The 264348-nt window shown below is 40.0% G+C and overlaps 2 protein-coding genes and 4 pseudogenes across 9 annotated transcripts; 1 reads left to right on the top strand and 5 right to left on the bottom strand.

Moving 5' to 3' along the window:
* Positions 1-22151: 22151 nt before the first annotated feature.
* Positions 22152-23046, bottom strand: LOC102912822 (protein disulfide-isomerase TMX3 pseudogene; annotated as a pseudogene).
* A 4315-nt stretch (positions 23047-27361) lies between these two features.
* On the top strand, positions 27362-213011 carry LOC102913133 (cation channel sperm-associated auxiliary subunit beta-like). Of its 8 annotated transcripts, none has more exons than XM_076551270.1 (28): positions 27397-27562; positions 32518-32596; positions 42096-42228; positions 42526-42611; positions 49488-49628; positions 56709-56769; positions 67585-67680; positions 82874-83023; positions 95962-96057; positions 96185-96303; positions 97195-97227; positions 113735-113801; positions 114189-114235; positions 114844-114993; positions 116321-116479; positions 119345-119489; positions 143563-143705; positions 145410-145564; positions 153701-153894; positions 170947-171282; positions 179055-179194; positions 180598-180795; positions 182055-182165; positions 185285-185395; positions 208728-208863; positions 211588-211688; positions 212258-212332; positions 212619-213011. In XM_076551270.1, the coding sequence occupies exons 4-28, from the start codon at positions 42600-42602 to the stop codon at positions 212802-212804; spliced, it is 3162 nt and encodes a 1053-aa protein (XP_076407385.1). In that variant the 5' UTR covers positions 27397-27562; positions 32518-32596; positions 42096-42228; positions 42526-42599; the 3' UTR covers positions 212805-213011. The 8 variants fall into 8 exon arrangements, with proteins under 8 accessions (XP_076407384.1, XP_076407387.1, XP_076407388.1 ...); XM_076551274.1 differs by having other exon boundaries at positions 42526-42627; XM_076551271.1 differs by having other exon boundaries at positions 42096-42252.
* Positions 51993-56300, bottom strand: LOC121822526 (chromosome-associated kinesin KIF4A-like; annotated as a pseudogene).
* On the bottom strand, positions 172998-173715 carry LOC102908388 (14-3-3 protein theta pseudogene; annotated as a pseudogene).
* A 17128-nt stretch (positions 213012-230139) lies between the features above and the next one.
* LOC102913452 (protein disulfide-isomerase TMX3 pseudogene) lies at positions 230140-230923 on the bottom strand (annotated as a pseudogene).
* A 25353-nt stretch (positions 230924-256276) lies between these two features.
* LOC102908705 (chromosome-associated kinesin KIF4A-like) lies at positions 256277-260539 on the bottom strand. Its single transcript, XM_006991797.4, has one exon. The coding sequence runs from the start codon at positions 260465-260467 to the stop codon at positions 256781-256783; it is 3687 nt and encodes a 1228-aa protein (XP_006991859.1). The 5' UTR covers positions 260468-260539; the 3' UTR covers positions 256277-256780.
* Between the last annotated feature and the right edge of the window lie 3809 nt (positions 260540-264348).

The following is a 264348-nucleotide window of genomic DNA, read 5'->3' as shown; positions in this document are numbered from 1 at the left end:
TACTCAAAGAATATAGTGGTTGAGCCGGGTGTTGGTTTCAAACATGCAGCATACAGAACTCCAAAGGATATGCTTCTGTGTGCTTCTGGTGAACTTGTCCACCAGAAATCCAGAAAGTGATGGCTACACCCAGGTATCAGGCCTGGCACACATGGCAGAGGTTTGTGAGGGAGGACAGTGCTATGGGTTCATTTGGGCATGGAGGAGGAACAGGGTGAACTACTCAGAAATGGCCAGCCCCTCAGGAACTGTAGAGTTTAAGTTCTGGAGCATTCCCTTGTTTTATAATCACTCACTAAGCAAAATAAGATTACCATGAATGAGAAGAGGTCTCAGAGCCCCAAGAGTCATGGGCACTTAGTAGGAAGAAAAGCTTAAGGAGTCTTGGGGCTGGAGTGATGGCTCAGTGCCTTAGAGCACTTGTTGCTCTTGCGGAGGGTGTGGGTTGAATTTCAGCACCCGTGTGGTAGCTCACAATCATCTGGTTCTTCTCTGTTCTAAGCATACATAACTGCTTGCCTCAGCTATGTTTTCTCATCACTGTGACCGGATACCTGACATAAAGAAACTTCCTGGGGCTCACAGCTCCCTAGAGTAGTCGAGCATGTTAGGGAAAACATGGTAGTGAAATGAGCTCCTCTCCATGTTGGCTGGAGAATAAAGCAGCTGCTCCTATCAACAGATGTGTAACAGAAAGTTAACCACAAGTGTGGTCTATCTATAACCTGATACTGTGTCCACCATCTGTGCCCTGTGTCCAAACATTTCCTCTGCTCCCAAAACAATGCCAGCAGCTGCAGCCCAGGTTATCAACTAGAGGCCTGTGAGTGACCTTCAAAACACAATCCAAATCATCACTAAGTAACTGAATAGCCCCATTTGGTCTGAACTATGCTGTGTTCTTTATCACTTTTGCTAACATGCTCATTTGCATTAGAGAATCACGTAGAACCATCCTGCTACTGGATACATACCATGTTTTGAGATCTTCCCAGAATCCTTCATAGTAAGTTTATTTAATTTTTCCTTACCTGTATGGTGACATAACACCTGGAATCCCAGCACGCAAGAGGCTAAAGCAGGAAGATTTGGTAACAGCCTAGAGTATACAATAAGCCCCTGTCGTAAAACAAACAAAAAAAAGAAAAAAAGAAAAAAGAAAACAGTTTTGTTGTTATTTTTTAAACTTTTCCCTGACCTCGTTTTTTCTTATCTCATTTTATATATTCTGGTACCTGTCATTGAACACTCTCAGAATCCAATGCCATCACTATTTTCCTCTCTTGCCAGTACATGCTGACACAGTTTTTGTAATCAGGTATTTGTCAGAGAATTTATATTGTGGTGGTTTGAAAGAAAATGGCCTCCAAAAGGAGTGGCACTATTAGGAGGTGTGGCTATATTGGAGTAGGTGTGGCCTTGTTGGAGGAAATGTGTCACTGTGGAGGCAGGCTTTGAGCGTTCATATATGCTCAAGCCATGCCCAGTGAGATAGAATACTTCCTGATGCCTACAAGAGTGGGACACTTAGCTACTTCTCCACCGTATCTGCCAGAATGCCACCATGTCTCAGCATGATGATAATGGACTGAACCTCTGAACTATAAGTGAGCTACCCTAATTAAATGTTCCCTTTATAGTTGCTGTGGTCATGATATCTCTTCACAGCAATAGGAACCCAAACTAAGGGAAAAGTTGGTAGCAGGGACTGGAGTATTTCTAGAATAGGCCTAACTATAGTTTTGTGTGGAGGAATTTGGACTTTGGTACTTTGAGTTAGGAAAGCAGTGGAATGCTTTAAGCACTGCTTAATAGGCCATATTAGTAGGAGCTTGGAGGAGAGTGATGCTAAGAATTATTTGAGCTGTTGGGAGCTCACCCAAGTGGTTTCAAAGGGGAAGAATTTTAGTATGTTGCCTACAGATTGTTCTGGTGATATTTTGGTGAAGAGTTTGGCTACTTTTGCCCTTGTTCGAAAAGGAAAAGTCTGCCTGAGACTAAAGTGAAAACTTTTGGATTAATTCCGTTGGCAGAAGAAATCTCAAAACAGCCTAGTATAGACTCTGTCATGTGATCATTAATGTTAATTCTGATGAGGATTTATAATGAAAAAGATCAAGCTGAGCAAATGAAAATACAAAATGTATAGATTGAGAAAAGGGGCATCAAGAAGTGGAATAAAGCTAAATCCTGTGTTCAAGGAGATAAACAGATTAAGAAATGGAATAATGGGAGTGGTAACCTCAGAGCAAGATCCTACCCAGCTAAGTTTCCAACTTGTGGAAAGAAATTTAAAAAGCTTAGAGCCAGGTGTGGTGTTGCACACCTTTGATCTCATCACTGGGAAGACTGAGGCTGGGAGATCTCTTGAGTTTGAGACGAGCCTGATCTACAGAGCAAGTTCAAAGACAGCCAAGCTTAGGCAGTAAGGGTAAAAATCAAAAATAGAAATCTGGTGAGCTATAATTGAAAGAGGGGGTCATCTTCCAGCCCCAGCAAGCAGCAGAACTTGACAGCTATGGCCACATGGTTCTGGCTTTAGAGGTAAGGAAAGAAGAAACTGGTTATAGAATTTGCCTCTGCAGCCGAGAAAAGCTGCTGAGGTTTGGCATGTATCAGGAGTGTCCCTGAATTGAGGCCTAGACAGGCCATTTTGTGAAGCTGAGAAGTTGAAGCCTGGATTACCTTGGAGACCCCAAGATGTTAGAGATGGCAGAGTTGTGGGATACCTGCCAAGAAAAGCTGCTAACAGGGATTGGAACCAGCCCCCCAAAAAGAAGTGTGCTGCAGTCAAGTGTTTTGACATCAGACATGGAAATGCAGTTTGCAGGTACCCAGCTGGTTTTTAGCCTTTCTTTGGTCAAGCATTTCCTCACTATGCTCCCTTCCCTATTTTTTGGAATGGTAATGTATATCCTGTGCTATTATATGTTGGAAGTATGAGGTCTGCTTTTTTATTTTGATTTTAGAGGGGGATTACAGTTAGGTTGCCATGAGTCTCAGAAGAGACTTTGGACTTTAAAACAAGTATGAGACTGTTACTGATGACTATGGGGACTTTTGAAGCTAAACTGAATGCATATTTGCACTAGGGTATGGCTACAAGGCTTGGGGTCCAGGGAGTAGATTGTGGTGGTTTGAAAAAAAATGGCCAAAGGGAGTGATACTGTTAGGAGGTGTGGCTTTGTTGGAGAGTGAGTGTGACCTTGCTGGAGGAAATGTGTCACGGTGGAGGCAGGCTTTGAGGGTTCATATATGCTCAAGCCATGCCCAGTTAGACAGAACACTTCTTGTTGCCTGCAAGATGTAGAACTCTCAGCTACTTCTCCACAGACTGTCTGCCTACATGCCACCATCCAATCATGCTCCAATCACGATGACAGTGGACTGAACCTCTGAATTGTAAGCAAGCCACCCCAATTAAATGTTTCCTTTATAAGAGTTGTTGTGGTCATGATGTCTCTTCACAGCAATAGAAACCTTAACTAAGACATATACCTAGCATATTTTTTAAGGATTCTCAAATATCAATAAGAAACTAAAAAATCTTGTTTTTAAAAGGACAATTATTTGAACATATACTTCAGCAGAAAAATAAAAACATGAGTCTATAGTGTGGATCCTGAATTCCACTGTTCCCCAAAAACCTATTTGTTAAAAGTTGATAATGTTGTTGGGAACTAAATAAAAAAAAAAACCTTTGAATGCTGGGTGTGGTGGGATGCCTTTAATCCCAGTACTCAGAAGGCAAAGACAGGTGGACTTCTATGAGTTCTGGGCAAGCCTGGGCTACACAGTGAGATCCCATATCAAAAAAAGAAAATAAAATAAAAGGAGAAGGAGGAGGAGGAAGAAGAGGAGGAGGAAGTAGTTTGAGGGATGGTGCCTAGCAGGATGTTCTTAGGTCTTGGAGCATATGCCCTTAAAATGGGAGTTTTGAAGCTGGAAACATGGCTCAGTGGTTAAAAGCACTTGTTGCTTATTCACAGGACCTTGGTTCCATTGCCTGCACCCACATAGTGGCTCACAACTGTCCAGTTCCAAGTTGTTTGATGACATCTTTTGATCTCCATGGGCACCAGGCCTGCAAATGATGCAAATACATACATGCATGCAAAACACTCATACAATTAAATTTTAAAAATAAGAAATTATTTTGGAATATTGGTCCTTTCTTCACTTTACCTGGACATAGAGTAAATGGGTGGCTCCATCACATACTCCTCCCTACCATTGCCATCCATCACCTCTACTACCAGAGATCTAAAAGCAATGGTTCTGCCAAGTCATGGGATGAAGCTGCTAAAACACTGACCCAAAATAAACATTTTCTCTTTTCAAAATAATTATCTCAGATATTTTGTTACAGTGATTAAAAAGTAACACAACATGGCAAATAATGACATGAAAAGCAAACTATAGACAACAAATCAGGGCACAGAAGGATGGCTCAATGGGAAAAAGTTCCTGCCACCAATCCGGATGACCGGATCTCTGGGCCTCACATGGTGGAGGGGGTGAACTGACGCCTGCAAGTTGTCCACTGACTTCCACATGAGTGCAGTAGCACATAGAGTCCATACACAATAAAAAAATAAATGTAATAAGTTGTAGAAATCTTCCCCTAGATCTTTTTGTAAGCCCTATTTAAGCTTTAACAACAAAATTGAGCCAGTGTGATAATGCATGCCCAGGCGATGTTGAGGTCAGAGATCATCATGAGTTCAAAGCCATCTTGGGGTACATAGTAAATTCTAGGTCAGACTTTGTTTCAACAAAATTTGACAGGCATTTTTCACTTTTGAAAATAAATATGATTCCAAATACTAAATAAAACACAGCAATACAACATATGAATCTAGTAGTGCATGCTAGAATTCAAAGATAATTAAATTCCAGAAACTTAACACATATTACATTACAAACCAGATATATTAAAAGGGATCATTAGAGAGTTGGAGATATAGCTCAGCAGTCAATTCTTCTTGCTGCTCTTGCAGAAGACCCGAGTTTGGTTCTTTGCACCTACACTTAAGAAGTTTGAATGTATTTGGTCCCTATAAGCTCATAGGGAGTGGCACTATTAGGAGATGTGGCCTTGTTAAGGAAGTGTGGTCTTGTTGGAGGAGGCTGGATGACACACACCTTTTAATCCAGACCTTGAGGCTGGAGGACACACCTTTAATCTGGGCCACACTTTCTGTTGGGATTGTATCACTATGGGGGCAGGCTTTGAGGTTTCATATACTCAGGATAGCACACAGTGTGTCGACTTCCTATTGCCTCTGAGTCAAGATGGAGGACTCTCAGCTCCAGCACCATGTCTGCCTCCATGCTGCTATTCTCCCCTTCATGATCATAATGGACTGAGCTTCTGAAACTATAAACGAGCCACCCTCAATTAAATGTTTCCTTTATAAGACTTGCCATGATCATGATGTCTCTTCAGAGCAATAAAATCCTAAGACAAAGTACCTGGTGAAATCTGGCAGCTCTGTTTTTAAAAAATATGCACATTTTCCCTGAGCACACTGTCAAACACATTTAATCCTAGCACTCAGGAGGCAAAGAAATTTAGACTTAATTTCTCAGCTTCATGGAATGGCCTCTTAGAGCCTCCTAGTAGGGAAACTATCTAGTATTGACTATACACACACACACACATACACACACACACTTTTTTTAATTTTTAAAAATGTGTCATTATCATGTATCTTAATCCTGTTCATTCCCTTTCCCTTCTCATCTGCCCACAACCCCCACACTCCACTCAAATAAAACAAAATTAAAGAGAAAAAGGGAAGAAAATAAAATAAAATAAAATAAAATGAGAAAAATACAAGAAGGGAAGAAATTAAAAATCTCATCATGGGAAGCTGCAGTGGGACCCAACAATTCACACCAAATACCCGTTTGCCCATACATCTCTGCTTGCGAGTATTCATTGCAAAGAGTCATTAGTCTGGGTCGAGGCTCCTGGTATCCACTACAGGTTTAATGCTGAGCCCCAACTAGGACTCTTCCTGGACATCCTGCTGCTGCCCTATGTTGTGGAAATCCTGCAGCTTTGGGTCTGTGGGTCAGATTCCTTCCCATGCTCCAATAGATCATAGATGGAGTGAATGTTGGGGCAGGCCAAATCACAATCCTGGGTCTGGGCCTGAGAAGCTCTATGGTTGGTCCACCAAATAGGAAATGGGGACAATTCTCCCATGCTCACATCTTCAGGGCTAGCTTACTCACATCTTCACCAATAGAATTGGCTCTATTGTGCTGCCCTGGTGAGGTACAGGGCCTGCTCTCCCAAGGGTTGGACCTGGTGGAGGTTAGGGACAGCTCTCCCACTCTTATGACCACAGGGCAGCTCTCCTACCTACTCCAGTTTTTGGTGGGGTTGGGGCAGCTCTCCCCAGCCCATGCCACTATGTGGCAGATAAGGGTTGGGGCTAGATCTACCATGCTCACATTCTCAGGGTTGGCTCACCTGTGCTCTCATCAACAAGGTCATCTGCTGCGTTGCCCAGATAAGGTACATGGATGGCTTTCCTGTTTCTGTGTGTTGCTGATAGTCAAGGGATCAGCTCCATCACCATCTCAGCCCACTCCCTCCCTCTCTTGTATCTTCAGATATGAACCATATTCTCTCCTTTCTTTCCTTCTCCCTCTTCCTCTCTCCCTCCTCCTCCTCATTCCCTCCCCGTCCCTCTCCCCTCACTCTCTGTCTCCTCTGCCCATAAGACACCATACCTACTACAGCTCTGTTCACTCTGATAGTGTCCATCTGGCTGGGTGGGCTCATATTTTCTCTTTGGAGTCCAGAGTATGCAGCCCCAGGCCTGCGTGTAGGTCTCCCTGCTTCATTCAGGTTGCCATGACACTGGGCTGGGTCATGCTTCCTCATCATGAGATTATATGGCACCAGGTAGGCTCCTGGTTGGTATGTTTAGCTGCACTCTGTCCACCCTGGCAACATGGCGAGGGGTGGGCACTTGGCTGTAGTTCCACTGTGGGCCAAGGTTAGAATACCCTGCCCCTGCTTAGCTGCATTGTGTCCATCACTCATTCAGGCCCAGGTTGGGCAGGCACACACATTTTTTTTTAATGAAAATCTAAAAGAACAACCTATAAGTGGGGGCAAAAGTACAAATGGCCAATTAATACATGAAAATATTCAACAACCTTAGTTATCAGGAAATTAACTGCAAGCCAAAACTATATTGGAATTCCATCTCACCTCAGTTGGAATAGCTATCATCAAGAATAAGAATGCTGACAAGGATGGGATTGGGGAGAGAACTTTATTGCATTGCTGAAATGAATAAAAGCTAGAGAGTCTGTGACTAATCTCAATGGTATAGTTTTGCTTTTTTTTTTGCCTCATCTAAAAAAGCATTTCTCAAGAGATTTTCACCTTTTACTGGTTTTATACTTTCAGATGATACATTTAAGTATTTAATCACCTTGTGTTGATGTCATATAGAACGATATGAGGACCACCTTTTCTTCTTCTGTGTGTGTGTGGGGGGGTCTAGTTTTCTCTGCACTGTTTATAGAATAGAGGGACATTACTCCTTTGTGGATTCTTGGCACCTTTGTCAAAAACACATCTCATTGAAAGAATTTATTTCTAGGATCCCTGCCTTCTTTCATTAGGAAGTGTGTCTGTACACCAGCATCCCCTGTTTTCATTAGTATAGCCTCCAGTTTTGCCCTTTGTGTTCAAGATTGCTTTAGCCATTTGAAATGGTTTCTATTTCTGTCAACAGGGAGTTCCCTAATGTTTTAGAAACCTCAACACAGCTTACGCTGGGATTTGTAGTTTCAACACAGAAAAGAGTTTCAGGCCTAGCCAGCATGATGAAGTGGAGATAAAGATTTATATTAAAGATATTAAGAAAAATGTCACTCAAGATGACACCAAAGAGCATGGATATGGACTTCTCTAAGGGAGAGTCATGAAAGTAAGACATCCTAGTATGGACATTGTAGAAGTAACCATCTTATTAAATAAGAAACACAGAGCCAATGCAGAGATGAAAGCCCAAGAGTTCAGAGCTAAGAGCCTTACCCTTCACTGCTGCAGCTATCCTCTTCAGCCAAGAGACGTACTTCCTGTGTTTTTGTCTTTATATAGACTTTCTGTTCTGCCTTCTCATTGGTTGTAAACCCAACCACATGACCACCTCGTCACTGCCTGTCTATACAGACCTCCAGGTCTTTTATGGTTGGTATTGAGATTAAAGGTGTGTGTCTCCATGCTGGCTGTATCCTTGAACACACAGAGATCTGCCAGCTCTGCCTCCCAAGTGCTGGAATTAAAGACATGCACCACCACCGCCCAGCTTCTGCTATAGCTTGCTATTAGCTCTGACCCCCAGGCAACTTTATTTATTAACATACAAATAAAATCACATTTCAGTACAAATAAAATATCACCATAGGACATGGTTTCCTCAAGGGAAAGTATGACATATCCAAGTTTAGGTGTGGGCTCCTTAGCATCACCCAAATGAACCATTTTGGTGGCTTTTGGGTTTTAGCTCAAAAGATTGCTAAGGAATCTTTTTTTCTTTCTCTCTTTTAATAAGTAAAAACATAAGATAGATATATAGGTACCTTGGACAGATTTATAATCGGATAAGGTAAAAGCAGAAGTCACAAGGAGTTTTATACATGTTCTTTCCCTACTAATGGGGTTTCTGGTACAATTCCTGGAAAAATTCAGGTTTACAGATAGGGAGGGAGAAAGGCCTTAAACAGTTGTTTATTGTGTCAAAATCCATGCTTCTTTGTTGGTGGAAGGCTTCAACTAGATGTCTTGATGAAGGACTCCTCTCCCTTCTACTATCCCCAAGATTTTTCCTGTTTTTCCATATTATATCATTGGCATACAAAGTTTTAAGGTTTTTTTCTTTTTCTTTTTTTTACTGTTTATTATTATTAAGAAATTTTCTATTCATTTTACATACCAACCACAGATTCCCCTGTCCTCCCTCCTCCTGACCCCCAAGCCTTCCCTCCCAACTCATACCCCATTCCTACTTCCTCCAAGGCAAGGTCTCCAAGGGGGAGTAAGCAGAGCCTGCTACATTCAGTTGAGGCAGGTCCAATCTCCTCTTCCCTGCACCAAGGCTTCGCAAATTGTTTCACCATAGGCACTATGCTCCAAAAAGTGGGCTCATGCACTAGGGACCAGTTCCGTTCCCACTCTCTGGGGGCCCCCTATACAGTTTAAGCTAAACAACTGTCTCGCCCATCCAGAGGGCCTAGTCCAGTACCATGGGGGCCCCTCAGTACATGCATTTCCACTAGTACATGGGGTCCACAGTACATGCATTTCCACTAGTTTGGCTTGTTGTCTCAGTACTTTTTCCCATCCTGGTCTCGATGTCCCTTGCTCATAGAATCCCTCTTCTCTCTCATTGATTGGACTCCTGGAGCTCGGCCTGACACCTAGCCACGGATCTCTGCATCTGCTTCCATCAGTCACTGGATGAGTCTATGATGGCCCTTAGGGTATTCAGCCATCTGATCACTAGAGCAGGCCAGTTCAGGCACCCTCTTGACTATTGCTAGTAGTCTATGGTAGGGTCATCTTTAGGGATTCCTGGGAACCTCTCTAGCACTCTGTTTCTCCCTATTCCCATGATGTCTTCATTTATCATGGCATCTCTTTCCTTGCTCTCCCACTCTGTCCCTGCTCCAGCTTGAACCTCCTGTTCTCTTATGTTCTCATCCCCCATCCTTTGCTCTCCATTACCCCCCACTCGCAGTTTGCTCATGTAGATCTCATCTATTTTTCCTTCGTTGGGCAATCTATGTGTCCTTCCTAGGGGGTTCTCTTTACTAGCTAGCGTCCCTGGAGCTGTGGGTTGCAGTCTGGTTATTCTTTGCTTTACATATAGTATCCATTTGATTGAGTACATACCATGTTTGTCTTTTTGAGTCTGGGTTACCTCACTCAGAATGATATTTTCTAGTTCCATCCATTTGCCTGCAAATCTCATGATGTCATTGTTTTTCTCTGCTGAGTACTACTCCAATGTACATATGTACCACATTTTCTTTATCCATTCTTCAGTTGAGGGGCATCTAGGTTGTTTCCAGGTTCTGGCTATTACGAATAATGCTATGAACATAGGTAAGCAGGTGTCCCTGAGAAAATTATCATTGGGAATTTTATTTGGATTGTATCTGTTTCATGAGTTTTCCTGGACAGATGTAGAGTTGGTACTAGAGTCTTACCCTCAGTTAACTTTAACTCCCTATGTATACCCTAGTCCTTCCAAGGCCATTTACAGCTGGGAGGCAAGAGGAATAGGCTGAGAAAACTAGTGCTGAGTTCAGTGAGAGATCCTGCTTGGAAGGAAAGGTATAGAGTGGTGGAAGAGGAGAATGCATGCACACAAATGTGCCCATCCACTCATAAATAAATACCTATTATGGAATCAATCAGGCACACCTTCGAGAGTGCCTATGATGGCTCTTCCAGGGAGCATTAACAGAAAAAAGGAAACCCTGTGGTGTTACCAAACCATGGGTTAGAGTCCCAGACTGAGTAAAAGGCAGGGGAGGGGCAGCTGAGCATTGCATTCCCTTTTCTCTGCTTTGTAGCTGGAATCATGTCTGGTACTCTAAACCTGGTCCAAATCCTGAGGATAAAGAGGACAGTGGGGTCTAGCAGGGAAACTCCTAATGTTGTGTTGCTAAATGATTATGATATGCTTCTCAGATAACCTTCTGAAGGTTTGTTTATGGCGATAGCTTCATAGATTAGTGCTGCAGTCACATTCAGTCAAAGAAAACTTTTTTTTACAGGGGGCCTTGGTAACTGAAGAGACTCACAATTGATTAAAACGATAAGAATAAGTGACTAATGAATGCTCAGCCATAAATGAAGCCAGTACAAACGTCTTTGAGGTTCATGCAACATCATAAAGAGGGGGCAGAATTTAAAAACTACAGGAGTTGGGGAAGGGTTATAGAATGTGATCTTTCAGGGATGACAAAACCACTGTACTTGAACTCATAACAGCTTTGGTTACAAGACCTGCAAAAAATTGGTTCCATAAAGACCCTGTCATGGAGGGGGAGGGTACCATAGAGCTTGTAGACAGACAGTATAATGCTTTCTGGGGAAGAAAGAGAAATTTTCTTCAGTAGTGTGTGGTGTTGACACTGTTAAAGTGCCTATACTCTAACCCTTCACCTATGTTCCTATAAGCAATCCCAATGAAAGTCAGTGAAACACACATAGATCAAAGTAGAAGGGAGACTAGTTACATCATGACCTGTCACTAGGTGCCTTTGCACTGTCATGTGCACCCTTTAAAAGGGCCTGCCAGAGTCACAGCACCAATGTAATAGTTTAGTGGTGGGAGGCGACCTTGGCAGGTTGGAGCCAAGAGGTATCACAAAGTCACACCATGCAACAGAGTTCACTTGGGAGCTTTATTGGGGGAAGATGCAAAAGCAACCTGTTGCTGGAGAGCTTTTCTCCATGTCCAATCAAGCCTCTGAGCTAGAGCAGAAGGAAAGAGAGAGGGAGGCAAGAAGGGCTTGCCTTTTATAATGGGATATAGTGCACGCACATAGGGAGAGTGCTCTACTCAGTGGCTGCAGTAGCTACAGTGTCACATCTTGGCTGCTGCTGATAACATGTCCTGCTAGGTCCCTGAGAGCAGGCCAGTGTAAATGCCTGAATGCTAACAGATCGATTGTTCTTGTGATATTTTGGTGAAGAAAGTGGCTGTCTTTTACCCTTGTCCAAAGAGTCTAGCTGAGGCTAAAGTGAAGAGATTTGGATTAATTCCATTGTCAGAGGAAATCTCAAAACAGCCTAGCATAGGCTCTGTTGTGTTTTAGTGGTAACTCTAATGAAGATTTATAATAAAGAGGAGCAAGCTGAGCAGGGTAAATTATGAAATGTAAAAGCTAAGGAGAAAAGGAGTATCAAGAAGTGGAATGGAGCTAAGTCCTGTGTTCAAGGACATAAACGGATTAAGAAATGGAATAAAGGGAGTGGTGACCTCAGGGCAAGATCCCACCCAGCTTAATTCCAACTTGTGAAGAGGAACTAAAAAAAAATTAGAGTGTGGTGTGGTGGTGCATGCTTTTAATCCCAGTACTCTAGAGACAGAGGCAAGCAGATCTCCAAGTTGGAGGCCAGCCTGGTCTACAGATCGAGTTCCAGGACAGCCAAGCTTAGGCAGTAAAAGAAACCATTGAAAGCTGGTGAAGATGTAATTGAACAAGTGGACCATATTCCAGCCCCAGTAAGCAGCAGAACTTGGTAGCATTGGCCACGTGGTTCTTGAGTTAAGGATAGAAGAAGAGGTCAATAGAATTTGCCTCCGTGTCTAAGAAAAGCTGTAACCAGAAGCTTTTCTGTGTCCTGCCCAGACCCTGTAGCACCTTATAAAAGAATCATTCAGAGGCTTAATATTAATTATAAACTATTTTGTATGTGGCTCAGGCTTATTGTTAGCTAGCTATTACATCTTAAATTAACCCATTTTTATTAATCTATGTATCGCCATGTGTCTTGTGATTTTATCTGTGTTCTAATTTATCTTGCTCACCTGGCAGATTGTAGCATCTCTCTGCAATTAAAAATCCCAAAGACAATAATATATAGTATCCAGACTCTCTCTGTATTTTCCATCTTTATATGACTTATTTTATTTCATTTTACATACCAACCACTATTCCCCCTCACTCCCTTTCTCCCATTACCCACCACCACCTCCCGCCATTACACACTCCATTTACTCCTCATGGGGTAAGGCCTCCCTTGGGTAGTCAATACCAGCTGGCATACCAAGTTGACAGGACTAAGCCCCTCACCCCTGCATCAACTGAGTAAGACATCTGATCATAAGGAATGGGCTCTAAACTTTCAGTTGGTGTACCCAAGATATGTCCTAGTCCCATTTCCAGGAGCCCCACAAACAGATCAAGCCACACAACTGTCACTCACATTCAGAGGGCGGAGTTCAGTTCCATGCAGGCTCCCCAGCTGTCAGTCCAGAGTCCATGAGCTTTCACTAGCTCCAGTCAACTATCTCTGTGGTTTTTCCCATCATGATCTTGACCCCCTTTGCTCATATGGTCCATGCTCTCTCTCTCTTCAACTGAACTCCAGGAGCACAGCCAAGTTCTTGGCTGAAGGTCTCTGCATCTTCTTCCATCAGTCACTGGATGTAGGTTCTATGATGATGACTAGGGTAGTCACCAATCTGAGTGCTTTATTCCTTTTTCAAGGATTTCACTATTACTTTAAAATTATAAATCTCTTTTTTATGACTATATCTTCTCTTTTCTCTCTCAAGACTAGGCATATTTTAAACAGACTGTGACCCATTTAGAGGATTTTTTTCCTTCTGTTTTATTGTGTATCTGCAATCCTTTTCTGACTACTGTTTTAAACTGCTAAGTGCTCGGCCTTCCAATATAGCAGAGGTACATTTACCACCAGCTCTGGGAGCCATGCTCACCACCCCAATTCTAGAAATCAATATTAAGTAGCATGTAGCTGTGTTCTTTTTCTTTTTGTCATTTTTATATATCTTACTTTTTTATTTAAAAAAATTTTATTCATTTTACATACCAACCCTAGATCTATTTTTTGTCCCTCGTCCTGCTCCCTCCTCTGGCCACCTCCCCTGACCCAAACCCCATACATCTTCTTTACTCAACAAAACCTGTTATGTTCAGTTGAGGCAGGACCACTCCTCTCATCCCTGCATCAAGGTTGAGCAAGGCACCCGTCCGTAGATAATGGGCTGCAGAAAAGCAGCACATGGGCCAGGGATAGATCCTGATCCCACTGCCAGGGGCCCCTCAGACAGACAAAACTACACAACTGTCTCCCTCATGCAGAGGTCCTAGACCAGTCCCATACAGGTTCCATAGCTGTTGGTCTAAAGTTCATGAGTTCCTATGAGCTTGGTCCAGCTCTCTCTGTAGATTTCCTCATCAGGATCTTGACTCTGCCCCCACCTTGCTCATATAATCCCTCTTCACTCTCTTTGCCTGGACTCCTGGAGCTTGGCCTGGTGTTTGGCTTTGGATCTCTGCATCTGCTTCTATCAGTTACTGGATGAAGGCTCTGTTATGACAGGGTATTCACCAATCTGATTACCAGGGTAGGTCAGTTCAGGCAGCCTCTCTATTGCTAGTATTCTAATCTGGGGTCATTCTTGTGGATTCCTGGGAATTTACCTAGCACCAGGTTTCTCCCTTACCCCATAATGTTTCCCTCTATCAAGATATCTCTTTCATTGCTCTCCCACTCCATCCCTCCTCCAGCTCGACCATCACATTGCCTCATGCTCTCATGCCTCATCCCCTCTCCTCCATTCCCCCCTCCCCATCCCCAGTTTACTCATAGAGATCTCATCTGTTTCCTCTTTCCAAGGTGATCCATACATCCCTCTTAGGGTCCTCCTTGTTTCCTAGCTTCTCTGGAGCTGTGGGTTGTAGTCTGGTTATTCTTTGCTTTACATCTATATCTGCTTAAGAGTGAGTACATTGGCCGGGCGTTGGTGGCGCACGCCTTTAATCCCAGCACTCGGGAGGCAGAGGCAGGCGGATCTCTGTGAGTTCGAGGCCAGCCTGGGCTACCAAGTGAGCTCCAGGAAAGGCACAAAGCTACACAGAGAAACCCTGTCTCAAAAAAAAAAAAAAAAAAAAAAAAGAGTGAGTACATACCATGTTTGTCTTTCTGAGTCTGGGTTACCTCACTCAGGATATTTTCTAGTTCCATCCATTTGCCTGCAAATTTCATGATGCCATTGTTTTTCACAGCTGAGTAATATTCCTTTGTATTTATATACCACATTTTCTTTATCCATTCTTTGGTTGAGGAGCTCTATGTTACTTTCAGGTTCTGGCTATTACAAATAATGCTGCTATGAATGTAATTGTGCAAGTCTCTTTGTTGTATGATTGATCATCCCTTGGGTATATGCCCAAGAGTGGTATCATTGGATCTTCAGGTAGCTTGATTTTCGATTTTCTGAGAAGTCACTATACTGATTTCCGAAGTGGCTGTACAAGTTTGCACTCCCACCAACAGTGGAAGAGCTTGCTCCACATCCTCTCCAACATAATTTGTCTGCAGTGTTTTTTTATCTTAGCCATTCTGACAGGTGTAAGATGGTATCTCAGGGTCATTTTGATTTGAATTTCCCTGATGACTAATGATGTTGAGCAATTCCTTAAATGTCTTTTGGCCATTTGAGATTCTTCTGTTGAGTCTTCTCTGTTTTGAATTTATACACCATTTTTAAGTGGATTGTTTGGTATTTTGATGTCTAATTTCTTGAGTTCTTAATATATTTTGGAGATGAGCCCTCTGTCAGGTGTAGGGTTGGTGAAGATCTTTTCCCATTTTATAGGCTGCCAATTGGTCTTATTGACAGTGTCCTTTGCCTTACAAAACTTTTCAGTTTCAGTAGGTCTCATTTATTAATCATCTATCTCAGTGTCTGTGCTACTGCTGTTATATTTAGGAAGTGGTTTTCTGTGTCGATACATTCTAGGCTAGTTCCTAATTTCTCCTCTGTCAGGTTCTATATAGTTGGGTTTATGTTGAGGTCTTTAATCCACTTGGACTTGAGTTTTGTTCATGGCAACAGATATGGATCTATTTGGATCTATGTTGACATCCAGTTATGCCAGCACCATTTATTAAAGATGCTTCCTTTTTTCCATTGTATAGTTTTGGCTTCTTTGTCAAAATTCAGGTGTTCATAGGTGTATGGATTAATGTCAGGGTCTTCAATTTGATTCCATTGGTCCAGATGTTAGTTTTTAAGCCAATACCAAGCTGTTTTTATTACTATAACTCTATAGTAGAGCTTGAAGTCAGGGATGATGATGGCTCAAGAAGATGCTTTCTTCTAAAAGATTGTTTTAACTATAGTAGGGTTTTTTTGTTTGTTTTTCCATATGAAGTTGAGTATTGTTCTTTTGAAGTCCATGAGGAATTCTGTTGGGATTTTGATGGGATTGCATTGAATCTGTCGATTGTCTTTGATAAGATTGCCATTTTTATTATGTTGGTTCTACCCATCCATAAGCATGGGAGATCTTTCCAGTTTCTGATATCTTCTTCAGTTTTTTTCTTCAAGGACTTAAAGTTCTTGTCATACAGGTCTTTCACTTGCTTGGTTAGAGTGACCCCAAGGTATTTTATATTTTTTTGTGGCTTCTGTAAAGGATGATGTTTCTCTGATTTATTTCTTGGCCCATTTTTCATTTGTATATAGGAGGGCTACTGATTTTTTTTTTAGTTAATCTTATATGCTGCCATATTACTGAAGTTGTTTATCAGTTGTATGAGTTTCCTGGTAGAATTTTTAAGGTCATTTATGTAGACTATCATGTCATCTGCAAATAGTGAAAATTTTACTTCTTCCTTTCCAATTTGTATCCCCTTGATCTCCTTTTGTTGTCTTATTTCTCTAGCTAGAGCTTCGAGTGCTATTTAATAATAGATATGGGGAGAGTAGACAGCCTTGTCTTGTTCCTAGTTTTAGTGGAAGCACTTTGAAGGGATGTTGGATTTTTGTCAATGGCTTTTTCAACACCTAATGAGAAGATCATGTGGTTTTGTCTTTCAATTTGTTTATATGGTGTAATACATTGACAGATTTTCACATGTTGAACCATCTATGCATCTCTAGAATGAAGCCTACTTGATTATGTGGATGATTTTTTGATGTGTTCTTTGATACAGTTTGCCAGTATTTTACTGAGTTTTTTTTGTTGTTGTTGTTGTTGTTGTTTTTTGCATCAATGTTCATGAGGGTTTTTGTTCTGTAATTCTTTTGTTGTTGTTGTTGTTGCATCTTTGTGTGGTTTGGGTATCAGGATAACTGTAGCCTTATAGACAGAGTTAGAAAATGTTCCTTCTGTTTCTATTGTGTGGACCCATTTGAAGAATTTTGATATTAGCTCTTCTTTTAAGTTCTGGTAGAATTCTGCACTGAAACCATCTGGTCCTGGGCTTTTTGTTGTTGTTGTTGTTGTTGTTGTTGTTGTTGTTGGGAGACTTTTAATGAATGCTTCTATTTCCATAGGGGTTATAGGTCTATTTAAATTCTTTATCTGGTCTTGATTTAATTTGGGTATGTGGTACCTATTCAGAAAATTGTCCATTTCTTTTAGATTTTTCCAATCTTGTGGAGTATGACCTGATGATTCTCTGGATTTCCTCATTGTCTGTTGTTATGTCTCCCTTTTCATTTTTGATTATGTTAATTTGGATATTCTCTCTCTGCCTTTTGGTTAGTTTGGATAAGAGTTTGACTATTTTGTTGATTTTCTCAAAGACCCAACTCTTTGTTTCATTAATTTTTTGTACCATCCTTTTGTTTCTATTTTATTGATTTGTTTATCAATTTGTTTATTTCCTGGCGTCTACTCCTCCTAGGTGAGTTTGCTTCTTTTTGTTCTATAGCTTTCAGGTATACTGTTAAGCCACTAGTTTCAATTTCTCCAAATTCTTTATGTAAGATTTAGAGCTATGACTTTTCCTCTTAGTACTGCTTTCATAGTGTCCCATAAGTTTGGGTATGTTGTACATTCACTTTCATTGAATTCTAGGAAGCCTTTACTTTGTTATTTCTTCCTGACCCAGTGGTGATTCAGTTGAACATTATTTGGTTTCCATAAGGTTGTAAGAATTCTGTAATTTTTGTTGTTGTCGAAATCTAACTTTAAGCCATGATGGTCCGATAGAATACAGGAGGTTATTCCATTTTTTTTTTTTTTTGTATCTTATGAGATTTGCTTTGTGACTGAGTATGTAGACAATTTTAGAGAAGGTTCTGTGGACTGTATATTTGTTTGTGTTTGGGTGGAATGTCTTGTAGATGTCTATTATGCCCATTCGAGTCATAACAACTGTTAGTTACCTTATTTCTCTGTTAAGTTCCTGTCTGGCAGACCTGTCCATTTGTGAGAGTGGGGTGCTGACATCTCTCACTGTTAGTGTGTGGGATTTAAGCTCTAGTAATGTTTCTTTTACATATGTGGGTACCCTTGTATTTGGGGCATAAATGTTCAGACTTCATCTTGATGGATTTCTCCTGTGATGTATATATAATGTCCTTTTTGATCTCTTTTGATTAATTTTAGTTTGATGTCTATTTTGTTAGATATTAGGATAGCTACACCAGCTTGCTTCTCAAGTCCATTTGACTGAAAAGTCTTTTCCCAACTCTTTACTCTGAGGTAATATCTATCTTTGAAGTTGAGGTGTTTTTCTTATACGCAGCAGAAGGATGGATCCTGTTTTTTTATCCATTGTGTTATCCTGTGTCTTTTTATTGGTGAATTGAGTCCATTGATATTAAGGGATATTAATGACCACTGATTTTTCATCCGTGCTATTTTTTGGTGATAGTGTGTGTGTTTCCCTTCTTTGGGATTTGTTGGTGTGGTATTACTATTGGCTGTGTTTTTGTGGGTGCATCTACTTTCCTTAGGTTGGATTTTTCCTTCTAGTACTTTCTTTAGGGCTGGATTTGTGGATAGGTATTGTTTAAATCTGGTTTTGTTGTGGAATATCTTGTTTACTACATCTATGGTGATTGAGAGTTTTGCTGGGTATAATAGTCTGGGCTGGCTTCTGTGGTCTCTTAGTGTCTGCAGAATGTCTGTCCAAGACCTTCTGGCTTTCAGAGTTTCCATTGAGAAGTTATGTATTATTTTGATTGGTCTGCTTTATATGTTACTTGTCCTTTTTCTTTGCAGCTCTTAATGTTCTTTCTTTATTCTGTATGTCTAGTGGTTTAATTATTATGTGGTGAGGAGACTTTGGGGGATTCCAGTCTATTTGGTGTTCTATAAGCTTCTTGTATCTTCATAGGCTTGAGAAAGTTTTCTTCTATGATTTTGTTGAATATATTTCTGTGCCTTTGAGCTGGTATTCTTCTTTTATCCCTGTTATTCTTAGGTTTGGTCTTTTCATGGTGTTCCAAGTTTCCTGAACATGTTGTCTTATGACTTTATTGGCTTTAATGTTTTCTTTGACTGATTAATCTATTTCCTCTATCATATTTTCAGTGCCAGCAATTCTCTCTTCTATCTCTTGCATTCTGTTGATTATGCTTAGATCTGTAGTTCCTGTTCATTTACTCAGATTTTCCATTTCCAGCATTCCCTTCAGTTTGTGTCTTCTTTACTGTCTCTATTTCAATTTTCAAGTCTTGAACTGTTTCCTTCACCTGTTTGATTGCTTTTTCTTGGTTTTCTTGACTTTCTTTAGGGGGTTTCTTGATTTCTTCCAATTTTTTGTTTGTCTTTTCCTTAATTTCTTTAAAGGAATTTTTCATTTCCTCTTTAAGGCCTCTATCATCTTCATAGAGTCATTTTAAGGAAATTTCTTCTATGTTGGCATGTTTAGGTCTTGCTGTGATACAACCGCTAGTTTCTGGTGGTGCCATTTTGCTTGCTCTTTATGTTTTTAAACATTGTCTTGCACTGGCATCTACCCATCTCTTCCCCCCAACCAGTGCAAATGGTGTCTGTGTCTCAGGAAGCTGCTCTTGGTCCAATTGGCACTGGGTGTGTTTGTGTCTCAGGGACCTGCTGGAGTCTCGGGGAGATGAGTGGGTTTGGGGGACAGAGTGGGACTTGTAGATTGCAGGGTCCAATGGGGGATGGTGGTAGGAAGGCCTGCCCACAGGAGTCTTGCCTGCTGGCCTACAACTGGGGCTACAATTGTAGTGGGGTATGGAGACATGGGTTGTGCCCCTGGGCCTAAGGCATAGAGGCTGAGGTGATCACCTAGAACAGTGACTCACCTCTTGGTCCAATTGGAGCTGGCGGAGTCTGTGTCTCAAGGAGCAGCTGTGGTCTTGGGGGATCGGTGAGTTTAGGAAACAGAGTGGGGCTTGTAAATGAAGACAGGGTCTGATGGGGGGTGATGGTGGTCAGGCCTGCCTGCAGGAATCTTGCCTGCTGCCTGCAACTGTAGCTGTATTCTTAAGCCTGCAGCTATGCTCTTATGCCCACAGCAGTGGCAGCAGCAGTGGCTGGGAGAAGCCTCTCTCTACCATATAGCCTGTGGGAAAGACTGCAGATGCCTGCCATGCTGGTCGTCCCATGACAGCTGTTGGGAGACACTTGTCTACACTGCTACTGGCATGAGACTGTGAGGCTAGAACGCCCTGTGTGGCTCTGTTTCTGTGTGTTCAGAATCTTTTTAAAGCCTTTTCAGGTCTATGTGAATCAATGCCTGACAGTGGGTGCCAGATGCAACCAGAAGCCTTATTATGTCCTGCATGGCCTTGAAGCAGCTTATAAAAGAAAACTGCTGAGGCCAGGCATATGATACAGGTGTCCCTGAATAAAGGACTAGAGAGGTCACTGCATAAAGCTATGAAGTTGGAGCCTGAATTGCCTTGGAGACCCCAAGATGTTAGAAATGCCAGAGCCATTGGATACCTGCTGAAGAAAGCTGCTAACAGGGAGTGGAACCAGCCCAAGAGAAAGAAGTGCATTGCAGTTAACAAAGATGAAAGGAGTTGGAGATCTGAAGAGCATTTTGGCATCAGACATGGAGACACAAAGTTTGGAGTTTGCCCAGCTAGTTTTCAGTCTTGCTTTGGTCCAGTATTTCCTCACTGACCTATGTTTTGGAACTGTCATGTAGATCCTGTGCCATTATATATTGGAAGTATGTGATCTAGTTTTTCATTTTGATTTTACAGGGGGATTACAGTTAAGAGATTACCATCAGTCTGAGAAGAGACTTTGGACTTTAAAACAAGCATGAGACTGTTACAGATGACTATGGGGACTTTCAAAGTTGGACTGAATGCATTTTTGAATTATGATAGGTCTACAAGCCTTTTGGAACCAGGGAGTAGATTGTGGTGGTTTAAGAGAAAATGGCCCCCAAAGAGAGTGGCACTATTAGGAGGTATGGTTTTGTTGGGGTAGGTGTGGCCTTATTGGAGGAAATGTGTCACTGTGGAGGCAGACCTTGAGGTCTCATATATGCTTGAGCCATGCTCAACAAGACAGTCTATTCCTTGTTGCCTGCATATCCGCATGTACAGCTCCTTCTCCAGCAGCATGTCTGCCTGCATGCCACCATGCTCCTCACTGTGATGATAATGGACTAAACCTCTGAAACTGTAAGCTACCACCTCAATTAAATATTTCCTTTATAAGAGTTGCCATGGTCATGGTGTCTTTTCACAGCAATAGAAACACTAACTAATATAACATCTATATACCCACACATTTATAAATATATATATATATATATATATATATATATATATATATATATCCCTTTTTATTCATGGAAATTTTAGAAGTAATGTCAATATTTAAAATAAAAGTGAAGTGCAACAAAATACTAGGCTGTTTTGGCTAAGGCAGTGGACTAAAGGGACCTCTCCTTCCTGCAGTACTGAACGATCTGACGGCTGAGTGCTACAAAGACACGAGCTAAAGCTGCCACTCCTTGTATATCCTAGTCATTTTACAAAGATCAGTCACAGGACTATTCCCTCATTTTGTGGGTCCATATGCCAATATTATAACAATAAAACTAAGTATAAAGTTAAAAATTAACCACTCTCCTTTTAAAACAACTAGTAAGATAAGCACTACATGCTATTAAAAAAATCACACCATTTTTAACCTCAAGATCTTAAATTTGACTCGTGGGAAAAGTTACTGGATTCGTTTTTTCAAGTGCCTAAATTTTAAAGACTTGATTTTTTATATAAATTTTATCTCAAATATAGGAGAATTGATATTGTGGGTGTAAATACTATTCTATAAATCACACTTCTATATTATTATTATTATCATTACTATTATTTTCTTTTATGAGACAGGGTCTCTATATATAGCCTTGCCTGTCCTGGAAGTAACTTTGTAGACCAGTCTGGCCTTGAGCTCTTCTGTAAATAGTTCATGACTAAATGTTTAAATTCAATAAATAGACTCTAATAATTTGAAATCCTATCAATATTTCATGTCTGTAAAGACTCAATCTTGCTTCTCATCTAATATATCCTTGGACTCTGCAATAGAGGTCCTCCACTGCGTGACTGTTTTATTTTCCCTCTTCCATGTGTTCCTAGCTTTTCACTAAGCCTTTAGACAGATACTTCACATCACTCTCCTATCAGCCTTCCCCCTGTATTTGCTGTATACATTCCCTAGCACATGATGCTGATGACACCCAGTGGCAAGCAAAAGAGAACGCAGCCCATAAATGGACAACTCTTGAATACAGATGCAATTGAAGATTTGGCAACACATACTATTGTTTTCAATCTCTGCAAAATGCTATCCCTTCCTTGGACTGGTGCTGTAACTGTCCAAAATGCTCTTAATGAACTGGACCCTGTCACTGACTTCCTTACCATGCCTATGTCGCAAAAAGTATTGTTGGTTTGAAGTGTTCAGTACAACTGCAGTTGGGATTGTCTTGTCATTTCACCCTAGAGCAAGGTGATATTTAGTCATTTCCACCCATATAACCAAACTAAAAACCTCTATGGAAGTGTTCTCTGTTATCTCTAACATCTTCCTGAATAACTGAATTTAGTATGGTATATAAAAATATATTGATATTTTTCTTATCAATTACTACAATGACCATATGCTTTCCCAAGTCTCCAAGATCATACAGGAGGAAGCCATCCATAGTTAGGTAGTTCTAGAATCAAGTAAAATCCCCGCTGATAGATGGGGTCCATCTTCATACTCATTGTATACAGGGTAAAAAATCACAGCAGCCATCTATTTCAGTGCCACAAACTCGGGAACTTCTGAGACAGAAATATGCAAACACAATTAACTCCCAAACAACATCTATGTATTTCTCTTTCAAACGTGATTCTCCCACCAATATACACCAAAAACATATGATGTGTCTTTGACACAAGGACAAACATTTGCTGATGTGGAAGTGACTGAATCAGTATCCCACTCTGTGAGCAAACTCAATAATATATCATCTTTACTCCATGGTCCTTTGTAATTTTATATCAAGTCTCGATTTAATAGCTTATTGTTGGATAACTCCAAAATCCAAACTCTGAAACAATGTATCAACAAGCTGCATGCCATCTTTCCAATTTTCTTTAAATGATTTATGTAGAACTGTACTGGCTGGTTTTGTAAGGCATTTTCCCAAGTAGTGATCAATGGGGGAGGGCCCAACCCATGGTGGGTGGGGTCATATCTGGACTGATGGTCCTGAGTCCTCTAAGAAGGTGGGCTAAGCAAGCCAAGGAAAGCAAATATCTGAGAATCTCTTCTCCTTCAAGAGCAGCTAACTTTTCTTTATAATGATGCCTTCTTAAACTTCACAAATATTTTCAAGGCTGAATGTTCAACTCTTCTATGTTTCAGCTTTGCTTAGACTATCCCCTCTTAGGCAGAAATCTACTTGAGGAAATGCTGTGAGTCTCATCACTGTGGGACTCCAGCTGCCTTGGTAGCATGCTGTCCTTAGCTAAGGACATTGTTTTGTGTGGACAATGGAGCTGGTACTTCAGTTTTAGATGTAAGCTTTTGTGTAAGTTGAACATGTTAGTAATTTTTGTCTCTTGGTTGTTACAGATTATTTTATTGTCTTTATGGCTTTTTTTAGAATATATGAAGAAATTCCATTATAGGTAGCTACCATTTGTCTCCTAAGGAGTTTTATATGTTTATTAAAATTTTTATTTTAAAGCCAAGTGTTGGTGGCACATGCCTTTAATGCCAGCACTCAGGAGCCAGAGGCAGTTGGAGCTCTGTGAGTTCAAAGCCAGCGTGGTCTAATGAGTGAGTTCTAGGACAGCCAAAGCTACATAGAGAAACTCTGTTGAAAAAAAATATTAAGAGAATGTATGTCTCTGTGTGACTATATGCATTTGTGAGTATGGATGACAGCATAGTCCAGAAGAGGGCATCAATCCCCTAGAGCTAGAGTTACGGATAATGTTGAGCAGTCTGAGGTGGGTCCTGGGAACCAGACTTAGGTCTTTTAGAAAGGAAACAAGCATTCTGAACCACTGAACCATTTGTCCTTGCCTTGTGTGTTTATTAAAGAAAAAACAATGGCCTAGCTGAACTAGATTCCATAAAACATTGGAATCCCAAATTAAGATTTCCTCAGTAACCCCATGCTGGCCGAGTGTGTGTGTGTGTGTGTGTGTGTGTGTGTGTGTGTGTGTGTGTGTGTGTGTGTGTGTTACAAAGCTCTGGAGCAAAGGAGGACTTTGCCTCATGGGAAGAGATAGACTTATCACAATTTTAAAAACTTATCCAGTTAAATTAATATATGCACACTTTCTGGCATTTGTTTCATCAAGTGTTTGGGATTCTGACAGTGGTGCAGGAAAAACAGACATTAGGAGTCTTCCACCCTGAAGTTAGACTAAGTTGTAAATAATACATTTTCCTTTACTAACCTTTGTTTCCTAATTTCTTTTGAACTACAAGGAAATTAAGGTGGTAGACTTATGGACCTATAACCAAAATTATGGCTACCACCTACTGAAGGAAAGGAACGAAGTATTTCTTTTGTCTTTCCTTAAGCACAGTACCTCTGGGTGACCAAATTCATAGTGCATGAAGCAAATTTTATCTCCATAGAAATAGTTGTACTCAGAGGTCAAGCATGGTAGCACATTCCTGTAATCCCAGCACACAAGAGGCTGACACAGGACGATAGCATGGCATGTTTGAGGTCAGCTAAGACTGTAGGAAAATCCCGAGTGTGTGTGTGTGTGTGTGTGTGTGTGTGAGAGAGAGAGAGAGAGAGAGAGAGAGAGAGAGAGAGAGAGAGAGAGATTAAGAAAGAGAGAGCAGTGAAAAGATATTATAAAATATCACTGTCCTATAACCACTGATGAGTTCAATCCATCTAGCCAATAAGTAACTGCTACAGAATGAAACAGAAAAGCTTCTTGACATCATATGCTTACTAATAGAGTCATCCCACACTCAGGAAGGAAGGAAGGAAGGAAGAAGGGAGGTAAGGGGGGAAAGAGAGAAGGAAGAAATTGTGTTGGTTTCTCTATAGATTATATGTCTTAATACTTGAGTCCCCAGTTGGTGGAACTGTTTGGGAAGTATTTGGAGGTGTGGTCATGTTGGAGGAGGTGTGTCACTGGGTTTGGGCTTTGAGGTTTCAAAAGCCCATACAATTCCCAATTATCTCTCTCTGTCTAGTACTTGTGGATAAGATGTAAGCCCTAATTTATTGCTCAACACTATGCCTGCCTGCTTGTTGCCACACTTCCTGCCATGATGGTCATGGATCATGAGTCTCAAATTAAATGCTTTCTTTTATAAGTTGCCTTGGTCATGGTATCTTATCACAGCAATAAAAAAGTAATAAGAAAACCATCAACCTTCTAAATCTCCAACAATTTACTGAATAAATATGATAGCCTTATGGTATAAAAATATGTTGTTATTATAAAATCATCTGCATCAAAACTGTACAATCATCAAAATCTAGACTATGAAAACAGAGATAATTGCTTCTTCAACTAGTCAGGTACAAGGGAAAATCGAGACAATGATTGGAGGGAGGAAAATGATCTGCTTACAGATTTAAATTCTTGAAAAGTACAGACACATGACACCTTTCAGTGTCACACTCAATAATGGGCGGTATGGATGACAGTGTTCTATAACACTATAATGGGACTGAAAGATTCTTGTAGGCTACTTATATTATAGTTGATTTAATATTATAACACCATATATTATCAATGTTGGTGATGATGATGGTGTAGCCAAACCCTCCATGCTATCAGTCATGTAGTACAGCACCTACACTTATGGATAGAATGTAATACTTAATGGTGACAATAGGTGATTACATGACTGGTTTGTGTATTTACTATATTATAACTGTTTATTATTCTATTAGTGTGTACTCCTACTTAGCAATGAAAGTTATTTGTGTAATAGTAGGCTGCAATATGCTCACAGAAGTCTAATTCAGCTTGTGCTTACACTGTATCTTGATTACATCAGGAGGCCACACTTAAGATTGTCTTCTACAATGTAAGTTTGTGTAAGTTCTCTATGTTATTTGCTCAAGGATGAAGTCACCTAAGGACACATTTCTAGGATGCACCACTACCATGAAGTGATACATGATTATAACTACACATCAACCAGGAGCAAAGTATAGATTTTATTAGATCTTGATTCCTACAACCACTGAGGAAACATAAGCAGTCACTGAGTAGATGTACAGGGATCATTATTATCTGTAGGCATGAAATGATATAATTTTGTTTCATTGTTAGAAAAAGACATCTCCACTTAGCATCGAACAATGGGAGGGGGGCTGTTGGGAAATAGTTCATTCAATAGAGTGCTTGTCAGAAAAGCACAAGACCCTGAGTTCTAGTCTCCAGGACCATTATAAAATGTCACTGGGAAGGCAGCAACAGGCAGATAGATCCTATTGGCCACTCAGTCTAGTTAATCTGTGAGCTCCAGGGTTCAGTGAGAGCCCCTACCTGGAAAAAATATTTACCATCTTTTATTGCAAGAAACAACCTACAACAAAAAGGAGTCTCCAGTGTCTGGGAAAGGAGTTATTACTACTAAATAATAATACTTTATTGTGTACTAATAATATTAATAATACTTTGTTGTGTTCTGCACTTTCTTTCAGATAGAGGACTAACTTCTTTCACTGAAGGTCACCAGAGAAGAAGAAAAGAATATTTCTTACACAGGCTTTCCCTAGAATACATTAAACTGTGACCAGTTTACTTCTGTGATAGGTATACAAAACTGAGGCCATGTGAAGCCTCTTTTGAAAAACAGCATGGATATAAAATGGAATTAACTAGCATCATTACAACATTACTTGCTAGCTTTACATTCATTTGTGACTATTTGGTACTGGGGAAGTCGTTCAGATTGATTCTGGCAACCTGAGTCTGACACCCAACAAAGAGCATCCACACAGCAGTGAATATGGGAGAAAATTAGCAAATTCTATGCACACACAGCTCTTTGTAACCTTTGCACCCTGTGAGTTTACTTGTTTATCTTGCAGTAAGATCAGTTTTCAGTCATACCTTTTAAGTCCTATTTATTTTTCAAGACTAGTGTGAAGCTTTTTATGACAGGTTGCCTTGAGTGTCAATGTACAGAGACAGGATGACATTTTGACTGTTATGTTTTCACTTATGTACTCAAATAAGCATCTGAACACTATAAAATGGATATTATATTAAAGATGATAGGTTTGGAAAACTACTACTTCTCAGATTTTCAAAGAAAATATGCTGTACTCTTGATGGAGGCAGTTAGTTGGAAATTCCAACTGCCTATCCTTTAGATTTTTCTTAGCAGGCTTCTGTACTTAGTAGCAGCTGATTGGCTGTTACCAAAGTTAAGTGGACTGTTAAGGGAGTCAACTGTAAAAATCAGCTAAGACAGTCAACTGTGAAAACTCAGCTCTTGATAGTTGGATCTTTAATCTATACAGAAGAAACAAGGCTAAAATGTAAACAATAAAACAAAAGACAACAAGGGAGACATACAATTAAAGGTAAATATAGTAATGAATACTAAAATAAGCTTCCTGCAATAATATTAATTGATGTAATCACTTTTCTGTGACAGTCAAATAGCTACAAATGAGACAAATGGGGAGAAGATAGGCTTGTTCTTTAGTTGAATTCACAATGTTTGTTGTCACAGAAGAGAAACACCTCAAACACACTGTCCCAGACAGTTGTGTAAATTCAGTTCTTGATACTGTCTCTGCAGTCTACAGTGTAGACTCTACACAGAAGAAACAGGAGTAAAATATAAAAAGGAAAGGCAACCGGGGAGGAATTAGAGATAATTATAATAATGAATATTAAAATAAGCTCCCTGCTATAATCTTAATTTAGTGTAATCACTTTTCTATGACAATGGAAGAGTTACAGATGAACTGGGTGGGGAGAAGGTAGGATCCATCTTTGATACAATTTGCAGTGTTTGGTGCCAGAGAAGAGGGAAATTCCAAATGTCTGGTTTGTCATAGACAGGTATGTAAAGCCCATAATAATTAAAGGTATGGGTAACTAGAGTCCTAACTGTTGTCAGTTTAACTGTTAATGAAAAAAAAAGTAAAAGACATGCCATTTACTGTTCTGTAGATTCCAAATTTGACTCTGATAAGATGAGACATCTGAATTTAATAAGTTTATTAAGTTGAAATTATGTAACTGAAGAAAGATGTTGTAGAGGTAATAAAATACTTCACTGTAAAGAAGCTGTCAGATATAAGCACAGACAGTGTAGAATAACTGTGATATTACTCTGAATTAATATTAATAGTAATACTCAGTATTACTATTAATACTGAAAAGTATGAACTTAGAGACACAACTAACTGAAAAAAATTTCAATTGTTCAAGATTCACTCAAGCTAAAAATCTCTCTAGATACGAGGTGCCAGTTGAAAAAGGGGAATATCAACTTAGGAAAAATTGTTATATTGAAGGAAAAATGAGATAAAAATATGTGTCACCAGTTTAATAACAGGTGAAATATAATTATTCCTGATACACTTGAATTTTGTTGTTTTGTGGTATCTTCATGTGTTGAATGAATCTGTTGAGTCCAAAGATCAAGTTTCTAAGCTAATCTGTCACTAGGTAGTAATGATCTTGAAACATGCTTTTATTAGTTACTTTTTTATTGCTGTGATAAAATGCTATTGCCAAAGCAACTTACAGAAGAAAGAGTGTATTTGGGCTTCTAGTTCCAGAGGATTAGACACTATGATGGCAGAGCGAGAGTATAGGGCAAGAGCAAGAAGCTGGGGGCTCACATCTTGACCTGCAAGCATAAAAGAGAAAGATTGAACTCTCAAAGCCTGACTTGAGTGACATACTTCCTCCAACATAAACCTCTTAAACAGTGCCATCAATTGAGGACTAAGTGTTCAAATTTCTGAGACTATAAGGGGCAAATCATTCAAACCACCATGGACCCTAAAGTGTATTCTGTCACTAAACTAAAAGAGTGAGTAAATAAGGTTGAATCCTGAAAAAAGGGGGTATGCAGTTAGTAACAGAATCATAGGGAACCTGAGACCACTTCTGCTGTGTCCCTCTTGAATTAACTCTCTCAAACCTGTTTCCTCCCTGAGTGTTTAAAATCTTTCACATTAAGTTCTTCGTTTTTTGGTCAAAGATAAACCATACCCTAATTCTATCAAATTAAAATAACAGGGACTGGAGAGATGGCTCAGTGGTTAAGAGCACTGACTGCTATTCCAGAGGACCCTGGTTCAGTTCCCAGCTTTCACATGGTGGTTCACAGCTGTCTGTGACTCCAGTTCCAGGGGAGCCAACACCAACCACAAAACACCAATGCACTTAAAAAAATAAAAAATTTCAAAAAAAAATAAAATAAAGCCACAATTTTATGCCTACTTAATAAAAAGAATTAGAGAAATATTGGGGATAACAATAATATAGGTCAACCAAACTGGAGAGTTAGAGTACAATGCATTTCTATTAAACTAATGAGCTTATGGATTCTAATGGTGTTATATCATTTAATTTGAATGTTTAGGTAAGTAATACAAGATTTTGATAAGAGCATTGTTTTCTAAATTAAACAATGATCATATCTCAACTTAACACTCAAATTATTCTTATAAAAAACATAACTGAGCAATCACCATGCTGGTATACTTTATCATACTAGTTATTTCCTCTTCCCTGTGACAACTTGTTTCTTAAGGTGACTGAAAACATGGAATATTTTTAAATAAAAAAATGTTTTCATACAAAATATTATGATCACAGTTTCCCCTCCCCCACATCTCCTCCTTAATCTGTCTCATCTCTCTACCCAACTCCATGCCTTTTTTAGCCTCTCTCCCTTTAAAAATCAGACAAGTAAATGAAAGAGAAAAAACACAAGAAATACACATACACAGATACACAAAACCATAAAACCCCAAAATTGGAAACCATAATATATAAGCCAAAGACCAGTAGGACCAAAAAAATGCCTAAACAAAGCAATATGAGACCAAAAGTCCACAAAAATGCCATTGAGTTTGTTTTGTTTTGTGTTGGCCATCTACTACTAAGCATGGGACCTACCCTTAAGTTTAGTTAATATACCCAGTGAGACTCCATTGAAGGAAACTAATTTTTCCTATGCAACCTGATGTCAATGGGTGATAGCTTTTTGGTTAGGGATGGGAGCCCATGTCCACTCCCCTCCTTCATACTGTGATCCTATCTGGCTTAAACCTGTCCAGGTCCTGGGCATGCTGCCATAATTTCTGTGAGTTCATATCCTGTGGATCTGTTCTGTTGTGTCTGGAAGACACTGCTTGGAGTGATCCATCTGCTCTAGCTCTTAAAATCTTCCCACCTCCTCATGTGCAGAGCTCCTTGAGCCCTAAGGGGAGTGTTTTGATGAAGATATCCCATTTAGGACTGAATATTCCAAAATCTCTCACTCTCAGTGCATTGTCTAATTGTGGGTCTCAGTGTTAGTTCCCATCTATTACAAGAGGAAATTTCTCTGATGATGACTGAGTGAAGCACTGATCTATGGCTATATCAGAATGTTGATAGGAGTCACGTTATTGCTATGTTCCTTTAGAAGAACAATATTATTTGGTTTTATGGTAGGTCTATGACCTATCCAGTCTCAGGCTCTTGGCAAGCTGAGCAATGTTAGGGTTCCATCTCGTGGAGCAGGCAGATCACCTTTGTAGATCACAGAGTTTGTAGCTGGGTTCATGATTACCTTTCTCTACTGGTAACTTGATAAGTACCTTTCAGTTCCATGAACTCTAGAGAGTAGGGGGTGAAGTCTCTAGTTAGAAATCAGTTCAACATCTCTGTATTCACTGAGATATGTAAGTGTTGTCTTCAACAATAGGGCCTTGCCATTAGTTTGGGGAGAACAAAAAATACATGAATTTCTCAATTTTTCCAAGGTTGTTGTGATGGTGCATGCCTTTGATCCTGGCACTAGGACGCAGAGGCAGGTGGATTTCTGTGGGTTGAAGAACAGACTGGTATCCATAGTGACTTGCAGGCCAGCACAGTGAGACTCTTTCTCTAAAAATAACCAAATAAAGAAAAAAATAGACCTTCCTGAAAATATAAAAATGGTAAATTCAAAATCCAATGGATATTTGAACATTCTGCCAATAAATATTCCTAAATAAGCAAAGCAAATTTTGAGGGAGAGAACATACTAATTAGTTGAAATATTATCAAGAGCCCTCCAGAGTCTGAGATTTCAGTCTACTTGAAGTTGTCAAGTCAGGCTTATACCTATTTTCTTGGGTCCTGCCAATAGACATGAGATTGCTAGGTTAGAGACAAAAGGCATCATTGCTCCCAGAGAGAAGTAGACAGAGTATCAGCGTGAAGCTCTTTCTAATTCCTTCACTCCCAAAGTCCAACAGCATTTCCTAGGGTTCCATAACAAAGTAGCATACACTGGGTAGATTAAAGAACAGAATGTTTTTTCATATTCTGGAGGTCAGAAGCCTGAGGACAAAGTGTTACCATGTTGATTCCTGCTGAGGTCCCTGAGAGACTCTCCCATGAGTTTATAAATGATTGTCTTGTCCCTGTCTTTGCTTTATCTTCTCTTTGTGTAACTCAGTGCCCAAGTTTACTCAGCTTTTAAGGATACTAGACGTTTTCAGTTAGAGTATTTTTCAACGACCTCATTCTCTAAATGGGATCTCATTCTAGGGGTTAGGACTTCAATATGTAAGTTTTGTTATAAATGACTCAGTCTATAACATATACTTAGACAAGCCATGAGATGCATCACAGAGGAAGAACACTGACATTAGGAGAGTCACCATGGAAACTGGTCTGCTGTTGTAACTTCCTCACATCTTTTGGCTGCAAACATAACCCTGAGAAAAGTCCTGGATCAAGAGCACCAGAGACTTGCATTCTTACTATACTCAGCAAGAACATACAAGGAAGCTTGGGATCATGTAGACTGCCTCTAAATCTAGGTATTCAAAATATTGTCAAAAGAGTTAAAGAAAAAAAGATTGTCAGTTTTATCATCCTTAGAGCTTTTACTGATCTAAGCAGGTTCTTGATCTTATAATTAATCTAATATCATGAATATCACTTCTCCCACTGTTACCTATATTGAAGAAAATCCCAAGCCCCAACCTCTCTGTCTCTCAGGAAGACCATATTTTACATATTTTAAATACACAGTAGGAGATAAACTAGAATGTTTTCATGTTGTGTGTGTATTTCAGGGATTTGTCGGTTGGCCAATTGTTAATTAGGTGCTGGGTATTAAACCCAGGGCTGTGTGCTTGCTAGGCAAGCACTCTACCTCCCTCTTTATCATCTGCTTTTGTCCCACGGTAAAAAATATTATTAACTTGAAGGGGTGTTTTCTTTACCTTTGTGTATTTGTTTTTATGTCTAAAAATGCAAAATAATATTTTCAGAGTAACTGAATAGAAATAACTTATATTTATTCCAACAGATGGAATCACCGCTTATACATGCTATGATTTTACTTTTGAATGTGTTTGAATTTTCATCAGGAATTGTATATAATAAATGTAAGTATCAGACTGTCTCCTTTGCAGGAGTTTTATTCATAATACATGCTATGATTTTACTTTTGAATGTGTTTGAATTTTCATCAGGAATTGTATATAATAAATGTAAGTATCAGACTGTCTCCTTTGCAGGAGTTTTATTCATAACCTTTCCTCATTTACAGTTCAAATATTGTTCATTTAATATTTTTTTCTTGACAGTATTTTCCCATTGTTTTCATGTATTACTTATTTACTCTGGCCTGGGTGTCTACCAATGTCATTGTGAACCCATTTTTACCAAGTTGTGTATGCAAACTTTTTTTTTCTTTTTTTTTTTTTTTTGAGACAGGGTTTCTCTGTGTAGCTTTGCGCCTTTCCTGGAACTCACTCTGTAGCTCAGGCTGGCCTCGAACTCACAGAGATCTGTCTGCCTCTGCCTCCCAAGTACTGGGATTAAGGCGTGTGCCACCATCGCCCGGCTTGCAAACTTTTTTTAATAACACATTGTCACTTCCAAGTCATAGAATGTTCACCATTAACAGCAGATTAATCATGGCAAATATTTTATTATTTGGACAGATATAAAATTTTTCCTTGATGTATGAATTCTCAGCCTATCAAAGTAAAAGGAAATTTTCCTGAAAAAAATATGTGGATAGAATTAGTTCACAAAACTTTAAGAACAGAAAAGTTTTGTTAAGGAAAAAATCTACTTCCACTGTGTACACATTTTTTGAGATCTTTCTGCATCCTAGAATGCATGCTAGAATACAGTGGTGTTTGATAAATGGATAGATAGAGGAATTCAGACTTTCTATTCACAAATGTGTTGCAGAATTTGATGAGATATGAATTGTCCCAGTTTTTAGTTCCAAACATTGTAGTAGGGGATTTCTGACATATCTGTGGATATAAGCCAACATTGGAGAGTCATAGAAGGAGAGGTGTCAGAGAAAAGAGTGATTGTATCTGGCTGTGGAAAAGCAGGTTGTTAAGGCCAGCTTTATATAAAAGCAAACAGTCTGTCTAGGTCTTTAAAGTGGGTAAAATTTGCATATACACATATGAGAAACAGTATGTTTCAAAAGCAGTATCAGGACACATGATAAACAGTAGTTTGGAGGTAGTAAATTGCAGAATATGTGAGGGAAGCAGTGCATAGTTCAATCTGATGTGAAAGAAGGGATACAGTCAAACTATTCTGAAAGACTGGGAGCTGGTGCATTTCATAGAGGGGCTTGCACATGAGGCAAAGAAATACTGATTTCAAACTATAATCATCGGGAGGCTGTTTACACTGATGCTTACATAGACAAATGTAATAATAATACTGAAAAATTATGTTGTACAAACAATATGCAGTATAAAATAAACTTATTCTTAGTTCTTACATAAATCTAATTAAAATTTAAAGTCAATAAAGCACCATACAGGATCCATATACCTTGTTATTTCCCATCTTTACGTGGCTTTTTCTTATATATTATTATATTCTCTTTTTTTATTTATTTTATTTTATTTTATTTTACAATACCATTCAGTTCTACATATTAGCCACAGGTTCCCTTATTCTCCCCCCTCCCACCCCCTCCCCTTACCCCCAGTCTACCCCCAATTCCCACCTCCTCCAGGGCAAATCCTCCCCCAGGACTGAGATCAACCTGGTAGACTCAGTCCAGGCAGTTCCAGTCCCTTCCTCCCCGATTGAGCCAAGTGTCCCTGCATAAGCTCCAGGTTTCAAACAGCCAGCTCATGCAATGAGCACAGGACTTGGTCCCACTGCCTAGTTGCCTCCCAAACTGATCAAGCCAATCAACTGTCTCACCTATTCAGAGGGCCTGATCCAGCTGGGGCCCCTCAGCCTTTGGTTCATAGTTCAGGCCAAACAACTGTCACACCTATTCAGAGGGCCTGATCTAGCTGGGGGCCCCTCAGCCTTTGGTTCATAGTTCATGTGTTTCCATTCATTTGGCTACTTTTTTCAATAATTGAGTAAAACCGAAATTTATTATAAGCCACAGTTGTCCTAGGGACCTCCATGCTATATATATAGCCTTCATGGTTCTATGGGTTGTGGTCTGATTGTTCTTTATTTTATATCTAGAATCCACTTGTGAGTGAGTACATACCATGGCTGTTTTTCTGGGTTTGGGTTACCTCACTCAGGATGGTTTTTTCTAGTTCCATCCATTTGCCTGCAAATTTCATGCTTTCGTTGTTTTTCTCTGCTGAGTAGTACTCCATTGTGTATATGTACCACATTTTTTCCATCCATTCTTCCGTTGATGGGCATCTAGGTTGTTTCCAGGTTCTGGCTATTACAAATAGTGCTGCTATGAACAAAGCTGAGCATGAGAGTAGGATGGCTGGGTCTTGAGGTAGTTCGATTCCTAATTTTCTGAGAAACCGCCATACTGATTTCCACAGTGGTTGTACAAGTTTACATTCCCACCAACAGTGGAGGAGTTCCCTTTGCTCCACATCCTCTCCAACATTGGATGTCATTGGTGTTTTTGATCGTAGCCATTCTGACAGGTGTAAGGTGGTGTCTCAGAGTCGTTTTGATTTGCATTTCCCTGATGATTAAGGATGTTGAGCATTTCTTTAAATGTCTTTCAGCCATTTGTAGTTCTTGTTTTGTGAATTCTCTGTTTAGCTCTTTAGCCCATTTTTTAATTGGACTGTTCAGTATTTTGATGTCTAGTTTCTTGAGTTCTTTATATACTGTGGAGATCAATCCTCTGTCAGATGTGGGGTTGGTGAAGATCTTTTCCCATTTTGTTGGTAGTCTTTTGGTCTTATTGACTGTGTCTTTTGCCCTGCAAAAGCTTCTCAGTTTCAAGAGGTCCCATTTATTAATTGTTGTGCTCAGGGTCTGTGCTGTTGGTGTTTTATTTAGGAAATGGTCTCCGGTGCCAATGCGTTCAAGAGTGCTTCCTACTTTCTTTTCTTTTAAGTTTAGTGAAAGTGGATTTATGTTCAGGTCTTTGATCCACTTGGACTTGAGTTTTGTGCATGGTGACAGACATGGATCTATTTGTAATCTTTTACATATTGACATCCAGTTATGCCAGCACCATTTGTTGAAGATACTTTCTTTTTTCCATTGTATAGTTTTGGCTCCTTTGTCAAAAACCAGGTGTTCATATGTGCATGGATTAATGTCAGGGTCTTCAATTCGATTCCATTGGTCCATATGGTACTGTTTTTATACCGGTACCAAGCTGTTTTTATTACTATAGCTCTATAGTAGAGTTTGAGGTCAGGGATGGTGATGCCTCCAAAGATTGCTTTATCATATAGGATTCTTTTAGCTATCCTTGGTCTTTTGTTTTTCCATATGGAGTTGAGTATTTTTCTTTCCAAGTCTGTGAAGAATTGTGTTGGGATTTTGATGGGGATTGCATTGAATCTGTAGATTGCTTTTGGTAAGATTGCCATTTTTACTATGTTAATCCTACCTATCCATGAGCATGGGAGATCCTCCCATTTTCTGATATCTTCTTCAATTTCTTTCTTTAGATATTTAAAGTTCTTATCAAACAGGTCCTTCACTTGTTTAGTTAGTGTTATCCCAAGGTATTTTATATTATTTGTGGCTATTGTACAGCGTGATGTTTCTCTGACTTCTTTCTCAGCGCTTTTATCATTTGTGTATAGGAGGGCTACTGATTTTTTTGAATTGATCTTGTATCCTGCCACTTTACTGAAGGAGTTTATCAGCTGTAGGTGTTCCCTGGTAGTTTTTGGGGTCATTTATGTATACTATCATATCATCTGCAAATAGTGAAAGTTTGACTTCTTCCTTTCCAATTTGTATCCCTTTGATCTCCTTTTGTTGTCTTATTGCTCTAGCTAGAACTTCTAGTACTATATTGAATAAATATGGGAAGAGTGGACAGCCTTGTCTTGTTCCTGAATTTAGTGGTATTGCTTTGAGTTTCTCTCCATTTAATTTGATGTTTGCTGTCGGCTTGCTATGAATTGCTTTTATTATATTTAGAAATGTTCCTTGTATTCCTGATCTTTCTAAGACATTTATCATGAAGGGGTGTTGGATTTTGTCAAAGGCTTTTTCAGCATCTAATGAGATGATCATGTGGTTTTTTTCTTTCAGTTTGTTTATATGGTGTATTACATTGACTGATTTTCGTATGTTGAACCATCCTTGCATCCCTGGGATGAATCCTACTTGGTCGTGATGGATGATTGTTTTGATGTATTCTTGGATTCGGTTTGCCAATATTTTGTTGAGTATTTTTGCATCAATGTTCATGAGGGAGATTGGTCTGTAGTTCTATTTCTTTGTTGCATCTTTGTGTGGTTTGGGTATCAGGGTAATTGTAGCCTCATAAAAAGAGTTTGGTAGTGTTCCTTCTGTTTCTATTGTGTGGAACACTTTGAAGAGGATTGGTATTAGTTCTTCTTTGAAAGTCTGGTAGAATTCTGCACTGAAACCATCTGGTCCAGGGCTTTTTTTGGTTGGGAGACTTTTGATGACTGTTTCTATTTCTTTAGGGGTTATTGGTCTGTTTAAATGGTTTATCTGGTCTTGATTTGATTTTGGTATGTGGTATTTATCCAGAAAATTGTCCATTTCTTCCTGGTTTTCCATTTTTGTGGAGTACAGGTTTTTGAAGTATGATATGATGATTCTCTAGATTTCCTTGTTATCTGTTGTTATGTCTCCCTTTTCATTTCTGATTTTGTGAATTTGGGTGCTCTCTCTTTGCCTTTTGGTTAATTTGGCTAGGGGTTTGTCTATCTTGTTGATTTTTTCAAAGAACCAACTCTTTGTTTCATTGATTTTTTGTATTGTTCTCTTCTTTTCTATTTTGTTGATTTCAGCCCTCAATTTGATTATTTCTTGGCGTCTATTTCTCCTGGATGAGTTTGTTTCTTTTTGTTCTAGAGATTTCAGTTATGCTGTTAATTCATTGGTATGGGATTGCTCCATCTTCTTTATGTGTGCATTTAGAGCTATGAATTTTCCTCTTAGCACTGCTTTCATAGTGTCCCATAAGTGTGGGTATGTTGTACTTTCATTTTCATTGAGTTCTAGGAAATCTTTAATTTCTGTCTTTATTTCTTCCTTGACCCATTGATGTTTCAGGTGGGCATTATTCAGTTTCCATGAGTTTGTGGGTTTTCTATAATTTTTGCTGTTGTTGAGATCTAACTTTAAGGCATGGTGATCTGATAAGATACAGGAGGTTATTCCAATTTTTTTGTATCTGTTGAGATTTGTTTTGTGGCCAAGCATGTGGTCAATTTTTGAGAAGGTTCCATGGGGTGCTGAGAAGAAGGTATATTCTTTTGTGTTAGGATGGAATGTTCTGTAGATATCTATTAGGTCCATTTGAGTCATAACATCTGTTAGGTCCTTTATTTCTTTGTTAAGTTTCAGTCTGGTAGATCTGTCTTTTGGTGAGAGTGGTGTGTTAAAATCTCCCACTATTAATGTGTGGGGTTTGATGTGCGTTTTAAACTTTAGTAGTGTTTCTTTTATGAATGTGGGTGCTTTTGTATTTGGAGCATAAATGTTTAGAATCGAGAATTCATCTTGGTGGATTTTTCCTGTGATAAATATGTAGTGGCCATCCTGATCTCTTTTGATTGATTTTAGTTTGAAGTCTATTTTATTAGATATTAGGATAGCTACACCAGCTTGTTTCTTAGGTCCATTTGCTTGGAAAGTCTTTTCCCAGCCCTTTACTCGGAGGTAGTGTCTGTCTTTGAAGTTAAGGTGTGTTTCTTGTATGCAGCAGATGGAAGGGTCCTGTTTTCTTATCCATTCTGTTAGCCAGTGTCTTTTTATAGGTGAGTTGAGACCATTGATATTGATGGATATTAATGACCAGTGATTGTTAATTCCTGTTATTTTTTGTGGTTGTGTTGTGTTGTCCTTCTGTGGTGTATGTTGGTGTGGGATTATCTATTGCTTGATTTTTCATGGATGTGTTTAGCTTCTTTGGGTTGGATTTTCCCTTCTAGTGCTTTCTGTAGGGCTGGGTTTGTGGACAGGTATTGATTAAATCTGGTTTTATCCTGGAATATTTTGTTTACTCCGCCTATGGTGATTGAGAGTTTTGCTGGGTATAATAGTCTGGGTTGGCATCTGTGGTCTCTTAGTGTCTGCATGAGATTTGTCCATGATCTTCTAGCTTTCATAGTCTCTATTGAGTAGTCTGGTGTTATTCTGATGGGTTTGCCTTTATATGTTACTTGGTCTTTTTCCTTTGTGGCTCTTAATATTTTTTCTTTGTTCTGTGTGTTTAATGTTTTGATTATTATGTGGCGAGGGGACTTTTTTTTTGGATCCAGCCTATTTGGTGTTCTGTAAGCTTCTTGTATCTTCATAGGTATTTCTTTCTTTAGGTTAGGAAAGTTTTCTTCTATGATTTTGTTGAATATATTCTCTGTGCCTTTGAGTTGGTATTCTTCTCCTTCTTCTATCCCTATTATTCTTAGGTTTGGTCTTTTCATGGTGTCCCAAATTTCCTGGACGTTTTGTGTTACAACTTTTTTGTCTTTAGTGTTTTCTTTGACTGACGAATCTATTTTATCTATTGTGTCTTCAGTGTCAGAGATTCTCTGTTCCATCTCTTGCATTCGGTTGGTTATGCTTGTTTCTGTAGTTCCTGTTCGTTTAGTCAGGATTTCTATTTCCAGCATTCCCTCAGCATGTGTTTTCTTTATTGTCTCAAGTTCATTTTTTAGATCTTGGAATGTTTCTTTCATCTGTTTAATTGCATTTTCTTGGCTTTCTTTGATTTCTTCCCATTTTTTTGTTCATTTTTTTCTTCCATTTCTTTAAGGGAGTTTTTTATTTCCTCTTTAATGGAGTTTTTCATTTCCTCTTTAAGGGAAGTTTTTATTTCCTCTTTGAGGGAATGTTTTATTTCTTCTTTAAGGGCCTCTAACATCTTCTTAAAGTCATTTTTAGGTTTGATTTCTTCTGTTTCATCTGTCTTGGTATGTTCAGGTCTTGCAGGTGTAGAATCACTACATTCTGATGTTGCCATATAGGTCTTTATGTTGTTGCCTGTATTTTTGCACTGGCATCTACTCATCTCTTCTTCTGTGCGGTTCAGGTTGTGTCTGTGTCTGAGAGTGCCTCTCTTGTTCTAATTTTTAGTCTTGTTTAGAAGGAGTTCTTGGTTAAATGGTGCTATTGGGCTATTTCTTCAGGGGTAGCTGATCTCAGTCAGTGAAGTATATACTTATGATTCTGGTGATCTGGTTTGGTGGCTGGGCAGCACCTTCTTCTGTGTTCCCAGGTCACGTTTTGTTCATTCGTCAACTCCTCAGCTGATCTTGTTTCTTCAGACTTCAAACTGTAGGCATCTGAATCCTCTCCCAGATGGGTTTCAGCTGAGCAGGGTAGTCTCACCAACACCTCCAAGTTGTTGGGTTTCGCAGGATCAGCAGCTGGGCCCTGGGTTGTCCTCAGACGGAGTGTTCAGATTTGTTCTGGTTCTGTCCCATGGAGATAGCTTCTTCCCCGGGTGTTGGGGTTAGAGGCGTCCCTGTTCCAAGCTGTGTCTGCTTGTCTCTGTCGCCGGGCCTGTATGTCCCTGTCAGCTGTCACCGGGTCTGTCTGACTCTGCGGGCTGCCACTGGGCCTGTATGTCTCTGCCAGCTGCCGCCACGGGCCTACCTACCTCTGCTTGTCACTGCTGTCGGGCCTGTCTACCTCTGCAGGCCACCACCGAGCCTGTATGTCTCTGCCAGCTGCCGCCGGGCCTGTATGTCCCTGTCGGCCACCGCCGCCGGGCCTGTCTACCCCTGCGGGCCGCTGCCACAGGCCTACCTGCGTCTGCTTGTCTCTGCCGCTGGGCCTGTCTACCTCTGTGGGCCGCTCCTGGGCCTGTATGTCTCTGCCGGCTGTCACCAGGCCTCTATATTCTCTTTTTAAAGACTTTATTATTTTAAACTGTTTTTTCTACAACTGTCTATACCCATTTTCATTTCTCTCTTCAGCATCTAAGCACATTTTTAATCATATCATACCTTTTTAGGGATTTTCTGTGTCTGTACCTGGCTTTACTAAGCATCTGCAGTGTTCTCTGATCACATGAGATGAATCTTAAATAGCTATGTCGGCCATTTGGCATGGCTCACCTTAGTGTATGGTGCTGGTGCATGGCACTGGAGGCCAACTCCAGCCTGCAGGCAGTCTCTGTACACTGAGCCTATCCAAGAGACCTTGGTCACCAGGATGCCCTGCCAAGAAGGTACATTTGACTCAAAGTATTGGGGACTTCTTTGTTTTTTGTTTTTTGATTTTTGTTTTGGGTTTTTTTTTTTTTTTTTGCTTTCTTTTGCTTTTGTTTTTTGTTGTTTTAGCTTTCTCAGGCCTTATATGGATATACTTGGTCAGATTTTGGACATCATATGTAGACAGATTTTTCACAAAAAATAACACAAGACTTACTATTGATTATGAAAGCTTACCCTTAGCTTAGATTTGTTCCTAACTAGTTTTTATAACTTACATTAAGCCATATCTTTTAATCTACATTCTTTTACATGACTTGGTTACCTTTACTCTGTACTGCCCATCCGGCTTCATCTCATCTGACTGGAGACTCTACCTTTCTTCTTCCCAGAGCTCTCTGTCCAGAAGTCCCTGCTATACCTGCTGCCTAGCTCTTAGCCATTTAGCTTTTTATGAAGCCAATCACTGTGACACATCTTCATACAGTGTAAAGGAATATTACATAACAAGGCTCCTAAAATCATTCTTTCTCACAATGCCATGTTTTGTCCTGTCAGACTAATGAACCCTGTTCTTTTGCTAAGTAGGAGTCCAAGCCTGTGTTTCAAACTATAGGGTTACATGTTACATTTTCCACTGTACCCATTACAACCTCTTTTCTCCAAGATAAGATGAAGGGATCCTCCTTCCAACCTCTTCCTGCCAGTGGCTCTCTATGAGAGAAAAAAAACTCCATCTCTAGCCTGGTGTGATGGTGTAAATCTGCAACTCCAGCACTCAGTAGGTGAAGATAGGAAGATGGCACTTATTTTGAGTACATCCTGGGCAACATAGCAAGTTCAAGACAATCCAGGACAAAATTATGAAATCCTGTCTCAAAAGCACCAAAACTTTCTCTGCTCCAGTTTTTAATCATCTTATGCTTATAACAAGAGTGAGGAACTCTGAGAGTTTGGTAAAGTCCATAGTTTTTGTCACCTTCTGCACACTTGACATCATGGTCTAGCATACCCTGCACTATATTTTAATGCTTTAGCCAACCCCTCCTTTTATGACTCCTAATAGCATATCTTTAAGAAGAAAAAAATGTGCACAGTTTGGGTATTCTCTAAATACAGTGAGTTCAAAATTACAATTCTGTTCTGTAGAGGATGGGAAGGTAATTTAGACAGAATCTCATGTAGCCTAGGATGGCTTCTGACTGTTGACCCTCCTGCCTCTGTTTCTTGAGTCCTAGAATTGCATATGTGCAACTCCACACCCAGCTTTAAATTTATAATTCTTTTCTTTTTCAAGACAGGGATTTTCTGTGTAGCCTTGCCTATCCTGGAACTCACTTTGTAGACCAGGCTGGCCTCAAACTCATAATGACTCACGTGCTTCTGCTTCTTAAGTGCTTGGATTAAAGGCACACACCACCACTGCCCAGGTTATAATTCTTATTCTTTAACAGGTGACTTATTACCCAGCATTATTGGCACACACCTTTAACCCAAGGGAAGGGAAGGGACAGGAAGAGAAAGGGATGGGAAGGGAAGGGAAAGGGAAGGGAAGGGGAGGGGAGGAGAAGGGAGGGGAAGGGAGAGAAGAGAAAGGAAAGAGAAATGAAGGGAAAGGGAAGGGAAAGGGAAGGAGGGGAAGAAGAAACTGTGTTTTATCAGTTTGAAAAATATGGTACTTTTCATGTAAGTCCTTCTATTTTGACCTGTTTGTTGTTGTTGTTCAGGTGAGAAGAAGAACCACTTTGTTTGTTCCAGTGAAGAGGTCCCCACAGACAATCAAATCAAGTTGTTTCTGTCCATGGACAGTTTGGTAAAGTCCACTAACTGTATGTATTATAGCCCTTTGGGCCCTTTTACGGCCTGATACAAATGCAATGGCACTATAGTCTCTCAAGTGCTTTCTACTGTCCAGACAGGAAGGTGAAATTCTATGGAATTGTGTCTGTAGCTGGATAGGGAAGTATATTTCATTTAGCCATTGAGCATCCTGGGTAGCCATGCTCTGTGAGTGTTGTTAATAAATGATGCCTACCTCCCTTTTCTAGACCAGCTGCAACCATCTTCAACTGATATGAAACCAATTAGTTCTTTTGAAGTTTGACAGAAGTAGCATGTCAGAGAAACATACCTCACATGACCTTAAGAAATTGTTCTTGTATAACAAGGACCATGTTGTGGTTGTCATTTTGTGTAAGCAATAGTATGGCCTTTCCATTCAAGAGATGGGGCATTTTTAAGCAATCAAACAACATAAAATAAAACAGAATATTAAAATAGTCATGGGCTATGGCCATGTGTAATGGCTCAGTGAGAGAGTGCTTACCTACTGTGCTCAAAGCCTTGAGTTCAACACACACACACACACACACACACACACACACTTGAAAATCCATGTAGCAATTGCTAACAAAACAGATGTTAATAAAAAAAAAAGCCACAGATTATCTAAAAATCAATGACAAATACAATTGAATAACTTTCCAGGAAGACACATAATTTATCCCTAAGTCTCCTTTAACTTTGTCCCTAATTCTATTCGATATACAAACTATATACTTAATTTAGGTTTGAAGTAACAGCACATGAGAATCCTGTGCCCTTTTTGTTTGTGATTTTGTACTATAGGAAAGGAAAGGTAGACTTACAAAGCTAGGACCAGATTGCTTAACACTTTGGTTTTAGTTTTTTATTTAAAAAATCATTTGTAGAATTATTTATTTTATTTTATTTGTATAGAAGCTTTGCCTGCATCTCCTCATGTGTACTACATAGGTGCACATATATACATGCATGCCTGATCCAGAAGAGTTCATTGAATCTGTTGGAGTTACAGAGTTGTCAGCCACAATGTGGGTTCTAGGTCCTGTGGAAGAGCAACAAGGCTCTTAACCACTGAGCCATCTCTAGTTTCCATTTTTAGTTTTACAATTAGTATTCGAGCCCATTTTTACATAGTTATAGTGAAGTACATGTCACCTTGGCATTGTTTTAAATCATTACTTAAATCTTTAAAGTGTGTGTATAATCAAAGTGCTCTGTGTTCATTATGAAACTTAATTTCATGCATGCCTTTTCTGAGGGAAATCTTTTCCTCTGATGACTCTATTAAAAATAGGACTTTTCCAGACCAGATCAGTAAGATATCTAATAAGTAAAGGCAGTTGCCACCAAGCCTGATGTCCTGGGTTTGATTAATAGATCCCACATGGTAGACAGAACTGACGGCCACAAATTGTCCTCTGACCTCCACATGCATGCTGTGGCAGAGGTGCTCATACATGCATACGTACGTACACACACACACACACACACACACACACACACACACACACACACACATACACACACGTAATTAAAATTTTAAATCAGATGTACTTCCCCAACACCTGTGTTCCCACTCCCCCTTCACTGTTTTATTCTATGATTGATGCTGTATGTATTCTCTTGGTCTGTCTTTCCCTTTGTCTATCTATAACTTCCCCCACTACTCCATCTAACCAGTTTGTCTGCCTGACAACCCCCACTAGACTGTAAGTCCTTGAGTGGCAGGGATTATGTCAGTTTATTCTCCTCCGTATCCCTAACACCTTCTACTCTGCCCAACATATGGTAGATATTTTTAATGTTGTTGTCAAGGCCTCCCCCTTTATTTTCATTATTTAGGCAGGACAGGGTCTTCCACTTAGCTCAGAAAATCCTGGAATTGGGTATTCTTCTACCTCGGTCTTCTGAGTAGTAGAATTATAGGTGTACCTCTGAGCCATTTCCCCATTTCTAAAGGAGAGAACTTAAAATTTAGGAAGGTTCCAAAGTATTCTTTTCAATTAAGATTCACTTATTTCATTTTCTCTGCATGCATGTTTTCACTGCATGTATGTATGTGTATCATGTACATGCCTGGTGCTTAGAGAGGTCAGAAGAGGGTTTTGGTTCCCATTACTGTATTGGCAAACTGTTGTGGACTTCCATGTGTGTGCTGTGAACGGAACCCAAATTTTCTGCATGAGGAGCAAGTGCTTCTAACTGCCACACCATCTTGCCAATCCCAGATAAAGTATTCTCAATTAGTAGAAGAGACAAGAGATAAATCTCAGTGTCTGCCTTAGGTTTTCAGTAAAATTCAGCATTCATGATGTGACATTGCCACATTCCTTTTTAAAATTTTTTATTAATGCATTTTTTATTTATTCTTTGGGAATTTCACATCATGCACCCCAAATCCACTTATTTGTCAGTTCCTCGGTATTAACTAAAAAAGAAACAATAAGATAAAAATAGTAAATAAAGCCGGGCATGGTGGCGCACGCCTTTAATCCCAGCACTCGGGAGGCAGAGGCAGGCGGATCTCTGTGAGTTCGAGGCCAGCCTGGGCTACCAAGTGAGCTCCAGGAAAAGCGCAAAGCTACACAGAGAAACCCTGTCTCGAAAAAACCAAAAAAAAAATAGTAAATAAATAAAATAAAAATATAAAAATAAAATAAAAATGGAAATAAGAATATTTTTGGTTTTTCGAGACAGGGTTTCTCTGTGTAGCTTTGCGCCTTTCCTTGGTCTCGCTCTGTGGAGCAGGCTGGCCTCAAACTCACAAAGATCCACCTGCCTCTGCCTCCCAAGTGCTGGGATTAAAGGCATATGCCACCACCACCCGCCTTTTTTTTTTTTTTTTTTTTTTTTTTGGTTTTTCAAGACAGGGTTTCTCTGTGTAGTTTTGCACCTTTCCTGGAACTCACTTGGTAGTTCAGGCTGGCCTCGAACTCACAGATCTGCCTGACTCTGCCTCCCGAGTGCTGGGATTAAAGACATGTGCCACCACTGCCCAAGGAATATTAATTTTAAAAAGAACAAAAGCAAACAAACTCCACTTCATTCCTCCATCTTTCCCACCTCTCCATCAACTCTTCATTTGTCTTGGTGGTCTTGGTACCTGCCCTTTTATCCAAAGAGCTTTACTTGCAAATGTTAATTGTGTAATGTGTTGTTGGTCAGGTTCAAGGCCTCTGGCTTCTGATACTCCATCAACACTGGACTCTCACTGAAACTCCTCTCAGATATCCTGCAATTATGATTCCATAGGACTAGTCCATTCCCGTGCTCCAGGGGGATTATACATGGGGTAGATGTTGGAGAGTGTCCACTCAAAGCCATGGATGTGTGTCTGGGTGGTAGTTGGGTTATTCTGGCTAGGCTGCTGGAACCACCCTCTGCAGCTTAGGAGTAGAGCTAGCTCTCCTACACCTGAGGTGAGGGCTGGGAGCAACTTTCCCAAGTGTGTGTGTGTCAGGGGAATTGGGGAGCAGGCTTTCCTATTAGGGGTGGGGCCAGCTTTCCACCGCCAAGGTAATAAGGTCCCTTATCCCAGGCCTGGTGAGGGGTGGGGTTAGCTCAGCATGGGTCCTTGTACTTCAACACAGGTTTCAACACATGGTTCTTATAAGTAAATTTGTTGTAACTCTGTGGGTTTGGTCAAAATGTGAGTTTTGCAACTCTGAGGAAAGGTGTCCTGACTACCTGAGAGTCTGGCAACACCTTGAGCTGCTTAGGACACTTCTTGTGGCTGGAGCTATAAGGAGGCAGCCCAACCCTGGAGGTTGAGGTATCCTGGACACCTCTGCTCTGGAGGTGTCCTGGACACATGGAGCTGCTTAGGACAGCTCTTATGGCTGGAGCTACAAAGAAGCAGCCCAACCTAGGAAGGGAAATTTTCTCACTGCTCGAGAGAGTCACACCTGGAACTGCTTCAGCAGGGATGGATATCCTGACTGTTTGGGAAAGTCAGTCCTGGAGCTGCCAGGATCTATACAGGGAAGGGTATCCTGACTGTTTGGGAGTCAGGCTATACCTAATGTGATGGGGGATTGTCTCCCCCGCAGGATATAGCAATCCTGCTTCTCTCATGGAAAGCCACTACAGCTGAGTTTTGCTCAGCCCCCACCTAAGGGGGCTTCCTAGCAGAGCTCTGCTTCTCCCACCTAAGAAATTGCAAAAATGTAGCAATCTCCTCCAGCTCCAGAGAAAAGTGTTACTTTTTCAGCTCTCTCTTACTCTGTCCACTGAGGGACATCTCAACAAGGATTTTCTGTTCAGCTCCCTTTTGCTCAGTCCACTATGGGACATCTCAGCAAGGTTCTTCTCTATGCCAGTGACTGAACACTCTTTTGAGAAAGAGATTTATTTGGGAAAGAGGAGTCCAGGAGAGTAGCTGCCTCTACCAGGGTGGAGAGAACAGCTCACAACTGACCAGGCAGGGCAGTTTATATAGGATGTCTTGAAGGTGGAGTCACCAGTGATTGGTTAGTTTTTTACAGCCCAGGGATTGGCCAGTTTTATGGCCTAGGGACAGAGATGGCCCTGATTCCAGGGCCAAACTATGTTTCTTTCACTGGCCTTTCTTGGCTTTTTGACACTACCTCTAAGGCCAGGGCACATTTCTTTCACTGACTCTGATTCTAGGGGCCAAGATTGTTTACATGGTACTAGTTTCAAAGTCAGGGCATGTTTCCTTGATTCATTTCTCTGGCTCAGGTCCCCAAACCAGGCTATGTTTCTTTCCCCAGTCCTGGGCCCCAGGGTCAGGATTCTACTGTCTTGCTCTGTGATTTGTTGGTTTCACAAGTCCCTTAGCCAGGAGCAGATATGGCTCTGATTTGAGCCAAACTGTTTCTTTTACTGGCCTTGTCTGGGCAGTCTTTCCCTAGTTCTGAGCTCTAGGGTCAGAGTGGGTTTCTTTTGCCAGCCTTTTCCCTATACTTCTCATGGACCCCTGTGGTAACACAAGCAAGAGAGATCAACACAGACCCCAGCTGCATGAGAACCATGGACCTAGATATGCCATCAACCCTTGCTTAGGCCTGGATGTTACCATGGCCCTGGGTAGCAGTGCAGGCCTCTCACATTGACTTGGTCCCAGACTCCACCATGGCCCCATGTGTCACCTCAGACCACAGGCAGTGGCATAGCCTTCAGTGACCTCAACACGGACCCCAGCTGCTGTAGGATTACAGACCCAGACATGGCCCCTCCCATATCTTGGGCCCATACATCAACACAGTCCCCAGTGGCAGCAAAGGCCAGCCTAATCTGTATTGCCCTGGTGGCAGCATGACCCACAGGCACCCACATAGCCTCAGGTGTTGGCCCAGACCCCAGGCATCTGTACTGCCTTTGGTGGTAACCAGAGCCATGAACATTAATGCAGACCGTGGCTGCAATAGAGCCATGGGCCCAGACATGGCCCCCAGCAGCAGCTCAGGCCCAAATGACAACATGGCCACTGGTGGCAGCACAGGCCACTCATGTCCAGATGGCCTCAGCAGCAACACAGCCCTTGAACCCCAACATGGCCATAGGTGGCAGCCCAGAAGCTGGGCATCCTTGTGGCCTTTGGTGACAATGTGGGTCATGGACATCAACACAGATCCCAGGTGCAGTAGGACCACAGACCTAGATATGGTCCTAGACAGAAACTCAGGCCTGGATGCCATCATAGCCCCAGGTGGCTTCACAGGCCACTCAGATCTGCATCAATCTGGTGGCAAGGTGGCCCTCAGATAAAAAAAAATGGCCCCAGGTGGGGGCCCAGACCCTGGCATCCATATGACCTTCAAAGGTAACAGGTGCCTTGGATATTAACACAGACCTTTGCTGTGGTGGGTCTATAGACTCCAAAATGGCCATCACCTGCATCCATGGCTCCAGATGGCAGCCCAAGCCATGCAGATTGGGATGGCTTCTGCTATGGCATGGCCCTCAGACACCAATATGGCCATATGTGGTGGTGTCCCAGACCTTGGGCATCCTCAAGGCCTTTGGTAGTAACAGGAGTTATGGATATCAACATAAACTGGCTGCTGCAGGGCCATGAACCTGGACATAGCCTTTGGCAGCAGTCCAGGACCCAACACTACCATGGCCCCTGGTGACAAGCAGGACTCCTACAGTATCCTGTTTCTCATCGCCTTCACCTCTTCACATCCGTGTCTCTCCAACAGACAGGAACCATTCAGCCTCTCTCTCTCCCCCATATTCCACCATGTGTTTGCTCACCATAATTGTGCTCAACTGCCTGGCACAGTAAGGCACTGTGTGAGCCTGTAGTTATCTCTCCCTGCCTAGGGCAAATCACCTTAGGCAGGTGTGTGTGTGTGTGTGTGTGTGTGTGTGTGTGTGTGTGTGTGTGTGTGTGTGTGTGTTCATCACTGCCCACTCGGTCCTAATGGCACCTCTCAGGCCTGTAGTTTCTTCTCCCTGCCCAGGGCAAACAGCCCCGAGAAGGCACGTGTATGTCCATCTCTGCCTGCTCTCCAAGTCCCTTTTAAAACTGGGAAGTGGACAATAAATTTAAATCCTTTTCAATTTAGTCACAAAACAATACTTTTAATGAAATCATATTTTCTACATGTGAGTCTAGTTGGTTTTCATTTTATGGTTATGAAAAATATAAACTTACCATTTTTATGACTAAAACACTCTCATAAGGATGAATTGAAAAACCTTAGGACACTAGATAGGTTACTGAGTTCCAAGGACATGCTTATAAAAATAGGTTTTCCTCACTGGAGATGGTAATTATTAAAGATAGAAATCTTTTATCAGCAATTATTTTTCACAAACATATTCTCACTAATAATGTAATATGCTTCTCTATATCAATGTCTCATTACTTGTTGTATTTCTTTCTTCCCTAAAGAAAATCTACTGTCTCTTCCAAAGTGAAAGTGAAGATACTTCAAGGGCTCTTTTGAGTGTATTTACATCAGGAGGCCTTGCTCCCAAATTGATAATCTCTAACAGTACATACCATGAAGACTTCCACTTTAACTTGTCTCTGGTAATTATGCTTTATTTTATACTATGTTATGTTAATGAGAAGAAGCATAGTCTCACTTATTGGATATCTTTTTACAAGTTGGAAATTAAGTAATGTTGTATCTCTACAGATGTTTTAAATCCAATAATACATGTTATGGAATATTCACTTACACTATGTGAAGATGTCATGTGACTGGTTTAATAAAAAGCTAAATGGCTGTGGCTTGGCAGGATTTGGGGGCAGAGATAATGCTGGGAAGAGAAGGGTAGAGTTGCAAGGAGATGTCAGGGATGCAGAGCAAGCAGCATGGGCTTTACAAAGTAAAGGTAACCAAACTACATAAAAGAACGTAGACTAAAAGATATGGGTTAATTTAAATTACAAAAACTAGTTAGAAACAAGCCTAAGCTATCAGCTAAGCTAGCTTCATAATTAATATGAAGTATCTATAGTTTTGGGAACTGGCAGGCAGGATAGAAAAATCTGCCTACAAATACAGTATAAGTTGTTAATTAAGAAGTTATATATTTTCCAAGCACTTAGAACACATTAAAAAGGAAAATGATGATGGTGGTGGTGATGGTGATGATGATAATGGCACATGCCTATAATTCCAGCATTTGGTAGGTAGAGACATGAGGATTGCTGTAAGTTCAAGGCCATCCTGGAATACAGAGAAAAATCCTTTCTCTCCACCCCCTTTAAAAAAATAAATCATTTAGAAGAAATGCATTTGAAGTAATTAATACTTCTGTTGCTCCTGAAGATCTGACATCATTTCTGCTAGCTTCAATTTCTTCCAGCATTTTCAGTGGGAGTCAAATGGCAGTGAACTACCATCTATATGTACCTTAATACCAGGTCCCGGGCTCGTTGCATGAGTTAGCTGTTTGAAACCTGGGACTTATGCAGGGACGCTTGGCTCAATCTGGGAGGAGGGGACTGGACCTGCCTGGACTGGGTCTATCAGGTTGATCCCAGTCCTCAGGGGAGACCTTGATCTGGAGGAGGTGGGAATGGGGGGTGGGCTGGGGGAAAGGGGAGGGGGGCAGGAAGCGAGAGAAAAAGGAAATTTGTGGCTGTTATGTAGAACTGAATAGTATTGTAAAATAAAATAATAGAAAAAATTGTGCCTTAATTTTAAACCAATTTATCAAGATAAATTCACATACCATTCAACTCACCCACTGAAAGTCTATATATAGTTCATTGGTTTTTAGTATATTCAGAGTTGTACAGGCTCACTAGTATATAATTCCAGAACATTTCATCATCTTGAAAGACAACATGAAGTCATTAACTGTCACTCCTCATACTTCTTCCAATTATCAGCCCTATGCAACCACTATTCTGCTTATGTTCTCTCTCCCTCTCCATGGATTTTCTAATTCTTCATAGCCTATATGAATAAAATACAATACCTAGAATTGGTAGCCACCTACTTCAGTTTTCATAGTGTGCTCAAGTTCCATATACAGCATGGGAAATGTCAATGCTTTGTTCTTTCTATGGGTAACTAATTCTCTACTGTAGACGTAGCACATTTTGTTTATCCTTCAGAAGGTGAATATTGTACTACTTTCTATCTATTGTTCTTATACCTGCTGCTGCTGTGTATATGGTTCTTTTTGTGGAAATAGGTTTTCATTTATTTGGGATACATATCCAGAAATGGAATTGTTGGGTTTTATGGTGAGGAACTGCTGTTTTCCAAGGTAGCAGTAGTACTCTTTTCTTTTCCTACCCCTGACTACTTGGTCACCTATGGTTACTATAATCTCCAAGAATATATAAAATGCTACCTCATCATGGTTTTGATTTGCATGTCTTTAATGCTGTCTATCACTTCTTGGGCTTATTGGTCACTTGAAGATCTTCTTAGGGGAAATGGTTATTCCAATTCCTTGCCCACTGTTAATGGAGTTTCTGTTTACATTGATAAATTATCACAGTTACTTATATATTCCAGGTACAGCTCACTTATAAGATAGGTGATTTGCAAATATTTTCTTCTACTCTAAAAGTTAAAAGTTTTTTCACTTGTGCATTTTGTGTCATGTGTAGAAAAACCATTTTCTGATCCAAGATCTTACAGGTTTATCCCTATCTTTGTTCCAGGATTCTATAGCTTTTGCTTTTTGCACATTGAAAATTTTGTCATCCATTTTTGTATATTACAATACATAAGACTCATTTTTGGAATAGCTACGGTTGATATATTTAACATTGAAAAGTGAAAACAATTTGTGGGTCCTGTTAAAATATTTAAATTACAGACACAGTCAGGACAGGAATGATCTCAGCCCAATTCCTGAGGTGGGGTGGAAGGACTTGAACCCAGCCTCCATCTGGAACAGGCTTCTCCTTCAAGCTGAGACAGTCTCAATAGAGGACATCAGCCCCATCTATGTGAGCAGACAACATTGAGAAGCTGCTATTGCTGGCCAGAGCTCATTTCTTCTTCTTTCCTGTGGCCTTATTTTCTTGGGATTCTGTTGCTCTGGGTTTTATGTCTGGGAGATCTGAAGAAACACCAAGAGCAGCCTTCCTTAACAGAACCTGATCCATATCGCTTATCTCTTTTAGGATCTTGGTATCAGGAGCGGCACAGACAGGGTTGAAGAAGCTCGGTCCTGGGGTCACCTCTTTAGGATCCTCCAGTTTGAAGGAGCTTTCAGAATCCTGGATCCAATCAATAGTGCCCAAGCTATCTTGTTCTTGCTGGCGGTTCTGGCACTTGGTGGGGTCAAATCCACAAGCCACACTGCAGTCCAAGCCTTGTTTCCTGCACCCATAGTGTTTGTTACTGCACCATCCTCTGTAGGAACACTCTGGGATGGTCTTTCTGGACACCTTAGCCTGTTTCCTTGGTTTCTATGCTTCATCATTGGCCTCACCATCTTCAGACTCATTTACAGAATGTTCTGAAAGATATGTTAGATACTCAGTGTCTATGCTCTGTTCCAGGACCTTGTCTCCAACACGGGATGGTTTGGGTGGAGGTGGAATGTAGTCAAAGGAAGAATCTGAAGATTGAAGGCCATCCTTGGGAAGATGGAATTTCTGGCCTTTGGCACCTTGAAGGAGAATCAGTTTCTGTCTGATGGCTTCATTCTCTTGGAGAAGCTGCTGCTTTTTTTTCCCACACACTTCTTGCATTTTCCTAAACTGTTCCTCCTGACTCTGCAGTGTCTTCAGCAGCTGCTGCTCCTTTCCACTGATCGACACCTCCAGCTGCTTCTCTACTCTTTGGCTTTGCTGCAGCTGACTGAGAAGATAGAGCACCTTCTCTTGGTACATTTACCCTACCTTGAACAACTCAGCTTTCCATTCTGTCTCTACTACAACAACATGCCTCTGCTCCTTATGCATTTTAGGATAGCCAGCCTGGCTCTGTTTCAGGTTGCTTTCAAGCTTGATGACCCATAGTTTAGAGGAGACCAGCTCTCCAACCAAATATTTTAGAGCACATTTGGCTTCCAGAATAGTAGCGATATTCTCCCAGTGTCTTTTTGACCTGTCTTCACTTTCTGCATCCAGGAGCTTTTGCTGTAGATCACCAATCTGAGCACTTCTGAGTTCCATTTCAGACTCTAGGCTTTTAATCTGCTTTGTCATAGAATCCTCTGGCTCTGAAGCAGGACCACATACTTCATCACTAGTGAATATGCTCCTCTGGAGCTTAGGGGGTGGGTTCTCCCCAGGTTCCTTGTTTTCTTTAAGTTGACCCACATCTAGCGCTAGGATCTTTCGCTCTTCAAGAAGGTCATTCAGATGGTGTTTGACTTCCTCAGTACTGACCATAACTTCAATTTCATTTCTAAGCCAGTTCTTCACTCGTGCTCTGTGCCTTCTGTTCCACGGCTCTGGGTTTCTTTCCGTTTATCTGCGGCTTCCCGTTGCTTTTGAAGGGCATCCTTGAGGCGCTTGTTGGCAGTTGCTGCCTCTTCAGTTTTCCGCCTGAGCACACTGGACTGTTTCTGGAAGTCTCTTTCAAGTCTGAGCAGCTCATATTGCCTTTTATGGTCTTGTTCTTTTAACTGGATTACTTCTTTGTCCTTTTGTTTCTTCCACTGTCTAGACTTCTCAGCATCTTCCTTCATCTGACGCATTAACTGTGCTCACTGAGTTTTCATCATCTGTATCTCCAGAGTCAGTTTGGAGACAGTCTTCTCAGTGGACTCTTTCAGAAGCTTACTTAGACTGTTCATTTAGTTTCTTCTTCAAATCAGCTATTTGAGCCTCCAGCTCTTGTAGACATTTGCAGTAGTATTCACTCAACTTGGCCTGGTTGACATCCTTCTTGGCTGTCTGAAGTTCCAGAAACAATTGTTCCTTTTCCTTCTGTAGACTGCTGACTTCTGATCTAGATTATAATGTTAACCTCATACTAGCACTGAGTGAGCTGTTGTTGGCCACCACTGAAAGTTATCTTCCTAGCTAGGGCCTCTTTCAGTGCAAGAGCTATATTCAACCCAGTGAGTTCCTTAGACATCTGAACTTGATACAGAGTATGCTGTGCGGTGAACGCATCTGAAGACCTACTAGTCTCTGGACTGATGACAACTTGACCATCTAGTTCCATTGCCGATTCTGTGGCTGCAGCTAGAAAAGCAATAGTTTCATCTGGTAGAAAAATAATAACTTGTTGCAGACTGCGAATTAGCTCTGCACTTTCTATTAATTCCTGGTCTTCCAAAGTTTCCATTAGCTTTTGAAGATCCAGTTTACAGGCTACATGATGCCTGAGCTCTTGTAGCTTGGTGTTAATTTTCTCATTTGCTTGTTCTGTGGCAATGATCCTTTCCAACATCTGCACTCTCTGACCAGCTGTCTCGCTCAGAACATGACTTAAATTTTCATTCTCTTCTACCAGGAACTGATTCTTTTGCATCAGAGATTGAAGAGTCTCTTTTGATTCTATGTTTATAGATCCAGGAAGGCTACTTCCACGGGACTGGAGCAGCAAGACTTGTACCTGTTGAACCTTATACTTCAGATGATTAAGTTCAGCATATTTCTTTCACTGGCTGTGATTCTAGGGACAAAATGTGTTTCTATGGTACTGGTTTTGGAATTAAGGCATGCTCCTTTGAATATGGGTTCAGGGATAAAGTGTTTTTTCACTGGCTCGGGTCTCAGATCCAGGGTGTGTTTCTTTCACTGGTTCTGGGCTCCAGGGTGAAAGTGGGTTTCTTTAGCTGGCACTTTTTCCCTACAATCCGTTACCTGTTAGCCAAACTGAGTCAACTGACTCTATATTTGCCCCCATAATATCAGTGTTTGAGTCCTGGAAAAGTCCCACAAAAGACCACCATCCACATATGCAATCAACAAGACCATTTATTTTCTAGTATCCTGGGGCCGTCCATCCTACTCAAAGGCAAAATGGCAATGACCCCAAGAGAAGCTCCCAGGCTTCTTTTAAGCACAACCAAGGGGAGTTCCTAGGGAAGTTAGGTCATCTCATATATGATTGGCTTAAGCAAGTGGCAATCATATAGTATGTTCTAATGGGCTAGAGCTAGTCACAGACTGGCTAAGGCTATAGCTTTTCCTTTTGGGGGCAAGCCTGGATGAGTCCCAGGCTTTGTCCTTATTTTGTTATTACCTTGAGCTATTGACTGCAGAGACTGGCTTGCCTAGTATGTGTTGACTGTTGGGGCTGGCTCAGGCCTGGTATGTACTATCTCCCTCATCCCTGCTGTCAGAGGTGTTGAAGATTGATTGTTCTTTGCTCATGGCTCTTGCTCAGAAACTGTCTCCTCGGTTCCAAGAAGCAGGAACTGAGACCTAGTTCTTAATTGAGTTATTAGGGCAGGCTTTCATGATATCTGGCTGGCCCTCTCAATCAGTTACATTTGCCTTTTTTCCCCTATTGTCATTGTTTTGGTTGAAAACTGGACATGGTAGGCAGAATGTGGCAACTCTGGATTCTGGTTCATTCTTCTAAGAAATGCAATTTTTACTGTTAGTCTAAAAAGCAGGTGATTTCCTTGGCAAAAAAAGAAAAAAACTACAAACTGTCTTACCTGTAGTTCTGATGGTTAATATCCTGCTATTTTTTTTCTTCTACTGCTTTTTGTTAGGTTCCATGAGAAATCTCACAAAAGGCCACCACTCACATATGCAATCAACAAGAGCATTTATTAAAATTACCAACATGTTGGGGACTGACCATCTGACAAAGTAGCAATTGGTGACACCAAGAGAAGCTTATCAGCTCCTTTTAAGCAGGGCTAGGGGAATTCCTGGGAGGAGAGATTAGTCTAGGGGATGATTGGTAGAGAAAAGATTAGTCTGGGGGCTGATTGGTGGGTGGCTCTAGTGGTTAGGGACTTTCCAGCAACAGAGTAAGGAGAGCCATCTTTAGCTAGCAGATGGCTGTGGGGTGCCTGTTGATTGGTTGCCCCTGAGTTGTGGTCTTCCTGAGAACTGCTTGTTCAAGTTCAGTAAACCGAAACTAAAGCCTGGTCCCTGACAGGGCTGTTAGAAACCTGTCATGGCTCTGGTCTGGCTTCCCAATCCTCCTACTTTTCTTTTTAAAGCTCTTCTGGGAATGTTTTCTACACTGGTGTAGCAGGAGGATTTAGACGTGTTTTTGATGTGAATCTTAAAGCTCCCCATTCTTAATGCTCTCCTGTTCCTGGCATTTCCATCATAAATTTCCAAATGTTTTGCAAGCCCCATGCCTTTACTCTGTAATGATTCAGCATTGTACTTCCTAGGCTGTTCTAACATGTGGATAGATAGATAGATAGATAGATAGATAGATAGATAGATAGATAGATAGATAGATCTTACTAGCATTGCCAACAATATGCTATTACAAGCAATGCAATGTGTGTATTTGTGTGTGTGTGTGTGTGTGTGTGTGTGTGTGTGTGTGTGATTTCACTCATATGTGAGTGTAACATGGGGAAAATTCCTAAGAGTGAAATTTGATATTGAAAACCCTTTATCTATAAGTGGACATATGTATATACATTTGAATATTTTTGACTAATTTTATTTTTAAATTACTGGGCAGGACATGTCAAAATACGTGTTGTTAGTAATGTTGTAAAATAATGTATGCTGATTTCTTCTTTCTTCAAGTTCAACAATCGGGCTCTCTGGTTCATTGATATTCCTAGAGAAAGCATCACAGTAAACACAGGTAAGAGGGATCTGAAGTAATTCTTGTACTCATGGGTCTGTATTGCCACATTTAGCAAATAAAAGCATTGACTTCATGTAATAAATTATGCCTTATCTCATGCGTTGTTGACAGACATTTCCTGGGGAGATGCAACACACATGTCTACTGTCTACTCACCCCAGAAAGGGAGCCAGCAGCAGACCAAAGTAACTATTGCAACAGTGTCCATTTTGGGGAACCACTGAGTTTTTTCAGGGGTTTCCTAAGCATGTTGTGAGGGGTTCCTCATCAGGAATAGGGATAACACAAGTGTGGCTGCATCACCAGAAAGCTCACCCTAACTTGGGTTGTGACTCCCCAAACCTGCAGCCCTGTAGCTTTCTACAAGCTTGCTGTAGCTCCACAGTCGGACACCTCTCTTTCCTGGGATGTCTAGTCCGTCTCTACCCTCTGCAGCTGTTACTCCCCCTTACATAGTGGGGGGAGGCACGAAGAATCTTCCACAGTGCTGTTCTGGATTTGCACCCTTTGGTTTACCTACTGAAACTAGTGAGCCAAGGCTTGCCCCCTTGAGGAAATGTTTTGATTTGGAGAGAACATTATAATTTGGAGGAATGTTCCATACGGCATCATATAAATGCCTCATATAGTTGTGTGGGACATACTAGTAATTATTTGTGGTTTATCTAAAATTCAAATTTAACTGAGCATTTTCTCTGGCAGTCTTACAAGTTGACTGGGCTAACATGTTTGTATTATATAGCAGTATGTATTTTTATACCATTCCTTATTTAAAACAAACCCATTTTCTAGAAGTTGGAAATTGTAATACTGGAGAAATTGGGCCTTGATATATTTTATTGAAGTGGAATTAATCTGAAAATGTTACAGGATGTAATATGTGATGTATTATTTTGTTATGGAATCTACTCATAAGTGGTGTGTGGAAGTATAACATCACATACTGCTGTAAATAACCAGAGGGAGAAGAGGAGGAATATCAAATTCCAGGAGTTGGGAATATTGAGCTAGTGGACCAAATTAATACCTTTTCAGTCATGGGATATATTCCCATATTTGAAAAATGGTGGAACTCTAATGATATGTGCAAAATAAATACTGAATTAATTTTGCCTAGAGAAAATGAAAATATTTATTTTTTATTTTATTTTTTATTTCAACATCTCCCTGCCTCAGCCATCATAATTGGCTATAGCCATTCATCTAGGGATGGAACATAATTCTCCCTTCAAAAGTTGTCATGTGGACTGGTGCTGTTATTTATTATTCAGATTTGTTTTGGCAACCATATATTTTTGATTTCATGAGTGCATCTTTCCTGTCATATAGAAAACACAATCTTGCAAGTAACATTCTGGTCCTCACTAGCTCTCACAATCTTTCCACCACCACACCAGTGGTTCCACAATGTTCTCTGAGCCTTAGGTGTAGGGGTTGTGTTATACATGTAGCTGGGCACTCTATGTGCAGCCAGAAGTTTTCCTGTGTCCTGCAGCCACTTGGTTCCAAATAAACACACAGAGGCTTATATTAATTACAGACTGTTTGGTCTATGGCTCAGGCTTATAGCTATCTAGCTCTTTCATCTTATATTTACCCAATTCTATTAATCTGGGTATTGCCACGTGTCTTGTGACTTTACCAGTGTTCCATTTCATCTTGTTCCCCTGGCAGCACTCAGTGTCTCTCTGATTCCACCTTTCTTTTCCCTGTATCTCACTTGGATTTCCCACCTGGCTATATTCTGTGTTGCCATAGGCCAAAACAGCTTCTTTATTAACCAATAGTAACAACACATATTCACAGTGTACAGAAAGTCCATTCCACAGGACCCCATGGTCTGTTGTTTTCTACATTTTGACCAATTATGAATTTCTCTAATAGTCTTTGATGCAAAAAGAAGCATCTTTGATAAGAGGCAAGAGCTACATGTATCTCTGGCTATAAGGAAAAGGATTAAGGCAGTTAGAAGTCAGGCATGGTGGCACACACCTTTAATCTCAGCACTAAGGAGGCATGGGCAGGCAGATCTCTATGAATTTGAGGCCAGTCTAGTCTACAAAAAGAGTTCCAGGAAAGCCAGAGCGGTTACACAGAGAAATCTGTCTCAAAAGAATGAGGAAGAGAAGAAGGAGGAGGAAGAGGAAGAGAAGAAGAGGAAGAGGAGGAGGAGGAAGAAGAAGAGGAGGAGGAAGAGAGAAGGAGGAGGAGGAGAAGGAAGAAGAAGAAGAAGAAGAGGAAGAAGAAGAAGAAGAAGAAGAAGAAGAAGAAGAAGAAGAAGAAGAAAGAGGAAGAAGAAGAAGAAAGAGGAGGAAGAAGAAGAAGAAGAAGAAGAAGAAGAAGAAGAAGAAGAAAGAGGAAGAAGAAGAAGAAGAAGAAGAAGAAGAAGAAGAAGAAGAAGAAGAAGAAGAAGAAAGAGGAAGAAGGAGGAGGAGGAGGAGGAGGAGGAGGAGGAGGAAGAAGAAGAAGAAGAAGAAGAAGAAGAAGAAGAAGAAGAAGAAGAAGAAGAAGAAGAAGAAGAAGAAAGAAAGAAAGAAGAAGAGGAAGAAAAGAATACATTTAGAGATTACAGTTATTTGGAAAAATAGTAGTAATAGATCCTCCTCTAGATTCCATGGCTTCATCAGCCACAGGTAGTTAGCTAAGTGCACAATACCCAGCATTATTTCCCTACTACTGTGTGAGCTTTTTTTTTTAGCTACTACCAAGATATAAGTGCCACTCTGGCACCTCTAGGGATAGCTTGCTGTGCTGGTCATTGTTGTGATTTACAGGCATCACAACTTGGTAGGAATACAGATTGCATTTCTCTCTTGGCAGTTTGCATAACTCCTTCCATTACTATGATGGGTAGTCCTCAGGGAGAAACCTTTGGATCAGATCCAGTTTTATTCCTTCAAGTTGTTTTGGAATATTTGTACACTGTGTGAAGATATATTGCTGTGATTGATTTAATGAAGTGTTGAATGGCCAATAACTGGGCAGGAGGTATAGGTGGTATTTCTGGGGAGAGAATGGAAGAGGAGGAGGAATCTAGGGTCAGGAGAAGCCAAGATACACAGATGGAAATAGGAGGTACAGATGGAAGAAAGATAATGCCATGTGATAGAACATAAATTAATATAAATGGGTTAATTTAAGTTATAAGAGCTAGTTAAGAACAAGCCTACTAGGCCAAGCTTTCATAATTAATACGAAATCTCTATGACATTATTTTGGAGCTGGCTGGTGGGACAGAGAAATCTTGTTACATATGACACCTAACGTAGGGTTTGAATATCCAAATATAGAGCCTGAAAAAGCTAAGAAAAGTTCTGGACAAGGAGCCAGATGTGGATTCCTAGTCCTGCAGTCTCTCAGGTGGGCCAGTACTCAGCAGCATACAGAGATTCCTGTCTGCTGCCTGAAGCCTGGAGCTAGCTGCCATCCCCATGCACCAGTGCCATGTGCTAAGCTGAGTCACTCAGCAGCTGACAGCAGTTTAAGATCTGTCTCATGTGGTCGGATTAAGATGCAGGCACTTAGTAAAGCCAGGTCCAGACACAGCAAACCTCTAAAAAGGGAAACTGTGTTTAAAAACGTGCTTAGATACTGAAGAAAGAAAAGAAAATGAGTATAAACAATCATAGAAAAAATGGTTTAAAAATAATAACATAAAATTTTTAAAGAAAGAGTAAAGTAATATAAAAATAAGCCACATAAAGATGGGAAATACAGAGCATCTGGATCCTGCATGGTATTTTGTTGACTTTGAATTTTTTGAATGTTGATGAGCAAATAACAGCTGCTGAGAGACATTGGATTATGGAAAGGACTGCTGGATTAAACCAGCCTATATACTTTAGAAATGTTTTGGGTTCAGGATGGAAGTCAAGAAATATATTGTGTTAGGGAAGAGATTATGCCTTTGTTTCCTGGATGAGATATGATAAATCATGTTTGCTACAGAGTCATCATGACTTATTAATTACATGCCATTCTTTTATATGGCATGGATAGAGATTTATATTACAGTTTGGTTATAGGGTACAAACAAACTTATAAAGTTAACAAATTCTTTTTACCCGCTCAAACATAAAACAAAAAATCATCTTTAGATGACTTGTGCACACTGTACATTTCATACTTGTGCTTATACAGATATATGTCCTTTAAATATTTGTGTGTTGCTGGGTGGTTGTAGCACATGCCTTTATTCAAAGTACTTAAGGGAGACAGAGGCAGGTGGATCTCTGAGTTCAAGGCCAACCTCATCTATAAAATGAGTTCTAGGACAGCCAGAACTGTTACACAGGAAACCCTGTCTTGAAAAAAAAAAGAAAGAAAAAATGAAAAAAAAGTTTGTATGTTTTCAGGAAAAAAAGGACTTTACACCAAAAAAAGCAAGTAGCCCAGATGATCCAGCCTCTCAGAATGCCTCAGTTGCAGTTTTCTCAAAATTCTGCATCCAGAACAACTTCAAAGCTGTTAGCCAAGATGGTCCAGCCTCACAGAGTATTCCAGCCAAGAGTTCAGATCACCTCTACACTTTCCCATCAAACAGAGCCTAAGCGAACAAACAAACAAAAATATTACAGCTAGTTTTCCCAGGACTTGACCATTATCTCCATTTTCTCAGAGTCCTCTAAAAAAACTATCATCCTCAGGTAGCAGGAAGTAATTTTAAGAATACAATGCCCACATACCAAAGAGGAGGGGTGGGTGGATTTTGGTCATTTTGTGGTTTAGAGATGTTTTTTATTGTTTAGGGAGACTGGTTAAAAGTTGTTAGTGGTCATGGTCAGGAAAAGAAGCTGAACAAAGTAAATTAGATTCAGAGATCTAGTTCTGAAAAGAAAACGAGGTGATAGAGAAATTATAGATAAAAGAGTAAGGGTGGACTATTGAATCTAGTTTCAAACTGAAAAAAAAAACTACTAGTCTCAAATATTTTAGATTGTATGGACTTTTGTGTATAGATACAAACTTAAGGTTATTTTTGTCAGAACATACTCTACATATGTTTCTACTCTTATTTAAGATATTTTTGTATATAGATAAAAATTTAGTTATTTTTATTATAAATGTGTGTTTCCACTTTTGCTTAAGGTATTATACCTATGCCGCTCATTTAACAATGTAATGTAAATTTCTAGTCCCTGAAAGTTATTATTATAAACTATTAGGGTAATTAAAAACCCATTTTAGTAGTTAGTAATCTATAATAGTAAAACCTGTAATCATGTTAGGTATGTTTTCAAGGTCTAACAGAGTTATATTTTAAATAGATATATGGTCTTCAAATACTTCAATGACTTACAGAATATGGCATTTAAAATGCTTTAAGAACAATAGGCTTTTCATGACAGTGAGATACATCTGCTCCTCAAAGCACCAATCTATTTCAAAACATGATGATGGGAATCAAAGAACCTCTATATGGAGTTTAGTTTTATTGTGGCAGAGTTATCCACTGGGCAAGAAACTGCCTTAGCCTTGACTGCTGACAGTATGCTGTCCAAATTGGACAAGCAGGACACAAAAGAAGGCTACTACTGAACTTTGTGAAGACAAGATAGGATAATCCTTCAAAAATTTCCTGCTTCACAAAAAAAAAAGTCTGTCAGATATTCTAAGCCTATATGCAAAAGATGGATGTCCCAACATTGCAGAAAAACCGTGGGTAACTGTCCAGGCAGCCAGCTGTTTCTGTCATTTCTATAGGTTTGAAAGTTGCTTGCTCTGTACTTCGTATTTACTCAGGTAATGTATCTCTCTGGGGTCTTTGATGGGGTTGAACACTATATAGTTATAGTTATTTTTTTTAACAAATTCAGAAAAGAAACTCTAAGAAGAAGTATAAAATATATAAGGTTGAGAGGCATAAAAGATTGAATTGTTTATCTAAAAATGTTTTGGGGGTCTAAAAACATAGTTTTAGGATGGTAATACAAGTTTTGATAGAAAATGGTTTAGGTATAAAACTTTAAATTCATCAAGATAGAATAGATAAAAGTACTTTCTCCAAAGTTGCCAAATATAAGTGGAATGGGCATTATGAATGTAATTCTTACCTGATAATTACTCTTATTTTATATAGTATTACTATGGTAGCATTAAAACCTTTCCTTTTTAGAAGGGGGAAATATTGTTGGATATTTATACACTGTGTGAAGATATATTGTTGTGATTGGTTTAACAAAGGGCTGAAAGACCAATAGCTAGGCAGGAGGTATAGGTGAGATTTCTGGGGAGAGAAAGAAAGAGGAAGAGGAAAGGGACAGGAGAAGCTAGGAGACAGAGAGAGGAAATAGATGGTGCAAGATAGGAGAGAGGTAATGCCATGTGATAAAACATAGATTAAGTTATAAGAGCTAGTTAGGAAAAAGCCTAAGTGATAGGCTGAGTTTTCATAATTAATAATAAGTCTCCATGTCGTTATTTGGGAGCTGGCTGGTTACACAAGTCCCATAACTAAATGTGTGGTATCTTCAGAATCAGGGACTTACCATCAGATTCTGAGAGACAACCAAAGGCAACTGTAATAGCCTATATTGTTTTGGGAGTTGCTTGGTCTCCCTAGACCAACAAAACCTCAAGAGGAAGTTTCTCATGCCTGGTTCTGAAGTTTTTATTAGTCTGTGGCTTATGTGGGAAGCATTAGCACCCCATGTAGAATAACTTCACTTATCCTATGTGTATGTGCATGTTGTATACACATACACTTCCATATATTGCATGTAATTCAGGCAAATGTAAAATAATATGATTCCGTATGTCTTTTATAATCCTTGGTATTATACTTCCTTCTTCCTTCTTCCTCAGTATTGCCCTCACTCTGAACTCTGCAGTAAGGCACCCTCTCATTTTTTCCATTTTAAATATATTTCATTTACTTATTTGCTTATATTTTTTAGGGACATGGTCTCCCTATGTAGCCCTGGCTGGCCTGGAATTTACAAAGACCTGCCTTCGTCTGCCTTCCAAGGGCACATACCACACCCAGCTAAGAATTTTTAATTTGTAGAAACCAATAACAAAAATGCAGCCACGTTACACAAAGGAAATACAAATAAGAAATAGAAAGCAATTGGGAACCCAGGAAATACTGTCACCATGCCTTGCTTAACTTTTTACATTTTCTAGAATCTATTTTCTTTCTCTGAAAACTGGCTATCTAAAGCTAACTTAGTAGTTTTGAATCTTTATATATTTTTCCTAGAGGTCAGCCTAATTCCAGATTCCCAGGAGACTATCATCACTTTGCTCATTGTTGGTCCAAAATTTACTTAGGTGCCAATAAAATATGCAGCCAAATGAACATGGGGAGGGTGGAATAGGACTTGTGCAGACCTAGCTCTCTAACTATGGGGTAATAGTGTGCCCTACTAAATGATGAGGGGTGAGGATAGGGTAGAAGTGACAGATAAGGAAAGGTCAGCACTAAAGACAGAAGCTGTAGCTGTGAGAGATGACATGGACTATATCACTATCTTTATCCTTTATTCATCTACTAAAAATTGACTCTACAGTAAATGCTTTCCTCACATGAGCAGTTCTCAGAAGACATATAAATGGCCAGCTAGTATATAAAACATTACTAATATCCATGGAAATGTGATTCAAAACCATGACACAATATCATTTTATGAATAATAGAATGTCCATAACCAAAAAGACAAAAGGTAATAAGTGTTGGTAAGGATGTTGGGAACTAGTAACCCTTTAACACTGTTATAGGCATGTAAATTAATGTAGCCATCAGGGAAAACAGTGTGGATACTTCTCAAAATATTAAAAATAATCCAGCAATCCTACACTGGGTATGTAGCCAAAAGCAGTGAGATCAATGTGTCAAGGTTGATATCAAAGATGCCTGTCTGCTCATGCTTTCCTCACAGGCATGAGGAGCTGAGGTCAGATCCCTAGGAGCCATGTAAAGCTTGACTTTGTAGTGTGCACCTGTATTCCAATGTTCCTATGGAGAGATGACAGTAGAAACAAGAGAATCACCAGAGACTTCTTTGCCCTACAAAATATCAAAAAAGATAACATGCTTCAAACAAGGTGAAAGTCACAGAATGATACCCAAGGTTGTCCTCATATAGCCATACTGCTTGGAACCTATATGTCTGAACTAATGGACTTTTCTTTAAATTTTTTGTGGTTTATTTATTTTTTTTTTTTTTACTAAAAGCTCATCTTAAAATTTACTCTTTAAAGCCGGGCGGTGGTGGCGCACGCCTTTAATCCCAGCACTCGGGAGGCAGAGGCAGGTGGATCTTTGTGAGTTCGAGGCCAGCCTGGGCTACCAAGTGAGTTCCAGGAAAGGCGCAAAGCTACACAGAGAAACCCTGTCTCAAAAAACCAAAAAAAAAAAAAAAAAAAAAAAAAAAAAAAAAAAAAAAAAAAAATTTACTCTTTAAATTGTACCTTCATTAGTGTAAAGTGAAATATTATTACTATAGACACAATTTTGACAATGAGTCCTTCTATTGTGTATCCATAGCTTAGGCCAATCTGATGGGAGTAAGATGAAATCTGGAAGTAGATTTTATTTGCATTCCCCTGATATCTACATACTTTGAACATTTTAAAGTATTTCTCAGCTATTTCTGTTTCATCTTTTGAGAACTCAGTTTTTCAATTGTTTTTATAGACCATTTATACTTAACATTATTGTTTATTTGATTCTATTGAAATCTACCACCTTGCAAATGGAACAAAGTTTTACTCACTTGACAGTTACCTTCAGATTTACTATTTCTATTTTTCTGTCTTCATTTTATGTTAATTTATTTTGTGATTCCATTTTACCTCTACTATTGGGACATTATGTCTTCATTTTTTCCATGATTTACATGTATTTTACTACCATCTACTCTTATACCATATATTTCAGGGATTTTATCCTTAGTGAAATATTAGTTCTTCATATTTTATTTTATTTTGAAACTGGGTCTAACTATGTAGCTCAGATTGACCTGGAATTTGGCTTCAAAGACACAGAGATCTTCCTGCCTCTGCATCAAGAGTACTGGGATTAAAGGCATGTGCCAAACACACCTGGCAGTATTTTATTTTTAAAACAGCCTTACTGGACAATTGTGCAATTATCTTTCAGTTCAATTTTAGATCATTTCATCACCAAGGGCAGAAACTCTATGGCCATCTGTAGTCATCACCAAGTCTTCTCTCCTCATGACCTATCATCTCTCCCAAGGATATCTAACCCCAACAATATCTCATTTATTTCTGTCTCTGTTTATCTTCATATTCTGGCCCTTTCCATCCTCCCATCTATAATATAATAGTATAATTATGTGCCCATGACAACCTCCTATCTCTTCCTAGCACCTAACCACCCAAGACTCTGGGAACCACCATTCAGTTCTGCTCTATAAAAGCAACTTCTTTACATTCTACATATACATGAGTATGCATGGGTTATTTCACCTATTATAATGTTCTCTAGATTCATCCATATTATCTCAAATAATAAGATTTCATAGTATTCATATGAGTGTGGGTATACTACATTTTTGGTATTCATGCCAATGAAAATGGACATTTTGGGTGACTGTTCTGATTATGGTGAACAGTACTACAAAAAAAAGATGGCAGCAGACAGGCATCTTTGATATCAACCTTGACACATTGATCTCACTGCTTTTGGCTACATACCCAGTGTAGGATTGCTGGATTATTTTTAATATTTTGAGAAGTATCCACACTGTTTTCCCTGATGGCTACATTAATTTACATGCCTATAACAGTGTTAAAGGGTTACTAGTTCCCAACATCCTTACCAACACTTATTAACTTTTGTCTTTTTGGTTATGGACATTCTATTATTCATAAAATGATATTGTGTCATGGTTTTGAATCACATTTCCATGGATATTAGTAATGTTTTATATACCAGCTGGTCATTTACATGTCTTCTGAGAACAGCCCATCTTAAAATCTATTTGCTTTCTTGTTATTGAACTATCATTGAAACTCTGGGATAAATCCAATGGTGAATGATCATTTTACTGTGCTAGTGACTTATGTTTTCTAGTATTTTTAAAGATTTATTTATTCTTATTTTATGTGAGTGTTTTGTCTACACATATGCATGTGAACCATGTGGGTATAGAGCTCACATAGGCCTTCATAGAATGTTTGAAACCCTGGAAATGGAGTTTCAGGTGGCTGTGGTGGCCCTGTGGTTGCTGCCAACTGAACCTGAATCCTCTAGAAGAGCAGCAAGTGCTTTTAACCACTGAGCAATCTCTTCAGCTCCTGGTATTTTTTTGAGGACATGTTACCTTAAGGTTCATCAGGAATGTTGACTTGTTGTTTTCTCTTTATGGTCTGCCCTTATCTGATTTCTTATCAGGGTGATACTGACCTTGTACAAAGTGTCTAGAATTAATTCTTCTGCTTCATTTATGGGCACTAATTTGATAAGAAATGATGTTAATCCTTCCTTACACATTTAGCCAAATTCAATATTGCCACCCTCAGGTCCTGTACTTTACTTTGACAGGTACTTTAAGATAATATTATACTATTTCACAAAAAGGATATGATTTTTTTTCTCACTGTAGCTCTTGGAGAGAAATTAAGATCTAAATTTATTAGCACTAAAATATATTGCTGTGGTAGTAAAAATCATTTCATGATTTTTTCCATATTTCATCAGAAAATAAGTTTCAGAAAAACATGCAAAATGTGACACATAGAAGTAGTGAAAATGACTGTAAAAGGAAAAGCTATTGTTGTTGGTAGTGTTCACACTCTTCCATTTCCATGACATGTAAAAAATTGTTTATCTCTTGTTTTTAGACATTGCAGCTGTAGAAGAATGGAGAATAAAGGTCACAATGCATAAAGGATTAAACATTTATGATACTGAAGGGACCCTACTGGATCTTGTCCGAGGTAAATATCAGCACATAAAGCAGAATGGAATTCACATACTGTTTGGACAAACTTTGATGACTACCACACAGCACCAAATCCTAGAGGGCCACAACCACAGTCTGATGGCACAAACAAGGAATACACACACACACACACACACACACACACACACACACACACACACACACACACACACACACGGCAGTATGCAGAAATGAGATTGGTCTGTTTGAGGAGCTGAGAGGACCCCTTCTTGCTGAAGCACAGAAAATGATGGCGTGGTTGGTATCCCCTGAGCTTGGAAAGGCTGGCAGGGATTGTGGGAAAAGTGGGGGCTTTTTACTAGCTATAACAAAAAGGCATCAACTGAGTACATTGAGTAGGAAGGTGATACATTCTGGCTTAAGCTTTGGAAAAGGTTCCAGGGTTGGGGGCTTGTCAGCCAGAGACCTGCTCTTGGGGAAGGATGGCAGGAATGGAATAAAGGCCATGGCTAGCAGCTGTTGTATCACCACACCCAAGAGCTGCCTGTAAGCCTCAGGCTGTGGTGCATGCAGTGCAGAAAGTGAGCAGTAGCAGCCCAAAGAAAACACTTTGTAAGTAGAGCAGATGGGATTCCTGATAGCCAGGGGTGAGGGAAGTGGGGCATCAAGGATGAACCCTCTGCTTCTTCTGGAGCAATCAAGTAGAGCATCATCAGTTCCTGGAAGTTAGAGATAGGAGGGGCAACACAAGGAGGTGGGAGTCAAGGAGAAAGGTGAGGGTGTGGTTCTAAGTCTTTATTCACTATGAACCTCACAAGAGATGTAGAATATAAACAGCTAAGAACTGATTATTAAGTGTCTCTGTTGTTAGAAGTTCTTTGACCGTTTTTTAAATCACACAATAGTATTCTTTCAAGTTGACCTGGACCACTTTTGTACTTTTCTGTTACTTTGGTCTCTGATTTTCCAACACAGAAAAAACGTTTTTCGTTTGAAATTTTTAAATAAAAAAGGGTTTGTTGTTGTTGTTGTTGTTTTTGTTTGTTTGTATTTTTTCAATGTTCCTTTTCCCCAGGAGAAAAGAGAATTCCTGTTTTTATATATGGAAATTTGACTTTAGCTTCAAGTAATTTCATATCGATGTAGGTATTGTAAGTTTTAAAATTGTAGCACTTGTCTGATTAAGTCTTCCAAATTGGATCACTGCCTACTCCAGCCTGATAAATAAGAGTTCCAGTTATGCTCAGGGCTACACTGAAATCCTGAGGAGAACCCCACCCATTCTTGCATTTCAAGGAATGCTTCTCAGAGAGGGAAGAACAGATATGGAGAAAAGTGGGAAACTTCTGAGTTAGAGCTTGGCAAAAGCAAAAGCAGGGGAATTAAAAAAACAAACAAACAAACAAACAAAAAACTTGATTTTCCATAGGAAGGTGATATGCAGTGTTTGATAGGATGAAGATGTCTCACATTGGATTTTGTTGTTGTTGTTGTTATTCTGTTAGTCTATTCCCTAGAGACTTTGGTCTCTGTTCACTGATGAAAATGCCTCTTTTCTCTGCATATACTCTGGGTTTATTCTTTTTATTTACCTACTGTTGTTTTGATGGGATTGCAAAAGGAGCAAAAGGAAATGTATGCTTTTGAAACAGATCCCTCAATTATAAATATCCCTGTTCTGTGTTCCTGCTCTTGTAATGCTAAGCACAGACCATGTGACCATGTATTTTCCATGTATGGCTAAATTAATAATTTTCATCCTAAGTGTTCTTCAGCTGTATGACCTTTCTCCAAAGTATTATCAAGGAAATTTCATTCTTCCTCCTTTGCATAATAAAAACTGACCCATTTTTAACTGATCAAGTCTGAGATCATATTATACCAATGTATAAAGTTTATATGCTTATAGGTGTTTTGCCAGTACATATGTCTGTGCATCAGCTGTGTGCTTGGTGCCCTGGGATGCCAGAAGAGAGTACTGAATCTGCTGGAACTGGAGCTTCAGACAATATTGAGCTGCTCTGTGGGGAACCAAACCTAGGTCCCCTCAAAGAGCAGCCAGTGTTCTTAACCAGTGATCTATCTCTCCAGCCTCTACTATATCCCCTACCTGCTTTGGACAACCAAATATTTCCTTGTCTATGTAATTCTAAATGGTCTTATTAAACACAGAGCCAAATAAGAGTTAAAAGCCCAGAGATTGAGCAGTAGCCAAGAGCTAAGACCACCTTTATCTTACCACTTGCTGCAGTCCTTTCTCTGAGAAAGAGAGAGACCTTCTTCCTGTGTCCTGTCTTTTTATTGCCTTTCTGTTCTGCCTTCTCTTGGCTGTAAACAGAAACACGTGGCTTCCTCCTCACTGTACGTTATACAGAACTCCAGGTCTCTATGGTTGGTACTGAGATTAAAGGCATGTGTCACCATGCTGGCTGTGTCCTTGAACACACAGAGATTCTGCCTGCCATGTGATCTGAGTAAGGGTGTATGCTACCACTACCAGACTTCTGCTTAATGGCTTGCTCTTAGCTCTGATCCCCAGGCAACTTTATTAACATACAAATAAAATCAATTTCAGCACAAATAAAATATCACCATATTTCCCCTTCTATTCTAATAAAAAGAAAAAAAGGGAAAAAATTTATAACTAATAAAAGAAAAACTATATACAATAAGTACAATAACTATATACAATATATACAAGCAACAAATACCTAAACAATGTCTAGTCCATTTGCATTTGACAAATTCAGAGAAAATATTCCATTATCTATCCTATTTTGGAAAGTCCAAAATGTACCTGATTCACTTTCTATCCTAACTTATATTACTAACAGAACTATCTTATAATGTCTTTCAAATTTATACACTTACACCTCTTTAGAGAGTTTCTTTTCTGAAACTCTTAACAAGGAAAACTATAACTATCTAATCTTTAACTATAACTATAACTAATCTTCAACTATAACTATAAATATCTAATCTTCAACTCCCTCGGAGACCTAAGAAGGGAATAATACTACCTAAAAAAATTAAAAACAGGCATGCAAGCGGCCTCCAAAAACATTGTGAGTTGAGAGAAACAGCCAGCTGCCTGGTCGTGACCTGAGGTTTCTCTGCAGCGTTGGGGCATCATCTTTAGCCTATAGGCTTAGCATATCTGACAGACTCATTTGTGAAGTAGAATGTACCCAAGTCCAACAGTTCGACCTCACATTTGGTGAGAGTAGTCCACATACCAGAAACACCTGAATTCCACTAGTGTCCTATCATGATTCAGGATTTTAAATTCTGGAAATTGTTGATGTTTTTTAATTCAGCTGTCCATTGTTCTTGGCATGTGTGTGTGGCTTCATCTCGGCATCCCATCCTTCTCCACATCCCTCTATTAAATGTCAGTCTACCATTGAGAGGTTAGACTCTGTCAGCTTAGTTACTCTTTCAAGAATAACTGTTTCAGCTGCTGTTGCACTGCACATCAGAAGCCACTGGTCCACTGCCAGTTCAGCTGCCTTCAATGAAAGGGACACTGTACCTTTTCCGGATTGTAAAGGCTACTTGAGGGATGGTGCCATATTGTCCTGGCCTCCGAAGATGGCTTTTGTTAAAGCCACAACCACATTTGTCTTGGCAAGAATAGGTAGTCCTTTGATTCATTTCCTGTCTGTCCATTTTGCCCTGTTTGTCAGCAGTCAATTCAAGGATACTTTGTTGTCCAGTGACTAACTTTTGCCACAATGAAAGTTAACTCCATATGCAATTTCTTCAATGCCCATATTTCCTCTGAAGTAGATTGGTACTGCCAGGAGCTGACATGTCTCATAGTCAAAAAAATTTCTAAGTTATTAAAACATTTTAAATGCCATATTCTATAGATCTCTGAAGGGTTTGAAGATGACCTGTCTATTTAAATATATCTGCTCAATCTTGAAAACATACCTACTATGACTACAAGTTTGACTGTAACGTCTTACTGCTAAATTTTATTGCATTATATCCTCATAGTTGGTAATAATAACATTCAAGGATCAGCCAATTGCATTACATTGTTAGATTAGATTAGAAATATACATATAGCATTTTTCAAACAATATCAATCTCAATATATATAATTTATATACAGTATACAAAAGTCCAATCCAAGGTAAAGTATTTAAAACTGGTAATTATCTTTTAAAAGTAGATTCAATAATCTACCTTTTAATCTATATTGTATCTATATCTTCTCTTTATTTTTCTGAGTAGATTCAATAATCTACCCTCTATTCTATCATTTCTATATATCTTTTTTTAAAAAACAAGAACCTTAAATCTAATCTCCTTTGCTTAGCCCTTTTCCTAACCCTTAACAACAACTTGTAGACAACCCTCCTAAACAATGAAAATTATCCCAGACCCCAAACCCATTAAAAGACCAAAAACCACCAGCTGCACACCACCTCTTTGGAAATGTGGGCATCATATTCTTAAAATTGCTTCCTGCTGGATATGGGTGAAAGTATCTTTATTCTGAAAAGAAAAATTTTGGGTTAATTTCAAATTCTAGGAAAGGTAGCTATATCTTTTGTTGTCCAGTCTGTGCATAATGCCAAATTTCAGGGCTTATCTCAAGTCCTTATTCAAGTAGTCTGTGAAACTGGATCATCTCAGCTAGCCCTCTCAAAATTGCTCTGAGCAGTTTGTAGTCCAAAGCTGATCTGTAGATAATGTTTGTCAGCTTAGTGGTATTATTATGATCCACGTGGAATTGTTGTTGTGGGGCCCCATCTTCTTCCTGGAGACTTCAAATCTGATGTTAGGCCTGGCCATGGTTTCCTGCAGAAAAGTGATAAAGACTTGAAAACAAAGACATATATAGGCAGCTAATTGCAGACTTTTTTCTAGAATTAGATAGTACTCGGTATGACCATTAATATCTTAACAAAGTTTAATATATATATATATTAATCTTGTAAATTTTGATATAAAATTCATATTTTAAGAAAAGTTTAAAGAATCAGAATAGAATCAAAGAATTGAGATTAGTAGTAATAGAATACTCCCTTAAATTTATATTTGTTTATTTGTTTGTTTTTGCCTGTCCCATATCAGAAGATGGCTCTTTCTTCTGGCATGATACAGGGAGTTTGCATTTTCCTGTTAACAACATGCTTGGGTTTAAAGAAGGAGAGAGCCATTCTCCAACTCCAAAGCCAGCTTTAATTTTTAATTGAACTGGGACTACAGGAAGACAAATAGTGTTCAATGTCTTTAGAGAAGTGTGGAAACAAACATTTAGGAAGAGTTATGAAATTTTATAGATGATATATCAATAGGCCTTTTACTCTTTTTCTTGAGACTTTTTTTAGATTATTTGTCCTTTTTCTTCTGTTGTCTCATTTGTCCAGTGTTCTTCAGATTCCTTAGCCTTCATTTTCCTAAAAGACAAAAACAAAAGCCTTTCCCCAAGACTAGCTTCGTGGAGGTTCCCTTTTGGCAAGTTATATCTGATTAAATGAAAAGGTATGTGTTATGGTATGGTATAAGTTAGTTTCAATTGGATGGTCATGCTGGTTCATGAACTATCACCTCTTCTAATTAAGAGGGCTCTCTTGTTCAAATCAAACCTTTATCAATTTTGATGGTATCCACAGCTTATCTTCTCCTGTAGAAACAAAAGCAAAACCTCATCCCCAACTTAACACATATCCTGGTTTCCATTCTGAGGTCAGCACATCCTTAAAGTATATAGGCTGATTAAATTCTGTAGTTTTTTCCTACTATCCAATGTCTCTCTGCAGCTGTTGTTCCTTTCTCATTAGCATCGAGAAAATTCAAAGTTAATAGAGTATTATGTAGTCTATTTCTGGGGGGTTTGGAACCCCTTTCTGTTTATTTAGCATATCCTTTAGAGTTCTGTTTGATCTATCTATAACTGCTTGGCCTGTAGGATTATGTGGTATACCTGTAATATGCTTTATATTTTAATAAGCAAAAACCTGTTTCATTTTAACAGAGACATATGCTGGAGCATTGTCAGTTTTAATTTGTGCAGGTATACCCATGATGGCCATAACTTCTAGGAAATGAGTGATTATAGAATCAGCTTTTTCAGAACTCAAAGCAGTAGCCCATTGAAATCCTGAATAAGTATCAATGGTATAGTGTAAATATTTCAATTTTCCAAATTCTGCAAAGTAAAACACACCCATCTGCCAGATTTCATTCCTCTGAGTACCCTTTGGGTTACATCCTGCTGGTAATGGAGTCTGATTATAAAAAGTACAAGTAGGGCATTTCCTTACAATTTCCTTGGCTTGTTGCCAGGTTATGGAAAATTCCTTTTTTAAGCCTTTACCATTGACATAAAGTTTCTTATGGAATTCTGAGGCCTCCAGAACATTTCCTATCAATAATTTATCAATCTCATCATTACCTTGCTAGAGGGCCTGGCAGACTGTATGGGATCAGATGTGAGTTATATATAAAGGATAACTCCTAGTCCTGATTATATCTTGTAACTGAATAAATAGTGAAGTTAATTCTGACTCATCAGGGATAAATTCTGCAGCCTCTATTCATAATACCACTCTTTCATCATACTGAGAGTCAGTAACTATGTTGAGAGGTTCTGAAAAATCCATTAATACCAACAGAATAGCATACAATTCCAATTTTTGAACTGAATTATAAGGACTTTGAACCACTTTACTTAAATTTTCTGATTTGTAACCTGCCTTTCCTTTTTTGTTTGCATCTGCATAAAATGTATGGACTCCAGATATGGGTGTTTCCCCTACAATTCATGGCAAAATCCAATCAGCTCTCTTTATAAGATCAATTCTATCACTTTTTGGTATTTGCTGTTAATCTCTCCCAAAAAATTACTGCAAGGTCTTTGCCAAGGATCACTTACTGCCCATAATTTTTCAATGTCCTCCTTAGTTAAAGGTATGACAATTTCTGCTGGGTCTATTCCTGCTAATTGATGAAGTCTCAATTTTCCTTTCCAAATCAAGTCAGAGTTTTTTTTCACATGAGTTTTTAATTTTTTATTTGGTTTATTTGGAAAAAAATATCCATTCAAATATAATATGTTCTGCATTAAAATTCCTGTAGGAGACTGCCTAGAGCATAAAATAACCAAAGTGTAATCCAGCTGTGGATCAATATAGTCCACGTGCCCTTCATGTACTTTCTTTTCTACCAAGGCCAATTCTTTCTCAGTTTCAGGTGATAATTCCCTTGGACTATTTAAGTCCTTGTCACCTTATAAGGTTTTGAACAAATTATTCAGCTCATCCTTTTTTACCCCAACAATAGTTCATAGATGATAAATGTCTCCAAATTATCTTTGAAAGTCATTAAGGGTCCGTAATCAGGTCTTAAGGAAGACTAAGTCCCAATTTTCTGAGAAACCACCATAATGATTTCCAGAGTGGCTGTACAAGTTTGCATTCCCACCAACAGTGGAGGAGTGTTCCCCTTGCTCTACATCCTCTCCAACAAAAGCTGTTTTCAGTTTTTTTTCTTAGCCATTCTGACAGGTATAAGATGGTATCTCAAAGTTGTTTTGATTTACATTTCCCTGGTGACTAAGGATTTTGAGCAATTCCTTAAATGCCTTTCAGCTGTTTGAGATTCTTCTGTTGAGAATTCTCTGTTAAGCTCTCTAGCCCATTTTTTAATTGGATTGTTCAGTATTTTGATGTCTAGCTTTTTAAGTTCTTTATATATTTTGGAGATCAGCCCTCTGTCAGATGTGGCGTTGGTGAAGATCTTTTCCCATTCTGTAGGCTGTCATTTGGTCTTATTGACCATGTCCTTTGTTCTACAAAACCTTCTCAGTTTCAGGAGGTCCCATTTATTAATTGTCACTCTCAGTGTCTGTGCTACTGGTGTTATATTTAGGAAGTGGTCTCCTGTACCAATTCATTCCAGACTACTTCCTACTTTCTCTTCTATCAAGTTCAGTGTAACTGGATTTATGTTGAGGTCTTTGATCCACTTGGACTTGAGTTTTGTGCATGGTAACAGATATGGATCTATTTGTAATCTTCTGCATGTTGACATCCAGTTATGCCAGCACCATTTGTTGAAGATGCTTTCTTTTTTCCCATGGTACAGTTTTGGCTTCTTTGTCGAAGATCATATGTTCATAGGTGTGGATTAATGTAAGGGTCAGTTGTACCACTCTTGGGCATATACCCAAGGAATGCTCTATCTTACCACAAGAACACATGCTCAACTATGTTCATATCAGCATTATTCATAATAGCAAGAACCTGGAAATAAGCTAGATGCCCCTCAACTGAAGAATGAATAAAGAAAATATGGCACATATACACAATGGAGCACTATTCAGCAGTAAAAAAAAAAACAATCTCATGAAATTTGAAGGCAAATGGATGGAACTAGAAAATATCATCTTGAGTGAGGTAACCCAGATTCAGAAGGACAAACATAGTATGTACTCACTCATAAGTGGATAGTAAATTTGATGGCCAGACTGCAACCCACAACTCCAGAGAGGCTAGCTAAAAGGGAAAGACCCTAGGAGGGACACATGGATGACCCTGTGAAGGAGAAGTGGATGAGATCTACATGAGTGGACTGGGTGTGAGGGGGTGGCAAAGGGTGAGGAGTAGGGGATGAGAACATAGGGAAATGGGAGGGTCAAGCTGGAACAGGGACAGAGTGGGAGGGCAGAGAGGAAGATACCATGATAGATGAGGACATCATGGGAATAGGAAGAGGCAGGGTGCTGGGGAGGTTCTCAGGAATCCACAAGGTTGACCCCACCTTGGTCTGCTAGCAGTGGTCCAGAGGGTGCCTGGACCCATCTACTCTGGTGACCAGCCTAGCAAATAACCTAGCTATCATCATAGACACCTTTGTCCAGTGACTGATGGAGGCAGATACAGAGATCCATGGCCAGGCACCAGGCTGAGCTCCAGGAATCCAATTGATGAGAGAGAGGAGAGATACTGCAGGCAAGGGACGTTGTGATCATGATGGGAGGACATGCAGAGATGACTGGCCACAATAGTGGAAGCCCATGAACTGTGGACTGGTGGCTGTGGAGCACCCATGGGACTGGACTAGGCCCTCTGGATATAGAATATGGTTGTTTGGCTCAAACTGTTTAAGGGGTCACCCAGGCAGGGGGATTGGGATCTGTCTCTGGTCTATGGGCAGGCTTCTGGAATCTGGTGCCTGTGGTGTGACACCTTGCACAGCCTTGGTAAAGTTGGAAGGGGCTTGGACCTACCTAGGCTCAGTGTGCTGGACTCTGCTGACTCCCTATGGGGGACCTCGATTTGGGGGATGTGGGAATGTATGGTGGCTTGGGAAAGAGAGTTTGGGGTGGGAGGAGGGAAGATGGGGATCTGTGGATAGTATGTGGAATGTGTAGAAAATTTCTTAATAAAGAAAAATGGGAAAAAAGGAGTCCATAATTGATCTCTCCTAATTTGCAACTTTTGGGATTTAATTTTTTGTAGACCTATTTTATATTCTAAATAATTATTAGAATCCCCTCTTTGTATCTTTTCAGGAGCAAAATTTTCTTTAGTTCTTCAAACATTCTAAAGTATCTGCATTCGAGTCAGCTAGTAAAATATAATCCATATAATGATAAATTTTGAATTTAGGAAAGTTTTTACATATCACTTCCAATGGCTGTTGTACAAAATATTGGCACAGGGTTGGGCTATTCAACATTCCCTGTGGTAGGACCCTCCATTGATATCTCTTAATCAGCTGAGAATTATTATAAGTAAGCACTGTGAAGGCAAATCTTTCTCTGTCTTTTTCTTGTAAGGGTATTGAAAAGAAACAGTCTTTTAAATCAATAACTATAAGAGGTCATCCTATAGGTAACAGAGTAGGCAAAGGAATTCTAGATTGTAGAGAGCCCATTAGCTGAATTACTTTGTTAATTGCTCTAAGGTCTGTTACCATTCTCCATTTACCAGATTTCTTTTTAATAACAAATACAGGAGAATTCCAAGGTGTAGCTGGAGTTTTCTCTCTGGGTACCGCCAAGCCCTGGCAGTCCCTTAGCCCACTTATAAAATAAACATACAGATGCTTATATTATTTAAACTGCTTGGCCATTAGCTCAGGCCTATCATTGTCTAGCTCTTACTCTTATATTTAGCCCATTTCTATTCATCTATACTTTGCCACGTGGCTCGTGGCTTATTGGTACCTTACATCTTCCTTGTCCTGGAGACGACTCCAGCAGTCTCCCCCTCTGCCTTCCTGTTCTCTCAAGTCTCCTCTCTGTTAGTCCCACCTATACTTCCTGTCTGGCTACTGGCCAATCAGTGTTTATTTATACAGAGCGATATCCACAGCACTTCCCCTTTTCTTCTTTTTCAAAAAGGAAGGTTTTAACTTTAACATAGTAAAATTACATATAACAAAACAATTATCAAGCAAGAATTACAGTTACGATATTAAAGAAGATACCCTATCTATCTTATATTTGTGAATTTAAGGTTTTATATCTAACTTATCTTTTATCATAACTAAGGAAAATTATAACTATCTAGCTTCAACTACATCAAAGACCTCAGAAGGATATAATATTTACCTGAGAAACGGGAAAAGGATACAAGCAACTTTCAGGAGTCTTGCAGGGTAGACAGAGACAGCTGACAGCCTGGACAGTCACCTAATGTTCCTTTGTAAAGTTGGGGCATTTGTCTTCAGCCCACAGGGCTAGAGTCTCTCAGTCATTTTTATCAGTGTCCTATAGAGGGTCTGGCAGTTTTCTCTGCAAAGCAGGAACCTGAAGGACCATTTTGTCAAGCAAAGTTCAGTGGTCATCTTTCTATGGGTCCTGTATGTCCAGTTGATCAAGCAGTCCAGGCAAGAACAGTTTCTTGCCCAAATTGCTATTTTTGCCAAGGTGAAGATAAACTCCATATGGAGTGTCTTCAATGCCCATCCTCCTCTCTAAAGTAAATTGGTGCTGCCAGGAGCAGACATGTCTCACTGTCCAGAAAGTCTACATTTTTTAAAATATTTTAAATGCCATATTCTGTAGGTCTTTGAAATATTTGAAGATTACTTATCTATCTGAAATATATCTATGTATACCTAGAAGTCTTAACTAACCTGGCTATAAGTATGATTATCATAAATGACTAATTATTAATCTATTTAATTATCCATTCTAATCTAAATGAGTTACATAAACATAATACTTCAAATGAAAATAGAAATATATATACAGTATAACAAAATTAAGTTTAAACTTGTATCAATAAACTAAAATCTATACCCCGCAAAAGACTGCTGGCAATGGTCGAGAGACAGCAGGAACTGACCTACTCTGGTGATGGGATGGCCAGACACCCTGATAGTTGTGCCATAAACCCCATCCAAGGACTGAGGAATCTGGATGCAGACATCCACGGGCCCCTGGTGGAGCACTGGGAGTCTAATTAGTGAGAAAGAAGAGGGTTTATATGAGCGAGAATTGTTGAAGCCAAGGTTGAATAAAGCACAGGGACAAATAACCAAATGAATGGAAGCACAGGATCTATGAACCAAAGGCTGAGGGGCCCCCAACTGGATCAGGCCCCCTGAATGGGTGAGACAGTCATTTGGCTTAATCTGTTTGGGAGGCAGCTGTGCGTTGGTGCCGGGTCCTGGGCTCGTTGCATGAGTTGGCTGTTTGAATCCTGGGACTTATGCAGGGACACTTGGCTCGGTCTGGGAGGGAGGAATGGACCTGCCTGGACTGAGTCTACCAGGTCGATCCCAGTCCTCGGGGGAGACCTTGATCTGGAGGAGGTGGGAGTGGGGGTGAGCTGGGGGGAGGGGGAGGAGGGCGAGAAGGGGAGAACAGGGGAATCTGTGGCTATTAGGTTGAACTGAATGGTGTTGTAAAATAAAAAATATATATATTTTAAACATAAACTAAAATCTATATCAAATGTAAAACATTTTAAACAAGTTGTTCTTTAATAGTAGGTTCATTAATCTACCTTATTATCCTATCATATCTATATCCTATATATCTATATCATATCCCCTTTTCTTCTTTAGAAAGAGATTGCATTTATAATCAACCTGTTTTAAATAAAAATATTGGTTTTCCTCTGTCTCACACCAGAGGGCTCTTCTGATATGGGACAAAAGAATCTTTTAACCTTTTATTTTAGGAATATATTTGGGTTTAGAGAAGGAATGAGCCAATTCCATCTCCAAAGCCAGCATGGTATATTTGGGAATTTGGGGATAGCTTCTCTTACTACTTCCTGCTGGAGGGGGGCGCTGTATCTTAGGGGACACAAAGAAAATTTTAGGATTATGGAGTAGTCTGTGATCCTCTGAGCCAGTTGCCTTGAAATTGTTCTGGATGTTGGATCATCTGGGCCATGGTGTCATCAAAGACCTTTCATGCGGTCTTGGCTGGTCAAACCTGATGTATCTTAATCTGGAACAAATTCATAACCTCTGTCTTTCTGTGGATACAAAAGCAAAGCCTCCTTTCCAAAGCAACATATCCTTATATCCAAATTTTGAAGTCAAAGTACCTTTAAAGTATACATTTTGGCATAACTCAACAGCTTTTACAATCAAATGTTTTTCTTCAGTTACAAATACCAAAGACAACATAATACAGATTCTCTGTGTGATAGCCATCTTTATGTGGCTTATTACCTTTACTGTTTCTTTAAAGACTTTATTTTTAAAAACTATATTTTTATATAACTGTATATATTCCTTTTTCTCTCTCTTTCAAGCCTACATACATTTTTACATACATTGTAAACTATTCCATCTGAATCAGTCTTACTGTGAACCTATTGCTTTATACTGCTGGCTCCACCCACTTCAGCTTCCCAACATGGCTGTGGTATGTTTTCCGCCAGCTCTGGGAGTCATCAACTCTCAGAAATAGTGGGAATATGCTTCTATCGAAGCAGTGTGTAGCCCAGAAACCTCTTTTTCTTTTGTACTAGCAAAAGCTAAATTCACCACGCAGCTTAATGTGCCACTTGCAGAGGCCTCATTCCCACATACTGCAGCCAGGAACCCACCATAGTAGATAGTAGCTCAAACACACAAGCTGCCACTAACTTGAAAGAGACAACTAGAAACTGTTTTTTAGCTCTGTTTTACAATCTTTTTACTCAGGTTTTAGGAGGAAACTCTTGCCAACACGTTGGGCACCATCTGTAGCTGGAGTTTTCTCTCCGGGTCCCGCCAAGCCCTGGCAGTCCCTTAGCCCACTTATAAAATAAACATACAGATGCTTATATTATTTAAACTGCTTGGCCATTAGCTCAGGTCTATCATTGTCTAGCTCTTACTCTTATATTTAGCCCATTTCTATTCATCTATACTTTGCCACGTGGCTCGTGGCTTATTGGTACCTTACATCTTCCTTGTCCTGGAGACGACTCCAGCAGTCTCCCCCTCTGCCTTCCTGTTCCCTCAATTCTCCTTTCTGTTAGTCCCGCCTATACTTCCTGTCTGGCTACTGGCCAATCAGTGTTTATTTATGTAGAGCGATATCCACAGCACCAAGGGCTGGTTGATTCTTCAATATGCTGAGCATTTAACTGCTCTTCTACCAGCTCTTCTAAAGCCTAGAGTTTCTCTGTTGTTAAAGGCCATTGCTAAACCCATACAGGCTTGTCTGTTAACCATTTTAAAGGTAGAGCTATTGGTGTCTTTGGAAGACCATCAGTTGTTGTGCTCTGTTCTTGTACAATCTGAATGGCTGGTGACCACTCATTAGAATAATACCTTCTAATATTTCTCTCAGAAATATGTGTTAATTTATGGTTTGTTTCTGAGGTTGGAGGCATGTTAATCTGAGTATTCCATTGTTGTAACAGGTCTCAACCCCACAAGTTCATAGCTATGTTGGCAACATATGGTTTTAATTTTCCTCTCTATCCTTCTGAACCTATACATTCGAGCTATCTTGCACTCTGTTTCACTTGAGATAATGTTCCAATTCCTAACAGCTGAACGTTTACCTCTTGAAGAGGCCAAGTTGGATGACACAATTCTGGTGCAATTATGGTCACATCAGCACCTGTGTCTACCAGACCAGACAACAAAACATCATTTATTCCTATTGTTAATTTTGGTATTTGTTTATTTATAGAAGTTTGGGGAAAAATTGTGTTTATTGTTTCTCCTAAATTTTCTGTTCTCCCTGTCTCAGCTGTTCCATCACCCCCAGCAGCCTAGTTTATTCCAATAGGCATTTAGTTATTTAATTGCTCTGAGTAGGGGTTTCTTCTACGACTGCAGGAAAGGTCTGAACTGGATTTATTGTGGGGGGCTGAGGCCTGCCTGAGGCCCCTCTGCAAGTTTCCTGACTGATGCAAAACAGCTACCTAGGAAAGAAGGAAGGAAGGAAGGAAGGAAGGAAGGAAGGAAGGAAGGAAGGAAGGAACATAGCCACGCGTTCTGGCTTGAGCCAATTTGGGCCTGAGCTGGCTTCCTTAAGCTCCAACCATATGAGTTGGTGATTCAGCTGCAGCTACATTCGAGTGCAGCTCCGACCATGAACAGCCAGACCAGTAGCTCTGACAAGGCCTAGGGCCTGTAAACTCTGACCAAGTTGGGGCCGAGCAGGGCCGAACCGGACCAAGCCGGGCCCGTAACCACCAATGGTTTTTAATTAATTCTTGCCACATTGGGCACCAAATGTAGATGTAATTCTAAACGGTCTCATTAAATAAGAAACACCAAGCCAAATAAGAGTTAAAAGCCCAGAGATTGAGCAGTAGTTAAGAGCTAAGACCACCTTATCTTACCATTTGCTGCTGTCCTTGCCCTGAGAGAGAGACCTTCTTCCTGTGTCCTGTCTTTTTATTCCTTTCTGTTCTCCCTTCTCATTGGCTGTAAACCCAACCACATGACTTCCTCATCACTGCCTGTTAGACAGAACTTCAGGTCTCTATGGTTGGTACTGAGAATAAAGGCGTGTGTCACCATGATGGCTATGTCCTTGAACACACAGAGATTCTGCCTGCCACATAATCAGATTAAGGGCATGTGCTACCACTACCAGATTCCTGCTTAATGGCTTACTCTTAGCTCTGATCCCCAGGCAACTTTATTAACATACATTAAAATCACATTTTAGAACAAATAAAATATCACCATATTTCCTTTAACTAGTTATTCCAAAACCTTTAAAGAAAAATACTGAAGTTCCAGTTTCAAGAGTACTGCCATGTTTAAATGCCTAAATTTGTCTTCCACAGAGCCTATTCTGCAGTGGACTCTTGGATCTGAAATAAGTAACTCACAGGTCAAAAAATTGTATCCACATGTGATAGACATCAAAGTGGCAAAGTGCCCCTGTGCCAATGATGTGGCATTATTTGGCTTTATTTTGAACTCGACATATAATGGTAAGTTTACAGTCAGATTGGACGTTAGAAATAACCAGTTGTTTTATATTTGTTAAGTTGGTTTTAAGTGGAAATACACACTAAATGCATACAGAAAGTAAAATTTTTTTGTCACTCCACCTCTTCCACTTGCCAGTGTGATATGCTAGGAGAGACACTCCTTTGTTGTGGCCTTTTGTGATTTGAATGGTGACTTCAAATTGGGCATGATGGTGTATGCCTATAATCCCAGATATTTGGCAATTTAAGGCAGAGCAGTTGAGTTGAGTTTAAGGTTAAACTGAGCCACTTATTAGAGCTTGTTTCAAAACCAATTAACCAAATCAATCAACCAGTCAGTAGCTACCTTGATTCACCTGTCCTCTGTTCTTTGTAAGTTTGTTGCATCTTCCCAGAGCTTCTTTATTGCTTCTAGTCTGTCTCCTTATTTCTTCTATGCATAAATCAATATATATACTATCTTATTGTATTTATACACATGTATTTTTCAATTATTGTTAAATATCTAATGGCATATGAAGGAAAAATAGCTATTTTTCTCTAGATGCTTGTTTATCACACTTGTGGCATCAAATATATGGATTTCTCACACTGAGCAATTTTTCTGTTTACTGAAGATACCAAGTGGGTATCCTGTGATTCACTTCAACTCTGGCAATAGGTTGAGTCAGCATCAACTCTCACAAGTTACAAAGACTCTACCTCCTATTTCAGATTCTAGTCACAAGTGCCAGGTTGTAACCTGTGCTTCTAACCTGGCTGTTATAAATTGAAGAATCCCATAAGTCCCTTCTTAAATTCAAGATTTTGTTAGACTGTTCAAAAAACCTAGGGTAACTCTCATGCACATTTACCAGGGTATTGTCAAGGATGTTACAAAGAATGCAGGTGAAGAGCCAAGCAAAGTGGTACCAAGAGTAAAACTAGACAGGTTCCAATCACAGGCGTTCACTTCCATGGCATTGCATTACACCATCTTTCAGGACATGGATATGTATGTCAACTTAGAAGCTCCAACCTGTAATTTACAGAATTTCATGAAGGCTTCACTTCATAGGAATGGTCAGTCATTGACTCAACTCTAACTCTCTGCCCTTCCTCAGTCAGAATAAGTGTGAAGCCACAAGTTTCAACTCAAGGTATGGCTTATTCTTGGTTGTGTCAAAATGAAGATGAATATATCCTTTCTAGTTATCAGTTTTTAGAAACTCATCAAAGTAGACAGTGAATGCAAACTTCATACTTCTTATGAGAAGTACATAATCATATAAGTAGCTGCTGGTGCTCTGAGTGACGAATGAAAGGATTATATTATCAGAATGACAAAGTTTTCACAATAAAACTTTGCAAGGTGTCTGGAGCCATTGCAGAGTGTGCCTGCTGTTGAGTAATGGGCATTCATGTTATAGGCCAAGAATGGAGGAGAGAATGTGCAAAAATCTGTTCAGGGATGCATTATGGATGCCCATCTGAGTCTTATCAATTTGAAGAGAGAGAGAGAAGACAGAGAAAGAGAGACAGAGAGAGAGTTGGTCTGATAGACACAATTCTACTTATCCAGTTGAGGCCATAAAGAGGTAGCAGAATATGTACACTTTTCAATCTCTCTAAAGAAGAAAGTTTTCCTCAGTGTTGTGTCAAACAGCCTTTAAATAAAGAAGGTAAGAAGCCTAGATTGAAAACTCTCAACATTCATTTCTTTTACTCATGTGCCCTGCAACAAAAACTCTATGAAATTGCTATAAAGAACCAACACACCAAGAAAAGTGAGGCAGAGGCTGTAGAACAAATAAAGCGTTGGTATAAAAGAATGAAGAAAGTCAAAGAAAACTACAACAGATTTTCCGGAAACATAGATAGTCCTCAATGAAAGCTTTTGCTTCATTTGTTGTTGTTTTGAGACAGGATCTTAGTAGACAGCCTTGCCCGGCCTGGAGCTCACTCTGCAGTCCAGGCTGGCTTTAAACTCAGAGATCCACCTGCCTCTGCACTCAAGTCATAGGATTAAAGACACATTCCACCAATCTAAGGAATAGTTTCTCCTTCTAAATCTGAATGCAGTCAAAATTAAGCATCTTTAACAGTAACAAATAAATGATCAAACCTTGAAAAAAATTGAGAACAAAACATAAAAACTTTCCTTAGTGTACCTTGCAATATAGTAATAGATTCAATGTATTTAGCATAGTAATAGAAAAAGAGTCTTCTTCCAAATTAGTATGATTTCCTAATGTCTTAGAGTCTGTTACATACCTCTAGGTCTAAATGTTTTCTGCTTCTGAATCAGTTTAGTCATAAATCATGTTGTCTTACTTACCTCTGCTGTCCCTATATTAGACACTATGTCAACACAGATGGAAACTCAGCCCACTTCCTCCTTTGTTCCATGGATACCTCTTTCTCTTTATCTAGCCACAGATACTAGCTGTCCATGTACCAAAGTAGAGCAGCCATGCTCATCTCCTCATGTTCTATCAGACTGTCCATGTGGTAGTGAGAGGAGGCAAGGACTAGTCTTGACATCCTGAGTCCAACTCACCTTTTAAGAACATAATCAGCTTCTGTAATCTATTTGTTAGATAAATCTTCTGCCCCTGCCCAGATACCCACCACTGTTCTGAAGCCAAGTCAAGTTGCCACAGCCTACCCAACAGTTCCTTGATGAGGCCCTGGTTAATCCTCCTGACCTTTATACCACTTGGAGTCAGTGGTGAAAATAGTAAATTCTTACCAGCATTCCCTCTACAACACTCTTAAAATATCACTTTGAGTCCCCCAGCAGTCACCACCAGAAATCTCAGCCTCTCAGATCACTTGCTATATCCCATTGCACACGGGGCATTCTTTAATCTGATTCACATTACCTAACTCGTTATTCAAATTCTTTCACTAGAAATTGTATTCTGGGAATGGAGCCAGGCTTATCATATATAATGTGATACACGACAGTTTCCAATGCCACTATGAGTAATGAGTATTTTCAGGAGAGTTGGGAAGATAGAGGAATGGAGTGGTGATTAAGTGGTGAAGAAAAGTGGAACTAGAGACTCAACAGTGGTGGTAATTGTGATAGGAGGCTGCAGAGGATGGGGAACATATCTGAATAGGGCCAGCAGGATGGTATACAGCAGTCTGGAGCTTACATTCTCATTCAGCCCCTCAAGAGCTTCCCAGCCACATGATCATCCTGGTTCTGAGAAATGACAGGATTTCCAAGATGAAGAATGGTTCATTTCCATTTTTGAACCTCCTCTAATGACCTCTATGGTCCATGATGGCCCTGGAGGCCACTTTAGTACCTGTGATCCACTGCCGCAGGCCCTGCTGATGCTGGAGGTCCATGTGGGTGCCCATGGTCTTACAGAGGCTGGGAGCCATGTTGATATCCCTGGCCAGAGATACCACTCAAGACCAGAAAGATGTCCTTGGTCTGCTAAGCTGTCTAAGGCCATTCTGAAGCCCATGATCCGTGTTTCCACCAGGGGCCATGTTGATGTGGGTAGTCTGTGCTGCCTATTGAAATCATGGTAATGTTCAGGTCTGAGCTGCCTCAGAGGGCCATGTCTGGGACTGTGGTCCTATCGCAGGCTGAGTCTGTGTTGATTTCTGTGACCATGTTGCCACCAAAGGCCATGTCTGTGGTCTGTGCTGCAGTTTGAAGTGATGTTGACATCTACTGGAGATGTTACCGCTGGGGGCCATATTGATGTGGGTGGTCTGCACTGCCACCTAAGGCCATGGAGATGTTTGGGTCTGGGCTGCTGCCAAGGGCCATGTCTGAGTCTATGGTCCTACTGGAGCCAACATCTGTATTGATGTCCATGGCGTGTGGTACCATTGAAGGTTATGCAGATATCCATGGTCTGTGCTGCTGCTAAGGGCTATGATGGGGTCCATGGCCCATGCAATGTCAGAGGTCTGTACTGCCTAGAGACCATACTGAGGTCTGTGTCATGTGCTGACATTAGAGACCAAGGGAAAGAACTGTGTTTCCATTAAAAAGCTGAAAAGAGTTAGAGATGTGAAGAGCTCTTTGACATCAGATATGGAGTTGCAGAGTTTGGAGTTTGCGCAGCTGGTTTCTGTTCTTGCTTTTGGTCCAAAATCCTCACTGTGCTCCCTTCCCTACATTTTGAAATGGTAATATATATCATGTGCCATTATATGTTGGAAATATGTAATCTGTTTTTTCTATTTTGATTTTATAGTAAATTACAGTTAAGAGATTACATGAATCTCAGAAGAGATTTTGAACTTGGAACTTTTAAACATTATTGAGACTGTTATAGACTATGGGGACTTTTGTAGTTTGACTAAATGCATTTTTCATTATGATATTGTTACAGGCTTATGGGGGGTGGGGAGTGTAATGTGGTAATTTGAATATAATTGGCCCCTTTAAGTTCATAGGGAATGGCACTATTAGGAAGTATGGCCTTGTTAGAGGAAGTATGTCACTTTGGGGGCAGGCTTTGAGGTCTCATATATGCTCAAGATACCACCCAGTGAGACACACCACTTCCGGTTGCCTGTAAGATGTAGGACTCTCAGCTACTTCTCCAGCACCATGTCTTCCAGCATGCTGCCATGTCGCACCATGATGATAATGGACTGAACCTCTAAACTGTAAGAAAGCCACCCCAATTAAATATTTTCCTTTAAAGGAGTTGCCATGGCCATGGTTTCTCTTCACAGCAATAGAAACCCTCACTAAGACAATTCTGTTACATGAGGATGGTGTCCATCACTCAGAGCCTGCAGCAGGAGTATTGTTGCAGTCAGCTTATCTGACTTAGTGAATTCTAGGCTATCCTGAGCCACAATACCTCAACAGTAAGAGGAGAAGAGCAAGCAAGTGAATGAGAGAGAGAGAGAGAGAGAGAGAGAGAGAGAGAGAGAGAGAGAGAGAGAGAGAGAGAAAGGAACAAATAGTATGAGAAGACAGGAGTGAAGAGGAAAGGATTTAGCAAATTTCTTTCTTTCTTTTTGGAGTGTGTGTGTGTGTGTGTGTGTGTGTGTGTGTGTGTGTGTACATATTCCACTATGTGCAGGTATATATAGAGAGGCCAGAGATTGACCATAAGAAGTACACTTACTCAGTTGCTCTTCAGGTTCTTTTTGCGACATGGTCTCTCACTGAACCTAGATCTGACCAATTTGGCTGAACTGATGATCCTCTCTGTGCCTCCCTAGTCTGAGATTATAGGTATGCCACTATACCTGGTTATTTTTTATGTGGGCACAAGGAATAGAACTCAAATTATCAACCATGCGTGGAAAGTACCCTACTGATTGAGCTCTCGCCACAACTCTTTTTAATGTTTTTAATCAAAAATATTAAAATCCCTCTTTGTTTCTCTTATTCAGTTTTTTCCCTTGAATTCTTGAACTGCTGACTAAATTGAATTCTTAAACTAGGAGTATCTTTATGTTTACAGGGAGAAAGGATTGTCTTTGTACCCATATGTGCACTAGCTGGGGTCTGCATATTATTATAACAAGATAGACTAACAGGTCAAAGGGCACAATTTTTATGGATACTTACATAAAGAAGAATTCACAGAAAATAAAAATTAAGTGATTAAATTTGAGTTTATGCATCACTTAAACAAAGGAAATGTATCTCTCTTGAAGGGACAGTATTTTGTTAATAAAAGTAACTTGTCCATATGTGAGAAAACTAGTGGAAAATACAGACATATGTAACCACACCACTTGACAGGTTATAATGGTAAGATCAGGAGTTCAAGGTTATCTCTGCATATCAAGTTTAAAGTCAACTGGAGCTACATAAGACCCTTCCCCTACCTCCCATGCTGACTGATTTCATTTTAACATAACACACCAAAGTTCATTTGAGAAGAAGGACTCTCAATTGAGAAAATGCTTTTAAAGGACTGGCCTATAGGTAACTCTGTTGGGCATTTTCTTAATAAATGGTTGATGTTTGAATACTCAATCCACTGTGAGAAGTGCAAACCCTGGGAAGATGGCCTTGAGTCATATAAAAAAACAGGATGAACAAGCCATGAGGAGCAAGCTGGTAAGAAGCACTTTTTCATGGCTTCTGCTTCAGTTTCTGCTTTCAAGTTCCTGCTTGAGTTCCTACCCTTATTACCTCTCAGTAATGGACTGTTACCTGGAAATGTAAGACTAAATAAACTCTTTGCTTTCAAACTTGCTTCTGGCCAGTGTTTATCACAGCAAAAGAAACAGTAATTGAGATGCACACCATCCAAAAGATACTGATTTTTCTTCAAGAGGAAGGAATGTAGGAAGGAAAAATATAAATGAATGGATGAGTGAGTAGGATTATTTTAGTAAAATCTGTTTATGCCAACTTGTCTTTGTGTCTGTGATAGTTGAAATTGATTGATTGTTTAAAGTGAAGACATGACTACTCCAAAGTATAGTTGAAGAGAAGGTTTTTATTGTAGATATGAAGGAGAGTATAGCCAGAAGCATCTGCAGGAATAAAGAGCAGGAAGAGAAAGTAGTAGATTGAACATTGTCAGAAGAATGGAGCAGGCCATTTGAGGGGTTAGGAGAGAGCAAGAGAGGAATACCAAGAGATGGGGGTAAGAGAGGACCAAGAGGAAACATGGCCAAAATGTCAGATTTATGGAGGAAAGAGAAGCTGGGAGAAGGGAAGCCTGTGAGCTGGAGAAATGTAGGGTAGAGGGTGTGGAAAGAAGAGTTGAGAGCTGGAGGAGTCAGCATGCTCTTTGGTATATTGATAGGCACCACAGTTAGCCATTTGTTCCCAGTTTTGGGGGTTTTTGTTTTTTGGTTTTTTGGTTTTTGGTTTTTGTTTTTGTTTTTGTTTTTTTGTTTTGTTTTGTTTTGTTTTGTTTTGTTTTGTTTTTGTTTTTGTTGGTGGTTTGTTTTTTTGTTGTTGTTGTTGTTGTTGTTTTACCAGACAATGATCTTGATAAGATTTGGAATCACAGGAAGGAAGAACCTCTGGGCATGCCTTTAAGGGATTATTACTTAGATTAGGTTAACTGATGTGGAAAGATCCACCTGAGCTGTGGGTGGTACCATTCCACAGGTTGGGGTCCTATACGGAATTTAAAAAAGGAAGTAAGTTGAGCACAGGCGTTATATAGCTCTGCTTCATGACCATCTGCCTCTTCAAGTTTACTTTTCTACCATCAAATAAACCAATCTGGCCAAATAAACCCTTTCTCCCTTAATCACAGCAACAGGGAAAGTAAGTGCTCCACTGCCTATCCTCTGTGTCCAGGAATGAAAGTCCTCTTTATTTCCCACAAGAGGTAATTTATGCCATATTTTTAGGAGGTCAGAGCCTTCATCTCTTGATTCTGTTGCTTTTACCTCAAAATAATCATTAAGCCAGAGTAGCATAGTCTATAGTGGCACATTGTGGTCTTCTCCAACATAAACAAATACTTACTAAAATATAGCTGAAATGATATTTTTAGAATAAACCAATACATTAAGAGGATTTATCCTAAGAAAGTAGTACTCACAGAGATAACTATTCTAGGAATCAATGAGGTGATTCATAAAATCCTATGGTGTACCCTGCAACTACTTCATCCTCTCAATACCTTGGGAAGTGAAAGTGAGATTTAAAGACAAGAGATGAGTTGTTGTGATGGTTATTCTTGGTTGTCAACTTAAATGCATATGTAATTAACTAAAACCCAATAGATGGGTACTTCTGTGAAAGAGTTTTCTTAAATAAATAATTGGAAATAACTAGACCCACCTGTAATCCAGATTATGTGAGGAGGGAAGATCCACCTTTAATCTGGGCCATACCTCCTGATGGCAGCCTTTGTAAAGGACACAAAAGAAGGAATTTTTCCTTCTTCCCTGCTTGCCCTTGCTGTCACTGTCAAGTCCATTCCTTCACTGACAATAGACCCCACTTCTTTAGGATTCTGGTATACACTGAAAACCAGCTGAGACATCCAGATTCATGGAGTGAACAACTACTGAATTCTTAGACTTTCTGTTGCTAGATCACCATTGTTAGACTAACTACACCACAGCCTGCATGATTAGATAGATAGATAGATAGATAGATAGATAGATAGATAGATAGATGATAGATAGGTAGGTAAATAGATAGATAGATAGATAGATAGATAGATAGATAGATAGATAGATATAAAATATCTATATAAAAAGTTTGGCTCCTCTAGAGAACCCTGACCAATACAGATTTTTGTAACAGAAATAGTTCTAGAGCAACTGAAATGATGAATTCTTTAAATATCTGCAACAGGCTTTCCAATTTACTGACACCTACAGTTCCTGAAGGCTCCCCTAGAAGGTCAGAGAATACTGAAAGCCCTGGTGTGAATTATTTTACAGACTTATTGAGATTAATGCATTTGATTATACTGCTTTGCTGATTTAACGAAGCAAGGAATTTAGTGACTGTATATAAAACTTCTGACAATTTTTGAAAAAAGAAAAAGAAAATAAGGATGCTGATTGGTTGATTCAAGATCTCTGGATAAATTGACAATGGAAAAGAATGAGCTCCATGATAAGATCAACCAACTTGGAGCATCTAGGAATGTGTTGAAAGACAGCAATGAACTAAATGTAAAATTGACTAACTTCAGATGTGCATAAACAGTTTAAAGATTTCTAAGTTTGCCCTAGAAGAGAATCTTTTCTCCAGCAGTCACAGAGCTCAAGTTACAGAAAATCAAAATGAAGCCTCATCATAAGGTTGACAGGATTACAACAAAAATTCATGTCGAGCTGCAGGGGGAGGGGGATTGGTGATTAAAATGGGGGCATCAATTGGTAAAGAATGGGATTCTGTATCTTAGGATTGAGAAACATGGGAGGACCCTACTGAGGCTGGAAACTTTGAAGCCTCAGATTCTCAAGGTTTTATCTTACCCAAGGAAATAGTCTCTCCATCCTCAGCAGAATATATATGCCCACCCTAACCCCTCAAAAATTGCCTTATCCTCCTTTGAGTAAGGACATTATTCCTTAATAGTCTGCTAAATCAGCAGTGACTTTCCCTGAAGGAGATGCCAGCTAAAACATCAGGGTCCAAGAGTCGCCTCTAGACCTATAGCCAGATTTAAGGCCAAGCAGGCTTCTAGAGGGGAGGCAGAAAGTGTAGTCCATGAGAGTGTGTTCTACACCACTAAAGAGCTTAATGAGTTTGCTAATTCATTCAATCAGAAGTCTAGGGAATATGTGTGGGAGTAGATTTTAAGGGTATAGAATAATGGTGGAAGGAACATAAAACTAGATCAGGTTGAGGTTATCAATATGAGCCCATTGGGTGGAGATTCTAGATTTAATATGGAAGCTCACACAGTTCAAAAAAAGGGGTCAAATGTATGTTTGAATGGTAGGCTGAGGCATTTGTCAAAGGATGGCCTACCTGAAAGGGGTTGGGGATGCCTGATACTGCTTGGCTTAGAATTGATAAAGGGATTTAAGGCTCAGGGAAATTGCAATGTTAGAGTGGGTATGCTGTATAAAACCTAATCCTTCAAAAGGAAAACCCAGAATGCCCACCAGTGATCTTTTAAGATGTAAAATGGGGAGGGGGCACCAGCACATTTGAAGAGCTTTGTTGACACCCTTTTTCTTGTGCCAGGTCTTTGGGTTAGAAACATTGCCTACTCAATTGGATGAATTAAATGCAGTGTGTTTAGCTGGGACTTGAGTACCAGGGGGACTGGTAGTAGCAATGAATTGCCAAAGACAAGGTGATCGTAGTTATCATAATGAACAGCATAGACAAAGCAATATCCATAATAACCTGACCCATAATGGGCAGTACAGGCAGAATGATTTTTATGATGGTATGACTGGTATGGACCTTTAATACTGGTTAATCAATCGTGATATTTCCAGGTATGAAATAGATAAGATGCCTACTGCAGTTTTGTTTCATCTATGTAAGTGGAAACATTCTCAAATGAAAGAAAGGCTACATTCTTTCTGGATTGTGGCAAAAAGAAATCTCAAGCTGGTAACCAAGTTCCAGAGTTGAGCCAGTTTACAGACCCAGAAGCCCTTGAATGAAGGGAAGGCCAAGTCCTCCTTAGGAAGGACTTTGCTAAAATACCTAGGAGTTTTTACTATTAGCCTTTCTTCAGTCTTTCCCAAAGCAACATATGGCCTTTTTCAAGGACAACTGTACACTAGGGAAAAGAGAAAATATCAGACTTTTCAGGGTCTATTGTATACTGGTTCAGAATTGACATTGATTCCCAGTGAGCCCATGAGGCATTGTGTCACTCCAGTTAAAGAAGGGGTTTAGGAATGTCAGGTGATAAATGGAGTTTTGACTGAAGACAGGAATACAGTAGGTTCCTAAATCATTCTGTTGTTTTTCTCCACTTCAGAATGTATAATTGGGATAGATACTTAGAAGTTGCCAGAATCCCCACTGGTTCCCTATTTGTGGAATAATAGCTATTATTGTTGTAAAGGCTAAATGGAATCCACTGGAGTTGCCACTGCCAGGGAAAATAGTGAATCAAAGACAATAATGACAGCCCAGGAGAAACTGCAGAAGTTAGTGCTGGTATCAAAGACTTGAAAGATGCAGGGGTGGTGGTTCCCACTTCATCTCCCTTTTACTCTCCTAACTGGTCAATGCAGAAGACAGATGTATCTTGGAGAATGACAGTTACCTATCAAAAGCTGTCAATAATGACTATGATTGCAACCGCTGTACCAGATATTGTATCCTTACTTGAGCAGATTAACACATCTCCTGGTACATGGTATGCATCTATGTATCTAGCAAATGTCCTTTTCATAGTGCCTGTCCATAAGAACCACCAGAAGCAATTTGCTTTCAATAAAGGCCAGCATTTCCCCTGGGGAAAGCTGCCATATGTGGGGCACTGTGTTCACAATTTCCTCAAGAGAAAGGACAGAGCTTTGTCTTCCTGGCATAGATACTTATTCTAGCTATGCATTTGCCTTTCCTGCATGCAATACTTCTGCCAAAACCACCATCTGTGAACCTACAGAATGCCTTATCCACCATTATGATATTCCACACAGTATTGCTTCTGACCAAGGAACTTACTTCACAGCCAGGGAAGTGTGACAGTGTGTCTATGATCCTGAAATCCACTGGTCTTAATATGTTCCTCAGCATCCTGAAGTATCTTGCCTAATAGAATGATGGGATGGCCTTTTGGAGACACAATTATAGCACAGATTAGGAGGTAGTAGCCTGGAGGGCTGGGGCAAGAATCTCCAGTAGTTGGTATATGCTTTTGAATCAGCTTTAAATATATGGTATGGGCTCTCCCATAGTCAGGATCCATGGATACAGGGATCAGAGGGTAGAAAAGGGAAGAGTCCCATTCACTATCATCCCTAGTATTCCAACAGGAAATATTTTGCTTCCTATTCCCATGACTTTAAGTTCTGCTAGCTTAGAAGCTTTGGTTCTAGAGGGAGGAGTGCTCCTGCCAGGATGCACAACAAGCATTCCATTGAGCTGGAAGCTCAGGCTATCCCCTGGCCACTTTGGGTTCTGATGCCCTTAAGCTTACAGACTAAGAATGGAATAACAGTGTTAGAAAGGGTGATTGATTCAGATCACCAAGGGAGAATTGGATTGCTTCTCCATAATGGAGGTAAGAAAAATTATGTGTGGAATGCAGAAGATCCTTTAGGGTGTCTCTTGGCACTAACATGTCCTTTGAATAATGTCAAGGGGAAACTGCAACAACCTAATCCAGGCAGGTTGATGACAAAGGACACAGGACCTTCAAGAAGGAGAGTATGGGTCAATCCTCCAGGAAAAGAGCCAAGGTTTAGAGGAAATACAGAAAGGGTAGTAGATGAAGACAGTTATAAATACCAGCTATGGCCATATGACCAGTTGAAGAAACAAGGATGATAAGTGATGTTTCTGTGATATTTTGTTAAGAATGTATTTGGGCGGATATTTGTGTTTTCTTTCTTGATTACTTTATATGCAATGTAACACCAATTAAGAAATATTAATGGTTATCATATTTTTAAGTTTTGAGATACTAAAAGAATGTTCCTCAAGAGCCATTACCACCTGTCCTAATATTTAGAATGTGTTTGCAGTTGTGTGAGGCATTATTACAGCATGTTAAGACTAATTATGACCTGGTTAAATATACAATGTGTTTGTGGTTGTGGGTAGAAAAGTTATATCATGTGAGGCATAATTAGGACCTGGTTATTGGTTTCATTTGGAAATTAAGCATGACATAGGAGATATGATTGTTTGTGAAGTTGACAAGGGGTGGACTCATGATAGGTATTCTTGGTTGTCAGCCTCACTACATCAAGGATCAACTAAAACCCAAAGTGCCAGGTAAACCTCTGATGCATTAGTCTTAATTGAATCATTTGAGATAGTAGACTCACCTTTAATGAGAGCCACAACTTCTGGTGGCATCCAATATAAAGGACATGGAAGAAGGAAGCTTTTGTTCCTTGCCTGCTTGCCCTCACACTTGTAGCAAGTGCATTCCTTCACTGGCATTATAGCCTACTTCTTCAGGATTCTGGCATATACTCAAGACCAGCTGGGACTGAACCAGCCTGGTGGACTAAACAACTACTTCATTTATGGACTTTTCATTGGTAGACAGTCATTGTTGGACTAACTGGACTATAGCATGTATGCCATTCTAATAAATACCCCTCATATAATATGTATGTATTTATAACTGTACACATGTTTGTTTTTATTTGGAAATTTGGATTTTTGATGGCTAAATGTATAATCCATAGATAGATAGATAGATAGATAGATAGATAGATAGATAGATAGATAGATTCATTCTATCAATTCTAGAGAACCTTGACTAATTCAGCATGGAGGAACCTAGGTTAGAAGATGGAGTGAGTAGGTTTGTGTTCACATAATTGAGGTCTGCAAAATTGCCTGACTAAAATTTCTTTTTCTTTCATGGTAGGTGTTTACATAGGAAAAACCATTTCTGGATTTAGGAAATATAATGAAACCACATGGTATAATCTGACAGATAACATCTATTCACAACTTAACGATGGTAACTTTTCTGGCTGTCTTTATCTTCATCATATTATTTATTTTGAAACCCATTCAGTATTTCTGAAATGTCTCTCTAAAGATCTCTCTGTTTCTAACCTATGTTGTGATTCAATTTCTTTCTTCAGAACGCCAAGGACTTACAATAATAGATATGGTTTTAACAAATCATTTTTTAGTCATCCTCACCTCTTTGGGTGTTTATGTAAGTAGTGATCTTCGTTATCCAGTCTCTTCACAAATACAGGTATGAAAATTTCTTTGTAATCCATTGATAACTCTTAATATCTTTGGTGGTATAAAAAAGAAAGTTTTCAATTTAGTTATGAATAGTATATCTTAGAACAAAAATTAAAAAGATGCAAAGCATGGTACCACAACCTTTTCCTTTGCTTCATATTATTTGAAGTATATGTTGAAATTAGCATTAGTTTTATTGCTGTACCATTTATGGTAAATTTCAAACATATACAATGGGAAAGACATCATCTATCTGTGTATTTATTTATTGGATAATATGTTTCCAAAACGCTATAGAGTAATTTATAAAGCTAAATGTTATATTAAAATTAACAGAAATTAAATGTCAAAGAAATGATGCATGCCTAAGATGATGGAGATGCCAACTACCCTGATAAGATAATTACATACTGTACAAATATATTGAAATGTCATGCTGTCCCCATGCATGTGTAAAATTACAAGTTATTCAAAAATAAAGCAGACCCCAAAATTCTTCATATACCTGAGAATCAATCCTGTTGGGAAATTTGTGATAGGGCAACTGAAAATTATTCCACAAGGAAAGTAAGGTTGAGACTGTTTATCCAGGCCTAGCTACAGGGACTAGAAAGTTTCTACAGGCAGAAGGACAAAGGAAGAAAAGAAAAGATAACATAATTGTAGGACAAAGAGAAGAAAAATATACATACCATGAAGTTCCATCAAGAGACTGGATGAGAAGGTACATTAAACTTTGGCCATATGCCTGCTGGAATACAAAAGAAAACAAAGGGTGTTTTTGTGTGAGTGTGTGGTACAACCTTAAATACAAAGGTTTGTTATACCTTTTGAAAAGCAACTAAATTTTTAACTTTCTTTTTTTTCTTCCTCCTTCCTCCTCTTCTTTTTCCTCTAGCTTTCAAGAGCAGATTTTTGTGGTTTTGAAAGGGTAAGACTTTTGATTTTCTAATATGGTTTAGAAGATACATACTCACTTGGTAACTTGCAAAGCAATAATTCACAATCTAGATATTTCTTGCTAGCATAAAATTGTTTTCAGTTTAAACTAAAAACATACTTCCATAACTATCAGGCCCTGGTCATCTCAGAGGGCATCTTTCCTCTAATGGGTTCTCTCTTGGCTTGTGGAGATTGCTCAGGCCATGCTCTACACAAAGAAGACCAGAAGGAGAGGGTGAGGCCTGGAATCTGGCAAAAGTTTTACTTCCCAATCCACCTGCCCTGACTCTACCCAGAAAAAGGAGCCTTGCCATTTTGGACAAAAACTGCCATGGGATCTGACCACAACTCTATTTCTGTCTTTTGGGGGCACTCTTTCCTCTATTAGTTTGCTTCTCTGTTACAAAATCAGTCTGCCATATGAGGCCATTCTCAAAACATAAGCATGCATTGTCAGTTTTGAAACTGCAAGGAAAAATATAAATATTCATTCCCAGGCCTTGGAATGTCCCCTTCCATTCTGTCCTGTGTTGTGCACAGTCGCTACAAAAAAGAAACCAAACTTACTTCTCAGGAACCAAGTAGAACTAACTGTGATATCAAAGTATTGGTAGGAGGAAAAGGGAAATAGAGAACTGGGAAATCAATAAACCCAGCAACACCAATGTATTCAATGTATACACACATTGACTTGTTTTACTGAAATAAAATGCAAAAATTATTTCCCCAAACTCAGGGCACTCTGTTTAAACAGTAGAATATGAACTACAATAATGAGATCATGGCTCATGGCAACACAGGACAGAAAATAAATAAACAATGGAAAGAACAAATGGAAATAATTTATCTCTTATCTCAAATTCATATGCTCAGATTCAGCCAATGACCAATCAAGAATGTTGTGTGCTAGTGATGTAGCTCAATGGTAGAGTCTGCCTTGCATGCTCAGGCGTAGGTTTCAATTCCCAGCAACACCAATGTATTCAATGTATACAAACATTCAATGTATACAAACATTGACTTGTTTTACTGAAATAAAATGCAAAAATTATTTCCCCAAACTCAGGGCACTCTGTTTAAACAGTAGAATATGAACTACAATAATGAGATCATGGCTCATGGCAACACAGGGCAGCAAAGGAAAGGCAAGTAGAGGATCCTGCAGAGAGAGCTCACCCTCAGAACTCCAGGAACTATCAAATGGTTTTTCTTATCAATGGGGTAGGGGGAGGGGGTGTTTTTTGAGAGACCAGAGAGAAGACTGCTAGAAGGGAGAGCTGAGTTTTCCCTGAGCCTCATGTGACAGGCTGAAGGACACCTTCAGGGAAAGAAGGCTTTCCATGGTGAAATTCCAATATGTGGAAACAGCCACTCAAAGGAGTAGAGATCACTGCCTTCTCACATTCCGGCATTGCCAGAGTTTGATGTATTCTGAAAAGCACTCTTGAGTTCTCCCTTCAAAACTATGTCTGAGTGTAGCAGGAATCTTAAAAGTTCTTATTAATAAAATCAAACTCGAGGCCAGTTATTGGGGTCAATGCTGGTAGATCAGAGAGACAGAACAAGCCACAGCTATCTCACCTTGCCAATTCCTCAGATGGTCCTGTTTCCTCAGACTGGAAGCTTCTGTGTCCTCATCCCAATGGCTCTCAGCTGAACTGCTGCATAAAATCCTGAATGCCTAACCAGCCAAATGTTGAACCAGCCAAATGCTTCTAGTTTCTGGTCCTCACGCCTTATATATCTTTCTGCTTTCTACCATCACTCCCTAGGATTAAAGGCTTGCTTCCTGGGATTAAAGGTGTGAGTCACCAAGCCTGGCTCTTTCCAATGTGGCCTTGAACTCACAGAGATTCCCAGATGGATTTCTGCCTCTGGAATGCTAGGATTAAAGGCGTGTGCTATCTCTGCCTAACTAGTGGCTTTTCTGTTCTCTGACCCCAGATAAGTTTATTAAGGTACACAATATTTTGGGGAACACAATAGCACCACATCTGAGCTCGTCTGGGGTTCCAGCAGAACACAGTCATTAAAATCAAGGATGTTTGAGAATGGTAGTGGTGAAGCAGAGCAACAAAATTTAGTTAACAAAATCATGAGCATACACAAAGTAAATACTATGCTCATTGTTACTGACTCTGAAATGTTAAAAGAAAAAAGGAACACTGAGTACTACCGTGCTCATTGTTATTGACTCTGAGATATTAAAAGAACAAAGGAAGCATGACATGGTGGCACATGTCTTTAATCCCAGTACTTGGGAAGCAGAGGCAGGCAAGATCTCTGTGAGTTCAAAGCCAGCCTGGTCTCATCTACATGATGAATTCCAGGACAGCCAGGACTGAAACACTGTCTCAAAACAAACAAAAAAGAAGAAGCAGAAGAGAGAAAAAGAAAGGAGGAACAGAAAAGAAAGGCAAACAACATGCATTAGGAGTTTTTGTAGCACAAAAAGACTTTCTGGGACTAAATTCCACAATTGTAATTAAAAGTAAAATAAAATGATGGATAGCATAGCCATTGAGTAGATGCAGACTAGTGCCACAGAAGGTGAAGATGAAGAAATATCTCCATGTTTGGGGGAAGTTGCTAGAAATTTCAGAGCAGTGATGATCCTTCAAAAAGTGGTCCAGAAGTTCTACAAAGTTCTACAAATACAGTTCTCAGAAGTGAGACCAGGTCCCTCACACCTGAGAACATCATAAAACCTTTGCTTGCCTGTTTCTGATTTGAATATGATTGGAAGTTCTTTCTCCCTGCATGTTGGTTCTTTTATGTTCAAGTAGAAGACAAAGTGTCTTTTTCCTTCTTCCTGTGAATTGCATCTCTGTCTGATTCTTGTGATGATGAAGGAACCCACTGACTTGGCAACAGAGTGATACTAAAGTAAGCACTCAGTAAACATCATTGAACAAATAGATTAGCAGTTTACTTTGGAAGAGATATAGAATTTCCAGAAAGAAAAGAAAACAAAGAGCAACAAAATAATAGAAGACAATTGCACTGAAATTGAAAATGATCTGAGTCTAGGGATCTAGATCAGTTGATAGAATATGTGGCTGACACTAAGCCCTGGGTTCCATTCCCAGCACTTCATATATTAGGCATGATTATGCAAAACTGTGATCCCAGCACTCAGGATTATAATGTCATCCTCATCGCAAGTTAAAGGCCAACCTAGGTGGCATGAGATTCTGTCTTTAAAAATATTGAATGAATGGCAAGCTTGGGGGTGGGGAAAACACATATGCTCAAATTCTAGTAATTCTCCTAAACTGGAAGACTAGAGAAAAATGGTACACAAGTTTCCTGTGATTGTTGATTTTGATTGTCAACTTGACTGATAAGATAGATTCCTAAAGCATTTGGTAAAACACACTTCTCTATATATCTGTGAGGGTGTTTCCAGAATGCTTCAGTGCAGATTCTAAGAGGGGGAGAGCTACCCTGAAGGCACGTCGAGCCATACAGTACCCTCGGTTGAACTAAAAGGTGGAAAGACAAGCTCACATGAAGACAGGCTGGACTCTTCTTGGTTGGGAGCAGGTATTTGTGCATTTTTTCTCTGCCATCATGGACTATAGAAGAACATCAGATAGCAGATTCTCTAGCCTGTGAACATGGACTTGCATCAAAAACTCCCCAGGTTGCTTTCAGGTCTTCTCCTTGGACATTTGGTTGTGTATTAGTCCTTTTTGCTCTGAGGGTTCCAGCTTCTTGGCTTGAGAAACAACTGATTTTCTAGCTCTCTACTGTGTGGAGCCATAGGGGACAAATTAGTCTCTGACTGTATAATCCAATCTAATAAATCACCTGTTGTATATGTTATATTGATTCTGTTACCCTAGGAAACCTCACCTAATATTGTTCTAAATAGGGAGAACAAACACAAAACATGCCTCACTGTTAGATCCCATTAAAAGAATCGCTGACACTCAAAGACAGTGAAATCAGTATCTACACACCATTGATACAAAAGAACCAAAGTCCAGAACAAAAGAAATGAACGAGAATGGGTGCTTCAATTAAGTAAAAGGCAAAAAGTTGAGGAAATAGTGATGAGCAGTGACTGGCTGGTTCAGTGTCTGGTGAGGGACTGCTTCCTGGTTCACAGACAGCTGTCCCTTCCCTGTGACCTTACTTGTCAGAAGGGGTGGGTATAGATCTCTGGATTCTCTGTAATAAGGGCACTGGTCTTACCTATCCAGTCTCCTTCAAATCAGGAAAGGCATCAAACTCTTCTACCTAATCACCTCCCAAAGGCTTGCCTCCAAGTATCTTCTTGAGGACAAATGACAGAAACCAAACTAAACTGATTTCAGCAAAAGAGAGGAAGCTGTTGGCTCTTTGAAATCATAGGGAATTTAAAGGGGGAGTGACTTCCTGACTAGCTGGATTCTCTTGAGTATCAGATGTCCACAGGGTTCCGTCCTCAAATTTGGCTGTGCTGTTCTTTACACCAGCTTTATTCTAAGTAACTGTTCTTCAGCCATTACTAACAATAGCTGCCAGGCTTGTAGCCACCTTTGGCTATCCCAAAAGGAATAAAGTCTTTCCTTCATCTCTAAGAGTGGCTTTCATTGCTCATGTGATACAAGTCATGTGTTCATTCCTAACCTGTGACTCTGGGTCAGGACAGTATTCTGGACTCATCATTGACATGACCTCAGCCTCATATAAATTAAATCATCCCAAAGGACAATCACTTGGCTGTTTCAGTTTGGATTCATGTTGAAAAATGCAGAAATAATCTAAACAGAAGTAAGAGTCATAATTCAATGCCAAAAAAGGTTCTATATTAAAATTTCCCAGATTAATAATAATAATTATACTATCCTGAAACCTGAATGCTTTTATGAAAACTCAAAAGTTTTATTTTAACAGCTTAATTTGAGTGATGATATAACATAATATAAAAAAGTCATGGGCCATTCACTCTTAAAAGGCCTTTTTGTTTGCTTAACATTTTTTTTAACTTCATCAATTTTTTCTATTAAAGTTTTTTTTCATTCATTTTACACACCAGTCAAAGACTCCCTCTTCCCTCCTCCTGCCCCCCCCCAGACTCCTCCTCACAACCTACCCCTCATCGCCCCCCACACACAAAGGCAAGTGCCTCTCATGGAAAGGCACATCCAGTAGAGGCAAGTCCAAGCCCTTCCCCCTGCCTCAAGCCTGTCCAAGTTGTCCCATCATAGGTAGTAGGCTCCAAAAAGCCTGCTCATGCACCAGGGATTGATTACTGCCGGGGGAAGGAGGGTGAAGGGGGGCAAAGCAGATCAAGTTACACAACTGTCTCACCATGCAGAGGGCCTAGTCCAGTCCCATGCAGGCCCAACAGCCATTGAGCCTACCTTTATGAGTTCCCACTAGTTTGGTTTAGTCATCTCTGCAGGTTTTCCCATCATGATCCTGATGCACTTGCTCATAGAATCCCTCTTCTCTCTCTTTAACTGGACTTCTGGAGTTCTGCCTGGTGTTTGGTTATGGATCTCTGCATCTGCTTCCATCAGTCATTGGAGAAAGGCTCTGTGATGCAAGTTAGGGTATTCACCAGTCTCATCACTGGTGTAAGCCAGTTCAGTTCAGGCACCCTCTCCACTATTTCTAGTAATCCAAGTTGGGGTCATCCTTGGGGATTCCTGACACTTCCCTGGCACCGGGTTTCTCTATCCCTATGATATCTCCCTCTATCATGGTATCTCTTTTATTGCTTTCCTACTCCATCCCTGTTCCAGATAAACCATCCCAGTACCTTATGTTCTTATCCCCTATCCCCTACCCTCCATTGCCCACCCCTCATCCTCAGTCTACTCATGGAGATCTCATCTATTTCCCCTTCCCAAGATGACCCATGTGTCCCTCTTTGGGTCTTCCTTGTTAGCTTACTTCTCTGGAGCTATGGGATGTTGTCTGGTTACCCTTTGCTTTGCATCTAGTATCCACTTATGAGTGGATACATACCATGTTTGTCCTTCTGAGTCTGGGTTACCTCACTCAGGTTGATATTTTCTAGTTCTGTCCATTTGCTTGCAAATTTCATGATGTCATTGTTTTTCTCTGCTGAGTACTACTCCATTGTGTATATGTACCACATTTTCTTAATCCATTCTTCAGATGAGGGGCATCTAGGTTGTTTTCAGGTTCTGGCTATTACGAATAATGCTGCTATGAACATAGTTGAGCATGTGTCTCTGTGGTATGATTGAACATTCCTTGGGTATATGCCCAAGAGTGGTATAGCTTAGTCATGAGGAAGATTGATTCCCAATTTTCTGAAAAACTGCCACACTGATTCCCAAAGTGGCTGTACAAGTTTGCACTCCCACCAACAGTGGAGGAGTGTTCCCCTTGCTCCACATCCTCTCCAACATAAGCTGTCTGCAGTGCTTTAGATCTTAGCCATTCTGACAGGTGTAAGATGATATCTCAGAGTCATTTTGATTTGTATCTCCCTGATGACTAAGGATGCTGAGCAATTCCTTAAATGTCTTCCAGCCATTTGAAATCTTCCTTTGAGAATAATCTGTTTAGCTCTACAGCCCATTTTTAAATTGGATTGTTTGTTATTTTCATGTCTAGTTTCTTGAGTTCTTTATATATTTTGGAGATCAACCGTCTGTCAGATGTGGGGATGGTGAAAATCTTTTCCCATTCTCTAGGCTGTTGTTTTGTCTTATTTACTGTGTCCTTTGCCTTACAGAAGCTTCTCAGTTTCAGGAGGTTCCATTTTTTAATTGTTGCTCTCAGTGTCTGTGCTACTGGTGTAATATTTAGGAAATGGTCTTCTGTGCCAATGTGTTCAAGACTATTTCCTACTTTCTCTTCTATCAGGTTCAGTGTAACTGTTTTTTATATTAAGGTCTTTGATCCACTTGGACTTGAATTTTGTGCATAGCAATAGATATGGATCTATTTGAAATCTTCTACATGTTGACATCCAGTTATGCCAGCACCATTTGCTAAAGATGCTTTCTTTTTTCTATTGTACAGTTTTGCCTTCTATGTCAAAAATCAGGTGTTCATAGGTGTGTGAGTTAATGTCAGGGTCTTCAATTCAATTCCATTGTTCCACATGTCGATCTTTACACCAATACCAAGCTGTTTTTATTACTATAGCTCTATAGAAGAGTTTGCTGTCAGCAATGGTGATGCCTCCAGAGGTAGCTTTGTTGTGCAGAATTCTTTTAGGTATCCTGGCTTTTCTGTTTTTCCAAATGAATTTTAGTATTGTTGTTTCCAGGTCTGTGAAGAATTGTGTTGGGATTTTGTTGGGGATTGCATTGAATCTGTAGATTGCTTTTGGTAAGATTATCATTTGTACTATGTTAAACCTGTCTATCCATGAGCATGGGGGATTTTTCTATTTTCTGATATCTTCTTCAATTTCTTGTCATACAAGACTTTCACTTGCTTAGAGAAAGTTATCTCCTATTATCTTGTTGAATATATTTTCTGTTCCTTTTAGTTGGTATTCTTCTCTTTTTTCTATCCCTATTATTCTTAGGTTTGGTCTTTTCATGGTGTTCCACATTTCCTGGACATTTTGTGTTACGATTTTTTTGGCTTTGGTATTTTCTTTGACTGATGGTGTAGCTGGAGTTTTCTCTCTGGGTCCTGCCGAGCCCGGCAGTCCCTGGCAGTCTGACAGCCCATTTATAAAATAAACACACAGACGCTTATATTATTTACAAACTTTATGGCCATGGCAGGCTTCTTTCTAACTGTTATTGTATCTTAAATTAACCCATTTCTATAAATCTATACCTTGCCACGTGGCTCGTGGTTTACTGGCATCTTCACATGCTGCTTGCCATGGCGGTGGCTGGCAGTGTCTCCCTCCTCAGCCTTCCACTTCCCAGAACTCTCCTCTTTCCTTGTCCTGCCTCTACTTCCTGCCTGGCTACTGGCCAATCAGTGTTTTATTTATACAGAACAATAAACACAGCACTCCCCCTTTTCTTTTTTAGAAAGAGATCGCATTTATAATCAACCTGTTTTAAATAAAAATACTGGTTTTTTAGAAAGCATGTTTGAAGAGGTAAAAAATAAGTTTTGCCTCGCTGGGGACTACAAATTGCTCCTGAAAAAATACAAAGAGGAGATACTATTAATTACTTAAAATATAAGATAGAGCTACAAAAAAATTAGACCCCAAAAGGTACAACTAAGGAGAGATCAATTGAAGACTCTTAATGATTTTCAAAAGTTATTAGGAAGCATTTCCAACTTACTTTCGGTATCCTGGGAATACCCAAAGATGGACTACAAAATTTGGCTAATACTCTAGAATGGGACAAAGAATTAAATAGCCCAAGAGAATTATCAGCCAAAGCTGAGAAGGAATTGGCTCTAGTAGAAAAGACAATTGGAGAAGCACATGTGGATCATGTGGATCCAGAACTTAAATGCATTCTTGTCATATCCCCTTCCATACATTCCCCAAGAGGTATTATGATGCAGAGGGAAGATATTATATTGAAATGGATATTCTTACCACATAAACCAAATAAGAAATTAAAGACTTATATAGAAAATATCTCTGATTTGATTCAAAAAGGTAAATTAAGACTGCACAAGTTGACAGAAATGGACCCAGCAGAAACTGTAGTACCTTTAACTAATGAGAAAATTTCATGACTATGGAAAGATAATGAATACTGGCAGAGAGCCTGCAGTAACTTTTTGGAAGAGATTAACAACCACTATCCCAAAAGCAAGAGAATAGAATTCATAAAAAAGACTGAATGGGTCCTTCCTCACATTGTATGACAAAAGCCAATCTCTGGAGTCCTTACATTCTATACTGATGCAAATAAATCAGAGAAAGCAGGATATAAATCAGGAGACTTAAGTAAAATAGTACAAAGTCCATACAGATCTGTACAAAAGGCAGAACTGTATGCCATTCTTATGGCACTGATGGACTTCACAGAACCCCTCAATATAGTCATTGACTCTCAATATGCAGAGAGAGTTGTTTTACATATTGAAACTGCTGAATTTATTCCAGATAACACAGAATTAACTTCATTATTCATACAATTGCAGGAAATCATCAGAGAAAGGGAACATCTTATATATATATAACACATATCAGATCCCATATAGGTCTGCCAGGACCTCTAGCACAAGGTAATGATGAGATTGATCAGTTACTAATAGGTAATATGCTAGAAGCCTCAGAATTTCATAAGAAATACCATGTAAATAGCAAAGGTTTGAAGAAAGATTTCTCCATCACTTGGCAACAAGCTAAGGATATTGTGAAAAAATGTCCTACTTGTTCCATCTATAACCAAACTCCATTACCTGCAGGGAGCAATCCAAAAGGTATACAAAGAAATGAAATTTGGTAGATGGATATGTTTCATTTTGCAGAATTTGGAAGATTAAAGTATGTACATCATACCATTGACACCTATTCAGGATTTCAATGGGCAACTCCTATGAGTTCTGAAAAGGCTGATTCTGTGATTACACACCTATTAGAAGTTATGGCCATCATGGGAATACCTGTCCAAATTAAGACAGACAATGCCCCAGCATATGTCTCCAATAAAATGAGACAATTCTTTGCTTATTACAATATAAAGCATGTTACAGGTATGCTGTGGGACGGTCTGTATGTCAAATTGCTCTGATTGGTCAATAAATAAAACACTGATTGGCCAGTGGCCAGGCAGGAAGTAGGTGGGACAAGGAGAGAGGAGAATTGTGGGAAGTGGAAGGCTGAGGCGGAGAGACACTGCAGCCGCCGCCATGACCAGCAGCATGTGAAGACGCCGGTAAGCCACCAGCCACGTGGCAAGGTATAGATTTATGGAAATAGATTAATTTAAGCTATAAGAACAGTTAGCAAGAAGCCTGCCACGGCCATACAGTTTGTATGCAATATAAGTCTCTGTGTTTACTTGGTTGGGTCTGAGCAGCTGTGGGACTGGCGGGTGACAAAGATTTGTCCTGACTGTGGGCAAAGCAGGAAAACTCTATCTACAAATGGCGCCCAACGTGTTGGCAAGAGTTTCCACCTAAAACCTGAGAAAAGATTCTAAAACGGAACTAAAAACAGCTTCCTAATTGTCTCTCTCAAATGAGCGGCAGCCTGCCGGTTTGAGCTACTGGCGGGTTCCTAGCATGCAAGCTCGATCTGCAGTATGGCGGGAATGAGGCCTCTGCAAGTGGCACATTAAGCTGCATGGTGGATTTAGCCTTTGCTAGTACAAAAAAAGAGGTTTCTGGGCCACATGCTGCTTGGATAAAAGCACACACCCACAATGGCTCCCAGAGCTGGTAGAAACTGTACCACCGCCATGTTGGGAAGCTGAAGTGGGTGGAGCCAGCAGCCACAGCACCATTTCAGGCTTAAAAGGCTGCAGTTTAAAGCAATAGGCTCAAGGTAATATAAAACATAAGCCACATAAAGATGGCTACCACACAGAGAATCTGGATTATGTTCTCTTTGATATTCGTAACTGAAGAGAAACATTTGATTGCAAAAGCTGCTGAGTTATGCCAAAATGTGTGTTTTAAAGGTACCTTAACTTCAAAATTTGGATGTAAGGATATGTTGCTTTGGAAAGGAGGCTCTGCTTTTGTTTCCACAGAAAGCCAGAGGCTATGGATTTGTTCCAGATTAAGATACATCAGGTTTGACCAGCCAAGACCACCTGAAAGGTCTCCGATGACACCATGGCCCAGATGATCCAATATCCAGAATCGTTTCAAGGCAACTGGCTCAGACGATACAGCCTCATGGACTACTCCATCATCCTAAAATTTTCTTTGTGTCCCCATAGATACAGCGCCCCCCTCCAGCAGGAAGTAGTAAGAGAAGCTACGCCCAAATTCCCAAATATACCAAGCTGACTTTGGAGATGTGTAAAAGTTAAAACCTTCCTTTTAAAAAAAGAAAGGGGAAGTGCTGTGGGACGGTCTGTATGTCAAATTGCTCTGATTGGTCAATAAATAAAACACTGATTGGCCAGTGGCCAGGCAGGAAGTAGGTGGGACAAGGAGAGAGGAGAATTGTGGGAAGTGGAAGGCTGAGGCAGAGAGACACTGCAGCCGCCGCCATGACCAGCAGCATGTGAAGACGCCGGTAAGCCACCAGCCACGTGGCAAGGTATAGATTTATGGAAATAGATTAATTTAAGCTATAAGAACAGTTAGCAAGAAGCCTGCCACGGCCATACAGTTTGTATGCAATATAAGTCTCTGTGTTTACTTGGTTGGGTCTGAGCAGCTGTGGGACTGGCGGGTGACAAAGATTTGTCCTGACTGTGGGCAAAGCAGGAAAACTCTAGCTACACAGGTATACTACACAATCCCACAGGCTAAGCAGTCATAGAAATATCCAATCGAACTTTAAAAGATATGCTAAATAAACAGCAACAGGTAACAATGACTCCTAGAAATAGATTGCATAGTGCTTTATTAACCTTGAATTTTCTCAGTGCTGATGAGAAAGGAACAATAGCTGCAGAGAGACATTGGATGACAGACAAAACTCCTGAGCTAAACCAACTGGTTTATTTCAGGATGTGACAACCTCAGAATGGAAACCTGGATATGTTCTATGTTGGGAAAGGGGTTTTGCTTTTGTTTCTACAGGAGAAAAAAGCTATGGATACCAACAAAATTAATAAAATTTTGATTCGAATAGGAGAAACCCCTTGATGAGGAGAAGTAAAAGATCATCCACCAATGTGACATCTCTACAAGTTGTAAGAAAATTTTAACAATCAAAGGTTGGGGTAGGGTTCTGTTTTTGTCTTTCCAGGGTAATGAAAATACCAATCTTCCAGAAATCATAAGGCCTTGGATATCCAGATGTTTACAGCAGAAAGAAAGAATCTATTGGTACCAATCTACACAGAGTAAAATCTCACTGTCTAACATCTATATTTCTATCAATCTAGAAAAGTTGTGGTTCTGATTCAATTATAAACCAAGCTGACTTTGGAGATGGAATTGGCTCACTCCTTCTCTAAACCCAAGCATATTGCTAAAAGAAAAGGTTGAGAGATTCTTCAGTCCCATATCAGAAGAGCCCTCTGGTGTAGGACAGAAGGAAACCAATAAAAAAAGGGACCATTAAAAATGATTCTAGCCGGGCGGTGGTGGCGCACGCCTTTAATCCCAGCACTCAGGAGGCAGAGTCAGGCGGATCTCTGTGAGTTCGAGGCCAGCCTGGGCTACCAAGTGAGTTCCAGGAAAGGCGCAAAGCTACACAGAGAAACCCTGTCTCGGAAAAACCAAAAAAAAAAAAAATGATTCTAATTTTCTCCATGCTCACTCTTGATTTCTCGGGATCCTTTCTTACATGTTATGTCCTCTTTATATCCAAACTTTCCATTTTGATAAAAAATAAGTTTTTCCATAGCAATCTCTGAAGTCTCCAGAAGGAAGATGGGGCCCCAACAACAACAACTCTACCCAATCCAGAATGATGCCATGGTAATCATCATCATACTACACTTCTTGCTAGAATTTCAGACAATTTTACCCATTACTCAAAGACTTGCTGTGGAATCTACAGTTAGTCTAACTGAGATTCAACTATCCGAGCTTTCTCACAATACCCAACATAGATACCATCACCCCCAAAACAGCAGTGTAGCTAGAGTTTTCCTGCCTTGCCCACAGTCTTTCCTGTTCTTTCTTTTCTCCTCTCTGTTAGTCCCACCTATACTTCCTGCCTAGCCACTGGCCAATCAGTGTTTTATTTATTGACCAATCAGAGCAACAGATTTGACATACAGACCATCCCACAGCACTTCCCCTATTTTTTTTTTCAAAAAGGAAGGTTTTAACTTTTACACATCTCCAAAGCCAGCTTGGTATATTTGGGAAATTGGGTGTAGCTTCTCTTACTACTTCTTGCTGGAGGGGGGCACTGTATCTTATGGGGACACAAAGAAAATTTTAGGATTATGGAGTAGTCTGTGAGGCTGTATCATCTGAGCCATGAAATGATTCTAGATGTTGGATCATCTGGGCCATGGTGTCATCAGAGACCTTTCAGGGGGGTCTTGGCTGGTCAAACCTGATGTATCTTAATCTGGAACAAATCCATAGCCTCTGGCTTTCTGTAGAAACAAAAGCAGAGCCTCCTTTCCAAAGCAACATATCCTTACATCCAAATTTTGAAGTCAAGGTACCTTTAAAATATACATTTTGGCATAACTCAACAGCTTTTGCAATCAAATGTTTTTCTTCAGTTATGAATATCAAAGAGAACATAATCCAGATTCTCTGTGTGGTAGCCATCTTTACATGGCTTATTTTTTATATTACCTTGAGCCTATTGCTTTAAACTGCAGCCTTCTAAGCCTGAAATGGTGCTGTGGCTGCTGGCTCTGCCCACTTCAGCTTCCCAACATGGCAGTGGTCCATTTTCCACCAGCTCTGGGAGCCATCAATTCTCAGAAATAGTGGGTCTATGCTTCTATCAAAGCAGTGTGTAGCCCAGAAACCTCTTTTTTGTTTGTTTGTTTGTTTGTTTGTTTGTTTTTGTTTTTGTTTTATACTAGCAAAGGCTAAATCCACGATGCAACTTAATGTGCCACTTATAGAGGCCTCACTCCTGCCATACTGCAGGTCGAGCACGCATGCCAGGAACCCGCGATAGCAGCTAGTAGGTCAAACACGCAGGCTGCCGCTAGCTTGAAAGAGACAACTAGGAACTGATTTTAGCTCCGTTTTAGAATCTTTTTACTCAGGCTTTAGGTGGAAACTCTTGCCAACATGTTGGGTGCCATTTGTAGCTAGAGTTTTCCTGCCTTGCCCACAGTCAGGACAAATCTCTGTTACTCGCCAGTCCCACAACCGCTCAGACCCAACCAAGTAAACACAGAGACATATATTGCTTACAAACTGTATGGCCATGGCAGGCTTCTTGCTAACTGTTTTTATAGCTTAAATTAATCCATTTCCATAAATCTATACCTTGCCACATGGCTTGTGGCTTACCGGAGTCTTCACATGGTGCTTGTCATGGTGGCGGCTGGCAGTGTCTCCTTCTGCATTCCTGTTCTTTCTTTTCTCCTCTCTGTTAGTCCCGCCTATACTTCCTGCCTAGCCACTGGCCAATCAGTGTTTTATTTATTGACCAATCAGAGCAACAGGTTTGACATACAGACCATCCCACAGCACAGCAGGAAGCAATTCTAAGAAAATGACGCCCCTTCTCCCTAAGGTTTCATATTTCTCAGGGTTATGGATGATGGTTGTAGGGTTGGGGCTGAAAAAAAAATATTAAACTCAGTATTCTCCTAAAAAAGGGGGGGGGAGAAGAAATGGAATGGATAGGTATAAGATATTATGGTAGATTATTGTATATACTAGTAAACAAATTTAGTAAAATAGCAGCCTTAGATAATTTGCATTGTAATTTGCACTGTTATGAATTCTTATATGTTGATACAAATGTAAACTATTTTTATATTCCTGTTTAAGATAATTTGTATATTGATACAAATACAGAACTATATTTGTTATGATGTACATATATTTCTACTCTTATTTGAAATATTTGTATATTGATGCAAATGTAAATTTATATCTGACATATTTTATGTATGTTCTACTTCTGTTTAGGATATTCTGTATATTGATATATATTTAAGATTATTGTCATATTGCATATTGCACTATATATTCCTACCTCTGTTATAAATATCTTGTGTATTGTCACAATTTTGAAGTCATCATTTTTTAACATACATTTGCTTATAGACCGTTAACCTTGTTTGCATGAAGCCTTAGTCCTTAGGTTATTTCGGTAGATAAGATTGTAGATTTATAGTCACCTATGCTAGTCATCTCTATAGTTATGTTAGTTAGGTTATCCAGATTTACAGATACATAGGTCAGATGGACAGGTAATCTTCAAACACTTCATAGACCTAGAGAATATGACATCTAAATAACTTAGAATTCTGTTGACCTGAGAGATACAATTGCTCCTGGCAGAACCAATTTGATCCCGAGAGAATGATTGGGCTTCTAAGACATTTCCATTTGTAAGTTTGTCTTCTTGGCACAAAATGGCCTACTGGGCAAAGAACTGCCCTTGCCTCAACTGCTGACAGTACGAATGCAATGCTGTCCTTTCTGGACAAGCGGGACACAAGGAAAGCGACCGCTGTACTCTGCCAAGACAGGGTAAGATGGTCTTTCAGAATTCCTGCTTCTGAAAATGGTCTGTCAGATACTCTAGGCCTGTAGCCAATTTGAATGCACCAACAATGCTGAGAAACATTAGGTGACTGTCCAGGTTGCGAGCTGTCTAGGTCTACTCTTGCTAGACCCTGAAAATTGCTTGCATCCATCTACCATTTCTCAGGTACCATTATATTCCTTCTCAGGTCTTTGATAGGATTGAAGACTAGCAGTTATAGTTACAACTTAGTAGATAGATAGATGATAGATAGATAGATAGATAGATAGATAGATAGATAGATAGAGAGATAGAGAGATAGAGAGAGAGATAGAGAGATAGATATAGATATAGATAGATATAGATATAGATATAGAAATAGATATATAGAGAGAGACTATAACTGCTAGTCTTCAATCCCATCAATATATATATATACTAAGGGCCAGGACTCTCTGGGTTTGAGAAGAGTCACTCACCTCTTGGTCCAATGAGAGCTGGTGGTTTGGTTTCCATGTCTCAGGAAGTTACTGGGTTCACAGACACATGGGTATTAGGGCAGGGTTGGTTCGATGCCAGGTTTTGGGGTGGGGGAGGCTTCCCGCAGGAGTTTACCCTGCTGGGTGGCAACTGAGGCAGAGTTTGTGGTGAAAGGTTTAAGGAGTTTTTTGTGGGGGAGTCAGAAAGATAATTCATAGCCAAGAATATCCACATGCCTTTGTATTTCCTTTAGTGACTGTTGACAATGTGCATTCCAGTTTCTTGTCCCCATTCTGCAACCTCTTACATGTGCACAGTTTTTCTCTTAATTTGCCTCATGGCCACAGATTATCAAAACCTTGGAATTTTTAAAGTAAATTTGTAACTGAAAGTTTTCCTGTGTCCCACCTGGCGTGCAGCCAGGACAAATGTCTCCCTAACTCTCCAGTCCTGCAGCCACTCGGACCCAAATAAAAACACACAGGCTAATATTATTTTGAAACTATGGCCATGGCAGGCTTCTTGTTATCTAGTTCTTATATCTTAAATTAACCCATTTTTATAAATCTATACTCTGCCATGTGGCTTGTAGCTTGCTGGTACTTTTACATCTTGCTTCTCATGGCAGTGGCTGGCAGGGTCTTCTCTGCTCTGTCTTTCTCCTTCCTCTCTACTTGTTTGGATTTTCTGCCCGATTCTAAGATGCCATGACAAATGACTGTATTTATCAACCAATCAGAGCAACATATTATCACAGCATAAAAGGACATACGCCCATCATAAATTTCTTTCTGTTTAAATCCTAACTTCAGATATGACCCAATTACAGTTTTCATTTATGTATTTTTTATAGGTTGACTATATCAAAGGAAAACTGTGGTATAATGAAAAATGTTTTGCAAACAGAGAAAGTTTTGAAGGTAAATTTTATGTCATGTTAGCAGAATTTTATTACTATAGATTACATAAAATGCATTAAATTCAAAATTTAATAAAATGTGATAATGGTTATATATGAACTCGTGGCCTAAAAATGATAAAGCCAGGCTTGGTAGTGGTTTACACTTGTTATTCCTTTAACACTCTGGAGGCATAAACAGGAACACTGCAGGCTTGAGGCTACCCTGGGCTACAAACTGACAGCTTTTCTAAAAATGAATGGGAGTGACACTCTTGACTAAATGATCCATTAATAAATGGTGCACAACTGGCATTGGTTTTATGTGGGCAGCTTTACTAACACTAATTCTTCCTAAGGCTGTACGTGTAGATATCATTCATAACTTCTTCACCTTTGTACTTTACAGTTGATTATGTTACTATCACTTTCGACAGAAACAGGACCCTAAGTGAGGTATGACATAGAACACTTTCAAAGGTAGGACATTTTGTTAAGTATAATTTCAAGAATAACAATTCATCTAAACTATGGTATTTAAACATACAGGAAAACTTAACCACCCCCAGCGGTGTCTCCTGGTAGACTTAATAGCAGATACCTACTTTTGTTAAAACCCAGTGACTCTAGCAAAATAATCCATACCAGAGAAGAAAGTTTCTTTGAAGTGTCTTCTGAAATTGAGTCCACCCTGAAGAAAGGAATAGATATTAAAGAATTAAAACTACGATTTATGAGTCAGGTGTGATGGCACACAGCTGTAATTCTAGCAATCAGTAGGTGGAGGCAGAAGAATCACAAATTCAACATGAACTTGGATTACAGAGTTCTAGATCAGCCTAGGTTCACATAGTAAGAACATGTCTTAAAAAGTCTCTGTATACTTGTGTGTGTGTGTGTGCATGTGCGCACATGTGCATGAGAGAGAGAGAGAGAGAGAGAGAGAGAGAGAGAGAGAGAGAGAGAGAGAGATGTGGCCTGTCAGAACAACACAATGATTCATTAGCTTATTTTCTACAATAAATAGTTGTGTTAACAATATTAACTCTTTTCTCTGTTTATAGTCCAGTTCTTGTTTTTATAGTAAAGAACCATTTCTTCACTGGTTGCCTTGCTTACCTTCTGCTTTTAAAAAAGCAAAATTTCTTCCACATGTGATAACATTTCTTATTGACCAAGAAACTAGAACTGGAATTTATCTCTTCCATAATCAGGTAAGTCTTATAGCTCAAAGCTGTTTGCTCTATCACCAAGCACTGCAAATTGTCTTAGCAGACATCATGTCCAATTTGTCATGATATCAGGAATAGAAACTGATAAAATTATTTAAGATCTATAGTATAGTTTGGAACTGAAGTGTTTTTTTAATTATTTGTCATTCAAGCTGATGAAAATTAAAGTCATGATGCCAGTTGCTTCCTGATTGTTCTACACTCAATCTCCAGAGGAATATACAACGAATGTTTTTCATATAATTCTAAACTTCCTTGAAAGGGTTAGTTTAGATGAACAACAATAAAAAAAAGGAACCCATGTCACAGATACATATTTTCTGTTGTATAAGTCCTTAAATGTGGCTATTAATTAGAATTATTCTCAGAGTCGTTAGAAAATTTAGGGGTTCTCTAGGTGGCTGTTCAATCATTTCTAAGTGTGACCCATTTAACATTAAAATAAGCTGCTTTTTCAGCTGCATTGTTTTCAAGGTAGGGTGTCCCTATGTAGCACTGGGTATCCTCAAGCTCACAGTGATATGCCTGCTTCTGAGTCTGAGTGTTGGATTAAAGGCATGTGCCACCATGCCTGCCTATGATGAACATGCTTTAGATTAAACTGATGTTTTCCTGGGGAATAAAGTTACTTTTATGGTAGAAAGGTTTCAGGAGAACAACAGGACAGGAGCAGGTGACAGTGTTTGTCCATATAGGTATCTCTCTCAGAGCCATAAGGCTCCCCTGGAAAAAGGATTTAGGATAGAGCTTATTTGCTCTCTTTTTTTCTGAGAGTAGATCTGCTGTGAAAATGGTTGGAAGTTTCATTTCCAAGAATTTGCTGCTTTTAGTCAAACAAGAAAAGAGCTAAGACAGCTTTCCCCACTGTGTATCAGTGAAATATTTCATCTTAACTTTATCTTTATACCAAGATGGCATTTACAGGGTGTCACAGTCTTGTTCCTTCTAAGACTATGACCCAATGGAATTGGATTTTTTGTCAGGTACCCACAGGTATCATGAATGGCATGAGTATGGACATTGGAGTCTATCTGGTTATTTTAGTAATGACTTACAAACCTCTCAATGCCATTTATTATACAACTTTGAACAAATTCCTTAGTTTCCTATACTACATCTCAGCATCTTTAAAATGGACAGGTAGGGGTAATGAGTAGAGTTACCAGTGATTACTAATCTTTCCATTTCTTTGATGTGATAATGGGTATGCCCTGGTCTTTATTTAAACTGAATCATGAGAAAGTCTAGAAATTATAACATGGACAAAGAAGGATGGAATAAATCTTAAGACTTCTTGTGTTTTATCTAGAATTCCAAAAGAATCTCTGTCTCTGTGTCAGTGCTCAAGAATGAGATACCAAATTCTCAACCAAAATTTCCAAATTTCCAATTTCCCTCCTCATTCTATCATCCAGTTGGAATGGTGTTCCATCCCCGAAGCCACTTTCTGTATGTTTATGGCAATCAGGTATGAAGCCATAAAATTTATTCTTTTGTAATTAGAGTAAGTAGTCCAGCTTCTTTAGACTGGGTGACTATGTACATAAAGAACAAGAGGACTCTGCTGATATAGAGGGGAGAAGTAGATGGGAATACAATACATGTTTATCAACTGTTTGTTTGGGTTAAGCTTAATGGTCTGTAGTCAGTTGTAACCTTTCAATTTGTTCACTGGCTGATAAAACCGAGCCATGAAGTACCATGGTTCTGAATATTGTCAGGTGTAATCTATTTACAACTCTTTACAATTCTAGGACCTAGATTTTGCAATTAATCCACTGAAAGTATGTTTTATCTGGTATATCTGGCACTTGACATTGCCTTCTCTCTCTCTGACTTTGTCTATACATTCTCTTCTGACTCTACTGCTATCTGAGCTCTTTCTGGTGATATTCTCCATTCTTGGGCCTCCAGTCTTGATAGCCTGAAAGCTTTGTAAAGCTTGGCGAAACACCTCTGTCAACAGCCATGTTCAAAGTCAGGAGCACAAAATATGACACATGAAGAAATTCAGTACCAAGAAAGCACTGTGGTGACTTCCAGTGAATGCACACAGTTCACTTGCACAGTGGGATTTCTCCCCTGGAAATGAAAATTATGATGGCTGCAGTTTAGTCAAGAAAGAGAACAGAGTTTCTCTGTGAGATTGTGAGATCCACATGACAGGTTACAGTTTTACTTGAAAGATACAAGCTCCTCAACCATTAACTTTAAAGTATGATTTCTATTTTGATAGAAAGTGGCTAAAGACTCCCGAGATTGACAGTCTAATCTAGAATTGCTGTTTACTTGATGACTATCTCAGGACATCTATTGCTTATGAGTAACTCCCTCTAGGAATCACACATATGGAAAGACAAGCAGTACCAATCTAAACTCACTGAAAACAATCAGGGAAGCAAAACACAGTGACTCCCACCTGTGATCCCAGCAGACTGGAGCAGAGGTGGGTGGACTGCTGTCGGTCCAAGGCCAGTTTTGGCTCCAGTGTGAGATTCTGTCTCAAAGAAAAACAACTTGGGCAACTGACAAGGCCTACCAGAAGTTGTTAGGTTGATTTTTAGCACCTTACCTCATTGTTAATTCATTCAGTCTCTGTCACCTTGACATAACACATACTTGATTTCTACTGGATCTGTGCCTCCCAACTTACAAATCTAGTGTATATTTGCATAGAAACCATTTTTATTTTAACAATGCTTATGATTTCTTGGCTTACAGTCTCTACTGTATACAAAATTGCAGATGTATAAGGTGACATCCTGGCATTAGGGCTTCTTGAAACTCTTCTTTTAGTTCCTATACTAACAGTTCAGAACCTCTAATTTCTCCTCGGGCCATTGTCATTTTTACCCATATATCCTACTGTGTCTAGATTGCTTCACACATCCTTTAAGCAAATGTCTAACACCCCTGAGCCATTTTGATTTCTCTGTATTACCCTGACTGAGGTAGAATTCCAACGTTAGCCAAATTTGCTCTCATTTTTTGCCTTGTGACTGCTCCATCATATTTTGTTCTAGAATTCTTAGGTTCTGTGTATAAAACTGATTTTTGGAAGAGTTTACTGTACCTGTCAGATTTCATGGCTAGAATATATGTAAATCAGGGATACTGCCAATAGACTCTATGATTCAAATTTTTCATATGTGTATTTTGACTATGGGCAATAAATAGCTGGAAGTGAATTGAAAAGGCTTTAGATGCTGTTCAACAAAACTAGTCTAAGAGATGAGACAGAGAACCATCCCTCATAACGGACTGAGGAATTAAGAGTCTAAACAATCAGAACAACTTTTGTGGAAACAAATATGTAATGGCTAATATTGATATGATTTTAAGAATGCTGACCAAAAAAAAGCCCTGTTAACATAAGCTATACTGTGAATGACACTTATATTGGGAATAAAAGATCTGGTGTATTACTAGTCACTTGGGCTTGTGTTCCTCTATTTTGTTTTTCTTTGAGACAGAGTATTACACTCTAGTACAGGCTAGCCTGGACAGCAATATATAGATGAAGCTAGTCTTGAACTTGCCTGCCTCAGCCTCCCAAATGCTAGGATTATAGAATTGTACCTCTATCCCCAGCTTGGAGAGATGAAAAACCACAATATAGATGCCACAATATTTAAGTAATTCAAGGATATAGGCTTGACAATCGAGGGGAGAATTAAAAAATAACAATAATGAAAGAATTCAGGCAAAATATTTTTAACAGGAAAACTTAATAGCTAAAAAGAGAAATGACACAAAGAGGCATTTCAGTGAAATGAAAACAGAAACAAACATGTGAAGAGATAGTACAGTTCCTAAGTATCATAAAAATACAAATTGAAAATGCAGTATGTGGGGCTAGGAAGTTGGCTCAGCTGGTTTCACTTGCTCTGAAAGCATGAGGACCAGAGTTCAGATCCCCAACACCGATGTAAAAGGCTGAGCATGACTGTGCCTATATATTTAAAACAACTGCACTAGGGAGCAGAGACAGACAGATCCAGAGAGGTCACTGTCCAGCCAACGCGTCCAAAGCAATAAACTTTCTGTTCAATAAAAGACTTTTTCTCAGTAAGGTAGAGCACACAATAGAGGAATCCATTCAATGTCATCCTGTAGTTTTCCCATGCATGTAACACACACACACACACACACACACACACACACACACACACACACACCCCTCTGCATATGTGTGACTGAGTTCGTGATGGATATAGAGATATGAAGAAAATAGTACTGCATTTTTTTTTCTTTTGTAGGAAAATTAGGCTAATAGCTAAATTTGAAAATTAGAGGCAGTTGTTAGCAAGGTATTATCTCTTTATTCCTTTAGGTATGGCTTTCAATGGATGGTGGCAATACTTTTGAATTAGTGTGTGACTTTCTAAGTAACTATGTAAGGAAGACTGCTCATAGTTTTTATACTTCAGAAATATCTTTGATTACAAAAAATGGAAGGATTTACATGACAAAGGCAGGTAAGAAATTTTCAATTTGGGGTTCTAAATTCGTTCAACATGTGGGTCACAAATGTTTAAAAAACATATTATATTAACCAACTAATCATAAGGCCTCAAATACAGTGGGTAATGGATTTGTTGGATCTACAGAGACAAATCATATGATGAATAGTCATAAAAAAAAAGAACCCTGCGTTAGCATGCTATATTCTCAGTGATGTGTACTTTCCCCAAACCAAATAATTGTACATGCCACAATAGAGATAGAATTCTGCTCCACATGTTATAGATAGCATATCATTTAATACTCACAAACACAATGTAAAAGAAGGTGGTGTTTGCTTTGATCTTGCTGATAAAGTAGATCATCTTAGGTCACAGAAACTTAAGAGGTGGCACTATATGAATGATTATTTGCCTCCATTTTCTCACAGTGTCCTTGATCAAGCAACAAGGCTGTCAGCTAATTGCACAATGAAAGAAACAGCTAGTAGTGACTGAACTAACCTACCATTGCCTGTTCCCTTCCAATACAGTTGAATGCTGCCAACCAGACTCAGGACCTGAATCATGAAGGGAATGGTCCTCATATCTCTATATCCCTCTGATCTGCATTTTCATTTTCTCATTCTCTCATTGAGTTTTTGAAATCTTCTTGTAGTGAATTATTTTTTCTATTTTGTTAATGATTTTTATTAAAATATGATTACGTGATTTTCCTTTCCCTTTCTTCCCTCTAAACCCTACCATGTATGTTGCCCCTCTTTCTCTTAAATTCCTATATTTCATTAAGTGTTGTGAAATGTATACCCACAGGCACACAATCTGTTCAGTCCATATACTGTATATAATAATATATAATGTGATTCTACATATATACATATACATACACACACACACACACACACACACACATATTTCACCACTGACCACTTGATATGGACAAATGTATCAGGATACTCTTTCTTGGGGAAGGCTATTTCTCCTTCTCTCAGCATTCCTTACTTGCCTGTAGTTCTTTCTCTGTTGGTAATTTGTTCGAGTCTTGTTTGGGAGTCATATTGTTGGGACTTCATAGGTATATCTCCCCTGATATTTCTAGTGAGTACACACAGAAGAAACCCTGACTCCCCTTTCTGGCTCTTCCAGTCTTTCTTCCACAATATTACCTGAGCATATAGTGCAAGAGTTGTATTGTCAGTGTATCAGTTGTAGCTGAGAACCACATGGCCATTGTTCTCTGCCTTTTGATTAGTTGTGCTTCCCTGTAATGGCTGTCCATTGAAAATAGAAATTTCTTTGACAAGGGCTGAAAGCTACATTTAACTATGGATTTAATGATAAATATTTAGAATACAATTAGGAATTATGCTGGTTTAGCAAAGTGGTGGTTATAAATTCCCATCCAAGATCCATGATCTCAGAAACCCAGAGTAGTTACTTAGATTTCTACCAGTCGTGTCTTTCCTCTTATTGATAGGAATAGTAAAAGAGCTGTTGATTACCACCAAGATATGTGTCTTAGTGTTTCTATTGCTGTGAAGTGATACCATGACCAAGGCAACTCTTATAAAGGAATACATTTAATTGTAGCAGTTCATTTACAGATGAGAGGTTCAGTCCATTATCGTCATGGTGGGATACGGTGGCATGCAGGCAGACATGGTGCTAGAGAGGTAGCTGAGAGTCCTACATCTTGCAGACAACAGGAAATGGTCTGACTCACTGGGAGTAGCTTGAGCATAGGTATAGACGAATTTCTAAGTGGTCTTATTAAATAAAAAAAAAACATTGAGCCAAATATAGGGGTGAAAGCCTTAGAGATTAGGGAAATAAGAATAGGCACCAACTAAATTTACCTCACCACTCCACAGCTTCCAAAGTGAGTTACTTCCTATCTACCTGTGCCTTTATTGATTTGCTGTTCTGCCCTCTCATTGGCTCTTAGCCCAGCTACCTTATTTCCTTGTCACTGCCTGTCTGTACAAACCTCCAAGTCTCTATGGTTGATACTGTGATTAAAGGCATGTGTCACCACGCTTGGCTCTGTTCTCTAGTATGGTCTTGAACACACAGAGATCCTGCCTGATAAGTGATCAGATTAAGGGCATGTGCTACCACTGCCTGACTTCTATGTTTACATAAAATGGCTTGCTATTTCCTCTGATCTCCAGGCAAACTTTATTTATTAACATACAAATAAAATATCACCACACATAGGAGACCTAAAGCTCACCCCCACAAGGACACACTTCCTCCAACAAAGCCACACCTCCTAATAATGCCACTCCCTTTGGAGGCCATTTTCCTTCAAACCACATGCCACTATTGTACCCTTAGGGTTATCATGTCATGCTGGTAATTGTTGCAATTCATAGGTTTGATAGCTATGTGGAACTAATGGCTTCTTCCCTCCCTTGTAAGCTTGCATGGTACCTTCTGGATGCTTTCAAGTCAGATCCAGCATGGATCCTCTGTTGAAACTGCAAGGTGACTTCAGCAATAGGACCTACCATCAACCTCTGGGAAGCAACCAAGGGCAACAGCAATAGCCTATAATGCTTGGGAAATTTTGGGGCTTCCCAGACCAACAACTTGAGAGTTTCTCATGCCTAGTATTGGGGTATTTGTTAGATAGTCTGTGGCTCTTGGAGCAGCATTATTAGCCCAGGTGAGAAATTTCATTTCAAAAATTATATGCATGTACAGATACATACACACACACACACACACACACACACACACACACACACACACACACACACACACTTACACTTAATTTTTGGTAAGTAGATAATAATATGATTCCTTATGATGTGGTCATTTTAGAAAAGCTTTCATATAATGCTGAGTAGAAAGTGTATTCCTCAGTGTTTAGGCAGAATGTGATGTAGATATCTGTTAAGTCCATTTGATGTATGATGCCATTTAATTCTGATGTTTCTGCATTTATTTTACATCCAAATGACCTGTCTTTGGACAAATGGGTTTTGAAATCACTAACTATGGATGGATTGATGCTAATCTGTGTCTTTAACTCCAATAGTATACTTTTTATGAAAGTGTATACATTTCGAGTTTGGTATGGCTATGCTTAGGAGGGTAGTATCTTCTCAGTTAATTGTGCCCTTGATTAGAATGAAGTTTCTCTCTTTATCTCCTCTGGTTAGTTTTAGTTTCAAGTCTATTTTGTCAGACATTAGTATGGTCGTACTTATTTGATTCCTGATCTTATTTGACTTTCTATCACCATTTCACTTTATGGTGGTACCCATCTTTAATGCTAAAGTGAGTTTCTTATAGACAACAAATAGGTGCATTTTGTTTCTTGATCCATTCCACCAGCCTCTCTCTTTTGATTGAAGAATTTAAGCCATTAATATTTGAAATTATTCTTGAAAAAAAATCTATGTGTTGTTTGCAGTGATACTGTTTGTGTTTTGTGTTTCAGTAATTATAGCTTCTTTTATTTTCTTTGTAAAGTCTCCTGGCTGTGCTTATTCCCCTCTTCAGCTGAAAGTATTGCTTCCTGTATTTTGTTTAGGATTGGTCCACTGGGTATAAGTCCTTTAAGGCTGTTTGGATTACGGAAAGATTTTCTTTCTCCTTCAACTATGGCAGCTAGTTTTACTGGGTACAGTAATCTAGGCTGGCAGTTGTGGTCTTTTGGAACTTGGAATATATTGCTCCAGGCTATTCTGGATTTTTAAGTTACCACTGAAATTAGCTATTACCCTGGTAAGTTTTCTTTTATATGTGACTTCTTTTTTTCTCTCTCTCTCTCTCTTATAGGTTTCAATAGACTACCTTTATTATGTATGCCTAGTGTTTTAACTATAATATGCTGTGTGGATTTTCTTTTCTGGTCTCTTTTGTTGATTTGGTGTTCTGTGTGCTCCTTGTATTTGTATGTGTGTGTCTTTTCTTAGTTTGAGGAAGTTTTCTTCTATGATCTTATAGATGATTTGGTCTATACCATTGACCTGGGATTCTTCTCCCTTATCTGTTCTTACAATTCTAAGATTTGGTCTTTTCATAGTATCCCACACTTCCTCTACATTATTTTCCTGTGTTTTTAAAATATGTTCCTGTTTTTTCTTATTTCTAGATTCTCTACTTTATCTTCAGATCCTGATAGTCTGTCCTCTGCTTGATTCATTCTACTTGCAAGGCTTTACAATGTCCTAGTTGTTTTATTGGGTTTTTCAATTCCATAATCATTTTAGCTTGACTCCTCTTCACTGATTCTCCTTATTGAATTCTGTTCTCAAGCTCTAGGTGTCCTCATCATTTCCATAATCCTTAATGTTTGTGTTTTCTTGGCATCACTCTGGCACTTACTCTCTTACAGTTTCTCTATGAGTTTACCAAGCAGGTTGTGTGCCTTCTTTAAACTCCTTGAACTCTTGATGACGTTTATGATTGTCCTTTTAAATTCTGTGTCCTGGGGTTTGGCTAGGTAATTTTTGTTGGATAACATTTCTATGGAACTGGTGGATTTGGGAGAAGGAAATACTGCCCAGATCTTTCATAGTATGTATTTTTGCAGTAAGATCTAGGAATGTGGACTTCTTTTGTTAGTTCTGTGTCTATATTAGATGTCAAAGACTGTTACAGAATACAGAATATGTAGGTCAGGTTTAGGCTACAGATTGGATATGGCTTAGATGGAATGAATTCAGAAATCACGGGCAAGGCCGCTGTGCAGAATGTACATCCTGGTTCAAGTCTAGAGTTTGGGGATAGATCTGGGGGTTGGGGAGAGTGAATGGAAGGAAAGATCAGATGTACTCAACAGTTAGTCCCTCCCATAAGATGTGCAGGACCTCGTTGAGTAAAGAGGTTGGTTGTGGCATAAAAGGTGATAAGGTCCTCTGTAATGAATTCATTAACGGAGGTCCTTTGATGCAAAATATTGAGGAAAGATTACCTATTATTGTGGAATATACTTGGTCTCAAGTGGACTTTTTTATTAATTAATTAATTTTTATTAAAAATAGATCCATATCTGTCACCATGCACAAAACTCAAGTCCAAGTGGATCAAAGACCTGAACATAAATCCAGTTACACTAAACTTAATAGAAAAGAAAGTAGGAAACACTCTTGAACGCATTGGCACCGGAGACCATTTCCTAAATAAAACACCAACAGCACAGACCCTGAGCACAACAATTAATAAATGGGACCTCTCAGAATTGAGAAGCTTCTGCAGGGCAAAAGACACAGTCAATAAGACAAAAAGACAGCCAACAGAATGGGAAAAGATCTTCGCCAACCCCACATCTGACAGAGGATTGATCTCCACAGTATACAAAGAACTCAAGAAACTAGACATCAAAATACTGAACAGTCCAATTAAAAAATGGGCTAAAGAGCTAAACAGAGAATTCACAAAACAAGAATCACAAATGGCTGAAAGACATTTAAAGAAATGCTCAACATCCTTAATCATCAGAGAAATACAAATCAAAAGGACTCTGAGATACCTCCTTACACCTGTCAGAATGGCTACCATCAAAAACACCAATGACAGTCAATGTTGGAGAGGATGTGGAGCAAAGGGAACACTCCTCCACTGTTGGTGGGAATGTAAGCTTGTACAACCACTGTGGAAATCAGTATGGCGGTTTCTCAGAAAATTAGGAATCGAACTACCTCAAGACCCAGCCATCCCACTCTTGGGCATATACCCAAGGAATGCTGATTCATACCATAAAGATACATGCTCAGCTATGTTCATAGCAGCACTATTTGTAATAGCCAGAACCTGGAAACAACCTAGATGCCCGTCAACTGAAGAATAGATGAAAAAAAATGTGGTACATATACACAATGGAGTACTACTCAGCAGAGAAAAACAATGAAAGCATGAAATTCGCAAATAGATGGAACTAGAAAAAATCATCCTGAAAAACAGTCAGGGTATGTACTCACTCATAAGTGGATTCTAGATATAAAATAAAGAACAATCAGACCACAACCCATAGAACCATAGAGGCTATATATATAGCATGGAGGTCCCTAGGATGACTGTGGCTTATAATAAATTTCAGTTTTACTCAATTACTGAAAAAAAAAATAGCCAAACGAATGGAAACACATGAACTGTGAACCAAAGGCTGAGGGGCCCCCAGCTGGATCAGGCCCTCTGAATAGGTGAGACAGTTGATTGGCTTGATCTGTTTGGGAGGCATCTAGGCAGTGGGACCGGGTCCTGTGCTCATTGCATGAGTTGGCTGTTTGAAACCTGGGGCTTATGCAGGGACACTTGGCTCAGTTTGGGAGGAGAGGACTGGACCTGCCTGAACTGAGTCTACCAGGTTGATCTCAGTCCTCGCGGGAGGCTTTGCCCTGGAGGAGGTAGGAATGGGGGGTGGGCTGGGGGGAGAGGGGGGAGAACAGGGGAATCCATGGCTGATATGTAGAACTGAATGGTATTGTAAAAGAAAAGAAAAGAAAAAAGAAAAGAAAAGAAAAGAAAAGAAAAGAAAAATTGTGCTACACGAGGGCATCTTTCCCTTGCCCTCATCACCACATGGCAAACAAGAGGGTTGTGGCCAGCTATGAGTAGGGTCAAGAGACCTGCACTCAGGCTGGGAGTGGATCACCCTGGGCTCCGAATAGAAAGCATGTTTCCACCCAGTGCCATGACAGACTGAGAATTTTTACATATATGTTCATAAGGGATATTGGTCTTATAATTTTCTTTTAGTTGTTGGATATTTACGTGGCTTTGGTATCAGGGTAATAGTGGCTTCATAAAATTAATTGGGGAATGTTCATTCAGTTTCTATTTTCAGAATAATTTAAGGATTCTTTGGCATTAGTTCTTCTTTGAAGATATGGTAGAATTCTGCACTGAATCCGTCCTGGGCTTTTTTTGGTTGGAATATTTTTAATTATTGCTTCTATATCACTAGGTGTTATAAGCTTGTTTAAATTATTTATTTAATCTTGATTATATATATATAATCAAGACATTCATCCATTTCTCTTAGGTTTTTCAGTTTGGTGGTATGCAGATTAATATGTCAAAATTCTCTGAATTTCCTTAGCATCTATTGTAATGTCTTACTTTTCATCTCTAATTTTATTATTTTGTATCTTTTCCATATTTTGACTAATTTAGCTATTGGTTTGTCAAGTTTTCTTATTTTTTTCAAAAAAACAACTCTTCATATCTTTGATTCCTTGTGTTGTTTTTGTTTGTTTACATTTCAGTGATTTCAGCCCTGAGTTTATTTCTTCCCATCTACTTTTTTTAAAAAATTATATCTTCTTATTTTTCTAGAGTTTTCAAGTATATCATTAAGTTATTGATATTAGAATTCTATAGTATTTTATGTAGTCTCTTAGGATTATGAACTTGCCTCTTAGAACTGCCTTCAATGTGCCCCATAGTTTTGAGTTTGCCTGTGTTTTTATTTTATTCAATTCTAAAAAGTTTTACATTTTTTTACTCATTTCTGTAATGAACTGTTTTTTTCAATAGTGAATTGTTCAGTTTCTATGAGTTTTATACTTTCTGACATTTCTTTTGCCAGCTTTAATCCATGGTGGTCAAATAGGATGCATGGTACTATTTTGTTGTTTTTTTATATATCTGTTTAGACTTGCTTTGTGTCCTGATATGTGTCAGTTTTGTAGATAGTTCCATAGGCTTCTGAAAAGAAAGTATATTATAATAGTTATATTATATTAATATATTATACTGTACTATACTACATTACATTAGTATACAAGTGTTTGAGTGGAATGTTCTGTAAATGTCTGTTAGGTCCATTTGATTTATTTTATTATTTATCTCCAGAATTTCTCTGTTAAGTTTTTGTCTGGATGACCTATCTAATGGTGAGAGTGGGATGATAAAATCACTTACTACCACTGCATTAGGAACAATAGGTGACTTTAGCTGTAGTTGTATTTCCTTTTTAAACTTGTGTGTCCTTGTGTTTCGTGTGGACATCTTTAGAATTATATCTTCTTGGTAGATTTTTCCTTTAATGATATGTAGTTTCTCTCCCCATCTCTACTGATTGGTTTTAGTTTCAAGTCCACTTAGTTAGACTTTAAAATAGTTAAGCCTCCTTGATTCTTGGGTCTGTTTCCTTGGAATACTCTTTTCTATCCTTTTACCCTAAGGTGATATCTATCCTGATGGTGAGGTGTGTTTCTTGGATGTGGCACAAAGACAGCTCCTGTTTTCAAATTCAGTCTGTTAGTCTATGTTTTTAATTGAAGAATTAAGACCATTAATATTGAGTTATCAATAAGTAATGTTTATTGATTCCTGATATTTTTGTATCCTGTGTTATTTCCACTTCTTTTGATTAATTGTTCTGGGACTATCCCTTGTATCCTGTTGGATGAAGTTAACCTTCTCTTCAGACTGAACTTTTCCTTCTAGCATCTTCTGTAGAGCTAGCTTAGTGGATAGAAATTGCTTAAATTTGTTTGTATCATGAAATGTTGTTTTTCTTCATCAACTGTTATTGATTGTTTTGGTGGGTATAGTCGTCTAGGCTGTCATCTGTTGTATCTTAGAGCTTTTGGAACATCCATTCATGCTCTCTTGGCTTACAGAGTCTCCATAAAAAAGTCGAGCTATTTTAATGGGCATGTCTTTATATGTGATTGGTTTCTTTCCTTTTTCCCCTCCCTTGCATGACCTTTTAATATCCTTTCTTTGTTCTGTTCATTCAGTATTTTTATTAGTGTGTGTTGCAGGGAATTTCTTTTCTGGTTCTGTATATTTCATTTTCATGTGCTTCTTTTACTCTAATAGGCGTCTCTTTCTTTGGGTTTGGGGAAATTTACTGTGATTTTGTTAGAAATATTTTCCATGCTTTTGACCTAAGTTTCTTCTCCTTCCAGCATGCCTATTATTCATTGTTTAAATCAGTTCATGGTGTCCTGAATTTCCTGCATTTTTTTTCTGTGACTAAACCCTTTTTCTTTTCTTACTTAAGTCTACATACATTGCAAAACACACTGTAACCTGTTTAGAGATTTTTCCATCAGGACCTCTCTTTTTTTTTTCTTTTTTTTTTTCTCTCCTAAATTGGGAGGTTTATTTTCTTATTTTTTCCCCTTATCTTTTTTTATTTAGAAGCTTTTTTTTTTCATTTTACCTACCAACCACAGTTCCCCCTCCCTCCCCTCCTCCCACTCACCACCCACCTTCCCCCCCACCCCAAAACCCCATCCACTCCTCAGAGTTGGTAAGGCCTCCCATGGGGAGTCAACAAAGCATAGCATATCAAGTTAAAGCAGGACCAAGGCCCTCCCCTCTGCATCAAGGCTGAACAAGGCATCCCTCCATGGGGAATGGGCTCTAAAAACCCAGTTCATGTACTAGGGATAAATTCTGGTCCCACTTCCAGTGGCCCCACAAACTGCCCAACCCACACAACTGTCACCCACATTCAGAGGGCCTAGTTTGCTCCCATGCAGGTTCCCCAGCTGTCAGTCCAGAGTCAGTGAGCTTCCACTAGCTCAGGTCAGCTGTCTCTGTGGGTTTCCCCATCATGATCTTGACCCCTTTGCTCATATAATCCCTCCTCCCTCTCTTCGACTGGACTCCAGGAGCTCAGCCCAGTACTTAGCTGTGGATCTCTGCATCTGCTTCCCTCAGTGACTGGATGAAGGTTCTATGATGACAACTAGTGTAGTCATCGGTCTGATTACAGGGGAAGGCCAGTTCAGGCACCCTCTCCACTATTGCTTGGAGTCTTAGCTGGATTTGTTCTTGTAGATTCCTGGGAATTTCCCTAGCACCAGGTTTCTCCCTAACCCTATAATGGCTCCCTCTATCAAGATATCTTTCTTTGCTCTCCCTGTCTGTCCCTCCCCCAACTCAACCATCCCATTCCCTCATGTTTTCATTCCACCTCCCCTTACTCCTCCCCACCACACACACACACTCCCAATTTCCTCAGGAGATCTTATCTATTTCCTCTTCCTAGGGGGATCCATGCATGTCTCTCTTAGGGTCCTCCTTGTTACCTAGCTTTCCTGAGGTTGTGGATTGTACCTTCTATTTGTGTTTTCCAGGATTTCTTTAAGGGATTTATTCATTTCCTTTTAAAAGACCACTATCATCTTCATACAGGCAGTTTTAAGGTCTTTTTCTTGTGCTTCGGCTGTTAGAATATTAACAGCCTGCTGTAGTAAGGTTGCTGGGCTCTTATTGGAGAATATTGTCCTGGCCATTATTGATTATGTTTTTACACTGGCATTGCAGCTTTTGGGATTGGGATAATTACAGGTCTAGGTGCTGATTTCTGATTGTCTTCGTTGGGTTAGTGTTTTGTTCCATTTCTGTTTCCACTCTGGATTTTAGGAGAGTGTGATGGCTGTGTGTTACCTGATAGAAAACTTTCTGTGAACCTCATAGGTATGGGCACTGGAGGTTCCAGGTAAATGTGTTTCTGAGTATTGGGTGCCGACCTTTAGGAATGAGGATAGGCTAGGGGTCTGAAGGGAGAGAGGCGAACAGAGTCTTCAACCAGGCTTTTCTTATTTAGTCTTCTTGGAATGGGGGTAGACAGTGAAGAGAAGTCACAGAAAGTCTGCTATAGTGCTAGGGATGAGACTGGGGAGATTGGATCTGGAGAAACAGAAGGAAAGGGGAAGATAGATCTACAGTCAGCCTATCTACTTCCCTGGCAGGAATGGCCTGTGGGTAATCAGGGAGTGCCTGCTGAAGTTGCAGGCTGAGATAAAGCAACAAGTCCAAGAGGGGCATTAGGAGGGGAAGATCTGTGGGATCCACAGTAGATGGAGGTGGTGGGGGTAAAGTGTTACAGCAGGTATTATAGGGATGCTGAGCTAGGGATGAGACTAGGGGATAGGATTTGGAAGAGAAAAGGAAGTGCTGAAGGTCTTCAGTTAGCTTACCCAATTCTACCACATCCAAGTCCCATGTGAACATTACAAGTATTTCAACTGAAATGATAGAGCTGATAAAAAATGAATTTAACAAGCAAATAATACCAGATGAGTAAATCCCAATTCAATAGCATAAGAAACACACAAACACGTGACAATATAACTCAAAATTTCTTAATCCTACAGTTCTGGCATATAATTAGAGTGAGTTATTTGAAATCCCAGACAGAGAATTCAAAAGAATGGTTTAAACATGTTCGAAGAATAAAATGAGTTCCTGATTGTGTACACAAACAGATGAATGAAAATAAGGAAGACAATACAAGATATAAAAGATGAAGTCAACAAAGGTAGTAAAACAATCTGAATTGCCAGAAATGGAAAACATAAGTCAAATAAAAAGCCCTCCACAAAATCTCCCCAATAGAACAGATCAAGAGGAAGATGAAATAGCTGAGCTTGAAGACAAGTGATAAAACTAAAACAATAAAACAAGGACAAAAATGAAATAATAAAAGGACAACAGTTGCAATTTCAAGATACATGCAATATTCTGAAAAAGACCAAATTTGTTGATAATAGGCATAGAGGTACAAGAATCTGGTTCTAAAGACATAGAAACCATTTTTTAAAGAATAATAACAAAAACTTCTCTGAGGTAGGAAAAGAAATGGCAGTCTTGATGCATGTAGCATTTAGACACTAAACAGACAGACCTGAAAGGAAACTCCCCATGTCATTTTAATCAAAACATTAAAATGCATAACAAAAGAAACTAGCAAGAAAGAAAGACCAAGTCACATATAAAGTCAAGCCCATCAAAATAAGAACAAATTATTCACCTAAGACTTTAAAAGCAAAGATGGCTTGGTAAGATGTATTGTAAGTTTTAAAAGACAATAGCCGCCAACCCCAGACTACTTTTTCCAGCAAAGATATCTGTAGTAATTGCAGGGAAAAAAAATAAAACTTTCAATGATAAAAATAGGCTAGCATAACATATGACCACTAAGTCAACTCTACAGCAAATACTTGAAGGAGTCCTTCATACTGAAGAGTCTGGCCCAGGACAACTCCCTCTCTTTCTTCCTTGTTCTCCTCCTCTGTTCTTGAGGCTAGATTCCTCCTCCTATTTAGTCTCTCTGCCCATTAGTCCCACCTATCCCTCTACCTCCTAGCAATTGGCCATTCAGCTTTTTATTAGAATAATCAAGTGCCTTAGGCAGGTAAAGCAACACATCTTTGCATCATTAAACAAATGCAGCATAAACAAATGTAATGCACCCTTACACAGTTAAAGTAATATTCCACAACATACATCAAACAAATACTATTAGCTGTTAAGCCACAGATTAACCCTAAAACAGAAGTAGGGGGCAACTTCTCTAGCTCATTCTTGCCAACTGACAAGTCTTCACATCAAAAATTAGACAAAAAAGTATGCAAATTCAATGACACCATAGGTCAAAAGAACTGAGCAGACAATGCAGAATTGTGTGAGACTGTTCTCAGGTTCCTCATGGCTTTACCTAGCAGGTCCGCATAGAGGATGATTAGGACCACCGGCCTGAGTGCAGGTGTCTGAGATGGTCTGCACTTGGCTGTGCTGGGGGAGGAGGTTTTTTGCTCCCCTCCCCCTTGGCATCTCTATAAAAACCCTGGGGCAAAGACAGTCGGGCCCGTTGGAATAGGTTCCAGGCCCTCTCGAGGCTATCCTTTATTTTCTATCTGTTTATCTCCAAAAAATTCTCTGCAATAAATCCTTTATCTAATATTTCCTGATGCTCACACTCAAGAAAACTCTGGGGAGCTATAGGGTTGGTGGGTAAATGCCCCACAGAATGGCACCACAAACAGGGACTAAAGAAAAGAGAAAAAAAGGGACTAAAGAAAAAAAGGGGGGGACAAAAAAAAGGGGGGACTAAGACAAATGAACAGGGACTAAAGATAAAAATAATAGTTTTATTACAGAGTTTTTGGCGAAAGTGTGGGTCAGCCCTGCCAGTGGAAAGGCATGCCGGTGTTATGGAAAATATAATATATATTTATTATTATTATTATTATTATTATTATTATTATTATTATTATTATTAAGAGGCAGGGGTTTTATCCTTGAGAGAAAAGGAAAGCGGACTGGAAGGATGTCCGATGCTGCAGCGAAATTCTCTTCTGTCAAAATTTTCTATCTTCTATCCCTTTCTCAATTTCTATCTGTGAAAAATAAGTATAAGGTATAGCATAGTAATATAGTGTAGGAAAAATTTGAAGTGTAAGATTGTGTAGGAAAAAATAAGTAAGGCAACTAGACAGAAAAAGTCTTCAATTTTCTAACTTTGGGGGCCTATGAATGCAAACTGGGGGAAAATCTTTAGGCTTTACTGGTAGTAAAAAAGCTCTTCTCTGAGTTTATGGGGAAGAAAACGTTTCCTATGGAAGCTTTTGACCTGGGGACAGCTGAAATGCTAAGTCCAAGCAGCAGGAGAAAGTAATTTCTCCCTGAGGCAAAAATGGGGGTGTAAGAAGTCAAAGTTTAAAAGTTGGTAAGTTTTGGGAAAAGTTGGTCTTTCTCTCTCCTGGGGGGGGAAAAATCTTTCTCTTAAAATATAAAGCTTTTCTTGGAAAATTTTTGGGGGAAAAGCTCTCTAAAAAGCCTTAATCTTTCTCAAACTAAAAGCTCTTTAAAAACTAAAGCCTTTCAGAACTCTCTCAGAAGGACAAATTAGAATCACCTGAAGATTAATATGGGGACCGCCTGTGATTAGTGCTATGGGAAAACAACAAATCTCTTAAGACAGCAAAACCTCTAAGTTCTCTTTAAGCTTTAAAAATCCTCCCTGCAATGCAGGAGGCAGGGACAAGTTCCTAAAAACCTCTCTAAGCTCTGTCTCTTCAAGCTAGTAAAAGACAGTGGGTCAGAGTACCCTGAGGGAAACGCTTGGGAGAGTGTGGGTAAAGAGCTACAGAAAGCCCAAAAGTGCAGGAAACTTTACCTGAGAAAGGCAAAAAAGCCAAGCTTTTCAGTTACAAGCTGAGTTGAGGCATCAAGGGTTTTGTTTGAGTGGAGCATTTCAGAATGAAAAGGTGCTCCTAATCGTCCTAATGCAAAGATCCCCTGAAGCAATGCAAACTCTGTTAGCATTGTATCCTCCCTTCTGAGCAAAAACCCAGAGGCGACTGGCCAGCGTCTCTGAGTTGGAGTGCATTTCGGGGGATACTAGGGTTCCTGCAGTTGTAAACTTCCTGGAGTACAGAGCTGAGGCAGGAAGGTGCAGGACCCAGGGGAAGATTGCTAATTAACAAACAAAACTAAAGCGGGTGGGAACGGCACAGTTGTGTGCTTTCCTACAAGTTGATAGGTCCACAGCTGCAAAAAGAAATCTGAGAAAAGCCTTCCTATCAGAGAAAGGACCTTTCTGGGAAAACAGTAAAGCTGAACTGTGTCTGAAGCAGTCGTGCTGCTGAGTCAGAATGCTGTCTGGGGAAAGAGCCCAGCTAGGGCAGAACAGAACTATCCAGGAGTAAAGCTTTCTTTTCTGTCACAGAAAGCACCTCTTTGAGAAAAGCTTTGTTTCAACTGACTCCCGATGAGATGAGGGAGTGTTATCCTCTGGCATAAGCTCTGTCCTTGAGCACCCAGACAAGCAAACACAACCCACTGAGGGACTGGGCCAGGTGAAGGCCTGATGAGGCAAAACACCTGTCCTAATTGGAGTTTAGAAATGGCAAAAACCTCCCGTTAGATTTTCAGTCTGTATGCAAACCACACAGACCCCAAAAACAGAAATGGACAAAAGCCCCTACCTTCAGTAGCAGGGAAAGCCACCACTGTAGTGTCGGAAACTGTTTCTGGGGTAGAGGGGATAAACTGAGACCAAACTGGATACTGTCAGGGAGAAAGACTCTGAAGAAACAGAGGGGACAGATTCCTCCCCAGAAAATGCATGACCTGACAAAGCTGCTAGAGTTTGAGGCAGATTGAGGGGGAGAAAAAAAGCCCCTACCTCCAAAGGCAGCTAGCAGAGGTACCGAGTGGCAGACAGATAGCTGAATCTCTGCATCTGGAGTTGGGGGGGAGGAACTAGCAAAATGAGAATAAGATCAGTGGGAGAAAATCTCTCTGGAAGAGCTGTGGAAAAGCTGTTGTACATGATCTTGTTTTTCACTGACTGGCTAACGCAAACACCAGGAAAGTTGCTATCAGAAATGGCAGCCTCAATGCGCGCTAACAAGGCAGGTGCGGTTCTGATCGGGGCCAGTGTCAAATGAAGATGAGACACCTGTTGAAGCCAGCTGAGGAGAGAATAGAAACCTCCCAATGTGCCATAGCTGAAAATGTAAAATGCTTGTTCAAATCTCCCATTGCAAAAGCAAAAAACTTTGTTCAAACCTCCCGGGCAAGAATTTGTAAGCAAGTCTGGTAAAAGAGAACCAGTTGACTCTCTCAGACCTGAAAAGAACTATGGGAAATGACTGATATAAGGGAAATGATATAAGGAACTGATATTATGGATTGATATAAGGGAAATGCATTCTGGGAAAGGTAGTTTTTCTGCTAAAGATGGCAAAATTGCCCTGAAACACTTTTGTCAGCTCGAAAATACGTTCATGGTAAACTTAAAATACAGCTTTTAAAAGAATAAGGAGGAAAATCATCTAAGAGTTTAAGTGTCAGTTCCAATGAAAAACTGAAAGGATACAGAACTAGGTGCTTCACGGTTTGGGGCTCCATTGGTAAAATGCCTTATTTACCCTAATAGCTTTTTACGGTAGCTGGATGACAGAAAGCTACCTATAAGAGCAAACAAGCCACTTTAAAATCCTTAGAACAAGGGAAATCGGTTTATATACTGAACGTTGTCTTAGATATGAAGAAACTTATGTGAAATTAAAATTCTTTATCTCTTGAACAAACAGCCTGCAATGAGTGATTCCTTTGCAAATCTAATTAAGGGGATAAGAAACAGGCATTCAAAAAAAAAAAAAAAGACTGCTTTACAGATGGGAAACAAACTTAAAATCTAGCTGTCTTACAAAAGAGTTGCTTCACCTGAAAGTTCCTTATAAGAAATCAATGCTAAACATTACAGCTGCTAATAACATCAGGAGTTAAAGCTAATGAAGTGAAAATACTAAATCCTGAAAATGCTTTTTCTCAAAGTAAACTAATAAAGGAAATGTTTCATGAAAGAACATCTATGTTTTTGATTTCTTTGAATAGTAACAGTTTTGGTAAAAATATTGGAACTAACAACAATCAAGTCAAAATGTTTCAACAAATTCAAGACGCTATTCCACAAAAGAAAGCTGCCATTCTTTGTGGGCCATATTAGAGCTCACTCCAATCTTCCCGGTCCTTTAGCTAAGTAATGCAATGGCTGATAAGTTAACAAAGATAGTAGCATTATCCCAAGTGGAAACGCTTCAAAGTCACATGCTCTTCATCAAAAAAGCAAAAGCTTAAGAAAGCAATTCAATCTTACCAAAGAGCAGCTCGTCAAATAGTTAAACAATGTGGGGTATGTCCAAAATATTTTCCTATCCCTCATTTAGAGGTAAACCCTAGAGGTCTTCTTCCCAATCATCTATGGCAAATGGATGTTACCCATATTGCAGAATTTGGCAAATTAAGATATGTACATGTGACCATTGACACTTATTCAGGATTTTTAATGGCTAGTGCACAACCTGGGAAAGCTACAAAACATGTAATTATGCACTGCTTGAAGTGTTTTTCATATATGGGTATACAAAAAATTATTAAAACTGGTAATGGTTCTGGATATAGTAGTAAGGCATTTCAACAATTTTGTACCCAATGGGAAATCGTACATAAAACAGGTATTCCTTATAATCCTCAGGGACAAGGTATTGTGGAAAGGGCTCATAGCAGTCTTAAAATATAACTTCAAAAAATAAATATAAAAAAGGAAGAAATTTACCCTCAATCGCCACATAATGCATTAAATCATGCTCTTTTTGTTCTGAACTTTTTGAATATGGATGTCTATGAACAGTCTGCTGCAGATAGATTTTGGCACAGTGGCAACCAAGCGACTTTTGCTCAAGTGAAATGGAAAGATCCCTGCTCGGGATTATGGAAGGGTCCTGATCCTGTGTTAATATGGGGTCGAGGACATGTTTGTGTTTTTTCACAAGAGGAGAATGAAGCTGGGTGGTTACCGGAGCGTCTGGTAAGGAGCGTGGAACTAAAGGAAGGGTCAGCTCCAATGACATTTACTATAAAGAAACCAAAATGAAAGTGGCTCCATTAGTATTTCTGAGGTTTTGTCACTGGTTAATGCAAACAGTGAGGAAATAGAGTTCGGAGCTGTGCCGCTTTTGATTTTACTAGCTCCTTTAGAAAAATACTTTATATCACCTAATAACTGTGCAGTATTTGGCGAAGAGCTTTACAGCAGCTAAATACGGTAATTTCACCCTCAGAGTGAAGTGAAGTTTTTTGGTAGAACAAACCAAGAGTGCTGATGTAATAGAAACGTTTGTCTGAATTGAAGCACTTAGGGGAACTACTATGAATTTGGGTGAAGGGACAGCCTCTAGTTAAAAACTGTCTACTGCTGACAGTGCATCTCTGCCGGTCCAGAACGGCTGAGAGAACTGGCAACTTTGGAGTGTGGCGTCATCCTGGGAAGGTTACAATCCCCTAACAACTATCACAATCTATAACAACACTCACTAAATCCCAGTGCTTTATAACAAAGCTGACTATAAACTCTAAGCTTTAGAAATGATGTATATACTTCCTGTCTAGTTAAGAGAATCTTTCTAATAGAGATAGTGATAATAATTAAGAGTAATAAGTAGAAAAAGATGTGAGTTTGTAGATATTATTCTCTTGTTAGATATCTGTGTTAAGAAATCTTTGGGTGTTTGCTAAATTAGATATATGCTAATGGTAGCCCTATATAAGTTTGTAAAATAGATCTATAGAGTTCCTTTAAGAATATAAACTTGCAAGAAGTATCTAATGTAGTCTTAAGACATGTAGTAATAAGCTTGTAATAAGTAAAGATGCTAGTTGTAAATATAAGTTTAAATAAGTACATAAGAAGTAATAAATATATTCGCTAAAGTAGTTCTACAGTTTCCTTAAGGAGTATAAATAAGTAGATGTTAATACATTATATGTGAGTTTGTAAAATGTTAATGTTGAATGTGAGTCTAAATGCTTTGCAAGGCAAAAAATGTTATATGTGCAGTGGTGGCGCACGCCTTTAATCCCAGCACTCGGGAGGCAGAGGCAGGCGGATCTTTGTGAGTTCGAGGCCAGCCTGGGCTACCAAGTGAGTTCCAGGAAAGGCGCAAAGCTACACAGAGAAACCCTGTCTCGAAAAAACCAAAAAAAAAAAAAAAAAAAAAAAAAAAAAAAGAATTTAAAAAGTGTAAATGTTAAGTGTAAATCTATGCTTAATGTATATGGTGAAAAAACCTGAGATACAGAAGTTAGTGTCCTAGCAGACTGCAAAGCAGGCAGTCTGAGCGGTTTTCAAAAGTTCCAGAAGCCGCTAAGAAGCTAAGAATGGCGGACGCCAGAACCAGCACAAGGCATCTGCAGCTGAGATCTGTGGAAAATCGACGCAACACAGAAAAACCTGAGCTAACATCAAAACGGTGCGGTTTAGAATACTACTGTACCTAAAAAGGTCTCTGACTTGAGAATAAAAGTTCAGAGACGCTTGTTTGAACAAAAATTGTTAACTGCAAAAAGTTTTGGTTGAAAAACATCTCTTCATATTTGGAAGTGAAAGCCTGATACCAGAATTTATTTCTTGTTTGAACTTTTTGAACTTAAAATGAGATAAAATTACAAAAAGATTTTGGTTATGGATTTCTCATACTTGGAAGGCTAGTACCAGAATTTATCATTTGAATTTTAAGACTTAAGAAATGAAATAAACAATAGAGATTTCATTGAAATGGGACAATTTTGAGTTTATTCATAGTAATGACCTAGGAACTGTTTGCTGGAATTGGATTAAAAATGGAACTGTTTAAATGAAGAAATTTAGTTCTACCTAGAATCAAGATGCAGTTTTGTGTATGCATATATGCTTTATTAACTGGTGATTCATGAATTGTTTTGTGGAACTGTTTATGTAAAAATGGAATTACTTATGGAACTGGTTTTGTGTTACAAATAGAACTGTTTAAACAGAAGTTTGGGTTTTATAACTAGGCTTGAGATTTTGCTTAAAAAATTATAAAAGGAAGAGTTAATATTACTTAGTCTATTAAATTTAAAAAATTTTCTTTGAGTGGATTAATGTCATGTTTTGTTAGTAAGAAATGCAAATGGGGTATACTAAGCGACTACTTTTAAAGTGTGTAAAGAGTTTTATTAAGAAACTGCCTTTGGATGTTTTGCTACAAGTTTTCAAAGTGTTAATGGTTAGATTGAAAAATATTGCTTTTCAATATTGGTTTGTAGGAATTGTATAACTTTGGGTTCCTCTAACTAGGTTTGAGATTTTGTTTAAAAAATTATAAAGAAAAGGAGGAGTTATGAGATTGAATTATGTTCGCAGAAACCTATTGATATTAATGCACCCTGGTTTTGTGGAGTTAAGGAAATATTTAAGTTTGATGTTAATCCATCAAAGTTTTTCCTATGTTCTGTTAACAAGAAAAATCAAATGATTGAGTTAAAGTTGTAAGACGGAGAAAATTGTTAATTATATATAGCACCATATATGCTAATTCAAATGGTTCTGTTAAGTTTGCTTTGAGTTGTAAGATTGAGAGAATTGTGACTATGTATAGCAATATTTGTGTTAACCTGTTAATGGTAATGATGAAGTTAAGGGATTCTTTAAGTTTGTAGTCACCTTAAGAGTTTTTGGTTTAGAAAGGGCTTGAAGCAGCTAAGAATGGTATAGTCACCTTGGACCTAATTCAAAAGAGAAATGTCATCTTTATCATCCTCTACTCCCATATTGGGAGATGTAACAGCTATGGAGATTGCTGTAAGCCATTAATAGTTATTTTTTATATATTAAGAAAGGGGGACCTGTGTGAGCCCATTCTTGGGTTCCTCGTGGCTTTACCCAGCAGGTCCGCATAGAGGATGATTAGGACCACAGGCCTGAGTGCAGGTGTCTGAGATGGTCTGCACTTGGCTGTGCTGGGGGAGGAGGTTTTTTGCTCCCCTCCCCCTTGGCGTCTCTATAAAAACCCTGGGGCAGAGACAGTCGGGCCCGTTGGAATAGGTTCCAGGCCCTCTCGAGGCTATCCTTTATTTTCTATCTGTTTATCTCCAAAAAATTCTCTGCAATAAATCCTTCTATCTAATATTTCCTGATGCTCACACTCAAGAAAACTCTGGAGAGCTGTGGGGTTAGTGGGTAAATGCCCCACACAGAATGTCCTGTCCAAATGCTCAGAATACATTCTTCTCAGCAATCCATGGAACTTGCTCCAAATACACCACACAAAGCAATCTCAACCATTATTCTATGTATTCTACCTGATCACAATGGAATAAGAATTTGAATCAACATCAAGAAGAGCCATAGAGCATACAAAAACTAAAAGACTAAGTAACATACTAATGAATGAAGAAAACAAGAAGAACATTTTAGTTTTTTAATTTAGATTTGTATAGTTTATCTGTATGGGGGTTTGCACGCATGTATATCTGTGTACAAGTTGCATGTTTGGTACCGACAGATGCCAGAAAAGGGTCTTGAACCTCTTGGGACTGGAGTTACAAATGGTGTGAGCTGTCCTATAGGTACTGGGAATCAAAACTGATCCTTATGGAAGTCCAGCCAGTGATCTTTTGTCACTGAGCCACCTCTCCTGCCCCTATAAGTAGAAAAAACTTTAAACCCTAGAATCAAATAAAAATGAAAACATAGCATATCAAAATTTGTGGGATACAGTGTTTCAATGAAAATGGTCCTAACAGAGGAATTTATAGCTCTAAGTACCTAAAAACCAGAGTCCTCTTTGTTACCTAGCTTCTCTGGAGCTGTGGGTTGTAGTCTGGTTATCCTTTGCTTTACATCTAGTATCCACTTATGAATGAATATATACCATACTTGTCTTTCTGAGTCTGGGTTACCTCACTCAGGATGATATTTTCTAGTTCCATCCATTTGCCTACAAATTTCATGATGTCATTGTTTTTATAATGCTAAGTAGTATTCCACCGTGTATATGTACTACATATTTTTTTATCCATTCTTCGGTTGAGGGGCATCTAGGTTGTTTCCAAGTTCTGGATATTACAAGTAATACTGCTATGAATATAGTTGAGAGAGTGTCCTTGTGTATGTTTGAGCATCCTTGTTTATATGCCCAAGAGTGGTATCATTAAGTCTTGAGGTAAATTGATTCTCAATTTTCTGAGAAACCACCAGACTGACTTCCAAAGTGGCTGTACAAGTTTGCACTCCCACCAACAGTGGAGGAATGTTCCTCTTGCTCCACATTCTTTCCAATATAAGCTGTTATCAGTGTTTTGGATCTTAGCCATTCTGACAGGTGTAAGATGGTGTCTCAGAGTCATTTTGACTTGCATTTCCCTGATGACTAAGGATGTTGAGCAATTCCTTAAAAATTACTTTTGGTCATTTGAGATTCTTCTGTTGAGAGTTCTCTGCTTAGACCTGTAGCTAATTTTTTTAATTGGATTGTTTGGTATTTTGATGTCTAGTTTCTTGAGTTCTTTATATATTTTGGAGATCAGCCCTCTCTCAGATGTGGGCTTGGTGAAGATCTTTTCCCATTCTGTAGGCTGTCATTTTATCTTATTTACCATGTCTTTTGCCTTACAGAAGCTTCTCAGTTTCAGGAGTCCCATTTATTAATTTTTGTTCTCAATGTCTGTGAGGCTGGCAGGGAACAGGAAGAGGGATGAGGGAGATATCTGTAATTGGTATGTGGAATGAATTTTTAAAATGTCTTAAATAAATAAACAAGCAAACAAGAGAGGTTTCAAATAATGATACAATTTAGGGCCCAGGAAAAACAAGAAGAAGGCAAAACCCAAATCAGTATACAGAGAGAAATAACTAAGATCAACATAGAAATCATAAAAATGCAAACAAACAAGTGCCAAGAATCAATGAAACAAAAAGTTGGTTCACTAAAGAAATGAGCAAGATTGACAAACCCTTAACAAAACTAACCAAAAGAAAGAGAAGACCAAAATTAGAAACAAAAAGGAGGTGTTACAACAAATACCAATGAAATTCACAAAATAATTAGGTCTTACTTTAAAAACATATATTCTACTAAATTGGACAATCTAAAGGAAATGTTTAAATTTCTGGGTATGTGTATCCAACCAAATTAAGCCAAGATGAAATACACAATTTAAATGTATATAACAAGCCATGAGACTGAAACAATTAATAAAAACCTCCCACAACAACAACAAAATGCCCAGCCCCTGTTGAACTGACTGGTTTGTTTTACTACACCTTCAAAGGACTAACACCAGTGTTTCCCAAACTAGTCCATAAAATAGAAATGAAGAAATATTACCAAACTTTCTCCCTCTCTTTCTCTCTTTTTAAAAACAGGGCCTCATGTTTGTAGCTCTGGCTGACCTAGAACACAAGAAATATATCAGTCTGACCTCAGACTCACAGAAATACACCTTCCTCTGCTTCCCAAGTGCTGGGTTTAAATGTGTGCACCACTATGCCAAGCCTTCTCAATTCCTATTGAAACTAGTATTCCCTGATAACAAAGCAAATAAAGATACAACAACAACAAAAGTACAAATTTATCTGATGAACGCAGACTAAAAAAAAAAAAATCTCAAAAAAGCACTTGCAAACAAAATTTAAGAACTCATCAAAAATATTGCTCACCATCATCAAAGTTGGTTTACTACAGAGATTCTGGAATGGCTCAGTATATGTAAAGCTATAATTGTTATGAATCACATAATGGACTCTAGTATAGAAATTACATGGTCATCAGACACACACAAAAATTATTTGACAAAATCCAACATCCCTTCATGTTTAAAGTCCTAAAGATCTGAGAATATAGTGAACATATATCAATATAATGAGGAATATATATAAAAAGCCTATGGGCAACATATTAAAAAATGGAAGAATCCCATTCATGGTAGCCCTATGTTGTAATAAATCTAACAAAGGATGTGAAGGATCTCTACAATGAAAATTTTAAAACACTCAAGAATTAAGTTGAGAAAAACACTAGAGAATGGAAAGACTTCCAATGCTCATGAATTAGAAGAACCAATGTTTTGAAACTGGCTACCCTACCAGAAGCAATCTACATATTCCATACAATCACAATCAAAGTCCAGTTTGTTCATCACAGAAACAGAAAAAATAAAATAAAATTCATACAGAAGCACAAGGGATCCTAGATAGACAGAAATCTAATTTGATAGTTTTGGAAAGAGGAAACACCACCAAGGGAGACTCAAAACTTTTCTTCCATATGCTTTGATTAGACAACCCCTTTGTGGTGGTATTGTGTTCCCAAAATATTGTGCACCCTAATAAACTTATCTGGGGTCAGAGACATAACAGCCACAACATTAAACATAGAGGATAGGCAGTGGTAGCACATGCCTTTAATCCGAGCACTTGGGAGGCAGAGCTAGGCAGAAATCCATGTGTTCAAGGATATAGCCAAGCATGGTGACTCACACCTTTAATCCCAGAAAGCGAGCCTTTAATCCCAGGGAGTGATGGTAGAAGGCAGAAAGGCGTGAGGACCAGGAACTAGAAGCATTTGGCCTGGTTAAGCATTCAGGCTTTTGAGCAGCAGTTCAGCTGAGACCCATTCTGGATGGCTTCCAGTCTGAGGAAATAAGACCAGCTGAGGATCCGGCGAGGTGAGGTAGCTGTGGCCTGTTCTGGTTCTCTGATCTTCCAGCATTCACCCCAATACCTGGCCCCGGGTTTGATTTTATTAATAAGAACTTTTAAGATTCATGCTACACCCCTTTGTTCTGTTCTACCTGCCCACTTTGCTGGACATGTTCTGTAATGAAGTGGAACTGCAAAAGACTGTCCAAGGATGTAACAAAGCAGCATGTATTTTTACTAATTTAGAAGTCTCAGAGCCCTACTCTCACCCTTAATTTAAACAAGCAAATTTTTACATGTATAATATAATTTTTATAAATTTTCTTCTAGTTATATTTTAGCAGTATCAAGAGAGTTCTGTTTGTTTCCTAACAGGATTAACAAGATACACTAAGAGTGGAAGATTTGGGGATAATATTTTCACATTATACTATGATCATTTGGGATTCATACACAAACTGACTCCAGAACGCTTTGACACTGATTCATCATCTTCAGGCTCTACTATTTTTGGAACGGTCAGTAACATGATGCACTAAAACTGATTGCCTTGTTTTGAGAACAAAGATGCTACATTCTATGTGCAGGCTGATGAGACAATGTTTTCCTTAATACAAACTCTATTCTAAAGTTTTTAAATTATATATATGTGTGTGTATATGCATATAAGGACAGGTGTTTCTTTGAGGTGCTGGGTCTGCCCTAAAGCTAGAGTTACAGGCCGTTGTGAGTCACTTGGCAGGGTACCTGCAAACCAAACTCAAGTCCATTGCAAGAGCAAGTATGTGCTCTTAACAGCTGAGCCATATCTCCAGAACCATCAGGACAAACACTCTTTGCAAAGGGAAAACTTTGTATATAACATTGAACACCTCCAAAATCTCTAAGCCCCATGGGTGTCCTCATACTAGATTTCACAGCAGAATAACAACATGTCTAAAACAGATCTGTTACAAGCAACTCAGCTCCTGGTGGAGTTTATTTTCTACCTTCCAAATTAGCCTTGAAGAAATATGATTTTAACTCAACTTTCACCTTGCATGTTAAATAGCCCTGCTCCCTAGTTTATTCCTGGTTTAATGCCAACATAGAGCCCAATTTTTCTGCCCTTCAATAATGAGAAAGGATGCCTATTTTTTTGGGACAGAGTTTCTCTGCGTAGTTTTGGTGCCTGTCCTGTATCTTGCTCTGTAGACCAGGCTGGCCTTGAATTCACAGAGATCTGCCTGTCTCTGCCTCCCAAGTGCTGAGATTAAAGGTGTGCACCACCACCACCCTGCTAGATAAATATTTTTAATAATTACAATGTAAAATATGCTATTTATGAAGATATATGTGTGTATATATATGTATGTATGTATATATATATATGTATGTATGTATGTATATAGAGGGGGGGGGACTTATTACTGGCACATAGATAGAAAATGAATACTCATCAAGAAAGCCACCAAGAGTAAAATGTGTTTCAGTAGGGGTTGGCAAAACTGTCATTTGTCTTAAAAAAAAAAAAAATAGAAAATAGAATGGGTCTCTTTATAAGTCAGTCCAGGCCTAGAGAGGTAACTCTGTGCCTAAGAGCATTTGCTGCTCTTCCAGAGGACTAGAATTTGGTGCTCAGAACCCACATGGTGACTCAATCATCCATAACTATAGCTCCAGAACATCCAATACACATTTATTACCTCTAAGGGCAGTAGGTACACATATGTGGCACATATATGCAAGCTGTGCTGGTTGGGTTTTGTCAACTTGACATAAACCCAGAGACATCTGGGAAGAATAATGTCATTTGAGGAATTGGTTACATCAGACTGGCTTGGAGCAAGGTCTTTGGGGCATTTTCTTGATAAATGATTTATGTGGGCAGTCACAGCAAGAAGCATTCTTTTACATCCTCTGCTTTATTTCACCATAGATGACCCAGCTCTAGAATCTACACCTCCAAACTCATCACCTCACCTTCCTACAAAGGGCACAGGAACCTCAAACTGTGTCTTAATTATCAGACCTCCTTGTCTTCCACTGCAGAAAACTGAGTTTTCCCTTTCACATATATAGATATTCAGATATATCAAAAGAGCATATAGGCATATTGCTCCAATCAATAAGCAAAGCAGAACTATTTTGATATGAATGGGAAACAGGTTTGCTGTTTGAATTGCATTGTAATTGAAGCATAAGACATTCAAAATACAATATTTCCTTTTCTCCAATTTCAGCCACCTGATTTGGGATTTGATACTGCACTAGTTCCCCAGTTTCTCTCCCCCAATGAAATGATTTTCTTTGCATACGTACCTCTGAATGAACCTAAAAACATGATATACAAAAGGAAGTTCAAAAATATTCACATTGGGAAAGTGATAAACTACAGGTAATTGATGTTTTGTTCACACCTACTTAGAATACATACTGGCTTTCAGATCTAAAAGTTTAACCTACTTTTTTGAGGATTTTTTTATTTTAATAAGTTTTTAATGTCTTTCATGACAAAATACATTTGAGACAGATTCTCACTATATAGTCTTTGCTGACCTAGAACTTTCTCTGTTGAACAGCTGGCCTGAACTCCCTGAGATATCTATGCAACTGCCTCTTACTGGATTTCCTTGGCTTCTGATTATCTGTGTGACTATGAGATTCAGTTTGTCAGGTTTCTATAAGGGAGAAAAAACTCTCTTAACAGAAATTACATCTTGAAGCAACTAAATTCTGTTTTATGTCTGTAATTAGTTTCTGAGTAGAATTTATTTATCTTTCTCAAGTGTCTTAATCATTCCATTTAATTATTTTTCTTTCGTTTTGAAATTTTTATTCTCTCTCTGAGTGTGTGTGTGTGTGTGTGTGTGTGTGTGTGTGTGTGTGTGTGTGTGTACTACATGTGGGATCAGAGGACAACCCACAGGGATTCAACTACTGAGCCATCTTGCTGACAGCTAGTTCTACTTAATTCCCTTAGAAATTTAGAATTGAGACACATTCCTGATACTCTTTAGTGGGTCAAGAATTGTGTTACACTTCCCTCTTCTGTAAAGTGTACTAGCCTGTGCACTCCAGGGGATTGTCTTCATTTTCTTACACCATCACTTACAGCTTCCTCTTCCTAGGGAAGAAGGGCAGGGGGAGGAGGAAGGCAGAGTTGGAGAGCGAGAATCCTCAGACAGCACTGTTGACTTTCTGAAGCCTGAGTGCAAGTTTCTGATACTCAATATTCTGTGGATTACTGGTTTTGCTTTCCATGAAATAAAGTTCAGAGAATCAGGTGATGCAGTGGCCTGCTTCTTCCTGTTCTCTGATTCTCCCCAGGTTGACTGTGCTGCCAGTGTCTCTAGTCACTCTCTTGCCCCAGTCTTTGTCATGAACCTCCAAAAGAAACCCATGGAGCTCTCACTGAGTACGAAGTCCCTTTGCCCAAGTGCTCTAGCCTTTCCAGACTCACATGTTGGTACAGACTTGGCCTTTGGCACTTGTAACAGTTTGGGCTGATGCTTACTTTCTTGTGTCATGGTCAGCCCTGTTTCCTTTCCCCACACACTTCTTCCATGGTGGAAATGATCCTGGTGTATGGTGTTTCCCTCCAGTTGCTAATCCCACTTTATTTCAGGTTAGTTCTGGCTTAGTTCATTTTCTATTGCTATTAAAAAAACTCTTGAAACTGGGTGATTTATAGAGAAGGGGGGGCTATCTGGGCTTTTGATTCCAGCCACTAGAATATCCAGGTTAAGAGGTCTAACTGTGGTCAGGGCAGTGGCCTCACTTGATGGTGGAATGTAGATTGAAGGACAACTGGATGTTTAAGAAACAGAAAACTGATGTCTCTTCCTAACCATTCCATTCCCAAGATAGGGCTCTACTTCCATGAGGCAAACACCTCCTGTATTAGTCTGTGTTCTCTAGAGGAACAGGATTTATAGAATGGGTGTGAGGGTGGTGTTAGAACATCTTACAGGCTGTGGTCCAGCTAGTCCAACAATCTAGTAATGGAAGGTTCAATAATCCAAGAGCTGTTTCAGCCCACGAGGCTGGATGTCTCAGCTGGTCTTCAGTATATTCCAGAATTTCAAAGAAGTACACTCTAGTGCCAGGAAGGAATGGAGTTGCCAATGAGAGCAAGAGCAAGCAGGCAAAAAGCTAAAATATTTCTCTTCAATCTTGTTTTTAAAGGCTGCAACCAGAAGGTGTACCCCTGATTAAAAGTGTATCTTCACACTTCAATAGATCCAGATTAAAAATGAGTCTTCTCACTTCAAATTATTTAGTTAAGAAAAAAATCCCTCACTGGTATACACAGCCACTTGGGTTTGAGTTGATTAGATGTAGTCAAGTTGACAACAAGAAAAGCCATTCCATCTCTGTGGTGGTATTGTGTTCCCCAAAATATTGTGCACCCTAATAAACTTATCTGGGGTCAGAGAACAGAACAGCCACTAGATACAGAGGCTAGAAAGTGGTGGCACTCACGCCTTTAATCCTGGCATTCCAGAGGCAGAGATCTACCTGGATCTCTGTGTATTCAAGGATACAGCCAAGCATGGTGACTCACGCCTTTAATACCAGAAAGTGAGCCTTTAATCCCAGGGAGTAATGGCAAAAAGCAGAAAGGTATATAAGGTGTGAAGACCAGAAACTAGAAGCTTTTAGCTGAGTAAGCTTTCAGGCTTTGGCACAGCAATTCAGTTGAGATGCATTCTGGATGAGGACTCAGAGGTTTCTAATCTGAGGAAACAGGATCAGCTGAGGAATTGGTGAGGTGAGGTGGATGTGACATGTTCTGCTTCTCTGATCTTCCAGCATTTACTCCAATAACTGGCCTCAGGTTTGATTTTATTAATAAGTACCTTTAAGATTCATGCTACATCATCTCCACTGGACTCCACTCTACAGAACTGCTATGTGGAGAATAAAGTCTCAGCATGAGTCTCGGTGGGCACAAATCATATTCAACGTATGTCTATCTAATGGCTAAATGGGAAGAGATGAGTTAATATTTTCTTTTCCTGTAATTGAAATAAAAGCAAAAATTTCATTTCCCTTTGTATGGTAATCTTGTATTTGCTAAATTCTTTTAATAATTCTGGTACTTTTTCTACATATTCCATTAGATTTTCCTAGTAGGCAGAGATATACTTCTAAGTAAATAATCACATCACCTGCAAATAATTTCTGCTCCTTTCTTAACATTCTTAGCATATCATAGATTTTTCCTATTATAGTCTGCAGGTCTAATAATGAGCACCTTAAGTAGAAACTATCTGGCTTCCTTGTTGCTCCTGATTTTTAAAAGAATAGTTTTAACATTTCACCATGACGTGATCTTTCTACAGTTTTTCACCCTTTAAAAAGCTTTTTCTTGTTAAGAGATTTGTGATTTGGTAGATGGAGAGATGGATCAGTGAGTAAGAAACTTGCTGAACAAGTATGAGGGTCTGAGGTCAGGTCTCCAGCAGTCATGTGAAAAACCAGGCATGCAATAGTGTGCCTGAGATCCCAGCTCGGGAAGGCAGAGGCAGGAGAATCCCAGAGGCTCACTGGCCAATCAGTCTAGTCCATTCATAATGTCTACTTTGATGGAGAGACCCTGCCCCCTTCAAAAAGATAGATGAGGCTGGAGAGATGGCTCAGTAACTAAGAGCTCCGATTGCTCTTGCAGAAGGCCCAAGTCTAGTTACTAGTTCCACGTCATTCAGGAGGCAGCTCACAATTGCCAAAGATTTGGATATTTGGGTTTTTAATTTTTTTAAGCATGTGTTGCACTAATCTGCCCAATTTTCCCATTTAGTTTTGATGAATATTATGAGTTATAGTGTAAATGTAACAATGTTATCTTAATCATTTTGTGTTATCTATCATACACTGGTTTGCTAACATTTAGAATTTTAGATAGATCTGTGTTTAAAAATGAAGTTACAATTTTTCACATATATTTTTGTCCTTGAAATATTTTATGGTCTGTTAACAAGATTATAAAACCGCATAAATATTATTTTCTAGAAAATTTTTAGGATAGTAATTTTCTGTGCTTTGAAAGTTTGCTTTTGGAAATTGATTGAAATTTACTCTGTGTCTTTGGAATAAAACTATTATACAGTCAATTCTTGTGAATATATTTGAGGGGAGAAATATTTTTTACTTCTGCCCTTTTAGGAATATTTCATATATAGGTCTAATGCTGTAAGACATTTTCTCAATTAGTGATTGATGGGGCAGTGCCATCCCTAAGATAGTGGTCCTCAGTTCTATAAGAAGGCAGGCTGAGCAAGCCAGGGGAAGCAAGCAAGTAAGCAGCACCCCTCCATGACCTCTGCATCAGCTCCCACCTCCAGGACCTTTCCCTATTTGAGATCCTATCCTGACTTCCTCCAATGATGAACAGCAATATGGAAGTGTAAGCCAAACAAACCCCTTTCTCTCCAACTTGCTATTCGGTCAGGGTGTTTTATCACAGCAATAAAAACCAAAACTAAGACAGATAGTATAGGCTACATGAGAATGTCATCAGAAACCATTGTACAATGTTATGTTGGAGAATGAAACATTCGCATTTTTTGAAAATTCAGTCTGACTGTAATGGAAAGGATGAAACAAGATAAGAGTAAAAGATGTCTGACACCTTAGGACCTATGAAAAGAGAATTAATGGCGCTGAAACAGGTGCGTCTGTGAGAAGGGAGGCCCTGATGGACTATGGTAGTTATGAGAAGAGGCGTCAAGAGCCATGTAGGTGGCAGACAAGATGGCGCAGCCAGTAAAACACTTGCTGTACAAGCCTAATGACTTGCACTTGATCTCTGTATCCCACAAGGGATGGAGAAAACCCACTCCCAAAAGTTATCCTCTGAGATTTACACACAGGTAGCATAGTCTCACACACACACACACACACACACACACACACACACACACACACACACACACCTCACACACACTAAGCATCCTAATAAGTCCATTTTCAAAAATAGTTGTATAGGCGTTTGGTCTGCAGCTCAAGTGAATGTTGTCATTTTCTGAGATGAAGAGCATGGACATTCAGCAGGATAACTGTAAATTTCACATTACACATATGCAGTTCCAAATGTCTGTTGGGTATTTAAAAGATGAGACGAAGACAACATGAACAATTGGATGTATGAATTTGTTGTGCAGGAAAGATCAGATACCCAGCATGTGGCAGTTGTTCACATATGTATGGGTAGCTCTACTGCAGGAGATTGTGTAAATACAGAAGAGGCATTCCAGGATCAGAGATTGGCCCCTGGAGTGAAGGCTGAAGATGACCAGTCAGGGGTAGAAAAGCCTAGAAAAAGGAGGCCTCTAAACCCAGAAAAAGAAATGCTTCCAAAAGCTTGCCAGTGCTTGGAGTAGCTAAAATAAGGACCAAGAAATCACTTTGGATTTGGAGACACTCTGAAGTAAAATGACCTGGCTGAAAGCAATTTCATTGATGTGAGGTGCAGAAGATAGAAAGCTAGAGAGATAGAGCAGTTATTGGATGGGAGCCTCCAATGCACCCATTCACACTGCTGACAGTCAACTTTATCCAGTGTTGGCCCACTCAATAGTTATTCCACTCTACCTCCAGAACACACTGACCCCTAAATGTAAGCCCATCCTTTACTGCCCGAGTCCCCTTTCTTTCTTCTTTAAAGGATTATTTTTCTCCTCCCCTTGAACTACACAGAATGTGCTCACCTAAAGCAATTCTTGACACTTAGAGACCCCAAATGAGAGAGGTTGGAGGACAGCTTTGGTAATAGAGTTGGCTGCTGGCCCTGGCCATTGACTTCAGACACAAAGAGCTTAACTTCTTAAAAATTCATGAACTGTGGTTTTTATTAATTTATCAGAGCTTTACAACACAATTGAGAAGAAAGAACAGAAAGTTCTCATGGACTCCACCACTACTCTTTTGTTTTCCACACTGTCCACACGCAGCCCCAAAGTTGTACAGTTGCTCCAACTGATAACTTATACAGACCTAACTTCACCAAGAGTTCAACATTTGTGGCAGGGTTCACTTTTTTTTTTTGAGAGAGGAAATTGCTCTGTAGCCCAAAGCTGACCTCAAACCCTCAATCCTCCTGCCTCATCCTCCTGAGTGAAATTGCTCTGTAGCCCAAAGCTGACCTCAAACCCTCAATCCTCCTGCCTCATCCTCCTGAGTGACAGTGTAACAGGCATGTACCACAATGCCCCCCCCTCCCCGGGCTTCACTCTCGATACCCATTCTCAGTGTTGGAACAAATGTCTGGCGGCATTATAGCACATACATAATAGTCTTGGTGTACTAAAATTCCTCTGTGTCTCATCTATTAACCCTTGCCGCCTCAGCTCCTGGGAACTTCTTTGTTGTTGTTGTTGTTGTTGTCTCCTTAGTTTTGCCATTTCTAGAATGCCACACAATTGGAGCTACACACCCCTTTGAGATTTGCTTCTTCCTCTTGAAATATGCCTGTAAGATTCCTATTACCCTGCTTAAACAAGACCTGAACAGTTATTCCATCACTAAACATGCTAACACAGAAGGGTAAATATCATAGGGCCCCACTAATAAATAAAGAACTAGCGGCAACTAGAGAGGTGGGAAAATCGCCTTCCTCAGGCATGAGCCCCTCAATTGGTCATCCAATACCAAGTTGTCAGCCTTGACATCATGTACATACTAAATGGACTAAGCAGATTATAAATATACAACAAATAGAGGAAAAGAGGTAATGAATTTGAAAGGAAGAAAGATGAGAGAGGAGCTGATGTGAGAGGAGTTGGAGGGAGGAAAAGAAAGTGGGAAATGATTTCATTATATTTTAATTTCAAAAAATTAAAAGATACCTATTATCTTCTAATAACTTTATAATTATTTAGTGATGACTAGTATTTCATTGTCTGTTTTAAATGGTTATATAAGTATTCACCCATTGTTTTAATTTATTTTTATTGTTTTATATATGGGTTTTTTGCTTATACATCTGTGCACTGTGTGCATTCAGTGCCCATGGAGGCCAGAAGAGGGCATTGAATCTCCAGGAACTGGAGTTACAGTTGTTTATGAACTGCCATGTGGGTGTTGGGAATCAAACCAGGTTCTCTGGAAGAGCAGCTGGTGTTCTTAAATGCTGAGCATCTCCCCAGCCCCAACCTATTCACCAGCTGAAAGACATCCCAGCTGCTCCTGATAAACAAAATGCTAGCAGTATCCACATGCAGACTTTGATATAGACATATCTTTTCAGTTCACTTAGGTAAATACCTAGGAATATTGCATATTCTAAGAATATGTTTGAAATTAAAAGAAAATGCCTTTCTCACCATACCTTTCTACATTTCCACCAGCAATGAATTAGAATTCCTTTCATGCATTCTTACCAACATTTGACATTGTTAGTGGTTAAGGTTTGTTATTTTATTTCCAGTCCCCTGATGATGTATGTGTTGCTCTTTCTATGCTTACTTGACAACATCTACCCCCTACTCCCTCCCTCCCTCCCTCCCTCCCTCCCTCCCTCCCTCCCTCCCTCCCTCCCTCCCTCTCTCTCTCTCTCTCTCTCTCTCTCTCTCTCTCTCTCTCTCTCTCTCTCTCTCTCTCTCTCGTGTGTGTGTGTGTGTGTGTGTGTGTGTGTGTGTGTGTGTGTGTGTTTGTGTGTGTGTCTGAACCCATCTCCTCAGTGTTGGGATTATAAGACCTCTCTACCTTACTCTGTTTGCTCCCTCTTTCTTCTCTTCTCACTCTCCACTCTCTCTTTTCATGGCCATGTTCAGTCTGGACCCTTCTAGATGCCTCTGATTATTCTTTCCCTTTTAGCTACAATAAGTTTCCTCCACCGTACCTAGGAGCAGTCATGTCTCTTCATTTTTTATTTGTTTTTCATTCAAATGTAAAGTGTCAAATTGCTTTCTAGGAAACTTGTCTTAATTTACAATCACAGCAGTAGTGAATGTGCAGCTATTTCCATTCAAATATCATCTCTGTGGAACTCTGACAGCTAAAGATATTTATAGGCTGGGGATGTGGATCAGAGGTATAGCATTGGCTTCATGATGTTCTAGGTTTGATCTCCAACACAAAAGAGATGTTAGATAGATAGATAGATGATAGATAGATAGATAGATAGATAGATAGATAGATAGATAGATAGATAGATAGACAGAGAGAGAGAGAGAGATGATAGAGAGAGATAAAGAGATGATAGATGATAAATAGGTAGATGATTGATAGATGGTAGATCGATGGTAGGTAGATAGATGGTAGATAGATAGATAGATAGATAGATAGATAGATAGATAGATAGATAGATAGATAATCTTTGTCCATTTTAAGTGTGAAAATGTTGTATAGGCCATTTTGTTGGCATCTAAAAACTTTGAACAACTGTTTACCAAATAGTCATTTGTTAGCTGGTATATTACTATCATCAATCCTAGTATTGGTATATTTTATTTGTAAACTATATGTTAATATGCCTGCTTATTTAAGCCACTGGAATATTCATTTTATATGATTATTGTTCTGCTTTTAGAAAAATGGGAAATGCTTACATCAGAAAATTGCTACTACATGCCAATGGTCCTTTGGGATTTCATAGCTCGGTTCTCGCAGATATAATAGAACCTTTTGCAGTACAAAAATTTTCAGAGAGTTCTTGTGTATATGGTTCTCTTAAAATTTATTATACTGGAAATACTTTCTACCACATTGAAATTATAACAGAAGGTAAGTATAAAAATATAATCTATCTCTAATGGTTATAAAAAAAATAAAGTTACCTTTTGAGAAGACTTCATGTTCCTTTATGTGTTTGTATGTGTGTCTGAATATTGAACCTAAAGCCTTGAATATACTAGGCAAGTACTCTACCACTACAGTACTATCCTTACTCTCCAATTCTAGTTCTTTATCCAAAGTTTCCAGTTACTTAGGTTGCAGGATCAGTTGTTCATAATATAACAAAACATACCTACAACTTCACTACTATGTCCTCAGAAGTAGTGTTTAATATTTATTACAATGACACTTATTTTGTCTTAAACAGTGATCAGAAGAAGTAAGAGAAAATAGGGTTTTTGTGTCAATTAAAAATGCACTTGGAATGCATTGTTTTAAAAACTTTTTAAAAAAAGAGGCCAGGAGTGATGATGTAACACCTTTAATCCAAGCACTTAGGAGGCAGAGGCTGGCAGATCTTTGTGAGTTTCAGGCCAATCTGATATAGATATCAAGTTCCAAGCTAGCCAAGGAGGTATAGAGAGACTTTGTGTCAATTTTTTTCAAAGAATATGATAATTTTGCCCTACGTAATAAAAATGAATTTGAACAGGGCAGTGGTGAAGCACGCCCTTAATCCTACCACTCCAGAGGCAGAGGCAGGCATATATCACAGTGAGTTCAAGGCCAACCTGGTCTACAGAGTGAGTTCCAAGACAATCAGGGCTACACAGAGAAACCCTGTCTCAAAAAACAAAAGTGAAAAAAAAGAGAGAAACAGAGAGAGAGAGAGAGAGAGAGAGAGAGAGAGAGAGAGAGAGAGAATTTGAATCTCTGTCATAAAGGATGTTTCTATTTTTAAGTATTATCTGATAGACACACAACCAAAGTTAATAGGGTTTGGGGCTTGATAGGTAGCTCAATGATTAAAAGTATATACTGCTTTTGTGGAAAACCCAAGTTCAGTTCCCATCACCAACCTCAGGCATTCAGAACAACTTGGAACTCCAACTCCAGGGGATTCAACACCTCTGCACTCTGAGGGCACCTATACCCACATACACAAACGCATAATAACTACACATAATTAAAACCTTTTATTTGGGGGGGGGGGGTCAAGACAGAGTTTCTCTGTGTAGTTTTGGAGCCTGTCCCGGAACTCACTCTGCAGAACAGGCTGGCCTTGAGCTCACAGAGATCTGCCTGCCTCTGTCTCCCAAGTGCTGAGATTAAAGGCGTGCGCCGCCGCCACCACCACCCAGCAAATTAAAACCTTTTTAATTTAGTGAAGGATTTAGTTTTTACTCTGAGTAACTGTGAAGCCTTTAGAGGGTTTTGCTAGAAAATGACTGGTCTGATTTGAGTTTAACAAGATCATTTCGCCTTTGTGACTAGGCAGGTAATATAGACAGGCCACAGAGGAAGGCAGAGAAGCCAGCCAAAGGCAAGTCATTGGGTGGGAGATCATGTCAAACCTTAGGTTCCTATTTCCTCTCCAATTGTCAAACCTGCACCTTGTCAAGCCAAGCATACACAAGGCTCAGGGTTCAATCTCCAGCACACAAAGAGAGGGGTAAAAAGAGAGGAAGAAGGACTGTGGTAAATCTGAAGGCCACCAGGTGGTTCACTTCTGAACCCTAGCACTTGGGACTCTGGACAGGAAAATCATGAATTTGGGGTGAGCCTCAGCTACATAGCAAGAGCCTTATTGTTTTTCTTTTTATTTAAAAAATCATAAAATATATTTTGATCAAGTTTTCCCTTTTCCCAGTTCTTCACAGATCCTCCCCAGCACTCTATTCTTCCAACTTTAAGTCCCTCCCTAAAAACAAACAACAAACACATAATACTTCTCCACAAAAACAGAAACCAAAATATACAAACAAAAGAACAACAATACAAAAAATGCCCAAACAAAACAAAATAAGACAAAAAAATCTACAAAAATACCGTTGAGTTTGTTTTGTGTTTGCTGACTCTTCCTGGGCATGAGACCTACCCTGCCTGAACAGGCTCTGTGTGTGTGTGTGTGTGTGTGTGTGTGTGTGTGTGTGTGTGTGTGTGTGTTCATATCTACTACAGGAAGTGTCTATAGTAGTATGTCACTGAAAGTCATTTTATTGCTATGTTCCTTTAGCAGAATAATAGTATTTGATTTTCCCCTAGGCCATAGCATATATAGTCTCAAGTTCTTCACCACTTTATCAGTGTCAGGTGTGACTTCTGTCTCATAGAGTGGGCCTTAAATCCATTCAAAAAGTGGTTAATTACTTCCATAATGTTTGTGGCAGTGTTGTGCCAGTATGTATTGCAGACAGATCACTGTTGTAAATAACAGGATTTGTAGCAGGGTTGATAATTAACTATCTCCTCTGGCAGCATGCACACAGAGTACCTTCTAATACCATGAACACTAATCAGTAGGTATAAAGCTTCTAGTTAGGTACCAGCTTGTCTTCTCTGTGTTTAATGAGATATATTAAATGTTGTCTTCATCAAAGGGCCTTACCAACACTTTGTGGAGAGTATCCAATGCCTTTGGTGGTAGCCTGTGATGCTTGTGGCTTTTTATGGGGCCCTTTAGCCAACAATTCAGCAAGATGTAACCCATTTCTGGCACTGAAGGTTTTGCATGGTGGCATAAGATGTCTAGTTGGAACATTGTCCTCATTATTTGGTGACTCTATTTAGATTCCTTTTATATATGAATATAGTTTAGGCACAGTAGTAGGTTTCCATATGATTTTTAAATGACCTTTGATGTTAATTATTCCTCCCATGTATTCCCTCCTTTTACCCTTCTCTTTAATCCGTATCCCTATTTAATCCTATTTTAGTTTCCCTTTGTCTCTCCATAACAATATATTCTATATATTTGGATCTTCTTTCTCCATCTTCTAGTTAATTTGGCTAATGATTTTTCAATCTTCTATTTTCTCTAAGAACCAACTCTTCATTTCAAGATTTTTTTTGTATTGTTTTTATTGTTGTTTATTTTTATTTCATTGATTTCAGTCCTGAGGTTGATTATTTCTTGCTATCTGTTCTTTTAGGGTGTTAATTCTTCTTGCTGTTTTAGAGCTTTCAGATGTGCCACTAAGTTACTAATATGAGGTCTCTCCAATTTTTAATGTAGGCACTTAGTGCTGTGAACTTGCCTCTTACAACTGCCTTCATTGTGTCCCATAAGTTTGGGTATGTTGTGTTTTCATTTTCATCATTTCTTTCTTAATATCTGTCTTGACCCATTTTTTTTCATTCAGTGGTGAGTTAGTGTTCATGAGTTTGTATACTTCCTGTTTTTGTTGATATCCAGCTGTAATCCATGGCAGTCAGATAGGATGCATGATGTTACTTCACCTTTCTTGTATCTGTTGAGACTTTCTTTGTAACTAAGTATGTGGTCAAATGTGAAGAAAGTTCATGAACCACTGAGAAGAAAGTATATTCTTTGTGTGGGGGTGAAATACCCTGTATATATGTCTGTTAGGTTCATTTCATTTATGATATTTATCTCTAGCATTTCTCTGTTTATTTTTTTGCTGGATGACCTGTCTATTGATAATGGGGTATTGGAGTCACCCACTATCACTGTATGGTGGTCAGTATGTGATTTTAACTGTAGTAGTTTTTCTTTAATGAACTTGAGTGCTTTGTGTTTCATGCATAAATGTTTAGAATTGCTACACCATCTCAGTGGATATTTTCTTTAATGAGTATGTAGTGTCCTTCATTATCCCTTACAAGAAATTTTAGTTTGAAGTACATTTTGTCTGATAATAAATTCCTACACCTGCATGCTTCTTAGGTATATTTGCTTGGAATACTCCTTTTCATCCTTTTATCTTGAGGTGATGCCTATTCTTGATGGTGAGATGTGTTTCTCGGATGCATCAGAAAAAGCAGATTCTGTTTTCAATTCCAATCTGTTAGGTTGTGTCTTTTTATTAAGAAATTGAGAACATTAGTGTTGAGAATTATCATTGTGCAGTGTTTGTTGATCTCTGTTATTTTGTTGTTATGGTATGGGTTTTTTCTTCCTCTTTTGATTTACTGTTTTGGGATTATTTATTTCTCGTTTGTTCTTGGGTGCAGTTAACTTCTTCAGACAGAAGTTTTTCTTCTAGTGCCTTCTGTAGATCTGGATTGGTAGATAGGAATTGCTTAAATTTGTTTTTATCATGGGATTTTTTTCTTTCTCCATTGATTGTGAATGATAGTTTTGCTGGACATAGTAGCCAAAGCTGGCATCTCAGGGCTCTCAAATTTTATAGAGCATTCATCCAGGCACTCTGGCTTTCAGAGTTTCTATTGAGAAGTCAGGTGTTATTCTAATGGGCCTGCCTTTATATGTGACCTGGTCTTTTCCCCTTGCGACATTTAAAATCCTTTCTTTGTTCTGTACATTTAGTGTTTTGATTATTATGTGTCATGAGGAATTTCTTTATTAATAGATGTATCTTCTTAAAGTTAGGGAGATTTTCTTCTATGATTTTAAAATATTTTTGAAAAATATTTTGTGTCCTCGACCTGAGTTTCTTCTCTTTCTTATATCCCTGTTATTCATAGATATGGTCTTTTCATAGTGTCCCAGATTTCCTGGACATTTGGGTCCTGGGTGTTTTTATGTTTAACATTTTCTCTGGCTGACCTATCCATTTATTTCACCGTGTGCACATTTATTTCAACACCTGAGTTTTTCCTCTTCTGTGTCTTTTACTCTCTTGGTGAGGCTTATCTCTGAGGTTTTTGTTTTACTTCCTAAATTTTTCTTTTCCAGTTTTATTTCAGTTTGGGTTTCCTTTAGTGATCCTATTTCTATGCTAAATTCTACTTTCATGTCTTGAATTTTTTTTCATTATTACATTCAGCTGTGTTTTCACAGATCTTAATAAGTTTTGTTGGATTTTCTTTTATTCTAGCCCCAGGTTAGGATGCCAAAATGTTCTTGGTTGGTTTTGCTCTCTTGGGGGACCCACCATCCAGCTCTCCAAATAAACCACACACACAGGCTTATTCTTAGTTAGAAATGCCTGGCCTTAGCTTGACTCATTTCTAGCCAGCTTTTCTTAACCTAAATTATCCCATTAGCCTTTTGCTCTGAGCTTTTGCCTTTTTCTATTTTTATCTTACTTTCTTTCTTACTCCGTGTCTGGCTGTATAGCTGAGTGGCTAGCCCCTTGCATCCTCCTCCTTCTCTTGCTCCTTTCCTTTCCCTTCCCCCAATTTCTCCTTCCATCTAGTCTCTCTGTTTACCAGCCCTGCCTATCCTTTCCCCTGCCTCACTATTAGCTGTTCAGGGCTTTATTAGACCATCAGTTGTTTTAGATAAATACAGTAACACAGCTTCACAGAGTTAAGCAAATGCAACATAAAAGAATGCAACACAGCTTTGCATCATTAAACAAATATTCCAACAGCATAAACAAATGTAACACATCTTAGAATAATATTCTACAACAATTAAGGGATTTATTTATATCCTCTGTAAAGTCCTTGAAGTTATTCACAATTGCTGTTTTGAAGTCCTTATCTTGTGTTTTAACTATATTGCATTTCTCAGAGCTTAACTATAATAGGGCTACTGTCTTCTAGTGGAGGCATATTGTCTTAGTTGTTCATGTTTGTGTTTTTGTGCTAGGGTCTAGATATGTGGAGTTATAATGTTTGAGGTGTTTCTTAGTATCAATATCTGGTCTTGTCCTTGTTGGGTAGGTGTTCCAGATCAAGTGTGGTGGCTCTGGGGTCCCTGGTAGAGAGTGTTTTTGCAGATTGGCAGGTGGCAGAAAGGAATGGAGATGAGCTAAAAGGGAAGGCTAGGATTGGCAGGAAAGAGCTAAGCTGGATCCACACCAAAAGGCAGAGTCCCCAGGGACTGGAGATAGGGTGGAAGGAGGGGCTCCCACAAGCAGGCTGCTGCAAGACTGAGAATGAGACTAGAGAGATCTTGGTGGAGGACAGGAAGAAGATGAAAGTCTGTAGCTTGATTTTTTCGCCTTGCCCACAGTCAGGACGAATCTCTGTCACCCGACAGTCCCACAGCCGCTCAGACCCAACCAAGTAAACACAGACACTTATATTGCTTGCAAACTGCATGGCCGTGGCAGGCTTCCTGCTAACTGTCCTTATCTTGCTAACTGTGCTTTTATCTTAAATTGATCCATTTCCATACATCTATACCTTGCCATGTGGCTGGTGGCTTACTGGCGTCTTCACATGCTGCTGGTCATGGCGGCGGTTGCAGTGTCTCTGGTCATTGCGGCGGCTGCAGCGTCTCCTTCTGCCTTTCTGTCCTTTTATCCTGCCTAGCCACGGCCGATCAGGTTTTATTCATTAACCAATCAGAGCAACTTGACATACAGATCATCCCCCAGTACAGCCAAGTGCAGACCATCTCAAACACCTGCACTCAGGCCCATGGTCCTAATCATCCTCTATACGGACCTGCTGGGTAACGCCACAAAGAACCTGAGAATGGGCTCCCACAGGACCTACAGAACATCCCACAGCAAAAGTCACCTGCCTAAGTCCCAGCCCTGTGTGGCAAACTAGGGCTCCCTGGTAGAAAGTGTTTCTGGGGATTGGCAGCTGACACACACCCACAAGAATCTGTTTTAGACGGGCAGTGGTGGCGCACGCCTTTAATCTCAGCACTCGGGAGGCAGAGGCAGGCGGATCTCTGTGAGTTCGAGGCCAGCCTGGGCTACAGAGTGAGTTCCAGGAAAGGCACAAAGCTACACAGAGAAACCCTGTCTCGAAAAACCAAAAAAAAAAATATCTGTTTTAAAGTATGTGTGTGTGTGTGTGTGTGTGTGTGTGTGTGTGTGTGTGTGTGTGTGTGTTTACAGTAGGCCTAGCATGGTGGCTCATAACATTAATCCAAGCACTTTGATAGTAGGGGGCAATCAGATCTCTGAGCTTTAGTCCAGCCTGGTCTATGTAGTGAGTTCCAGGTCAGCCAGGACTACATAGTAAGACTCTGTCATTAAAAACAAATAAACAAACAAACATACTCCCAAAACAAAACGAAAAGTTTTGTGTGTATAATTATCTGCATTTGTGTGTCTTTCATGCAGAAAAATCAGCAGATGCCCAATACTGGGGTTTTTGTTAGGCTACGGTTTTTGTGGGGAGCATTGTTAGCCAAAGTAGCATAGCTTCTTTTATGTATATTTTATCTTCATGTATTATATATAATTTTAGGTAAGTATAAAATAATATCATTCCTTGAGGTTTTATCAAACAACCTTGGTATTATTTGTCCCTTGTCCTTTCTTCTCCTTCTATACTGACCTCCCTCCTCAACCCCCAATTGGAGCTCCCTTCCCTGTTTTTCATTTCCCACTTCATATCACCAGTATCCTGACTATTCTTCCTCTCAAGCTCTCTGTTCCCTGCCCACTGCCCCATGCCGATGGTCCCTTTATACTTTTGTGGTACTTCATGTTGTATGCTCACATCTGAAGACTTGGAGCTAGGAACCAGAAATGACAAATAATATGCAGTGTTTGTCTTTCTGGATCTGAATTACACTCAGTATAGTCTTTTCTAGGTACACCCATTAACTTGCAAATATTATGACTTCACTTTTCTTACAGTTGAATGGTACTCCATTGATTGGTACACATTTTCATTATCCATTCATCTGTTAGATAGGTTTCCATTTCCTAATTACAGGGACTGGAATAGGGCAGGAATGAACATTGTTGCACACATCTCTATGAAATAGGATGGTGAATTTTTGGGCCATATGTCAAGAAATAGAATAGTTGAGCTATATAGTAGAGTAGATTTGTTTTTAGTTTTGGGGGATTCTCTGTATTGATTTCCAGAGTCACTACACCAATTTGTATTCCTGTCAACAGTGAATTTGTTGTCAGTTCTTTTGCTGACCTTAGCCATTCTGACTAGGACGAGATGAAATCTCAAAGTTGTTTTAGATGTATTTTCCCAATTGCTAAGGATAATGAACGCTTTTTGAGGGTTTTTGTTGTTTTGTTTTTTGAGACAGGGTTTCTCTGTGTAAGCATTGTGGCTGTCCTGGAACTTACTCTGTAGACCACGCTGGCCTCGAACTAATGGAGATCCACCTGCCTCTGCATCCCAAGAGCTGGGATTAGAGGCATATGCCACCACTGCCTGATTTGGGGTATTTTTTAAGTCATTTTTATTTATTCTATTGAGAGCTCTGTTTAAATGCCTAGCCCATGATTTAATTTGGCCATTCATTTCTTTAGCTATTTGATTTTTGAATTTTTGTATATTGTTGATACTAATCCTCTATCAAATATATAGCTGACTAAGATTCCCATTCTGTGGGTTTCTTCATCATTTGATTTTTTCCTTAACTACATAGAAGCTTTAGTTTTACCTGGTCCCATTTGTATTGGTTGGCCTTAATAACTATGCAAATGGAGTTCTACTCAGAAAGTCTTGTAAGGTACTGCCTATGTTTTTGTTCTGTTTTGGTTTTGGTAATTTTAGTGTTTCAGATTTCAAATTGAGGTATTGGATCCATTATATCTAATTTTTGTGCAAGATGATAATGCACAATAATTATTCTACATTGGATATTCAGTTTTCCCAGAACCATTTATTGAAGATGGTTTCTTCTATCCAGTGTTACTCGTGTTTGGGTCTTCTATATTATTCCATTAGTCTTTATTTTTGCTAATACCATTTTTTTTGGCATACACAGACACACAGACACACACAAAGAGGGGTGTGTGTGTGTGTGTGTGTGTGTGTGTGTGTGTGTGTGTGTGTACACAACTGCAATTTAAAATACCTTGAATCTGGACTAGCAATGCCTAAGTATTGTTTTTGCTCAGGGTAGCTTTGGCTATCCAGGCTCTTTTCTGGTTCTCTATAAACTTTAGGATATTTCTATTTCTGTAAAAACTTGTTGTGGGTATTTTGGTCGATATTACATTGAATCTGCAAATTGCTTTTCCTAGGGTTTTCAAAATATTAGCTGAACCAATCCATTAATAATGTGATTTCTTTCTATTGTTAGTGCCTTTCTCAATCTCTTTCTTAAGAAATTTGAAATTTTCATTGTCTTTTACCTCCTGGGTTAGCTTTATTCCAAGATATTTTGTTGTCTTTGATGCTATTGTAAATGGGAGTATGTCCATGATCTCTTTCTCAGTATTTTTGCTGTTGATGTACAGAAAGACTACTGACTTTTGTAAACTGATTTTGTGCCCTTCTGCATTACTGAAATGGTTTATTGTTTCTAGGAGTTTTCTGATGGAATTTTTGGAATTTCTTATGTATAATATCATATTACCTATAAATGGGAATCATTTGACTTCTTCCTTTCCTATTTGTATCCCTTTAATTTCCTTCTCTTGACTTTTTGCTCTGTCTACTACTGTCAGCACTGTATTAAAAAGGTGTAGAGATGGTGGACAATCTGGATTTGGTGAGAATGCTTTCAGTTTTGTGCATTTAGGATAGTATTGACTGTGGATTTTTCATATATGGCCTTATTATATTGAGATGTGTTCCCTCTAGTCCTACTCTCTGTAGAACTTTTCTCATGAAAGAATGTTGGATTTTATCAAAGGCTTTTTCAGCATCTACTAGGATGATCATGTGATTTTTGTCACTAAGTTCATTTGTATGATTTATTATATTTATTGATTTACATACGTTGAACCAACCCTGTATTTTTAAATAAAGCCAGCTTGATTGTGGTGGATATATTCTTGATATGTGCATCTATTAGGTCTGCTAGCATTTTTTTTTTTGCATCTATGTTCATCAGGGACATCAGTCTGTAGTTTTATTTGTGTGTTAGATCTTTACCTAGGTTGAGTATTAGAGTAAGGCTGATTTCATAAAATGAGTTGGGAGTGTGACCTTGGCTTTCATCCTTCTGAAGAGTTTAAGAATAATTAGTTATAGTTCTTTGAAAGTCTGGAGGAATTCTACAGACTGCATCTGGACCTAGACTTTCTATAGTCAGAAGGTTTTTTTTTACTGTGTCCATCTCCTTTTTTGTTGTGGGTCTGTTTGAGTCCTGGGTCTCTTCTTGGTTTAATTTTGGTAGTTTGCATGGATTCAGAAATTCATCAATTTCTTTTCCATTTTCTATTTTAATGGAATACAGTTGTGTTTTGTTGTTGTTTTAAGTATTCCATACTTCTTTGGTATATGTTGTAATGTTTCCTTATTCATTTAATGAGTCTATTAATTTAGAACATCTCTTTCTTTGGTTAGTTGGACCAAGGGTCTGTTGATTTTATCTTCCCCCTCCCCCCCCAAAAAAACAGCCCTTAGGTCCATAGATTCTTTGTATTGTTTTCTTTGTTTCTATTTCATTGATTTCTAATTTGACTATTATTATTTCTTCCATCTGCTGGATTTAGGTTTGTTCCCCTCCTCACCAAAAAAAAAAAAAAACTTCACTTGTATCATTAAGTCATTTATTTGAGTTCTCTCTCTTTTTTATTCTTCTCTCATATATTACATTCTGACCAGAGTTTCCTCTCCCTCTACTCCCCGCCAGTGTCTCCCGACCTCTCCTCTCCCCCAGATCCATTCCTCCTTTGTTTCCCTTCAGAAAAGAGCAACCATCCCAGGGATATCAACTGAACACAGCATAGCAAGTTATAATAAGACCAGGCACAACCCCCATATATTTTTATTTTAATGTAGGCACTTAGGGCTACAAACTTCCCTCTTAGAATTGCTTTTAACATGATCCAAGTTTTGCTTTGGGTTTTTTTTTTTTTAGTTAATTCATTCATTATTTATTTATATGTATGGATGTTTTGCCTGCATATATGAATGTATACTGTGTACATGCCTGATGCCTGTGGAGACCAGAATAAGTCATTGAATTCCATGACACTGGAGTCACAGACAGTTGTGGACTGCCATGTAGGTGTTAGGAATCAAACCAGGATTCTCTCTTCTGATGAAACATTTCTCCAGTGAAGGCCCAGAGATTTTGTATTTCATTTTCATTTAGCTCCAGAAATATTTTCATTTCTTCTTGATTTTTTTTCTTTGATCCATTCATCACTCAGTAATGAGCTATTTAATCTATAAATTTATACATTTACTGGAGTATTACTTCCTGATGATTTTCAGTTCTATTGTAAATGATCTGATAAGATACATGGAATTTTCATTTTTCTGTATTTGTTAAGGTTTGTTTTGTGTCCCAGCATGTGGTCTATTTCAAAGGAGCTTCCATGTGTTGCTAGGGAGAATGTATATTCTTTGGCATTTGGGTGAAATATTTTGTAGCTATTGGTTATGTTCATTGTATTTAAGGTGTCACTTAATTCTAAGTTTTCTCTATTCATTTTTATAAATATTTTTATTTTATAATTAATTTAATGTTTTATATCAGCCACAGATTCCCCTGTCCTCCTTCCTCCCACCCCCCAGCTTTCCCCTCAACCTATCCCCCACTCCCACCTCCTCCAAGGCAAGGTCTCCCCTGGGGAGTCAGCCCAGCCTGGTAGATTCAGCTGAGGCAGGTCTAGTACCTTCCTCCCTGCACCAAGGCTGTGCAAAGTGACTCAGCATAGGCCCTAGGTTCTGGAAAGCCAGCTCATGCCCCAAGGACAGGTCCCCATGCCACTGCCTGGGGGCCTCCTAAACAATTCAAGTTCATCAACTGTCTCACTTATCCAGAGGGCCTGATCAAGTTCCATGGGGGCTCCTCAGCTATTGGTTCACAGTTCATGTGTTTCCACTAGTTTGGCTATTTGTCCCTGTGCTTTTTCCAATCATGGTCACAATATCTCTTGCTCATATAATCCCTCCTTTCTCTCACCGATTGGACTCCTGGAGCTCCCACCTGGGGTTTGGCCATGGATCTCTGCATATGCTTCCACCAGTCACTGTATGAGAGTTCTATCATGACAGTTAGGGTGTTCGGCCATCTGATCACCAGAGTAGGTCAGCTCAGGCACTCTCTCTAGTCTATAGTGGAGGTATCTTTGTGGATTTCTGGGGACTTCTCTAGCACTCTGCTTCTATTCCCATGAGGTCTTCGTTCATCATGGTATCTCTTTCCTTGTTCTCCCACTTTGTTCCTGATCCAGCTGGGACCTCCCGCTCCCCTGAGCTCTCTTACCCCCAACCCTTGCACTCCATTACCCCACCTCAACCCCGTTTGCTCATGTGGATCTCCTCCATTTCTCTGTCACTGGGTGATCCCTGTGTCTTTCTTAGGGTCCTCTTTACTAGGTAGCCTCCCTGGAGTTGTGAGTAGCAGTCTAGTCATCCTTTGTTTTACATCTAGTATCCTTCTATGAGTGAGTACATACCATGTTTGTTTTTCTGAGTCTGGGTTACCTCACTCAAGATGATTTTTTCTAGTTCCATCCATTTGCCTGCAAACCTCATGATGTCATTGTTTTTCTCTGCTGAGTAGTACTCCATTGTGTATATGTACCACATTTTCTTTATCCATTATTCAGTTGAGGGGCATGTAGGTTGTTTCCAGGTTCTGGCTGTTACAAACAGTGCTGCTATGAACATAGCTGAGCATGTGCCCTTGTGGTATAATTGAGCATTCCTTGGGTATAGCAAGAACCTGGAAACAACCTAGATGCCCCTCAACTGAAGAACGGATAAAGAAAATATGGCACATATACACAACGGAGTACTACTCAGCAGTAAAAAACAATGATATCATGAAATATGCAGGCAAAGGATGGAACTAGAAAAAATCATCCTGAGTGAGGTAACCCAGACTCAGAAAAACAAACATGGATCTATTAATTTTTGGTGAGAGACCTATGTATTGGAGAAAGTGGAGTTTTAAAATTGCCTACAATTATTAGGTTTGTGTTAATCTGTGTTTTTAATTCTATTAGAATGTTGTTTATGAAATTGAGTACACAAGAGTTTGGTCCACGTATGTTTAGTATTGTAATATTTTCATTATTAATTAACCTTGGTTAGAATATTTGTCTGTTGTTGTTTCATTGTTGTCTATGAATTTTTGAGGCTGTTTATGCCATAGAAAATTTTTCTTTCTCCTTGGAGAAAAGGAAGATAGTTTTGCTGGGTGTATATAATTTTTTCCTTGGAGAAACAGGAGATAGTTTTGCTGGGTATAATAGTCTAGGTTGGCAGTAATAGTCTTTGAAAATTTGGAGTGTATTGCTTCAGAATCTTGAACTTTCAGAGTTTCCATTGAGAAATGAGCTGTTATTCTGATGGGTTTCCCTTTACATATGACTTGCATTTTTTTTTTTTTTTTTTTTTTTTTTTTTTTTTTTTTTTTTTTTTTTTTTGGTTTTTCGAGACAGGGTTTCTCTGCGTAGCTTTGCGCCTTTCCTGGAGCTCACTTGGTAGCCCAGGCTGGCCTCGAACTCACAGAGATCCGCCTGGCTCTGCCTCCCGAGTGCTGGGATTAAAGGCGTGCGCCACCACCGCCCGGCATGACTTGCATTTTTTATCTTATAGCTTTTATTACTCTTTCTTTGTTCAGTGTATTTAGTGTTTTAACCATAATATGCTATTGGGTATTTCCTTTCTGATCCTGTCTAGTTGGGATTCTGTGTACTATATATATGTATGTGTACATCTTTCATTAGTGTAAGGAAGTTATTTTTTTCTATACTCTTCTTAAAGAGCTGGTCAATGCCATTGACCTGGGATTCTTCTTCCTCATGTATACCTATTAGAAGATTTTGTCTTTTGACCAAATGTGACCCACACTTCCTGTATGTTCCTTTCCTACACTTTAAATTTTCTAATATTCTTTCTTATTTCATCTAGGTCCTCTACTTCATCTTTGAGTCCTGTGTTCTATCTTTTGCTTGATTCATTCTGCTTGTAAGACTTTGCCCTGAGTTTTCTAGTTGGGATATTGATTTTTTTCAATTCCATCTTCATTTTAACTTGTGTTTTCTTCAATATCTCTGTCTCATTATTGGATTTGGTTTTCAAAATCTGAATTATCTCTATCATTTCATTAAACTATGTATTTGTATTTTCTTGGACATCACTCAAGCATTTATTGTTATCTTCTTGGAGTTCAAGAAAGTGTTGTTCTTTAAATTCTTTGAATTGTATGATAAAGGTTATGACTGTTCTTATAAATTCTGTGTCCTGGGGTTTATCTAGGTGATTCTCATTAGGAAACACTTCAATGGGACTAGTGGGTTTGAAAGGAGACTTGCTGTCTTGGCCTTCATGCTGTTTTGAATTGCAGTTTGACTGAGCATGTGGACTTCTTTCTTTGGTTGTGTGTCTGATGTGATAATCTGACCTTCCTTAGATTAGGCCAGTTCAACAGATGTGTGATCTTAGCTAGGTAAAGCTGTTAGATGAAATGTTAATTGGACAAGGAAAGATGACTCTCAACTATGGGTCTGGAAGTAGGCCTATGTTACAGAGATTGGTAGTGATCAGAGAGAAAAATGGGAGAGAAAAGGAGTGTCTCACCCATCAAAGATAGTTGTCAAAGAAGAATATTCAAAGACCACAGATCTTGAGCTAGGCTTGTGAACGTAGAGATGGCTGTAAGCTGGAGAAGGGGGTACTGCAAGGAGATGTAGGGGTTATTAGTGGAAGTATTAAGGAAACTCTACGAAATTAAAAGGGAAGTTTATTTTGTGGGGTAACTTATAAGTAAAGGGATAGGTTCCAGAGTCCAGGAAAAATGTAGTGCAGTCCAGCAGTGTTCTCTAGAGAACTCTGTTTGGTCTGCCTCCAGTGTCCAGGATCCAGTAACCAAGAGAGCCAGTACATCCAAATCTCAAGTCTTAAGGGCTCCTGTCTTGACCCTGCCTCATAGACGTGACAGTTACTGGAAGTAACTCCTAGGTCAAAGCTGGACTAGCTACCCACTACAAGGGGTAGAAGCAGATTCCCCAGCAAAGGTGTTTCAGGAACAAAAAGGGTTCATGGGCCATGGACTGAACTAGGTTTGTGGCTTTACAGATGTTGGCAAACTGGGGAAAGAGAAGGCAAAAGAAGAAGCAACTTGAATAAGGAGGGTTTAGACTGAATCTAGGCTTCTAGGTTAGGACATGACAGCAAGCTGGAGAAAGTGATGGTAAAGGGAAGAAGCAAGTAAGCATGTAAATACTCAGGAAAGGTGGCTCATGAACAAAGAGAGCTTGCATGCCACAGGACTGGAACTAGGCTCCTGTCAGTTTGCAGAGGTTGAACTTCTTTATGAGTCTTAAGAATACTTTGTATATATGATGGGGCTGGAGAAATGGCTCAGCAGCCAAGAGCACTGACTGTTCAATCATGAGGATGAAAATTCAGATCCTAGTACCCATGTCAGTAGTCTCACTACTGTCTATAACTCAAGCTCCAAGGGATCTAATGACCTCTTCTATCCTCTCTGGAAGCCTAGACACACATGTATGTCCATGCAGAGGCACACAGATGCACAAGTAAATAAAAATAATTTTCAAACTTTTTAAAAAAATTATTTGTATGTTTGAGATATGAGTCTGTTATCAGACATGTGTATTGCAAAATTTGTTCCAGTCTATGACTTGTCTATTAATTCAATTAACAATGTCATGAAACAGAAACTTAATTCCCATGAAATTAAGTATCTTGCTTATAGACCTGTTGTTAGCTGTCCATCTGTAACCTTATTGCCAAACTAAAAGCTGTCTAGAGTTTCTTTGAAAAGATCTAACTGTGGCATTTACATCGAGAATTATGGTTCATTTGACTAAATTTTATGAAGTTATAAGTTCTTTATCTAAGTCATTTCTTTGCTTCTGCATATCCTAGTCTTCCTGCCATGTGTTAAGAAGACTGTACTTAATCTCTTCAATTTCCTTTGCTTCTTTCTGAGAGATTAGTGTCCGTATTTGTATGAGTTTACTTCTAGATTTTCTGTTCAATTTCCTTAATGTCTTCTCTTTCCCCAAAAACATAATCTGAATGACTGCAGCTATATGATGTCCTGAAAATGATAGTAACAGTTCTATAAATTTATAAAACAAGTTTTTATAAATTTATAGAATTACTATAATATTATAGTATCATGGTTTGATATTATATTAACCATTCTCATCTTTTGTCTGTCCATGTAACATTTATAACTAAATTTTGAATATTGATAAAAATTACTTTTTAGGATTTTAATTGGAATTGTATTAAATATCAATCTTTCAAACTCTCCCTCTCTCCCATATTTTTCTTACTATATAGCCAAGTTCAGCATCAGAATCAGATTCCTCTGTCTTCTTCCTTTTTCTTGATGGTACATGATGGATGCTATGGTTTTAATTTGAAATCTAGGGCTGGAAAGTTAGCTCAGCAGTTAAAAGCATTTGTGTTTCTTACAGAGGACCCAGGTTTGATTTGTAGCACCCACATGGTGGCTCATAGCCATCTGTAACTCCAGTCCCAGAGGACCTAACATCCTCTTCTGCCTCTGCTAGCACCAGGCTTGTACATGGTATACTTACATACATGCAACCAAAAATAATACACATAATAAGTCTAATTTTTCATTTAAATTAGAAGTCTAAATATTCATGGTTGAAATACAGGAAATTATTGACAAAGAACAAAAGGAAGGAAAGAAAAGACAGGTAAAGAATGAAAGCAGAGAGAGAGAAGGAAGATTCCTCTGGGTTTTTTTCCCTGCTATAAACTTGTTTTAGATTTATATCTTTCAGCTAATGTGTACGAATTTTGCTTGCACATATGTATGTGTACTATGTGTGACCTGTGGAAGTCAGAGGAAACAGTTGAGTACCCAGGACTGGAGTGACAAATGGTTATAACCACCATGTGGCTTTTGGGAACCAGACCTGGGTCCTATGAAGAACAGCAAAAGCTTTTGACCATGGACCCATCTCTCCAGGCTTTCTGCTGAGAATTTTATAGAAAAATGGTAAACATTAAAGTATAGTTTTGTGTGCCACATATTCTTAATGAACTTTCTACAAAATGCTGTGTTTTAATTGTAACTGAAGTTTGGAAAATGTGTTCTCAAGCCATGATCATATTTTTAAAACTCAAATGAAACATTGTTAATTATGGTCATATAACAGTGAACATTAATTGTTTTCTTTTATATGAAATCTTCTATTTTATCTCCAGGTTATTATGCACAATTTTCACACAGAGATATAGAAAAGACTGTGGTGAGACCTGGCTACAGCAGCTTCATGATCACAGAAATTATAGATATAAGGAATGTATTATCCCTGGCTACTATGCCCCAAAATATAAAATCAACTTTGTACTTCCCAGAACATACTTGGTTCTTAATCGGCTTGGGCTCAATAAAAGGACGGAATTGGACCATAAGTTTAAAACCATGTAATTATTGGGTTCAACAAGATGATAATGATATTGTATCCCTCAATGTTGTGAAGTATCTTGATGTGGGAAACAAAGAAAATTATAGACTTAAGTTGATCCCTAATACAAGAGGTAAGTTGTCTTTTATAGAAAAAGTAAAAAGGAGTTATTTCTTTTCTTAAGTATAAAACATAACTCTTTGATATTCAGTTTGGCTTCTGTGATTGCTAGGATTCTACTACTAACAGAGTTAATTCTAATTATGGTTAATGACAACATTCTAGGCTCTGTATTAAATGTTTTATAGACATTTTTAATGTTCGCAGTCTCCCTAAAAGTCTAGATAATAATAATTTTATAAACAAGGAAATGAAGGTAAATTGTAGCATAGATTTTTTTTTTGTAGCATAGATTTTTTTGTTGTTGTCCTTCTAAATGAAACCCTTTTAATTTCTTTGTTATGGAAATATTTCTCTTAGGTATTTTTAAATAGATTTATTTTTATTTTGGGTCTATGAGTGTATTGCCTGCAATATCTGCCCCGTTTGTCTGTGCATGGAAGCTAGAAGAGGGTATCAAATCCCCTGGAACTCAGTAACTCATGTGTAAGATACCACGTGAGTGCTGGGAAACAAACCAAGATCCTCGACAAAAACATCAAGTGCCCTTAACCACTGAGCCATCTCTCTAGCCCCTATTTCAGGTATTGAATTCAAGCCAAATGGATTTTACATAAAATGCTATATTATGTCTTATATTTTGGCATATATATTGTAAAAACATGTAAAGCTAGGTTGGTAGGATATCTCAGCAAATTAGGGCACTTTCTTATTTTTTTGGTTTTATAAAATGCAATTTTATTTTATGTTACTCTGCTGTTACATAGGGCATAACATTTTCACAAGGCTTTTCTGGGACTACAGTCAATGATTAGCAAACACACAGCTCTCTGAAGAACAGTCACTGCACACACTGGACACCCTCTCACATGTGCGTGAATCTGCATGGAGAAGTACTCAACTTTAGACTTGGACATGTGTTCTTATTTCCCCTTTCTAGTGGATTAAGAAAGGACATGCATTTTAATTTGCCCAAAGCAATGCTTATGTTCTGGCAGCAACATGCTACTTCTATTACAAGGTAAAGTGATTACCAGAGCTACAAAGGCAGGAGGTGTAAGTGAATTTTTTTTGGGAAGGAAGTTGTCAACTCAAACAGCAGCAAATGAAGAATGCATGAAGGAAACTCTCTGTTGTCACAGATAGACATGACCCCAAGAATATGTGACACAGGAGACATTTCCATCTGTGACCTCAAGACTGAATGCATTAAGAGCTTTTCCCATTCAATCTAACACTTCTGGATTCCTACTAAAAAGGAGTATGCAGGAAGAGTATTAAAAGGTTGCTTCTGAAAGGAATTCTCTAAAGAACGGTCAGAGAGGGAATGTAGAAATCAGGAAGTTATTATTACAATTACTTTCAATTGTAATGCACTACATTTCCGTATCTTCACAGTAATACAAACACTGCCACTTGCAGAACTGGTTCAGATGCCATAAATAACAAATACACTGTCAGTCCTCTACACAAGTGTCTGGAAGTTACTCGTGTGTGTATAAAATGAAGCTATTGATACTTTTCTACAGCAGTAACCGCATACCAGGAAGGCTGAGCAGCACAGATCAAGGGACGGAGTTTTCCCAAAGCTGAAGTGTGAAAAAACTATAAACAGTTGATCCCATACACATGAATGGGCTTCCTTGCTAGAGGAAATCCAAGTGGAATAAGGAGTGGAGATATAAAAAGGTTTTCTTGAGGGGACAGAGGACAACACCCGGGATGCCTTTAGTTTTCAGCCCCCTCCGCTGCATCACATTCTTCTCCTGTCCTATGTCCATAATGTTAAGTTGTCTCTTAGCAACTGCATGATGAGGGTGCTGTCTTTGTAGGAGTCTTCATTCAGTGTATCAGGCTCTTCGATAGCCTCAGCAAACGCCATTTTAGCCAATGTGCAGGCAAATTCTGGATTATTAAGGATCTCATAGTAAAAAAACAGAAAAGTTAAGAGCCAGCCCCATGAGGATTGGATGTGTACGTTGCTTCTCTTTCTTGCTTATATCAAACGTCTCTTGGTAGGCTCCTTGGGAATTATCTATTGTTTGTTTTCGATCACCACATGCTACTTCAGCGAGATACTGGAAATCATCTCTCTTCATCTTCAGATAGAAGACCTTACTCTCTGGATTAGTTGCATTGGCTATTAAATACTTATCCAACAATTCCAGAACCATGGTGCAGATGGACCTCAGCTCCAACTCCACTTTCTCCCAATAGTCCCTGATCAGCTGCAACTTCTTGTCGGAGGTATCAGTCTTTTGCTTGATGCTTGAGATGACCTGCAGCAACAGACCATGTTCTTGTAGGCCACTGACAGCAGGTTATGCTCATCATTGGACAGCTTGGCACCCTGCTCAGTCACAGCTTTCATGCAAGTAGCCATGTCGTCGTAGTGCTCAGCCTACTCAGCCACCTTGGCTTTCTGGATAAGCTTGGTCTTCTCCATGGCGAGCGAGGGCTAGCATCGAGACAGATCCGGAGTCCTCCTCTAGTCTCCATGGCCGAGATGTGAGTACCAAATTAGGGCACTTTCCACCAAGACTGTTACCTCAGAACCAACACAGTAAGGGAGAGAACTAAGAACCAAGGTGGTCCTCCAAACTTCCAAAGAGCACCATCTCATGCACAGATCCACATTAATATGCAAGGCACACTCACTCACACACATATTACTAAATAAGTAAATAAATAAATAAAAATACAATAATAATGAAAAATCTGAGGGTTAATGAGATGGCTCAGTGGATATGAGCACTTGCCACGCAACTCAGACAACCCAAGTTCGACTTCTGGATCCCACAATGGAAAGACAGAATTGACTCCCAAAAGTGGTCCTTTGACCTGTACATGCCCACCATGGAATCCAAGAACACATACATACACACACATCATATACACACAATAATAATGAATTAGTAAAAATAACAATATAAGAACTGTTAAGAATTTAAAGTATGCAAAACCAAAGCTGTAGGAGCTAAAGTTTCTCTGTAGTAATAGGGTTTATTGAATCATTACAGATACTAGCCCGCAAAAGACCAAGTCCTGGGACAACTACCAGCAGCAGGGCTAGATAGCAATTGGAGAAAGGAAAGCATAAGTTCTGTACATTGAAATGACATAGATTATAGATAAGAGCAGTGAGAGAAATCAAAACAGGGGCAGTTTTGGGGGAGATCGATCATCAACAAGAAGTGCTTATTACTTGAGGTTGCCAGACCTCTTTGCTGGTTAGAGTTAATAACATGGAAATTATATCCATATGCAGGACAGAGTTGCACCTGCTGGTAACCATTATGATTTAACTAAGTTTCCAATGTATATGCATGTATTGTCATTGTGAAAGAATCTCCAGTGTTCAGGAGACAAGTGTTGGTAGGTAAGAATCAGGTTTATTGTGTACCCTGAAGAAGGAAGAGCTAGTTCCTTAAAGCTGTCATCCCAGGCTCAGAGCTTGTGATGGTTTCTGTTGTCAACTTGACAAATAAGATTCACCTGGGGAAAAAGGCCTGAGCATGCATGTGAGGTATCCCATCTTAATTTTGGTGGGCCCATTCACCTGGACTGTGGGAAGTGGAGCAAGCAAGCTGAGTACCGGTGTGCGTTAGTGTACTGTTCTCTGCTTCTTGGCTGTGGATGAAATGCCCAGCTGCTTCAACTTGACTTCTCTACCAGGATGGACTGTACTTTGAGCTGTGGGCTGAAATAAACTCCTCTTTTTGTATGCTGCTCTTGTCAGAGTTTCTATCATAGCAACTAGGAAGAGCTAAGACAGGGCCAAAGGATGTTTTTATGGGCAGAGTCAGTGAGGCTGCAGGCTGGACAGGCTTGGTAAGGAAGAGTCTGTGTCTTCTCTAGAACATCATAATGGATTTTGCCCTTATACTAGTTTGCTAGGGAAGGGCTAGAAGTCTAAATATGACTAAAGAGATGAGTACTGGAGAAAGCAGAAGAGAGATGTGCAGTCAATGTGGCAAATTGAGAAGAAATTAGATAAACATGCCTAAGTCCAGTGGTCCAGAGGATGCCTGGACCAGTCTACTCTGGTGAACAGCCTAGCAAATAACCCAGCTGTCATCATAGAGCCTTTGTCCAGTGACTGATGGAGGCAGATACAGAGACAGAGATCCACCGCCAAGCACCAGGCTGAGCTCTGGGAATCCAATTGATGAGAGAGGAAAGATACTGCAGGTAAGGGACATCGAGATCATGATGGGAGGATGTGCAGAGATGACAGACCACACTAGTGGAACCCCAGGAACTGAGGACTGGTTGCTGTGGAGCCCCTCTGGATATGGAAGGTGGTTGTTTGACTCAAACTGTTTGGGGAGCACCCAGGCAAGGATTTCGGGATCTGTCCCTGATCTATGGGCAGACTTCTGGAATCCGGAGCCTGTGGTGTGACACCTTGCACAGCCTTGGTGCAGTGGGAAGGGGCTTGGACCTGCCTAGGCTCAGTGTGCAGGGCTCTGCTGACTCCCCATGGGAGACCTCAATTTGGGGGATGTGGGGATGCAGGGTGGCTTGGGAAAAGAGGGCTGGGGGTGGGAGAAGGGAGGAGGTGGGATCTGTGGATAGTGTGTGGAGTGAGTAGAAAATTTCTTAATAAAGGAAATGAAAAAAAAAGAGGCCTATGTCTGTGTTTGAGTACTGACATGTTTCAGGTTTCTATAGAGGATGAGTTGGAGCAGTAGAAATAATCTAACAATTTCAGTCAAGGTGTAGTCTTGTTGCTCATCCTCAGTTCTGGGCCTACATGTTCCTTCAGAGTTCACACTGCTGCCAAAGCCATTAGAAACAAACTAGTTCCTGTGAGATGATTGCTCCTGCTTGTGTGCACAGCTCCTGTTATTCCCAGTAATGTCAGGTTTAGGACAATGATTGGGAATGGAGTTCTGGACAGCACATGGAAAGGCTCAGGGAAAAATGCTTCAGTTACTCTTACTTGATCTTTGAAAGGGCCTGAGACAGATTAGATGCTGTGGGGGTTTCAGGCCTCCTGCCTCATAATAAGAGGCCCTGGAGATGCAGTGAAACTCTGGCAAAGTCAGTTGCCAACCCAAAGTGGCAGGTGCCACACTGAGTGTGAAACATCCATTCCATCCCTGAGTGCAAGTCCACTCCCCCTCTTTCCCATTGGTTGGATATTACAGAAGGTAAAAACTTTCCCATCTGACATCTTAGCTTCATCATCCCTCATGCCCCCCATCTCTCACCATTCCGAATTCATTCCCTAATCCTGTTTTGCAGATGTTCAGTCTTATAAATCAGCTATTGTGAAGTTGTCCTGTGATGTAACTGCCCCAGCATCTGCTTTAGCCATGGCCCCACCCCTGGCCTCTTTTGATGCATGCACTTAGTCACATAGTACTGTAGCTAGAGTTTTCCTGCCTGGCCCACAGTCAGAACAAATCTCTGTCACCCGCTAGTCCCACAGCCACTCAGACCCAACCAAGTAAACACAGAGACTTATATTGCTTACGAACTGTATGGCCGTGCCAGGCTTCTTGCTAACTGTTCTTATAGCTTAAATTAATCCATTTCTATGAATCTATTCCTTGCCATGTGGCTCATGGCTTACCAGCATCTTCACATGCTGCTTGTCATGGCCGGGGCTGGTAGTGTCTCCCTCCACCTTCCTGTTCTCTCAATTCTCCTCTCTGTTAGTCCCGCCTATACTTCCTGTCTGGCTACTGGCCAATCAGTGTTTTATTTATTGAACAATCAGCAACACATTAGACATACAGACCATCCCACAGCATAGTACGCTGTCTGGATTTTTTTATTTTATTAAGCTGCATTTTATTTGTGTTTGTGATGGTATATCATGGACTACATGTGTAAAAATCAGGGAACAACTTTCGGGAGTAAGGTCTCTCCATCTACACTATGGTTCCCTAGAATGGAACTCAGGACATATGTATTGTAAAGGGCAAGTGCCTTTATCCCAACCCTGTATTTTCCCACTAGAGACAAACCTTGAAAGAAGTTCACCAAAAGGCAGACAAGAAGATGTCAGCCTTTGGGATGGGAGACCCAGCATCTGCTGTTTCTCTGAAGCCATAAGACATCGGTGTATTGAAAATGGAATATCATATTTTCTTATAGTATTGCTAATTTGTTTATGTTCACTCTTTGAATAATTAATATGTTCATATAAAGTTAAACAGGAGTCTGGTGATGTTGGACTTTCTTTGGACTTCCAGGTTCCAAATAATGACTTGGAAACTTTTTATTAATTATGAAAGATAGGCCTTAATTAGGCTAGTTCCCAACTAGCTCTTATAACTTATTAACTGATTTATATTAATCTACATTATGTCATGTAGCTTATTACCTCTCCTCTGTACCTACATCCAAATTTCTCAATATCTGGATGGCCAATTCCATGCACCTCAGAGTCTTTCCCAGAGTTCCTTTCTCTGTGTGGAAGTTGTGCCTATACTCACCTGTCTAACTATTGGCCAGCACTTTATTATATGATTCAGCTCTTTATTAAAACAATCAGGTGCCTTAGGCAGGCAAGATAAAACAGTGACACATCTTTACATAGTGTGATTAAATAGCAGCAACAGTCTGGCACAAAGTAAAGGACAGATCTGAAATGAAGATGGGAAATGCCAGGCTTTTGTCTTTTTGGTTTCCTGGTGAACCCTAGTGAAAGTTGATGCTTTTTAACAAAAGCAGTTTCTAGGTTCCCGTTATCCGACATCAAGTCAGAGATGTCAAACTTTTTATCCCATTTGAGTCACTCTTCAGATGTCTGCAAGTTTTAGCAAAGCTTTGAGGCCCTACAAAGTGGCATCCACAACTGTTAGAGCTCACATAGCAGAGGTCTTATCCACATAAAGACAAATGTGAAGACACTAATGTATGACATCCAAAATTCATAATATCTTAATTTCTATAGGTGCCACTTATCTATTAAGGGGTAAGGGGACCAGAGTTTCTTTGTCTTCTATCCCCTGGCTGTCACTAACTGCCTTGGCTTTGCCTCTGTGTGGGTACAAATCCAGTAAACAATGCCAGGAGATAACAGAGTGAAGGAAAGGCTTTCTTCTTCCAGCAAGAAAGAATACACTGGGAATAATTTCCAAAGCAATTTCTCCCAAGGAAAAAAGGCAAAAAGCTGTACTTTTCTTTTCCTTTACTGAGAAAATGTATCCATACTTTCATAGGTGTGTTGTTAGATGGAAACATCCTTGAATATGCTCAGTTCAAGTTCAAGGTCATGAGTTGTTCAAAAGAGGGGGTGGCAGCTAGGAATTCCACAGGGCAGAAAATGTAGTATTACAGTGAGCAAAGTTTACCCTAGATTGCCTAAAAAGAGTGAGTCAGAGAGACTGGGATGTTTTCTGATTCCTAGGTTTCTCTGGAGGAGATTTTCCCAAACCAGTAAGTATCACCTACAAGTCACTGAAGGAGCACTAGAGAGACGGCTCACATGGCTTTTTATAGAACTGAGTTCAGTTCCCAGCACACACAAAAACTTTGCAGGGATATCAATAGTCATTTAAAGGGCATCAGCTTCCTCAGCTCCATAGTTGTATGTAATTGTACCTACAAATACCTGCCTAGTACCAAACATAACCAGTAGTACCCAAGTGACCTTGCTATCCATTTGAGAACCTGGATGAGAAGTGAGGAGTGGAAGGGAAATCCATGTTCTGAGGGAAATATCTGTGAAGGTAAACTTTTCTAAGAACTATTAAATTGCCAATCATTATTGAGTTGTTTCTACAATTTTCATTATGTAATGGTAGCTATTGGCACTGTTTTCCATAGGTATGAAACTACTTCAAGTCCCACCAGTCACTGTGGTTGTTGGAAACCCAGCCTTACTGGAAGTTAAGACGGAAGGCTATTATGATGCCACTGATAGTTACCATTTGAATGCTCTTGTATCTAGCAAATTTTTCCATAAAGTAAGAGTTTTTTAAATTACAAAACAATCTATTGAAAGTAGAAAATATAGACTTAGTAGCTATGAAAGACAAACAATCCTTCCATCAAGAGTATAAAGTACACTTAACATGTATGATATTTTATAAGGCAGTGTGGAGGTTTTGATAATGGTTAGACACATGAGTTCTGCTCAGGAGTGTTGTACACCTTTAATATCAGCACTCTGGGGGCAGGAGCAGGCAGAGATATCTGAGAGATTAAAGCCAGCCTGTTCTATATAGTTAGTTCCATGCCAGTCAGGGCTATGTAGTAAGAGAATCTTAAAAGAATAAAAAATAAGGGGTTGGGGATTAAGCTCAGTGGTAGAGCGATTGCCTAGCAAGCTCAAGGCCCTTGGTTCGGTCCTCAGCTATGGAAAAAAAAAAAAACTTTTATATTTTTACATTTTAAAAACTTTTTTCTTATAATTTTATCTTTTGTGTTCTCTTCATTATTAATCAAAATTTCTCTCTTGCTCTTTTCTGTCCCTCCAGTTCATTTTATTTTTCTTTTTTTTCTTCTTTTTATTTCTTTTTCCTGTCCCCTGACCCTTCCTGTTTCCATATTTTACCTTAAATGTTTTGAACCTCAAACCACACTCCACATTATTTTTGGCCAATTTATTTTCTATGGTTATTAATAGCAGAGTACGTAGCTTTAATATGTTTTGTTATATTCCTATATCTGATTTAGTTTGGTCATGCTACTCATATGTCAGTTTATTTCCCTCCCTAAGTGCTGCTAGGGTTAAACTACCAGCTTGACATAATCTACAATCACCTGGGAAAGGTGTCTCAATGATCTTATTTAGATCACGTTGGCCTATGAGCATACCTAAGAAAAATTTTGTTAGTCAGGTTAACAGAGGTGGCAATACCCACCCTGGATATTAGAAAACAAAGAAACAAAATTAACAAACTTCAAGATAAAAACACTTGGTGTTGGGAATGTGGCTCAGTTGGTAAAGTGCTCGTCTGGCATGCATGAATCCTGGGGTTACATATACCAGGTACATTACTGCATACTTATAGTCCCAACATTTAGAAGGTGGAGGCAGGAGAAAATAATCATTTTGTACAAGTTGTCCTCTGATCTGTAACACACACACACACACACACACAATTAAATGTAGAAAAACTAACCACAAAGCATGAGACTACCTCAGTCAGTCTGTGTCAAGGGTTTTAAATAGCTCATTTAATGTTTTGCATCTAATACTCTAATACTTGTTGATATTCTCTTCCTTTGGCTGGCTTGCTCTATGCTTACTAAACTCATTCAATCAAAACCAAAAACACAACTACCATAGATCATTCTCTGGATCATTACAAACAATGTTGGGGGTATTCCAAGGATTCTAACCTTCATTCCTTGATGTTTCCAGGGTTCTACTTCACTATCACTGATTATATGGGAAGCCTCAACTTCGTGCTTCGTAACTACATTGTTGCCCATCATGAAGAGCAGTTGCAGCTACCTCAAGACTCTACACCACATTCCTGGAAGACAAATACCACGTGAAGACTGGATTAGTGGAGTTCACAAGGACAGTCGAGGTTTCAATATGATCAAAACTCTGCCGGTAAGAAATCTAGTTGTAGCACCTTTAAGAGAACAAGTGATGTATTTCTCCTGTGTACTCCCATGGACAGTCTGTGTTAGCATTTCTGCTCTGAGGTGCTCTAGCACTGCCATCATTTTCAAACTAGGTCATTTTGAGAATATGATGGTGAGGATCCATTTGTAAACTGAGAAAACCTTCTGAACTAACGGTGTTTCTTACTAACTCCTCTCATCACTATCAGTATCATCATACGATGATGGTATAATCATGGGCTTTTGTGATACGTGCAGCTGTTTTGACTTACAATGACGTGTCTCGAACTAATGCATCTGATTGGTTCTATTTCTCCTTGGGTTTAGATTTGTTTGGATTTTTGTTGTTGTTGTTGTTTCCTCAGATAAAACTACAAAATGTTGAGCTTGAATTTTCAATTCTGCTGTGGACAATCTCATTTCAAAATAGTAATTTTTGCTTTTGTTTTGTTAGATCTGTGAGTCTTTTAATTTTGTTTTTGTATATATGAGAGTGGCCAATATACACGTGTACAAGTGGGTGTACAGTTATGTATGTGCAGGTATGTTTGCCCATGTGGTGTGGCCAGCAGTTAACATCAGAATGTCTTCCTCAATTGTTTCTCTGCCTTATTTCTGAGGCAAGGTCTCCCACTGAGCCTAGAGATTTTCCATTTTCCCTAAACTGGCCAACAAGCTCCCAGGATAGGCCTGTCTCTGTCCTTAGCATTGGGGTTACCAGTTCATAACACCACAATTAATTTTCACCTAGGTGCTAGGATCCAAACTCAGGCCATCACACTTGAGTAGCAAACACTAACAGCTGAGACATCTGATCAGCCATTTTTGTTGTGTTTTGTTTTATTTGGGGATTCTTATGATCATTTTAAAACTAAAAAATTAGCTGATATACTACTTTTAGTTTCGTGACAGAAAAAAAATAATAAAATTTGAAGGTGTGTTCTAAGTGCATTATGGAGCCTCTTCTGTAAAATGCTTGGACACACCTGCATCAACTTTATGACAGCTGTTTTAAGTAGTTAAAGTCATTTTCACCTCATTACAGGTCAGGATTACATCATCACAAGGTAAGGTTTTTGAAACTACAGAAACTTAGGGGTACAGATAATGAAGAGGAGAAGTTTACTGTGATGTGTGGAGCTGAATGTGAAATATTTGCATGGAACAGTTGTCTAGAAAAACAAAATATTTGTGCCTTGATGAATAATAACACGTGGCCCTCTTTCTTTGCTTAAACACTTGCAGATAAACTACAGACCTCCATCCAATATGGGAATTTCTATTCCACTCACAGATAATATTTATCATGCAGACCCTAGCAAACCCAGACCAAGAAGTCTATTTCACAAGTCAAAGGTAAATAATTTGTCTCGAAATGAACTAATGCAGTGTTTGTTTTATATTTAAGAAATCACTGTGCTGATTTCATGGGTTAGCTGGTAAAGGCACTTGACATCAAGCCTGAACCTCAGTCTGACCCCCAGGAAGCAGTAGAAGGAAAAAAATGATTCCTGCTAGTTTGCTCTAAACTCTACCCACTTCATGACATATGCGCCTCACACATACACACACAGATACACACCCGATACATACGTATTAACATATATATGTAACATATATATATATATATATATATATATATATATATGTTTACTTGTTTACTTGCAATTTTAAAAGAGATACTCTTTATGGGAATTTAATGAGAAAGTGCATCCATTTTTATTACTCCAGGACTACTGCTGTCCCTTTTTCAGCTACTCCAGCTTTGACTCTTTCAGCTGCTCTCACACTACTTTCCAGCTGTGGTACTTTTTGAATGTAACTGGGCCCCCTAAGCTCATAGGGAGTGGCCCTATTAGGATATGTGGCCTTGTTGGAGGAAGTGTGGTCTTGTTGGAGGAGGCTGGGTGATACACACCTTAAACCAGACCTTAAGGCTGAAGGGCACACCTTTAATGTGGGCCACAACTTCTGTTGGAAGTGTGTCATTGTGGGGGCTGGATTTGAGGTCTTTTTCTCAAGCTTCACTCAGTGTGACAGTCAGTCGACTTCCTGTCCCCTGTAAGATATAGCACCATCAGCTCCAGCACCACATCTGCCTGCACGCTGCCATGTTCCCCCTTATGATGATGATGGACTGAACCTATGAACTGTAAGCCAGCCACCTCAATGAAATGTTTTTCTTTATAAGAGTGGTGTCCAAAAGGAAAAGGCCACCCTTTGTCCTAACACAGGCACATTTAAACTCCTGCTGTGTTATTAGTGAAAATAAGTTGGCTCTTTGGAGTTGGCAGACACCTACCTGGAGGTGAAGTGAGCATGATAAAACACAGGGAAGCATTAGGGGTCAGAGAAAAGGTGTATTATCTGGGGAACACCTATGGTCCTGGTATGCAAACAGACATACACATATACTATATCAAATTAACATTTCTCTTGCTGAGAACTAGTCAACATCTTCCCATTACTTTCAAAGGGAAAACTTAACTTTGGCATCACACCTGACCATTGTCAATGAGAGGCAGGGAGACAAAGCCTGAGGAGTTTCCCCTTAGGAACCTCCACTAAGTGAAGCTGAAATCTTGACTATGTCACAGAAGAGCATTCCAGGATGAATCAGACCCAAGAAGAGCTCAGTTTGGAGCTCAGTGAAATCAAGACATGCTGCATACCTTGCTTTAAGCATTGTTAAGCACTGTTGCTCAGAGAGAGGGACCTGAGGTGTCATATGCATGATTCTGTGGCCTGCAAAATTACATTGCTAAAAGATGTGACTTACAGCCATGTCAAAGACTCAGTAAAATTTAAAATTAGGTCAAGTTTTAAAAGTAAGCTTTTAAGGCCGGGTGATGGTGGTGCACACCTTTAATCCCAGCACTTGGGAGGCAGAGCCAGGCGGATCTCTGTGAGTTCGAGGCCAGCCTGGGCTACCAAGTGAGTTCTAGGAAAAGGCGCAAAGCTACACAGAGAAACCCTGTCTCGAAAAACCAAAAAAAAAAGTAAGCTTTTAAAAAAGCATATGTACTTGTTGGTATGTCTCCCTTATGTATTTCTTTTTGGCCTGATGTGTTGGGACCAACATCCCAGCATGCTAGATAGAGGCAAAGGCAGATGAATCTCTGTGAGGTGTCAAGCTAAGGCCTTGACCAGTCCAGCGTGGTCAAGTGCAAGAATTTCCTTTTGTAAATGAAATGTTAAGACGGTTTGTGAGGTTCCTTGTTCAAATTTCAAGGTGAGAATTGTGTGCTACTATAGTTCCACTCAAAGGGCACATTAGTTCTGGCCCTAAGCACACATGGCCCACTTTTTCCATATTCTGGTGTTGTGTAATTTTGTTTGTGTTCTGAGAAATAAAGCTTGCCTGGTGATCAGAGGGTGGAGCTAGCCACTAGTTAACCATAGAGGCCAGGCAGTAGAGGCTCTTGCCTTTAATCCCAACACTTGGGAGGCCTGCCTTTAATCCCAGCACAATCGGGAGGTGGAGACAGGAATATAAGGTGAGTGGAGACAGGATCTCACCCCCAATCGGTCTGAGGATTTGTAGAGGAAAGAAATCACTAGCAGCTACTCCTTTCCTTCTCTGATCTTTCAGGTTATTACCCCAATATTTGACTCCTGGTTTTAAATTGATAAGACTAAATAGAATCACACTTTGTTCTGGTGTGAAAGATCACTCAGAAAAAGGATTATTGTCTCTGTACAAAATCCATATAGAGATTTGATTTCTTTTCAGATATATCTATGGACATAAGACCTTTTTTGCATGTATATCCTTGCATTCCTAGGGTCCCCCTCCTCCATGGTTTCCCTGTGCTAAGTAGGAAATATATACAATTCATACCAAGTAATTAAGAGGGAGATTTGACCCTTTGTTTATTTTGTTTTGTATAGTTTAGGAAGGTCTTGCTGTATAGTCCAGGCTAGAACAAATTTACTGTACAGTCCACACTGACTTAGAACTCCTGATCAAAGTGCTGAGTTTGCTGACATGTGTTGCCTCAGCTACCCCTGAAGAGGGTTTATAATGCAGGATTTGGGGGCTGTGACAGCTGTACATGTCAGCACTTCTGGTGTTATCAGGCACTGATGAGCATTCTCTAAGTTACAGCCCTGCACATGCATGACACATGGTATCTTTATGGGCTTTCACTTCAGTCAGAGAAACTCACCATGAAATGAAGTTACCAAGAGGAAGTTGTGTTTTTGTGCAGTGTTTCTGAACAGAATGTCCACTTGTAACCTGATGGAATTGTTAAATTACATTACAGAAATATTGTTGCATTACGCCTTTCATAATCTCACCTCCTGCTCAAGCACTGTATGCAGATCTATACTCTCAGTGCCTCTTATTTCATCATTAATGAATTTTCTTTTCTTCTTGCAATTTTATTATTTGGATAAGTATTTTCTAAACACTTAATTTGGAAAAACTCCAAAGTATGAAAACAAGTCAACCTATGTTCCTCTGTCTACAGGTAACAGGCCAACTCAAGCAGTGTGATAATGTTCCCAGTCGGGAAATGTGCAACTGCACAGAACATCAAAAGTTTTCACATGCTGTTGCTTTCTCAGACTGCAAAGAAAAGGTAAAACAATTTGTAATTACCTGATGATGGAGTTTTATGTAAATGTTCATGTTTTATGGAAAGTACACATATGACTACAAATTAGACTCTGATTTTAGATGGCATATAGGGTTGGGCATAAAGTTAGCAGTCAGATATCATGGTGGTTGTCACTTTACACACTAACTTAGATTAGTATTTCCTTTGTTATCTGTGTGTGGATGTGTGATGTGGTGTGCATATTTGCACATATGCTGTAGTACATGTGTGGTATTCAGAAGACAGCCTTGGGTGTCAGTTCTTACCTTCCATTTTGCTGTCACTTGTCACTGCACATGGAAGACAAGCTGTCCCTCAAGCTTCTCAGTGTTCCTGTCTGTGCTTCATCCCACCACAGCAGCACTGGAATTACAGACTATAGGTGGGTGCTGGGACTCCAAACTCAGGTCCTCCTGATTAAACAGTGAGTGTTTCACCCAGTGAGCCATCTCTCTAGCCCTGTTCTTTTGTGGTTTTGAGATAAGAGTTTTGATATGTAACCCAGGCTGGCCTTGAATTCTTTTTTTTTTTCATTTTTTTTATTGTTAACAAATTTTCTATTCACTTTACATACCAACCACAGATCTCCCCCTGTAGATGTAACCAACCGTCTTATTAAATAAGAAACACAGAAACAATGTAAAAGAGAAAGCCGAGAAGTCAGAGCTCAGAGCTAAAATCTCACCCTTCCTCCTGCTGTCCCAGCTTCGCGAAAAGAGACCTACTTCCTGTCGGCTCGTTTTTTTATAGTATGTTGTTCTGCCTTCTCATTGGTTGTAAACCCAAACACATGACTGCCTCGTCACTGTCTGAATGTACAGCCCCCTAGGTCTTAAAGGCATATGTCTCCAATGCTGACTGTATCCCTGAACACACAGAGATCTTATGGGATTAAAGGCGTGTGCCACCACCGCCACACTCTTGCTATGGCTCTAATAGCTCTGACCCTGAACACACAGATATCTATGGGATTAAAGGCGTGTGCCACCACCGCCACACTCTTGCTATGGCTCTAATAGCTCTGACCCTGAACACACAGATATCTATGGGATTAAAGGCGTGTGCCACCACCGCCACACTCTTGCTATGGCTCTAATAGCTCTGACCCCCAGACAACTTTATTTATTAACATACAATCAAATTAATATTTCAGTACAAATCAAAATAATATTTCAATACAATTAGATTACCACCACATTTCCCCTTTTCTATTTTAATAAAAAGAAAAAAAGCAAAAGGTTATGACTAACAAAAGAAAAACTATATACAAAAGTACAATAACTATATACAATATATACAAGTAATAAATACCTAAACAGGTATTTGACGAATCAGAGAAAATAATTCCATTATCTATCCTATTTTGATAATTCCAAGATGTATCTAATGTACTTTCTATCCTAATTAATTTTCAACTATAACTAACTAATCTTCAACCATAACTAACTAATCTTCAACTCCCTCAGAGACCCAAGAAGGGAATAATTAGCTAACAAAAATAAAAACAGGAAGTGCATGCAAGCAACTTCCAAAAAATTTTGTGAGTTGACAGAAACAGCCAGCTGCCTGGGCAGTCACCTGAGGTTTCTCCGTAGTGTTGGGGCATCATCTTCAGCCTATAGGCTTAGTGTATCTGACAGACTCATTTGTGAAGTAGGATGTACACAAGGTCAACAGTTCAACCTCACATTGGGTGAGAGCAGTCCACGTACCAGAAACACCTGAATTCCACTAGTGTCCTGTCATGATTCAGGATTTTAAATTCTGGAAATTGTTGACAGTTTTTTAATTCAGCTGTCCATTCTTCTTGGCTGTGTATATATGGCTTCATCTCAGCATCCCCTTCTTCTCTACATTCCTCTATTAAATGCCAGTCTACTTTTGAGAGGCATGAGCTTTCAGCTGCTGTTCCATTGTACAACAGAATCCATCGGCCCTCTGCCTGTTAAGCTGCCTTCGAAGAAAAGGGCACTGTACCTTTTCCGGATGCGAAGGCCACTTCAGGGATGGGGCCATATTGTCCTGGCCTCAGAAGATGCCTTTTGATAAAGCCATAACCACACTTGTTTTGGCAAGAATCAGTAGTCCCTTGTTTCGTGATCTGTCTGTCCATTTTGTCCTGTTGATTCGAGGATATTTTGTTGTCCAGTGACTTAACTTTTGCCAGAATGAAAGTTGACTCCATATGCAGTTTCTTCAATGCCCATATTTTCTCTAAAGTAGATTGGTACTGCCAGGAGCCGACATGTCTCAAAAAAGAAAAATTTTCTAAGTTATTAAAACATTTTAAATGCCATATTCTGTAGATCTCTGAAGGGTTTGAAGATGACCTGTCTAAAACATCTCTGCTCAATTTTTAAAACATATCTAATATGACTACAAGTTCTATGATAATGTCTAACTACTAGCTTTCATTTCTTTATATCCTAATAGTTGATAATAATAACATTCAAGGATCAGAAATTTGCATTACATTGTTAAATGGATGGAATAAATACAATTAGAAATATACATATAGCATTTTCTAACAATATCAGTTTCAAATTTGTGTACAATATAAAACAATCCAATCCAATGTAAAGTATTTAAAATTAGTAATTGTCTTTTTCTTTTCTTTCTTTCTCTCTTTTTTTTTTTTAAACAAGAACCTTAAATCTAATCTCCTTTGCTTAGCCTTTTTCCTAACCCTTGACAATAACTTGTAACCAACCCCCCTAAATACTGAAAATTATCCCAGACCCAAAACCCATTAAAAAGACCAAAAAACCACCTGCCCCACACCACCTCTTTGGGAATGTGGGCGTCGTATTCTTAAAATTGCTTCCTGCTGGGTATGGGCGAAGTTTTCTTTATCCTGAAAGAAAAATTTTAGGTTAATTGTCAAATTCTAAGAGAGGTAACTATATCCTTCATTATCCAGTCTGTGTATAATGCCAAAGTTCAGGGTTTATCTCAAGTCCTTATTCAAGTAGTCTTTGAGACTGGATCATCTCAGCTAGTCATCTCAAAATTGCTCTGAGCATCTTATAGTTCAAAGCTGATCTATGGATGATGTTTGTCAGCTTAATGATATTATTATTGTCCACGTGGAATTGTTGTTGTTGTGGGGCCCCATCTTCTTTCTGGAGACTTCAGTTGATGTTAGGCCTGGCCGTGATTTCCTGCAGAAAACTGATAAGAGACTCGAACACAAAAACATATATATGCAGCTAGCCTTTTTTCTAGAATTAGTTAGTACTCTATGTGACCATTCATATCTTAACAAAGTTTAAAATGTATATATATATATTAATCTTGTAAATTTTGATATAAAATTTATACTTTGAGAAAAGTTTAAAGAATCAGAATAGAATCAAAGAGTTGAGATTAGTAATAGAATAGTCCCTTAATTAATTTGGCTTTTGTCCTGTACCATAGCAGAAGATGGCTCTTATTCTGGCATGATACAGGGAGTTTGCATTTACCTTTTAACAACATGCTTGATTTTAAAGAAGGAGAGAGCCATTCTCCAACTCCAAAGTCAGCTTTAAATTTTAATTGAACTGGGACTATTAGAAAACCAATAGTGTTAAATCTTTAGAGAAAAGCAGAAACAAACATTTAGGAAGACATAAAATTTTTTTAGATAATATATACCCATACACCGTTTCACTCTGTTTCTTGGGATAGATGATTTGTCCCTTTTCTTCAGTTGTCTCATTTGTCCAGTGTTCTTCAGATTCCTTAACCTTCATTCTCCTAAAAGACAAAAACAAAAACCTTTCCCCAAGACTAATTTTGGGGATGTTTCCTTTTGACAAGTTATTATCTGATTAAATGAAAAGGCATGTGTTATTGATACAAGTTAGTTTAAATTGGATGTTCATGTTGGTTGATGAACTATCACCTCCTCAATTAAGAGGTCTGTCTTGTTCAAATCGAACCTTTATCAATTTTGAGGGTACCCACAGCTTATCTTCTCCTGTAGAAACAAAAGCAAAACCACGTCCCCAATGTAATACATACCCTGGTTTCCATTCTGAGGTCAGCACATCCTTAAAGTATATAGGCTGATTTAATTCTGTAGTTTTTTCTATTATCCAATGTCTCTCTGCAGCTGTTGTTCCTTTCTCATTGGCATTCAGAAAATTCAAAGTTAGAAGAGCATTATGCAGTCTATTTCTGGGGATTTTTGTTACCCATTTCTGTTTATTTAGTATATCCTTTAGAGTTCTGTTTGATCTTTCTATAACTGCTTGACCTGTAGGATTATGTGGTATGCCTGTAATATGCTTTATATTGTAATAAGCAAAAAACTGTTTCATTTTAACAGAGACATATGATGGAGCATTGTCAGTTTTGATTTGTGCAGGTATACCCATGATGGCCATAACTTCTAGCAAATGAGTGATTACAGAATCAGCTTTTTCAGAACTCAAAGCAGTTGCCCATTGAAATCCTGAATAAGTATCGATAGTGTGGTGTACATATTTCAATTTTCCAAATTCTGCAAAGTGAAACACGTCCATCTGCCAGATTTCATTTCTCTGAGTACCCTTTGGGTTACATCCTGCTGGTAATGGCGTTTGATTGTAGAAGGAACAAGTAGGACATTTCTTTACTATTTCTTTGGCTTGTTGCCAGGTTATGGAAAAATCCTTTTTTAAACCTTTACTATTAACGTGATGTTTTTTATGAAATTCTGAGGCCTCCAGCACATTTCCTATCAATAATTTATCAATTTCATCATTGCCTTGTGCTAGAGGGCCTGGCAGACCAGTATGGGATCGAATGTGAGTTATATATAAAGGATGATTCCTTTTCCTGATTGTATCTTGTAATTGAATAAATAGTGAAGTTAATTCTGAAGCATCAGGGATAAATTCTGCAGTCTCAATATGTAACACCACTCTTTCAGCATACTGAGAGTCAGTTACTATGTTGAGAGGTTCTGAAAAATCCATTAATACCAACAGAATAGCATACAATTCTGATTTTTGAACTGAATTATACGGACTTTGAACCACTTTACTTAAATTTTCTGATTTGTAACCTGCCTTTCCTTCTTTGTTGGCATCTGTATAAAATGTACGAACTCCAGATATGGGTTTTTGCCGTACAATTCGAGGCAAGATCCATTCAGCTCTCTTTATAAGATCAATTCTATTGCTTTTGGGATATTTGCTGTTAATTTCTCCCAAAAAATTACTGCAAGCTCTTTGCCAAGGTTCACTTTCTGCCCATAATTTTTCAATGTCCTCCTTAGTTAATGGTACGACAATTTCTGCTGGGTCTATGCCTGCTAATTGACGAAGTCTCAATTTTCCTTTGTAAATCAAGTCAGAGATTTTTTCCACATAAGTTTTTAATTTTTTATTTGGTTTATTTGGTAAAAATATCCATTCCAATATAATATCTTCCCTCTGCATTAATATTCCAGTAGGAGAACGCCTAGAAGGTAAGATAACCAAAATGCAATCCAGCTTTGGATCAATACGATTCACGTATCCTTCATGCACTTTCTTTTCTACCAAGGCTAATTCTTTCTCAGCTTCAGGTGATAATTCTCTTGGACTATTTAAGTCCTTGTCACCTTCTAAGGTTTTGAACAAATTAGTCAGTTCATCATTTTTTACCCCAACAATAGTTCGTAGATGAGAAATATCTCCAAATAATCTTTGAAAGTCATTAAGAGTCTGTAGTCTATCTCTCCGAATTTGCACCTTTTGGGGTCTAATTTTTTGTAGCTCTATTTTATATCCTAAATAATTAATAGAATCTCCTCTTTGTATCTTTTCAGGAGCAATTTGTAATCCCCAGCAAGGCAAAATTTTCTTTACTTCTTCAAACATTATTTCTAAAGTATCTGCATTTGAGTCAGCTAGTAAAATATCGTCCATATAATGATAAATTATAGATTTAGGAAATTTTTTACGTATCACTTCCAATGGCTGTTGTACAAAATATTGGCACAGAGTTGGGCTATTCAACATTCCCTGTGGGAGGACCCTCCATTGAAATCTTTTAACCGGTTGAGAATTATTATAAGTAGGCACTGTAAAAGCAAATCTTTCTTTGTCTTTTTCTTATAAGGGTATTGAAAAGAAACAGTCTTTTAAATCAATAACTATGAGAGGCCATCCTTTTGGTAACAGAGTAGGCAAAGGCATCCCAGATTGTAGAGAACCCATTGGCTGAATTACTTTGTTAATTGCCCTAAGGTCTGTTACCATTCTCCATTTACCAGATTTCTTTTTAATAACAAATACAGGAGAATTCCAAGGGCTGGTTGATTCTTCAATATGCTGAGCATTTAACTGTTCTTCTACCAGCTCTTCTAAAGCCTGGAGTTTCTCTGTTGTTAAAGGCCATTGCTGGACCCATACAGGCTTGTCTGTTAACCATTTTAAAGGTAGAGCTGTTGGTGTCTTTGGAAGATCATCAGTTATTGTGCCCTGTTCTTGTATAATATGGATGGCTGGTGACCACTCATTAGAACAATATCTTCTAATATTTCTCTCAGTAACATGTGCTAGTTTATGATTTGTTTCTGAGATTGGAGGGATGTTAATCTGAGTATTCCATTGTTGCAACAAGTCTCGACCCCACAGGTTCATAGTTATGTTAGCCACATATGGTTTTAATTTTCCTCTCTGTCCTTCTGGACCTATACATTCGAGCCATCTTGCACTCTGTTTCACCTGAGATAATGTCCCAATTCCTAACAGTTGAACGTTTACCTCCTGAAGAGGCCAAGTTGGATGCCAAAATTCTGGTGCAATTATGGTAACGTCCGCACCTGTGTCTACCAGACCAGACAACAAAACACCATTTATTTTTATTGTTAATTTTGGTCTTTGTTCATTAATAGAAGTTTGCCAAAAAATTTTCTTTATGTTTTCTCCTGAATTTTCTATTCTCTCTGTTTCATCATCCTGACCAGCATGATTTATTCCAATAGGCATTTGGTTATTTAATCGCTCTCCAGAGCAGGCATTTCCTCTATAGCTGCCGGAAAGGTTTGAACTGGATTTGCACTGGGGGCCTGCCTGAGGCCCCTCTGGGAGTTTCCCGAAGACTGAGGCAAAGGATTACCCTGTCTGTCCTTTGTTGATCTACATTCGTTGGTCCAGTGTTTTCCCTTACCACACCTTCTGCATACTCCAGAAGGAAGGGGCATTCTGTTGCCATTGTTCCTTGAAGAAACATTGTTTCTGGAAATGACCTGTCTACAGTCCCTTTTCAAATGTCCTTGCTTTCCACATCCAAAACATCTAACACTCCTCAAACCTTTTGAAATTACTTCTCCTACCCATGTATCATCATGCTCATCAGCTTCAACATTAATTGTTTCTCTAATCCAATCTTCCATAGGTGCAGATCTTGCCCTTAATGGCCTGATTATTCTTTTGCATGCTGCATTCGCATTCTCAAAGGCCAAAGATTCAATTATTGCCTTACCAGCTTCTGAATCCGAGACCATTGTCTTTACTGCTGAAGCCAGTCTTTGTAAAAAAATCTGTAAAAGACTCTTTTGGGCCTTGCTTCACCTTTGTAAATGACTCAGATTTTTTTCCTGGTTCCTCAACTTTGTCCCATGCATTCAAGGCTGCTGTTCGACATAAAATTAGGGTTTGGACATCATATAAACATTGTGCTTGTGCTGAAGCATATTGGCCTTCACCCATAAGCTGATCCTGGCAAACTTGTACTCCTTTATCCCTCCATTGTTTTTCTATGTTTTTAGCCTCCTCCTTAAACCAAGTCAGAAATTGAAGTCTCTGGCTGGGTTCCAGAACACCTTGTGCAAGGTCTCGCCAGTCCTGTGGTACTATCCTATTATATGTTGACCAAGTGTTTAACATTTGCTTTACATATGGGGAATGCATGCCATAAGATACTATTGCCTCCTTAAACCTTTTTAAATCCAACATTTCAATTGGAGCCCAAGTATTTTGTGTAGCCATTTGATCAGGCATCTGCTGTACGGTTACAGGATAAATTAAGGGTGACTGTGTGAAAACAGGCTTTCTTTCTGCAACCTTATGATCCCGACTTGAAACAACTTCACTGTTAATTTCTTCTGTCTGAATTTTTACAGGTTTAACAAGTTCTTCTAAAGCTGTTATCCTGGCACTTAAATTGACTATCTTTTTAAATATTAAAATGTGGATTATTATAGTGATAAGGTGCATAATTCCACCAATACTAATATTATATAGTTGTTCCATTGCCAGACTGCCTAAAATTTCGAACAAAAACCAATTTTCTTCTAATGTACACATAAAACCCATTTGTTTTTTAATGTGGAAAAAAATTCTCTTTTAGATAGTTTCCTTTAAAATATCTGATATATTATGACTTACCAAATCTGCGTAGAACAGTAGAAATCCGAGGGGATTTTCAAAGCAGCCACCTAGTGTCCCAGGTGTAAATCCAGAGAGAGAGAGAGAGAGAGAGAGAGAGAGAGAGAGAGAGAGAGAGGAAAGAGAGAACGCACAAGAAAGCGTAGTCGGCTAAAGCTTAAATGCAGCCACGTGTTCCCTCTTGTGCCGAGTCAAGGCTTGGGTCTGGCTTCCTTAAGCTCCGACCACGTGCGTTGGCTTTACAGGCAGGGCCCTGTTCGGCAGGGCAGGTCTGAGTTGTTTGTAGCACCGGCTTTAGGCAAGCTGCTCACAGACCTAGGCCCGGGCTAGAAGTTGCTACCCGGACTAGGACGCCGGCAGCTCGGACTAAGACGCCGGCCGCTTCCTGCCGCTTCCTCCGCCGCCTGCCACCGCCTGCCGCCCTTGCGGGAAAGCGGACCTGCCGTCAAGCCAAGCGGTTTTTAATGGATTCTCGTCACGTTGGGCGCCAGATGTAGATGTAACCAACCGTCTTATTAAATAAGAAACACAGAAACAATGTAAAAGAGAAAGCCGAGAAGTCAGAGCTCAGAGCTAAAATCTCACCCTTCCTCCTGCTGTCCCAGCTTCGCGAAAAGAGACCTACTTCCTGTCGGCTCGTTTTTTTATAGTATGTTGTTCTGCCTTCTCATTGGTTGTAAACCCAAACACATGACTGCCTCGTCACTGTCTGAATGTACAGCCCCCTAGGTCTTAAAGGCATATGTCTCCAATGCTGACTGTATCCCTGAACACACAGAGATCTTATGGGATTAAAGGCGTGTGCCACCACCGCCACACTCTTGCTATGGCTCTAATAGCTCTGACCCTGAACACACAGATATCTATGGGATTAAAGGCGTGTGCCACCACCGCCACACTCTTGCTATGGCTCTAATAGCTCTGACCCTGAACACACAGATATCTATGGGATTAAAGGCGTGTGCCACCACCGCCACACTCTTGCTATGGCTCTAATAGCTCTGACCCCCAGACAACTTTATTTATTAACATACAATCAAATTAATATTTCAGTACAAATCAAAATAATATTTCAATACAATTAGATTACCACCACATCCCCCCTTCCCTCTTTTTACCCCTCAGCCTTCCCCCCAAACCCATCCCCTATCCCCACATTTTCCAAGTCAAGGTCGCCCATGAGGAGTCAGTAGAGCCTGGCACACTCAGCTGAGGCAGGTACAAGCCCTTCCTCCCTGCACCAAGACTGTGCAAGGTGTCACACCCTAGGCACTGAGCTACAAAAAGCCTGCTCGTGCACCAGGGATGGATCCCGATTTGCCTGCCTGGGGGTCCCCCAAACAGTTCAAGCTAAACAACTGTCTCCCATATCAGGAGGACCTAGTTTATTCCTATGGGAGCTCCACAGCTATTAGTCCACAGTTCTTGGGTTTCTACTACTGTGGCTAGTCATCTCTGTGTGTTTTCCCATCATGATCTCAACGTCCCCTGCTCACAGAATCCCTCCTCTCTCATTGATTGAATTCCTGGAGCTCAGCCTGGCGCCTGGCCATGGATCTCTGCTTCTGCTTCCATCAGTCACTGAGTATTGAACAATGATAGACTGTTGTATTATATTTTTCCTTGCCACCTGAATATTTTTGATGGTCCTTTTTGCCTCCGGCTCTGTGTGGCCCTAGTTGGGAAAGGAAGGGGTGATATCTTATTCCTCTGGAATTGGTGACAAGGCAGTGGATCCTGATGTCCTCTGGAGCTTGAGAGTACAAAGCCCTGTTTGTTTTACTGTATATGAAGAGAGAGTTTTCTGGGATGGAGGTGAGATAAAAGGTTTTAGATGAGACAGGTGGACCCAGTGAGGAAAGCCCTCGAGTTTAGCAGCTGTAGGAGTCACAAGAATTACCTTGAAGGGTCCCTGCCACTTAGGGGGAAGGGGTGAAGGGCACTGGCCTGGAGGAAAGAGAAGAACCTGATCCCTGAAGTGTATTTGAGGTGGACAATTATTGTCACATGGCTGAGGTAATGAACAATCTGCATAGCTCCATAGAATAGACCTTAGGTGACATAAAAGGGGAGTTAACAGGCTATCAAAACAGTTGGAGGGTTGGATAAAAGACCTGGTGTTAGAACCAGCCTTCCATACATTAATTCAAATGGAGAAATTGAAAGAGGCTTTTTAGGAAGAGCCCTGAGCCTGAGAAGAGCTAGAGGCAATAATCTTACCCAGTCAAGATGATGTTCCTGTGACATCTTAGTAAGAATAGTTTTTAAAGACCATTTGGTATGCTCCGCCTTTCCTGAGGATTGAGGATGGTATGGGATATGAAAATGCCAAGGAATGTTAAGGGCCTTAGCTAGTGTCTGAGAAATCTGAGACTCCAGGCCATTGTCAGACTAAAGAGAAGCAGGAACCCCAAACTGAGGAATAATTTCTCGGAGAAGGAGGTCTGCAACTGTCTGAGCCCACTTATTAGAAACCAGATATGCCTCCACCCAATTTGAAAATGAGTCTGCCATCATGAGGCGATATTTAACTTTCCTGACGGTGGGCATATGGGTAAAACTGAGCTGCCAGTCAGTCCCTGGAAGGGAACCTCTAGCCTGGTGGGTGGGAAAAGACTGACTCCTATACTTGGTATTGGGATCTGTTTTTTGGCAGATCTCACAAGAGGCAGTAATAGTTCTTAAGAACTTTAAGTCCTCAGAGGTGGGCTGCAGGTGAGCTTTTACGAATTGAGACAGAGCAAGATTATTAGCATGAAAGAGCTTGTGTAGCTAGGAAAGAATTTGTCTATTGTCTGGACTTCCCTCTGAGGGTGTAGGCTGTACTGTATGGATTCCCTGTGGTGGGTGAGGTGAGACTTGGCCCTGAAGGGCTGCTGTCCTGGCTGTCTGGTCAGCCCAGTTGTTTCCCCTAGAGATGATGGAGCTATCGGTCTGATGAGACTGGTAGTGGACAATTCCTATAGCCTTGGGAAGGTGGGAAGCCTCCAGCATGGCCATTATATGGCCTGAGTTAGATATGGATCCCCCTTTTGCTGTGAGAAGGCCACGCTTCCTCCAAATAGCAGCATGGGACAGGAGAATATGAAAAGCATATTTGGAGTCTGTGTAAACATTTAGAGATTGTCCCTGTGCCAATTGGAAGGCATGGGTGAGAGCTATCAGTTCATCCTGTTGGTTAGTGGTGTGTGGGTAATGCCTGTGCCTCTATTATCTCAGTATCTGACACTATGGCATAACCCGCTTTATGGGTCCCTTCATATAAAAGGGAGCTGCCATCTGTGTACCAGGTATAAGTAGCCTGAGGCAATGTGCCCTCCTGTATGTGTGAAGGGTGAGGTAACAGTTCCGCTAAGGTTTCAGTGCAAGAATGAGAAGGAGAATAGTCAGCATTAGGTTGAGGGAGGAGGCTTGAAATATTAAGAGGTGGACAAGTCTGGAAAGTAAGTGTGGCATCCTCTAGTAATGCCACCTGGAGAGAAAGAACCCGGGAAGGAGGTAAAGTTTGTAAGCCTTTATAATTTAAGAGATGGGACAGATTATGATGAGAGAACACAATAATGGGTGACCCAAAGCTTAGCCTTTTTGATTCCCGAGTAAGGAAGGAGCTCTGCAGCTGCTAAGGCATGGATGCAAGGTGCCCATCCCTGACTGGTAAGGTTTAACTTCTTTGACAGATAGGCTACAGGTACAAAGGAGGGTCCCAGCTGATGCCCTAGAGTTCCCAGGGCAAATCCCTCCTTCTCTGCTACATAGAGGGAGAAGGGATGAGTTAAGTCTGGGAGATGACATGCTGGGGCCTGAAGAAGAACCTGTTGGAGCTTTTGGGAAAGTTTAGTGACAGGATGGAGGAGGGGCTCATGTGGTGAGCCCTGAGCTGCCTCATATAAGGGGCAAGTAAGGAGAGAAAAAGATGGAACCCAAGGCTGTAGGAAGCCAGCTATTCCTAGGAAAGACAGAATCTCCTGTTTAGTAGAAGGGACTGTAAGAGACTGGATTACATGCTTTCTGTCTATAGTAATAGCCTTGTGGGTTGGAGTAATGGATAGACCCAAATAGGTGACCTGCGGAGTTGACAGCTGTAGTTTAGAAGAAGATACCCTGTAATCTAGGCTGGATAAGAAATTTAGGAGAACAGAGGTGTTAGTTTGGCTAACCTGTAATAACGGGCTATAGAGTAAAATATCATCTATATGCTGTATTAGTTTAGAGCCAGGGAGAGACAGAGAAAGCAGGTCAGAGGCCAGAGCCTGACCGAATAGGTGTGGACTGTCTCTGAATCCCTGTGGCAGAACAGTCCAGGTCAGCTGTGTGGACCGGTGAGTGTCGGGGTCAGTCCAGGTGAAAGCAAAGATATTTTGAGACTGAGGACTGAGAGGAATAGAAAAGAAGGCATCTTTGAGACCTAGAACTGAGAAGTGAGAAGTTCCTGAAGGGATAGTGGATAGGAGAGTATAAGGGTTAGGCACTACAGGATGGAGGGGAACCACTGCAGAGTTAATGAGCTGGAGGTCTTGAACCAGGTGGTAGGTTCCATTAGACTTTTTAACTACAAGTATGGGGGTATTAAAAGGTGAAGAGGTTGCCGGGCGGTGGTGGTGCACGCCTTTAATCCCAGCACTCGGGAGGCAGAGCCAGGCAGATCTCTGGGAGTTCAAGGCCAGCCTGGGCTACCAAATGAGTTCTAAAAAAAGGCGCAAAGCTACACAGAGAAACCCTGTCTTGAAAAACCAAAAAAAAAAAAAAAAAAAAAAAGTGAAGAGGTTAGGCGGAGCAGCTTTTTCCTGAGAAGGTCAGAAATGATAGGCTTAAGTCCTCTTAGGTTCTGAAGTGAGAAAGGGTACTGAGCTTGGGTGATATATCTGGCAGGATCTTGTAGCTGGATAATAATAGACTGATGGTGTCTAGTAATAGAAGGGTTTTGGGTATCCCAGACTTTTGGGTCTACCTGAGAGGCTGGCAAGGGAAAAGAATTGTTAGAGTCAGTAGAGTGAGTGGCTAGGAGAAGGAGGAGGGGAGCTGCTGGAGCACCTGGGATGAGGCGAATGTGTGGAGCGAAAGAAATGGACGATCCTACCTTAGCTAGAAGATCCCTTCCCACTAAAGGTACAGGGCAGCTTGGTGCTACTAAGAATGTGTGTGTGGGAGGGATGCCTCTGAAAATGCAATTAAGTGGTGGTGTCTGATGAGGCAGGCAAGGCTATCCCTCAACCCCAACAATAGGGAGACGAGCAGGAGAGGTGGGCCCCCAAAACTCTCTCAGGACAGAGTAGGTAGCTCCAGTGTCCAAAAGGAACGAAATGGGGTGCCCATTTACTTTTATTATTACCCTTGGTTCCCTGTGTGAGATGGGAGTGGCTGGGGCAGGAACCGGGCAGCGTCAGTTCTTGCTGTATGCAAAGCCTAGAAAGTCAGCTGGAGGGTGGCCTTCGTCTGGCGTTTCTGTGTCGCTTGGGACATTAGGACAGTCAGCTGACCAGTGACCCTTTTGGCAACATTTTGGACAAGGCCTTGTCGGTGCCCTTCGTGGGGTGGTGGTGCAAGCCCAGGCCCAATGGCCTTCTTTCCTGCACTTAAAACAGGGACCAGACAGCTTTTGAGGAACCAGATGGATGGTGCTTGCCAGCATCTGGCAGTTTCTTTTTGGGGCCTTCTCATCTCTCCCATGGTACACCTTAAATGCTATCTGTGGAGTCAGAGGGCCATTCTCCAAATGTTTAAGTTTATCCCTAATGTCAGGGAAGCTCTGTGAGACAAAGTGGGTCATTAAGAGCTGCCTGCCCTCAGGGCTCTCCGGGTCTAAGCTAGAGAACTGAAGTAGAGCCTTGGTGAGCCACTCTAAGAAGTGAGACGTATTTTTGTCCTTATCCTGAATTACCATTTTTAGTTTTTCATAGTTTACTGGTTTTAGGACAGCCTTATGGAGGCCTGTCAGGAGACAGGTAATAAAAACCTATCTCTGACTAGACAGCCACCCTGGGTGTTATAGTCCCAGTGTGGTTCTTGGTCAGGAATCGCCTCAGCATCTGGGGGATGTGAAAGGTTAGTCTGGTGAATTTCATCTGCATGGGTCCTAGCCAGTTCCCATACTCTCCTGCACTCCTCAGGAAGTAAATTATTAGAAAGTATCATGTATATATCATGAAAGGTGAGACTATAAGATTGAGTTATATATTGAAACTGTTTAATAAAGGAAGCGGAATTAGAAGTATAAGAACGCACCTTATACTCAGTTTCTATCTGAGAGAGTTCTATGAGAGAGAATGAAACATGAACTTTAACCAGTCCATCCACACCAGCCACCTCTCACAAAGGGAGAACAGTGGAAGGGTTTGGATGGCTGGAATCAGGCAATTTAGCAGTTCGAGAATGAGTAGTTGGAGGAGTAAAGGTTGGAGTCAGGACAGGGCCTTTGGAAATGGCTGCTGCCGAGGGAGAAGCAGCTGCTGCCTAAGGAGGATCGGCTTTAGAGGAAGGAGAATCTGGAAGAGGAGCTGAAGGAACAGTAGCCCTAGGAGTAGGGGTGGGAGCCAGAGGTTGGATAGGTGGAGGTTCGTTAGCAGGATCTAGAGTCAGAGATTCTGGAGTCAGAGAATCCTCCGGTTTAGGCATAGCTAGGAGCATATGAGCAGGAGAGAAGGAATCCAGAAGAGACGGTTTAGCACTTAGAAAGAAGAAAGCTATTATGTAGGGCAACTTTTTTCATTTGCCAGCTCGCTGACAGAAATTAGATAACTCCTGTAAAATATCAGGATCTAAGGAGCCGCTCAGCGGCCATTTTTTTTTTTTTTTTTGTTATTTTCTAAAGCATATTTGGACCATTTCTTAGTACAGAGATGGATCAGCTTAGGAATCTTTAAGTAAGGAATTAAGCTGAGAGGTTTTAAAGCTTCAAGAAGACAGTCTAAGGGAGAGGAAGTACTAATAGGGTTGGAAGCCTTGTTTCCCATGTCTGCAGCAGAGAGGCAGAAAAATAAAAAATAAAAATAAAAAACAAACGTGATCCGGAGCCAAGGCCCCAGGCGTCCCCAAGGCCAAGGATGGATACCGGGCACAGGCTGCCAGACGACTCGGCAGCTGAGAAGCAGGGGACCCGCGCGTGAGGCAAGGATTCCCCAGAAATCCTGACAGCATCTACCACTTTGTCAAGCCGGAAGAACGTGTCGCCCTCACACAGCCCCCAGGATGCACCCAATGGCCATGGTCCAACCACGAGGAATAGCTCAGGCTGCAGACGTGGGAGATAGCTAGAAATTTAGGCCTGTGATAGGGGCCGACCATAGCCAATAAAGACCGTGGCTGGGGGTTCCCCCGGTTTCAAGAATACTTAGTGAGATGCGGGACACTCAATGGTCATTCTCACAGATTCAGGAAACCATTTACACTGTCTGAAAAGTCAGCGTAATCAGAGAAGCAGTGTTGGATGGATGTTTCGTGCGGCCAGGCTAATGGAGAGCGGTCTGTTGTGCACAGAGCAGAATCCCCGGTTTGTGTGGAGCAGTCCCCGGTTTATGGGTTTCCAGGCACAGGGCGCCCGGAAGTGCCCACTTGGTCATGACACCAGATGTTAGTTATTTGGCGGTGCTCTTACCCTGTGAGGAAATGTCACAAAACACGACAGAATCCACTAACAAGAGTTATATTAAGATAAGAGAGACAGACAAGTGCTCAGGCCTGCGGAAGAGACACGTGTGTGGAGAAGAAGAAGGAAGCCAGGAATATGGCACCGGCTTATAAAGGCTGGGTGGCTCACATGTACACAGGTTGATGTGGCTACTTGACGCATGTGCGTAGATCACATGATTGCGTTGTGCACTCTTATGCAACCATGCAAAGCCATGGGGTCCTGGTCACATGAGACGCCTTGGCCTGGAAATGACTATTTTGACCCGGAACTGGCTAGGCAGAAGTGTCTAGGTCCGCCGGACATGCCCAGCTATGGGGGTATGTTGTGAATCTATAAAACAGAACAAGCCACAGCCAACCTCACCTTACCAACTCCTCAGCTGAATCTGTTTCCTCAGACTGAAAGCCTCTGAGTCCTCACCCAAATGGATCTCAGCTGAACTGCTACTTAGTTCCTTTCTCCTCACACCTTATATACCATTTTCCACCCAGCCATGTCACTTCCTGGGATTAAAGGCATGTGTGCTTTCCAGGCAAAAGCATGAGATCTCAATTGCTGGGATTAAAGGCTTGTGCCACCACTGCCAGGCTCTGTTCCCAGTGTGGCCTTGAACTCACAGAGATCCAAATGGATCTCTGCATCCCAAGTGATAGGATAAGGGGAAGGGGCCACCATTGTTTGAACTCTATGTCTAATCTAGTGGCTGGCTCTGTCCTCTGATCCCCAGATAAGTTTATTGGGGTACACAATGTATTGGGGTACACAACATATCAGCACATGCTACTAATGGCGCAAATAATCTGAGAGAATGAATCTAAGTACACCAAGCTCTTTCATCCATCCACTTTATTCCTCTGAGATTAAATTCTATTCATCCATCCACTTCATCCCTCTGAGATTAAATTCTCTCTACACAGCTTCAATTCTGTACTCATACTTAGCTCCTCTCTGTCCCTTTTCCTCCTGTCCTATCCTAGTTCTAACTAAGCTCTTTTTGACTCATCCTCATCTTCATCTTCATTTCTCTCCATCTTGGTTCCTTCCCCTTCCTCTCCTGGAACCGGTCTACCACCTTGCAAGCAATAACTCTCACAATACAATGCAAGGCTTCCAAGGTCCCCACAAAAGCAGTAAGCCAGCTTCATTTGTAACCCCAAAGGGGTGAATAGAGGAGGTGGGGTTAAAATAAGGCCTGGAATAAGTCAGAAAGGGAATTTATGTGCTAAAAATATATTCTTATAAGTGGTTAGGTGAAACGTTATAAGTTTATCATAAATGTGCTCCAACTTTACTTTTACAGGTGGTTAGGTAAAAGAGTCTGTGAGTCACTAAAATAAAACTGCCTCTATTTTTCTAGGTCACTGTTGTTGTTTTTTGGTTTTGTTGTTGTTGTTGTTTTCTGGCAGGGCTGGGTAACTCTGCTCTGGGCTAGGAAACTGGATTCACAGTTTCACTACCCCTGATATGCAAAAAACCCTTTTGTTCTGAGTCAATTGCCAGAGGGTCTGAGCTTAATTTGCATAAGAAACAAAGCTATGTACCTAAAGTCTGCATGGCCTAGGAGAGAGGCAATGTCTCAATAAGGGTGTTTACCTTAATGCAGGTCTGAAAAGCTTATTCTGTCTGCCATTTGGCTTTGGATGCTTGAGAGGTATTTTAGATAAAATACAATTAGAAGTTCTTGGGGAAGTTATGAGAGCACACATGAAATTCATAGCAGGAAACAGCCGATATATTAAAAGCCAAATAATATCAAATACTCCTTTAGATTTGGCTTTTCCTCCCAAAGAATTCCTTGATTCTTCCAGGTATACCTTTAACATATTCTGCTGAATTCTTACTACATTCCTGAGGCTTGTAGCAATTTAATTATTTTTTTTCATTTATTTTACATACCAACTACAATTTTCCCTCCCTCCTCTCCTCCCACCCCCTCTCCCACCTCCCATCTAACCCCTTCCCCATCCACTCCTCCTCCATCTCCATTCAGAAAGGGGCAGGCCTACCATGGGAGTTAACAAAGCATGGCACATCAAGTTGAGGCAGGACCAGCTCCTCCCCCTGCCTCAAGGCTGGGCAAGGTAATCCTGCATTGGAAATAGGTTCCCAAAAGGCAGCTCAAACACTATGGACAGATCCTGATCTCATTGATAGGAGTCTTACAAACAGATGAAGCTACACAACTGTCACACACATGCAGAGGCCTAGGTTGGTCCCATGCAGGCTCCCTAACTGTTGTTCCAGAGTTCATGAGCTCCCAGGAGTTCAGGTCAGCTGTCTCTGTGGGTTCCCTTGTCATGACCTTGATCCACCTGGCTGGTACAATCCCTCATCCCTTGTGCTTGGTCCAGTGCTTGTGATCTGCATCTGATACCATCAGTTACGGGATGAATGCTCTCTGATTACAATTAGGGTAATCACCAATCTGATTACAGTAGATGGCTAGTTCAGGCACTGTCTCCACTATTATTAGGGGTCTTAGCTGGGGTCATCCTTGTGGATTCCTTGGAGTTCCCTGGCACCAAAATGCCCCCCTATCAAGATGTCTCTTTCATTGCTCTCCCCCTCCATCCTACCCCCAACATGCCCCCTGCACATAGCCCACCCAACCTGCTCCCTCAAGTTCCCATCCTCCCATCCCTGCCTCCCCACCCTCACCTGAGGAGCTCTTCTATTTCCCCTTCCCAGGAAAATCCAGCATTCCCTATTTGGGACCTCCTTGTTATCTAGGCTGTCTGGGGCTGTGAATTGTAGACTGCTTATCATTTGCTTTACATATAATATCCACTTATGAGTAAGTACATACCATGTTTGTCTTTCTAGGTCTGGATTACCTCACTCAGAATGATTTTTTTTCTAGTTCCATCCAATTTGTCTGCAAATTTCTTGAGGTCATTGTTTTTTACAGCTGAATAATACTCCATATATATTCTTTGGGGAACCCATACTGTTAACAAGCACCAAAGTTCAGTTTGAATGCTGAATCCAGAACCTGAGTTACCAAGTATGTGTGAGAGATTGTGACAAGCAGAGACATGGGGTAAGGTGTAGGGAGACAGGCAAGACTTAGTTGATTGAAGGCCTTATAGGATATGATTTAGCCAAAATAGGTCAAGTTTCTTCATAGTAATCACTGTGTAAAAGGAAAACAAAAAGTTATAAGTTTCAACATGCATGATGGCACACACCTGTAGTCTCAGCACCTGGGAAGCTGAGATGGGAGATTGAGGCCTACATAGGCTATCTAGTGAGCTATATAGTCCAGCCTAGACTACATTGCAAGACTCTATCTTAAAAGACCTCACCTCCTGTAGGAGATGGGGGAATGAGAACATAAGGGAACGGGAGGTTCAAGCTGGAACAGGGACAGAGTGGGAGAGCAAGGAAAGAGATACCATGATAGAGGGAGATATCAAAGGAACAGGGAGAAACAGGGTGCTAGGGAAGTTCCCAGGAATCCACAAGGATGACCCCACCTTAGACTACTAGCAATAGGGGAGAAGGTGCTTGAACTTGCCTACTCCAGTAATCAGATTGGTGAATTTCCTGTCACCATAGAGCCTCCATCTAGTAACTGATGGAAGCAGATGCAAAAATCCACAGACAAGCACCAGGCCAAGCTCCAGGAGTCCAGTCAAAGAGAGAGAAGAGGGATTCTATGAGCAAGGGGCATCAAGACCATGATGGGGAAAGGTACAGAGACAACCAAAACAAACTAGCAGGAACTCATGAACTGTGGACCAATAGCTGTGGAGCCTCCATGGAACTGGACTAGGCCCTCTGCATAGGCAAGATAGTAGTTTAGCTTGACCTGCTTAAGAGGTCCCTGGCAGTGGGATCAGGATCTATCCCTGCTGCATGAGCAGGTTCTTTGGAGCCCAGTGCCTATGGTGGGACACCTTGTACAACCTTGGTGCAGGGGGAAGGGCTTGAACCTAACTCAACTGAATGTACCAGTCTCTATTGACTCCCTACAGGAGTCCTCGCCTTGGAGGAGGTGGAAATGGGGGATGAGTTGAGGGGGAAAGGCTGGAGAGCAGGAGGAAGGAGAGGGGCACCTGTGGTTGGTATGTAAAATGAACAGAAAATTTCTTAATTAAAAAAAAATAAGACCTCCCCTCCAAAAAGTTGTCTAGGGGATTTCTAGATGAGATGACAGATTAGAAAATACCTCTGTGTTGCCTAGTTAAGGGGAAGAGTCAGCAAGAGAAATACTAGACTCCATTTCCTAAGAAGTTAGGAAAAGTTATGAAAATTCACAAAACACACCTACCAAGAAAAAGATGAGTGAGTGATACAATGTAAAAAAGCCAGGTCACATGCAGCTCCAACTATGGGTGCTTCTCAGCAGGGAGGGAGGGGAAAGAAGTCTCATCTAAAAGTGGTACTGGAAATTGAACCCTCAAGTGACAGCTGATCAAATCCATTGATTGGTGACTGATGCCTGTACACTCAACTTTAAGGAGATGGATACAGGAGGATTAAGAGTTCAAGGCCAGCATGGCTACATAGCAAGTTCAAGACTAACCTAGTCTATATAAGACTGTATGCATCTTTAAAGAGGGTGAGAGAGACTGAGATTTAGCTCAATGGTAGAGTGCCTATCTAACATGTACAAAGTATTGGGTTTCTTGGTACATGCCTTTAATCTCTCCACTTAGGAGGCGAAGGCAGGCATATTTCTGAGAGTCTTCGGCCAGTGTGATCTATGTAACAAGTCCCAGGCCATATAGAACTACATAGAGAGAACCTGTCTCAAATAAATGAATATAATGGGGGATGGTCTAGGAGGTGGCTAAATCAATAAACTTTTCCTTGCAAGCACCCACTTAAAAAAGTCCTAGGCATGAGGGCACTCACCTGTCAAGACAGACACAGGAGGCTCCCAGAGCCTCACTGGCCAGCTAGTCTAACCAAATCACTGAGGCCCAGGTTCAATCAGAGACCCTTCCTCCAAAAAAAATATGGGAAGTGCTTGTGGATAACACTGGACCTTGACTCCTGCCATCCACACAGAGACACCTGCACACAAGTCCACAAATATATAAACACATACATATGAACACACAAAGATATTTTGTTTTGTTTGAGATAAGATTTCACAGTGCAGTTCTGGTTTATTATACCAATGATAAGCTTTCTGAGCAAAAAAGTCCTATTTATAGTATGTGAAGAAACAAAGAAGGGGGAGGGATGGAAGGAGTAAGGGATGGAGGGAGGAAAGGAAGGAAGGAAGGAAGGAAGGAAGGAAGGAAGGAAGGAAGGAAGGAAGGAAGGAAGGAAGGAAACTTAACCTAAGAAGTAAAAGAGCTCTTAATTAAAAACTTGTAAGACAATGAAGACTGAAACTGAAGAAGACACCAGAAGATGGAAGTATCTCCCATGCTCATGAACTGATGTGATTCATGTTGTGAAATGACTCTTGCCCAAAGCAGTCTACAAATTCAATGTAAATCCCCATCAGAATCCAATGACGTTCTTTACAGAAGTAGGAAACAATCCAAAAATCTATAGATAAGCTGAAACACTCTCGAAAAGCCATAGGCATCTTAAGCATAAAGAGCAGTGATGAAGAGATCATAATGCCTCATCTCAGTTTATAGTAAAATCAGTACTAATGAGGTGGCTCAGTGAACAGGGGCATCTGTTGCGGTTGTCACCAAGTCACCAAGACTAACAAACTGAGTTCTGTCTGTGGGATCCACCTCGTAGAAAGAAAGATTTACTTCTCCCAGTTACCCTCTGACCTTCACATGCACTCGGTGACACTTGAGCACTTGGGCACTTGCACACACATGCATACACACACAATTAATAATAATAGTAATCAATTAATTTAACTTAATGTAATTGTTAAGAACCATGTGACCCAGATGTACCACACCTGGATATAAACCAAAGAACTTAGTCACTATACCACCAGAGATGCATGCACAAGCATGTTTATTACTGCAATATTCACAATAACTAAGAAATGAAACAATAGACACATGGATAAACAATATGTTGTGCTATGGCATGTCTTTCTGAATGCTGTGAATATGTGTCGCTCCTATTGGCTAATAAATAAAGCTGTTTTGGCCTATGGCAAGGCAGCTTAGAGGTAGGTGGGAAATCCAAGGAGAGAGACAGGAAGACAAAGATGGAATGGAGGACACGCTAGCCAGCCACCCAAGGAGCAAGATGCCAGCAGAGCAGTAAAGCCACAGAACATGTGGCAAAACATAGATTAGCATAAATGGGTTAATTTAGGATATAAGACCTAACTAGCAGTTAATTAATATTAAGCCTCTGAGTAATTACTTTATAAGTGGCTGTGGAACCACAGACCAGGCAGGACCAGAGAAACCTTCCAGCTACAATGTTGTACAAGTGTATTTTTCAGTTATAAAGAAACATTAAATCATGACATTTGCAGGAAGATGGATAGTACTGGAAATCATTATGTTAAGTAAAGTAAGTCCCGCTTAGAAGAGAAGTGCTATGTTTTTCCTCATACAAAGACTCCACACTTAAATTTATATTGGGGGAGTAGAAAGTAGAATAGAGACCACACAAGAGGAGGAAGAGATCTTAAATGGGGTGTTTAAGAGAATTTATGTGGGAGCTGGCAAGATGGCTCAGAGGTTAAGAGCACTGGCTGCTCTTCCAGAGGTCCTGAGTTCAATTCCCAGCAACCATGTGGTGGCTCACAACCATCTGTAATGAGATCTAGTGCCCTCTTCTGGTGTTCTGCACTGTATACATAACAAATAAATCTTTAAAAAAAAGAGAGAGAGAATTTATGTGACCTAAAAGCAGAAGAGAAGTCAGGCAATGGTGGCACACACCTTTAATCCTAGCACTCTGGAAGCAGAGGCAGGTGTATATCTGTGAGTTTGGGGTCAGCCTGGTCTACAGAATGAGTTCCAGGACAGCCAAGGCTACACAGAAAAACCCTGTCTGGAAAAAAAAAAAAAAAAGCAGAAGAGAAGTTTGTCTGGAGAGAAGAAGGGGACCTGAAGAGGAGTGAAAAAAAAAAACACAAAACACCTAAAGTATAATGGCTTTATTTATTCCATGATAAATATATATGGAAAATTCCATAGTGATACCTATCACTTTGTATGCTAACTTTATAAACATTGTTTCTAAAAATTGTGAATCTCATTACCATGTTTGCTGCCTTGGAATGTATGGATTGTGTTGTGGTAGACTGTTTTCATGTCTGAAAGACAGAGACACTAAGAAGCACTCCTCTTAGAATAGCCAAGATTCTGTGAAAATGTCATTCATTTCTTGACCAGGAATAATAGTATTGAGTTTTCCAGACTTATATGAATTCATGGAATTTATATTTTAGGTTCATCGTTTCAAGTTTCCAGTCACACAATACCCAGTTGCTTTGGAAATTTCCACTGAAAAAGAAAAATTCGCGATGAAGCCTCCATATTTGGTTACCATGACCGAAGTGAATATGAGGCAAAACTGGCAACTAAGTATGGTTTTCTGTCTCCTATGCTTATCTCACAAGCCATTATATCATTAGTGTGTTTTTAAATGAGTGGATTACAAAGACTGTTCACAGGAAAAATAGCCAGGACTTTTGTAGAAAAGGATTTGAATCATTGGCATGTTGACATTTACCTTTGTCATCTCCTTTTATGTTCTCATCATTTCCAGTATCCTAGATTCAGTGGTATAAGGCCAGATTTTTTTATTTGAACTGCAGGCCTGAAGAGATTACTCAGTGCTTAGAAGAGTATAATGCTCTTGCAGAGGACCCATGTCAAGCAATTCACATAACTGTAACTCCAGTTCCAGGGCACCCTATGCCTAGTGTCTGCAGGGGCCTGTACATACCCACATACAAACATAATTACAAATAAATCTCTAGGATGGGAGAGATAGCTCAGTGGTTAAGAGCATTGGCTGTGTTTCCAGAGGACCTGGGTTCAATTCCCAGCACCCACATGGCAACACACAACTGTCTATAAAACCAGTTCCAGGGTATTTGAATCCTTAAGACAAATGCATATAAAATAAAATTAAATAAATTTTAAGAAACAAATAAATCTCTAGCAAATAAATTGTATCACAAAATTAACCTGAAAGTCCTGTTGTGGATTAGTAGCAACAATGATGAAGTTTGTGCTATGTACCAGTTAAGTGACTTTATTATTCACTATGATAAAAGTTATATAAATGTTCTAGGTGTTGCCAGATACTCTGTAAAATGTGTTTCTAATTATGTAAGGGAAGTTTGGTGACAATGTTTTTTAGCTGCATGTGGTACTATGCAGTGGTAATCCCAGTACCTGGTAGGTAGAGGCAGGCATTCAAGGACAGTTTCAGTTCTATAGGGACATGGGACCAGCCTGGGCTATATGAGACAGTGTCCCAAAAAGAAGAAAGAAAACAAAGAAAGTTTGGCTTTTATGGTAAAGAGCTAAAAAGAGACAGACATATTTTACAATACAAAAGGAAATTTACTTAAATTCAGTTTTACCTCAAAATACAACATTTAGTTATATATTTTGTGCTTATTCATGTGTGAATATTTTCAGGTGATGATAGATAGATAGATAGATAGATAGATAGATAGATAGATAGATAGATAGATAGATAGACAGACAGGCACACAGACAGACTGATATGTAAGGGCTGGGCCTGTAGCTCAGTGGTAGAATGCTTGCCTAGAATGTTTGCAGCCTTAGGTTCAATCTCCATTGATGTCCCACAGTAAGACAGGGAGGTGGCAGATAGGTCTGGTGAAGTGGGTAGATGAAGTTAATTGGAATTTTGATTAATCATCACTGTATTACTGAGTTTGCAGACATTTGGTAGTCAGTGAGTCTTACTCTGATAGATTTAATTTTTATTCTTTTTCTCTTTAATGTTTTTCTCTTTTCCCCAGCCTGATCAGTTTCCCATCCCTCCTCTCCTCTCAGTCGCTCCTCACATGATCCCCTCTTCTCCCACCATCCTACTCTTCCTCCATTCTCTTCAGAAATGTTAGTCTGCAAATTTAATACCTTCTTGAAGTGAAAACTCCAGGAAAGAAAGTAAAGCTCCCGTATTCCATGATTAATATTTATAGTTTCTGTGGTATCCTGGTGGCTCTTACCAGGTTTGGAGCATTGACTTTTAAATTAGGAAGCATTTTACAAGCTGACTCTGAAACTATTAAGTTAGCCATGGTGAGAATATTCCCAATGGAAATTAGCTAAGGAGACAGTCAGGGCTTGAGTTATTCATGTTAGCTCCTCTCACCATTATACCACGAGAATTTATAACACGTACATCGGTTCACTTGTTTAGAAAGAATGACAAGGTGGGTGGGAAGAGTTGCTTACTTCTCCTGGAGAACCCTCAAGCGATCCTATGGTGCAGCTCCACCGCCATCTTAGGAAAGTCATTTGCCTACCACTATGAAAAACACAAACCATGACATGTCAGGATTGGTTTCTCATGAGTCAGAGGCTAGAAGGAACTCAGAATACAGCTAGGTAGTCAGACACTCTCTCCTTCTTGAGGAGGGCACTGGAGCAATGGGAGGCAGTCAGTCTAATCTCCCTGAAGAGAAGTGAGGATGAAGTTTAGTGGTGAGTGCTTTCTAGTGTGAACAAGGCACTGGGGTTCAATCCCCAGTACCAGAAACTTTATTATGTTTTTCTGAATATGGGTGTTTTTGCTACATGTCTGTGCATCACTTGCATGCCTGGTACACTCAGAGGCCAGAAGAGGCCATCTAGAACTGGAGTCACAGATGATTGTGAGTTGCTACATGGCTGCTGGGAATCAAACCCAGGTCCTCTACAAGAGCAGCCCGTGCTCTTAACCACTCAACCATCTCTCCAGCCTCTAAGTACCAGACACTTTTTAAAAATGAAAATAGGAAATTCTCCCTGGAGCCCATACCCACACTTGGGTATATCTTATTTTCTGTAAATCTTTGAGATGTTCATGCCCATGCTCTGAGTTATATATTTTTCTGAGTGTCTCCTTTTCTCTCTTAGCCCTTCTGCTGAAGCCTATATTAAAGTATTCTTTAGTAAAAACCCAACTCTAAATGTACTTACAAAGTCAGCCAAAACTAAGAGTATGAGTTACCTTAGCAACATTACACAACAGAAACTTTCACTGTATCTTACTGTACATAAAAACTTTCAGGCAAAATATGAAAATGTAAGTGTGCTTTAAATGTATTTCATTTATTTCAGAACACAATATGCCAGAAAACGTTAAGAAAATGAAGGATTACTTAGAGCCACTGCTTAAGACTCCAGTGTATAATCCTTTAGGTCTCAACATAAGTATAAGGGTGAGTTGACAGCTTTTCATTTTTACCATGTAGAGTTTAGAGTTAAGCATGTATGCTAAAGTAAGACAATGTTTAGATGTTGGTGATCGGTGGGAATAGGAGGTTTAGATATATAGAAAATGTTTTTTTTTTTCTTTATTACCTTGTTGTCTTATTTCTAAAAGAACTGAATGTTGAACAAAACATCAATTTACTGGTTTCTAAGAGATAGGCCAGATCAATTGGCTAAAGGGAGCAGAAAAGTTGTTTCCAAACGTTGGGGTCAGAGGGATACCTAAAGCACAGGTAAGTGTGAAAAACAGTGAAAATGCAGAGATATGTTAAAACCACATATATGAAGGCTAACTCAAAGTGTTCATGAAAGCCAAATTGTTTTATGTTTTAGTTTCATTCTGAAAATAAAACTATGTCATTGAGTTCCTGTTTTAATACCTCTTCATTTTTGACATGATGTTCATGTCAGAATCCTTGACACTCCTTATAAATGACATCTATGAATGTGGCTCCCTTCGATATTTTTGTTTAAGAAACACACACATTGATAATGACCATCTGTGTTTGTTCCACAGGGCTCTGAGCTGTTTCACTTCAAGGTGTCTGTGGTGCCTGGGGTCAGCTTTTGTAACTTAGAAGAAGAATTTCAGGTACAGTAAATGCATAAAGTATGGAATGGGATAATGACTGGGAAAATGGCACAGCACTTGTCAATCCAAGTTATGGATCAGGATGAAAACATGGGTAGAATTTGTGTGCCAAGTCCGGCTTGGCCAGACTGTGGCCAAGAATGAGAGTGTGGGTGGTAGAGGATGCTGAATGTTCACAGAATTCTGGGTGGAATTCTACTGTGTGGTTAATTGTGGGATTATGCAATGACCAGTGTTTTGAATAACCACATCCAGAAAATGTAACCACTGTGCTTTTTCTTTTCAGATTTATGTCGATGAAGTACCGTTGCCTTTTCCAGGACATATACTAATTGCTGTTGCAACATCCGTAGTGCTAGGGGGATTAATTTTTATAGCATTTATATTCCAACTGCATAACATCCACCCATTGAGAGCATTCCGGAGATATGTTAGAGGAAATATTGCAAACCCACCAACTATCAGCTCATAAGGGAAAATCTGGATAGTGAACAAATGATAATATCTCTATTTCCTAGTTCTATTAAACATGTCCATACAATATTTTTATATTTTAAAAATGCACATTAGGCACAATGCTATTGAGTTATTATACTATTATAATTCTAGTTGCTGTTAGTCAGTAGTTCTAATTTCCATTTTCTTATTTTTAATACATAAAAAATTACTTTAGCACTTATGTGGTTTTGTTTTTTTCTTTTTTTAGATTGTTTTAGAAAATATAAAATGATAACCAGTTCTCTGTGGAATGGGTTTTCTGCATTATTCAGCTCTTATGGTCTAGAGTTCATTTTATAGGGCCAGGTTCTAGATATAATAGTGGTACAATGAGGGTACCATTACACCGTGGGAGTCAGACATGGAGAGACTAATCAGTGGATGTTTTCAGAGCCTTGTAGGAAATTTTTAAAAAGTCATTTCAGTTTCTTAAAGAAGGCCAAATGGTTTGTGGTACCTAATAAGAGGGGACGATGACTCCATCATGGAGTACTCAAAGAATTAGTGGTTGAGCCGGGTGACCCCAGGTGGAGCTCCGGGAGTCTAATTAGCGAGAAAGAGGAGGGTTTATATGAGCGAGAATTGTTGAAACCAAGGTTGGATAAAGCACAGGGACAAATAGCCAAACGAATGGAAACACATGAACTATGAACCAAAGGCTGAGGGGCCCCCAAATGGATCAGGCCCTCTGAATAGCTTATGTCTCCATTCTTCAGCTAAGCTCTGGTTTCAAGAGTTCCCAGCAGCAAACACAACAGGCTTTTCTATGGCATATGCTTCCTCCTTCCTGGAAAGAGCAGTCAAAAGGCACTCTGGCCAAGTAGAAGTTAGACATCTGGAGCAAAGCCCAGGCTCTGCGTCAAGGAACCCCAATTCTCAACCACAGCCTATATTCTCAGGTGGGCGCTGAAGCGGAGTATGAAAAAAAAAAAAAAAGCATTGCTTTATAAGAATAAGGATGTTTTTAATTTATATCTAGCTTAAAATTTTAGATATTCTGTAATCCAGACACATACCAAAAGATGTCTGTGGTCTAAAAGTGCTGCCTATGTGTGACTATGTAGTTCTGTAGTGACTGCTGTAGTTCTGACTTTCTGATTACCTCTCCTCACCTCTGTGGATCGTATTTCCTTCCCTCTGCAGAACTCTCAAAGCACTTCACACCTCTCTCTTGTTTCTCGTGGCCCGCTCAACGGTCACAGTGAAGTCAGCCTCTATCATTATGCCCCTGTATTACCAAGTAAGTCTTCAGCCAAAAACTGCACCAGGGTGTTTCTTAAGCATTCGCATAGATACTCCCTTGTAGGTTACCTCTAATTTCATTCATTTCAGCAAGGTAAAGATGGCATTCTTGAAGACAGATTGCTTCTACCTTTCTGCTACCCTTTTAGCTTCAACAGTGGCAAGCTGCCTTCTGGAAACAAATACTTACAAACGTTTTAGGCATTGAATAAAAAAAAAAAATACTTCAAAAAAAAGAGCCACAAAATCAAACTACCACAAACATCATGAGCAATAAAATCCATTAAACAGAAACAATAAGCATAATTGCTTTAACTACTCACTAAGACCTTTCCACCACCTTTTACTCCCTTGGCATATTTTATATTGAAGACCACTTCTAGGAAGTACTATGCATGAGGAAAAAATGAAAAACTATAAGGCTAATCCCTGACAATTTTCAGATAATAAAAGCTACAAAAATATTGATGTCCACAATGGAGAATGATGTCAGGATATAGTGTGCATAAGATACTTGACTAAAAGCATGCACATTCTCTGAAATATTCTTAGATGTTGCTGAATACCAGATTCAACCAAGAGCTGAAACTTTAAATTTCAGAAATCAAAGACAACTTCATTGCAAATGAGAGAAAAGGTAGAATGCCAATTTCCTGAAGAATTCTGTAATTAGTATTTAATTATGAGGCCCATCACCAATTTAGAATATTGATCTTTTTCTAAGTTAAGAGATCTGCTTTGATTTTTGAAGTATTTTTCTCTTGGAAAGCAGTGTTCAGAACACTGATGGCACATTGAAGGGATGCACAGCAGTGAGCAAATTTTAAAATCTGTTGTGAGAGCAATCTGACAATGCAAATGAAAACATCAAAAAGTGGAAATGGGTAAAAAGCAACATTTTAACAAAAAAAGAAATAAAATTATTCACTTACACATTTTTTTCTCAATGAATATATTTTAAAAATACAAATAGAATATGAGGATCAGAATAAAGCTTTGAAAAGAACAACAGAGAACTAAAGTACTTATTCACAAAAGGATCCCAGAATACAGTCATCACTGTTTATTGATGCAAATTTGCTTTGCAATTGTTCCTGTTGAGGTCTTATTTATAAGCAGAGATTGACAAAACATATAATGCTTGATAATGACCAAACAATAAGAAATAGTAATAGTGGTACTTTGTTTCCTAATGTCTCTCTCCTTACTAGACAGTTTCATAAGTAAAGTATCTGTATTTACCTAAGATTTTTCATCCTGTAAAACAGGCTTGAATATTTGCCTTCCCAGTGAGTCCTCCTTATTCTTTGGAGGGGAGTCTACTAGTTACATTAATACCACTTATCTCCAGTTTCTATTTGGGAATATTTAACTTTATTATCTCCTGAAATTCCTCATGACTGCATATTTATACCACTACCAATAACTTTAATAATGAAAGACTGGATATTGAAATAGGTGGTTTTTAAATATGAAAAGTATTCATAGATACAATAAAACTATGATTAACAATTCCCTAGCTCTACAAACACATGAATTTGCGTGTAGTGCTGATTAGTATTACAGCAGAAACCAAAGATCCCCTGGCAACCAAAGCAAAAATTCCTAAGTAACTTCAGTTTTAGAACCACAAACTATCATTGTAAATGATCAGTGGATCCTTAATAATAGATTCTAAAAGTACTCAAAGAACAAACACCTGGATGTTTCTCTAATAAAAATTCTAAAATTAATTAAAATGAAACTGTCAAAACTAACAAAATAATTTTCAGTAAGCATATTTATCACAAAATACCCACTCTTAGACATGACTTGCATGACTGAGGTTTGGTGAAAGATGAGAAGTCATGACTTGGTGGCAAAGCTGAGAGACTAAAGAAGGAAACATAACTCTCACTGTTTATGACATCTGAGTTTGACATTCAATTACATCACAGACATATCATGATATGAGTTAATAGAGATGTGAAAATAAATTTTATGTGTGTATATGTGTGCTGGTTTCAAAGAAATGGCCCCCAAAGGGAGTGGCATTAATAGGAAGTTTGGCCCTTAGACCCTCTGCATACAGGAGACAGACAGTTGTGCAGCTGGGTCTGTTTGAGGGGCCCCTGGCAGTGTGATCAAGATCTATCCCTAGTGAATGAGCTGGCTTTCTGGATTCCATCACCTATGATCAGACACGTTGCTCACCCTTGATGCAGTGGGGAGGGACTTGGACCTGCCTCAACTGAATGTACCAGGCTTTGCTGACCCCTCGTGGGTGAACTTACCCTTTTGGAGGAGGGGATGAGCAGTGGGTTGGTGCAGGAAAGGTGAGTGGTGGGGGAGGGAGGATAATGTGAGGAGGAATGAGAGGTGGATCTGTGGTTGGTATGTAAAATGAATTTAAAAAATTTAATGAATGAAAAGGAAATGTGGCCTTATTAGCATAGGTATGATCTTGTTGGAGGAAGTGTGTCACTGTGGAGACAGGCTTTAAGGTCTCATATATGCTTGAGCCACACCCAGTGAGACAGTCTACTTCCTGTTGCCTGCATGTCAGCATGTAGCAGCTCCTTCTCCAGCACCATGTCTGCCAACACACTGCCATGCTCCCCACCATGATGATAATGAACTAAACTTCTAAAACTGTAAGCTGCCATCCCAATTAAATGTTTTCTTTATAAGAGTTGGCATGGTCATGGTATCTCTTCACAGCAATAGAAACACACAGGAGACCACTTCCTAAATATAACACCAGTAGCACAGACACTGAGAGTGACAATTAATAAATGGGACCTCCTGAAAGGTTTTGCAGAACAAAGGACATGGTCACTAAGACCAAATGACAGCCTACAGAATGGGAAAAGATCTTCACCAACCCCACATCTGACAGAGGGCTGATCTCCAAAATATATAAAGAACTCCAAAATTAGGCATCAAAATACTGAACAATCCAATTAAAAAATGGGCTACAGAGCTTAATAGGGAATTCTCAACAGAATAATCTCAAATGGTCAAAAGACATTTAAGAAATTGTTCAACATCCTTAGTCATCAGGGAAATGCAAATCAAAATGACTCTGAGATACCACCTTACACCTGTCAGAATGGCTAAGATCAAAAACACTGAAGACAGCTTATGTTGGAGAGGATGTGGAGCAAGGGGAACATTCCTCCACTCTTGGTGGGAGTGTAAACTTGTACAGCCACTCTGGAAATCAATATGTAGTTTCTCAGAAAACTGGGAATAAGTCTTCCTCAAGACCCAGTTATACCACTCTTGGGCATATACCCAAGGAATGCTCAATCTTACCACAAGGACACATGCTCAACTATGTTCATATCAGCATTATTTGTAATAGCAAGAACCTGGAAACAACCTAGATGCCCCTCAACTGAAGAACAGATAAAGAAAATATGGCACATATACACAATGGAATACTACTCAGCAGTTAAAAAAAAAACAATGATATCATGAAATTTGCAGGCAAATGGATGTAACTAGAAAATATCATCTTGAGTTAGGTAACCCAGACTCAGAAGGACAAACATAGTATATATTCACTCATAAGTGGATACTAAATGTGAGGGAAGGGATGGCCAGACTGCAACCCACAACTCCAGAGAGGCTACCTAACAGGGAAAGACCCTAGGAGGGACATATGGATGACCCTGTAAAGGAGAAGTGGATGAAATCTACATGAGTGGACTGGGTGTGGGGGGGGATGGCCAAGGATGAGGAGTGGGGATGAGAACATAGGGAAATGGGAGGTCAAGCTGGAACAGGGACAGAGTGGGAGGGCAGGGAGGAAGATACCATGATAGATGAGGACATCATGGGAATAGGAAGAGGCAGGGTGCTGGGGAGGTTCTCAGGAATCCACAAGGTTGACCCCACCTTGGTCTGCTGGCAGTGGTCCAGAGGGTGCCTCGACTGGTCTACTCTGGTGACCAGCCTAGCAAATAACCTAGCTATCATCATAGAGCCTTTGTCCAGTGACTGGTGGAGGCAGATACAGAGATCCATGGCCAGACACCAGGCTGAGCTCCAGAAATTCAATTGATGAGAAAGAGGAGAGATACTGCAGGCAAGGGACGTCAAAATCATGATGGGAGGATGTGCAGAGATGTCCAGCCACACTAGTGGAAGCCCATGAACTGTGGACTGGTGGCTGTAGAGTCCCCATGGGACTGGACTAGGCCCTCTGGATATGGAAGACGGTTGTTTGGCTCGAACTGTTTGGGGGGCACCCAGGCAGGGGGATCAGGATCTGTCCCTGGGCTACGGGCAGGCTTCTGTAATCCAGTGCCTGTGGTGTGACAACGTGCACAGCCTTGATGCAGTGGGAAGGGGCTTGGTCCTGCCTAGGCTCAGTGTGCTGGGCTCTGCTGACTCCCCATGGGGGACCTCGATTTGGGGGATGTGGGGATGCAGGGTGGCTTGGGAAAGAGGGCTGGGGTGGAAGGAGGGAGGAGGGGGATCTGTAGATAGTATGTGGAGTGAGTACAAAATTTCTTAATAAAGAAAAATGAAAAAAAAAAGTGGGGTAATTCTGTGATAAAGCCTGACCATGTTTTTGTTTGGAGGAACTTGGACTTTGGTATTTTGGGTTAGGAAAGCAGTGGAATGCTTTAAGCACTGCTTAATGAGACATATTAGCAGGAACATGGAAGATAATGGTGCTGAGAAGGATTTCAACTTGGGGGGGGGGGAGGTATTGCTCAAGATGTTTCAGAGGGAAAGAATATTAATATGTTGTCTAACATATATTAATATGTTAGTTTCTGCTGCCAAAGCAGCAGCATGCCTCTGCCACCAAAGTAGTTACATCACCACCTGTTGCCAGATGCCTTTGCACTGTCAGCTATATAACATGTGCACCCTTTAAAAGGGCCTGCCAGAGTCACAGCACCAATGTAATAGTTTAGTGGTGGAAGGCGACCTTGGCAGGTTGGAGCCAAGAGGTATCACAAAGTCACACAACAGAGTTCACTCGGGAGCTTTATTGGGGGAAGATGCAAAAGCAACCTGTTGCTGGAGAGCTTTTCTCCAGGTCCCATCAAGCCTCTGAGCTAGAGCTGAAGGAAAGGGATAGGGAGGCAAGAAGGGCTTGCCTTTTATAATGGGATATAGTGCATGGCATGTACATAGGGAGAGTGCTCTACTCAGTGGCTGCAGTAGCTACAGTGTCACATCTTGGCTGCTGCTGATAAATTTCCTGCTAGGTCCCTGAGAGCAGGCCAGTGTAAATGCCTGAATGATAGCAGATTGATCGTTCTTGTGATATTTTGGTGGAGAAAGTGACTGCTTTTTACCCTTGTCCAAAGAGTCTACCTGAGGATAAAGTCAAGAGATTTGGATTAATTCCATTGTCAGAGGAAATCTCAAAACAGCCTAGCATAAACTCTGTTGTGTGGATATTAGTGGTAACTCTAATGGAGATTTATAATAAAGAGGAGCAAGCTGAACAAGGTAAATTATGAAATGTAAAAGCTAAGGAGAAAAGGAGTGTCAAGAAGTGAAATGAAGCTAAGTCCTGTGTTCAAGGACATAACAGATTAAGAAATGGAATAAAGGGAGTGGTGACCTCAGGGCAAGATCCCACACAGCTAAGTTTCCAACCTGTGAAAAGAAATTTTAAAAAAAATTAGAGCTGGGTGTGGTGGTGCAAGCCTTCAATTCCAGTTCCCTAGAGACAGAAGCAAGTGGATCTCCAAATGGGAGGCCATCCTGGTCTACAGATCGAGTTCCAGGACAGCCAAGCTTAGGCAGTGAAAGAAACCATTGAAAGTTAGTGAAGATGTAATTGAACAAATGGACAATGCTCCAGCCCCAGTAAGCAGCAGAACTTGGTAGCACTGGCCACATGGTTCTAGAGTTAAGGATAGAAGCAAGGGGCTATGGAATTTGCCTCCGTGTCTAAGGAACGCCTCTGGGGCCAGGCATGTGGCAGGGGTGCCCCTGAATGGAGGCCTAGAGAAGCCATTGTACAAAGCTGTGAAGTTGAAGCCTGGATTGCCTTTAGGGACCCCAAGATATTAGAAATTCCAGAGCCATGGGATACCTGCTGAGGAGAGCTGCTAACAGGGATTGAAACCAGCCCAAGAGAAAGAAGTGTGTTGCAGTCAACAAAGCTGAAAGGAGTTGGAGATCTAAAGAGTATTTTGACATCGGACATAGAAATACAAAGCTTGGAGTTTGCCCAGCTGGTTTTTGGTCTTGCTTTGGTCCAGTATTTTCTCCCTATGTTTTGGAACAGTAATGCATATCCTGTGCCATTATATGTTGGAAGTATGCGATCTGCTGTTTGACTTTGATTTTACAGTTAAGAGATTGCCATGAGTCTCAGAAGAGACTTTGGACTTTAAAACAAGTATGAGACTGTTACGGATGACTATGGGGACTTTCAAAGTTGGAATGAATGCACTTCTGATTATGATAAGGCTATTGTTCGCTTTCAGGCATCTGCACTGGCCTGCCCTTGGGGACCTGGCAGAATACAACATCAGTTACAGTCACTCCCTGTGCATACGTGCTTGCTAGCATTCAGACATCATGCTTGCCTGCCCTAGGTCCTCAGCTGAAGCCACTAAGAGCTCTCCTTGTGCTCATGAGCTTGTCAGTACTCAGGCAGCTGTGCTGGCCTGCTCAGGGTCCTGACAGAATACATCATCAGCGATAGCAGTTACATCGCTAAGCAGTTCCTGTGCACATGTGCTACACCCCCTTAAAAAGCAAGCTCTGTCTGCTTCCCACTCTTTTCTCTGCCACTTCTCCCCAGAGGCCAGTCTCTGAACCCTCTCTCTCCCCTCCCCCAATAAACCTCCGCTGTGAGTTCTGTTACATGCTGTGACTTCTCTTTCCCACCAGCTGCTAAACTACAACATTAGTGTCATGACACTCAGCGGGCTGTCCTAGTGGCTCCTCCTGCCCACCAACAGTCTGAGGCATGCTGGGACCCTGGAACCAGTCCACCTGCAACAGCCTCACTTTTGCAACCAGCCAATTGCTGGGCCCCCCTCAAGCACAGGCAACTATTACTAAGTTCCCCCTTCTCATCATTGGCTTAAGCACTTCCCTTGGACCTGTGGGAGTGACTGTTGAGCATCCGGCATCCCTCTGGTGCACTTGGAGGTGTGAAGAACACCCAACCAAGGCCCTCAAGGCTACAGTTGACCCCCTTTGTTGACAATCAGTCCTGGCCATTTCTCATGAGTGAGGCTTCAACTCTCAAACATGGTTTCTTGCCTTTTGGCCCTGCTGGCAAGCCCTGGTACCAGGCAACCACATGTCTCCTGGACTCAGAACCCCCAGCCCCTATTCCTATGTGATTTCACATGGGACAGATGTGCCTGCTCAGCCCTTGGCCTCTGCCCTTTGTATGATTATTCACCAGGCAGCTGGTACCTCCTCAATCTAGTCCTCCCTGAATTTGGGGGACACTGGAAATTCCAGGCCTCTGGATCTTATTTTTCTGCACCACTCAAAGGAACTGCACCTAAGTCTGTAAGTCCAACATCCCCAATGGGATATCTTGTGGAAAACCTCGGGCTTCTATACTTAGCACCCAACTTAAGGGCTTCTAAACTTATCCTCCTTTGCAGTCAGATCTGGCCCCAATACCACTTAGATAATCAATCAAAGTGGCCACCTAGTGGCAGCCTAGATCCCAACATTATATAGGACCTTTGAAATATTTGCCAGCAATTGGGTAAAGGGAAGGAGGTACCCTACATCCCAGCCTTCTCTCACCTTAGCTCCAAACCCTCCCTCTGTTCTTCCTGTTCTCCCTCTCACATCCTCCTAGCTATGCAGTCTGAACTAGAGGACCCCTCCACTACTCTGAACCCTGTTAACAAGCCCCCACTCTTCCGACCTCAACATACAGCTGCTCCTCCTTCAGCTCCTCTAGCCCCTTCCTCCTCTCCAGTAATGAGCTGTTCTAAGCATCCGACTCTGACACCCACTTTCACTCCTCCTGTTACTAGTTCTCACATTGCTATGGGACTCCCTCCATCCTTCTCTACCCATTCCAACCCAGTCACGGTTCTCCCTTTGTGAGAGGTTGCCAGGGTAGATAGAATGGTTAAGGTCTATGTCCCCTTTTCATTAAGTGAACTCTCTCAAATGAAGACAAAACTGGGGTCCTATACGTCTAGCTCTACTTCTTTCATTAAAGAATTCCAATACATCACCCAGTCGTATAGTCTCACCTTCCATGATAGCTATATGATTCTAGATAACAACCTACTTCTTGAGGAACACAGGCAAGTTGGGAGCAGGCTAGAGCATACGCAGACAAAATCTACCATACACAGCACACCTGGCTGTGGCCTGATGGGACTATAATACCCCAGGGGCATTCCAGCTAGGGATCAGTTTACAACCTGCTTCCTGACTGATGTCCTTAAGACTGCCCTCAAACCAGTTAACTATTAAAAACTCCAAGAACAAACAGGAAAACCTAGCTCAGTTCCTAGAACACCTCACAAAAGCCCTCTTACAGTATACTAATCTCTAGACCCCAAAAATCTAGAGGGCAGACAACTCCTTATAATGTAGTTCTTTTCCCAGAGCTTCTCCAACATTAAGACCAAGCTTAAGCATCTGGAGAGAGGACCCCTAACCCCACAGGCGGAAGTCTTAGCACTGGCCTTTAAGGTGTACCATGGGGAGAGATGAAAAATCCCATAAACAGAAATACCATATGCTGGCCAAGGCCATCTGACAGGCTTTGGTGACTGCCTGGGCTCCCTTGCCTCCTATGGCTCAAGGACCACTGGATCCCTCCTTCAAATGTGGTCAGGAGGGTCACAGGGACTGGGCCTGCCCTAATCCCTATAGGTCACCTGGGCCATGTCCAAGAGGGACATTTGGGCTGTTGACTATCCCCATGCCCCTTGTAGCATGGAGACATCAGATACAGATCATCCTCCAGCCAACCTATTAGGCCTGGTCATAGACAACTGAAGGGACTCAGGCTCCCCTGACCTGATCACTGTCATCTCTGATAGGGATCCCCAGGTAGTCATCACAGTATCAGGGTGGTCCATCTCCTTCCTCCTGAACACTGGGGCCACTTACTCAGTCCTGAAGAAGTTTGGGGGACCCACCTCTCCTTTTCATCTCCCTATTGTTGGGGTAGGGGAATAGCCTTACCTACCTCACCAGACCCCACCACTCAATTGCGTTTTCAGGGATATTCCTCTCACTCATCCCTTCCTGATGCTGCCAACTAATCTTTTCCCCTTACTGGGAAGGGATCTTTTAACCAAAGTGGGGGCCTCTATTTCTTTTGTTCCCCCCATTCACCTGACCCCAGACTCACCAGCAGCCCCTCTCTTCCTCCTCCTCCTCCTCCTCCTCCTCCTCCTCCTCCTCCTCCTCCTCCTCCTCCTCCTAGCCACCCCACCCTACTGGTACTGGTACAACACATCATTTCCTCAGCCAGCCTCCCAGGTGACCCCAAGTCTAGGATACCCAAAACATCTTTGTTGTTAGACACCATTCCCCCATTATTGTCCAATTACAGGACTCTACCTGGTACATTACCTAAGCCTAGTACCCACTCTCATTCCAGAGCTTCAGGGGACTTAAACTATCATTCTCTGACCTCCTAAGAAAAAAACTACTTTGTCCTACATCTTCTCCTTTTAACACCCTCATACTTGCAGTTAAAAAGCCCAATGGGACCCACTGCCTGGTTCATGATGTCCAGCTCATTAATTTTGCTGTGGTCCTGCTCTGCCCTGTTGTGCCTAACCCTTACACACTCCTTTCCACTATCCCCTCAGGGACCTCCCATTTCTCAGGTCTGGATCTCAAGGATGCGTTCTTCTCTGTCCCTCTCAGCACTTAGTCACAAAATATTTTTGCTTTTACCTGGACCGACCCTGACACCCACCTCTCCACCCAGCTCACTTGGACTGTCCTACCCAAGCCCTGGCTTCTGATCTACTCTCTTTGTCTCTCCCCAAATCTAAACTCATACGGTATGCAGATGACCTTCTCCTCTGCAGTCAGTCCCTACAAATTAGCCCAACTGACACCTCTGTTCTTCTAAATTTCTTGTCCAACTGGGGCTATAGAGTCTCACCTTCCAAGTCCAACTGTCCACTCCTCAGGTCATCTACTTGGGACTAACCATTACCTCAACCTACAAAGCCATTACCTTGGATAGAAAACACTTAATCCAGTCTCTCACAGTCCCCTCTACTAAAAAGATTATATCATTCCTAGGAATAGCTGGCTTCTGTTGTACAATGTTTTGTTTGTGTTCTGACAAAGAAAGCTGCCTGGAGATTAGAGGGCTGAGTTAACCACTAGTTAACCATAGAGGCCAGGCAGTGGTGGCACACACCTTTAATCTCAGCATTTGAGAGGAGAAAGCAGGAAGATCAGGAGTTCAAAGCCACCCTGGGCTACACAAGATTGATCATTCTAAAAGAGAAACAAAGCTGGGTGGTGGTGGTGCATGCCTTTGATCCCAGAACATGGGAGGCTCATGCCTTTAATCTCAGCACTAGGGAGGTGGAGACAGGAATATAAAACAGGTGGAGGCAGGTTCTCAGCCCCCATTCAGTCTGAGGATTCATAGAGACAGGATGCCCTATTCAGTCTGAGATTTTGTAGAGGAAAAAAAAAGTCTCTGGTGGCTGGCTACTCTGCTTCTCTGATCTTTCAGCTTTCACCCTCAATATCTGACTCCAGGTTTTTATTGTTAATACTAATTAGGATCCACTTCAGGCTACTTATTTTCCTGGATCCCCTCTTTTTCCCTCCTTACCCATCCTTTATATGAGGCAGCCCTTGGCCCTCACATGAACCTCTTCTCACTCCCATTACTGAGTCCTTTCAGAAGCTCCAGCAGGCCCTCCTCCAGGCCCCAGCACTACATCTCCCAGATCTAACCCGTCCCTTCTCCTTCTATGTAACAGGAAAAGAGGGATATGCCCTGGGCCCCTAGGCCGCCAACTGGGACCTTCCTTTGCACCAGTAGCATATCTGTCAAAAAAACTTGGACCTCACCACCTAGGGATGGGCACCCTGCATATGTGCTTTAGCAGCTGCTGAGCTCCTTGTTCATGAATCAAAAAACTAACCTTTGGGTCACCCACCACTATCTTCTCCCCTCACAACCTGTCCCACCTCTTAACTTATAAAGGCTTACAAACTCTACCTCCTTCCTGGGTTCTTTCTCTTTAGGTGGCATTAGTGGAAGATGCCACACTTACTTTCCGATCTTGCCCACCCTCAATATCTCAGATCTTCCTCAACCAAACACTGACCACTCCCCATCTCATTCTTGCACTGAAACCCCAGAAGAACCACTGCCCCATCCCTCACACACACGGGAGGGCACATTGCCTCAGGACATCTACACCTGATACACAGATGGTAGCTCCTTTTTACATGAGGGGGCCCCAAAAAGCAAGCTACTCCATAGTGTCAGATACTGAGATGATTGAGACACAGGCCTGCCATGCCCACAACACTAATCAACAAAATGAAATAATAGCTCTCACCTGTGCCTCCCAATTGGCACAAGGACAATCCCTATATGTTTACAAATATGCTTTTCATATCCTCCTGTCCTGAGCCGGGCGGTGGTGGCGCACGCCTTTAATCCTAGCACTCGGGAGGCAGAGCCATGCGGATCTCTGTGAGTTCGAGGCCAGCCTGGACTACCAAGTGAGCTCCAGGAAAGGCACAAAGCTACGCAGAGAAACCCTGTCTCGGAAAAAAAAAAAAATATCCTCCTGTCCCACACTGACATCTGGAAAGAGCTAGGACTACTTACAACAAAAGGAGCGTCTATAACCAACTCATGTCAAATTATGGCCGTGCTAAAAAAAAAACCCATCTCTCCACAGCTATAGGGATTACCCACTGCCGGTCTCACCAGGCCAACAACCCCATCATCTCTAAGAGAAAGAACTGAGTTGATGAGGCTGCTAGAGCTGCAGCCTTCCTAGACTCACTCACTTCCAACTCACCTCACTCCCTGTACTGCAGGGAATCCTTGCACTACAACCCTCATCCCCAGGGTCACCCCCTGACACTTGACAAATTCTGTCCTATCTACACCAGCTCTTTCATCCTAATAGCCAAGTTCTGTTTCACCTTGTAAGGCCCACCTGCAGCCCACCCCTGAGGATTTACATTTCTTTTTTCATTTTGTTTGTTTGTTTGTTTTTTGAGGCAGGGTTTCTCTGTGTAGTACCTCTTGGACCTAATAGACACATTTCAGGCTGGGTAGAGGCATTCCCAACCACTAACAAAAGGGCTCAGACAAGCTCTGATCTCCTCCAGGAGATCATTCTCCAATTTGGAATCCCCACCTCCCTCCAGTCAGACAACGGTCCTGAATTCACCTCCCAGATTTCACAAACCCTGTTTAAGCCCTCGACATTCCTTGGCATTTTCATATCCCGTAAGACCTGCAGTCCTCAGGAAAGATAGAACAAATTAATCACTCCTGGAAAACCACCCTTGTTAAAACGTCACAGGAACTTCACCTCAATTGGGTAAAGCTCTTGCCTCTGGCTCTTTTCAGGCTCCGGACTCTCCTCCAATTGATCCCTTCCTGTCTCATCATCTGAGCTCATGTATGGGCAGCCAGTTCTAACCCCCAGTCTCTCAGCCAAACCCTAACCTCTCCTGGATCGCCTACTCACTCCCTTACTCTGTCGTCTCTGCTCTCTCCTATGGAACTTTACTGACCACTCTCTACCCTGACCATGCGCCAACCCCTGTCCATCTCCAATCAACATCAGGGATCAGGTCCTTTTCTCTCTTCCAGACCAACATCCCTCATCCTTTTCCCCTAAATGGCAGGGCCCCTTCGAGGTTATTCTTGTAACCCCACAGCTGCTAAGCTTGAGGGTCTTTCCCACTGGATTCACTTATCCCGCCTCAAGCCCTTTACTCCCTCACCTCAAGAAATTTTTTCCTCATACACATCAAGCCCAACAGGACCCTGCTCCCTTAAGTGTCAGAGGATGCCAGGTTCAACTTTCTTGTCCCCAATTCCAGAAGATTAAGGCTTCACCCCACAGCCATGTTCAACTCTACTGGATTGAGAACCCCATGTGGAAATGGATGCTTTCCCTCCTGACACCTCTCCACGTTCTCCTGTCTCTACTAATCACACCCTTCTTCATCAATTTCCTCTCTATGTATCTCCATAACACATTCAAAAATCTCTAATTAAATAACTAATTAGCTATTGTTATAGGACTACCAACCATTAACCACAGAGCTGGAGGCATAAAGACTGCCAAATGTGCCTGGGTGGTGAGAACCAACAGCACCCCAGAGATATCCCCAACCCCAGTCTCAAAAAAGAGACTCACAGAACATATTTCAATGTAACTTCTTACCACTCCTTTATTTAAAAGGCACTCTCTACAATGACTGCCCTCAGTAATCAACCACCTGTGTCTCCTGGTAAATTGGATAGAAAGAGGGCATCAGGTGATGCTGTGGTGATGGAAAAGGACCAGGTGCTCTAAGGTTCGCTTATGTGAAGATAGGAAAGCTTATCAGTGATAAGGAGAAAGTGATTTGAGATATAGAAAAGAATGAAACATGTTCCAGACTTCTCTAGCATGCGATGCTACTGTTACATTAAGTTTCCAACAGTTCATAGCCTTAACATTAACCAATGGAATTCTGATAAGCTATTAATCTAACTCTGGCAAAAATGGTAAAAAAAAAAAAAAAATTATACTATACCACTATATTATAATAGCGATAAGCTCAGGATTTTAGATTCCCTTTAGTTGCTTAAAATGACTCAAAGGCATGAGCATACTGCCTTTTCTACAATGTGGATTTCAGTACAGATTATAAACAATGGGAATGCTAATGTGTCTAAAACTTATCTTTTTGCAAACTCAAAATATTCTTGTAAGCTCCAAGGAGTTGACTTGGAACCATCTCAAACAGGTCAGATGCACTCCAGGTAAGTACTGTCACATTTCCCTGGTCTGGGGACTCCCCTCCCTACCAGGACCTAAGAAAAAAATTTTCCCCTAAACTCATCTTTATCTTCTGCCCTGCCAGTGTTTTACCAGGTCCCAGTGGCACCAGATGGTTCCACAGAGCCTAGTCAACAGTGAAACCATCAGCTATCCCAGGACACCATCTCAGCATCCCAGCTTTCTAGGTGCCCCAAAGATGACCAATGCCACTCAGGTTAGAAGGAAGCAGTCTTGATAACTTGGCGCCCTCATTCCCACCTCAGCTGCTACCCATTTCTAACTCCTCACATTTTTATAATAAACAAACAGGAGGAACATTAGCATTCAGGCATCTGCAATGGCCTCCTCTTGGGGACCTGGAAGGATATATCATCAGCTATAGCCACTCCCTGTGTGGATGAGCTTGTTGGCATTTAGGCGTTATGCTGGCTTGCTCAGGGTCCTCAGCTGCTGCGGCGACTAAGTGTACCCCTTGTGCGCGTGTGCTTGTCGGAACTCAGGCAGTTATGCCGGACTGCTCAGGGTCCTGACAGAATATGAAATCGGCTACAACCACTACATCACTATGTAGTCCCTGTGCACGTGGGCTATACCTCCTTAAAAAGCAAGCTCCACCCCTTTCCTCCACTCCTTTTCTCCACCACTTCTCCCCAGAGACCTGAATCCCTGAATCTCTGAATCCCTCCCCTCCCCCAATAAACCTCCCATGTGAGTTCTGTTGCATGGTGTGTCTTCTCTTTCCTGCTGCCTCTAAACTACAAGAGCTACAAGCCTTTGGGGGCCAGGGAGTAGACTGTGGTGGTTTGAAAGAAAATGGCCCCCAAAGGGAGTGGCACTATTAGGAAGTGTGGCCTTAATTAGAATAGGTGTAGTCTTTTTTGAGGAAGTGTGTATGTCACTATGGAGGCAGGCTTTGAGGTTTTATATGTGCTTGGGCCATGCCCAGTAAGACAGTCTACTTCCTGTTGCCTGCATATCAACAGGTAGCAGCTCCTTCTCCAGCACCATGTCTGCCTGCATGCCGCCATGCTCCCCACCATGATGATAATGGACTAAACTTCTGAAACTGTAAGCTCCTGCCCTAAATAAATTTTTTCTTTTATAAAAGTTACCATGGTCATGGTGTCTCTTCACAGCAATAGAAATCCTAACTAAGATAACATGTATATACCCACATTCTAGACCATAAATTATCATTAAAGTTTACATAATTTAATAAACATATGATATATATACATTTATGTATATATATGCATATATATAACTTTTGAAAACATCCCTTTTTATTCATAGAAATTTTCGAAGTAATGTCAATATTTAAAATAAAAGTGAAGTGCAACAAAATACTAGGCTGTTTTGGCTAAGGCAGTGGACTAAAGGGACCTCTCCTTCCTACAGTGCTGAATGATCTGACCGCTGAGTGCTACAAAGACATCAGCTAAAGCTGCCACTCCCTGTATATCCTAGTCATTTTAAAAAGATCAGTCACAGGACTATTCCCTCATTTTGTGGGTCCATATGCCAATATTATAACAATAAAACTAAGTATAAAGTTAAAAAGTAACCACTCTCCTTTTAAAACAACTAGTAAGATAAGCACTCTATGCTATAAAAAAAATCACAATGTTATTAACCTCAAGATCTTAAATTTGATTCATGGAAAAAGTTACTAGTTTTTTTAAGCACCTAAATTTTAAAGACTTGATTTTGTTTGTATAAATTTTATCTTAAAAAAGGAGAATTGATATTGTAGGTGGAAATACTATTTTTCTATAAATCACATTTCTGTATTATTATCATTACTATTATTTTGATTTTTTGAAATCAAAATATATAGCCCTGCCTGTCCTGGAACTAACTTTGTAGACCAGTCTGGCATCAAGCTCTTCTGTAAATAGATCATGACTAAATGTCTAAATTCAATAAATAGACTCTAATAATTTGAAATCCTATCAATATTTCATATCTGTAAAGACTCAATCTTGTTTCTTTTCTAACATATCCTTGGACTCTGCAATAGAGGTCCTCCACTGCGTGACTATTTTTTTCCCTCTTCTATGTGTTCCTAGTCTTTCACTGAGCCTTTAGACAGGTACTTCACATCACTCTCCTATCAGCTTTCACCCTTGATTTAGCTGTGCACATTCCCTAGCACATGACGCTGATGACACCCAGTGGCAAGCCAAAGAGAACGCAGCCCATAAATGGACAACTCTTGAATACAGATGCAATTGAAGCTTTGGCACCAAATACTATTATTTTCAATCTCTGCAAAATGCTATCCCATCCTTGGACTGGTGCTGTAACTGTCCAAAATGCTCTTAATGAACTGGACCCTGTCACTGGCTTCCTTACCATGCCTATGTAGCAAAAAGTATTGTTGGTTTGAAGTGTTCAGTACAACTGCAGTTGGGATTGTCTTGTCAGTTCACCTGAGAGCAAGGTGATATTTAGTCATTTCCACCCATGACCAAACTAAAAACCTCTATGGAAGTGTTCTCTGTTATCCCTAACATCTTCCTGAATAATTGAATTTAATATGGTATATTTGAGAGATGTCTTTTTCTTATCAATTACTACAATGACCACAAGTTTTCCCAAGTCTCCAAGATCATACAGGAAGAAGCCATCCATAGTTAGGTAGTTCTAGAATGAAGTAAAATCCCTGCTGATAGATGGAGTCCATCTTTATACTCATTATATACAGGGTAAATCACAGCAGCCATCTATTTCAGTGCCACAAACTCGGGAGCTTCTGAGACAGAAATATTCAAACACAATTAATTCCCAAACAACATCTATATATTTCTCTTTCAAACGTGATTCTCCCACCAATATGCACCAAAAACATATGATGTGTCTTTAACACAAGGACAAACATTTGCTGATGTGGACGTGACTGAATCAGCATTCAGCATCACTCTGTGAGCAAACTCAATAATGTATCATCTTTACTCCATGGTCCTTTGCAATTATATGTCAAGTCTTGCTTTAATAGTTTATTGTTGGATAATTCCAAAATCCAAACTCTGAAACAATGTATCAACAAGCCAAATGCCATCTTTTCAATTATCTTTAAATGATTCATGTTGAACTCTACTGGCTGGTTTTGTGTGTCAACTTGATTCAAACTACAGTCACCAGAGAGGAAGGAGCCTCAGTTGAGGAAATGCCTCCATGAGATCTATCTGTAAGGCATTTTCTCAAGGAGTGATGAATAGAGAGGTCCCAGCCTATGTGAGTGGGGCCATCTCTGGGCTGGTGGTCCTGGGTTCTCTAAGAAAATAGGCTGAACAAGCCAGCGGAAACAAGCTAGTAGGCAGCACTCCTCCATGGCCTCTTCATCAGCTCCTGCCTCCAGGATCCTTCCCTGTTTAAGTTCCTGTCCTGACTTCCTTCAGTGATGAACAGTGAATGAAACAGTAAGACAAATAGATCCTTTCCTCCCCAGCTTGATCATGGTGTTTCATAGCAGCAATAATCACCCTAACTAAGGCAAGAACTTCTACAAATTCTTTACAGACATCCAGGTCAAGGAAAATAACTACAGTGCAAAGTGGTGTCAAGCTCCTCCCTCCACAGTACTCTTGACTGAGTGCAACATAGACAGATCATGAAAGGAAACACAGAAACACCTGTGCCAGGCACCTGCCAGTCAGGACATGGGAAAAGGAAAACAGCAAGGAGCCCTGATGTGTGTAAAGAGCTTGGCACAGAAATTCCTTTTTTTTTTTTTTTTTTTTTTTTTTGAAAGAAGAAATTGTTCTAGTTGGGTTTTTTTTAATTAAGAAAATTTTCCACTTATTTTACACACCAATCAAAGATCTCCCTCTTCCCTCCTCCCATCCTCCAGCCTCCTTCTCCCAACCCACCTCCACCCCACCCTCAACAAGAAGTCAAGGCTCCCATGAGGAGGCACATCCAGTAAAGTTAAGTCCAAGCCCCTCCCACTGCCGCAAAGCTGCACAAGGTGTCCCATCATAGGTAGTGGGCTCCATAAAGGAAGCTCATGCACCAGGGATTGATTCTGATCATACCACCAGGGGCACCCCCAAGCAGATCAAGCTACACAACTGTCTCGCCATGCAGAGGGCCCAGCCTATTCCCACACAGGCTCCACAGCCATTGATCCAACTTTCATGAGTTCCCACTAGTTTGGTTTGGTAGTCTCTGCAATTTTCCCTATTATGATCTTGATGCACTTGCTCATAGAATTCCTCTTCTCTTCTCTCTCCCTGACTGTACTCCTGGAGCTCTGCCTGGTACCTGGCTGCAGATATCTGCACTCCTTCTATCAGTCACTAGAGAAAAGCTCTGTGATGACAGTTAGGGTATTCACCGATCTAATCTCTGGGGCAAGTCAGTTCAGTTCAAGTACCCTCTCCACTGTTTCTAGTAGTCAAGTTGGGGTCATCGCTGGGGATTCCTGGGAACTTGCATAACACCTGGTTTCTGTCTATCCCCATGATGTCTCTCTATCATAATATCTATTTTACTGCTTTCTCACTCCATTACTGTTCAAGCTCAACCATCCTGTTCCATTATGTTCTCATCCTCCATCCCCTACCCTCAATTGCCCACCATTCATCCCCAGTTTACTCATGAAGATCTTATCTATTTCTCCTTCCCAGGGCAATCCATGCATCCCACTTAGGGTTTTCCTTGTTAGCTAGCTTCTTTGGAGTTGTAGGCTATAGTCTGGTTATCCTTTGCTTTACATCTAGTGTCCACTTATGAGTGAGTACATACCATGTTTGTCCTTATGAGACTGGGTTACCTCACTCAGGATGATATTTTCTAGTTATATCCATTTGCCTGCAAATTTCATGATGTCCTTGTTTTTTCTGCTGAGTAATACTCCATTGTGTATATGTACCACATTTTCTTACTCCATTCTTCAGTTGAGGGGCATCTAAGTTGTTTCCATGTTCTGGCTATTACAAATAATGCTGCTATGAACATAGTTGAGCATGTGTCCTTGTGGTGTGATTGAGCATTCTTTAGGTATATACCAAAAAATGGTATAGCTGAGTCCTGAGGATGATTGATTTCTAATTTTCTGAGAAATTGCCATACTGATTTCCAAAGTGGCTGTATAAGTTTACACTCCTACCAACAGTAGAGAAGTGGTCCCCTTGCTCCACATCCTCTCTAACATAAGCTGTCTTCAGTGTTTTTGATCATAGCCATTCTGACAGGTATAAGATGATATCTCAGAGTCATTTTAATTTGCATTTCCCTGATGACAAAGGATGTTGAGCAATTCCTTAAATATCTTTCAACCATTTGAGATTCTTCCTTTGAGAATTCTCTGTTCTATAGCCCATTTTTTTCCTTTTTTTTTTTTTTATTATGTATACAGTGTTCTGCCTGTGTGCCAAAAGAGGGTGCCAGATCTCATTATGGATGGTTGTGAGGCACCATGTGGTTGCTGGGAATTGAACTCAGGACCTCTGGAAGAACAGTTAGTGCTCTTAACCGCTGAGCCATCTCTCCAGCCCTCTATATCCCATTTTTTAATTGGATTGTTCAGTATTTTGATGTCTAGTTCCTTGAGTTCTTTATATACGTTGGAGATCAGCCCTCTGTCAGATGTGGGGTTGGTGAAGATCTTTTCCCATTCTGTAGACTGTTGTTTTTGTCTTATTTACTGTGTCCTTTGCCTTACAGAAGCTTTTCAGTTTCAGGAGGTCACATTTATTAATTGTTGTTCTCAGTGTCTGTGCTACTGGTGTTATATTTAAAAAGTGGTCTCCTGTGCCAATACATTCAAGAGTACTTCCTACTTTCTCTTCTATCAGGTTCAGTGTAACAGGATATATGTCAAGGTTTTTGATCCACTTGGATTTGAGTTTTGTGCATGGTGGTAGATATGGATATATTTGCAATCTTCTACATGTTGGCATCCAGTTATGCTAGCACCATTTGTTGAAGATGCTTTCTTTTTCCACTGTACAATTTTGGCTTCTTTGTCAAAAATCAGGTGTTCATAGGTGTGTAGGTAAATATCAGGGTCTTCAATTCAATTCCATTGATCTACATGTCAGTTTTTATGCCAGTACCAAGCTGTTTTTAATCACTATAGCTCTATAGTAGAGCTTTAGGTTAGGGATGGTGATGCCTCCAGAAGTGGCTTTATTGTATAGGATTCTTTTAGCTATCTTGGGTTTTTTGTTTTCCCAAATGAAGTTGAGTATTGTGCTTTCCAGGTCTGTGAAGAATGGTGTTGGGATTTTGATGGGAATTGCATTGAATCTGTAGATTGCTTTTGGTAAGATTGCCATTTTTACTATGTTAATCCTACCTATCCATGAGCCTGGGAGATCCTTCCATTTTCTGATATCTTCGAAGATTTCTTTCTTTAAATACTTAAAGTTCTTGTCATACAGGTCTTTCACTTGCTTAGTTAGAGTTACCCAAGGTATTTTATGTTATTTGTGGCTATTGTAAAGGGTGACGTTTCTCCGATTTCTTTCTCAGCCCATGTATCATTTGTATATAGGAGGACTACTGATTTTTTTTTTTAGTTAGTCTTGTATCCTGCCACCTTACTGAATGAGTTTATTAGCTGTAGGAGTTCCCTGGTAAAATTTTTGGGGTCACTTATGTACACTATCCTATCATCTGCAAATAATGAAAGTTTGACTTCTTTCTTTCCAATTTGTATCCCCTTGATCTCCTTTTGTTGTCTTATTGCTCTAGCTAGAACTTTAAGTACTATATTGAATAAGTATGGGGAGAGTGGACAGCCTTGTCTTGTTCCTGATTTTAGTGGAATTGTTTTGAGTTTCCATTTAATTTGATGTTGGCTGTCAGTTTCATATGTGACCCAGGCATGCAAGCTGTTGTCCTTTGCTAAACTAAAATCCCTTAGAGATCCCATGACCATGAAAGTAATACAAGACATGCTAGAGAATAGGAGGCATCCCTGGTATATAACCCATATCTGATCTCATTTGGGGCTGCTAGGAATGCTTGCTTCAGGCAACAATAGGTTTGACAAGCCCATCATGACAGTAAACCTGCCCCTATTGGAACAGGCTAGACTCCTCCATCAACAATTTCATTTGTCCCCTCATAACTTGCACAAGTTGCTGCCTGAACTGCCCATAGCACAATGCAAACATCTAACCCAGTCCTGCTCCACTTGCACGCCTCTAGCTCTTTTGGGACCATTGAATAAACAATGTGTCAACCCCAGGGGCCTTGTTTACAATGTGCTCTGGCAAATGGATGTTACCCACCATTCCCCCTTTGGCAATCTTAAATACATACATGTGATAGTGGACACATTCTCCTCATTTACCTATGCCCTAGCACAATCAGGGTAAAAGGCATCATAGGCCATAAGGCATTAAAAACCACTATGATGGTCATGGGAGTGCTTTGTGTCATGAAGATAGATAATGGTCCTACATATACCTCCCAGCAGTTCAAGGACTTCTTAAAGGACTGGAATATTGACCATACTATGGGTATTCCATATAGCCCATGAGGACAAGTGATAGTAGAAAGGACAAATCGCTCCTTAAAAGAAAATCTACACAAATTATCTAAAGAAAAAAAGAGGGACCCACATTTGGCATTAGTAGAAGTTCTATTTAAGAGCAATTTCCAGAGCTGGGCGGTGGTGGCACACGCCTTTAATCCAAGCACTTGGGAGGCAGAGGCAGGCAGATCTCTGTGAGTTTGAGGCCAGCCTGGTCTCCAAAGAGAGTTCCAGGAAAGGCGCAAAGCTACACAGAGAAACCCTGTCTTGAAAAAACAAAAAAAAACAAAAAAACAAAAAAAAACAACAAAAAAAAAAAGCAATTTCCTATCATTTGATAATAAAGGCCGGAGCCCAACATATAAGCATTGGGCCTCCCTCCTCAAAGAGATGCTGTTCCCCCAGTCAGAAGAAAAGACCCTCTATCCAATGCCTGGCAACCTCCAGCTCCCTTATTAACACATTGATGAGGGTATGCTTGTGTTTTCCCACAAGATCAAATGAAGCCAATATGGGTGCCAATCATAGACATACAGCCTGCTATGGATCAAGAAAATTTCAGGGAGGACCTCTCCCTTTGCCGACAGTCCTGTTACTGATCCTGACAATAATTGTTCAGGCCAAAGATCTTTGGGCATTAGTCCCTGCCCCCCTATCCCAATGCCTGTTGTGGTAGCTGCCCCTACTTTCTCAGGAATTTATACAAGTAACAAAATCTTGGGCCTTCCTTATGCCCCATTTCAAGGTTCTTTTAATTATTCATTTGGATTTTATAATTTAGCAGATATCCTTTGCTTTGATGTACACCACAGGGTGGAAGCTTCTAGGTGCATCCCTTTTTCCTCTTATGTTACAGGAGATTTTAAAGGACTACAAGGAGTAATTGGAAGAATGACTGGATTTATGCAGGGTATCAAAATATTGAGAAAAAAAGGAAAAAAAATCACTGAAGGCATTCAGCAACCATTTGATTCCTTTTGTTTAAATTTGAGGGAATATGTCACCAAAATTGAAATACCTATTAACTGGGATCAATTGCCTTCCTGATTTTGTACTCTGCCCCCTTTACATAGAGGCTAACATGGGACTTTGGATCCAGACACCAGAGGATGGCAAGGCTTCACTATCTATGAACCGTAGCACACCAGGAACTACTGATGGTCACCTCATGAGACGAGTAAAAAAATCCAGAACTGTTTGGGGGATGTGGCCTCTATGTGGCCACCATGCCTGCATGGATTTGAGGCCCTTTCTGTTTATAAGAAGAAGCACTTATTTCAATGGAGAGTATACCTTTTTATCTTATGATACCATCTCTGCTCCTGACAGAGTTACAGATGATCTGTATGTTATCATGTGAAACCATTTTGCCTTTTCTGCCACCCCTGTATGCATAAAGACCCCTTTTTTCTTTATCTTAACCATTTCTTCCATGCCAACGCTAAATTGCACTTGAGACTTTTGTAAGCTGGGACCCTGCTGGAATCCTGAGTTGGCCTCACAGGCAGTGGTGGTGTGCATCCCTGCTTTCCTTTGGGTACCTTTGACCAATGTAACACATTTCCATAGGGTAGAATTGATGGAACAAACCAGAATAGAAAGAGACTTTGGTATAATGGCAGCCATAGTGCCAGCTATTCTGCTTTCTGTGGCAGTGAGGCAGTGGTCACAGCCTCCCTGGTTCAAATGAGAGCCACCACATCTACACTTAATATGGCCATAGAAGAATCAGCCTGAGTATTAAGCACTCAACAGCTGATTAATTCCCATTTCCAGTCAGCTATACTCAATTTACAGCAACAACTAGATTTATTGGATGAAGAAATCCAGACATTAAGATGCCTAGTAAGAGAAAACTGTGATCCCTGATTCTCCTCCTTTTGTTTAACCCCTTACCTGGTCTCAAATATGACACAAGCCAGGAGTCCATTAAGGGAAATCATATTGTGACCATGGAGCAAAGAGTTTTTAAACCTTATAGTACAACTCTCTAATGAAATTTTAAGGTTGAACTCCATGGATGTGAAACCACTGGAGGTGTCTACAACATTCTTTGCTCAAATTTGGGATCAGATAAAATCAATCCTTGACCCTTCAAAAATTATACCATGGAGAATGATAGGGGGAATGGTACTCTTAATAATTCTGTTGTTTAAGTGTTTCCTATAACATGTTCCCTAGCAGTACCACATCAACAAAACAACACTACAACTGCTAATGGCTATGTAAGGCCCTGATCATGGCCCCCTAAGGAAGTAATAAGAGACTGGTTCATGGAAATTCCTGATGCCTCTGTCTAATGCTCTCACACACTAGGGACCCACTCTTCCAGGACTAGTAGTCAATGACAGGTAGGAGCCTGACAGGCAGGCTAACCTAAGACAGACACCGTCCAAATGCTGGGTCGTCCCTGATGAGGGGACAACAAGATTAGAGCAAAGAACTCTGATTCCCACTAGCAGCCACACAATAAAATAAAAAGAGTGATATGAGGTAGGTAAGGCTGAAGTACTGGGCCATGCCTTAAGCAAGCAATGAGCTGACATACACAGAAAGCATTCTGGTCAAAGGAAACCTGACCCATAAACTCCAAACTGGAAAATGATAATGTAAAGCCCAGAGCCAACCAAGATATGTCACTGCAGCTAGGAGTAAAAGCCTGCCAGAAATATATATATCACAGCCTTTTGTTTAATAAACAAGATTGCTTGCAACCTCCTGGGGTCTGTGTTATTGACTCCATGTCTACTCATCCTCTGCCCCCAGGTATCAGGGACAGCAAGACCCAAGTCAAAACACCAGTGACACTACACCACTTAAGAACTTAATTAATTTGCTAATTCATTTAAATAGAAACCTGGAGAATATGTGTGGGAACATATTTTAAGGATGTGGGTAATGGTGGAAGGAAATAAAATTGGATCACATTGAATATATTGATATAAGCCCACTCAGTGGAGATTCAAGGTTTAATATGGAAGCTCATATAGTTTTTTAAAAAAGGATGGGTGTCAAAAGTTCATTTGACTAGTTGGCAGAAGCAGTTGTCAAAAGATGGCCTACTAAAAGGGGTTTGAGATGGCTGATATCCCTTGGCATAGGGTTGATGAAAGGATTTTAAGGTTCAAGGATATCACAATGCTAGAGTGGGTATGCTGTGTAAAACCTCATCCTCTGAGAGCCCAGAAGACATACCCTTCACTATTCTATAAGATGCAAAATCATGAGAAAAGCACCAGCACATTTGAAGGGCTTTGTTGTTGTGTTCTTCCCCGTGCCAGACCTTAGGGTGGAGGCACTCCTGCTCAGTTGGATGGATTAAACTGAGCATTTAATTGGGGCCCAAAGTAGCAGGGACCAGGTGGCAGCACTGATCACCAAAGGAAAGGTGATCTTGGTTATCATAACGGGCAGCAGAGACAAAATTACAATTCTGCTATGGAATGTCATTCTGTATGCTGTAAATGTGTGTTGCTCTGATTGGTTGATAAATAAAATGCTGATTGGCCAGTAGCCAGGCAGGAAGTATAGGCAGGATAAGCAGACATGGAGAATTCTGGGAAGAGGAAGGCTGAGTCAGGAGTTGCCAGCCAGACACAGAGGAAACAAGATGTGAAGGCAAAACTGAGAAAAGGTACCAAGCCATGTCGCCAAACATAGATAAGAATTATGGGTTAAATTAAGTGTAAGAGCTAGTTAGTAATAAGCCTGAGCTAATGGCCATATAGTTCATCAGTAATATGAATCTCTGTGTGTTTATTTAGGTCTGATTGGCTGTGGACTGAGTGGGACACAGGAAAACTTCTAGCTACACAATTCTGTTCTGTGGAGGATGGGAAAGTAATTTAGACAGACTATCATGTAGTCCAGGACAGCTTCTGACTGTTGATCCTCCTGCCTCAACTTCTTGAGACCTAGAATTCCATATATGCATCTCCGCATCCAACTTTAAATTTGTAATTCTTCTTTCCTTTTTCAATACAGGGATTTTCTGTGTAGCCTTGCCTGTCCTGGAACTCACATTGTAAAACAGACTGTCCTCAAACACTTTTGACCCATCTGCTTTGGCTTCTCAAATGCTGGGATTAAATGCATGCACCACCACTGCCCAGGTTATGATTCTTATTCTTTAAAAAGTGATTTATCACCCAGTAGTGGTGACACACACCTTTAACCCCAGAACTTGGCAGATCTCTGAGTCCAAGGCCAGCCTGGTCTACAAAATGAGTTCCAGGACAGCAGGGGGTACACAGAGAAACCCTGTCTTAAAGAAAAGAAAGAAAAGAAAGGAAAGGAAAGGGAAGGAAAGGAAAGGAAAGGAAAGGAAAGGAAAGGAAAGGAAAGGAAAGGAAAGGAAAGGAAAGGAAAGGAAAGGAAAGGAAAGGAAAGGAAAGGAAAGGAAAGGAAAGGAAAGGGCTGTGTTTTATCAGTACTTTTCATGTAAGCCCCTCTATCTTGACCTGTTTTTTGTTGTTGTTTAGGTGAAAAGGAGAACCACTTTGCATATTCCAGTAAAGAGGTCCCCACAGACAATCAAATAATCAAGTTGTTTCTTTCCACAGACAGTTTGGTAAAGTCCACTAACTGTATGTATTATAGCCCTTTGGTCCCCTTTAAGGCCAGGTACAAATGCAATGACACTTTAGTCTCTCAAGTGCTTTCTACTGTCCAGACAGGAAGATTCTATGGAATTGTGTCTGTAGCTGTATAGGGAGGTATATTTCATTTAGCCATTGAGCATCCTGGGTAGCTATGCTCTGTGAGCATTGTTAATAAATGATGCCTACCTCCCTTTTCTAGACCAGCTGCAACAATCCTGTCTGATATGGAACCAATTTGTTCTTTTGAAGTTTTACAGGAGTAGCCTGTCAGAGAAACATACCTCACATGACCTTAAGAAATAGTCCTTGTATAACAAGGACCATGTTGAGGTTGTCATTTTGTGTAAGGGATGGTATGACCTTTTCATTCAAATGATGGGAGATTTTTAAGCAATCAAACAACAAAATAAAATAAAAGAGAATATTAACATAGTCATAGGCTAAAGTCATGTATAATGGCTCAATGATAGAGTGCTTGCCTGCCACACTCAAAACTTTGTTTAATACACAGATACATACACTGAAAAGCCATGTGTCAATTGCTAACAAAAACATATATTAATAAAAAACACACAAATTATCTAAAAATCGATGACAAATACATTAAAAGCACAGAATAACATTCCTCAAAGAAACATAATTTATCCCTAAATCTCCTTTAACTTGGGCCTTAATTCCTGTTTGATATACCAAGTATACACTTCATTTAAGTTTTCAAGTAACAACTCTTGAGAAGCCTATGCCCTTTTTGTTTGTGATTTTTTACTATAGGAAAGGGGAGGTACACTTACAAATCTGGGACAAATCTTGGGCCTGCTTCTTATGGCTGTATGCCCTGACACAAATTGCTTAACACTTTGGTTTTAACTTTTTAATTTAAAAAATTATTTGTAGAATTATTTATTTTATTTTGTTTGTATGGATGTTTTACCTGTATCTCCATATGTGTACTACATAGGTGCACATATATACATGCATGCCTGATGCCCATGCAGGGTAGAAGAGGGCATTGAATCTGTTGGAATTATAGAGTTGTGGGCCACAATGTGGGCTCTAGGAATTGAACAAAAGTCCTGTGGAAGAGCAACAAGGCTCTTAACCACTGAGCCATCTCTAGTTTCCATTTTTAGTTTTAAAATTAGTATTCTAGCCCATTTTTTACATAGTTACTGTATAGTGCATGGATACTGGCATTGTTTGGGGGGTTTGTTTTGTTTTTTGTTTTTTAGAGACAGGGTTTCTCTGTGTAGCTTTGGAGCCTGTCCTGGAACTTGCTCTGTAGACCAGGTTGGCCTTGAACTCACAGAGCTCCACCTGCCTCTGATTGGCATTATTTTAAGTCATCACTAATGTTTATAAAGCAATTCTATATACTAAGTGTTCTGTGCTTATTATGAAACTTAATCTTCATGCATCACCTTTCTGAGGGAACTCTTTTGCTCTAATGACTCTGTTAAAAATAAGATTTCCAAGACCAGACCAGCAAGATGCCTGATGAATAAAGGCAGTGTCCACCTAGCCTGACTTCCAGATCCCACCTGGTAGAGAGAAATGACAGCCAAAAATTGTCTTCTGACCTCTACATGCATTCTGTGGCATGTATGCTCATAGATATACATGAGTACACACACACACACACACACACACACACACACACACAAATGTAATTAATTTTTTAAAAATCAGACATCCAAACACCTGTGTTCCCACTCCCCCTTCACTGTTTTATTCTATGATTGATGCTGTATGTATTCTCTTGGTCTGTCTTTCCCTTTGTCTATCTATAACTTCCCCCACTACTCCATCTAACCAGTTTGTCTGCCTGACAACCCCCACTAGATTGTAAGTCCTTGAGTGACAGGGATTATGTCAGTTTATTCTCCTCCATATCCCTAACACCTTCTACTCTGCCCAACATATGGTAGATATTTTTAATGTTGTTGTCAAGGCCTCCTCCTTTATTTTCATTATTTAGGCAGGACAGGGTCTACCACTTAGCTCAGAATAGCCTGGAATTGAGTATTCTTCTACCTCAGCCTTCTGAGTAGTAGAATTATAGGTGTGTACCTCTGAGCCATTTCCCCATTTTTAAGGTAGAGAACTTGAAGTTTAGGAAGTTCCCAAAGTATTCTTTTCAATTAAGATTCACTTATTTTATTTTTTGTGTATGCATGTTTTCACTGCATGTAGGTATGTATCATGTACATGTCTGGTGCTTAGAGAGGTCAGAAGACAGTGTTAGATCCTCATAACTGTAGTTACAAACTGTTGTGGACCACCATGTGTGTGCTGTGAATGGAACCCAGGTTCTCTGCATGATGAGCAAGTGCTCCTAACTAATATACTATCTCACCAGTCCCAGACAAAGTATTCTTAATTAGTAGGAGAGCCAAGAGATAAATCTCAGTGTCTATCTTAGGTATTGTGGGATATTTGGTCATACTGTGAACTCTGAGACTACATTAATTAAACAAAATCAACCTTGGATCACAAGGCAGAGCCAGCAACTAGTTGACAAAAAGTAGTCACAGAGAGTCAGAGGAAGTCTGAAAGATGGATAGAGAGAGGTAGCATGGTGGGACTTTGATTGTGGCGGTCCTTTTGTGTTTGGGGCAGTGGAAGAAAAGCTCTCTTGCTGGGTCGCCTGCTAAGGAGGAATGTCAGCTCACTGCTTCTCAGCCTCTCTGAGATAGCAGGTTTTCACCCCAGTATCTGACACCCGAGTCTTCATTAGTAAAATAGAATAATAGAGACTTAGTTAAAAACTACATTTGGTTGGCTGCAGCAGCAGAAGCAGTTCCAGTGAAATGTAGAAGTCTAGTTGGGCCTCAGCCTGAGCAGTGTGGCAATGATTGCAAAACTGCCATCAGTAATTGAAACAGCAGTAGATTCAGGTTCAGCCACCATGTTGACGATAAAACAACACTTAGACTTTCATTAAAATTAGGCATTCAGGACACACTAGTGGAAGCCCATGAACTGTAGACTGGTGGCTGTGTAGCCCCCATGGTACTAGACTAGGCCGTCTGGATACGGAAGACAGTTGGTTGGCTCGAACTATTTGGGGGGCACCCAGGCAAAGGGATTGGGATCTGTCCCTGGTCTATGGGCATGTAGATGTAACCAACCGTCTTATTAAATAAGAAACACAGAAACAATGTAAAAGAGAAAGCCGAGAGGTCAGAGCTCAGAGCTAAAATCTCACCCTTCCTCCTGCTGTCCCAGCTTCGCGAAAAGAGACCTACTTCCTCTCGGTTCATATTTTTAAAGTATGTTGTTCTGCCTTCTCATTGGTTGTAAACCCAAACACATGACTGCCTCGTCACTGTCTGAATGTACAGCCCCCTAGGTCTTAAAGGCATATGTCTCCAATGCTGGCTGTATCCCTGAACACACAGAGATCTTATGGGATTAAAGGCGTGTGCCACCACCGCCACACTCTTGCTATGGCTCTAATAGCTCTGACCCTGAACACACAGATATCTATGGGATTAAAGGCGTGTGCCACCACCGCCACACTCTTGCTATGGCTCTAATAGCTCTGACCCCCAGACAACTTTATTTATTAACATACAATCAAATTAATATTTCAGTACAAATCAAAATAATATTTCAATACAATTAGATTACCACCACATTTCCCCTTTTCTATTTTAATAAAAAGAAAAAAAAGCAAAAGGTTATGACTAACAAAAGAAAAACTATATACAAAAGTACAATAACTATATACAATATATACAAGTAATAAATACCTAAACAGGTATTTGACGAATCAGAGAAAATAATTCCATTATCTATCCTATTTTGATAATTCCAAGATGTATCTAATGTACTTTCTATCCTAATTAATTTTCAACTATAACTAACTAATCTTCAACCATAACTAACTAATCTTCAACTCCCTCAGAGACCCAAGAAGGGAATAATATTAGCTAACAAAAATAAAAACAGGAAGTGCATGCAAGCAACTTCCAAAAAAATTTTGTGAGTTGACAGAAACAGCCAGCTGCCTGGGCAGTCACCTGAGGTTTCTCCGCAGTGTTGGGGCATCATCTTCAGCCTATAGGCTTAGTGTATCTGACAGACTCATTTGTGAAGTAGGATGTACACAAGGTCAACAGTTCAACCTCACATTGGGTGAGAGCAGTCCACGTACCAGAAACACCTGAATTCCACTAGTGTCCTGTCATGATTCAGGATTTTAAATTCTGGAAATTGTTGACAGTTTTTTAATTCAGCTGTCCATTCTTCTTGGCTGTGTATATATGGCTTCATCTCAGCATCCCCTTCTTCTCCACATCCCTCTATTAAATGCCAGTCTACTTTTGAGAGGCATGAGCTTTCAGCTGCTGTTCCATTGTACAACAGAATCCATCGGCCCTCTGCCTGTTAAGCTGCCTTCGAAGAAAAGGGCACCGTACCTTTTCCGGATGCGAAGGCCACTTCAGGGATGGGGCCATATTGTCCTGGCCTCAGAAGATGCCTTTTGATAAAGCCATAACCACACTTGTTTTGGCAAGAATCAGTAGTCCCTTGTTTCGTGATCTGTCTGTCCATTTTGTCCTGTTGATTCGAGGATACTTTGTTGTCCAGTGGCTAACTTTTGCCAGAATGAAAGTTGACTCCATATGCAGTTTCTTCAATGCCCATATTTTCTCTAAAGTAGATTGGTACTGCCAGGAGCCGACATGTCTCAAAAAAGAAAAATTTTCTAAGTTATTAAAACATTTTAAATGCCATATTCTGTAGATCTCTGAAGGGTTTGAAGATGACCTGTCTAAAACATCTCTGCTCAATTTTTAAAACATATCCAATATGACTACAAGTTCTATGATAATGTCTAACTACTAGCTTTCATTTCTTTATATCCTAATAGTTGATAATAATAACATTCAAGGATCAGAAATTTGCATTACATTGTTAAATGGATGGAATAAATACAATTAGAAATATACATATAGCATTTTCTAACAATATCAGTTTCAAATTTGTGTACAATATAAAACAATTCAATCCAATGTAAAGTATTTAAAACTAGTAATTGTCTTTTTCTTTTCTTTCTTTCTCTCTTTTTTTTTTTTAAACAAGAACCTTAAATCTAATCTCCTTTGCTTAGCCTTTTTCCTAACCCTTGACAATAACTTGTAACCAACCCCCCTAAATACTGAAAATTATCCCAGACCCAAAACCCATTAAAAAGACCAAAAAACCACCCGCCCCACACCACCTCTTTGGGAATGTGGGCGTCGTATTCTTAAAATTGCTTCCTGCTGGGTATGGGCGAAGTTTTCTTTATCCTGAAAGAAAAATTTTAGGTTAATTGTCAAATTCTAGGAGAGGTAACTATATCCTTCATTATCCAGTCTGTGTATAATGCCAAAGTTGAGGGTTTATCTCAAGTCCTTATTCAAGTAGTCTTTGAGACTGGATCATCTCAGCTAGTCATCTCAAATTTGCTCTGAGCACCTTGTAGTTCAAAGCTGATCTATGGATGATATTTGTCAGCTTAATGATATTATTATTGTCCACGTGGAATTGTTGTTGTTGTGGGGCCCCATCTTCTTTCTGGAGACTTCAGTTGATATTAGGCCTGGCCGTGATTTCCTGCAGAAAACTGATAAGAGACTCGAACACAAAAACATATATATGCAGCTAGCCTTTTTTCTAGAATTAGTTAGTACTCTATGTGACCATTCATATCTTAACAAAGTTTAAAATGTATATATATATATTAATCTTGTAAATTTTGATATAAAATTTATACTTTGAGAACAGTTTAAAGAATCAGAATAGAATCAAAGAGTTGAGATTAGTAATAGAATAGTCCCTTAATTAATTTTGCTTTTGTCCTGTACCATAGCAGAAATGGCTCTTATTCTGGCATGATACAGGGAGTTTGCATTTTCCTTTTAACAACATGCTTGATTTTAAAGAAGGAGAGAGCCATTCTCCAACTCCAAAGTCAGCTTTAAATTTTAATTGAACTGGGACTGTTAGAAGACCAAGAGTGTTAAATCTTTAGAGAAAAGCAGAAACAAACATTTAGGAAGACATAAAATTTTTTTAGATAATATATACCCATACACCGTTTCACTCTGTTTCTTGGGATAGATGATTTGTCCCTTTTCTTCAGTTGTCTCATTTGTCCAGTGTTCTTCAGATTCCTTAACCTTCATTCTCCTAAAAGACAAAAACAAAAACCTTTCCCCAAGACTAATTTTGGGGATGTTCCTTTTTGGCAAGTTATTATCTGATGAAATGAAAAGGCATGTTTTATTGATACAAGTTAGTTTAAATTGGATGTTCATGCTGGTTGATGAACTATCACCTCCTCTAATTAAGAGGTCTCTCTTGTTCAAATCGAACCTTTATCAATTTTGATGGTACCCACAGCTTATCTTCTCCTGTAGAAACAAAAGCAAAACCACGTCCCCAATGTAATACATACCCTGGTTTCCATTCTGAGGTCAGCACATCCTTAAAGTATATAGGCTGATTTAATTCTGTAGTTTTTTCTATTATCCAATGTCTCTCTGCAGCTGTTGTTCCTTTCTCATTGGCATTCAGAAAATTCAAAGTTAGAAGAGCATTATGCAGTCTATTTCTGGGGGTTTTTGTTACCCATTTCTGTTTATTTAGCATATCCTTTAGAGTTCTGTTTGATCTTTCTATAACTGCTTGACCTGTAGGATTATGTGGTATGCCTGTAATATGCTTTATATTGTAATAAGCAAAAAACTGTTTCATTTTAACAGAGACATATGATGGAGCATTGTCAGTTTTGATTTGTGCAGGTATACCCATGATGGCCATAACTTCTAGCAAATGAGTGATTACAGAATCAGCTTTTTCAGAACTCAAAGCAGTTGCCCATTGAAATCCTGAATAAGTATCGATAGTGTGGTGTACATATTTCAATTTTCCAAATTCTGCAAAGTGAAACACGTCCATCTGCCAGATTTCATTTCTCTGAGTACCCTTTGGGTTACATCCTGCTGGTAATGGCGTCTGATTGTAGAAGGAACAAGTAGGACATTTCTTTACTATTTCTTTGGCTTGTTGCCAGGTTATGGAAAAATCCTTTTTTAAACCTTTACTATTAACGTGATGTTTTTTATGAAATTCTGAGGCCTCCAGCACATTTCCTATCAATAATTTATCAATCTCATCATTGCCTTGTGCTAGAGGGCCTGGCAGACCAGTATGGGATCGAATGTGAGTTATATATAAAGGATGATTCCTTTTCCTGATTGTATCTTGTAATTGAATAAATAGTGAAGTTAATTCTGAAGCATCAGGGATAAATTCTGCAGTCTCAATATGTAACACCACTCTTTCAGCATACTGAGAGTCAGTTACTATGTTGAGAGGTTCTGAAAAATCCATTAATACCAACAGAATAGCATACAATTCTGATTTTTGAACTGAATTATACGGACTTTGAACCACTTTACTTAAATTTTCTGATTTGTAACCTGCCTTTCCTTCTTTGTTGGCATCTGTATAAAATGTACGAACTCCAGATATGGGTTTTTGCCGTACAATTCGAGGCAAGATCCAATCAGCTCTCTTTATAAGATCAATTCTATTGCTTTTGGGATATTTGCTGTTAATTTCTCCCAAAAAATTACTGCAAGCTCTTTGCCAAGGTTCACTTTCTGTCCATAATTTTTCAATGTCCTCCTTAGTTAATGGTACGACAATTTCTGCTGGGTCTATGCCTGCTAATTGACGAAGTCTCATTTTTCCTTTGTAAATCAAGTCAGAGATTTTTTCCACATAAGTTTTTAATTTTTTATTTGGTTTATTTGGTAAAAATATCCATTCCAATATAATATCTTCCCTCTGCATTAATATTCCAGTAGGAGAACGCCTAGAAGGTAAGATAACCAAAATGCAATCCAGTTTTGGATCAATACGATTCACGTGTCCTTCATGCACTTTCTTTTCTACCAAGGCTAATTCTTTCTCAGCTTCAGGTGATAATTCTCTTGGACTATTTAAGTCCTTGTCACCTTCTAAGGTTTTGAACAAATTAGTCAGTTCATCATTTTTTACCCCAACAATAGTTCGTAGATGAGAAATATCTCCAAATAATCTTTGAAAGTCATTAAGAGTCTGTAGTCTATCTCTCCGAATTTGCACCTTTTGGGGTCTAATTTTTTGTAGCTCTATTTTATATCCTAAATAATTAATAGAATCTCCTCTTTGTATCTTTTCAGGAGCAATTTGTAATCCCCAGCGAGGCAAAATTTTCTTTACTTCTTCAAACATTATTTCTAAAGTATCTGCATTTGAGTCAGCTAGTAAAATATCGTCCATATAATGATAAATTATAGATTTAGGAAATTTTTTACGTATCACTTCCAATGGCTGTTGTACAAAATATTGGCACAGAGTTGGGCTATTCAACATTCCCTGTGGGAGGACCCTCCATTGAAATCTTTTAACCGGTTGAGAATTATTATAAGTAGGCACTGTAAAAGCAAATCTTTCTCTGTCTTTTTCTTGTAAGGGTATTGAAAAGAAACAGTCTTTTAAATCAATAACTATGAGAGGCCATCCTTTTGGTAACAGAGTAGGCAAAGGCATCCCAGATTGTAGAGAACCCATTGGCTGAATTACTTTGTTAATTGCCCTAAGGTCTGTTACCATTCTCCATTTACCAGATTTCTTTTTAATAACAAATACAGGAGAATTCCAAGGGCTGGTTGATTCTTCAATATGCTGAGCATTTAACTGTTCTTCTACCAGCTCTTCTAAAGCCTGGAGTTTCTCTGTTGTTAAAGGCCATTGCTGGACCCATACAGGCTTGTCTGTTAACCATTTTAAAGGTAGAGCTGTTGGTGTCTTTGGAAGATCATCAGTTATTGTGCCCTGTTCTTGTATAATATGGATGGCTGGTGACCACTCATTAGAACAATATCTTCTAATATTTCTCTCAGTAACATGTGCTAGTTTATGATTTGTTTCTGAGATTGGAGGGATGTTAATCTGAGTATTCCATTGTTGCAACAAGTCTCGACCCCACAGGTTCATAGTTATGTTAGCCACATATGGTTTTAATTTTCCTCTCTGTCCTTCTGGACCTATACATTCGAGCCATCTTGCACTCTGTTTCACCTGAGATAATGTCCCAATTCCTAACAGTTGAACGTTTACCTCCTGAAGAGGCCAAGTTGGATGCCAAAATTCTGGTGCAATTATGGTAACGTCCGCACCTGTGTCTACCAGACCAGACAACAAAACACCATTTATTTTTATCGTTAATTTTGGTCTTTGTTCATTAATAGAAGTTTGCCAAAAAAATTTCTTTATGTTTTCTCCTGAATTTTCTATTCTCTCTGTTTCATCATTCTGACCAGCATGATTTATTCCAATAGGCATTTGGTTATTTAATCGCTCTCCAGAGCAGGCATTTCCTCTATGGCTGCCGGAAAGGTTTGAACTGGATTTGCACTGGGGGCCTGCCTGAGGCCCCTCTGGGAGTTTCCCGAAGACTGAGGCAAAGGATTACCCTGTCTGTCCTTTGTTGATCTACATTCATTGGTCCAGTGTTTTCCCTTACCACACCTTCTGCATACTCCAGAAGGAAGGGGCATTCTGTTGCCATTGTTCCTTGAAGAAACATTGTTTCTGGAAATGACCTGTCTACAGTCCCTTTTCAAATGTCCTTGCTTTCCACATCCAAAACATCTAACACTCCTCAAACCTTTTGAAATTACTTCTCCTACCCATGTATCATCATGCTCATCAGCTTCAACATTAATTGTTTCTCTAATCCAATCTTCCATAGGTGCAGATCTTGCCCTTAATGGCCTGATTATTCTTTTGCATGCTGCATTCGCATTCTCAAAGGCCAAAGATTCAATTATTGCCTTACCAGCTTCTGAATCCGAGACCGTTCTCTTTACTGCTGAAGCCAGTCTTTGTAAAAAATCTGTAAAAGACTCTTTTGGGCCTTGCTTCACCTTTGTAAATGACTCAGATTTTTTTCCTGGTTCCTCAACTTTGTCCCATGCATTCAAGGCTGCCGTTCGACATAAAATTAGGGTTTGGACATCATATAAACATTGTGCTTGTGCTGAAGCATATTGGCCTTCGCCCATAAGCTGATCCTGGCAAACTTGTACTCCTTTATCCCTCCATTGTTTTTCTATGTTTTTAGCCTCCTCCTTAAACCAAGTCAGAAATTGAAGTCTCTGGCTGGGTTCCAGAACACCTTGTGCGAGGTCCCGCCAGTCCTGTGGTACTATCCTATTATATGTTGACCAAGTGTTTAACATTTGCTTTACATATGGGGAATGCATGCCATAAGATACTATTGCCTCCTTAAACCTTTTTAAATCCAACATTTCAATTGGAGCCCAAGTATTTTGTGTAGCCATTTGATCAGGCATCTGCTGTACTGTTACAGGATAAATTAAGGGTGACTGTGTGAAAACAGGCCTTCTTTCTGCAACCTTATGATCCCGACTTGAAACAACTTCACTGTTAATTTCTTCTGTCTGAATTTTTACAGGTTTAACAAGTTCTTCTAATGCTGTTATCCTGGCACTTAAATTGACTATCTTTTTAAATATTAAAATGTGGATTATTATAGTGATGAGGTGCATAATTCCACCAATACTAATATTATATAGTTGTTCCATTGCCAGACTGCCTAAAATTTCGAACAAAAACCAATTTTCTTCCAATGTACACATAAAACCCATTTGTTTTTTAATGTGGAAAAAAATTCTCTTTTAGATAGTTTCCTTTAAAATATCTGATATATTATGACTTACCAAATCTGCGTAGAACAGTAGAAATCCGAGGGGATTTTCAAAGCAGCCACCTAGTGTCCCAGGTGTAAATCCAGAGAGAGAGAGAGAGAGAGAGAGAGAGAGAGAGAGAGAGAGAGAGAGGAAAGAGAGAACGCACAAGAAAGCGTAGCCGGCTAAAGCTTAAATGCAGCCACGTGTTCCCTCTTGTGCCGAGTCAAGGCTTGGGTCTGGCTTCCTTAAGCTCCGACCACGTGCGTTGGCTTTACAGGCAGGGCCCTGTTCGGCAGGGCAGGTCTGAGTTGTTTGTAGCACCGGCTTTAGGCAAGCTGCTCACAGACCTAGGCCCGGGCTAGAAGTTGCTACCCGGACTAGGACGCCAGCAGCTCGGACTAAGAAGCCGATCGCCGCCGGCCGCCGTGTGCCGCCGCTGCCGCCGCCGCCGCCGCCGCCGCCGCGGGCCGCCTGCCGCCCTTGCGGGAAAGCGGACCTGCCGCCAAGCCAAGCAGTTTTTAATGGATTCTTGTCACGTTGGGCGCCAGATGTAGATGTAACCAACCGTCTTATTAAATAAGAAACACAGAAACAATGTAAAAGAGAAAGCCGAGAGGTCAGAGCTCAGAGCTAAAATCTCACCCTTCCTCCTGCTGTCCCAGCTTCGCGAAAAGAGACCTACTTCCTCTCGGTTCATATTTTTAAAGTATGTTGTTCTGCCTTCTCATTGGTTGTAAACCCAAACACATGACTGCCTCGTCACTGTCTGAATGTACAGCCCCCTAGGTCTTAAAGGCATATGTCTCCAATGCTGGCTGTATCCCTGAACACACAGAGATCTTATGGGATTAAAGGCGTGTGCCACCACCGCCACACTCTTGCTATGGCTCTAATAGCTCTGACCCTGAACACACAGATATCTATGGGATTAAAGGCGTGTGCCACCACCGCCACACTCTTGCTATGGCTCTAATAGCTCTGACCCCCAGACAACTTTATTTATTAACATACAATCAAATTAATATTTCAGTACAAATCAAAATAATATTTCAATACAATTAGATTACCACCACATGGGCAGGCTTCTAGGAATCCGGTGCCTGAGGTGTGATGCCTTGCACAGCCTTGGTGCAGTGGAAAGGGGCTTGGACCTGCCTAGGCTCAGTGTGCTGGTCTCTGCTGACTCCCCATGGGAGACCTCAATTTGGGGGATGTGGGAATGCAGGGTGGCTTGGGAAAGAGAGCTGGGGGGTGGGAGGAGGGAGGAGGGGGGACATGTGGATAGTATGTGGAGTGAGTAGAAAATTTCTTAATAAAGAAAAATTTTAAAAATTAGGCATTCATGGTGTGATGTTTCCACATCCATTTCAAAATCATTTTTCATGATTATGAAAAATATAGACTTACCATTTTATGCCTAAGAACATCCTCATAAGAATAAAGTGAAAAACCTAGGATACTTAATTAATAAGTTACTGAACTCTGAGGACATGCTTGTAAAAATAGGTTTCCCCCACTGGAGATAAAAATCACTAAAGATAACAGTCTTTATCAGTAATTGTTTTTCAAAAATTTCTTCTCACTAATAAGTTATTGTAAAATGCTTCTCCATATCAAATTCTTGTTGGGGAATAATCCTTCTGTACACTGTGAAGATGTATCTTTGCCAAGATGCCTTCTGATTGGTTTAATAAAGAGCTGAATGGCCAATATGTAGGCAGGAAGAGGTTATGTGAGACTTCTGGGCAGAGAGAAAAGAAGAGGAGATGAATCAAGGTGTGGGAGATATGCCAGAGGAGATGGAGAGGAAGCAGGACATGAGCCAAGATGGAAGAGAGGTAAAAAGCCGGAGGCAAAACACAGATTGATATAAATGGGTTAATTTAAGTTATAAGAGCTCCTGGGACAAGCCTAAGCTGTAGGCAGCACTTTCATAATTAATAACAAGTCTCCATATCAGTTTTTGTGAGATGGTGGTGACAATGAGAAAGTTCATCTACATATGAATTCCAATGAGAGGGCTCAAATATCCAAACACAGGGACTGAGAAAGCTAAGAAAAGTTCTGAACAAGGAGCCAGATTTGGCTTTCTAGTCCTGCAATCTCTCAGGTGGGCTGGTACCCAGCATGCAGAGTTGCAGCTACTGGCTGCTGTCTGTGGGCTAGAGCTAGATACCTGTGTCAGGCACTAGTAACATGTGCTGAGCTGAACCATGCAGCAGCTGACATGGCAGTTTAAGATTTGTCTTGTGCAGTCAGAGAACGCTGCAGGTGCTCAATAAAGACAGATCCAGATGGGAAAAAATTCTAAATAGGTTACAATATGTTTTAAAAATATGCATAGGCTTAAAAGGGGGAAAGAAAATGAGTTTAGACATTCATAAAATAGTTTATAAAAAATAAAAACTTTAAAGAGAATAAAATAATATGAAAAGGATAAGCCACATAAAGAAGGAAAATACATGGGGAGACTGGGTCCTGTATGGTGTCTTGTTGACATTTAATTTTTTTGATTGCTGATGAGAGAATGACAGCTGCTGAGAGACATGGAATTGTAAGAGGGATGAATGAATAATGAAATAAACTGCCTAGAAACTTTAGGAAAGCCTGCACTTTCAAATGTAAGTCAGAAAATGTATTGCTTTGGGGAAGAGGTTATGCCTTTGAATCCACAGAAAATAAAAGGCTGTGACTTCATTCAAGGTTGATAGAAATCAGGTTTGATTGTGGGAGATCCCCTGAAAATACTGGCTACAGACATGAGGGAGAAAGACAAAAAAGACTACAAGACAGGTGAAATGTATGCTGATCCCTCTGTATAGGAACAGTTCTGAGACTGAACAAGACATGATAAATCTTATTGGCTACAGAATCCTCATGATTTATTACATGCCATCCTTTCATATGGTATGGATAGAGATTTATACAACAGTTTAATTATAATGTCCAAACAAAGATAAAGTTAACAGATGCCTTTTACCTGCTCAAACAAAAAAATAATAATCTTTAGCTGGCAAGTGCAGTGTGCACAAAAAAAGGCAAAAAGGGGGAAATGTTGTGGGATAATCTTTTTGTACAATATGAAGATGGATCTTTGCCAAGGTGCCTTCTGGTTGGTTTAATAAAGAGCTGAATGGACAATAGCTAGGCAAGAAGAGGTCAGGTGGGACTTCCAGGCAGAGAGAAATGAAAAAGAGGTGAATATAGGCACAGGAGAGATGCCAGAGGAGACAGAGAAGAAGCAAGACATGAAGAAGGAGAGGTAAAAGCCACAAGCTAAGATGGAAGAGAGGTAAAAGCAACAAGGCAAAAGATAGATTAATATAAATGGATTACTTTAAGTTATAAGAGCTCCTGGGACAAGCCTAGGATATAGGCAAAGCTTTCATAATTAATAATAAGTCTCCATGTCATTTCTGAGCTGGAAGTCCCAATCATCTACAGATTCTCATTGCTTGTTATATTTCTTTCTTTCCTAAAGAAAGTCTACTGTTTCTTTGGAAATAAAAACAAAAACACTTCAAAGGCAGTTTTAAGTGTTCTTAACATGAGCAGCCCTTGCTCCCAACCTGATAGTCATGAATAGGACATACCATGATAACTTCCACTTTTCCACTGGTAATTTATTTATTTATTTATTTATTTATTTACTTGTTTGTTTGTTTGTTTGTTTGTTTTTCGAGACAGGGTTTCTCTGTGTAGCTTTGCGCCTTTCCTGGACTCACTCTGTAGCCCAGGCTGGCCTCGAACTCACAGAGATCCGCCTGCCTCTGCCTCCTGAGTGCTGGGATTAAAGGTGTGTGCCACCACCATATCTCTGGTGATTATATTGAATTTAATTCTATGTTATATTGTTGAGAAATATACTCTTTCTGGTTGGATGCCTTTTTATAAGCTGGAAAATCCAATAATGTATCTCTACAAATGTTTTAAATCCAATAATACAGTATGATTTAAGTTGTTAATTAAAGAGTCACATTTTTTTCAAGTAACTAGAACATATTAAAAAATATGATGGTGGTAGTGATGATGATAAAACAAATTAGTCAGGTATAATGGCACATGCCTATAATTCCAGCACTCAGGAAGTAGAGACATGAGGATTGCTGTAAGTTCAAGGCCAGCCTCAAATACAGACAAAACCCTTTCTCTGCCCCCCCCCTTTAAAAAATAAATCACTTAGAAGAAATGTATTTGAAGCAATTTATTTCTATTGCTTCTGAAGATCTGACATCATTTCTGCTAGCTTCGATTTCTTCCAGCATTTTCAGTGGCAGTCAAAAGGCTGTGAATTAGAGTTGATCTCTACCATCCATAAAAATTGTACCTTAATTTTAAACCAATTTATCAAGATAAATTCACATACCATTCAACTCACCCACTGAAAGTCTATAGTTCATTGGTTTTTAGTATATTCAGAGTTTTACAGACTCACTAGTATATAATTCCAGGACATTTCATCATCTTGAAAGACATGAAGTCATTAACAGTCACTCCTCATTTTTCCAATTCTTCAGCCCTAAGCAACCACTATTCTGCTCATATTCTCTCTCCCTCTTCATAGATTGTCTAATTCTGCATAGCCCATGTAAATACAATACAATACCTAGTATTGGTAACTGCCTATTTCAGTTTTCATAAAGTGCTCAAGCTGTATACACAGCAAAGGAAATGTCGATGCTTTGTTCTTTCTATGGGTAAGTAATATTCTACTGTAGACATAGTACATTTTGTTTATCGATCAGGTGAATATTGGACTTCTTTCTATCTGTGGCTCTTATAACTGCTGCTGCTGTGTTTATGATTTTTTTGTGGAAATAGGTTTTCATTTATTTGGGGTACATAGCCAGGAATGGGATTGTAGGGCTATATGGTGAGGAACTGTTTCCCAAGGTGGCACTGCTCTTTTTCTTTTTTTTCCTACCCCTGACTACTTGGTCACAATTTGTCTACATCCTCACCAATGGTTATTATAATCTCCAAGAATATATAAAAGGCTACCTCATCATGGTTTGGATTTGCATGTCTTTAATGCTGTCTATCACTTCTTGGGCTTTTTTGGTCACTTGAAATTCTTCTTAGGGGAAAGGGTTATTCCGATTCCTTGCCCAATGTTATCAGGGTTTCTGTTTACATTGATAAATTGTCACAGATATTTATATATTCCAGGTACAGCTCACTTATAAGATAGGTGATTTGCAAATATTTTCTTCTACTCTAAAAGTTAAAAGTTTTGTGACTTGTACATTTTGTGTCATGTGTAGAAAAACCATTTCCTGATCCAAGAACTTACAGGTTTATCCCTATCTTTGTTCCAGGATTCTATAGCTTTTGCTTTCCTTTCTGCACTTTGAACAACTTTGTCATACTGCAGTACATAAGAGTCATTTTTGGAATAGCTAGGGTTGATTTATTTAACATTGAAAAATGAAAACAATTTGTGGGTCCTATTAAAACATTTAAAATACAGACACATTAGGACAGGAATGATCTCAGCCCAATTCCTGAGGTGGGGTGAAGGAGTCGAGCCCAGCCTCCATCTGGAACAGGCTTCTCCTTCAAGCTAAGACAGTCTCAAGACAGGAAGACGTCAAAGCCACCTCTGTGAGCAGACAGCATTGAGTGACCACAAAGAAAGAGCTGCATTGAGTAAGGATTGGTTCCTGAAGTGTCCCTGGGTCTTCTGCAGCTAGCTTCAATTCTTAAGAAGAAAATAGTGGTCCTGAATGAGGGTCTAAAGACAACACTCAACAGAGGACCTCTTTCTTTGAGGAACACTGTGTCCCTTTTTCTCAATAGCAAGAAAACAAAAATCCAGGGAAGTCATTAGAAACAAGCCTCTCCTTGAAAGTGTCTACCAGGGCAGATGAAGAAAAGAGCTGACTACACTCTCAGTGGGCCTCTTCTTTGGTAGGAGAGCAGCCAGAGAAGAAGCTGCTATTGCTAGCCAGAGCTCGTTTCTTCTTCTTTCCTGTGGCCTTATTTTCTTGGGATTCTGTTGCCCTGTGTTTTGTGTCTGGGAGGTCTAAGGAAACGGCAAGAGCAGTCTTCCTTAACAAAACCTGATCCATATCACTCATCTCTTTTAGGATCTTGGTATTGGGAGTGGCACAGACAGGATTGAAGAAGCTCAGTCCTGGGGTCACCTCTGTAGGATCCTCCAGTTTGAAGGAGCTTTCAGAATCCTGGTTCCACTCAATAGTGCCCAAGCTATCTTGTTCTTGCTGGCGGTTCCGGCACTTCCTGGGGTCACAGCCACAGGCCACACTGCAGTCCAAACCTTGTTTCCTGCACCCACAGTGTTTGTTACTGCACCATCCCCTGCAGGAACACTCTGGGATGGTCTTCCTGGACACTTTAGCCAGTTTCCTTGGTTTCCACTCATCATCAGCAGCATCACTATCTTTAGATTCATTTGCAGAATGCTCTGAATGATACGTTAGATACTCAATGTCTATGCTCTGTTCCAGGAACTTGTCTCCAACACGGGATGGTTTGGGTGGAGGTGGGATGTAGTCAAAGGAAGAATCTGAAGATTGAAGGCCATCCTTGGGAAGATGGAATTTCTGGCCTTTGGCACCTTGAAGAAGAATCAGTTTCTGTCTGATGGCTTCATTCTCTTGGAGAAGCTGCTGGTTTTGTTCACACACTTCTTGCATTTTCCTAAACTGTTCCTCCTGACTCTGCAGTGTCTTCAGCAGCTGCTGCTCCTTTCCACTGATCGACACCTCCAGCTGCTTCTCTGCTCTTTGGCTTTGCTGTAGCTGACTGAGAAGGTAGAGCACCTTCTCTTGGTGCATTTGCTCTACCTTGAGCAACTCAGCTTTCCATTCTGTCTCTACCACAACAACATGACTCTGCTCCTCAACCAGCATCTTCTGCATTTTAGAATAGCCAGTCTGGCTCTGTTTCAGGTTGCTTTCAAGCTCACTGACCAGTAGTTTGGAGGAGACCAGCTCTCCAACCAAATATTTTACGGCACATTTGGCTTCCAGAATAGTAGCAATATTCTCCCAGTGTCGTTTTGACCTGTCTTCACTTTCTGCATCCAAGAGCTTTTGCTGTAGGTCAGCAATCTGAGCACTTCTGAGTTCCATTTCAGACTCTAGGCTTTTAATCTGCTTTGTCATAGAATCCTCTGGCTCTGAAACATGACCACATACTTCATCACTAGTGAATGTGCTTCTCTGGAGCTTAGTGGGTGGGTTCTCCCCAGGTTCCTTGTTTTCTTTAAGTTGACCCACATCCAGGGCTAGGAGCTTTCGCTCTTCAAGAAGGTCATTCAGATGGCGTTTGACTTCCTTGGTACTGACCATAACTTCAATTTCATTTCTAAGCCAGTTCTTCACTCGTGCTTCTGTGCCTTCTGTTCCACGGCTCTGGGTTTCTTTCCGTTTATCTGCGGCTTCCTGTTGCTTTTGGAGGGCATCCTTGAGGCGCTTGTTGGCAGCTGCTGCCTCTTCAGTTTTCCGCCTGAGCACATTGGACTGTTTCTGGAAGTCTCTTTCAAGTCTGAGCAGTTCGTATCGCCTTTTACGGTCTTGTTCTTTTAACTGGATTACTTCTTTGTCCTTTTGTTTCTTCCACTGTCTAGACTTCTCAGCATCTTCCTTCATCTGACGCATTAACTGTACTCGCTGGGTTTTCATCATCTGTATCTCCAGAGTCAGTTTGGAGACAGTCTTCTCAGTGGACTCTTTCAGTTTCAGAAGCTTGGACTGTTCATTTAGTTTCTTCTTCAAATCAGCTATTTGAGTCTCCAGCTCTTGTAGACATTTGCGGCGGTGTTCACTCAACTTTGCCTGGTTGACATCCTTCTTGGCCGTCTGAAGTTCCAGAAGCAATTGTTCCTTTTCCTTCTGCAGACTGCTGACTTCTGATTCTAGACTTTTGATGTTAACCTCGTACTGGCACTGAGTGGGCTGTTGTTGGCCACCACTGAAAGTTATCTTCCTAGCTAGGGCCTCTTTCAGTGCAAGAGCTTTATTCAACTCAGCGAGTTCCTTAGACATCTGAGCTTGATGTAGAGCATGCTGTGCAGTGAACGCATCAGAAGACCTACGAGTCTCTGGACTGATGACAACTTGACCATCTAGTTCCATTGGCGATTCTGTGGCTGCAGCTAGAAAAGCAATGGTTTCATCCGATAGACGAATAATAACTTGTTGCAGACTGCGAATTAGCTCTACATTTTCTATTAATTCCTGGTCTTCCAAAGTCTCCATTAGCTTTTGAAGATCCAGTTTACAGGCTGCATGATGCCTGAGCTCTTGTAGCTGGATGTTAATTTTCTCATTTGCTTGTTCTGTAGCAATGATCCTTTCCAACATCTGGGCTGTCTGGCCAGCTGCCTCGCTCAGAGCATGACTTAATTTTTCATTCTCTTCTATCAGGGACTGGTTCTTCTCCATCAGAGATTGGAGAGTCTCTGATGGTTCTGCGTTTATAGATCCAGGCAGGCTACCTCCACGTGCCTGTAGCAGCAAGACCTGTAGCTGTTGAACCTGATACTTCAGATGATTAAGTTCAGCCATCTGGGGATCAGTATTAATAACAGGTTTGTTTTTGATTTTTCTAGCTCTGTCAGCATAGCGTAGAGTATTTAATGTTTCCTCTAGACTGGAGTCAGCAGGACTCACACAAGCAATCATAAGAGTGTGGCTGTTACCTCCCAGAGAATCTTGAAGCAGGCGAGTTAACTTGGAATCTCTGTAGGGCACAAAGCTACCCTTTTTGCCGTCTCCAAGAGCACTGATTACATTTCCCAAGCATAGGAGTCCTCGGTTAATATGAATACCCTCTTTCAGGCGGTCCCCTTCAGCCTTGGTTTTCTTCTGTCTTTCTGATCCAGCAAGATCTACAAGACACAGCTTCGAGTGAAAGCTGCTGTTCTTGTCAGTTTTCTTCCTTTGCCTTATGGAAATTGTGAAGATGGCATGAGATCGGGAAGATTGTGAATTCATAGCTGTGGCAGCCACAGTCCTAGAGCTGTTTCCCTGCTCCAAACAGGAAACCATGTCAGAGGCAGCTGAAACCGTCTTCTCGGTGAGTCCCACAATCTTTATTCCTGCCTTGGGATCCTCCCGGATATGTATTTGAGAAGCTTTCTCACAAGGTGAGCAAAGAAGATCCAAAATTTCTTCATTGTAAATCTCCAAGTAAGACACTCTCAATGTAAACTCAGAGTCTTTCTCTCCATCCATTTCTTTAAAAAGAAGTTGTATTACCCTAGGAATGACCCCGATGGTTGGTTCATTGTCTTGGTCTGCATTATATGCGCCTCCCATAGAGTAGGTTTTTCCAGAGCCAGTCTGTCCATAAGCCAGAACAGTGGCATTGTAGCCTTTAAATATGCCTTTAATGAGTGGTGCTACTGCTGTGTTGAAGACCTCCTCCTGTTCAGTGAAGGGGTCAAACACAAAATCATAGGTAAAGGATTTATCAGTACCAATCACCACCTGAGGCTTCCCAGGCACAAAGGACAAGCACATCTGACAGCCCTCGCCAATCTCTTTAGGGACCAGAGGGCGACAACGCAAGGCCACTCTCACAGGAATTCCCTTCACCTCTTCCTTCATGATCCTGGTTGAGCATCTGCTCAAACTAATTGCCCTTCCCTTGGTCTTCTCTGTCTCCTGGCCTCCTTCCAACTGGAGTTTTAACCGCTGTTTCTGCCAGCCAATCAGAGAGCAGGCATCTGTGGGCGTGGCCCAAGAGTGCTACAGTTATTGTTTTGCGTGCACTCTAGCACCTTACATTGAGGAGTGTTGCTTTTTCCTGATGGAATTGTTTTAGCATCTCTGTCGAAAACTACACTACTGCTTTGATCTGTGATCCTAACCTTTATGTTAATACCACACTGTCTTGATAGCACGGCATTGTGCTAAATTTGGAAGAAGCCTCAATTCACTTTTCTTCAATTGACTGCTTTTTTAGTCTGAGTCCCTTTGGTTTCCTTAGTTCTAGGATAACCGTACCAGTGACTACAAAATAACCTGCTGAGAGATTGTGTTCAATATGTAAATACGTTTGGTTAACATTGCCATTTTAATAATGTAGAGTTTCCAAATGGTAACCATGCGACATCTTTGCATTTATTTAGATCTTTGATTTCTGCCAACAATGTCATGTGGTCGTCAAGAGTATACCTTTTACATTTGTTCTTTTAAATCTACTCCCAACATTTCATTTTTTGTATAATTTTCTTTCATTTTATAATTTTGCTAGACATATTGTAAGCTCTAATATATTTATTAGTCACCTAAATTTCAAAAGATAATTTTTCCAAATATACCATTCCTCATTGGCTTAATTTTCTTCCAGAATTTGGAACATTCTAAAGTCACATGGCACTATTGTTTCTAGATAAGAAGTTAGCTTAAAATGCAGTCATTCTCTCTGTATTAATGTGTCATTCTTCTCTGCACATGTTTACATTTTTCTTTGTACTCTCCTGACTAGGTATCTGAGCTGCATATTTTGTGACTGCCAAATTTTGAAAGCCTTCAGTAATTATTTCTGCATTGTTTTTTGCTCTTTTGTTTCTTTGTCTTCTTCTTAGGACTCTTCATTATAAAAATCTCGGAAGGCAGGATATTGTCCCACAAGTTTCTAAAACTATTAAGTTTCTTTAGTCATTTTCACTTATTTCTAAATTTAATTGATACACAAAAATATAAAAATTGTATGTATTAGTAGCATATCAAATGGTATTTTGATATAGGTACATATTGTGTAACAGTTGCATTAGATTAAATTACTCTCTTCTCAAATATGTATCATTTTTGTTCTTGTTTTTGTTTTGGGTTATTGTTTCTTTTATTTGAGATAGCATCTCATGGCTTATGGTAAACATATTAAAGTCCTATTTTTTAACTTTTTGAAATGTGTAGTATATATTATTACTATCTCCAGCTATGCTACTGCTTCCTTCTCCTTTATGATTGAGTCAATTGTATATCCCTGAATTCCCTCTTTCCTTGTCTATCTTATTCAATCTTCTATTGAGGCTACTTAGTGTTTATTTTACTTCAGTTGTTCTACTTACAGCCTTATTTTTTGCATTTATTTTCTTTATGTATCTTTTCTACTCTGTTTGGAATTATCTATGCATTTACTCATGGGGACAGTTTCCTTCAGGCTATGCACAGATTTGTAAAAATAACATTTAATCCATTGCCTGTTAGCCAAACTGAGTCAACTGACTGTCTACATTTGCCCCCATAATATCAGTTACATTTGCCTGTGTATTTTTCTATTGTCATTGTTTTGGTTGAAAACTGGACACTGAAGGTAAGACATGGAAACTCTGGATTCTGGTTCATTCTTCTAAGAAATGCTATTTTTATTGTTAGTCTAAAAAGCAGATAATTTCCTTGGTGAAAAAGAAAAGAAAAACTGCAAACTATCTTACCTGTAGTTCTGATGGTTAATATCCTGCTAGTTTTTTGGGCTTCCACTGCTTTTCTTTCTTTTTTCGTTTTGTTTTGTTTTGTTTTTTATTTTTCTTGTTTTTCAAGACAGGGTTTCTCTGTGTAGCTTTGCACCTTTCCTGGAACTCACTCTGTAGCCCAGGCTGGCCTCAAACTCACAGAGATCTGCCTAGCTCTGCCTCCTAGAGTGCTGGGATTAAAGGCCTGCACCAACACCACTTGGCCCCAACTGCTTTTCTTTTTAAAGCTGTTCTGGGAGTGTTCTCTACACTGGTATAGCAGGAGGATTAAGACATGTTTTCTATGTAAATTTTAGAGCTCTCCATTCTTACTGCTCTCCTGTTCCTGGGATTTCCATCTTAAATTTCCAAATGTTCTACCAGCCCCGTGCCTTGACTCTGACTTATCTAGTCAGCTTTGTGTTTCCTGGGCTGTTCCAACATGCAGCCATAAAATTATATATATCTTACTAGCATTACCATCAATCTGCCATTACAAACAGTGATGCAAAATACCCTTGAATATATATATGTATGTGTGATTTCACTCATATGTGAGTGTAGCATGGAAAAAATCCCTAACAGTGAAATTTGCTATTGATAACTCTTTATCTATAAGTGTACATAGGTATATATATTTGGATATTTTTGACTAATTTTATTTTTAAAGTGTTGGGCATAGTATGCCAATGTCAGTGTTGTATTGTTATTAACATTGCAAAATAATGTATTCTAATTTCTTCTTTCTTCAAGTTCAGCAATAAGGTTCTCTGGTTCATTGATATTCCTAGAGAAAGCATCACAATAAACACAGGTAAGAGGGGATCTGAAGTAGTTCTTGTACTCATGGGTCTGTATTGCCACATTTAGCAAATAAAAGCATTGACTTCATGTAATAAATCACACCTTATCTCATGTGTTGAGTGACAGATGTTTCCTGGGGAGATGCAACACATGTGTCTACTCTGTCTACTCACCCCAGAAAGGGAGCCAGCAGCAGACCGAAGTAAAACAGTGTCCATTTTGGGGAACCACTGAGTTTTTTCAGGGGTTTCCTAAGCAAGCTGTGAGGGGTTCCTCATGAGGAACAGGGATAACTCAAGTGTGGCTGCATCACCGGAAAGCTCACCCTAACTTGGGTTGTGACTCCCCAAACCTGCAGCCCTGTAGCTTTCTACAAGCCTGCTGCAGCTCCACAGTCGGACACCTCTCTTTCCTGGGATGTCTAGTCCGTCTCTACCCTCTGCAGCTGTTACTCCCCCTTACATAGTGGGGGGAGGCACGAAGAATCTTCCACAGTTCTGTTCTGGATTTGTACCCTTTGGTTTACCTACTGAAACTGGTGAGCCAAGGCCTGCCCTGTAGAGGAAATGTTTTGCTTTGCAGAGAACATTACAATTTGGAGGAACGTTCCATACGACATCATATAAATGCCTCATATAGTTGTGTGGAACATAAAATAGTCATTTGTGGTTTATCTGAATTCAAATTTAACTGGGCGTTTTGTCTTACAAGTTGACTGGGCTAACATGTTTATAATATATATAAACCACCCTTTATTTAAAACAAACTCATTGTTCTAGAAGTTGGAGATTGTAATATTGGGGAAATTGGGCCTTGATACACTTTACTAAAATGGAATTAACCTGAAAATGTTACAGGATGTAATATGTGATGTATTATTTTGTTATGGAATCTACTCATAAGTGGCATTTGGAAGGAAAACATCACATACTGCTGTAAATACCTAGAGGGAGAAGAGGAAGAATGTCTGTTGTAGAATATTACTTTAAGCCGGGCAGTGGTGGTGCACGCCTTTAATCCCAGCACTTGGAGACAGAGACAGATGGATCTCTGTGAGTTTGAGGCCAGCCTGGGCTACAGAGTGAGTTCCAGAAAAGGCGCAAAGCTACACAGAGAAACTCTGTCTCAAAAAAAACAAAAAAAGAAAAAGAATAAGAAAAAAGAAAAAAAAGAATATTAGTTTAAGATGTGTTACATTTGTTTATGCTATGGAATATTTGTTTA

This window comes from Peromyscus maniculatus, chromosome 14 (genome assembly GCF_049852395.1).
Source record: "Peromyscus maniculatus bairdii isolate BWxNUB_F1_BW_parent chromosome 14, HU_Pman_BW_mat_3.1, whole genome shotgun sequence".
NCBI classification, from domain to species: domain Eukaryota; kingdom Metazoa; phylum Chordata; class Mammalia; order Rodentia; family Cricetidae; genus Peromyscus; species Peromyscus maniculatus.
Note: the sequence above shows the minus strand (reverse complement) of the source record. Positions and strands in the feature narration are given on the sequence as shown.

What these genes read in the sequence shown, in the direction of transcription:
- LOC102913133 (XM_076551269.1), top strand. Translation starts at nt 32,518, where the DNA reads ATGGAATCACCGCTTATACATGCTATGATTTTACTTTTGAATGTGTTT. An exon ending in AAACAGAGAAAGTTTTGAAG is followed by an intron (nt 113,802 to 114,188) that starts GTAAATTTTATG and finishes TGTACTTTACAG; the next exon opens with TTGATTATGTTACTATCACT. An exon ending in CTAGCAAATTTTTCCATAAA is followed by an intron (nt 179,195 to 180,597) that starts GTAAGAGTTTTT and finishes TGATGTTTCCAG; the next exon opens with GGTTCTACTTCACTATCACT.
- LOC102908705 (XM_006991797.4), bottom strand. Translation starts at nt 260,467, where the DNA reads ATGAAGGAAGAGGTGAAGGGAATTCCTGTGAGAGTGGCCTTGCGTTGT.